This window comes from Hirundo rustica, chromosome 1 (assembly GCF_015227805.2).
Source record: "Hirundo rustica isolate bHirRus1 chromosome 1, bHirRus1.pri.v3, whole genome shotgun sequence".
NCBI classification, from domain to species: domain Eukaryota; kingdom Metazoa; phylum Chordata; class Aves; order Passeriformes; family Hirundinidae; genus Hirundo; species Hirundo rustica.
In genome coordinates this window covers 74833456-75121813 of record NC_053450.1, presented here as the reverse complement: position 1 = coordinate 75121813, position 288358 = coordinate 74833456, and positions in this window count along the sequence as shown.

The following is a 288358-nucleotide window of genomic DNA, read 5'->3' as shown; positions in this document are numbered from 1 at the left end:
TCCGCGGCATCTCCTCCTGCAGCAAATGCCGCTGCACAGCAGGTTGATCAGGAGAGACGGCCTCAGCCTGCACCCAGTGCTGCTCCCGTCCACCTGCCGTCACCTTCTGCTCTGCTTTCTGCACGTCAGCCAGGGCACCCTCGCTCCTCGGAAGGCTGTCAGGGAGGCGGAGAAAATGAGCGGGGACATCCGAGCTGGAGACAGGACTCGGAGTAACAGGATTTGGGGGGAAGAGGGAAGGGGAAGAGGATAGGGGGCTGAATGGGGCTGCTGGCAGAGCAAAGATCTAGAACTTGAGGAGGTGCCCGAGGCTCTCAGCCCTTATCTTCCGGAGAGCACTGGCAAGACCAAGGGGATCTCTTCAGGAGGAGCACAAGAGAGCTTTCTCTTCTCATGCCCTGCAGAGATGGGGCAATCTATTTATGCTTCCCAAAGCTGTCAGGCTAGAATTTAAGGCTTGAATTTTTTAGCAATTTCATCCATTGCTGAAGCAGTTTTAGCCATGGATGGAATGGTGTATGCTACCCTGCAGGAATTCAGAGCACAGAGGACTTTCCAGGTTTTTAACTACCAAGTTCACAAATATCCAGAACAATCACCTTGTTTTTTAACTCATTATGCTTTTCCTCTGCTGACTGAGCCCTGCTTAAATGTACCAAGGCCTTTACTCACACAAGCATGCTGGAACAGCCACCTGAGGGAGCAGCTTCATGTGAGGGCCTGCTTTGGATTTGACACCAAATGCCTGGTCCCTAGAAAAAGGTCTGTGGCTTCTTTGAAGCCACTGTAGCTCCCTGCACAAATGTTCTGGCAAACTGGTTTGCAAAAGAGTTTCCCTAGAGGTCAGCATACCAAAGAAGAGGAATCCAGAAACTGAATTCACCCTGCTTCTGCTGCAAGAAATCTGTCATCCTCCAAGTTCCATCACAGCTGCTGCTCTTGGGGCAGCCGTTACCTCGAAAAGTAAACGAAAATCATTCATGTTGTTGCCCCCTCAAACTTAGGGATGAAAGCTAATGTTTTCATCAACTTGATACTGCCTGGGAAGATGGTACTATAACTCTAGACCTAAAGTAGAGAATTCTGCCTGAGAAATTACTGGGGTTAATTTTTCAGATGCATCAAACAAATGTTTGAGCGGACAGCTTGTATGATGTACAATGGACTGTTTCACTACTTTATCTCTGTTTTTCTAATAAGTGCAGAAAACACTTAGGCTTAACATTGTTTGACATTTATGTCAAACAGTTTTTGGGTGTAGAGATTTTCCATTTTGGTATTGCAATTTTTTTTTTCCCCCCCCTTATATAACTCACAGTTATACAAATGAAATATCTGAAAATCCTTTATAGGAAATACTTTTAATTTGGACATGGGAATTAATAAATAAAGTTAGATGTTAGTTAGTGTTCTTTATTGAACCTTGAAGCACCAGGTTCCAGCTTCCAGGAGATCTCTGGACACTCACTGGAGCTCTAAGTTGCTCTGGACTTCTGTCTTTCACCAAGACCTTCCTTTCTCAAGGAGGTGCACGTATTTCATCCTTGTGCAAGTCATTCATACTGAGAATTTATAAGCCACATGTGCTTCAAATAAATAATTTCAAATTGGCATGTTGTTCTACCGTTATTGCTGTAGATAAAGTGGATGCATCAAACCCTATAGTAATTCTCGGTAAGGGGACTCTGCACAGTTTTTTCAGTGTATGATTTTCCTAGGGAATAGTAGGGAAAAGGGTAGGGAAACTGATGATACTAGTTATTACAAATTTTAGCTTTATTTTTGTAAAAGCTTTGGCATCAGCTCTTTATGTGTCTGCAAAACCACTGCCGGGATGGAAAAATGAGGCAGGGTAAAGTTCAATGAGCACTTGAAATGTAGTATTATGTCAAGGGCCAGAGTGCATAACCCTGCTCTCCCAGAGGTTTTGCTGCCTGGACTGGGAGAAGACTTGGTGCAGCTCAAATTGGACCTACCTTATTTACTATAGATTTGTCTTGATCTGTGCAGCACTGTCTGGTTAACCTCATCACTTCAGGTCCTACCTTGCTGACCCATATTTCTGGCTTGACCTCAGATCTGCCCTGGTATTACAGCCTCATCTGGCAGTCATTGATATGTTAGCTGGCCCTGGTTGCTCTTTTTTGTTCAGGTGTCATGGGACTGTGTCCTTGCCAGAGAGCACTTTGCCCTGCCCACCCTGCTGTGGCTCCTGGCTTCCAGCTTCACTGTCCTTTCCAAGCAGCCTGCCTTTACTGTTTCCTGGCATATGCCTTAAAACGGGAAGGGGGGGGGGTGGGGAGGGGGGACGACGACGACAAAATTAGCTGTTTCTTGTTCATCTTCATAGCAGAAATGGGTAATGAAATCCTTCAATGGAAAGGAGTATCAATAAAATAACCAAACCTCATGTATTGTAGAATTGGATGTCTAGAACTCTTTGGCTCTGCTATTGGTACTGAATGGATTAGTCAAGAAATACCATTCACAGACTTCAATTATGGTGCTATTAAGCATGCAGCTCTATAAATTTGAGGGTCTGGAGGAGTTCAGGATTACAGAAGGTATTCTCTAAATGAATTTCTCATATTGGGCATGATAAATGCATGTGTTTTGAAGAATATTTAAAAACAAACAGTATACAATTTAATCTTGGAAATTAATAGTATAGTAATATTCTGAACAATGTTCAGATATTAGAATTTCATCATAGTGCTTTGAAATCCCTCATAAATTTCAGAGTATTTAAAATAAGCAACCTAATAGTTCAAATATATACTGTGCTGTGTAGGGTATACTACTACTATATGAGCTTCTCTTCAGAAGAGCTTTTTTCTTTGGGCTCTGTGCTACACTCATACCACTTAGCTCCTAGGTCACTTTTCTCACAGTTGTGATTTGTTGCACTTTCGAGATTATGAGGAAAAAGAAAAATTCAAGTTTCAGACACAGTAGGCAGTGCAATTCCATCCTAGCAGTAAGTGTGGTTGTCTCATTGAAAAGGATTTTTTTTTTTAATCAGAAATACATTGCTGTGGTATATGTACAAAAAATGGATTAATGAGAAACTGCTTCTTATTCTGAAATATTCTTTATTAAATTTATTAAATTATTTTCATCATTAAATTGAAGAAAATTCAGTTTTTCTTTATTAATGTGTGCTTTTTTTTTAATTCCTTGCTTGGACAGTAGTCCTATTTTAATTACTCAGATCTGGATGTACTAAGTGACTTCCTAATGAATCTTGAAATAAAGCCTGTCTAGTGTTTGTATCACCACATTTTAACTTTTAGCTTTCATATTCATGTTGCACAGATGTTCTAGGTATATACAAATATCCAAAGGCTTTTGGAACACATGGAATATGTGTTAAAAAAAACAGTGCTGCAGAGGTGGTTGCACGTGAGACAAGTTGCTTATCAGATGTGTAAAACTAAAGGTCTGTTAAACAGATGGAATAAAAGAGGAGCTCTTGACATGTTTGTGGATCCCAGTATGTACCATTTACTGGAGCTTCTGGCATTGAGTTTGCATTATGCAGTTTTTCCAAGGATTATACTACTCTACAGTTTTCATTCTTATAATAAAATTAAAACTTCCAGTGTAATGAGATCATACATTATGAGTCTCTATATTAATAAAGGAAAATGTAATTAAAATCTGAGCTTTTAACACTAAAAAGCAAATAATGTTTGCCAATCTCACTTTGCCCTTGAAGTCTACACATAAAATTAGAAATTTATTGGTATTTACTTGTGCATTCAATCTTTCAAACAAATATCCAAAACAAAGAGCTGTTGAACCAACACTGGAAAAGTTGGCAGGAGAAAAAGAGGGAAGAAAGGTGTGGTTAAAATATTTTTTAGTTAGAGCTGTTATTTAAAATGGATACTGGCCTTTAACTTTTTAGTAGAGTTATTATTTGCATTGCAATCACTTGGAGAACTGAGTGAGTTATTTAAGTTTTTGCTGTCAGAGGGTATGAGCTATCCTATTTCAGTAAGAAAAACAACAGATGTTTGCTGATGTAAAAACATGATTTTTTTTCCAAAGGTGTTATCTTAGAACAAGAAAATCTACACACAGAAAAAGAAGAGTTAGGAAACTCTGTGAACTGTCTGCGAAAAGAGGTTAACATGATTGAACAGAAGGCAGAGTAATTTGTTAAGACACTGTTTTTACATGAGTTGCCTGCAAATAATGAAGTTTTCAGTTTCCCTGTTAAACTGCCACAAGAATGGCAGCCAATACATATAGCTCATTCTGCAAAGTATCTCCCCCACCACCTTCCATTTCTTGAGTAGAAAAGGTGTAATTTTTGAAGAAAAATGTAACCTGGCATCACTTGTTAACTGACCTATTTAACTTACTATGTTAAATATCACATGATGCTTTCCTCGCTTTAAGCTGAATTAGTTCTCTCTCTTGCTCTGAGTGAACTGCAGTTCCAGCAAAATAACAGTAGCTCAGTTTGGGAAGAGCACTGTAAGTGGTTCATCTTATCTTTCAGTGTCTTTTCTAATCTGATGAATATATGCTTTGAAAGGAAATGTTAACTAATGTTGAAGCTTATAAGCACTGTAGAAGATTTTGACTAGAGTGTGGGCACAAAGAATACCTAGAAATGTTTTGTGAAGTAAGATGTGCTCAATAAAAGTCTCTTCTGCAGGGCATCATTTTCACAAATCAATTCCTTTGTGTTAACTTTCAGGACTTAAAATGGGCTTATAAGAAACACGGGGAAAAATGTTAGTAGGGCTTGTTCTGGTAAGACAAGGGATAATGATTTTAAACTAGGAGAGAGTAGACTTAGATTAGATACAAGGAAGAATTTTTTTTTATAATAAAAGTGGTGAAACACTAAAGCAGGTTGCTTAGGTTGCCTCATCCCTGTAAACATTCAAGGCCAGGTTGGATGGGGTTCTGAGCAACCTCATCTAGTTTAAGATTGCAGAAAAGTTGAACTGAATGACCTTTAAAGGTCCCTTCCAACCCAAGCCGTTCAATGATTTTGTTACTTGTGTAAATCAGTATTGTTTCATTTAAAATACTTTGTGTAAAATGTGCAGATGAGACAAAATAATAATCATTGCAGGGAGAGCTGAAATGACTGGGCCTTCCAAGACAAAATGTTTACTTCATTTTACGCATGGAATAAGTTGCTTTGCATTTCTTCTTGACACTGCACTGTGGTGTAGTAAAGCTCAAAAATGCTTATTAGTATGATTTCCTTTCTGCATTTTGGTCTCCAACTTCTGCATAGTAATCCTTACTTCTCAAATAATACTGTTCTTTATTCTTTCAAAGTAACTTGTTTCAGGTGAATTATGCTTGACAATGAGTTTGTTACTTGGATAAAAGGAGAAACCAATTAAGAAATGCATGATTATGCAAAAGAAGAAATTTCACAGTGGGAGGGGATATGTCAGAACATAATGGGAGTGAGATCCTTATGAAGAGGTATGATTGGTGATCTTCGGATCACAAAAATTTTATCAATTGGCGTCAGTGTTAGACTGTGTCATGTCAGCACTATAAAAGTTCTGCTTGAGCTCAACATACTAAGTGAGAAATTTAATACTGAGCTGGCCTTTGGTTTTCGGCAGATTTCAGTGAATCTCTTACTGTTTTTCCTTTTAAAAATTAAAAAGGCAATAACAATGGTACTGGAGCTAGCTGTATTCACTGGAAGAGCAGTAGTTTCTGTCTTCCTTTTACATAACTGGTCAGATGGGAAACCAAGCTCTGTAAATATCCAACCTGTGTGTTTCGTGAATGAAGTTTTACACAGCCAGAGAGCTCAGAATACTACTTCATGAATAGGACACTCTTTTGTGCTGTGTTGAATGAGTCCTTGACTTCGTAAAAGACTAAAACCTGGAGCAAAAGAGAAGGGGGAGGACCATGTGTGAAAGCTGGGATGGATCAGAATCACTTCAATATTTTACTGAATAGTCTACTTTTTGAAATAGTTTTAAGGAAAATGCTCTGTTGGTTTATTACTTCTCAGAGATGTTGTGGTATCACAGAATTGTTGAGGGTGGCAGGGAGCTCTAGAGGTCATCTTGTCCAATACCCTGCTGAAGTAGGCTCTCTAGAGCTGTCTGCTTAGGATTGTGTCGAGGTAGATATTTAATTTCTCGAAGGGGTGGAAACTCTACAGCTTCTCTGGACTACTTCTGCCAGTGCTCAGTGACCCTCATAGTGAAAACAGGTGTTTCCTCATCTTCATGCAGTACCTCCTGTGTTTCAGTTTGTGCTCTTTGCTTCTTGTCCTATCTCTGGGTGCCACTGAAAAGAGCTTGGCTTTGTGGTCTTTACATCATCCCTTCATGTATTTATATATATATTAATAAAATCCCCCTTGAGCCTTCTCCAGGCTGAATGGTCCTACTCTCTCAGGCTTACCCTGTGGGAGACACACTCCAGTCTCTTTATCATACTAGTGACCTTTAATTGGAGTCTACCCAGTATTGTTGTAGATATTACAGCAGACTTCTTTTACAAGAGCTGGCATATGTCCAGTTCTTAACAATGCATATGTTATAGGAGCAGATATTTAAAGTACAATAAGACATTTGGTTTTCTTATTCCCAGTTTTCTACTGTTGTGCTTTTACCAGAAGCATTCATTCAAGTGATTTTTTTTTTTTTTTTTTTTTTTTTTTTTTAATATATAAAATGTATATAAAGAGGAGGTGTGCCTACCTCTTTGGTCTGGCTAATATGCTGTTAGTTGGCTGCATTGTAATGAAAACTGGTAATTTTTTAAATGTCTTCCTTTGATATAAAATGAAATTTGATTTTTTTTTCTTTTAATGCCACCCTACAAGACAGTTACTGAGACTTGTGATATGTTATGAAGATGTGGGAAGTTAGACACGTATAATGTCCTTGTGTTTTTCTCACACTAGTTAGGGAAATTTCAGGAATACACTGAGGTTCCAATTATTGTACCAAAGCTTTGAGAATTTTGTTACCATTCCAAATTGTTCTAACAGCTTGATTGCGTGGTAGTTTCACATTGCCTATGACTGTACTGAGAGCAGCAGTATTTGACAGTTTGTGTTCAGGAATTTTACTTGTCTGGAATTTGGATGTTGTCAGCAAATGAAGTCACATCAGGTTTTTTCCTCTTTCTTGTGTCAGTGCATTGGATATATGGAAATCAGGTATGTTCCAAGAATTATACTGTTGGTATTTGTAAAAGACTGACAGTTAAAAGCATCAAAACACTACAAACATCTTTATTTTTAGCAGCTCAGGGCTTTGTTGCAGCCACTTGTATCTTGTACCTGATGGGTTCACAAGCCAAGCTCTGGCAATGAGAAAGATGATAAAAAACATCTTCCTGCTTTTTCTCAAGAAGAACTTGTTCCCTGCGTTAAGTGGAGATAAGAGAGATCTGAGGAGGGATCAAGACAATTGAAATGAGAATAAAGAAGTTTCTGCTATTCATCTACACAAGGTTAAGGCTAAGGAGTGAAAGCTTTAGAAATAAAATTCAGCTCTGTTCCTGTACTTTTTGGATAAAATAATCTTGTCTGATTTGTTTTTCTTCTCACTTTTTTTTTTTTTTTTTTTTTTTTTTTTTTTTTTTTTTTTTTTTTTTTTTCCCTAGTGGGAATATATTATTTTCTTGATTGTTATTTAAACTCTGTAATTATTGTTGCAAATTATAAATGTAGAAGTAATAATTTTGGATAGATCAATTACAATTAATATGGGTCTAGTAAAAGACAGTAAATTATTAACTTTTTTTATTAACTAATAATAATCTTTAGCATCTCAAGCCAAATCAAGTTATGAAATATACTAAATCAGTATAGGGTAAAAGCATGATTTTAGTAATAAGAATTTCCTTCTTACAAAATGAAAATTTTAATTTACTTTTTAATGACAGAGAATTTATTTGAACTTTAGCAGCAGAAAAAAACAAACTTAAGAACTTTAAAGTCAAGTTTTTATCAAGTTGTGTTAATATTTTGAGTCTGAAATTTATCATAGAGTTAAAATATATCAAGTGGCAGTCTCTGACCTATATATGAAAAAGTTCAGCTAATCACACTTACATGTAGTTACAAAATGTCTCTTACACTTATAGAAAGTTAATTGCAGTTATCAGAAAGCTGCTTTAAGACTGAGGCTTTGATTAAGGTCTGTGTCTGAATGTTTAATTATACTACTCCTAATAAAGCTGCAAGGCAAAAGTATATTAAATAACTCCTGATGTTTCATTTAAGCAATTTTATGTTCCCCTGATAACTGGTAACCTTACAGGCCAAAAATAAAAATTATAAACGTATAAGTATTTTGGACATAATCAGCTTTTTAGTCCCGAGAGATTCAGCACCTAGAATGTGAGGGAGAAGATGATAATCCCAGAGCATTCTGAAGTGAGATATCCTCTGGTCTATCTGGAAATAATTAATTTTAATTATTATGCTGTGAAGAAAGGAAAAAAGTGAATGAACTTCCCATTTGAATGCAGGATTTAGTTCTGACTGACTGAAATGTCTGAGCCAACAAAAGAGGTTGAAGAGGGAGGAAAGTTGCAATGACTTTTGGTGTCACAGTGAAGAGCTTGAGTGGTGTCTTGAGAGGAGAAGCCCAGTCACTGCGATGAGCAACATGGTAAGAAAAGCACACACAAGCAGGCACTAGCTGGTTTCTTTCGCTAACAGAATTCTGTCTTCTCTCTTGTTTGGTGGTCATTTTCAGCTTATGCAATCTTGAGTGTCTTGGTTGTGTTTATGATGCAAAGAACGACACAGTGTTTGTTTTAGTGGCTTCTCTTACATTGCTGAAGTGAAGTTTAGTTACCTTAAATTTGTTGCACTACAAGCTTTGAGAAGCCTAATGTAGTGGTGCGAGAGTTGTTTTATTAAGTTATTAAGCTATTTTTGTAAGATTTTAAAGCTATTTTTGTAATGGTTCAGTCCACTGTATACCCCTGTGTTCTGTAATAGTTTTCCCCTGTCGGGGGCTTTCCCCAACATTCAGGTGGTTTCAGGGTCCTTGGCTCCCCTGCACAGCTCCGAGCCAAGCCGAAGGAAGAGACGGAGTTCTCAGGTTTAGATTTTTCAAGGTTGCATACTTCGTTTATTGTTTCTTATCTTACAATTTTCTCGGAGTCCGACAAGATGTTCGCAGCTGCATGGATTCCTCACGTCTCCCCCCGAGCTAGGTTGTCCTTATCTTTTATACTAATTACTACGTATTTCTTGTTTACTATTTCTTACCAATGTCTATCACTATTACTAAAAAGGTCATCTTTACTTTGACCCAATCCTCACTAACTACTTTGTGCCACGTCAATGCAGCAATGGAGTGAGGGAAGAAGAAGGAGAAGAAGGAGACAACGCCCCAGATTCTCCATCTTGTCCCCATTCACTTCAATGCTAGGATCCTAAAATTACTATTTTCTCACCCTGTGATAAGCTAAACTACTATTTTTTCACATTCTTGTGGCCTGTAAACCTTCTCTCAGTGTAGGAAGTTTTTCCCATGGACAGAAATCAAAGCCAGTGTCTCTCTGAGCTCTGGGCTGGGGTCCCAGACCCCCCTGCCCAGGTCCCTGACCCTCCAGGGCAACCAAAGGAATGCCCTGGACTCCAACATTCCCCCTTTTGAGTTAGTTATATAACCAGACGTTTTATGCCAGTCATTCCTTCCCTGCACCTGTCCCTGTCAATCCCCCTCTCTCCTCGTGGTCGCCCTGTCTGTCACTTCGAGACCCTTCCCTGGATTCTGGAAAGATCCAGGAGAGGCGTCGAGTGGTAGACTGGTGCCTGGGGAATCCCCTCCTACCCTCCTGTGATTTGTCAATGGTTCAGAAGTTGACACCCCTGTTACCACCCCTGTGTTCCCTGGTTGGCTGACCTGTTGTCAGCCCTCCCCTGTTTATAAGTGGCTGTCAGGCTTTGATCTCTGCTCTCTTTGGGCAGCAGTGGTCTGAGGCGGAGTTGCTTGCCGGACTCCCCTTAATAAACTACTTTCTACCCTGCCTAAAGAGAGTCAACTCTTTTTCTGTCGTCGCAGTCGCAACTCCATCAGGTCCACTCGCTGGTGTGGAGAACCAAGAACCCACCGGGAGGAGGTTACTTGCCCTGCCTGTAACCCTGAACAATCCTTGTTGTAGCAGTGCAGAACTGAGCTAGCCTGCGCGCCTGCCAGGCGTGAGAGGACACTGCTATAGCCTAACTCCCTCTGTGTAGGTGTTTTTAAGCATCACATGTGCATTTATAAAGATTTTAGTTAGGTAAACCATTTCAGGAAGACAGATAGGAAATTCTCTTAGGGAAACCTAAAAATTCCTTACCAGCAGCTCTCAAGAGACCAACTTAATGACAGTTGGTGGCAGTATGTGTTCTCACATTTTTTTATTCAGGAGTAATGACTGTGACCTCTTGGAGCCATTTTTCAGGGAAGTAAAATGTGATCTTATTCATCTTCGTTATCAGAGGCCAACACACTGACATTATGTTTTCCAATTTCTTTTGGAAAGAGGATGTTTACTCTTGTGTCCATTTTAAGTTGCAGAATTCCTTGACATGAGAAAATGCCATCTCACTTAACTGGATGCCTGTTGCCCAGGCAATATTAAGCCACTTCAGTGAAATTGCCACTGTCCCAAACAAATCCAAGGATAAAATGACATATTTATACTATTGTAATGGTACAATTATGCTGCAATTAATTTTAAGATAGTAATAAGGAATTGCTAGTAGTTTATGTTTTACATTAAAAACAAACAACAAATTAGTTATCAACTTGAAGTTACAGACACTGAGATATCCCAGTTAGATGTGTGAAACACGGAAAGCAAAAGATGGAAGTCACAACCAGTGGCAAATTTTATTCATCCTTGTTAAAAGTGTTTATTCTGTGAGGGAAAGACTTTGACTATCACTTCTTTTCTTTATGCTTCTTTTCCTTTTCTCCTCTTTAACCATCTTTCTACATTTTCCTCTCATTAGTATTACAGTGTTCTCTGAGTTGATATATGATTCAGCATTCTGATGAATCACAGACATGGCCATATAAAACATTTTACTGTGAGTGGAATGAAAAGAACAGCTGCTCTCATACCACCTCTCTTTTTCTGAAGCTGTTGGAGCTGAGGCTCACTAGGTGTCAGCAGAGTAGTCCAGAAAAAGAAGCCTTTATTTCCGCGAGAATTAATAAAGGAAGTTGCAGGTAGCAGTTAAAAGTTCATGCATGTAGCAGATAATCTTAAAGCATATTAGGTGGTTGTTTTAGTTCATGTTAACCTAACCTAGAAAATCAGTGTTATTGTGCTTCCCATGCCATCAGCTCTGTTTTTGTTTCTTTGTCTGTGGCGGTGCATGTTTTATTTTATTTGTTCTATGTAATTTATACTGAGTTTTGTATTGGTTTGTTCCAATGTACCCCCCAGTTTCTATAATGGTTTCATCCCCACATGTTTGTTATATAATCCCCGGTTATCTGTCAATCATTCCACTCCCCCACCTGTCCCTGTCAATCCGCTCTCTCTCCTCTTGGGTGCCCTGTCTGTCACTTCGGGGCCCTTCCCTGGCTTCTGGAAAGATCCAGGGAGGGCGTCGAGTGATAGGCTGGTACCCGGGAAATCCCCCTCCCCCCTCTTGTTGTTGGTTCAACATTCAGGAGCTAACACCTATTGTTACACTCCCATATCCCCTGATTGGTTGACCCGTTGTCGCCACCCCTGGTTCCTCCCCCGGTTAAAAGATCATGCACAGCTCTGTTTGGGGCTCTCGCTGGGCAGCAGTTGTCAGAGGTGGAGCTCCCTGCTGGTCTCCCCTCCAATAAACCATCTTTAACCCTGCACAAGAGAGTCGATCCTTTATCCATTGCCACGGTCGTGCCTCCAACGAGTCCTGTCATCGGCGTGGGGAACCAAGGCCCCACAGGGAGGAGGTTGCTTGCCCAGCCTGCAACCCCGACCTTACTCGCGTAAGCCGCAGTGCGAGGCTGAGCTAGCCTGCCGTCAGCGCCTGCCGAGCGCGAGGGACACTGCGACATTTGTCAAACTGCTTTTCAGGTATACAAGGTCTCATTGTGTGTCTAGGGAATAGTGACTACGTGCTGCATTTCAGGCAGTAAATGAGAAAGACTGTAAGCTAGAAAAATGATCGCTCAGTGAACTTTTGAAAATACCCAATCTGCTCAGACGTGAGGTCTGTAGACTCTCATGAATAACTTTCTCTTCTGTTTCCTTTGATCTGTTGTTCCTGTTCTCTTCTGTACCCTGTTCTGTTTATTCTGAAGACATGTAGAAATTCTGCTTTTTTAATTAGTATTTTTGTTCTTTATTCTACTAATTGATAAAAATTTATGTATTTTCTCTGGCTTTCAGCTAGGTCTGATACAGAAGATAGCATCTGCCTTCACACTCAAAGGAGTTAAGCTTGCCAGCCATTCAGATGTTGTCTTCCACTGGCACACTTCATTCTGGCTAATGCTGGGCTCAACAGTGGGTGTTTATTTTATTCTTTGACAAACACCAGCTGATAGATCAGCTTCCCTCAGAACTTTGTCTTCCTTTCCCATTGTCTTTTAAACATTTTGGCTTACTTTTACAGTGGTTTGCAAAGGCTTGCCTTGCCTCTCAAACAGCATGGGACCAAAAGACTCAGAAAAGCCTTTTTATACTCAAAAATTGGCTCTACCTGCAACTTCTGTAACGCTAGCCATAGCTTGCTCCTGGAGAACAAGGAGCTTCTAGTACATGACATGCAATAAAATGTAACTGATAAAATCCACACATAGGGTGCATAATTTTATACATTTCAATATATACACATTTATATGCATATGAAAAGTATGGCATTATAAGTTTTTAAAATATTTGGTGTATGATGCTCCTCTGAACAGCTTTTTTTCCTTTATTTTTCACACTGGATGCTTGGTATCCATGTAGAAGCTATTGTTAAGTGACTTAGAGAAGTGTCTGTGGAAAATAAAGCTTATTTCTGTATTTATTTCTGGAACTGTGTAGTGGTTTTAAAGTTCGGCACTTTCTGTTTCCTGAATTATGTGTAGTGGTTTGAGTGCCTACTAGAATTATTTACTCTTTTTCTGCTGTGAGATAGGATTAGGAGAGAAGCAAAGCAGCCTCAAAACTTAAAAGCATATAAAGACAGTTTCATTAACAAAACTACAAGAGAGAAAAAAATTAATAAGAATCAGAATAAAACCCTTCAAAGCACTTCCCCTCCCCCACAAGTTTCCTTTCCCTTCCCACGGACAATGTATAGAGACAAATCTTGGAACCCTTGGTCAGTTTACCACCTATAAAATAGTCTTTCATCAGTTCTTTTAGAGAGAGAAGTCTCTTTAATTCTACCATGGAAACTTCCAACAAGAAAGAACAATCCTCTTGTGGTATTTTAAGTCTCACAAAAGCAGCCGCCAGGGAATCTGCAGTTGTGAAGTCCCTCCCATATTATACAGCCTTCCCACAGCTGCATATGGGCCATGAATCTCATGGGGTGTCATTTTAAAGATGAACTGTTCCAAAAGCAAAGGTTTTTCTTCATCTCTAAGCACAGATATCTTTTCTCTTTCTAGGGGCAGATCTTCATCTTCGCCTTCATCTTCATCTCATATCTCTTTCTCTGTTCAAGCTTCTCATAAGATCACAGCAACTTCAATATTTACTTAGTCCACCACAAAAATGCCTTTGCTTATATCTGCAATCTGAACACACTTACAATCTCCCCAGTACATAATTCCATGACTTAAAGGGATATTCTAGCATATTACAGTCAATTACCATAGCTCACAAAAGATTTTCAGCCTAAAACCAAGGCATCTTCTCATTCTCTTCCATCTAGGATGCAACTCTTCTTTCACTGACTTTGATGTCTTTGTACTGTCGCTCTATGTGTTTTCACTCTCTTTCCTCTCACTCAGAGAGGATTTAATGTTTTGCAAGTTTCACCTGCCAAGGAAGGAGTTAACATTCTCTCAGGTCTGCAGAGGGCGTGATGGTTCTTCCCTGGGCAGTGGCCGAAGGTGGTGAAGTCAGGCCGCGCCAGGCTGCGCCGGGATCTCGGGGTTCTGGCTGCTGCGGGGCCACCTGCCCGGCTGCGGAGCTGCCTTTGTTCTCAGCTGCATGGTCTCTCGCCTGGCTGGGGAAAGGGGCTGCGATGGTGGGGGGGATGGAGGGCCTGCCCCTTGGCCACCCCAGCTAGGCCTCCAGGGCCATGGCTTTAGCGGCAGGATGTTAGCAGCTGCTCGGGCCGATCCTGCCCGGAGCAGGGCCCTCTCTCCTCCCCTCCCAGCAGTCACCTGGCCCGGTCCCAGCAGCAAGGAGGAAACTGGGTCTGCTTGTTACCTGTTCTCAGGCCACAAGGACAAGAGAGTTTTCCTGGGATTTCTCTGATTTTAAACCTGTGTGTTCACAGAGGTGTGTCACCTTTCTAGTGGCTTTAGCAGATGTCAGTATTCAAACCTAGTCACTGACTGGTTTTGCTATAACTTTCTTGGAAAAATCACTTCATTGCAAAACCAGCACAAACTGATTCAGCCTCTAAGCAGGAAAGCACAGGTATTGGCTTATTAAAGGGGCTGAAAAGTTTGTCCTCTGTGTCTGATGAAATTTGTTGAGTAAGAGACAAGTGATGCTGCAAGGCAAGAAATATTGACCTCTGAGGTTCAAGGAAGAGTATCGATAAAAATGAGTTGGGCAAATCTAAGACTAGGCAGTCTTAAATGTGTGAAACTGCTAGTTAAGATTTAGCTACTGCAACTGTTCATGAAGATGCATCATCTAAAGAAGTAAAGCACTGAACATAATTATTTTTACCTTTTTATATTTCCTGGAATTTATGGCTTTAAAGACAGTGCTCAATGAGACCACTGCAGCATTTAACTTCTGTTTTGGGGGAACAGCCCTATTAAATGCTATAGATCATAGAGACTGTTTTGTTAGGGGACTAAGGTACATAGGAAAGAGAACAAGTGTCTTTTGCCTTTGCCATATCTGGAACATATGTCCAGAAACAAAAGAAACCCAAGACCCCAAAATTACTTCAATGGTAATTCAGTAAAGAAGCAGTATGGGTTTTCTTAAGCTTATGGGTTTACATAAGTTTATAATGATTTAAACTTTTTTTTCCTTATTTTCTAACATGAGAAAGAAAGCTTATTATTTATTTAAACAAAAACAATATTCATGCTAAAAATATCCAACATAATATGAAAAATTACTGAGTGTGATTTTTCAGAATGTGAAAAATAGTGTGAGCATCACTGCCACTAGTACAAGAGAGGGAATCTTCTGTGTCTTAAACTGTGAATGAATAAGTGCATCTGAAAGAGCTGTCACAATTCTTATAAAATCATGGCTTTAGATGTGCATAACAATACAGGGATAATAGTAATAATAATAACAACAACAATAACAACATCAACAACAATAATGATAATCTTTCACCTGTATGTTTTTCAAGAACCATATTTAAATATCCTGCAAGATATAGACTGCATAATAGACTGCATCCTCACCTCCCTGTTCAGGAGCTTGTGCTAAGAAGTACATTTTCATATTATGTTAGCTTTTGATAAAGTTAGTTCTTTTCTCAGACTGGGCATCAGTGTATGGCCACTCCCTGCTTTAAATTTAATGAGTAAGATCAAGTAGCTACATGTAGCATGTTGCATTCTGAGTAGATCCTGCACAGTATGTAAACCAATACAATAAATACTATCAGGATCCCTCAAATTATTCTCCCTGAGATTTTGATTCAAAGTGCTAAGGATAAAGATAATTACCAGGCTTGTTTGTAAATGTCTCAAGTGCTTTATATAGCACAGTGTTTCTTCTGGCTTATAGTAGGGTTTGGCTGTATGAATTAGATTTCAAATCATGTTAACACTGGTTATTTTATAACAAAGGGGTTATTTTAAATCTGGCATTGATGCAAGCGGCCTGAATAATAGCAGTGACAGTGCAATTGCTTTATCTTTCCATAGTTAGCTTTGGAACACCAAACGTTCATATGGAACACTGTGTGAAATACTTTCTAATATTGTAAGAAATGTTCTAGGGCTTATTGTAGAAGTCTGAAATTGATTTTGCTGGCAAATGGAAAAAACCTCAACAGATTGCAGGTGTATCATAACTATTACGTGATGTTTATTTGGCTGTCGATGTACAGAAACACTGTGGTGTCAGAGTTAATGTTGTTAATTATTGAGAAGGTGCTGGAGTTCCCAAGCAAGAGAGCAGCTGTCACTGAGATCAGGCGTACCAAGAGAGGGAAATTTCTGGAGACTCTCAGGTTCAGTTCATTGCCACATGCATTCTGTGAAGCAGTGCATCTTTAGTTTTAGGAATATGATGAACAGAGGGACATCCCACAAAAAATGTGTTCTTTTTTTTTATTTTTTTGAGGTGTCAGGCTTTCCCTCATCTTTCAGGGATTTTGTGCTTCCATAGGTACCCCATTTTGGTTTCATGAGTGTAACTTTGTAGCAGGTAGGCTTTGAATGAAGAAGAAAAAACCTCGCAGCAGATAAACTCACTGCAATGAAGAGTCATAAAGTTTTGATTTGTTTTAAATAATCTTGATTTCTTTAATTGATTCAACTGTAATTGTGTATGAAAAGTATGTCTTAAATGCTGCATGTGCTGGCTTCCTGAGCTCTTCAAATTCATTTTGCTGCTATAGCTAGTCATAATGGAGAACTTCAATAGTAGAATATAATCTTGGGGTTTGTGTTCCAAGTATACGTCTGCTCATAAAAGCATTTATTGAGGTGATTTAAGAGCATGGTTCATGCCTCTGCTGCTGTTGAAGAAAAAAGGGTGAAAATGTTTTTAAAAACAAGCTAGATAATTAGGGCAGAAGTGTTTTAACGTTGCAGATTGCTTTCTTGGCATACTAAAAGTTATTGACATAATTTTTATAGACACTCCCCTGAGCCAAAAAATGAAAACAAAAGAAGTCAGAAAAATCATGTATACCGTTGAATACAGCAGAGTTTTCTGGAGGAAAAAAAAAAAAAAAAAGCAAAACTTGCTTGCACTGAAGACACTGGCCTGAAAGGTTTCATCTTGAAAGTATTGGTTTTTAAAACCTTTGGGTACATTGTTATTTTGCATATAGTTTGTTTAGTATCCTGAGTTGGAAGGGATCCACAAGGGTCATCGAAGTCCAACTCCTGGCCCTACACAGAACACCCCAAGAGCCACACCATGTCCTGAGAGTGTTGGCCAAACACTCTTGAGCTCTGTCAGGCTTGGTGCTGTGAACACTTCCCTGGAGAGCCTGTTCCAGTGCCCAAACACCTTCTGGGTGAAAAACCCTTTTCTAATATCCAGCCTACACTTCCCCTGACACAGTTTCAATCCATTCCCTCAGGTCCTGTCACTGGTCACCACTGAGAAGAAATCAGTGCCCTCCCCTTCTATTCCCCTCACTGAGGTGTCTCCTCAGTCTCCTCTTTTCCAGGATGATCAAGGGACCTCAGATGCCCCTCATGCAGCTTCTCCTTAATGCCCTTCACCATCTTTGTTGCTCTCCTTTGGATGCTCTCTAAGAGCTCAATGTCTTTCTTGCATTGTGGCACCCAAATCTGCCCCCAGCACTGGAGGTGAGGCTGCCCCAGTGCAGAGCAGAGCAGGACAATCCCTTCCCTTGCCTGGCTGGCGATGCTGTGCATGATGCCCCCCAGGACAGGGTTGTCCCTCCTGGCTGCCAGGGCACTGCTGGCTCATGTTCAACTTGCCATCGAGTAGGATCCCCAGGGCCCTTTCCACAGCACCGCTCTCCAGCATCTCATTCCCCAGTCTATACACACAATCAGGGTTGCCCTGTTTCAGGTGCAGAATCCGGCACTTTTCCTTGTTGAACTTTGTACCGCTGATGATTGCCCATGTCTGATTTGTTGAGTTCTCTCTGAGAGGCCTCTCTGCCTTTGAGGAAGTCAATAACTGCTCTGAGCAGTTAGTATCATTGGCAAACTTACTTGATGTTCCTTTGAGAATGAAATCCAAGTTTTAAACCAGTGTTAGAGTTCCATGTTTCTATCATTTTCTTTTCTTTGGTGACAAGAGCATGCAAGAGTGTGACAAGAAATATAGTAAAAGAAACAGAGAAATTCTGAATGGTTTTATGGCTACTATGAAAAAAAAAAAAAAAAAAAAAAAGACAACCTCTTTGATATAACCTCTCTAGGATGTACTTAAAGGCACATGCTGAAGTGTTTATAAAATGAAAGTACCTAATTTTGATATGCTTGAAAAAGGATAATTTTTACAGTGATACTGTATGGAAACATGCATCTTTCTGGGGATACATAAAAACAAGTCCAGCCTCTATCTTGGGTAGTCTCTAATCAAGTGATATGTACTTGAATAAATAAAAAAAAAATATGGTTTTCAAATCAGTCTACTACAGCTTAGCTTCAGCTTATCTTTGAGAGGCATATAATGCTACTGTACTGACTGATAGGAAATTTTATAAACACTGGCAATTTAACTATAGAAAACCTGCAAGACAGAATTATTATTTTAATATTTTTTGTGAAAATTAAAAATAGACCTAAGAAACGTAATTGAGTTAGTGCAGTACTTAAAATGATTTTATCAAGAGTGGACATGAGCTAAAAGCTTTATGGTTTAAGCCATAGTGTGCTGAATATTATATGCTGAAAACTACAATTAACAGCAGGAAATCTGTATTTTATTAAAAGAAGATGTACGGGTTCCTTAAGAAGCACTGCATAAGATGATAACATATTATAACAGAGCACAGAGATTGAATGCAGCAGACCACACAAGACAGGAGGAATGTTTGAGGAGAAAGTGGTTATTTGAGTGTAAGCAAGCTTCGCAGCAAGTATCAGCTTGATAGAAGATTTTGGAACTATCTTGACTGAGAAAGCAATATAGCAATTAAACACATTTCTTTCCAGCTGGTTCCACTTATAAGGGGAACATAAATCATAGTTAATAGTGAAATTCATTTGATACTTCATGAAGATTACTACTTTTGCAATTGTGGATATCTTGGCCAAGTTTTTACTGTTGAGATGTAACCGTGGTTTGCATATGTAGTGCAGGGTTGTCAGGACTATTATTAGCATTTGCAGATGATTTAGTCTTCAAGTTTCCTCTGACTTTTCCACTGTGCTGACTGGAGACTCTTTATCCACAATACAGAGAGTTTCTTGTGACTCCTTGGGGATTGGAGAATAATGCTGAGATTGGCATATGGAAGAGTTTGGGGACAACATAAGGAAACCCCAGGATATGGTTAAAAGCAGGTGAGAGTAGAGGAAGAAAAAAGAGATATGAGCTGATTAGGGAATGTAAAAGTTTAAGACTTGTGAACAGGTAAGATAACTAACAGATGAAGCAGGGGGAGAAATGAGGTAACAAAATCAGCAATAGAAACAAAAATAACCTTTTGCAACTGTAGGGTGCTTTTGCAAGGCATGGCTTTTCCTCAATGAATCCTGTATCTTGATAAGAATTTATTGGAAGAAGAATGGAAATGAAACTTAGCAGTTATAAGTGTATTATCCCATATGTTGTCATTACTGAGGAATTCCCTGAAGATAATTTCTGGGCAGTTAATTACCCTGAAGTGTTTGCTGCTGTTCTGTAGTCTCAACTGGGAGCCAGTAATGAGCTCTGTGCCTCTTTGTTTCTTTCAGACAACCTATCCCTGGCCAGTTTCCCGATCTATTATCGGTGTTAAGCTTTATAGTGTTACGCTTTCTAAAAAAATAAACTAATTTAAACATTTTTATACAAATGTATTTATTCTTTCAGTCAGAGCTGAACTGGGTTTTTTTGGTGTTTGGGTTGGTTTTGTTTGGTGGTTTTTGTGTGGTGGTTTTTTTTTTTTTTTTTTTTTTTTTTTGCCCCTAGAATCTCTTTTGCTGAAGTGATAAAACTGATGGCAGTGAAATGACCAAATGCTGGCATTCAAAATGTTTCTGTGGATTTCCTTTTGTTCATGTTGTTTCTATGGAGTAGCTGCTGTTGCTATGTATTTTTTCTCTTTGTGCTTGCCAGAACATGACTAGCTGGGTCAACATGCGCATGGTTTTAGTGGGGAGTAACATAATTGCTGCTTGATTAGAGGAGGTATTTTAGAAACAGATTTCTGAGACAGAAAAATCTCTAAATTATTTATATTTCCCTAGCAATGGCATAATCATGAGTAATTAGCTAAACAAGCCATGGTTAATTGTCATCAGGTAACAACCTTTATCTTGGCAAAAAAAGGCCAATGAAAAAATGGGTGTAAATCTAAACAATATTTGATATAGCGGTATCCTGAACTTTGCTGCTAAGTGTGCATTTATGCATACCAATCTAAAGTCTCTAGCGCAATGGAGCAGTGATCCTTTAATTATTTTAATCAATATTATGCAGTCAGACAGGTTAAGTAGCTACCTGCCATAGCTCACTAAACTCAATGAAAAGAACCCTCTTTCAGTCTGTGTTCTCACGGGTGCACTCAGATGGATGCACTTTCACCTAAAAGGCTTGCACATGCCTGACAGCAAGCTTTTGGGAAGTGTTTTGAGTAATGAAAATTTCAACAGTTAATGGGCTCTTTTTCAAAGATGTGAGAGAAATTGAAATGAAGAATGCACTACCAGGAAAAACTGTCATGTCACATCTTCTTGTCCCACTTTCTGTGTTATATTTGACTACTGAATTTTGGCCACATGGGTTGCATTTTATTTTTCTGAGAAATATTGAATGTCATTAATAAACTTAACAAAACAGCCCAAACAAAACAAAAAATTAACGAAACAGCCCAATTGGGGTGCTTGTTTTTTATTCATAGGCTGCAGAATTTCTAAGTAAGTCAGATCCCACAGCCTTGCAGTTTAGAATGCGCTTCAACATGAAACTGAATTTTGTCATCTCAGATACCATGTTGATGGAGAAAATGCTTTAAAATTCTTAATTGCAACTAATCAGAAAATTGAAATTTCTTAATGCAACCAAGACAGAATGTAGTATAGAAATGAAACAGCTCAGAGGTGAGAGGAGTTGATTTGCACCACCAAGTGCCATTGTGGCGGAATTCTGTCCCCTGCACAGGCACAGTTTCAGCCCAGTGAAACCTCATAGATGCCAACAATTTCCTGCCAGCATAAAAAATTCACACTTCCGGCATTCATTTTAATGAAGGCTTCTGCATATACAGATTTGCCTCTGAATTACTATAGAACCCCATCTCTGAAAAGAAGACATAAAATAAAAATGTAGTACCTCAGTGCAGGAAAAAGAGCTTTGAAAGCATGTCGAAGAAGAGTGTTCGTGGCCCAGATTGCTTTAGTTATACAGCAGGACCAAAACTCAGCTGCTTGCATAACGTCAAAGTTTTATAATAGAAATGACTGTGCATGATCAACTAGGAATAACAGGGTTGAGGAGTATCAGCAAAGGAGTTGAAACAAATGCTCACTGCCAGCCTTGCCAGCATGCCATCCTGTGCCAAATGTATAATGAACTTCTGGCAATACAGTGGTCACATAGTACCAAGATCATGGACATCTGAGGTTCCTTATTAAACTGTGAATACTCCATATCCACTATTTATTATATGCCATTTGCTTTAGGCTTAGAAGCTCATTAAAAAGCTACAATGTGACCTTTAGAATTTTGAGAGGTATAATTTGCTACATAGCTTCAATATTTTGATAGTTTTTCTCAAATTAGTTCTGTGCTTGGAAGAAACTATAATATGGACTAGCTTGTTATGATGCATGCTAAAAATATGTTGCCAAAAGCAGGTTCAAGAATGTGCTATGGTTTTACAGACCCAGTTAACACACAGTGTTCCTAGCTCCCATAAACCAAGAGATGGCAGATAAATGTTTAGAAAGTTAGAAAAATCTGTGAAGGTACAGCTTAAGTGAAATTCTTTTTGAAGTGAGACCCTCACCATATATTATAACAGGAATAATTGGACACAGTGGGAAAAGAAGTATATACACTAACCATGAAGGCATTAATCAGAAAAACTGAAACCACTGTCAAGGCTCAATCATTCTTTGATGAAGTGGGCTTCAGAAAATACTTGAAAAGAATAGAAATGCACAAGCCATGAAAGGAATCCTGAACTGACAATACAAAAGCTATGGTTAGGCCAGCAAAAGCCTCCTTCTGCTACCTGTAATGTTACCTTTTGGAAACAGCAGTGTCCTGGTAAAGTGAAAATGGAAGACTGATGTATCTTTATTCAGAGTGATGACAATTAAAATGGAAACTCACATGCTGTTCTTGATGACAAAAAGATTATTTGCTTTACAGAATGTCTCTGCTCATGGTTGACACAGCCAGCCTTCATAAGCCTGGTTCATGATACCATCTTTGTTGTAGTTTACTTCAGTAATACATTTTGCTGGTATTATCACTGTTACTGATTTCGTACTAAGCATGGTTTTTTTGCTCTATTTTCCTCCCAAAATGTCACTGGGCATCATAATGCTTGACTTTGCTTGCTACACGTTATTTCATACTTACTGTGTCTTTGCCTGATGATGGGATACTACTTTTGCATCTCCTCTGTGAAGTATGGATAATTCATGTCCACCTAATGCAAACAGATTTCTGAGATCACCTGAACACTGGTAGAAAGTCTTGTCCTCATTAAAATGTCTCTTTTGAATGGAAAATGGAAGAAGAAATTGGGGAAGGAATCTGGGATAGAGTGATCATTAGAAGCAACTTTTAAGGAAATGAAAATTAGCATAATTTTCACTTTCACAGACATTTAGTCTTTTTGGTGATAGATCTTTGCATTGTGAATATAATCAAACACCTTAGTGATGATGTTTTGTGGTATGATGATGAATGATAACTGCTGGACAAAGAAAGATTAAAATTTGGTAATGAGTTGGTTCATTTGGATCAATGGAATTTTGACCTTTGAGCTGAGAGCCAAAAAGTAAAGGACCTGCTGTGAGTTGAAGATTCAGTACAGTCATACCATCAGTTCAACAACTAACTCCATCTTTAACCTTAAGAAACACAACAAACTCCTAAACTGTTGGTAGGGACAATGTTTGTTAGCAAATGTTTCTCAAAATACATATCTCTTGAGTCTTCCCTTACCTAGGTTTTACAGAGCTAAAATTACAGTAGCTGAAGATAAGGCCAGTACAAATTTAAACCTAAAAATACTTAAATAATCATATTGTTTTGCTCTCTGTTCAGGGTCAGAACAAGACAAATAAATTGTCTTGTGAAGATCTTTGTAATGGAAACAAGTTGAAGGCATATTTTGACAAGACTGCTATGGCAGAAGTAGGATTATTACTAAGAAATGACAGCATGGAGGGAAGCTGTGCAATAAATTCAGTTTTTGGGAAAACGTGTGACTAGTACATCCTCTTATCTGAACTAAGATGCATGTTATTCCCAATGACTAGAAAGAGACCTGAGTGCTAAGGCTGTAAGCAAATGAAGATTTAATTTCAACTGATCCTGTAAGTTTATGGATGTTCTCTTTTTTAACCTGTCTTGCTGAAATGACAAGCAAGAGAGAAAAGGCAAAAGGAACATAACGTGAATCTGCTTCTGAAACTACACAGTCTCATGTAGCATAAAATTTTTGTTTATTTACGTTAGGAAGACTTACCAGACAGAAGCTGTGCCAGAGGAATCAGAAGCACATTGTCTGATGTTCCTGAAAACTTTTCTTTATGAAGCCCTCGTGCAATTTGAAGGCAAGAGGTATGCAGACAGTCTTAGAGATAAAGACAATAAAGACATTGTGAGTACATTTTATTCTTTATGCCTTAAAATGTCACAAAGAATGAAGTATGTGGGGAAAGGTAATTTTGTAATGCTGCACCTTAACATTATATAGTGAAACTATCAGTGTATAACATTTCTTCCTACCTCTCTTCAATTCTTTTGGGATATTTGAAAAGTACAGCTGGTGGATTTTTCCCCACGGACACGTCTGGTTTTTGGAAATGTAACAATGTGAAAAAAGCATGAATTCTTTCTTAAAGCACACCAGATGATTTTTAGTATAATTCTTTTCCCCATTCAGAGTACTTAAGGCATATTAACATTTCTTTTCCATTGCAGGCAATGTAGACTTGTTTAGCAAGGAGTAGGGATAATATGGAAATTTTTAACTTTCTGAAACTTCAGCAATAAACATGAAAGAAAATATCTGTCAGTTCCCTATCCACTTATCCTATCTGTAAGATTACTTTGCAGCTAAGAAATACATCCCTCCCCAGCATTCTTCCCATCCCTAGCCATCTGGAAGATGGAGAAAGCGTGATGGCTGCACTGGTAGCCAGAGGGGCTACAGGTTTATAGTGCTGATGTTCCATGCAAAGGCTTTCAGCATATCACTTTTGTGTATTTCCCTACAGAGAGGGAGTGATGTTCTTTTCTGTTTTATTTTGCTAACAATTTGTGGAGCCATTTGAAACCTCTGGAGACAAATATGTTCCTCTCTTAGAAGATATCCCACTGTCTTGAATATGGTAGCAGGAATTAAAACATTAGGAAACTTCTACTTGAATGTGCTTTATCTAACAAATCCAAGAGGAACAAAAGTTTTTACTGCAAGTATAGATTAAAAATTTCTGTAAACTTACTGGTCAACTAAAAAATAATAGAGCCTTTTTTAATATATATTAATAATGTAAATAATGCATACCAATATGGTTTTCTTAAGTACCTTAAAATATGACTTGTAGGATTGAGATTTCTTTTGCCAGGTTTCTTTTTGATTTGTTTTGTTCTAAAATATAAGAAATTTGGCCTTGGGAAGTCATGCAAAACAATCAGTATATCTGAGCTAAATTTTTATTGTTTTTCAGGTAGCCTCTGACTGTATAAAGCAAAATATAGATATGACTGTAAGTTTAAAATCAATCTTGCTTTGACAAAATCTGAACACAGGGATTTCCTTTATGGTGAACTGCAATATTTAATCTCTCTACACACTATAGTTTTTTCTAGAAGATACACTCCTTTATGGTAAGACTTTGAGAGTTTGTGACTTACTGAGGGAAACATTTCTTAGATTATGAGATTTCAATATTAATTTCTTGGTTGGGTTTTCCAGGATTTTGTGGCAAGTGCAAAAGTCTCAGTAATGTGTGTATAGTGATGAGTACCTTCACTTTCTAGCTGCAGGGCTGTCATAACTTGTATGCGGATATTTTGTGCTTAGTCTGGGAAAATGCAGTGTCCAAAATGGCAGTGTCTAGTCTGACCTGAACAGTGAACCAGCACTGAGCATTGTCGGGGGAAAGAGGGTTGAGGATCAGATCCCAGTGTCTGGTAAAGTTGTCATTCTGTGTGAGGGCTGCAGGCAGTGTTAACTTGTAGTATTTGTAAATTTGCAATCTTAAAAAGTTAACTGGTGTCCAAAATTGAATTGGGATATGCTAGTTAGTTATCAGACTAAAAAGCTTTGCTTATGGCCTGCAGCCGAGTGTAACACTGGAGTGAAGAAAATTTATTGTGTCACTAGTCATTCAATCTATTTAAATTTCTAGAGCTTCTATTCCTCCTTCAGTGGACTGTGTATTTAACAGTTTCAAGAAATTCCTTTGTTGATAACCAGACGTTAAACATCCTCCATCTTCTGAGGTGCTTTCTGGAAAAAAGAGTATTGGACATCTTTTGTGTTCAGCCCACCCAGCAGTGTGGGAATGCAATGCTATGTCACCCTATTTTCTCAGCTTCCTCAACAGTGTGCTGTTGACTTCCAAGCCTTAATCCTCTGCTGACTGATGCACAGAACCTGTGCCAAAATAATATAAAATGACATAATCAGGTTGTGGCCTAATTTGTGAGGACAAGAGCCTGGAATTAGCACTCCTTCAGCCTTAACTGTTACAGTTCCTCTCTCCTGTAAATTTCCGATAGTGTTATGTCACATGCATGCATAAATAGTTTGGAAAAGAGTCAGTATTTTAGGAAGTAGATGTTACTTCCCTAGGTCTGTGCCAGAATATATAAAAAAACATGTTGCATATTAAAAGCTTCTTTCTGCACCACAAATGTCTTCTTGGTCACTGTCTTTATCCTTCCAAAGCCTGTGTGAAGTAATAAGACATTAATATGTAATACAAAGCGACACGGAAGATGACACACCTATGTCTCTGCATTAAGAGCATGATTAGGATGGTGTATGATCCAAGATCTGAGTCGCCATGCAATATACTTAGGCTACTGAGCAAAGTCATGGTGGCTACGGTTTTACCAAGTAAAGTGTTATACTTCTGCTTACTTAAAAAAAAAAAAAAAAAGTTTGTACTTGTCTGTCTTTATATATATATATATAACAAATATATACAATTTTCTCCATTGGTAGAGCTCTTTCAAACCAGGATGAAAGGTAGAGAATATTAATATGCACTGACACAATAGTTACAGCATTGAAAGTAGAGGGGAAAGATTTGGATAAAACCCCTGAATGTTCTTTGCTGCATATCTTGAGATAGTTGTGCTACAGGAAAAGTCATTCCAAATTCTAATCAAGCAGAATGATCTAACCTAAAAAGTGCCCACTGTGAGTGGTCAAGGGGAAACATAGGCATTCTGACAGATTTCAAACCATACATATTTGAGGCTCTGTAAGGGAAAGTAGTGAGAAATGACAGGATTTATCCCAATTATTGGAATGTTAGTAACAGCCCTGTTTATCCAAATGGCGTAGCAGAAGTATTTTCTGTTACAAAAGAAAACTGTGGGAGACATAGGAGTTTTTAAATCGAGTTGGAGTACTATGCAAAAAAAGAACTTGCAGAGACTGTTAAGTAAAAGATTTCAGTGTTCAGGGCAGGGCCATTTCTCACCCAAATGATTCCTCTTGCAGTGAGAGACTGTAGAGAGCACAGAGGAAAGGAGCAAATAAAGCAAAGATTTTAAGAAAAAATATCTGAAGTTTAAGAACCTTTGACTTCTTTTTAACTAAATTCAAAGATGCAGAAGCAGTCATTCTGAAGGAATTATCCTCAAGAAGAATACACCAGAATGTCAAGCTCAAAGTTAGAAAAGTTTGTGTACTACTTCCTTAATATGACTTTTTTCATTTATTCAAAGTGTTTACTTATCTGGAGAAAAATGTCCTATCATTTAGTTAACACGATGCTTCATAAATCCGTTCAAGCAATGTTTTCTATGGAAAGGAATTAATTATTATCCTTTTCTTTAGAAAATATTTCCATTATCAAAAAAATGCTAAATATAACTGTGCTTGATAGAGATATATTTCAACAATAGTAGAGGAGATTAAAATGCAATGAATATGAAAGCAATTTGACAAAAAGTTCTCTAAACTGATAAATTTCAGGCTGATACTGATTCTTTTTCATTTCCACTTGTCCTTGAAAAACATGAAGTTGCTGTATTAATTCATCACCTAGTATTTTCAGATTGATTAGGTAATAACAACTTTGGATCCTACTGGTGCACTGTTTAGACTATCTGTAAATAAATAAGTAATTCATCTCACTTGAGGACTTCTCCTTCTGGTTTAGTAAATAAATACTGGCTGAAATAGTACAGTGTTTCAAAGCACAAGGTTTTAATCAGAGCTGTGATGCTGGTAATATCTAGAAAGGGTTTAATTTGAGTGTGTTGCTATGATTGCATGTTGCACAACAAAGGCAGTTCCTTATACAATCATAATAAGCAGGATGGTTTAGTTCACCCAGTCAAAGGTTTCACAGCTGCAAGACTGGGGAAAGAGAGAGTTTGAGCATTGGCTTGTTACTCCAATAAGGCTGGATTTAAAAGCTTCTGCAGTATAGGCACTAATTCCTGTCTCCATATCTTGCTATCAGCCACATGCATGTTACAATCACTTCACAAGGTTACACATCTTGACAGTAATCTTTTGGCCATATCTTGTGGACATTTATTGCAAAACAGAAACACAACACAAATTACACACTTTAAAAATTTATAGAGGTAGTAGCAATAACTGTAGAATGAGACATTTATGTCTGAAATAAAATAATGCTATAGTTTAGAAATATACAGGCCTGCTGTGATAGCAGAGACCTTAAGAAGGGAGGCAACCAAGTTCAGTGATAATAAGACATGGGGCATAGGCTGGAACTGCTCATGGCCACAACCAAGTCGCCAGTGGTCAGTTAAAACAATGCAGACCCACATGGAACAGAACATCTATGAGGGGTGACAGAGAGAACAAAGAAATAGAACCTAAAAATGTTGAATGTATTTATTATGACTGTAACATGGAATTGCAGATCAAGAAAGGAAAAGATGTAAAAAAATCTTAATAAACACATAGCAGTGACTCTAATTGGATTCTAGGTAAGGAAGAAATAATCATATTTGGTTAAGAGATCAAAATGATATTAGCACCTGTGAAGTGTACCAGAAGTTATTTTGCCATACAGTCCCCAACCCCCACCAGAGTGGGGTGTCCAAATCTAGAATCCAAAGAAGCAGTGGAAGGGTGAGCACAACACCAAGAAGAGTGGAAACTGTAAGATCTGTGTGTGTAACTGTATGCAATAAGTGATTTCTGAAATTATGAGAGCGTTCTATTGTGTTTCATTGCTTGGAACACTGATTACATACAAGTCTGATTTGGTATGGCAAACTGCTAGAAGGAAAAACCAGCGTGAAGGAAACAAGCAACTCTAATCCTCAAGAAGGCTTTGGCTTGTGCAGGATTCTACATATAGGGGAAAAAATTCCTTTTGCTCTGAATTTTGGAGCCATTATATTTTCTACTGTAAATTTTTCAATGCTGTAACTGACTGCTCTTCCGCCTTTGAATATGTCTGTGAAGATCACTGCTAAAATTCACTTTCATAGTTCTTGAGGGGTGGAATCCTTTTTCAGCACTCTTAAGTCCTCTTAAGGGAGAAAAAAATACCTTGAAGCACTTGTAAAAGGCAGCAGTTTCTATCTGCTCCTTACTTCCCAACACTGTGGAAACAGTTTGGTATCTGCACAGTAACAGTAGCCTTACTTTTTGTGAGGCTTCATAAATTTCCAGGGTTTACATTAGTGTTGTTATTAAACATAAGAAAGAATGGAATAATAATTTTTAAAATTCTATTTTTAAAAATGCTTTTATGTTTCAGATTACAGACACAATATTTTCTTCACTTAACTTGTTCAGCCGGTGAGTTCCAGGAAGAGTCAAACCTCAGCACCAAACAAAAGGCAAAGTGAAAAATCACAGTCAATGCAATGTTAGCACATACTGGTGACAAATTCTGTTGATGTCCCGTCTGGAACAGTAAATTAAGGTGTATTCAACTAACTGAGTTTCTACTGATTTTGGCTGGGATACAGTCAATTTTCTTCAGAGTGGCTAATTTAGGGCTGTGTTTTGGATTTGTGCTGAACACAGTGATTGTAATTAAGATGTTTTTATTATTGCTGAGCAGGGCTTGCACAGACCTGAGGCCTTTTCTGCTTTCCATACTGCCATGCTGGTGAGGGGGCTGGAGATGCATGGGAAGCTGGGAGGAGACACAGCCAGGACAGATGATTCCAACTGACCAAATAGGATATTCCAGACCATATGATATCATTTTGGTGTGATGGTATTTGCCTTCCCAAGTCACCATTAAATCTGATGGGCCTCTGCTCTCCTGGAGGTGGCTGAATACCAGTCTGGTCATGGGAAGTAGTGAATTAATTCCTTGTTTTGCTTTACTTGTGTGCATGGGTTTGCTTTTCCAAATAACCTGTCTTTATCTCAACTCCTGGCTTTTCTGTCTTTTACCCTTTCAATTCTTTCTGATCCTGCTGATGGGAGAGTGGGCCAGTGGCAGCTGCCTAGGGCTTGGCTGCTGGCTGGGCAGCATGACAATGTTTCACTGACGAAATAGAATCATCTGTACATTTGTACATACATGAAGTTGCCATAACACAGAGTGAGTCAAATTAGGTGAATTATATCCAAAAATCATATGGGATAATTAGAAAATTTTATGACTCGTAAAAGAGCAGCAAGGGGAAAGCAAGGATCATCTCCTTTAGAGTGCATTGGGAGCATTTTAATTAAAACAATAACTTTATAGTATAGATTGGAGATGGCACTTTAACGTATTAATACCTGAGTGTGAAGGCTGCACAATAATTTATAGGTGGCAGTTTCGATTTAGTATAACTCTTTGCACAAAGAGATAGTGAGGAGAGTAATCAATTATCTACTGCTGAGGGTTACCAAACAAGGCTGAAGTGACAGCAAAAGGCAATGAATGCACAGTGGAAAAGGCAAGTTTGCAAATTTAAAGGCTTAGATGCAAGAGCAACAAACTAAGTGAGTAATGGTGCATGCAGTAACAAAAATCAGATGCTGCTGACATAATGTCTCTTGCTGTTTGTGCCACTGAACACTGATAACTGCGGCTGAGTGCTTATTTGTAATGATGGCCTCAGTTGCCATGAGGAGGAAGGGAAGTGTAGGTAGTTACATTGCTCTTTATAATGTGTGTATTGCATACCTTTTATATCATGCATTAAGTTATCATGAGCCTCACTAATTATTAAATCAGGAGTGAGATAGGGATTTAAAAAAACTGGTGATTACTGCTTTGGTTGAATATAAAATGCAGTGGTTGATTAGATGCCATATATGAGAGAGGCTGCGCAAGTGGTTGTATTATAAAATTGGAAATAGTTACAACAAATTCTTTTTTTAATACAAGGTGGGTGAAAACACGCAATCTTTCTTGTAGACTAATCACAGAAAAACCTATATTGGAACCACAGCAAAAAATAAAGAAGAAAGTGAATATTGCTTATATTTCTCTGATGCAGAAGAAAGCAAGTGAAGGGTGGGAGAAAGACTGAAAAATCATGTGCACTTTAAATCAAGGCAGAGTGTGAGGAAATAGTCCTTGCAAGTTGACTTCTCTCTTCAGTAGCCTAATGCTCTTCCTCACATATTGATGCTTTGATTTCATCAGAGCTGGCCTCTATTTACTTGTATTTTGTAAGATTTTTGCTTTTCAGCATCAGTAGATTATGAAGAAACCAACATGGCTGGGGTAAAAACAGATGGTTTATACCTATTTCTAAGACAGACATAGTTGCATGATAGAGATTCTGAAGAAGAGAAGCAAGTGTATTTTGCAAGCTTACTGCATCAAGAGGGAGCATCTATATATGGAGGTTATACATATGCTTGAGTGCCACCAGTGGCTCCTTTTGTTACCACAGAAGAAGGGTGGGGGACTGAATTTCTGATTGTTTATGCTAGGCAGATTAAGAGACAAAGTATGGAGGCTCATGTGTTTCTGAGAGCTGCACCATTTCTTCAGATGGACAGAGATATAGTCAAATAAGTTTGGGAAGATGAATCAACAATGAAGAATGAGCATCTTCATTCAAGAGTAATAAAACATTCTAAAAAGGAAAAGCATGCTATGTGTTGAAAAAATTGCTTACACAGCTTTAACAGGCACAGTATTGTCTGCTGAGTCATGTGGAGCTCCATTTCAAGATTCATTAACCTCAGAGCTTACATATATCTAGTTCAACAAGCTAATCTAAGTGGGTGAAATCTCTCTATAAGCATTAAGCTCCTGATTTAACATTTCTGCTCGTAGCACAGGTGCATGTTCACACATCCAGAACACCCAGGCTGCTTTAAATAGCCTATCTTTCAATCAGAAGTTAGGAAAATCTGCCTCTGTAATTTGGTTGTATTGTAGAAGCTAAAGAAAAGTACTTCTGTCAGTATTAAGGGTGTCACACTTTTGAATGTGTTGGAGATTATCCTCTTGTATTGCTTCTACACACTGCTGCAGAAGAAAAGTAGCTTTAGCTGAGGCTTAAGCAAAATTCTTTCAATTCCCTCAGAGTATATGTCTAACTAGACCTTTTAAAAAATGACATACTGACTCCTTGCACTTACCATGTAACACTAAAAATGAGGCATATGTATTTCAAAATTAAACCCAAGCCTTAGAGTTAAAAATAAAAGTCATAAGTCCCTAATAGGGTGTGTAAAAACAGAAAAGAAATGGGCAGTAATAAATATTTTAAAATTATGTAGTTAGCAATAAACAGGTGAGGAAAAAAGGTCTGTGCTTTCAACTATTTCTTGCAGTTGCATTAGCTTTTAAGTCTTACTGTCTTTTGTGAAAATGTTGTTTTTATTCATATGCAGATATGGGTGTCTTAGGACGCATGTCCAACTCAAAGAGTACGTTGACTGGATATATTTTATATTAGAGAGCTAAGTCAAGTGAAGCAATTCCAATTTGCTGTTATCTGGATGACCATTGCTTACACCAAAGTAGGTAGTTTCTGAGGATGAAGAACTTGCTCGAATTTTTTTTACCACCACTGATAATTATACCAATAATGAGGCAAACATTTAAATAATGGATAATGACTGTTCCTAAATTTTGTGAGGGCAAAGTTTGAGAAGTTTGACTTACGGTGTGTTAACAGCAAGAAACTTGACTCTTGCCTGGCCTCAAACAGAAGCTGCCATTCACAGTGTCCAAGTAGTCTGTGCTGAGATGGCATAAACTGCTATGGTGATCCAGATATCCAAATTTTGCATGACAGAAGATCTTGAATCTGCTTGAAATCATGCTTATCAATGGGACATTTGAAGTATTTGCTATGGCTCTGCACTGCAAAAAGTAGTTTGCTACCTTACAATTTTTTTTTTCATTCAGTTTTGCCAAAGTTTCTCTTTCTGGGAGACAGTAGGAAAACTAGGAGAGCATGAATGAGTTGTCGTAACATCCCAGTGGGTTTAAAATCCTGGTTGCCAGACCCTGTCATGACCCAACCTGGCAAGTCCCAGAGAGCCACAAACCCTGCAGTGCCTTGGCACTGGGAAGCATAGGGTAAGCATGGGTGAACCCTTGACTACAAAGGCAATGGTGTGGAGTTCAAGCTGCTCACTAGGAATGCAGCTTTTGTATCAGGATATCATCTGTTCTGTAGATTTAAGTGGTTGTTCAGTGGCTTTAGCAATGCCAAGCCCTTTGATTTTGAATTTTGACTTCTTTTTCCCAACATTGATAATTCAGTGAGGTGGTTCCCAATCTTCTGTTGAGACTGACTTGCATTTAATCTGAGGATGAGAAACCTCAAAGCATGCTTTTGATTACATAACCATAACTGAGGACACCACCCTAATCATATGCAGATATTGGCTAATTACAGACTCAGGGTAATGAATCATAACTTGCACTGCGGTGTTGTGGGCTGGTTTTGTGTATGTGTGTTTTAGATTTCACATTTCTTTGTACCAGGAATTTACACCTTTTATTAGCATTATTGGATTTTGACACTATTTAAAAGAAAATGCCTGCGGGATGTGAGTAAAAAGGGTGAGGAAGACTGAATTCATATTATATTCCTCTGGGGCTTTGTATCAAGAGAGATTTTGCTGAATGTGAAGAAAAGTAATTTCATATAGTAATACTGGCACCAAGCCCAGTTTCTTTATGGAGGTAAGATAAATGAAAATCAAGGTAGATATATATTTATTTGATCATATAGCTTTTTTTCCCCCCTTCCCCCCCCCCTCTATATCAGCTTCTAAATAAAGTTATTAAAGGTAATTCCAGCCCCTTTACTAAACCAGATTTTATTTGAAGGAAAAGTGGTCTGTCCTTCTGGGAGCAATTTGCTACTCTAAAATGGCTTTCTCTGAAGTGTTTATTGAAATTGAGAAATTATTTGCCATATTCTCTCCATTTGGAATGGAAAGCTACTCTAATACAGCCAATGATTCAAGGAAATGAAGACTGCAGAGCAAAAGATTTTTTGCTGAACGCGTGGGAGAGACAGGCTCAGGAAGCAGACAGTAAAATCATTTCAGGAAATGGGAACATGAAATGCAAGTGTGTGAAGAAATGGTGATGACCACATTTTTCATTGGCAGAGTAATGATGACAGTTTGAAAGTTTTTTTAGGCGAGTGCCATGCTGTGCTTTAGGCACTTTTATGTTGCCATTTTTGTGGATCAACTTCTTGGAAAGAACACCAGGTTCCTCAACTTCTTGAGAACCATAATGGTAGGGCAGTGGGTCTTAAATTCTGCTGGGAGAGTTCAGGAGAATTTATAAAGTACGTATTACTAATGGAATATTTTGAGATCTCTGACATTTTCACATGTCTTCTTTGTCAAGGAAAACACTCAATCCTATGTGAGATTCCATTAACTTTCAGTTTTCCAGCTTTGAAGCTGGAATTATGTCAAGGTGAGCAAGGTCTCCTGGAACTGCTGATGTGCAGGATAGCAGTGGAGGTTGTACCCTAAGACCATGCTCTACTCAGTATATTTTCTATCCATAGTATTTGTCCTCTTGTAAATGATAATTTCCTGCTTATGGAGTACTTCACATAAGAAAGAACTGTGCAGTCAGGAACATTATAATCTTGGGGAATTCTTTGTATTATTTTTCTTCAAGACTTAACTGTGTGCAACAAAAGTTAGGTACAGATTTTGGAGGTCTCTATTAATAAACACCATTTTTCACTCCGACTCAACATCCCAGGAAAGCTGAAACATCATCTCCACCTCCAAAAGGAAATCAAATAACTCAAAAGATGTCTACTTTTTCCCTTTTTTTTCCCTTCCAAATATATTTAGCAGGAAGATAAAGAATCTAGTGAATATCCTGTTTCCAAAGTATATCTAAAATTCTTCTCTATGGCTCATCTGCAAGGCAAGCACTCACTCAAATTTTGTGTCTGTCATGCCCCATGTCCTCTGACTAACCCTACCTTTTATCCGAGGTATCGCACCAAGAGAGAGCTGGTCACTTGTTCTCCTCTTGCTTCTGCGCTTTAACCTCTGTTTGTCACAGTCTGGCTGTGGCCAAGCCCAGCTACTGCCGAGGGCAGCCTTCACAGCCCTGCTCTTCAGTTATCCTGGTTTTGTAATACCTGCCTTAATGTACAAGATAAAAATAATATGCCTGTACCAAAGAAAATTCTACCTGAAAGAAGCACCAGTTCCTCCAAATTATGTCTCTTAAACAGGCTGCTTTTCAGTTTGATCTTTTATCTTCCATGTCTGCAACATAAATTGTAGATTAGGGCAAATACTAATCCTAGGCATATTTGGACGTACTTAATTGGCTGAGATGTTCATTTAGCTTTACAATTATAAAGGTTAGTGACAATTTCCTGTTAATTTAAGCTGTTAGAACTGAAATTCCCCCAAACTCTGTAAACAAAGCTCTAATTGCATGTCTCAGATCTGCTCATTAGTCCTATTCCTTTCCCTTTCATGAGATTATGACCACCTCACTTGATTTACTTCCCTGTGACTCTGTATATGACTTCTTAATCTCTCCTAGGCCTCTGTTAACAGGCTTTAAAATGATATTTTTGAATATTTTTCAGGAAAACAAATAAGGTTGTTTTTAAATTTTAAGAGGACTAGTGATGTAATGGACGTTTGTAAAAAACGATCAACACTTTTAGAACAGTATCTTATCGTATTAGTGGAAAATGTTTTAAAATGAAAAACAAAAAATAAGGAGATAGGCAAGGGCTTGCTTTTAGAAGTATGTTAATGAACATAAAAGAAATTTTAGAAATAAGGCAGAAAAAAGTGACATCAGACATTGGCTTTTGTCCGTAAGGAAATAAAAGAAATTTTAAAGCACAAGAATGGCTTATCAATTGGTTGGGGTTTTTTGTTTGTTGGTTTGGTTTTTTGCATGTTTTTTTTGTTTGTTTGGGTTTTTTTTCCCTGAATTAAAACTTGAGTATTGCTACCTTAACTAATTTTTTGAGTGGGAAACATTACTGAAATGCAAAGGTCACATTAGCTTTATGTTTTGCCTAATGCAAAAGGAGCATGTAATACAACTTTTAAATATTGTACTGCTGTTGGCACTATGCTAGTGATATTCAAGAGATAATAGGTCTTTTTTGTTCATATTGATGTTCATGGAATTTTTATATCTGGTTAAGGTTACTGCTTTCCTGATTATTTTATTGATTTAAGCATTATCTGGACAATAAATTGTGTTAGGAATGACTTCAGGTGTAGGAAAACAAGCATTGTTAAACTTGAATGGGAAAGATGTTTCTATAGAAATGCAAAACCAACTTACTCTTTATTAGTTAAAAAAAAACCAACAAAAAACCCCAGCAGCTTTTGAGATGTCTAAGAATGACAAGGGAAAGAATAGTAAGGGAAAGAATGTGGAAAACTCTGTTGATATGGGAAAGAAACCAGAAGTCATAATAAAAGATGTCATTAAAGACCCCAGTGCTTTAGATTTAGAGTTTTTAATGACATTTGGACTGCATCAATTGTTGTTTTGCATGACTGCAGTATCAGTAACATGCAGTTGTATATTTTGCCTAAAATACAAATGGTTAATGAGGTGGTTGTTATTATGTAATAACCTGAGCAAAATCAGGAAAATTCAAGTAACCCCAATTGTGTTTACGTGTCTGTGTGTCAAGGCTCGGTGAAAGTTCGCTGAAGACAGCTGTGTCCTCATGCCCTCTCTTTCAGTCAGTATCTTGTTGTTCACTGTCATAGTGACAAATGAAAACATTTCATGGTACCAACTGTCAAAAGCCCTCTTGTGAGCCCTGCATTTTCTTTCTCTTTCTCAGTCAAGAGCTGCCATGAAATATGGCTTCATATCAGTAAGCTACAACTTCATGATCAAATAGGCTAGCTGTTAGTCACTGGCTGGTGGCCATTTAGGTGGTGAATAATAGGGTTTACTTACCCATTTTTCACTGAAAGAGGAAATAAGTCTCTCTTTATAGGGTACCTCATATTACAAACATGGAATATTTATCTGTGACATAAGAGCCTATTCAAACAGTGCAGTGTCAAACTTGCTATAAATGGATGTGCTGGCTGATACATAAAAAGGTACTTGGCCTGGATCCTGCTGGCTATGAAGGTTCCAGCAGCTTTGTCTTTCCTGGCATCCATGTTACTTAGAAAAGCAATGAATGCACATTTATTACTATATATGGTACTGCTCTTAATAATTACCAGCTGCCAGCTATAAGAGTGTTTTTCCTCTATTTCTTTGACCTGCTCCTCCATCTTTTCTTACCTGCCTGTACAGGACCTTCATTTAATGAAAAATAGGTTAATACATTTCTGGTCATAATAAAAAAGTGCTGTTGGGTTGGAAGTATAAATTTAAAGTGGGGCATAAAATTCTTCAGGGAATGAAAGATGTGTGTCCAGCATTAGTAAGAGCGTTACTACTTAAAATAAATCACTGATGAAACTTCCTGGGGAGTAAATTGGTAGGTTTTCCAGAACAGAAAGAAATTAGTATATAAAAAACATAAAGAAAGAAAAAAAATACACCTGTAAATTGTGCAACTCATTTTTTTGTAATATCACTTTGCTCTCCTAATGAACACACAGTGAAAATCCATGTATGTTGTATTTTATTAATGGTGACCAAAGTGAGTGAATTATTCTAATGAATGAAGAATAATTTGTTATCAGCTGGTGTTGTTAGGCCATTATTGATCATCCGCTCTCCAGGCTAAGAAGTTTTGAGGCAGAATTCACTCCATCAGCTTTGTCCCTCTGCTCTCCCTTGCCAGTTCCTGTTCCTAGCCATACAAAATTTGAACATCAAGTAGAGGGTGACAAAAATGGTTAAGGAACTGGAGCATCTCTTTTAAGAAGACAAGCTGGGAAGGTTTTGCCTGTTCAAACTCAGGATGAGTGAGTCACATAAGTATATGAAGGAAAGATGTCAGGAGGATGTAGGTGGGCTCTTCTCAGTGGTGCTGGACAATAAGAAAAGAGACAATGGGCAGAAAGTGATTCACAGGAAGTTCCATGTGAACATGAGGAAGATCTTCTTTACTGTGCAGATGACTGCGCACTGGAGCGGTGTTGGGAAAGATGAAAGTTTGACAAGAAAATTTCACAGATATGCATGCTTAGCAGAAAGCTCTCTGAATGTAGAACCTGAAAGCGGAGTAGAGATGGAAGCAAGTTTTGCTATAGAAGAATAAAAGATGTCTAAATTAAGGATTGCTGAGCCAGTTGTTACTAGACAACTAAGAAACCAAAGGTTAAATTGAGCTGGAAGGAGGTTTTACGGCTAGAGCAAAGGATATGTTGACCACAAACAAAAAAGATGTTTTTATCAAGTAAAGATAAATCTTAGAAAAAGCAAAAGATACCATAAGCAAACAAAAACCATGGTTTTTACCAAGTAAGAATTTTCCACTGCAAGAAAACAGAAAAACACCTTTAAGCTTAAACTGTAACATGCTAACTCAATATAGTAGTTATGATAGGCTGTAGGTCACCCACAGCCCAGGACTGCTGTAGCATCGTCTATGCAATAAACAGCATTTCGAAGAGCCGCCTGTTGTCCCAACATCCTTCGTCAACCCATCTACAGAGCAGATTGCCCAGAGAGGCTGTGGAGTCTCCCCCACAGGAGAGATTCAAGAACCATCTGGATGCAATCCTGTGCTATGTGCTCTAAGATGACCCTGCTTAAGCAGGGCGGTTGGACCAGGTGACCCGCTGTGGTCCCTTCCAGCCTGACCCATTCTGTGATTCTGTGACTATGTGACTATGTGACTATGACAGCAATGTCTTTTTAGTTTTAGAAATATAATTACAAAAGGGAGAGTAGATCTTTTGATAATAATGGAAAATAAATCTACAAGTAGTTCTCTGCTCTTCAAATTAATGTTTGGTTTTTTTTATTTTATTTGCTTGTAGATTTATTTGCATTATGTCAAACTTGTCACAAGCTGATTTCTGGAAAATGGACCGAACATAATATTGTATCTGACTTTGTTTCAATTTTGGGTCAAGTCTTGGGAGTTTCAAATCACTATTTACATGGCTTTAGTACTTCCTTTCAACAGTGGCATTAGGGCCTTATTTGTATTTGTGTCATCCCATAAAAGGTTCTCTGTTTTTTTCATATCCATATCTGCCTTGTCAATGGAAAGGGAATACTCTAGCCAAACTATCAAACCAAAATTTTATAGCCAGACTATTTTACTCAATTTTCAAAATTTCTCTTCTTGTATCCTGTGTATAAACTTAACATTATCTTCTTTCTTAATATCTTCTATTAACCCCAAATGAAGAGCTGCTCATGAATCTCATACAGTACAGCAAACTAGTTTTAGCTACTTTGGGGTAAATTCAAAATCTGCAGGTTTCAGACTCTAATCCCTGTGAAAAATAAACACAATATAAATTACCTTTGCCCCTGTTCATGCCATAATTTCAACATGTATAATTTCTACAAACTTTTGCCATTCAGAATATATGTCATATGGCACTGTGCTAAAGCAATCTCAAATTAACAGTACAGACCCCAAACCGATCAGCAAAGCCAGAATGGCAGCAGGCAAGACAGCATCAGCTGGAGCTCTGCTGTACATCCTCAGTCTCTATGATGGGGGTGGTTACTTCAAACCTGACTAAATCATCAGACTCTGGCTGTCAAGAGCCTCAGTGCCTTCATGGACACTCACCAGAAACCCTAGAGACAAAAAGTCTTGCATATTTATGTAAATTTGTAAAGACAGTGCTTAGTCATGCTTCCAGGTTGAGTCCAGATAAGTGAGAAGCCTGTGGTGGATAAATCATGGTGATACTGCAGCATATAAAACCATTCAGTGTTCATTCAGGCTAGGAATGGGATTTGTGGAATGAGAAATACAATGCTGACCTTGGTGTTAGAGTAAAGTTAGAAAAGCTTGAAACAAGCCCTGGAGCTGTGTGAACTGCTTCTAAACCCCGTGTTTTTTTGTCATGTGTTAAAAAGGTAGATTGACACACAGCACTTGTTTTCCTTCTCAGTAGTCCAAAGAGAGGGATCTTCGCTTCAGTGAAAAAAAAAAAAAAAGAAAAAAAAAAAAAGAAAAAAAGGCTTGATACCTTTCTCTCACATTCAAAGTGAGCAATGGGCACAAAGGAAGAGAAAAAAGGGGAAGGCATACAAATCAATCTTCACAATTGATCATCAAAATTATACACTCAGTAATAGTCTGGCATTTTTTTGCTTCAAACTGTAGTCCAGTTTGTGTGTCTCAAACACTGCATGTTTAAATTCATACACATGAATACATATATACAATTTGCAGAACTCATCGAAGTTGTATACAGTACTGTTGTCTGGACTGATGTGGCACAGAACTTTCACAAGGAGCTTTCACTAACCAGAAATCTTGGGAAGAAGGGAAGAGTCTCACATCTGGCTTATATGTGAAGTTTCTCAGACCTTTTGAGTATTGAGACTGGTGCCTGTTTTGGTCATGTTCTTAATTCCATCAAGATTTTGTGGATTAATTGCAGGCACCTCATTACAGGTGAACCTTCTTCAGAGAAGTTAGTATGAGGCATATTCTTAAGGAGTTACACCATTACACCATGGTTAAATTTGTTATGCTTTTAAACTGCCTTGCTGATGTGCCTTATGAAGCATCAGTCTTGTACTTTTTATTATTGCTTGTCTTTAGGCCTTATTATCACTGAAGATAGAATGTATCATATGAATATGAATAAGAAATGAGGTCACTCATTTGCATGTTTTGGGCGTATGTAGTATACTCAGTGATGCAGATTTAGAAATTTCTGTTCTTAATTGGTTTTTGCATAAGATATTGAGAATAGCATATTGTGCCATGAAGTGTATTAAACAAATTTTGGTCTTCAGGGTAAATACATATGCAGGAGTTTCTCATATTCCCTATGTGTAACATTAGGATATGCATTAATTATGAAGCCATTGTAAATTTTTTTAGCATATGTTATTTGCAGCAAGGCCTAGTGTTTATTCATAATAATTTGTTTTTATTAGCTTGGAAAAACAAATGAAAACCTCCTACCTCAGAAATCTTGACAATTTAAATTAATTCCTTTGATTTTTTGTCGAATTCCCAAGATTTAGTTTCAAGGATTGAAATCTCTGCAAGCAAATCATTTTAAAAATGCCTTTGCCTGACATTCAAATTTTTGTAGAGACAGAGATGAAAGGTATTATTTATCTCTGTGGGTAGTCAACTTTTATGCTATAAACAAGATGCAGAGATAGTATGCTAATCTTGTCAGCTAAACTTTAGAAATGCAGTTTTACCTGGTAAGGAAATTTCAAAGTTTAGCTTAAAAATATTGCAATAGAATATCTAATCTAATCTCCAGTGGGATACTTTTCATAGTGATTTTGTAATTATTGCAATATTTAATCAAGATGATTATGAATTACAAAAGAATCCTTCTAAGGTTGGTAAAAGTAGAAACAAATTCCAAATACTATTCTGCTGTTTCTGAAAAACAGAATGTACTGTTGCATAAAGAAAGAATGATAAGGCTGCATTTGGCAGAAAGGCTGTTATGTATATGCACTGAAGAGTACACTCCATTTTGAGATATCATGAGCATCTTCAGGTGCTACTGTTGTAAAACTCTGTATCATTATCAGCTTTTAAATTTTGATTCTCAGTCAGTCCTGTCACAGCTGAGAAAGATCTATACAGACTCCATCACTTAGGCAATGATTTATGCTAGCTTTATCTTCAGTTAGTCAACTTCAAGAACTTGAACTCCAACAACAAATTCTCATCTTCACCTTCCTTTGATGGAAAGGAGACTGTCAATAAATGGAACTAAAGTACCCACATTCACAAAGTAGATTCTACTCTATTAAATATATGTGAGGTTGAGGGCACATTTAGTTAGACTTAAACTAATAAAAGGAGTGGGGAGGTAAATAAAGTGCTGAAAACAGTTTTATTTGCCATGGTAACAGCAAAATACAGCTTCTGAGAATATAATGCTGGGAGAAGAACAAAACACAGAAAAAAGAAAAACTGAGCAGTCAGGGCAAAGGTAGTGGTATAGTAATAACTCCTTGACATTTTTATTAGTCTTGTCATCTTGAATCATGGAGTCATAATTTTATAATTCTAAAGTGTTAATTAAAAAAAAAAAAAAAGTCTTTTTGTTTGAACTTTGCAAAAATTTCTAGGAATGGCAGTATAACTAAAAAAATCACAGCATATTTTCATCTATCACTGCTTCACAGTGTATAGCGCCAGAACATATTTTTTGACAAATACCCAAGATCTTTGTTGAAGAATCACTCAAATTCTCAAGTCTGATGATATCACCATTCTTATATTGGGTAAAGAATCAGAAGAATCAAGAAGTGTTTTTTCTTCTCACTCTTTTTTTTTTGTTTTGTTTTGTTTTGTTTTGTTTTGTTTTTCCTCAAATACATCTCAAATGTCTTCAGAAATGTTTTTAAAAAATGTAAGTAGTATTAAAGTTTGTTGGCACAAGCAAAGTGCTGAGATTGAAGAGGAGGCTGCAACTCTGGAGGGCCTGGTAAGTTATGTCTCCCCTCTTATCTGTTTTCTTGTCCCACTAATTTACAGTTGGCTTAAGTCACAATGGAAGCATCATTTTCCCTCATCCCCGTCACCTTCAGATTCATGGATATTCCTTCTGTGTTCATCCTTGCCAACTCCCCTGAACATTTCACAGAGCTTTAGCACTTTCTGTTTTTATGGAAGCTTTGTATGTGTTATTTGGCTTCAGCAATGCATTGTTGAGAGGGCCAGGTAACCTAAAATTTATCTGATACAGACAGAAGTTTTGGCATGTGTGTTTTTAGGATGTGCAAGCAACTGAAGACTGATACCTGTCTTAATAATACCATATTTCAGTTGTAACCAAAACATTGAGTTTCTGCACTCTATTTCATCTGTAGTCTATGTAAAAATATAGTTAACTATGTGGCTCAAACTCATTAACTGGCAACTCTCAGTTATTCCCAAATGATTCCTTAAAAGCTTTATTTTACCTGAGAAGTAGACTTTTATTTTTGTAGATGTGGGAAGGAGACTTTCCACAGATAAATCAGTCTTTATTCCCAAAGAGGAGGTCAGTGATCATACATCAGGGAGCAAAGAGCAAACAAGTGGTCAGGGCATTTCTGTCATATTGAAGAGACTGGACATTGCATGCTGGACGTGGTTTTAGTTTCACTGTCTGCAGCACATTTTTTCTTCACCTGTGACACAGTAAATGACCAAGTACCTTCTTATAACTTATTAAATAAATGACCTACAATGAGATAAACCTAACAGCATGTTTGTTAGAAAAGGTCACCCAGTCTGTTATGAGGAGCTGACTGGAAATAATTACTTCCTTAGTTATAGCCACTCTGACCTTTCAGTTTTTCTCTCCATAACTATAGTTGCAAACAAATAAAATTTTAGACAAAGAACTTTCAAGTGTTAATCCCTCTTATGACGCCAATATTCTTAGGAAATTAGGCCAATTATGATGCCAATATTCTTAGGAAATACAACAATAATTTTCCACAGCTGATTTCATTCTAACAGTGCAGGATTTAGGGGGTGAAAGAGTAGCCTGAGGCTTCGTAGAGGGGAAGCTACTGTCCTTTTCTAAGAATTATTATGATGTCAAGACTTAAGACTGTTTTGTAATACTGTGTCCACCAATAACACATCACTTAGAATTTTTTTCTGGAAATGTCTGTGAGGTAGGGAACTACCGGGTGCCTTTGAAAGAGTTGCTTCCTGAACGCCTTCATTCTTTACCCAGTCATCTGAAAACCAGAGTTGGAGGTGTTTTCCACAGGGCTCCAGCAACCTAGAGACGCAGGTTGTGTTAAGACTGAAGGACATGTTCAAATTTCCATGCATAAATACTTTTAGTTCTGGTCCTACATCTGTGTCTCTGGTCAGTTTTATCAGAGTTTTGTTTATTGTTATGCTACTGCTGACTCAAAAAAAAAAAAAAAAAAAAAATTGCTTTCCTATTTCTATCTATAACACCTCATAAACCTTTTCCTTTTTATTACTGTAATTATATGTCTTTAAAATAATTCTATAATGATAGCTGACTTTGTGTCTGATGTGTGATGTATTTTAATAAAAGTTAAAAGATTGATAAAATGAATTTCAATGGCGAACAGCAGTTAGAAATTAAAAACTATGATAACTTGTGACAAATGCTTATAGTAATATCTTCTTATAATTGGTTCATTTATGGATGATGCCTCTGTTTTGAGTGCTGAAGTGCATTTATTACCTTTTTCTTGAGCATCCAGTATAATAAGTTAATGTCATTTCACAGAAAAAAGACATTACAGCCGCTGAAACTAGTTTGATTTTAAAACTTCAGGACCTTTTTTTTTTTTTTTTTTCATTTGTGGTCATTCTTTTTTCCAACCATTCTTTGAAGAAATCATTCTCTTTTCTTCTTTTTAGATTTTTTTCCCCCCCTCATATATTAACCTCACTTTGAAGCAGAAACTATACAAGAAACTTATTTTTCTGGCTCTGAAATGGCTTTCTCCAGCATGGAAGAAAGCTGAATTGCTGCTACCTCAATTGTATCCCTAACAGTATTTGATCTCAGATGATTCTTTAAGCATTTGTAAATGAAACTTCTAGGCATGATGTCCTCAACTACACTTCAGACTGTGGGGTGTGTAGGGGGAAATAGGTGACTGTTTTGCAAAAAAAGAAATGATGAAGAAGACTTTTTACAAGCATTCACAGGGAAAGGGACTTATTAGTGATCGTTTCTGGCAGGGCCTGCTGAGATAAAAAGTGTGGAAAACCTTTATTATCTGCTAATTGTCTCACTTGGTTTTACACTGTAGAAATGTAATTTTACTTTTACATCGCTTAAGATCAAATTCTAGGCATTCAGTTGCCAAGATGTCCAGGCACTGTGTACATTAATACATAGGTCTTTATCTTGCAATGACACAACAGGGTTTTACTAAAATTATCTTCAATATACAGAAATAGCAGAGAAAGGAAAAAAGAAACTAATTTGCCTGGTCTCAAAAAGAAGGCGAGACTCCCTCCATCAAGAGCTTTATGGTTCTCCACATTTACTTAATAACAGCATTTTATGTTTGTTTGAAGATAGGAGGAGGCTTTTCTGAATAATGAGTCTAACTTTGGGTTGCTATTAAATAGAGTTGTGTGAAAAAATAATGGATTACTATCTTGTAGGTTTTAATATTTCAAAATTCAATAAATGCACAGTCATCCAGTCAGTGTATGCAAAAAAAAAAAAAAAAAAAAAAAAAAAAAAATTCCTACAGGCTTAAAAACACTAATGGTATATATTCAGAAAAATTTAAAATGCATCTACTCTGTAAATTTGTCTGTATAATTCAGTGTTACAGAACCCATCATCTGCTCTACTTAAGATGCATGTGGTTGCAACTAATTTTTAGGCCTTTGGTGGAGAAAAAATTGTGGGTAAATACTTGCAGTAAAGAACAGTAGGATATTTTTGTATAACCCAGTGTTTTAATTTGCTTATTTAATTCTTTGTTTCTGTGTGATATCAGAGTTAATGAACAGTCAGTTTGCAATTAGAAAAGGGAAATTATCAATTTAATATACTTTTTTAAAATAAGAATTTATTTTTAAAACTTCCTTTACAGTGATGTGGGTACTTCAGTGATGTCCATTTGGCCTCCAAGGCCAGAAAGGTGAGCTTTGTTCCTGTAGTGCTGACTCAGGGTTTTATGACAAAAATTGAGTAGCTTATAGCTAGCAAGTTCCATACATTTAATCTGAAATCTCAATAGAGAGCTTTTAAGGATAAAAAACCCTTGTTTTTGCCACAGGTCACACTCTGCCTCTTCAGTGAGGCAGCAATGGGGGACGCAGTCAGTGCATAGAGGTTTCACTCTTCTGCTCCTTCTCTGACACCTTTTTCCTATGTGCTGGTGTGAATTCTCCATAGGCTGCAGAGCCCGTGGCTCTGTGCAGTGGGAGGGAGACAAAAGGGCACACACTCTGTGTGTGGGAGTGTGTCCGTGGTGGTCACCAGTGAGCATCAGGCTAGACTAGCTGGTATGTAGGCAACCTAGAGTTCATTTGGCAGTCCTAACAATCTACGGATGTTTTTATGTCTCCTTTTGAACTGTTTTGTGGATCCACCACATAACATGGGTAATAGGATCTCAGCCAGCGGTTTCAACATGGCACGTTCAAATTACAGTAAAGAAGGTATATTTCTAACAGCTTCTACCTGGTCTAAACACTTAATTTTTAGAGTGAAAAATTTTTAATCAAATTTTATCACACAAGTATATCCTCTAAAATACGCATGCTTTCCTGAGATGTTTATTTCCTTTTAAAAGGGAAGTTTAATACATGGATTTTTCTTTCACAGTACTTGTTAAACTTTTCCATGGGTATTTACTCGTCTCTGCCCTGATCAGGTTTCTGCTTCAAATGTTAAATGTTAAACTTCTTAAATTTTCATTTCATGAATTTAGAAATGCTCTAAACCAATTTTAAGTGTCTGTGCAATATCTGCCAAAAGTTCAAGCAACCTAATGACTGTCTGATGAGGAAAGTGGTTCTCCTCCTAAGTGAGAAAGATAAAGAAATTACTTCCGTCTTTTAAGGTTCAGATAAACAAAGTGTCATGATCTACCCTTAGCCAGCAACTAAGTACCATACAGACATTTGCTCACTCCCCTGCCCCCTGGACAGTGGTATGTGGAGTGGAATCAAATCAAAACCAGGTAACACCCAGGAGTTAAGAAAAAAAACAGTTTAATAATTGCAATAAAATAAATACTACTACTAAAACCAGCAACAGCAGCGATGTAATTACAATGGAAAGGGAGATAACAAGAAGAGGAAGTAATAAAACCCCCAAAAGACAAATGATGCACAAAACCATTGCTCACCCCCCACGGATTGATGCCCAGCCTGTCCCTAAGTAGTGATTGATCCCTCTTGGCCATCACCCCAGTTTATATACTGGGAATGATGTTCTGTGGTGTGGAATATTGCTTTAGACACTTTGGTCAGCTGTCCTGGCCGTGCTCCCTCCTGGCATCTTGTGCACCTTCTCACTGACAGAGCATGGAAAAGTGTAAATCCTTAACTTAGGGTGACCACTGCTCAGCAGCAACTGAAGCATCAGTGTGTTATCAACATCATTCTCATATCAAATGCAAAACACAGCACTGTACCAGCTACTAGGAAGAAAATGTACTCTCATCCTGAATTGACTCTCATCCTCTCACTCCCAGCTGAAACCAGGGCACAGGGAAAGAGGTTACTGGTTTAGAGAGAATTTTTGTGTATAGTTCTTGGTGAGATAAAATTGTTATGGACATAACTCATGTATGACTGAACTGTACAATTAATTGTACTTAACTGTGCAATTGTATGCAGAACTCTTAACAATTAATGTTGGGCAAAAGTGTCAGCATGCTTCCTTAATAAAACAGATATTTTTCATTGAATTGCTGCCTTTTGCACTCTTTTTTTCCTAAGGTTGCTAAATAAACTAGTGGTTAAAACAGAATTTTATTGTGGAGCAGAAATGTGGTGGCTGAGTGATACCTAGGAGTTATGGCATTATTCTTTAATTAGTAGTGGCCATGTAAAGAAGTCAGCAGAAGTGAACTCTGCTGGTGGTGTGCCTTAATTCTTGTTGTCTCTGAAAAAATTATATTGTAACGATCATTACTGGGTAGAAAAAAATTATCTGAGTGACTTTAATGGGTTGTCCAACAGCTACAAACTATTGATCATTCATGTGCTTGGAATGAGAATGACAACTGGATTTTACCCTTTATGTTTTGTAGCTGTTTCAGTCTTTCAAATGGGAAATTGTTTCATGGGGTTTTTTTGGTTTTTGGTGGGTTTGTTTGTTTGTCTGCTTGCTTGGGTTTTTTTTTCCCCAAGTACCTCAACATATGAGCTTTTGGGATAATTGTACTCTTAATATGTAATTGTGACCGTTGAAAAGAGAAGGGGAATTAAATGCAATTTCTAGAGAAGAAAAGCAAAGAATAAGAAATTATATATTTGTCAAGGAGACAATAGAAATGAAGAATTGTATTTTTTTTCTGGCAGGGAATTAGAGAGAATGATATAACTGAATGCACCTTTTGAACAAGTTTGTATAGATCTGAGTGAGATTAGAAATCTCTTTTAATTGGTGATCTGAGCATCTGGAATCCACTCCCGAAGCTTCAGTGCTCTGAAAAAAATCATTGAAGTCTAAATCTTTACTGTTAGTTATTCCTCCTTGACTTTGTGGAGGTACTGTGTTATAGTTACAGTGTATTGGGTAAGTTATACAGAGGATTTTCCTGCCCATTTTTAAGTTTGTTTGCAGTGTAATATTTGCAAATTTTGCTTTAAAGACTGAAATATTAATTGACTTTTCTATAGCACTAATTCTAATAGTATCCAATAATTCAGAAATATCAACAAACTTATATTTGAGGCACCTCACTTTGTGAGGTGACATCTAATTTTTACCCTTCCCAATTTACTAGGACATTAAATTAAAATTATTGCAGTTTCTTGGAATTCTCAGCAGAAGTGTCTGGAACCTAATTTGGGAAAGTATTTGGTGTTCTGTGACATTTCACGTTGAAAGTACATCCCAAATGCCCTTCTGGCAGACTACAGCCCTCTAACAAGCACTCAGATCCGCTGCCAGTTATCTGTGGAAAACCTAATTAAGGTCTTGATGGCAAAAGTCAGAACAGCCAAATCCTGACGGCACTGTTTACTGTAAAAAGTTTGTTTATTCCTCAAATGTACTTCTCTGTCAGGATGACTGCACAACCCCCCACAGCTGAGGAAGTAGGACTTTTTTAATGAAACAAGTTCTGTCACTATCACCCTCATGTCGCCGTCTTGTGACTTGAGGTGAATCCTTTGTCCAAATCAAGTCACTTCTCTAGGAAATCACAGAGGTTATCTTCTTTTCTGAAGCAGTAATATTCCTTATCCACGTTACATTTTTTTTCCCCACCTGTGATACAGTCTTACACGTGGCCAGAGGGTAATAAGCTCCGTGAAGATGTTATCAAATTTGAGGGCTCACCTGCAGCCTCCCAGAGTGGCTTAATAATATTGTGAGACAGCTATTTGGGTATGTTTTGTAAAGCAAGGGTTTTAATAAAAGAGAAAATAACAAACAATACAGAAACAAAAGTAAAAGCCGAGAACAGATGTCAGAGAAGCCCCTGACACCTTGCTAAGACACCCCAAAAAGCGCTGATCACCTCTGAGCTCATTCTTAAACATACGATGATCAAGGAGGGACAATTTGGCTTGCTGCCAATAGATGCAACTACAGGTTTTGAGAAACATTTCTAAAGCCCAACCAGTGCCTCTGTGCTGGCACTGGGCCTATGCGATGAAAGAAGAATGGAGAGTTCTGGTACTTTTCCATAATAGTCAGGGGTAAAACTGAACCCCCCTTTCCTTATTTGGAAACACCTGCTCGGGTGTGGGAGTGCATTACGACACACCTGTCTCTTGCTGTTTCTATGCAAAACCCCCTCTGATCTATTTTTAACTTCCTTTTGGATCCCAGCCAATTCTGTTCGCTTTTTCACCGTCTTCATTTTTCAAAATTATTGTCTGTATACCTTGTTGCAGGATCCATTCTTTATCATATCAAAAGTTAATCCACTTTTTGAAGTGTAATGGACACATTTGGAATAAGAGTTTATGCACAGAGAGCTATCAAAGACAAAATTAACTGTCTCTAAAGGACAATCCTTATTAAAGTCCTTAGCCAAATACCAATTTTCAGGTTTTTACATCTGTGTGTAAAACCTGACTTTAGTTATTTAATGCCAGCTTCACTTCTGGCATGCTTAAAAGTAGCATTATGGTGAACTGCAATGTGCTGTGGACTAAAACTTTTGTTAATAGCTGCTACCAGTCGGTACATAAGGAAGAGGAAACATGAAAATAAACTTCCAACAAACAATTCAATATGGAATTCTCCCCAGAGAGGTCAATTCAGCTGTTCTGATACACAAACTGGAAAATCCTATGGTAATATGAGGAGAGGAGGTAAGTGAATACTCTGAGCATGAGCTTGGGATTTGTAATTTTGCCTTGATCTTTTGATCAGCAAAGATAGGTGGCAAAGAGTAACACTATGTAGTGGAGAATAAATGAGAAAGGAGAAGTTTATAAGATTTGCCAGAAGTTTTCTGGCTTATCAGACAGCAGATTTCCTTTAGTCTCTTATAGACATAAAGCTTTTATACAGTAGCATTTTTTCACACCCACAGCTCTCCTCACTCCCCCAAACCCCAACCAAATGACCAGCTAAAACTTCTACTAACTACGGTAGACCCCAAAGGTTACTTCTCATGCAATTTACTCAGTAAACCTACTAAAGAGCAGATTAAAAATCTCTATGTGGTTTAAGAGAAATTGAGTAGATCCATTTGTATTTAGCTTGAAAAGAGCAAAATTACTCCGGAGATGTCATATTCTCCAGAGCTGCTCCTGTATGCCTCATGAAGTTTACAGAAAAACTGGCAAGGTGTCAGATAAGGACTGTTCTTGCTTCAGTGAGCTCTTATCTTGGGTGATTATAAAGTTCTTCTTGAGCAGAGATTATTTTTTTTTTTTTAAGCACTTCTCTGATTTCTGGCTTTTGGAGAGCTCTTTAATTTTTACCTTGGTTTGTTTCCCATTTAAGACTGTGGAGCATTAATTTGCATTGACATTGATACCTGGAGATTATTAATGCAAGGTGTATGACTTAACTGTCAAGACTCTAATGGAGCTGTGTAGTTCTAGGCTGTATTTCACAGAATCAGAGGATTGCTATGGTTGGAAGGGACTTCTGGGGATCATCTTGCCCAACCCCTTTGCCAAGGCAAGGCCACCTAGAGCGAGTAACACAGAAATGTTTCCAGGTGGGTTTTGAATGTCTCCAGAGAGGGAGCTCTACGACCTCCATGGGCAGCCTCTCAAGTGTAAAGAGGTTACCACCCTCAGTGTTAAGAAGTTCTTCTTCATGTTGAGATGGAACTCCTTGTGTTTTAATTTATGGCCATTGTTCCTTATCCTGCACCTGGGCATCACCAAAAAGAGTCTGAAAACATTCTTTTGGCACCAGCTTTTGGGATATTTATATGTATTAATGGGATCCTCTCTCAGTCTTTTCCGCAGACTAAACTGGCTCAGCTCCCTGAGTCTCAACTCACAAGAGAGATGCTCCTTGTCTTTCATGTGCTGAGGCCACATACCACTCCTGATGTGGCACCACCAGGGCTGAGAAGAGGGGCAGGATCACCTCCCTTGAGCTGCTGGCCACACTGTTCCCAATGCACCCCAGGATACCATTGGCCACAAGGGCATGGCCAGCTCACAGTCAGCTTGTCATCCACCAGGACCCCCAGGTCCTTCTCCACAGAGCTGCTCTCCAGTAGGTCAGCCCTCAGCCTGTCCTGGTACTTTGGGTTAGTTCTCCCCAGGTGCAGCACCCTGAACTCTCCTGTTGAACCTCCATTAGGTTTCTCTGTGTCCAGTTCTCCAGACTATTCTGTCGGTCTCCATCCTATTTCTGTCTGCCTGGTTTGTTCAAGGATAGTATCAAACAGCAGTCTCCCTGGCTACCAACACAGCTTACAGTTCTAGGATTTTCCCTTTCTTTCCCTTTCTTTCATGCTTTAGATTTGCAGGAATTTATAACCTAAGGGAACAATACTTCAAGGTTAATTCAGTCAGCCTTGACAATCCTCCTCCAGAAAAATTGTACATTACCCTACGTAGGAACAGCTGTGATATGGCAGAAACATCAAATGTCACAAGTATTTCAGATGCTATATGAAACATTTATATTTTTATTTTCTCTCCACCCCCTACATTCCTTGGGAGAACTGGTTCCTCTTTTTTTTTTTTCTTTTAATGTCACTGAAATTTAGCACGTATAGGTAAAGTATGATGGTATAAAAGTAAATTATTTGACATACCTGGAATCACACACATACAAGGAAAAATGAACTTCTGTCAAATGAAATGACACTGACAGGATCTTGTGCTTTTTTGTTTAGATTTTCCCCCAAAACTGGAAGAAAAGCATTTATGGCTCTTGGCCATTAAAAAATGAGGGCGAGCTTGTATTGGGCTTCCACAAAAGCTGGGAAGATAACATTTGTACTTAAAATGTGCTTGAACAGACTGTATTGACATCTAAGTTAATTGTTAACACAAACAGGAAAGAATATTATTGACTCACAATTCGTTTTCTAGGACAGATGGAGAACAAAAAAGATGTCTGGTACTGGAGCTAACTCTGCTCCTGATTCTGGGACTAACTAAGTTAACAGCATTGTAAAAAGTTTGAAGTGTAGTGCCCAAAAATACTTTCTCACGGCAATTTTAAGACAAGGGTGGAAAAAAAATTATCACAGGTGCCTGTTTATGCCTATGAATATAGAAAGCAGAGAGAGAAAAAGCCTCAGAATACAGCCTCTTAGGCTCAGAATGTAGTCTTCTTTCTAACAAATTCTTTCTCCAAGCTGTTCCATGAAAAAAATGCAGTGATTTAGGTACAGGAATTTGCAGCTCTTTGAATATGTCAAAAGCAATCATGTTACTCAAAAGAGAAGACACCCACTGAAATGCCAGCATCATGGAGAAGAAGCATTATATTAATCCTTAAAGTTCTGATTAACATCTCTGCAGCTCTCTGCTTGTACAAATGGTAACTAGTGCAGTGGAGAATAGAATGTCTTTAGTCCTTTAACTAAAATATAGCAACTTCTCTGTGTAACCAGTGCTCTTAAAAGAAGACTTGTCTTGCTTTACTTTGCTGCTATAAGTACTAACTAAACTATGGCAAGGTAGTAACAATAATTTTTCAGAACTCTTAAATTTGTCACGTGTTTTGGTCTGATTATATGCTAAAATCATGAAGCAGATCAAGTCTAGCATAAATGTGGAATATAATCACCCTGACATCTACTCTTCCTTTTTTTTGGATTGGGTACCTACAGTGATATTGTACAATGTAATATGTGAATCATCAGTGTGTATTATGACAAAAATTGATGCATATTTGTGTGATACTTCTCACCACAGTATTTTCAACCTTCTTTAGAACTTGTTCAGAATATTGGTTGAGGAAATATATCAGAGATTACTACAGTTGATGAAATTATTATTAGTCAATTATAGTTTCTTTGACCAATTAACATAGATATCAATGTGACTTTCCTTTTGTCTTTATTCTGTTCTGTATATGAAGTGAAAAAAGCCCTTATAATTTTATAAAATGAATATTTTATTTTGGTAAGGGATAGTTTTCATTAACCTTATTCTGCATGCAGGATAAATTTAAATGCTATTTGCCTAGGTCAGAAACCTTGTTGTGCATGAACATTATCTGCTCAGTGAAGGGGTTGAGCTGTCAGCCAGATGTGTATTTCAGATGGTTCCAGATTCAGCGCTATAATGGAGAACTAAATAAATCCCATAGGCTTAAATAACAAAAATGTATTAGTGAGATGCAGAGCTACTGATCTAAGTGAGTCTGCAATCAGACATCACAGAGTGCAGTAACTGGGGAATTATGGAAGAGAGTGTTGATTAGGGTGAAATGAAGTTAGACATGGAGATTAAAGCTGGCCAAAAAAATTTTAGAATCTCAGAGACTGTGTGAAAAGATGAAATGCAGTTTCTAAGACATGCATGTTCATGCCTCTGAGTTCCTGATTTTCTGTGACAAAGCCTCCCAGACCTGCATTTCCATCACCACTCATTTAAATTTCATAGCTCAGTCCCACCTACTGAGAGAGCCAGCCCTACAACTCCATCCAACCCACTGTTTCAAAAGTTCAGGCTGTCAACCCTATCATATCCCCATCGTTTTTCCTTCTGCTCCCTTGATACATCAGAAAGTATATAGCTGGATGCTTCAGGCTCTTGATGTCATACATGTTTTCCACCTTCCATTTTTCTATTTGTACAGCCTGTCAGCTTTCTTCACCATTTCAGTAAAGTGAAATCACTGTTGATAGCTTTGGGACCCTCTAAGTGCACACCCAAATTTTGTACTTTTTTTGGCTGATATCTACCTCTGGATGTTGAAACCAGCCTCAAACTGACCTGCTTGGCATTCTATAAGGCTGTTTTACTCAGGCTATTAGTAGTTTGAATTCCTAGTGCAATCTATTTTGGGAATGTGTGACAGGCTTGATGTAATTTAAAGCTTAGAAATAAGTCTCCTACTCATTGAGAGTTCTGTCTGAACTTGAATGCTCATGTGTGCACTTGCAAACTATTAAAATCTTGGGGGAGATTATCCTCTAGCATGACTCACTGCTGACTGGGGCTTTGAGCTGGTTCCCCTGTCCTCTTTCCTTCATGTATTTTTTACTTGTTGCAGTGGTTGCCCCTGTTGCAGACAAGCTGTGTGTTTTAGATATGATGTCCTCTTGATGTTTCATGCTGAGTCTAAGAAACAGCAGCTCCACTAATTGTAATTTCTCTTTTCCCCCTAATGGCTTCTCCTGATCATAAAAAAGGAATGTTTCTTGGAGGTAGGCCAGTAGTGAAGCTGACAGTCCCAGAAGCCTCTTAGCAATACTCCTCCAATGAATTTCCAGGCACAGTGACCGCAATGCAGTAGAGCAGATTCTTTAGACAAGGTCAGACTGGTATTCAGCAGAATGCAAATAGAAATTGTAACTCAGTACAGACATATCTCACTCTGTCACATGTGCTGCCTGCTGACAAATTAATAACTCTTTCAGGACTTGAATGCAGATATTTTTCAAGGCTGTTCACTACTTAGTTGGCAACTATAATGTTCTTGGATATACCTACCGTATACATTTCTTTTTCATTAGGAGGTGAATCACTGAGCAGGGAACAATTACCATCTAACTGCTCATATCCCACTGAGTATTACAGTGGGTTGGTGTTAGTTCACAGTGCTGTCTGCAAGCTGTCCATATATCAGTGGTTTTTATATCAGTGGTTTGAAAAGGAACTCACAAGCTGCTGCATGATATGGGCAAAAGATGTGTTTTCTTTCTACCTGTCTTACAAAGATGAGGTCACCATACCAGTGTCCGGGCCAGAAGAGTGATACCAAAGTGTTCCATTCTGCCATCAGTTACCCCTTCTGTCAGTTTTAGGAAGTCACACTGGTGTTCCTTTTGGCTCTCTCTGCTTCTATTCTATGAATCCCAGTACCACAATACCCCATACTGTGGGTCATTTATGTTTTTCAGGAGGTCGCTGCCATGTATCCTGTGCTCACATAGAAATATTCTCACAATTCTTACAATCCTTACCGTGAAAAAAAGCTTCTTCAAGCAGATCTGGATGATGGCTTCCAGGTGGAAAAGAGGAAGATTTCCCAGTATTGCTTGTCCCTCATTTTATCTGTGGCAAAGGTCTGCCTTCAGGGACTGACCCAGAGAAGAAAACGCTTGTTCAAGATCTGTCAAGTACAGGAATGTGCTCTGCAGCATTCACACATTAATCTCCAACTATGTGCTGCAGTAGACAGGGTTTTGCAGTAAAATCTTGTAGTAGGGGGCCAGACTCTTGTCCAGGACAAAGGCTGAAGAAGAAACCTTTCACCCAGGTAGTTGCAGACACAGTTATTGCTCTGGTGCTGCTGGTGGTGGGGTAGCTACTCAAGATGAAGGGGAAAGGCTAAGGAATAAGAAAGGGCATGTCTGAAAAATCTTGCCTTGGTGTTTGGCCCAGTGCTAGATTTCATTTTTCTTAATGTGAAGGGTCTTTCAAGGCTTGCAGAGCAAGATGTGGGTAGTTCATGGTGTTGTCTACTACATAACTTACTCAGCTGCAAAATGGGGGCCTGTGACTGAGCACGGTCTGACCTGTACAGGAGCCTATTGCAGTGCTCAGGGCCAGGGCCAGGCACACTTAGTGCTCCAGAGGAGAAGGGAGAATGGGAGAAAAAATATTGAGAAGACAAAGGATCTTGAACAAAATAAGAGAAAGCCACAAAAGAAAGAAGAAGCACCTGAAGAGGGAGAAGATCTGAAAAGCTAGAAATGAAAACTAGCCAGTACCATGGCAAAAAATGAAATGAAATAGCAGAAAGAGGAACATGAGGCTTGAGCTTGGAAACTGAATCTCGTGATTCTTGAGAGTTCTGTTAGTTTCCTTTACGCTAGATAAGGATGGGGAGGTTTCTGCTTGGTACAATGGGATAAGTGAATTCAGGTATGATTGGAAGGCAGTAGATTGTTCCAGTCTGCCCTCTGCTCCTATATGGGGAAATCTTGGAGTGAAATTTCTTATTTTCCATATGACAGCTTTACCTACAATGGATCCTTTTTAAAATTTAAATTTCAGCAGCATGACAAGGAATGATACAGCACATGCCATGTGAGGAAATTCTGAAATTAATCAGATCCAATAAAAAACTGGTTTAACATATCTGTTAAACATGTTCTCCGTCAGATAAGACACAGATGTATGCCTGTGTCATAAGTTTCACATTTTGTTGCAAATGTGCACAAAATTACATTCCTGCTTCCAAATTATCTGAACTGATATTCACACTGTTGCTGTGGTAATGTTTTAATTTAGTGTTCCATTATATTCCCAGAGAAAGTAGGAGCATATTTCAACAACAACAAAAAAAGTATAATAAATTGAAGATTATAGGATAGACATGATCTTATTAATCTTCAAGTCAAAAATCATGCAGCTGTGTATTGAGAATGTTGATTAATTCGTCTTTATGACTACAGAAGTAATTTTGAATGAGTGAGAAGTCCACATGTACATGAGATCTCTATACAAATGTTTCCTAGAAGAAATAAGAAAATCATTGAATATTTTGCTTTGGAAGGTACCCGCAAAGATCCTCTAGTCCAACCCCCCTGAAAGGAGCAGGGACATCTTCAACTGGATCAGGTTGTTCAGAGCCCAATCCAACCTGGCCTTAAATCTTTCCAGGGATGGAATATCCATCAGTTCCCTGAGCAACATTTTCCAGTACCACACCACCCTCGACACAAAAGATTTCTTCCTTCTATCTAGTCTGAAGTGACACCAATGCTCTTGCTAAAATTTGACATTTTAAAAACATGAAAAGTGATTGTAAAAATTATTAATGGTGTAAATATAACATATAATGTCAGTTCAATAGGCTAGAGTGAACATCAGTTTTTCAAGCTATGAAAGTAAAAAATAATTACACCAAAATGTCTAAAATGTGCTTTTAGTTTTTGAGAAGAATGCTTGTCTGCTAGTAACATTTGGACTACATTTCAGTTCTAGGTGAGTAATACAGAAAAATGGGAAGATCGATTCTAAGTGAAAGAATACAAAAATCAGAATGCTGCTCAGTTCTCATGTCAGCTTTAGTCATCTAATTGCTACTAGCTTAATGGCACTTGTGTATTTTTCTTGAATTAGAACATAAGAGTAAGCAAGGAAAAATATTTATCTGTAGGATATTCTTTTCAGTTTGAAAATGACAATAATATAATGAAAGCATACATAAATACCACAGCATTGTCTTTTCTTACAATGTATGCATTTAAGTGCATTTTGCAGGGAGTAAGTCTTATCTTGCTTTTCCTGTTTTAGACCAGGGAAGTTACTCAGGCCTATCAGTAATGTCATAGGTTTTGATAATGAACGTAACTGTTTTCTGCTAAATTTTAAAGAACTGTCAAATCTTCCATAATTTTTTACTTTAAGAAACTAGGTCTTTATCAGTTAACAGAGAATAGCAAAGACATTTATGTTTTTTGGCTAGATTTATACCACTCCTACAAGTTATACAGATTGAAAAGAAGTAATCTGATTTATTCTACTGAAGCAAATCAGTGTGAAATAATGTCTTTTTTAAAAAAAAAATTTTCCTCATTCTGTCAGGTGTAAATAAATAACAAAGTAACAAACTAACTAACTAAATAAATAAATAAATAAAAACATAAACCAAAACAAAAAACAAAGCCTTGATTGCTACTCACTTTTGCAGTCATTGTAGAAAGCTGCTATATTAAGAAACAGGGAACTTGACAGTGTTGATTAACTCTGTGAGTGCAACTATATACACTGTATAATATTTACATGACAAAATCACACTAGCAGTACACTTTCCATAAACTTAACTTTTCTTTCCTTCATAAGAAAGGAAATGGAATATATGATGCTTCAATAACTTTACTAGTGAGTAATTTTGTGCCAAAACTAATATACACAACCATTCTTCTAAAAGTAAATCAGATGTGCTGTAACAAGAGAAAAGTTCAGATAGGTCAATAATTATGGTCATATTGCCAGAGATTTTGTTAATTTTTCTGGCCTCAAAAAGACATTGAAATTATAGACTCAGTGGGAGGAAATGGGAGTGGATACTGCTTTTTGCTTGAACAGCAAAACAGATTCTGTGCAAACTTTAAATTAAAATGCATCCCACATGTTTTTGGAATGGGATGCTTAAATGTGAGTGAAGGGAGAGAAAGTAGTAGTGTATAGTCTGGTGTAGTAAAGAATAGGACACATTTTCATTTCTAAATTGTTTTTGCACTTCACAATGCTTAGCTAATATGATGACAATCAGAAAAGATGTGTTTTTTCTGGAATTTGTTCACAGTTGCTGTAAAGTAAATCATATATTGTCACATTTAAGGTTGCTCTCCATGGGCTAAATTAACCTCTTTCCTCACAATACAATAGTTCAGACAGTATTCCTAACAGAATATTCTACTTGCTGCATTTCTTCCTTTCCATCTCCTCAGATGAGATGCAGGGTTTTCAGCATGGGTAATTAGCCTAAATTGTCCTTACTATTTATAATTTGTACAGCAATTCACCTTAAAATAGTTTCCTTTTTTTAATAACAGAAAACAGGTATTTGAAGGGGACACTCTGCTATGAATAATGTATACTAGAACTAAATTTTGCTTTGTCATTATATTCATCTGACATTTGTTGATTATTTAATTTGTCTTTTTTTCATTTTATTCAACACTTCCAAAAGAATAAAAGCCTTGAACAGATTAGATTTGATTCTTGCTTCCTCCTCTTGAGTCCTAGCCATCATGTGTAAAATTGAACTTTTATTAGAGATTTTTAGAGTGTCTAATAGAAACCAAGGCTTTAAATACATTAAACATCCTTTGACTTAATGTTCCACTGTATCGTTCAGTTTTGGGGAGAAAAAAATAAAAACAACTTTGTACCTTGTTTGTCACCATGACAATAAAACCTTAATTTATTTGGGAGAGTATTGGGGTCAGGATCTACATGATATGTCAGAATCATATTGAAAACATATTTGAAATATAAAATTATTTTATTATGTGGTATATGTTTTGGCCTCTTTTCACTTATCAATTGATTTTGATGACCTTTTAAGTGATTGCATTAAAAATATAATTTTTTTCAAGCATTAATGTTTATTTTGGTTTTAAAATAATATTATATGAAGTAGTGTATTTGCAGAAGTCTTGTTTGTAAGGTGTAATTTAACCAAAACCCATTAAAAAAAAAAAAAAAATAAAAAAATAGAAAGACTTGTGAAAATTTACCACATAAATATCGTGACACTATTTTTGTTTTAGTTCATGTGTGTTTTTCACTGTTTAGTACTTGTATGTGACAATACCTGCTTGCTTTGTTTGCTTCTACCAATTATTTAAAATATTCAGCACTTTATCTTTCCTTGGAACTAGTGAAGACTAGATAAGGTTGTTCCTGGCCAAGAAAATTCTCCTCTCAGGGGGCATATGTCAATTGTCCTTGGATTAGATGACATGTTCCAGGCTCAGTTAAACTGTGAGAGAAATAAGACTGTAAATGAAGTACTGTTGCTTACTCCTGGTAAATATCTTACTAGCATTCCAATACTTAAAAAAAACAAAACAAAACAAAACAAAACAAAACAAAACAAAACAAAAAAAAAAAAACAAAAAAACACCAGTTTATTATGGCCTAGTTCTGACTTTGAATATTAATGTTATATTCTTATTGAACCTGTATCTTGTGAGAAAAGCAAAAGCACTTTTTTTCACCTAACAGAAAGGCAACTTTTTCAAAACTGAGTGTAAGTAATATGAGTTCTTTTTTCTTTATTCAGGTCATGAGATGTCACTCTCAAAACCTCTGCTACCTGTGAGAATTTGATGTTCAAGAACAATTAAAATTTATGAATATGTGGTATGGTTCACTATGTGGTCGTTCTTTGACTCCTGTGTGGTAAATGAAAAGGTTTTTCATGTTTTCCATAGACTGCAAATTCTCACTGTTGAATCTTACACTGTTGGACTTTTTCTCTGAATTTTTTGTCTTCTGGATCTGCTAGCACTTCATGTTCTCACTTAAAATCTTGTGGTGCTGTGCTGTCTTCACAGACAGAACCTTCAGGTTCCCAGCAAGTATATTTTGATGAGTAGTAATGACCTCTATTCTGGAGCTAGGACTCCCAAAGTTCTTCTTTTGTCACAGGCCAAGGTAATTGCCTCAAACAAATTTTCAGTTTTCCAGTTTTGTCTTTCCATCCATCAACTCATCTCTTTGATCCTGAAATCAATAAAGGACAATAGCACTTAATGGCTATTAGAGTTTAAAAAAATATTATTTTATTTTAATTTTTTTTTTCATGTAACATGCACATATCCACTGTCTCTGGAATGTTTAGCATTCTTGTGTTGGAGAGCCAGCTAAAATGAGAGTTTCAAGGAAAACATCACCACTCACTACTAGATTGTTTCTGTCTGTTTTTGCTCAGTTGAGGGTTTATTTTAAATTTAATACTATATGGCAAATTTCTACCTCGACTACTGCTAGCAGTCAATGTAGAACTTGATATCCTGATTTCTACCTTGAAGATAACCATACTTTTCCTCCATGTCTTCCTCATTTATCTCGGAAGGAGTCCCAAGATCTTTACATCTACACCTGACACTATTCTGGGAGAAAAAGCAAGTCTATTTAGCAGGTGGGATATGTTATTCGAGAGGAAGGGAAGCCTTCTGACCAATCTGATTTATATTTCTCTGAAGAGACTTTTCTCAAAAGTTTGCTTTTCTGGGTTTCCTTCACCTCATTCCAGACAACAAAAGTTGATTTATAGCACTTATAATTTTTATTTTCATTTAGAGCTGGAGTTGACGTGCTTTATAGACTCATAAAATAAGCAAGGCCAGGACAATTACTGGAAGTAATGGCAGTTATAAATTGACTTATTTGGGACTTGTGTAATAGTGGATTACTTTTATATCACTCTTTTACAGTTAGGACACCATGATGGACTTAACTATTTCTAAGCATATGAAGTGAGACAGAAGGTGAGTAAGTACAAGGCTTTATGATAGCCGTTAAAAGTTATGAGATTGTGCACATTATATTTGTGACTTCAGTAATTCGCTTTACATTAAACTTGATTGCTGCATTTCTTGTTGCACAATATAAAGTCCAGGAAGCGAATATAATGGTATTTTTTTTAAGTGGACAATGGCAAAAATGTACCTTGATGCTTTCTTTTAAAAGGTTGGATTAAATGAAAGTGGTGGAAGACGTTTTCCTCATCAGAATTTACCAAAACACTAAGTCTAAAATAACTGTAATTGATTTCAACCCCAAATTTGCATACTGAACTGCCAGAAAAAGGATTGCAACTTTTGAGCCTCCTTCAGTTCTAGCCAATATTTTTTGTAATGGCATACTTTAGTTTATAATTTTCCTCTACAAAGAGTTTTTACATTATTTTTTATGGTTTTGAAACTATCTGAGGATCAGAAAATGTAGAATCTCATCCCCTCAGCACTAGGGTACTTAAATATATATTCTTCTGAAATATGATTGTACAGTCCAGTTGGTTTTCCAGAAAACCTGAGGAAATTTTTTGCTTACGCTTCTTTGTGCAAAAGTGGATATGAACATATTAGTGCACATATTATATGTATTATTATATGTTAATAAATTATGAGTTATATGCTAATGAACATAACTCTTTGTTTTATATAAAGTAGTAATAATAAACTGTACTGCTTTTGTCAGACTCAAATAATAATACATTTGAACACCCAAATAAAATACACTGAAGACCACTTACTAATCACCCATTTGTAGGTTTGAGTTTCCTTGACAGCTTTTCTGTGTTTTGTTTTGATGCTAATAAGTATGATGCCGTCAAGTGAGAGGGCATCCAAGTAGGAGGTGATAAAAGGCTCAGCTTCACTCCAATGTGAATATAATTAAACATTGTTAGTACTTCAAAATAGTTCTGTATTCATGTTTATAATCTTCTTTAGGAAAAATATAGCATCTTCTTGAATGGTTTTTACTACTACATTGAAGCAATCCCTCTTCAAATATGTGAAAATATTTGACTACACATTTATATTGAATTTAAAATTAGACAACAGATAAAAGTTGATCTTTATCCTTTAAAGTGTTACAAATGTTTTTTTGTAATACCACAAATATTTAAAACATATTTAATTTTATATATTGGGGGAAACTATATAGCACTTAGATAAAATTTATTTTTATATTTTTGGTAATGTGAATTTTACTACCTGCTGAGGGAAGAGAGCAGAAATCAAAATAGCATAAATTTACCTTAGGTGTTTAAAGTTCTGCTGGCACAACTTGCTTCAGTTTCTTTCTTCTTCTTCTTTTTTTTTTTTGTTTTTTGTTGTTGTTGTTGTTGTTGTTGTTGTTGTTGTTGTTGTTGTTGTTGTTGTTGTTAAGCCTTGGCTAAAATGATAGGTTTCATTTTAAGAAAAAAATATTGAATATATGAAGGTTAGCGTAATTTTACCTTCCTAAAGCTAATGGAAATCAATGAAATTATGTAAACACCACTATACAGAATAGTAAATATCATCTAGTAGAAACATGGATTAATAGATTTAATGGAAATTAGTGAATGATATTCTCCTGATGAAGGAAGGGATGGAGACAGAGATGCTTTGAAATCAAGTTTTGTGGGGGTTGCAAGACCGTTGTTTTATTTACTCTGTTTTCCAGCTTGTGGCTTTTTAAAAGTAAAGTAAAATCACTAAAACTGTAAATGGGTGAATAGCAAAATAAGAGATAATATTTGTCTCTTCAGACTAAGACTTATCTAAACTTTATTTTAACAAGTAAATGTGTTGTGTTGTGTTGCAACCGTGTTCATTGTGGGGGCCCAGGGCTTATCCCCAAAGTAGCTATGCCTCAACCCTGGAGGGAACGAGGCAAATGGGGAAAGCTACCCTTTTAGGTCATGGTGAGGAAAACTTTCCTCCCATGGGACTTTGCAGCCACGTTAATATTTCTTAGGTTTTCTGTTGGTTTGTTAAGTTTATTTCACCCTGTTACCATATAGGCACCCGTGCCAGAATGATCTTCTTTCATTTGAACCCCACTGGGTTAAATTTGCCGCAGTGTTACACCCCTGTAACCCCATTCGTCCCCTTACTTTATATTTACCCCTTTGCACCACTTTTTTCCTATTATTGGACCCTGACCTCAAGACCCACCCTAGTTGTCCTGTTTGTAACCCTGTGCCCTCAGACCCCTTTTGGCACTCATCCCTGGAACACATTCGAGGCTGTACCCACGATGCAAGCGCCAACAATAAACAGCCCGCAGATTTCCAAAGGGGACCCCGTCTCTTTGCCCTTTATTGTCAGCTCTTTATTGGCAGAGCACTCTGGGCCCCGGGGTGCAGGTCGCTCTCAGGGACACGCAGTTGTGTGATGCAGGAGTTCATCATGTCCAGGGAGGGGGCAGCTGCTGGTGCCGGGCATGGGAACAAATGGGATGGGTCTCCGTTTTATTAAGCTCGAGAATCCGTTTATTATCCGCAGGGAGGAGGAGGGGGACGAAGGTGAAAGACCAGGCAAAGGCAGGGTCATGGGGTTTTTATAGGGTATTGCAGGGGTGGAGTTTAGGGTTTAGGTTAAGGGAGGAGTTAGTCGCAGCACAAGAAGGGTAAAATCAAATTCCTGCCTCTTTAGAACAGGAGCACTCCACAGAACTGTTCAGAAAGACGTGAAAAAAAAATTTCTAATAAATCTAATGGTCTAGTAATAGATTTAAAATTAAAAAAAAAGTTTGGCAAGTAAATGTTGCATGTTGTATAAATACAGGAACGTTTCATCATATTGAAATAGTTGTTACGATAGTCGGCTTTTCTGCGTCAAAATTGTTTGCTTCAATTAGAACAAAATGGACAGCAAGTGAATACAATCAATCTTCCTCCTTCATTGTGTGTGGAAAATAACAAACATGGGAAATAAAGAGTAACTCTTAATATCATCAATATCCTGGACTTCGTGCTTGCTATGTGTCTGATAGAAATATAAAAAAGGAAGCAATTATTAATTCCTGCATTTTCTGTGCATTTCTTTAATTTCTTTCAAAATAATGCTTTTTCTTTTGAAAGGTTTTATAAATACATATACAAGTTAAAATTACTTTGGGTAATATTTCCTTCAAAATATTGATGTGTCAGTTGAAATAATCAAATATTAAAAAATGTGTAGGAGTGTATTGTCCTATTAAGATGACTGCAGGCCTGATAAGAAATGTAGAATGAGAATAAATGGAATCATCTGCTCCAGCAGTGAAATGACCTTGCAATCAATAAGCTACTTATATGCCATTTTGCAACAAATCTTAAGGTGTAACAGATTTTTACTAATTATGAACTTGGGCTACCAAAATTTTGTTTTGTTTTAGTTTGGTTTGGTTTTTTTGTGCAATGTATGTAAATTTAGTAAAGTATTTGAAAATAAAATCTTCAGATTTTAATTTGTTTATTAGTCTTCTTCCCAGCTGCTGATGGGTTCTGTGTTGCTTGCTGCTCCCTCAAAAGGGTTATCAGCACAATAACTTGAGTTCCCTCAACTGATCATAAATACATTGTGAAGCTATTTAAATGAGATGCATCCATCCCATAATGCTTCATTTATTTTTCTTTTTTAATAAAGAACAGAGAAAAAACATGTAGCATATATGAAATTAATATGTTGAAGTAAAATATGGTAATCTATGTACAATTAAATTTTAGGGTTGTCTTTCAGCATTCAGACATAAGTGCTATAAAAGCAAAGGGGCTATGAGACTGAAAATAAAATTTGTTTATGATTTTGGGAATTATTTACTCTCTCGGACGAAAAAGGAGCTATATTAATAAACTAGGATTTCATAGAAAAGGAATTAGATTTTATGAAGTATTAGAATAATAAAAGGAATGGAACTGAACGGTATAAAAAGTAAAGTTATATGAGTAATGAGCTCTTATGGTGCACATTACCAAGTGTGGAAGATTGTCAATTTTTAATAAGATAAATGAATTGAACTATAGGTGTAATATTAAATCCTATGGTGGTGTTTGATTAGTTTGTGGCAGTGATTCTTTGATCTGCACACCTGGAATCACAGGGAACTGAGAAGTGCTTAGAGTGTTACTCAGCTGTTTTTTCAAAAATGAGGTATCATTTGATTATTTTGATGATGGTCTTTCTGCTATGTCCTAACACTTTAAATTGGTCACCTTAGAAGAACTGAGCTTTTTTTAATCCAGATAAAATGATTGTGTGTGGTTTTTAATTTTTTAAAAATTTATTTATTTTTTTATATTTAAATGGTTTTGGAGTCACAAAGTAATTGCTGAGGGGAACTGGGAGATTAATTGAGACTGGGATAGTGAAAAACACATATAAGAAAGTTTCTTGTTCCTTCATGCAGCCAACAAAACAAAAAATGGAATACTGAAAATTCCTGCCCAGTAGGATGTTGAAGACACGTCGGCTACCACAATAGTCATGGCAGAATTTATTTACTATGTTTAAAAAGCTGTAGCATTTGGAGACATGACTACCTAAATTTATAAATACATATGAAAATTTATGCCAAACCCTGAAGCAATAACATCTAATCTTGATTATCCTTTGTCTTCTTGAATAAAGAAGATATTGCATAATTTTTGGCTTTTTCTGATAGTTTAAAAATTCTGAATTTTTTCTTACATGCCCATCTTCCACATCCACTCACAGTGTGGTGAATCTCTTGTTATTCCATAATGAGAAAAATATATCTTTTATTTCAATAATTTTGTTTTCTTGTAGAAAAGGCGGGTATCAGTTTTGTATTAATGTAGTTCTCCCGGACTACAGTCCTTTGTTCTATTCTTTTTCACTTTGCTTCATTTTTCTGTTCTGAAAACTGTCATTCTTATTTCAAAGTTATCACCCCAAATTTTGCCTAATCCTACCACTTAACGGGATGTTAACTCCTCTTTGGGGTTCCAGAGAGTTATACCAATGGTGTAGAGAAGTGAGTGCATAACCAGAATAATAGCTGAGCTGTTGGTAAAGTAACTCGTAACTGCAGTTGTGAGGGAGATTGCCTTGTTCTGTGATACAATCCTGGCCATGTGCAGTCTCACTTATGGAGCACTGTGAAAAATGAAGGTGCTTTAGGTGAAATCAGGTGAAATGCTTCAGTGTGAAATCAGAGTAGAATTTCTGGAATGGTCTATGGAGCTGCATAAGCAAGCAAGTTTTGTCTTCATAGTCAGGAAGCTTTGTAAAGCTGTACTTGAACACCTGCTTTCTAATTGATGCTAATTAACATCACTGCTGAAGGAGAAATTGTAGCCTAACCAGGTAGACCATCTAGTTTAAGATGAAAATAGATTTTCATGGAGAAGAATATGGATGCAACCATATGACACAGCTTGATGAGGGACTGGTAGCTAAGGCATTTGAAAAAAATTTCCTTCCATACAGCTGCATGTGTGAAATTTGATTTTAAAGGAGAGTTTTAGGTTGAAAAGAATGATTTGAGCTTATTATTGATGCTAGCAGTAAATGGATCTGATTTTAATCTAAGTGATGGAGTTAGTATGAGTAAATGCCTGTGTTAGCAAATGCTCTTCTTTCTTGTAACTGAGCCATGAGTCATTAGAATTATGGTGTGCTATAAAACTTAATTAGCATTAAACTATTCTCTCAGGTGATATACATTTTAACAATCCTGTATTAATAGCCACATCCCACAAGATTACATCAGTTACAGATTTCATGGTTTCATTATCTCTTCTCAGTACTTAGAACCTGTCTGGATTTGTCCATTCTTTGGCAATGAGTGGCAAATTTGTTCAAGTTTTAGTAAGTTTCTGCATGATGTAGTTTTGCATCCTGTTAATATCTGTCTAAATTTTGGCCGTCTGGGTAAACAGATAGTCAGGAATAGTCAGCATGCACTTAGGAAGGCTAAATCATGCTTGATGTAATTACTTTCTACATTGAAATGAGGAAGAGAAAGCAGAAAGAGTGGTGGATACAATATACCTTAATTTTAGTTAGATTTCTTATGCCATCTGCCACAGTATTTTCACTTGGAAGCTCATGAAGTATGTACTGGAAATAAGGATAATTAAGTGGACTGAACATTGGCTGGGTCTTTATATATAAAATGCAACAATCATTGATTGAACATCTCTTTGGTTACTGGTAAGAAGCAGAATGTTGTTGGGGTCAGTACTGAAGCTCAGGTAATTGACTGTCTTTATCACTGGCCTGTGTTATGACACAGACTGCACTTCTATCACATCTGTTGATGACAGCAAATGGGGTGAAATGACTGACACACTAAAGTCTAAAACTTCAATCGAGAGATTACTTGGGGAGCTTGAGGCTTGGGAAAACAGAAACATTAATTTCAGCACAAAAGAAATGGAAGGCCTGTACCTGCAGTAGAATAATCCATGCATTAGTGGCTGGTAACTGACTGTTGGAGAAACAGGGCTGTTGGAAAGGATCCGGATATCCTTGTAGGTGTCCAGCTGAATATGAGTCAGCAAGGTATTGTCATCCTAAAGAAAGCAAACCATGCACTAGAGCTCCTTAGGGTGAGCGTGGCTAATGCCTTTGAAGGAAATTAGTCTCTGCTTGACACTGATGAAGACACATCTGCTGTGTCCAGATGGGGCTCCCTGCTTGAAGCACAGTGTTGAGTAGCTGGAGAAGGTCCATTGGAGGGCTGCTACAGAGATTTGGAGTACACATGTCCCCTGAGGAGAGGCTGAGGAAAGTGGGCTTGTTTATTCTACTGAAGAGGAGCCTACAAGCATGGCCGATAGCTACTTGAAAGTTGGGACAGGGGTGGTGGACAAACTCTCCTCTTCAGTGGCAAATGATAAGAGATAATACTGTCAGGTTGCATCTTGGGAGGTTCATGTTGGACATCAGGGGGAAAAAAATTGTAGACTAGTGCTGCAGTGGAACAGGTAGTGGTATCTTTATTCTAGAACTTTTCAAGATTTTGACAAATAAAGCACCAGTTGGCTTGCATTGTTGTTGATGGACTAACTGAGCAGGAGAGTGGACTAAAGGTGCCTCCGAAATAATACTTTTATGATTAGGGGAATTTTATTTCCATTACTACTAATTCACCCAATGACAAAAAATATTTTAAAATTTTATGATCAAAGATAATTCTGCCCACAGTATTTCTGGAGAGAGCTGCCTCTGTTAATGGGCTGTTGATTCATCAATGAAGAAGTCTGGAAACATGAGTCATAGTTAAGATTTGAAATATCCTACATCTGTTATTTGAAAATTTTTAAAGACTTTTTCAAAACCAGAATTGTTATAAGTAGAAAACAGTTCTGCAGCTGAAATCAGAGGAATCCCTCCCCATTTTACCTTTTCTTCCTCCTTCTACCTCTGTCAGTTTTAGGTCATATTAAATCTGAAACACTAGTGCCATAATTTTGGCAGAAGCTCCTCAATGTATCATGAAAAGAAAAAAGTAAAAAGTAAACATTTAAAAGGTTGTATATGTTTATTTTTAACTGAAAGTTTGATGCGGAGAACTGTGGTGGTGTGAGAGTTGTTTTATTAAGTTATTAAGTTATTTTTGTAAGATTTTGAGTTACTTTTGTAATGGTTTAGTCCACTGTATACCCCTGTGTTCTGTATTGGTTTTCCCCTTATGAGTTAGGTTGTTTAACCAGACGTTTTCTGTCATTCATTCCTTCCCTGCACCTGTCGCTGTCAATCCCCCCCTCTCTCCTCGTGGTCGCCCTGTCTGTCACTCAGGGACCCTTCCCTGGCTTCTGGAAAACTCCAGGAGGGGCGTCGAGTGATAGGCGGGGGCCCTGGAGACCCCCTCCCATCATTTTGTGGTTGGTCCCCAGTTCTATGGTTCACACCCCCGGTTAACCCCCCGATTCCTGTGACTGGCTGACCGGTTGTCGCCACCCCCGTTTCCACCCCACCTTAAAAACTGCCGCGCGCCTGCCCTCAGGGTCTCTCCTGGGCAGCAGGTTACAGAGTGCAGAGCCCCGCGCTCCCTCTGCCTCAATAAACCTACGTTACATCCTGCTCGGGAGAGTCCGCCTTTCATTCAGCTGCCGCGGTTGCTTGCTACATCTACGCGCCTGTCGCTGGTGGTGGGATCCAAGTCCCCACAGGAGGGAAGCGGCTCGCTCTGCCTGCCACCCCGACCTTACCACGCTGCCGCAGTGAGACCCACTGAGCTAGCCTGTGGCTGCTCTGGTCAGCGCAAACTGGACACTGCGACAGAGAACAAAATATTGAAAACTGAGATAAAATGCAAAATCATTCCACATGAAGAGAGGTGGTTTTACCCTACAGCTCCAATGAACAAAAAAGAACAAAAAGAGAGGAAAAAAAAAAGTCCTGCAGACTACTTTAGGAAAGTTTCAATGCATGAGTGAGAAAGGTGGAGAGGTGGGTGACAGTGTTAGATCCTAGGGCAATGTAAAAGTTCTCGCACTGAGCTCTACTGCTGCTGCTCAGGGTACAGCACATGCTTTGCCTGGCTCCCCAACAGTAGAGTTTTTACTGAGATAAGACTACAGCTGGACTACAACCGTTTCTTAGGACATTTCTTCAGAGCAGAATAAGGCCTCTGCTTGTCCAAATCTACTGCTGCTAAATTTCATTGCCACTATTTTCTCTGTGTCAAAAGTTTTCCAGTGAACCTCCTTCTGATCAGTCAGTAGAAGAATGAAATGACACCTTTTGAGCTTGATATTCACTTTCTTACTCTAGTATGAAGACCGAGCATGTGAAAATAAGTGCTATTTGTTCCTGGATAGCTTGGAAAGTCTATGTGCTGAAAAAACAACTGCTTTACTGTTTGTATCAATCACAGCACCTATGAATATGAGCTGCAGTATTGATCAGTTCAGACTACTTCCGTCAATACAATATAAAAATATGTGGTAAACACTCAATGCAATATTAATGACAATCAATCATAAACAGGTTTCAGAATGCATTTGAGAAGACTTTCTGAGCTGTAAACACTGCTTTTGTGTGCCCAGCCACTGGAGGATATTGAAGAGATCTTTGGAAGGCCTTAAGGTATCTTTGCATGTGGAGATTGTCAAGTAATATGAGATACACATATTACAACTATTGTATGCTTGCTGTCCAACAGTGATTGCTAATTAATTTCCACTACAAAACACAGTCATAAAAAGTGTTATAATTTTCCTATAAATATCTTATTTATTTAATTGTATTTTTTTATTTCCTTAAGCCCTCGTAGCTTCTCCAATTCAGGTAATGATACTTTTGACACAATTTTCAGCTTCAGAATGTTTATATTTGCATTCACAGAGACAGTCTATTCATATCTTAACCTCATTTCAGAATGGGTATGGGCAGAATGCAGAAAAAAAATGCATTAAATAGTGATGGCCAAATAGACCCATTTAGCATTCATTTCCAAAAAGGAAAAATCCAATTTTTTTCAGAACCATTATTTCTACTTTAAATTCATTCTCATCACTATACAGAGATAACTAGAATTTGCTACTTTGGTGGAAATAAGATATTCTTTTTGTTCTGCTCATGTTTTGTACATTACTGTTTAGAGGTTGAAGTGGTGAAAGGTAGGAAATAGGGATAATAAATTTCTTCAAAATCTCAGTAATCCAAATACTTTTTTTTCTTCAGAATAACTTGTCTTGATTTTTTTTTTGTCATTGTTGTTTCTTCATGATGTTAATTCCATTCAGTTATGCAGTGTCCAAGGTGGTTATTCATGTGAGAAAAAGAGGTGAAAATACAGATTTGTAGTAGGAATAGTTTTTTCATGAATACTGTGGTTTGTTTTGTTTATTTTTCTGACTGACTTAAATCTGCTGAAACCTTCAAAATATTATGGGTTGAGCTTCCTTCAACATAGGAGGAAATGAAATCTAGTGAGAGAATTTTTGAATTTGGTATATTATTCCTGTGTATTGGTCGATTTTAGCTATGAATTTTGCATATTTGTGTGCTATAAAGCAGAGAAAGCAAGTTGCTTTTCCTTCAAATACTTCAACTGCCATTGAGGCAGGCAGCTTGGTAGACCTTAATGGCTGGAAACAGTCATGTGAATTTGAAAAGTCGCTTAGAACATGTCCTGTTAAAGATGTTGAATGACAGCTGTTCCAGTGCTCTGTTACGTGGTCATGACTACTGCAAGTGATGATATGACTGGACACGATCAACCACACTGACTGGTTACACATCACTGGTAATGTGATGCAGAGTAAATGATAGTGCTGCTAGGACAAAAATTTTCTGTCATCCTGAATGTAAATGTAATCTAAGATTGAATTTCCAAAGAATTTGAGTTTTTAGAGACATTGTTCTACTTTTCACTTAAATTCTCAGATTTTTTAGCATTAATTCCAGGATATGGGAATTTTTATTTCAATGTCATTCTCTTTCTTTAGGTAATATACCTCACTTTGGAAGAGTATCCCAGTTTTTCTTGACTTTGGGTCTATTGGTCGTACAATAGAATTCTCTCAACATGTGTCATTAGATTTCTGCCTCATCTCATAAAGTGCTTATATCTGAACATTAAAAATGAGCATGATCTAGTTTCATGGCTAGAGAATCATATAGGGAAGTGTGAGATTTGGATATCCTGTTACTTATTGATTAGACACTCATTGAAAATTGAACTATACCAATAGGAAAGATGAGACGAACAGTTTCCTGAGAGGGAGAAAATGAAGATTCTAATTTTTGGCAGTGGAAGAAACCAGTGTGACTCACGTGTGTGTGTTTTATTGACCCTGTGCTATTAGGCTTTTATGTGAATCAGTCTTTCACTACCTTTTTAAAAAAATGTTGAAAACTCAAACCCCAAAAAACCAATCAGTAAACATTTTCTTTAGTTCCAACCTATTTTCTAGAGAACTGAAGTGAAATTAAAATAAATCCAGAACCATCAAGAAAGTTAAGGATGTACTTGCTATAGGGAGAGTTCTGCTTAATTCTCATTTGGGAGCTTTTAAAATCTAAATCTAACTTTCTGTAAAGCTGATATTTGTTAGTATGTGTAAAACTGTCAGAATCCGTTCTGCCTCTTTCCTGCAAATTCTTATTATATGCAAAAATTAACCATGCTCGTGCCAAGATAGACACCTAAATTGTAGAGATATACAAAATCTGTATCAAATAGACCTTTTCTGCATACCACGTATTCCCATCTGGGTAGTTGTAGCTTCTTTTGCCATGTCTGCAGACCAGATGAAAATAACAAACAAAGAGCCCTGTCCCGTGGAGGGTTGGCTAATGTTTGTTCTGCTTAATAACTTAGAGCTGTTTTCAGAAACCATTCTATCAAAGGGTTGTCAAACAACTCTTCTCAAAAGAGCAATTATCCAGATGTAGTGCTGCAGATTCTCTCTAGGCATCTTCAGGCTTGTTTCCAGTCTAATAATTTGACATCAGTATGTCCTACTCTGTCATTTAGTGAAATACTTCCAATAAACTAGATGCCAACCTGAGGAAACAAATAAACTGTAAGTTACTCACGATGTACTTAAAAGCTTTATGAAAAATGGAGAGCACAGAAGAAATCAGTCATTAGGAAATAATGTTGTAAAACATATTAAGTATTTCTAGGACCATAAAATAGTTCTTAATGCAATGAAAATACTGTCAGGAAAAATTAAATTTAAACAAAAATTACTGGCATTCATACAGATGCAAAACTAAGTCTTTAATATCTGGGATGGCAAAAAATTTGGTTCATATTTTAAGACAGAGAGGCCATGAATAAGACAAATGAACAAATGTTTGAACAGCTTGCTGTATGGAGTACTCATGTATTAATCTACTAATTTCTCCAATTCAGTTGAATATTCAGATTTTAGGTTTGCTTGCTGTATCAGTGACACTAAAACACCAAATTAATACAGAAAAACTCATTGAAATTCCTTTGCTAAAAAGAATTAATGGGTAAATCCTTGTAAAAGCAAGATGGGAAAGATAGTCTAGTTCATTTGTCATGAGTTAAAGTGGTTGAAGTGTCAGAGTTTATGGTCCTACTCACCTTTTTGCTAAATGAAAGCCCTTTCTTCCTGGAGAGGTTTGTTAACATGGTAAATTATTTAGCTCTGGGGTATACGTATATATATGTATACATATATGTATATGTGTAATATACCTATTTATAAAGTATTTATAAAATAAATAATATGGAAGACACAATTTTATTTCTGTACCAGACTTTTGTACTATTATCATTGAAATAATTCTGAGGGAAATAGAGACTAATAAGTAAAACATTTTGGTGAACTAGAATACAACACAGACATTAAAATCTTTAGCAGCAAAAAAATATTTTGACCAGCTGATATAGACATTTGGATAGCTATGCAAATAAATCCCCTAGTTTATTTAGTTTATTTGGAAAATGGTCTGTGTTTTATTTCTGGAACTTTTTTAGATTGCTTTTTATCTAGTCTAGAAGGTAGAAACTTGCTTGAAATATGCATATTTATATTAGAATCAGTAAATGGGCAGGTTTAGTGTTTCACAAAGGAAAAGAAGGAAAAGCCTCTTCTTGTGCCTTTTAATTTTGAGAAGAAAGATCACTTGGGAATCAATAGGGGACCAGATATGGTTTTCTTAAGTAAACACCAAAGAATTTTAGATACAACAATGTTCTTTGAATTGCTCCATTAACTTCTTGCTTTCGGTTTATCATTATCTTTGTGTTGGTTCTTTCATTACTGAAGCATGTTTTAGAACATAAGCTTGCAGGGATTCACAGTTTTTACTGTGAAGCTACTGTACAGATGGAGCTTTATTAAAATAAAAGAAAGGCATACTCTTGGCTTTTTAATATAGCTCTTTTTTTCAGGGTTGTTTGCAGCTGGAATGAAACTTGTAGTCCCTTTCCTATCTCTCATCAGATGACACAGCCCATTGTTTTATGAAAAAACACACTGTTACATTATCTTTGTATTTTGCTTTTTTTTTCTTAATAAGGATGCGCTGAAATCAGCATGCACAGTGATGAACCACAAAATAAATCTGTTGGTCACCTAATTCCCTTCCCTAGGGATGAGACGCTACTGAACTCCTATAATCAGTTAATTAGACAGTGATACACATTGTGTGTTGCCATTTGCAGTATTTGAAGCAAAAATAATGACAGAGAAAAATAATTCACCTCACTGACCCTTGTGTAATTGTACAATGCAGTTCTTTCTACCTTGATTAATAACCTTGACAGCGAAAATTTGGCCAGATAGTATTCTAGCCATAATGGAACAATTTTTAAATATACCATCTGCATTCTTAAAAAAAAGATGACATTTCCAGCTTTATAGGGTGGAAGTATGTAGGTTCTTTTGAAATATTCTATTAATTATTTCAACATCTAAAATGTATACTCAAAGATGGTTTGTCTCTATAAGACTTGGGAAATGCTGATCAACAGAGCAGGTGAGTTAGCATCACTCTTCTGTGGTGGAAGAATAAGAATATGTGCAAAACAATATAAATATTAAACTTCATACAAAGTATGAAATGCAAAGGTGAATGCAATGTCAGCGGCTTTATTTTTATGAATGATGTGGTGAGGTTTACTAGCTCAGAAATGCTTGCCCTGGTTATGGATCTTCACGGAACCATAAGCAATGTCATTTTGAACTAGAAGAGCCCAAGAATTTATAGAAGTTGGTAGACAGGTTACCAGACATGCCTCCATGCCTTTTTCTGTAGCTATAAAGCAAAACTCCCCCCAGCATGATGAATTTTCCAAAATGAAAAGCCTTGAGAAGCTTTCCATGGAGCTCAAAGATAAAAATTTTGAAAGATAGGCTCAGGAGAAAACTCTACAGACACAATGGGTGATTGTCTGAGTCTCCAGAATGATGTTGTAAACTTCCTTTTAGGTACTCATCAGCTTTGATAGAAATATCCAGAATTAATCTGGCCCTTTCCCAAGGACTAGGCATGCTGCTAAGTTGTAGATCTTATACCATTATATTGGAAAAATGAAGAAAGAGTTTCCTACTCAGTCACTCTAGCATCTTTGGAATCACTTTTTGTGTGAACTGGAAAGAAATGGTTCGGTTCTTGTACACGAACATAATACAGAAGAAAAGTTACAGCCACACAACTAGCAAGTCTATGTAAAGTATTTAAACCTCTGCCAGTGCTATGTAGCCTTCATTACTTGGGCTAATACCATCTGTCCTTTCTTCTCTCCCTGCTTCTTCAATCTGTTCTTTCAAAACACCTTGCAATTACCTGTGCTTAGCCATCTCAAGCAAGTTACCATCTCCGTTTGCAGAAGTTTAAACCCAATTCAGAGCACGGCAGCCAGAGCAAAGATAATAGGCAGCTTCCCTCCTGTTGCCAAGCTATAACCTTCTAAGATCAGATAAACAATGTAACAGTACACTAAAACAAAGCAAGTGTTTGTATAATTCATATTATCACATTAGCAAAATTAAAAATGTCTATCAAGGTAAGCATAGGTACCAGAAATGTGTGTATGATGTGTGGGAGAACAGAGATAATGCAGAAGGCACTCTTGCCCCGATATAACAGTTGTGTTAATTATCAAAGAGTAGGAACAGCCTTGCCCTCACAGCTATGGGTGTGATAAAAGAGTGAATTAGCTGGGAGAGGAGTCAGTTGGAGTCTGTCGGCCTTGTTATAAGGAGGAAGGGACAGGAGGTTGTGCGAGGGACAGAAAGGGTAAGACGCCATACAACGGACAGACAGGGCAAGGTGGTTGTGCCAGGGACAGGAAGCAGTGAGCTGGAAGAGAGAAGGAGAGAAAGAGAGAGCTGTGTGGAGCTGCCCATGAAATGCTACATAGAAAAGGTATTAAAGACTTTTAGATAACAAGGTACTAATGCTTGGAGCCTGCTGAAGTTTTTAAAGGAGCACTCTTGAGTGCTGTGGCCATCTTGACGATGACATGATGCGTGACCAACCAAATCCTAGGGGTGTATCTAAAAGTATCTAAATATCTAAAAGAACCTGATCAGAGAAAATTGGACTATGATGGTAAGCGAGGGTAGAGGGGAAGGCATCTAATAAAGCTGTACAAAAATGTCCAACCAAAAAAAAAAACCTATTAGAAGTCAGTTGGCAGCCTGAGCTGCACTCTTCCAACATGAATAAATAAGTGGACATTTCCCCCCATTTCTGCATGTGTGTTTTGAAAAACTGTATGCATCAATGTGAATGTTGTAGACTTGGCATTTTTGATGACTGAGGTGTCAGATACTGTCCTTTTGAGAATCCTTAATGATTTAATTAGATGCTTATAACACAAATATTCTTTGTGGACATCACTTTGGTGGACTTCACTTGCTTTCACCTTCAGTCATCCTGAATATGAAGAACTAGAGTGGTTTGCCAAAGTCGAGGACCTCGTGTCATCCCAGGTCTCACACCCTGAATGGCATATGGCAACACTTAAGCAAAATGCATATTGAAGGAATTAAAGATACAGTTCAAAATAAGAAATTCACCTATTCAGTCCCTGCAACAATAGTAGCTGTTAGGACAGCTTGCATAGGTTTCAACGTGTATGGTTGTGCTGGCTTGAAGGTTAAACCAGTAAGAGACTCTAAGTCAGAAAAAACAATTTAATAGGAGAGAGAAAAAAAAAAAAAAAAGGTAAAATAAAACAAAACAAAACACGTGCAATAGTACAAAAGCACTGACAGAGTCAGAATACAACCTGACACCGTGTTGGTAGCAGTCCAGATGAAGTGGTCTTGTTGAAGCAGTGTTCCTGTAGAAAGGTCTGGTAGCTCTTGTCCTCAGGGAATCCAGTGGGTAAGGCTGCCTGTGCTGTCCCAAATCCCAGATTATATCCAGGTGGGAATGCTTGGCTCCTCCCCCTGTGCAGAGCATCTCACAACGGGCTGATACCATTCTATGAGTCTTCCAACGGGTCCTGGATTGCCTATTAAACAGAGATAGCTCCTGGAGGGAGTCATCTATGAGTCATGCAGCAGGGCATTGATGGGCCATTAACAGAAGATAGTCTGGAGGGAGGGGGCAAGGGAAACAGTGCACAACTTAGTTTCAACATCTCATGTAGATGGTGACAGAATACATACTTTGGGCACATCTTACATTGTAACCTAGGACAATGGTGTATGTATGCAGATAGTTCTTGCCCAGAGTGACAACAGCAGTTGCCTGATACCTCCTGCCATGTCCATTGATTTTATTTTGGTTGTTTGATAAAGTGAAGTCGCGGGGAGCAGCCGGAGTCAATCACGCTCTTCACAGAAGTAATGGTGAATGCTCATTTATTAAGGGTACACAGGGTTCTTTTATACGTGTAATTCTTGTGCATAAGCTGTTCATGTGGCATTTTACTACTTGTTATTGGTTAGCCTCTAGAGTTCACACGCCCCAAGCGGCTATACTATTCGCTAGTGTTATCTGTATAAGCATTCCTTTGCAGTTACTTGTTTACAACTCTGTTGAGGAAAAAAAACCTCGTTCTCAGGCTCATTGTCCTTGACAGTGCTAAAATAACAGAACTTTCCCAGCACTGTAATACTTCTCTGTGTCTATTTCCAGAAATCCTTCTACAGTGTGATACCAAATATGTTGAACGTGCTAACTCTTAACTTTGGGTTGAAATTTTTGTCCACATGTTGGTAGATAGTGAGGACAGATGATTATAACAGTGATTAAAAAGCAACTATGAAAATCAAAACTGTAGTTAAACTCTGCTCTCTATATAACGAGAAGTCTTTCTCAGCTTGAAATAAAAAATGTTATTAGCAGTTCAATGAGATAGGCTGAAGAACTTCTAAAGCAGGCAGATTGTAGTCACCAAAAAATTAGAAACCACCCCTAAATTTAAATCCCAAAGCTGCAAAACATGCTTATTTGGCATGTTCCATACTCATAATGATGTGAATAGGTCTTTGCATTATATGGATCTTTGCACTTGGTATAACTAAAGGAAGTTGTGTTTAAGCAGGAAAGTGGAAAGAAGATTTTTGCAGGACCAAGTAAGACAAATCTGCTGGAGGACAAACAGTTGTAGGGGTGACTACAGTGAAGTGTTGAGTCTTTTGATATTGCCTGCATAAGGCTACTAATTATCAGAAAAGTAATAGAAAAGTCAGCACTCATCACTAACACTTCATCCATTGCTAACCTTAAAGTTCCAATTTTCAGGGGACACGTACCAATCTTGACTTTATTTGTTTCTAAAATTCAGGAACTGGTTTGAGTTATGGATTTACATGCAGATGGCTAACCCTGACCTGTGGCACCACTAACAAGGTAACAACATTAGGAGGAGTTTCAGGTTGCTGCAGAATAAAAAAGCAGATTCATGTTTGTACAGATGACCCACCTTGACCTGTGGCATCACTAACAAGATTGTGACACAAAAATGTCAGGATACTGTAGACAACAAAATGTGGGAGGGGGGTGGAAGGGGAGGGCAGTTATCTAAGAAGAATAAATATCCAGCACAGAAATTCATAAGGTATCCATATCATAAATACCAGATCATTCTAGAAAATCCACCAAACTAGTGCCACTGGAAAAAGGAGAAATGTGTGTGTTCTGTATTTAGGAAGGGATGGATATGATACAGTGAAATTATTTGAGAGCTGAGATGAAAAGTACTATAGAGTTAAACAAACCTTTTGATTAAGGTGGTTTAAGAGTTTCTTCTTGAAAGTTCTATATCTGATAAATATGTTCTGGAGCAGGACAATCCATTTGGGTTTTTTCCAACCACACTCGAGTATGACTTTCATCCAAGATTGGAGGGGCCTGGGATGCTGTTCCCGGTGCTGGCAAGGGAACACCTAGGGGGTACTTCTTGCCATCTTAATGCTTATTCATTTCATAATACCTTGTAGTTTTCCCAAACGTCAGCTTAGACTCCAGTGTTCCCCAGGCAAATGTGTACCCATCTGTCTAATGTGCCAAGAATCTTATATGTTCCCTTACTAGTACCCCTCTTGCTCTTTCCTGCTGGTACAAATAATATTTTATCTCAGCTTAATTGATATAATCAACTTATGCTCTGAACAGTTCTTTGTAATGTAGATATTGATATATATATATTTATAGAAATGGTGAAAATATTACATTACAATAATATAAAAATCAATGTTGTAATAACACAGTTTTACTTTATATAGTAGAAATATCTAATAATATATTGTCATGGTCTGGTCCGGTGGTGACGGTGCCACGACCTTCCTGGCTAGAAGCGTCTCTAAAAAGACACCTAGATCGACGGAGGCACAGGCACTCCCAGACGCAGAGTGATTGTGCACCCTCAGGTGCAAAGTGATCAGCTCTTTGCAGCACTCCCAAGTGCAGAGTGATTTGCTCTTTGTGTGGCTGCCTGAGCAGCAGAGCCGCGTTTGCCACCCAGGACTACGCAGGAGTAAAAGCAGCCAGACGGGCTCTTTTCCATCTCCAGGAGAGCTTCTTTAACCCATAAGGTCCAGAGAGGAACGAGCCAAGCGGTCCCAGGGAAGAGGGATTATATAGGGTAGCCAGGGGTGGGGTTTCACAACTCGGCCAGTGGGGAAAGGAATTGGGAAAGGGACCAATCAGGGAGAGGATCCAAAAGGAACCAGTCAGGAGGGGTAAAAGCCAGGAACAAGGGAAATAACTAATGCAGTATGAAACATTCACATAGAACTGCAAAAGCTCATGGGCTGGAGTATTTTTTCTCATCTTGATCCCCAAGGAGAGCTCTCAAAGGGTCTTCCCAAAGGAGAATCCCTATGAACTGAGGCAGCCTAGCGTCTGCACATGCATTGAAGCACTTTTGCTCACCCGGAGCTAGGGAAATCTCTCAAGGGGACTTCCCAAAGGGGAGGTGCTGGCAGCTGTGGCTGTCTGGGGACTGTGTGCTGTCCAAGGATGTGGATTGTCATCTGTGGAAAGTCCACAAATCACTACGCTATACAAATACAGCATAAAATATGTGTATTAATATATTCAGTGTTAAATGTTCATGATTGTGTTCGAGACTTTTGAAAGGGTTTGAGCATTGAAGTGCAATCTCTAAAAAAATTTCTGGTCTTACAAGAGTACCTCTTTTCACGTGTCTTGAGATGCATATTCTGATTTAGACATAATATTTGAACCACTCATACACTCAGCCCAAGCTGATTGCAGCCAGCAAATACGTGCTGTGCAGTTGCATGGTCACAATTACTGCCACCAATATAATACATATACAAAATTGTAGTTAATAATAATGATAACAACAGCAACAATAACCACCACCACAACAATAACATAATGAAAAAGTTTATATCAAAAACAGAGAGTAATAAAACTCAAAACCAGATGTGTGAAGCATGAAATCACTGCTCACAGTCTACTGACCAGTACCCATCCTGTCCCTGAGCAGTGACTGAGCCTTCCCAGTTTGTGTACTGGGCATGACGTTCTGTGGTGTGGAATATCCCTTCGGCCAGCTCAGGTCAGCTGTCCTGGCCATGCTTCCTCCCAGCTTCATGTATACCTCCTGGTTGGCAGAGCATGAGAAACAGAAAAATCCTTGACTTAGGGTGAGCACTGCCCAGCAACAAGTGAAACATGAGTTTGTTATCAACATTGTGATCATACCAAATCCAAAACGCAGCACTGTACCAGTTACTAGGAAGAAAATTAACTTTACCCCAGCTGAAATGAGGACAGTGAACTATCTTCTTCCTTTTAAATTGCTTAGTATGTTAAGACAACATAAGTCTTCCTATTCCTTAAGGGGATTCCTATTAAGAATCTTTTTTTTTTTTTTTTTCCTCTCAAATTTGCCTACACTTTTGGGCAGTATAGTTGAGAACTGGGATTTACAAAAAAGGGAAATAAAGAACAGAGGTGTTAAATTTTTGCTGTTGATTGAATCTGTGTTTTCACAGCTTATGAAGTGTTATGTAAATGATGTGCAGAGAAGAGGGCTCACTGTGAGAGGCTACAAACTTTTTGGGTCAGGTTTGCCTAGAAATTTTGGATTTAGCTGTTTTTCCTCACACATTGATATGACTTACACTGCTCTATGAAACAAATTCTGGAGATTCAAATCTTGAGAATGTACAGCAAAGTTTGATGCATAATGTGAAGCACTCAAATTTTCAAAGTATTTGTTTTGTTGTAAAAAGAATACTTGTTTTATTTGGTTCTATTAGCACTGATGTGTAGTCTGTATAATGGGAAGCTGTTTTTCATTGTAAGTCTTTATTTTTTTATTTATGGCCACAGAAAGAAAAACTATTTGATGTTCACCTTCAGGTAGATAAGCTTTGGGCTTTGTGTTCAAGGCTCCACTTATATTTTCTGCACAAAATGAAGCTCAGTATTCAGTTTCAATGTGTGCCATCAAGTAGGGTGGTAAGTGGTAATTTACTCAGTACTGATAGTTAAAGTTTGAATGCATTTCTTACTCGGAAAAGTCTGAAATTTTAAGTCAGTCTAATCATGAAAGTAGGTGAAAACTTGAGGGTATGCTATTACTTCAGTCAAATTCAACGTAATGTTAAATCAGGCTGTAAATCTATGAGGATTTTGGGGGGATGTGGTGGGTGGTGTTCATCTTTTGGTTTTGGTAAAGTGCATTGAAGGCTGTTTATGTTAGAAAACTTGCTGCTGAGGTTGCACAGGTGCTATCATGAATATTTTTTAGCCTCAGTTTTCAAAAACTCTTAGTAAAATGCTATAAATTGGACTAAAAGAAGTCAAATTAAAAAGCAAACCTTAATGGTTTATAGGTATACTAGTCTTTACCAGACAGTTTCTTTGGATAATTCCGGTTGGACATACAAAAACTTACTGCACATTTCTCAACATTAGAAATCTAAAGCAAAAAGAGGTTCAGACAGAAGCAGAACACATTTAGTAGGGAAAAGATTAATACTGAAGTAATATTTCCATTCATTTTGTCCCATGAAAGATATTAAATGATCTTGGAAGCAACCAACCAACCCACAACCCCTTCAAAAATAGTTTTGTTCATGAAAGTAATTAATTATAATAAACTTAATTATAATAATATATCCAGTAACTTCAGATCTAATGCAGGACTGTCTGAGTGAGTCAATTATGTTGAATACAAGTGTTGAAAATTCACTTACTCATCAGACATACTAGTCACAGCCTAGCTGAGGTAGTTAGTTTTCCTGTTGATGTTGGGCTGAACAAAATAACACTGCTGGTGCGACAGCACCCATACGAAGTCATTTGCATATAGTAAACACAGTATTTACAGAGAAGACATTAGGGAATTAAAGTATCCTGCTGTAGTAATCCTCTCCATCTAAGCCAGCTGAGTCATAGCTTTGTTCATGTTGAGAGTTAAATAAAATTTTACAGGAAATTACTTTTTTTTTTTTTTTTTTTTTACCTCTTTTTCTTGGAAATAACCAACAGAAGTGCCTGCTCTGTCCTGATCACCATCTAATGTGCAATATTTCCTCCTTTCTCTGGCTTGTACACTGCTTTAACAGAAGGGAATGCTTACAATCTCCTCAACGAAATAGGCCATTAACCCATGTTAGAACAAAACAGGAGAGCATCCTCATTGGTTTTCTTATAGGTGTTGCCTCCTGTCAAGGTAAGTAGTGAAAAGGCTGGATGCTTAATCAGGGTACGAATACGGGTGTCCTCAGATACTCTGGGTGGCCCATGACAATGAACATCAGAAGATTCATTTTCATCACTGCACAAAATTAGCTATGTAGTGTCTATTGTTCTCTAATTTCTCGCTCGTCATTCTAAAAATGTAATCCCAGGTGTCTCATTCCTATGCAAGCAGATGTGGGAGCTCATAAACAGAATTGCAACCTGAAGGAATGACTTCTCAGATCTTTTGGTTGCCAGGGAAACTACATTCCCAGTCTGTGTATGTTTACAATAGCTTCCTTTCCAAAGCTGTCTAAATTTCATGTTGTGGCACTTTGGACCAGAGTATGATAGAGAAATAGTAATATATGTCTCCTAAATATTATCATTGATTTTTTAAATAATATTTACAAAAATAGGTAGTGCATTCTGCCTCCAAGCACGTGTGATTTTAACAGATGTGTGACAAATCTAGAGAGTATCTAATATATATTTTGATCTTTCTGGCTACTTTTCTGTTTTCCACTTATAAATCAGTCTCCGTTAGAGTGCAGTTAAGCATGGCTTGCATGTCTAAAGAGGTGCTTCTCAGCAAAAAATTCTTTCAGCATAAACTGTATTTTTTTCCTCCAAAGACAGTATATTTTTCCTGATTACTTTGTGGCACAGAAGCAGGATGGGGGATATTGAATCATGCGACATTAATGGTGACACTTTAGATCTAGGGAACTGTCTTTTATATGTGAGAATTTGACAATTTATTTTTAATAATCAAAATCTTGGTGGCATTCCTAAATTCACCTGTTCTGACTAACATTTAGAGCTTTCTTTAATGTACTAGTCCTAAAGTCCTATTTTTCTCTTCAGGATCATAAAGTTAGATTTCAGACAGTGAGAAAGTCCGATTTCCAGACAAAAGTATCAGACACGTTTTTGTTTGTTTGTTTTAATTAGTCAGTGAATTTTCAAAATCTTATCTCTAACATGCATATGGATACTGACATTGTATTAAATTTGTGTTTGTTCTCCATGGAGGCAGCTTGCGTGACCCACTGCCTTTCTTCTGCACCACTTGTGAATCAGTGCAGTTCTCCAGATTCAATACAGCAAAAACACCTGTCCTATGCTGGCACATGGTGTGCATGCAGCCTATTTCTAACTAATTTTCTTCATAGCAGCAGCAATCTTACCCACATTATTTCCTCCTGGGTAATGAAATACAGAAACATTTGCTTTTTCATCTTCTGTGAAGGCCTATCATCACTGACGTTTATTAGTTTTTAGGTTTGATAATTAAAAAACCCAAAAACATAATAATTGAGCATTTTATCTATAAAGGCAGCTTGTAGGAAGCTATCTGGAAGATTTTGTTGTGCAAAGGCTCAAAATGATCAGTCAAATCCAGATGGCATAGAAGATACATCAGATTTCTTGTCTCTGAATTATTTCTCAACAGAATGTACTATCAATAATAAAATAAATGAAGTAAATAGCTTAAGCAAAAGAATATAATTTTTAAAAATCCCACAGGAACGTTAATTCTTTTTAAATGTGAATCAAAACTGATGTAGGGTTTAAAACCAACAGGCTCCAGTGGGAAGGAAAATAGTCATAATGTGAATTAGTGACAAGAACTAGGATTTGGAGTACTTCAGTTTGAATAATGTTCATGTAGCTCAGTAAGAGAAACTATTACTGAACTGAAGGTAATTGCTATGGGTATTGCAAAAATTTGACATGTATTCCATATTTGTAAAATTAATTTAAAAAATAACATCATATATATAGAAAGACTGAAAACTGAAGGGTTTTAACAGCTTGGGTGCCAACTGCAGTTCAAGTTATTTTAGCCTCTTGTATAAAATTCTGAGGGCATTGAAAAGGCCATAATTAATCAGTGACAGAATAGGTGAAATTGCCAATAGCTGGTTCTTCCGTTAGTAAGGTAAATTCAAAATGTTACTGTAAAGTATTATCTAACGAGAGATTCAAAGCAAAATACAGCATTTCGGAGTCTGGATGAGAAGGTAGTATGTGGAGATGTATGTGGTGTTTGTCATGTTTTATGTCTCCTGGTGTTTGATGGGGAAAAAAAATGCAAAATTTAATTATTCTTCAAGAGCTTGTTGAGTTGGGCAGTATTTGTATTGCATGAGCTGGTATAACTGTGATGCTGCTCTGTTAGCACAGAGGCAGATCTTGGACGAGTGAATCAGTAGACCTGCATCTGGAAATGAATTAATTATAAACTTACCAAGTGATCTGGATCTGCCATTTCTTCAATTGATTTTGGAACTCAGTAGCTAGTAAACTGATTTATTTGAAAAAAAAACCAAACAACTTAGATGGATAATTATTATGAGATTAATGGCTAGATAGCAATACAGCTGATTCTTTCCTATATATATATGGTTTTTTACCTGACAGAACATATAAATAAATAATTCAAAAAATTCTTTGGTACAGTGGTCTCAGAATTTGCAATATGTGCCCAACTGAGTGACCCTGGAGGACTATTAAACAAGTGCATTTTACTATAATGTTGTGCTAATATCTTTTATACATTTGAGAAACTGAAGCAGTTTGTGGAGGAGTTTTGTAGTGTGGGAAGTATTTAATACATATTTAAAACTTTACATTACATGATTTTTGACTTGAATGGGTGAAGAGGCTCACACAGGAGCTGAGAACAGCAGCTGGGATGCTGTGCAGGAGCTGCTGACAGAGTCAGATCAGTGCCATTAGACTGGCTCTGTGGTGGCTGTGAAGAATCCTGCACTGAGTCGCAGATGAAAGAAACATTATTGTATATTTTAGGTCATATTTTAAGGGAATTAACAAGGTTATTTGAGAGAAGAAAAACACAGGTCTGTTGATATCAGAACTACAAACCTGCTCTTGTGGCTTGTGCTGATGAAGGTACAGGGTATTTGTATTTCTGTAATCTAAGTTAATGGTGGGAAAGAAAATCTTCATGCACAAAATGGTTGATATTGAGCAATATTCCGTACTTTGTCTGTTGAGAAGTTGAGTGCATGTCACTCACTCCCTACTTTTGTGCCCTGTGTTGCAGCCTGTGTGTCCAGATAAGAGACTTAATTTTCTGAATTTCAACTTGACTAACTCCCTGAATATCTGGCCTGTTTGAAGTAAAAAACCTAAATTTCAATTTTAGATTACATTTATCCATCTTTCAAAGACTTGTTTTCAGAATTTCATTTTCACTTCTCAGTAGCGTATACCTACAACACCCCTCAAAATCAAAAGGTGTAGTGCACCAATAAATTTGCTGTCCTTTGTTGAAAGTAATCTTTTCAATTCAATTGTACTGCTTTTCCCTCATTCCCTTTCTCCCTTCCAAAGTGGTCATGATACAGTTATTTGAGATAAGTAAGCCTCCTTACCAAAGGGAACATTTTTTTCACATCCCATCCTGTAAAGAACATGATGCATTAACAGCTTAAAATTTGTCATGGCTTTCTTCAATTTGTAGGTACATATTTGCCATTCTGTTTTCAATCACCATGTAAGTTTTCTTGAACTGCTTCATGTATCCTTCACAAGAGATGAGTGATGAAATCTTGAAAGAAAGAGGGGGAAATGCCTTTGCAAATACTGATTTACTAAAAAAAAAAAAAAAAAAAAAAAAAAAAATTAAAGATTTTGAGTTCACAGCACTTGAGTGCACCTAGTTCCTAGCCAAAATACACACTTTTTGTTTGGAGAGGATTTGCCCAGACCAGTTGTTGGTTTGTCTCAGAACCTCTTCTGCTTAAATGAAATATATCCTTTATATGCACCCTGCTGCTGGCAACATACATATCAGTGACTCTACCATATTAAACAGTGAATCTCCTTGAGCTTCTTCTTTAGTGTCTTTGACTGAGGCTAGAGGGATATTTTTGTTGCTTTGATTTTTTCAAAGTAAATCATCATTATTTTACAGTGGACTACCTTCTTGCAGTAAGAAAATTACTGTACACTGGTCTATACCATTGAGGCCTCTTGAGACAGAACTTCCAATGGCTTCTGTTATTTGACAAACAAGTCTTATTTACTTCAGATTAGTCAACTATTTAGTCATCTTCTCAAGCCATGTTTTATTAGAAAAAATCTGATTTTTTTACCGGAGGTGTTGCCCCATTAATACAATGTTCCCTCACCTGGAATTCAATGGGATTTTGAGTCTTAATTATCCTAAAATGAGTTTCTGGGTATGAACTTTGGAAAGGAAAATATTTATTCCAGAGAAAATGGGAGTGCAGAGGACAATGAAGAAAGTTTGACACAAACTTTACTTAAATAGAATATTAAAACAAGGTGTGGTATCAACTTTGTGTTCTGTCCCTTAGCTATAGTGCAGCACTGCCCTTGTGGGTTTTTTGTACCATTCTGTAACTGCAAGGCCATTTGCCTTTCAGATTGATGACGGATGAGCTTCTGCATGCTTTCAGCGGGAGAAGTGTACTCCAATGCTAAATCACCACTTAAAGGCTAAAACCATTAACTATCACACCAATCTTTCCCTTCAGAACTGCAGCTGGCAAAAAGCGTAAAACTATTGAGAAACAGGTCGTGTTTCTGAGAACTCCAGCTTCTGGTCTGATGTTTTCTGCTGCTTCAATAGCAGATTTTGCCATTATTAGCAGAGTCAGTCCTAGATATCTTGGTTTAAATTTGATCATATGAATAAAAAAAGTTTTTCAATTAGGGCTTTGTATCAAAATATTGCTTTAAGTAAATAAGATGCAAAAAAATTACTCTATCTGTTCTCTGATTACAAAGGTTTTAAACTTCTTTAAAATTATGAGAAGTTATTAGTTATTCTTAGCACTACAGAATATTCTTCTGTGGAAAGGCTAGAGATATATCTGGGTATTATAAAACAAATTTCGGTGGGATGCTGAGCAATGTTTTACTGTTGAGTCAGACGGGAAAATGTTTGCATAGTGAAAATGCCCCTTGCAATGCAAGGACTCTTTTTATTAATATTTCATTCCTTATGGAAACTGCATTGCAAGTTCATGGACTGTAAAAAAGAAAATAGTGTGAGACATTGCCTTGTTGCAGTATCAATGAATTGTGATATAAGGGTAAATGTGCATTTTTTAAATTATTTTTTTCTATCTTGTATTGCTACATTTGAGTGAAAGGTAACTATGGAGATACTGAAATAGAAAGTCTTTGTAGTAGTGCAACTCAAAAATGCATGGAGAGCTCCAAAATTTTACTGGTTCAGAGAGATTCTAAAGCTAAACCTAACATTATTATGGGAGTATTTCTGCTTGAGGTTATTTCTTCTGTGAAGTTTTGTTTTGTTTTGTGTTGTTTTGTTGTTTTGGTTTTGGTTTGGGCTTGGGTTTTTTTTCCTCCATTCATTTCTATTTCTTCAGGCATATTGTCAAGAATAAAGAGAATATGTCCAACAGATAACAATTCTATTGGTCATCTTATGGACAAAGAATTCAGCTCTAGTGGACTTGGTAGAATGAAACTGGAACCAAGAGCTGACTCCCTGAAATTCTTGTAGATTAAGAAGGCCTAAGCATCCTGATAGTTTCAGTGCTTCACACTGCATTCAATACAGGGAAAAAAAACAATCTGCATTTAAATAATTATCATTGTTTCTATAAGATAGAATGATATTTTTTCTCAAATCTCAAAATTCGAAGAAAATTAAATTAACAGTTCTTGTGTTCAGAATACTGAATAAAATTTGTGTTCTTACCTTTTGTTTAGGTTAGCTTAAACACAGGAAGACATCCTGTGCAAATAGGCTCTTTCCCCCCATATGTTTGTTTATTCCCTTAACCTGCTGGATTAATTAGTGGATAGATATTAAGTATCCCAGAAGTGGGGGAACTGGAACTGCCATCATAAAATGATGTTGGTAGCGCATTTGTTTTCTGTTATATAACCTGTTCTCTCGTTTCCTTTCTAATATATCCTCCTATTCCCAGAGGATGGAAAAATTACACTTCTATCTCAGGGTGTTTTCCAATGTACATCAACATTGCCTGGGAACAGTGGGATTTTCACATAGACCTGGAGTGGGTGGTTTCAGGAGTCAGTGTGAATTCAGCTAAATATTAAAAATCATTGATACTTTTGGGGTCATAAAAGTCATGGAAGGTAAGGCACTAGGAAAAACTGTCTTTGTAGCTGCTGCCATAAGCACAATTACATTGAGGATTAATTATTCCTAAATTTGTCTGCTTAATTCCAATTTCTTCTCTGAATAATAAGAAGTACTGTACACAAAATGCAAATAGTCCTTGCATGTTATGTCCAAGCTGTTATATTTTCAAATACATAGAACTTCTGTAGATAGAAGAAACCATTTAAAAATGTGCTTTCCTTAGGTCATTCCTGTTCCGTCATCCTATTCTAAGGTCAGATTAGCAGTTTGTGAACTTGAATTAGCTGATTTGAGTTGAGATAACCTGATTTGAACTGACTGCATTTGTGCTCTCACCATGTATCAGATTTTAACTGATGAAAAAGGATTTTATAAGATGACTTTGTAATGCTGAAATTGCTGGAAGATAATTTTTAGTTATTAAATTTGAAAAACTAATGAGCAAACAAACCAACTATGTAAGTGTGAACTCCTCCCTTAGTATCCCCTCTTTTCTTTGGAAAATTATGTAAGATGGATTCATATATAAGCTTTGAAAATGTAATTTATGAAAGAAAAAACGGATTCTGGTCTCAGTGGAAATGCAAACTATGAGCGTAGATAGCATGTGCTGTTGCAGAGAGACTGGATTTTCAGCCTGAATGCTTGCAAGTTGCCTGTTTACAGTAGAATAACAAGCTGCCAGTTGTCCTTCTGTTATTTTTTTCCCCCTAAAGTCATCCATGCATTTCTTTCTTTGTCTTTGCTTCTGTGTTTTGTTTTGATTTTTCCTTTCTGCCATGTATTCTAATATTATTTCATCTTCACCCTTCTCTTTCTTTCAGTATTTTCTCCAGCAAACAATGACATTGTAAATCTTGGGTAGATATTTCTACCAGAAATACTTTCTGGTCTAGAAATTATTATCATGTCATGTGTGAAAAAAAGTTTCCTAAGTCAATCTTTATTCACTCCTGAGAGAAACTGTAGAAACAGAGCTTTCAGGATGACTGTCTGATGTGCCATGTTCTTTCTTCTCTAGGTATGCATCATAACATGGGTTCTCTGCAAATTAATTTCCCAGTGCAAACAGGGTTTTGTGTGTGGCAATGTAAATGACCATAATCTTCTATGTACAGTAACAAAAAAGATGACTCTTCTATAGGACTGAAGTATTTTTCCTAGGATGAGGAGAGTATTTGCTAACTGTAGCTGTGATCTGGCTTGATGGATCAGAATTTGAGTGCAAATAGTGTTTAATGAACTAAAAAAAAAAAAAGTTTCTTGTGGTTTAGCTCTTTTCCTTTACTACTGAAGATTTATAAATTAACACTATTAATAAAGTAAATGAAAATAAAGTATCGTATTTCTTCATCTGCTTTCTTTTATAGGATTTCTGATACTAGTTTTCTTTTCCAGAATATCAGTAAAAATTTTCTTCTGATTGACTGGGGTATAAAATAGAAAGGAGTATAAATCCACTATTTAATGGGTTTTTTAATGGAAACGTGTGGTAGTCCCTGCCAAATACACTTCTGGTATCTTCCTAACTACTGGACATCATTGCGTTTTCATTAGCACCTATGTAAAATTTTGGTTCTCTTAGCAAAAATCTTGGTATTGAGCAGAAAAATTTTCCTGGTATAAGTTTTCATGCTGTATTTAAAAAACTGCAAAGACTACACATTTTGACATTCTTTTATTATTGCTACAATATTTATGAAAATTAATTATAATTTTAACAAGTTATAATAATATTGTAATGAAATAATTTAATTTCCCATAAAATAGATCCCTCTCTAAGTAGTCATTAACTGTGCTCTCCTTCTCCATGTATTTCCTCTGATTAATATTTATGAATACTTTTATACAGAGTGGTGTTCAACTTCAAAATCCAGGAAGGGACAGTAAAAACAGAAGGAGAGAAGGGAATAACTACAATATAGGCTTTTTGGAGTTATTTTTATTGTGAAAAGAGTGAGGGGACGTATGATAAATTTAATGGCCTGGCACTGTAGGAAGAACCACTGAAAACCTTCCATAAGAAAAACACTTTCTGATTCTGAGGAAATGTTTTGATGGGAACATCTTGATCTTTTTCTCAGCTCTCAGGAGATACTGGCCAGCGTGCTTGTTTGTCAGTTTTCATGCCATGCTGCTCCCTTGTGCTGTCAGGGGAGCAGGAGGGTCCTGCCAATGCCCTCTGTTTCTGTTTGAACCTAACCACACAGTGATCCAGTTCCTGACTTCAAGGCAGCTTTCTCTTCAGCCTGCTCAGTTTCCCAAAGAAATGTCTCTTTAATGAGTTGGAGAGCCCTGAGCAGCTATGTCCATCATTGTCACCCCATAAATCACTTTTGCATCCCATTATATCTTGTCTTACAATGAAACTAGCAGTTAACGGAGTTTCATATCACTGATGTGTTTGTATAAGTATTTCTAGAGTTTTATGACATGAAAAATGTATGTACTGAGACTCATAAACTCAGAGGTGATTAATGTCTCCTTTTCTCACCAGATGGTCCAGAAGGAATACACTTGCCCCATAAGTGCCCTGACAAGCTCATAATAGAGGCCAGTTACCGAGGCAGTTAGCAGGTCAAAAATGTTTCTGCATGTCACCAGTATTTTGTTGGGTGACCTTACACTAGCAGGGGACTAAGGAGTCAATGTCCTGATGATATTGATCAAGGGTGTTCTAGTTAATAGGGAATGTGGAAGGATATATGCATGTTAAGGAGAATTCCAGCAAGGTTTGATGTTGCAATCAACAAGTTAGATGATGCAAACTGGGAAGCAGTTACAGAGGGATGTATGGTTTCTGATTAATAAGACTTCAGATCTAAGAAACACAGAATATCTCTTGTCAGCTCATAGCTAAATGAAGCACAGAAAAAATTTTAGAAATGAACCCCAAAGTGGCTAAAGATGTGTCCTTTCTTGACTATTTCATGTCCAGTTTTCAAATTCAGGTGGTTTAAAAAAATATTTTATGTTTTAGAGACTAAAACACCTTAGTGGTTTTATTTTGTATCTTCTCTGATACAACAGCAATTTCTAGAAATTTGTAAAATAACACAAAATTCTTCTTCTGGGAAAATGATGAGAAGAACAGTCCTGCCCTTGGTGCAGTGAAGCTCTCTTGTGCTTTCAATGTGCTTTCAAGGAGATCCTGACTGTGTCTTCTCCTGCACTTCCCAGGGTAGCTGAAGAGAGCAGGTAGCTAAAAAAGCCTCCTTCGTTGTTCTTCTCCAGACTGATCTAAACAAGCTCTGTAAGGGTTCTGTGCTCCACCTTCCCCATGGGTTCTGTGCTCCACCTGCCCACGTTAGCTGGGCACTCACTGCAGCTTGGCAATGCCCTTGCTGTCCTGGGGAGCCCCAGCAGGGACCTGGGCCAAAGACCCTGGCTGCCCCTGTGCTGTGGTGCTGGGGGTGAAGGTGTCCATCTCTGTTACCCTGGTTTTTCTGAGTTTTTTATAGCCTTTTGAATTTTCATAAAATGGAGTCAGATCTTTAGTTACTGCACAATATTAAGAGCAGTTTTCTACCTTTTTCCCACACATGTAACATAAACAAATCCTTTGTTTTTCATTCTCTGTCCTTTGTTTGCATATTTCTAACCTGAAAACAATTGTAACTGACAGCTGGTCTGGCCACTTGGCTGAAAGGTGAAAAACCCTAGAAGCCAATCTTCTGCTAGACCCACAAATGCATATAAAGTAAGAAATAAACAAGGAGGCTCTCTCCGCCCCGGACTCAGCTTTGAGCTGGCACGGAGGAACCTCTCTGCCCTGCGAAACCTCTCTCTCCGTGTGACTGCTTTGCGAATCACGGTAGTACATCTCCACAGGGCTGCTGTGTTGGTCCTGAGCCCTTCATCCTCCCTGATTCTCTACAGCCTGCTCACTTACTCCTGCAGCTCCATACTGAGGATTTTTGCCCTGTTGAGCAGGACCGGCTGGCCTGGGTCTCTCCCATTAACATCATTTGTTCTTAATTTGCTGGGACTCCCTGCCCCTTCCTCATCCAATTTTTTCCAGGTGAGGTGTGAGGTCTGGACAGAGGCAATTGTTTCTAATCAGGTTCTTTTAGATGTTCCACAAGGAGGTTTTAATATTTACTGTAAAATTTACTAATGTGATACATTTTGCACAACATGGAATTTTTATTTAGCAGAGGTGTACAGCAATGCACATCATAATATAGCAATTGTTATAAATAATTTAATGATGATAGGAATATGATTCCTATTATCAGTCTCTGTGTCCTGATGCTGGGTATCTCCAGTCACAGGCAAGGAGAACATGGTTGAAATCAAAACTTTTTTTTTTTCCAAAGACTGTTTTATTAGTTGTCCAGTTTTGTATTTTATGTGAGGCATATGCACACTTTCTCCTGCACACATTAGGCTGTTCTCTACTTGTTATGTCAAGGGAGTCAGTTTATAGAGCAGCCAAATATCCAAAACCAAAGGTGGCCCTCCAGTTCCCCCGTGTTTTGATATGAGTTCACCCTGCTTTAAAATTGGTGATCATTCTTGCCATTCTTCCCTTTGCCCATAAAAAAGGCTTGGAACCTATCACTCAGAAAAAGCAATAACTTCTAGTAAGCAGTGGAAATATTTTAGTATTTTGCATGTGTTTAACTTCTACCCAGTCCCATAAGCACAACACAAAAAAATGTTTCTGTCAATTTGCCATAGGTTTGGCAGATCTTTAATAAATGGTGGTGCAGAATACATTCTTCCTTTCTCTTTTTAAGAGTCTGTTCTCCTTTATGGACTTTTTTTTCCATTTTATTTGTGGATTATGTGTGCAGTATTCAATGTGTACTTTTTACTGTTGCACCAGTTACAGTCAGTGAAGTAGAGAGGACTTCATGAATTATAGATGACTGTTACATCCCAGAATCTTGGATGAATAACAGTATTATTGGATAAAATTCAAGTCAGAAATGTGTTCTAATAAATGAAGTTAAGTCTTGTATCTACCAAGAATGTGAAATACCATGCAAATACAACTAAAAAATGTTAAGAAATCAGTCTGCAAGAAAGTCTGTAAAAAGGAAGGTGCACTTACTAGAGGGAAGATACTTTGCTGCTGCTATTTTGCCCATTCCTTTTGACAGTGGTGGCAGTGCAGTTGAAATGACTGTAATTAGTTTAGTTACATGATGGTTATTCCTGTGTGTCTCAGCCTGAGATGAGGTTGTTCACTGCCCTAGAACTGTATACTACCCACAGCACCAGTGCAAGGCCTATTCTCACACATATTCTCACATGCTAATAGCTCTTTTGAGATATATATTACAGAGCTCACTGAGTTTAGGGTTGTTTGTGTTTGTTTTAGTCAAATCCTAGCCATGAAGAATTAGTAATTAGATGTAGGTTACTACTGTGATTTTTAGCTGCACACTTTGTGCAGTATTAAAAAAATGTGCAAGTTGTGATGGGCTGTTGATTGTGTGGCAGCAGGAGAAGGGGGGACTGTTTGAATTCATCTGTGGCCCAAATGATGAGACATAATAGGTGTGACTTATTATTAGTGATTTCTGAGTAAAATTGCAAACAATAATACACAAACATGAAAACTATGACACCGAGTTACTAAGTGATTTCTTTCCCACTTGTAAGCAAACCTATAATCAAAGCTGAAAATTTTATATGTTCCTTTTACTTATTAGTCTCTAAAAATTTAGTCATTATGTTGAAAGAAGTAAAGCAGAATTAAAAATATTAAAACCAAAGATATTTATAAGGAAATTACAAAAATCTCAAAACCATATATATTATACAACTACATGTAGGACAGTTACTAGGGAACAAGGTAGGCTGAAATGAATGAATGAAGGAATGAATGAATGTTTTTCTGGATTCTGTTACTGCTGGTCTGATCCCATATTTAATACTTTCATAAATTTTTTATGTTTTCTATGGGAGGACTTGCTTTAAGGCTGGTTCACTCACCAAAGTGGCAACATGGTGTGTAAAATGACCTCTTGCCCATGGCTGGTTGCAGGAACAACAGCACTTTGAAATTATGCCTCTGGGGAAGTTATAATGGTTTTTCAGAGGATTTGTAGAAGCAACTTGTACTCAGCTTCTTGGCCTGACCATCCTCAGGTGGCATCACCCACTTAATTTTAGTCTAGCCTGCTGGAAGCGCACAAATATGTCATTTACTCAGTTTTTGTTCTAGTACCTAGTTTATCTGGGAGCTCTTTGCAGAAGGCTAAACTGGGTGAATTTTTGCATGTTATACCCTGTGTTTGTATAGCTGAGAAATGACTCACACCTCTCAGCTGCACCAGCTGTTAGCTGGCTGTAAAAGCTTAAATGTATCTCGCTTCGTTTGAATCTTAACATGTGCGAATTCATGACTGCAGTTGCCAACAGACTGCTGTGCAATAACGGCAGCACAGACAGCTTGTTCCAAAATGCCCTCTTGACTGCAGCCTTCCTTCCAACATAGAGCTGCCTTCTATGCTCCTCCCATTCTTGGGTGTCTTTGAAGTTGGTCCAATACTGCGTCTGAACTGCCCTAAGCGAGCGTTTTTTAACTTCCCGCTGTATCACCAATTTTCTGGTGGAGATCTTGAACTCCTGGTGCATTTTCACTGTCATTATCATAAAATAATTTGCCGACCTCAGATGAAACCATGTATGTCTGCATGGTGCTTGAAGCATAACCCCGTGCTGAACAGTCTGGCTGCATGCACATTTTAATGTTATCAGTAATTTTTACATTGGTTTTGGGAGAGAGGCAAGTTACCCTGTTGGAAAATTGAATACCATGAGCCTCTGAGTACATGTGCATTTGTTGAAGTCTCTGCAGTCAACAGAGATTGATTAGTTTGGTTTACATTGTCCCACATCACATCTCAGAAGTTTTTTTCCTTTTCATATTTAAAACATTGCAGTAGTTAAAACATTGAAACAAGTATGATAAAAACTTTCAGTTGGCTGATTACTTAAATGCTGGATGGAATGTTTATTGTGAATGCTCCTTTTTTAAACTGTGGTACTGTTCTGTTTTTTATAGGGAGTAATAAAATTCTCTATAGTTTTCCAAGTGTGTCTTCAACAGTATCAGTAAAATCTATACTGGAAAGCAAGGTCTCTCTCTTTTTAAAAAAAATAAAATGCACACATATTATTTTTGGTAAGGAAAACTGCTAGATATGTACAAGAAAAAGGACTGTCTAAAAAACCCATTTGAAAGTAGTAAGTACGAAGATTAATTTTCAATTCTTCATTTCATGCAAATTCAAACAACTGTTTGAAAGTGTAGCTATATATGTCAGCTCAAGTATTATTCTCATGCAGAATGACTATATATACTGTTGTTATATGTTATATTTGTTAGAGGTAAAATAATTGTGAACAAAAGGTGGTAGCTGGTTTGTTTGGAAAAAGTGGTTTTGACCTACCTGTATTTACAACACAGATCTTGATACAAAATGACATTCTGACATTAGTGTCTTTCAGGGCTTTATTTTTTCTTTTTTTCTTCCCCCCCTTCCCCCTGCTTCCCCCACCAAATTGGGAAATATGTTATTAAAATTATTATTAAGCTATTATTGTATTTTAAAAATATTTTCTGAATGTCTGTACAATGCTCTATCAGTTGATTACACAGGATTTTACTTGAATGAATCATAAGCTTTATATGTAATTCTAACCATGGTTATTTATTTTTTTTTGTTGAGATAATAAATACTGAAACCCTAATTTATAGCACTTAATCTCATTTTTATAACACTAATTTTTAAAAATCCACCATGAAATAAGACTATGTAAAATAAGTAGTTAATTTGCTTTTGCAGATTCATTTTGAAAAATTATTTTCAAGCCAGAATCCCTGTCTGCACTAGATAGATATAGCAGTAATTTATTCCAGGATGTGTTAATGAAAATAAATTTAAAAGACCTTCCTACAATCTCTTTTTCAACCTTGGAATAAGTTAAATAATAGCTAATCATAAACCATAAACTTGTGTAGCTTTGCTGATTTATGTTCTGTCAATGAGTCAGACTCTTCAGCAATGGAATAATTATCCTGATCAATAAAGTAAATTAGGAATAAAAGACAGAGTGTAAGAGGAAGATGCTGGGTAGGACAGTGAATTGGGTGTTGGTATTTCACTTGTTTGATCTTGCTTTCATACAAAACCTCAAAATACTAAAAATAAAAATGCCAAGATTAGCTTCTGTTGAACAAATTTTATTTCTAATCTTAAATAAATAGTCATGGTAAGTCAAACCAGGAAGGTTGCACTCAGAAGATCTCCTGAAGTTTAATGGGACTTAATGTTCTGATTCTGAAATGCAGCAGCCAGCACTGAAAGCCTTTGTAAGCTCCCCCTATACTTGAAGATAAGGTGCTGTGTTGTATCAGGTATGTCAGAGGTGAGGAACCTATACTAGAGGAGCCATATGGATTGCTCTGGGGATTTTTGCTGCTCAATGTCTGATCATTGGAGTTAAGGAGCCTAGAAAAGAAAAAAAAAAAATCTATTGCGTAATTTGCACCTACTGTAACACCGGCACATGAAGAACAAAAAGCTGCATCTCAGTCTGCAGCAAGAGGGTCCACCAGTTGCAAGGTTGGCATAATTGTATTTAAAGCAGGTGAGGAAAAAGCTGTGCAGTTTAGTGGCAGTAGGATATTTAAAGTTATTTATTAAGCTATTTACTAAGCAAATTAAACACAAACACATGGGAAGAATCAAAGGCACAGCATCACCTTACTAGAGAGAAAAAAAAAAAAAAAAAAAAAAAAAAAAAAAAAAAAAAAAAAAATTGCTCAGTTGGCTTCTCCTACAGCCAGCCAAAGAGAGCAAAAGGTGTGAAATCCCCCAGGATGACTTAAGGATAGAAATGCTCTCCCTAGAGAACCATTTAAACTGACATCTTAGAGAAAAATAGGATTTTCTATGGGATGCAGGGGAAAGAACAATTTGCAATGGGTCAGTCATAAATTTGGGGATTTATGGAAGGGGAATTTGTTGTGTGTAGTGTATTTATGAGATGCTTAGAGGAAAGAGCAAAGGGTTGGAAAAGGAAGGATCCAGATGGGTTGGGATGAACTGGCATGGAAAAAGAGAGGGGCAAGGGCTAAATAGGTCTGGTCATGTTTGAACAGCTTGCTGCTTGGTAAACTTGTGTGACAGCTCTTGTGCTTGAGCTGCAGTTTGTCCTGTGTTCTCATTAAATCCTACTTCTGTGTTCTGTGACTTTCTCAAGGGAAGTAGTCAAGGGGGAAAAGCTGATTTCTGCTTTCTGGTGGCAATCATCCAGAAACAAAGAAATGAAACCAAGCTGGGTCAGGGAAAGTTTAGACTGGACATTAAGAAAAGGTTTTTCACTGAAGGGGTCACTGGAAGAGGCTTGCCAGGGAAGTGGTCATGGCACCAAAGTTGACAGAATTCAAGAAGTGTCTGGATGATGTTCTTGTTCATATGGTTTATCATATGGTTTATTGTTAAGTAGTCCTGCAAGGAGCAGGGAGCTGTACCAAATAATTTACATGTCCCTTCCAACTTGAGCTAGTCTATGAATTTATGACTCTAACTAATAACTAATACAAATTAATTTAAGAAAAGAACAAAGATTACCTTGCAAGGTGACCTTAATGTTAAACCATTATAATAAGGAAGGATGAAAGATTTCAAAACTGGCTCTGATGACTTATTGTGAAAATGTTTTCATCATGATCTGTCCTTCTAAATTTAGAAATCTTCAGGTTTAGGCTTCCACTCTGTCCTGTGGAGAAAGAAGAACTTTCAGAGTGATACATTCCATCTTAAAATTAATCTCCACCTCGAGGTGTGTTTCTCTCTAGCAGACAGTGGAGTCTGGTTGACTGATATTAGGAAATTAATCTCACTCAACTAAAAGCAGGTAAAATTAATCCCATCTAAATGACAACTTGAAGCTATTATAATTTAAGACAGGACAGGAAATGTTATCATTTCAATGGAAAACAGGCTGTCTGTCCACAGCATAGAGAAAAAAAAATCTTAATGGAACATTGATATTAGATGGATAATTTCAAAGGCAGATCACGTTTACTTTATCACAATTGTGCAGTCAAAACAAATCTTTTGATTTTCCCCACTTGCTGTTCCTTGGAGCACTTTCTGTGCCTTACTGTGGAGCAGCATTTCTTTCTCATTGGGCTGAACCAGAAGATGCAGTTCAATTTGTACTGCAGACCAGACTAGAGTTAGAGTAAATGCCCTCAATGAATACAAGTGTAGGTTTCCAGTCCTCAGCTTTAGCTGCTTTGTTTTATTAAGCACCATTTGGTTTACTTTATAAATGTAGTCCAATGAAGATGCATTAATGCTAAATAATGTCTCTTCAACTCAGCCTGAAGGCAGGGGGCTGTCACAAGTTGCAGAGGTACAAAAAAGTCCATGTGGCTGCCTTCGCTTTTTGTATAGCAGACTTATATTAATATCAAAAGGGACAAGACACAGTAACAGTACAAAAATCAAAAATCCATCAAAATGTTTACTTCAGCTGTCTCATACATTACTCTTGCCTAAGAGACAAGACATACAAATGCTTCCATCTGCTCTTATGTCTTTTTCCCACTAACATAAATTTTCTATATGGCAAGAAAGCTTTAAGTCATTATAAATGAGCTGTTTTGTTCAAGACAGATTTTAAAGACCTAAAATTGTCACTCTAGAACACTATACTTAGGCAGTTAATTTACTTCTCACGCAGTTAGAAGTGGTTCAATGTGACAAATCTATACTCCATACTTAATATTTAATGCCACTTTATAATATATTCCTCTATCAACATTTGGAAGTTTGGAAAAAGTGTTTGTGATTCAATTTTCTGAACACAATAGAAAGGATTAGATTAAATGAAACATACATACATTTTAAAGTGACTGTAAAAACCCCACCTATTTGGAAACAGATGGTGTTTGTCTACATATTTGCCCAAGTATTTGAGCATTGATTTTCCACATGTTAATATATGCCTCAGGATGACTCCTGGTACACACACTGAGCCCAGTATCTCTCTGACTTCTGCTCTTAACCACATTTCAGAAGTTTTTCAAGCTGCAAGTTGCTAATATCCTGTAAGGAATAAGCAAATTACATTGTTACACAGCTGTTTTGGGTAAATGAAGATTTTTTTCACTGCCAGAGGTATGCAAGATGAAGCTGTTTGGCTGCAATATGCATTTCCAAATTTTAGCAATGTTGTCATAGAAAAGCTGTTCTACAGAATATATTTAATCATGATTCTGAAGCGGCTCTCTCTCCCTCGGAGCCCGTGCTCCGTTTTAGCCTCGCCTAGCTTGAGAGAGAAACCACGCCAGAAGGAATTTTCCCTTCAGGGCCTTAAAGATCCCAGAGGCTGCTGGAACCTTTTCCTTTAGACAGAGCAGGCATCCATCGATGGCAAAAGGAAAGAGTCTGCCCTTGGTCCAGGGGGAAATCACAGCTTTATTCTGGGGTCCTGCTCCCGCAGAGTCCGGAGCTCAGTCCAGTCTCAGTCCCAGTCCCAGTCCCAGTCCCAGTCCCAGTCCCAAGAGCCAGAGACATTTCCACGTCGTCCCAGGGCTTTTACCCAGGGGGAAGGGGCTATAGGCAGGGACAAGCCACTGCCCAATCAGGGATAAGGTGGGAGTGGAACAGAGTTGGGTTACATTCCAGCGTGGGAGGATGGGCAGGGCGGAGGAGCAGGGACAAACCACGTGATACATTTTCCAAGGGAACAGGGTGGTACAGAAGAAACCATTACAAAACCCAATATAAAAATGAAATACAGTATAAACCAAATTAATGCACTACAACATGACTCTGTCTCTACTGCCTTTTTTTTTTTTTTTTTTTTTTTTTTTTTTTTTTTTTTTTTTTTTTTTTTTTTTTCCATGTGTCTTATATTCTGTTAGAGGTAACTATGCCCCCAGGGGTCGGGGCATGGGGAATTCCTCCTTTATCAACAAGCCTGGTTCAGTTCTGTCTCCCTAGGCTGTAGTGAGGCTGAGCACATATTCCCCTGCCTAAACTGTACCTATGAGCAGGCACACAGACTGAAATAGAGAACAGTGCTTTTATTTGCACCCTCATAAACATGGGACTCATGCATCCATGTTAGATGACTGCTAGGGGAGTCAATTCCATCTGAGCAAGACTGGAGTTTGCTGGCTGCAACATGCACACACATACACATCATGACTCTCAGGTAGCTGGTGTTGCACACAGCCAAACCATCATCAAAACATCCCTCAGAACTGTGATCCAGCTTTTGAAAGCACTTTGACGATACTCAAAACTCTCACTGTACTTCTCTGCTGTCCAACTGGGCGTTAGCTAGTGTTCACACAGACATACACAGGGGAGAGAATAGTGTCACTGTATGAGTGTCGGGGGCTTTCCCCGAGATTCAGGTGGTTTTAGAGTCTTTTGCCCTCTGCAAAGCTCTGTGCCAACCGGAAGAAAAAGACGGAGTCTTCAGGTTCTGATTTTTCAAGGTTGCGCGCTTAGTTTATTTTTTCTTATCTTACAATTTTCTTAGTGCCCCACAAAGATGTTTGCAGCTGCTTGGGCATCTGGTGGCTCCTCGACTCCTCCCGAACTGGGCTGTCTCTATCTTTTATATTAATTGCTACGTATTCTTTCTTTATCATTACTTGCCAATACCTATTACTTATACTAAACAGGTCATCTCTACTTTGACCCAATCTCTTTAAACTATTTTGTGTCAATGTCACTGCTGAAATGGAGTGAGGGAAGAAGAAAGAAGAAGCAGGAGACAACGCCCCAAATCCTCCATCTTGCCCCCATTCACTTCAATGCTAGAAACCTAAATTTACTGTTTTTTCACCCTGTGATAAGCTAAACTACTATCTTTCACACTCTTGTGGCCTGTAATCCCTTCCGCAGTGCAGGAAGCCTTTCCGATGGACTGAGATCAAAACCAGTGTCTCTCTGAGCTCTGGGCTTCGGTCCCAGACCCCCCCGTCCAGGTCTCTGACCCTCCAGGGCAGCCAAAGGAATGCCCTTGACTCCAACATATGAGGACCCTGTCAGCCTTTTTTTCTCTAGGCTGAGCAAGCCAAGAGACCTCAGACACTTCTCATAAGTCTTGTCCTTGAGATCTTTCTCCACCTTGTCCCTATTGCCCTGGACATACTCTAATACTTTGATGTCCTTGTTATATTGATGTAGTCAAAAATTGCAGATAACCTTTATGGTTTTGGGAGGGGGTTTAATGTATGGCTGCAATTCCTTGCATCATAAACAAATACTGCTGAATGGTGAAGATTCCTAGACTTCCTAGTCTTCCATCCCCACCCTAACCCCAGAACTAGTGCTGCTGTAGGGGTTGTTGCATGTTTCTTGCATGTTGTTGAAATCAGTCTCTTCAGAAAAATGCATTGTAGTACATTAACTTTCTTCCATAGCAGCTTTGTCTGGTTTGGAATATGCTTGCCTAGTGGGGGAATTTGAAGTGCATTTCCCACATATGCTCATATATTGTATCTTGTTCATATTAAATACTTCTCTAAGAACAATATGTAAACCCATTAAATACAACCTATGATAAAGGATGGATTATAGCAAAGGTAGAACCCTTTTTCTGTTATTTCAGTGATACACCACGTGTTCTCTTTTGTTATCTGCAGCTCTTAAATGTGAAACTGCTACTAATGTCCACAAAAAAAGGAAAGCTATGACTTCAGAAAATGCAGAGGAGTGCTATGGGAGTGACTATTAAATGACTTGAATGAAAGGAGAAAAATCACGTATTTGTCTGTGTAGTTAGGCAGGGAACTATTGTGGAACTGCAATGTTCCAGTTGTACGGGTGACTGTACAGGGGGAGGAAGGCTGTGCAAAGAAAATAGCTAGGAAACCTAAAACATCTGTAGGATCCATTAATTACAGATGACATAACTTGAATGGACATCCCAGAGGAATTGATACACTCAGCACATATGATAGAAGTTTTCAGGATATTTTAAAACTGAGTTTAGTTAGTGATTATAGCTTTAATAAGGTTTTACATTATCAATACTCATCACATTATATCTTTGATTATTTAATCTACCTCTTTCCTTTTTTTTTTTTTTTACAAATAAATTATGTATATTAACCATTCTGACCTTTTTCCCCCCTCCTTGTGTTGCAGTGTTTCTGAGAATGTCTCACTTCAGAAGCCTAATGGTGATGCTGGTTACATTCCTTCCAGCGACATAACACACAGAACATGCAGGATACAAGCTCTTTTCTGAGCTATATGCAATCTCAACAAAATGACTAGATTTTTCATTTGTGATCAAAATTACCTAATTAAACATGTTAGCAGTCACAGGGGGGTTGAATGGCTAGTAAAACAGTTTTATGCTGGTTTCCAGTAATTTAGCTGGAATAATTACTTGTCTGATCAGTAGAATGGACCCATGGAGGGAAAGTAAATGTCAAGTGTTGTTCTACTTTTTCCATATATTTCCACAGTGAAACTATGCTGCATTTTTAAAAGATCTTTGGCTCTATCACAATGAGCAGGCAGATGGCAGTTGGTCCATGTTAACTTGAGAGGGGAGCAGCAGAGGTCAGATTTCAATGACTAAAATCTTCCTTTCTGAGTAAAAATAAAAATAAAAATAAAAATAAAAAAAAAAAAAAAGAAGGAAGGAAGGAAGGAAGGAAGGAAGGAAGGAAGGAAGGAAGGAAGGAAGGAAGGAAGGAAGGAAGGAAGGAAGGAAGGAAGGAAGGAAGGAAGGAAGGAAGGAAGGAAGGAAGGAAGGAAGGAAGGAAGGAAGGAAGGAAGGAAGGAAGGAAGGAAGGAAGGATGGACAAGCTAGCTTTTATTTTTAAACAGGCTTTCACAGTGATGCTAATGCTTATTTTGCTGGCAGCAGCAAATAAAAAAATGAAAAATGGGAAGATGCTTGTACTATGGGAACCATGACATACAAATTAACTTTGGCATTGTTCCTGCTGTATGTTCTAAAGAATTGTATAGCAGAATATATGGAGAAGATAGATTTTTTTATTGCAGTTTCAAACAAAAGTTTAGGAAAAAGGTTTACATAGAAGTTCATTAAGGACCTGTTAATAAAACTCATTATTTTGTGTCAGGGAAAGAGAAACAGTTATGCACTTCTTTTTGTTCTCTCACTATTGATACTTTTCTCTTGAGAAGTAGGAAATATCTCTTTTTCTTTCCTGAATGACTTCTGGGTTTCTGCTATATATTGGTTGCCCATTGCTTTTTACAGTCATGATTGTCTTTCCTGGGGACCTTACAGTAGTTGAACCTGAAGTGGGGGAATCTATGGACTTGTAGGTTCAGTTACAATTACTGCTGAAATTTGTACAGGACAAGCCCTTTCTGATGCAGAGTGTATGACCTGTTGATATACTAATGGTGCTAAATCTCATTCACAGCTGTTGTACTCTGTGTCATTTATTAATGGGACAGGAGTTTGTTACACTAGTCAAAGTTAACACTGTGCTTATATATGTGTGCGTGAGTGCATGTGTGTGTGACAAACTCATTTCCAGTCTTAGTCTTTCCTTGCTTTGCTGATAGTTCTGCATTTACACTACACTTGGTAATTGATAAGATGATTTCAGGACTGAGATGCACAAATGTGCTTCTTTTTTAGTGAATGAGTGGGACACATAACAGTTTGAGTTCTATTTAATTTTTTTTCCAATGGTGTACTTAAGTTACACACTTGTCTTTTTATACAGTGCAATTACCGCAACAACCTGGAATTTTCAGTATGGCTGATATGAGGTAGCTATTAAAAGTATAACAGTGATGCAAAAACACTTTCCCCCCTTCTCTGTAATCTTTGTACCAGCTAATATTTTCTCAGCTTGACTTGCTGGTGTTCCCAGGGTGAACATCTTCCACAAATGGAACCAGGTATCCCACTGCCACTCAGTTTGATAGGAGAACAAAGTGATCTACTCATGACAGCATTCATCCCTGGAAAAATGAAGCAAGCAGACATGGCTCCTTCTCTGGTACAACCTTGAAATTTCATCTCTTGTCAAGAGCTTACTGCACTCTGTCAGCTTGAGATTTGGACCTTAACAAGGTACAGAAACAGATATACTCTCTACAGCTGCTGTCATTTCATTCCTGAAATTGCAGCAAAAGTCCTGAATTTCATGTCCTTACTGAGGGGATTGCATGTTAAGAAACCTCCTCAAGTTTCATAAAATGAGCACCTGGGTTTTGTCAGTTGCCCACAAGTGTAATTCATGTAGGCCTTTTCATCTTTCTTTCTAAATGTGGAAAGGTCACTGAAATTAACCATTTTGATGTGAAATGATGCTTTTTAATCTATCAATATCTAGAGGAGGCTGAATGCCACTTTTCGTATTTCACAACACAGCTGTCATATCTTATGCAGCATATCTACATATCTTATCTAACATTCCTTTCCTTACTTTTTACAAAAATGGTCAGAATATCTTGGAAGGCGCTTAATGGTTTTCATTCTGCCTTTTGTTTTTTTAATATGATATAATTTTGCATAGTATTAAATCTCTTTCATGCAGAAGTTTAGGAACTCATTGTCCTTGAAAACTTATGCCTTATGTAGGCCATGCATGTGTATTGCTTTGACTTTGGTGACTCTGGATGGGAAACAGTAAATAAAAATTTCAACTTGCTGTCACATGAATGATTCATCCACTTGAAATGTGGGAGCCTTCTTTCACAAGGCAGGAAGGAGTCAAGGCAAGGTGACAGGCAAAAAAAGAGACAATACTCTGATCCTCTTAATTCAGGGTGATAAGCCTGCACTTACTCTATGAAGTGTTGATGAGGCAGTGGATGGCAGTTAGTAGTACTAGATGATGATGTAGACAGTTTTTTGAAGAACTTTGCAAAAGAAGACCTGCACTATTTCCATGCACTAACTATGCACCTGTAAGTTACAGCAAGAGGCATTTGCTGACTCCAGAAAACTCAATATTTGTGTCTGTGGATGCTCCTTTTAGGATGCTAAAAGGTAACCTTTAAGATGTATTCTAATGGGATTTAGTTATCTCTTAAACTAACACTATAATTTTTACAATAGGGTGTTTTTTAGAAGATAGGTGAAGACTTTCTATCTTTTGAATTGGATGCAATCAATGACTTTCTGTATGTGACTTTAGGCAGGTGATTTTGCATGTGTAGGTAGAAGCCTGTTGCTTTTGTGAGTGAAAGCTTTAAGGTAAGCCTGCAAATGGTATGTGAAAAGACTGTCTAATATATAAATAGTAAAAGGATACTTGTCTCATTTCAGATTTTAATTTCCCAAGAATTTCATACAAACACTAGAAAATACACTGCATATGGATAATCGTATCACTGTGTATCCAGAAAAGCTGACTTGAAAAGACTGTTTTTTCTCAAAAATGTACCTGGTTTCTAACAGTTCTAGTAATCTGCAGCACTCAAAAGCTTTGTGCATGCATCTGACTGGAAACTACTTCATTTGGTATATTTGATGTCAAAAAAGGTTTTGTTAGGGAGAGGTTTCTGTTAACTTCTTCCATCTTTGAAGTAAATTCACACACAGCTTGTTAGATGAATCTCCTTATACAGTGTTTGCTCTTTTCTCACCTTCTACAAAAAAAGAGAAGAGAGAAGAGAAGAGAAGTAGAAGAAGAAGAGAAGCGAAGAGAAGAGAAAGAGAAGAGAAGAAGAAGAAAGAGGATAAAGAAAGAGCTAGGAGAAAAAGAAAAAGAAAGAAAAGAAAAGAAAGAAAGAAAAGAAAAGAAAAGAAAAGAAAAGAAATAAAGAAAAGAAAAGAAAAGAAAAGAAAAGAAGAAGAAAAGAAAAGAAAGAAAAGAAAAGAGAAAACTCATTTGTAATGCTGTTGCAGATCATCCTGGGGTTTCCTTTACATGTACATAAATGCATGAAACTTGCATATAGTGAATAGGCTGTCTTAAAGATGCATAGACATTCTCAATTTTTGTTCATCTACTGACAAGCAATGAGTTATTATTTTCCCAGAACCTGTTTTTAACTTTTTTTCCACTTGACTAACAGTCTTAGCAGTAATATAAAATATTGCAAGACTACTTCTAACTACCAAGCTTTTGAATGAACAGATTTTGACAAGAACTTTAATTGTCCAGGACTAAATTGTAGATTGGTAATCTTTGCTCAAATTTTATCCTAGTGGTTCCCGAGGAAGTTTGTAAATGAAAACCTTTGTCTCTCTGCTTAGACTGAATACAAAATGGGGCAAAATATCCTAATATTCCAAAGTGGTGGAATACCAGAGGTGGCACTGTAATAACAGGGGATTGCACAGATGCCCTTTTCACATATTTTGACATCAGTAGAGGCTTGGGGTTTTTTATTTGTTTCTTTCTTTCTTGGCTCTTGTGCCATACTATTGTAAAATTTATAGTGGCAGCTTAAGAGATAATTAAATGTTTAATCTTGGTCTTCTCGCTAAGGAGTTCTTTTCTTGCTGCTGCAAAAGCCACTGGCATGTAAATATACAGCTTATGATATGGAGACAGGCATGTTCTTTCCATTGGCAGAAGGGTGTATTTTCACAAGAAATTGTTTTTCAGTAATTGTGCTGTGGTTCTTCAATGACTCTGACATGAACCATAGTCAATAACATTATCATGTTTATATCTCGGTATATTGCAGAAACACTGACATTTAAAAGTAATTTCTTTTATGAAAATATAAGGGACTATGTATTGCCCAGTAGTTTCCCTGAAATGTGAGTAATATTAAGTACAATTTCATGCATGGGATTTAGTTCTTTGGTAACATGGGTTATCTTATTTAAGACAGACATAGTTGAAGTAATTTCTGTTCTTTTCTTTCTCACGTCCTCCTTTTTTTCTCTGCACTACACTGGAGACAATATCCTTTCAATATTTTTGGTTGTCCTGTCTTTAACCTTTGTCTACCAGTTCTCAGTTTCATTTCTCTGAAATAAACTGCTTTTAAGAAAAAAAACAAACCATAACAGAGCTCTCTGTCAAGAGAATGGTGCAACTGGTATGACGGAGCAGCCACCACCAGTATTGTGGAGAGATAGCCAATAGTTTAACACAGGTTTGCTGTAGCCACAGTCCAGGCAACTGTGCCCTTGGGCAGGATTATTCATTTATTTTAAAGCGGCTGGAAGGTAGCTTCCCAGAGATACTTCAGCAACATTACTCCTGCTGTGAGGCCCTTTGCTCCCCAGTGGCATCATTTGCTTCCTAAATGTCAGTGCAGTGTTTGACTGCTGCCTGTACTTTGATTCTGTACAGCATTACTCTATAAAAGCTAAAGGTTAGTGTTCTACTGGTGGAAAGTGTGGGAATGATTCACAAGAGCAAAGCTGAAATCATAAAAGAAAGGAACTCAATAGATCAGAGCATGCCCTAAGACATGCTGGTATAAAATTAATCAAAAAAGCCATTCCAGCCCCTGCTCCCTCTCCCCACCAACTTCAATGTTGGGAAATATAGAGGAAACAATAAAGAAACCATCTCTGTAGGAGACAGATGGCATCTTAATTGTTTTGAAGATACAATTAAACATTCTTATGGCAGGATATCACTTTCTGCAACTCCTTCAAGTCTTATAGTTAAATTACTGAATATTAGGTTTGTGTAGATAAAGATTTTTGGGGTGTGGGTGAGTGTTTGCTTATTAAAAGGAATGCTTTGGGTTATTGCACAGGAAATGCAAGTCCTTTGTATCTGGTCAACTAGCTGTTTATAGAACTGAACAGCAAACTTTATTGCAAAAATTTGCTGAGGCGCTGAAAACAGTTTTAGCAGTAATTTTAGTGCATGCATGTCTGATAACGGAACAAGCAACCATATGGAGTAATAGCTGTAGGGGTCTGTAAGAGAAATGGTGATACATATCTGAAGTTTTCTTTTAAGCTTTTCAGCTCATTTAAGCTGTAATTCCTTGAGGAGTTGGGAACTAGGGCAGGGATGTCTGGTATAGAACTGAGGTAAAGCTGCTGGAAGCCTCAGGGAAGAACAGTTGTTCCTTGTGAAAGGTAGTCAAGTATCAATATTGAATATTCAAATTTCAATATTGGATGAATAGAAAGAAGTTGGCTTCCTTGCCTCTGGTCATCTGTGTCAGCAGCAGTTAAGATATTATACTAACTTGTACTAATATATCCATAAATACTGGCTTAAAAGCTTTCCTTGACAGCCATTATTTTAACCTCCAAATTATTGAAAGAAGAATAAAAGGAATCCTCTAACTACTTGAGTTTAGAGCAATTTAATTGGCAGCTTCAAACACATGAGATATTTTCTGTGTATACACTTGTGATTAAATATGAAGAGATAAAATAGCGATATCCTTTGAATTGCCCCATTATCTTCCACTGATTTAATTTGTATGCAAATGTTTATAGCATGCAAAAGTATTATCTCACCTTTTATTGTGCAGATGTATAAATGGATGTTGGCTGTCATTGGGATCACTAATACAAGAAATTATGTATAAGCAACAATTTTTATTCCAAATTCTCTGTTCTGCTGAGGATTTAAGTGGCTTTTTTTTTTTCAGGTGGTGTGTACAGATTGTCTGTCAAACTGAATTTCCTTCCACCAAGTCCCCCCACATACTTTAATGAATACTTAATAAGGCAAATCATCCGGTGTCTGACAGGCTACATGTGCTATGGTAATCTGTGCAAGCCAGTTCCCTGTTTCTCTTCTTTTGCTCATTTACTGTTCTGTCTCAGTGGCTGAACAGAAACCTCCTCTATCACTGCAGCTTAAATGTAGCCAGGCACTTTGATGATCTGACTAATGCTCAGGTACAACAAAAATGACGATAAACCTCTTCTGCCAGGAGAATCTCCATCAGCAGCTATTGTGCAGAGATGTGGGCTAAGCAGCAGCTGGTTTCTGTTGCCCAGCACTCTCCACCAGCAGAATCATGTTTGTGACAGTTAATGTTTGCCCTGTGACTTCTAATGCCATGCTAAAATCAGAGGCGAGACCGTTTAGACTAACCAATATCTGATTATCACAGTCTTCCCATATTTTAAGATGGTTTCAGCCTTTCCCTTCTTTTTGAATTGTATTTCCTAGAAATATCTTTGCAGCAGAAACAGTACCAGTACCAGGCTGACAGCTAAAGATGAAATGTAGTGTTTGATTTCTCCCAACATCTGACATTCTGTGCAAATGCCAGTGTGTCTGTTTGAGCTCACTTCAGAATGTACATTCTCTTTCACCCTTCCCCCACAGAATACGCAGGATGATATTTAAGAAAGCAAGGTTCTGATATTAAATGAAGTACAGGTGATTAAGAGCAAACAGAATGTCAAGAAAAGGTTATGAGTTAAAATGTCCCTCATTGTAATTCCAAATCTTTTCAGTGAACTCCTCTACTATACTCTAATAAAACCAGCTTTCTTCATAAAACTTGGTTTCTGAAAATCTTTGTGCCAGTTCTTCCCTGTAAACAATAAAAGTATTTATTCTTGGTTTATCTGGAGCCTGCTATTCATTTTTTAGATAAATTAATAGCATTTTGCCCTAGGTCATAAACCTCAGCATAAGTCAGAGCAATGGGCATCATCTTCAATTTCTGACACCAAGCTGAAAATCTCTACTAGAGTCATAGAATATCTTGGATTGGAAAGAATTCACAAGGAATGTTGAATTCAACTTGTGGCCCTGTACAGGACGTCCCCAAGAGTCACACCGTGTGCCTGTGAGCATTGTCCAAATTCTTCTTCAAATTCTCTCAGGCTCAGTGCTGTGACCACTTCCCTGGCCAGCCTGTTCTAGTGCCAAAACACCCTCTGGGAGAAGACTGTTTACCTAGTACTCATCTTAAATTTTCCCTAAGATAGCTTCATGCTGTTCCTCAGGTCCTGTCACTGGTCACCACTGAGAAAAGATCAGTGCCTTCCCCTCCTCTTCCCCTCACGCGGAAGTTGTAACTTCAGTGAGGTCTCCCCTCAGCCTCCTCCAGGCTGAGGAGACCAAGTGACCTCAGGCACTCCTCAAGCAGCTTCCCCTCAAGGTCTTTCACAATCTTTGCTGCCCTCCTTCGATTGCTCTCTAAGAGCTTAATGTAATTTTTATACTGTGTCACCCAAACCTGCCCCAGCACTCGAGGTGAGGCCGTCCCAGCTCAGAGCAGAGCAGGACAATCCCCTCCCTTGCCCAGCTGGTGATGCTGTGCCTGATGCCCCCCAGGACAGGGTTGTCCCTCCTGGCTGCCAGAGCACTGCTGGCTCATGTTCAACTTGCCATGGACCAGGACCCCCAGGGCCCTTTCCACAGCACCGCTCTCCACCTTCTTGTTCTCCAGTCTGTCCATATATCCAGGGCTGCCCCATGCCAGGCACAGAAACTGGCACTTTGTTAAACTTCTTACGGTCGGTGATTGCTCACCTCTCTAATTTGCTGAGGTCTCTGCAAGGCTCCTCTGCCTGCAAGACAGTTAACAGCTCCACCCAAATTAGTATTGTTGGCAAACTTTGCATTGTGACCAATTATTGTCTTTACCTTCAGGCATTTTTCAATGACTCCCAGAATAATCTCCACAATCTTACCGGGCACAGAAGTGAGACTGACACAGGCTTGTATTTTTCAAGGTCATCTTTCTCGCTCTTCTTGAAAACTGGGGCAATATTTGCCAACTTCTAGTCAGCGGGGACCTGTCCATACTCCTAAGCCCATTGAACAATCATGTGAACACCTAGAACAATACTTCCAGTAGTTACAAAGACAATATTTAGAATGTAACCATTATTTTCTCAAGAGATTGATTCTCAGTTTTTCTTTTTCTTTTTGTTTGTTTTTTTTTGGTTGGTTGGTTGTTGTTGTTTTCTTTTTCTCTTAAGGTTAGTTTTTCATCATTGAAAACTCCCAGGATTCTCTTGCCGTACAATCAACTTGATACCTATGCAAGCACGGGGAAAATGGGGTGATATCCTGGATGGAGTGTGGGACTGTGGGAGGGCAGGACAACCACTTCACACAGCAGCTGCCTGATAGATCGGTGTAATCATCCTGTGAGACAACACCTCCAGGTATAGCCTTTCTCCTGACCTTTTTTGATGACAATAACTTTCAGCATAAATTTCCTTTGATTAATCCACAAATTATGTTTTTGTTTGTTTGTTTGTTTGTTTGTTTTTCTCAAGGTTTTGCTATTGCTGTACTCATAAATTGTTAATTTAATGTGGCTCAATCAATGTATTTTTCTGGGTTGATGCAGTAAGATGTTTCCTCAATAGTGAAATTTAAGAATTTATATCTCCTGAAGTTAATCAGACTACTAAGCAGAAGTGTAGCAGCATTTCTATTTCATTTTCTTCTCTACCTAAATCAACGTAACTTAAGTTTTGTTTTAAAAATGAAAAAAACCCAAAGAATAATCCTTTTACCAGTGGTATTGTATCTTGTCTGCCTCATTTTTAGGAATTCGAACTGATGAGGCTAATATCCTGGCAGAAAAAAACAACAAATACATGAAACTACAGAGTAGTAGTATGTAAAAATTGTGAAGTTTAGTAAACCATATTTGGAGACTAAAAATTAAAAAATAAACAATTTCTTACTTATTGCCAGATAAGAATAATAGATACAAAGGTAGCACTAGAGAGGGAACATAATTACCTGATGATCCCACATTGAAGCCAATCATAGAGGAAAATTTGAAAAGAGTATCTCAATAGATGACATGGAAATAACAGGATGCACAGGCTTAGAGATTGTATAATACTCCTCTGCCATGTTCATAGACCTAAATTTCCATGTATTATGCTGCTGACACTACAGTACGTGTACTGTTCTACTTGCTGCTCTACCAATGGTCCTTTTACAACATATTTGGAAGGGACTGCTTGGGTCACCATCCCTGGAGGTATTTAAAAGACATGTAGCTGAATTAGAGCCATAGTTGAGTGTTATACTTGGCAGTACTGAGTTTGTGGTTGGACTTAATGATCTCAGAGGCTCCTTCCAACTTATAATAATTCTACGATCTGTGTCAACTGTGTTGTCACTGCTTTCAGAGCAGTGATTCTCTTCCTCATTTGTATAACTTCTGCTGTGTGTTACACTCTGACTTAAAAGGCAGAGATCCCTATACATCTAGGAAGTAATCAGTGTTTAAGGGGTTTTGGTATGGAATTGGATGCTCAGACTTTCACAGAGTCCTGTTGTTAAACTTGATGATTCTGGGAACATCATAACAACAGAAACTGTAGGCAGTTGTCCAGACCTTGATGTCTGCACAGATTATTTATGTGAACACATGCTGGTTTTGGCCGTTGGCTTCTATATCAGCTCCGAAAAAAAAAACCCCACCAACTTTCCAGAACCTCGGTAGAGAGGCATAAACATATATTTTTTTTCTTTATTAGATACAAAAAGACTTGTTAAAGCTTGACATAAGATACTAGATTTTTGTTTTATTGAAAAATCTCAGCACTTATTCCAGCTTCCTTATTTTGCCATATATCTAGCTTACTTCCTGGCAAACAATAACTACCCAAGCAAAAAGGCTCTGTGCTACTTCAAAGAGAAAATAAGCCTTTAAAATCTCCCTCAAATATTAGCTTCTAATGAACTACAAATCATAGAGATTTTTGTCTCTTGCTCCTTGTTCTTAAAATAATTAAAATGTGTGTTTGTTTACTTAAATGTTTACTTTAAAATCTTCTCTCAGTAACCAAGGTAAAGGAAGCAAATATGCATTTTCTTTTACTTTGATCAAGGCTTAGACTTAATTGCTTGCTGGGTTGACTGATATGACATTGTAATTTAAAAGGAAGATTATAAATGTGGCTTTGTCTAGTGTCTTCTGGGAAACGTTCTGAAAAAAATAAGCCTCATAATTCGTGTCAAATGTTAACGATTTGTTTTTAATAGCAACTTTTGTGAACGCCTGTGATTAAAGTAGGGCTAGATAGAGGCAATGCCACTAATAGAGAGCAGCTTGGCTTGCTATAAATGTGGCTTTCTTCTTGTGGATTGGTTATAAACTTTGCCCTGTGGCTGGTTCTGCTCTAGTAAATGCAGATACTTCAGTTAGTAATGGAGTTTTCATCTTCTCTTTAGACACCAGCTGAAGCCCATATATTCTGAAGAGAGAAGGAACTTGTTTTGTTGCTGTAAATTGCATAAAACAGTTGGAGTTTTATGCAAAAGATAACAGTAAATTTTCCCAAGGGAAGAGAGGGAAGAAGAGGTGCAGGGAAGGAGAGGAGATGCTCCTTTATGGCCATCTGGCATTGCACGGTTTTCTCAATGATGCAATTATTCTGCCCTGTTTTTCCAAACTTGCAGGTGCACAGTGTCTCAGAATCCTGTGACACGCGTGCTGCAATATAACTTCGTGTCCCCACTGCTTTGTTCAGCACTTGTTGGCTCTCAAACTTTTTATGGCAGCATATGGCTGTCTGACGTTAGCATTTCACTGTGGACAACAAAATGAAGTTCCAACAGTCTATTGCTCCCCTAAGCCTCGTGCCAGCAAAGTGGTGGTGAACTTGTCTGGCTAGTAGTGTTCCTTCAGCAGAGCTTGACATGAATGTCTGGAATGTGAACAAGGACCACCTCTACCTTCCCGTCCCTAATAAAATTGCAAAATCTTAGATTTTTCTGCAACTCAACTTAGGTCTTCTTTTGATTTTAAAATATACTATTATGTTTAAATATGTAGTCTTTGATTGTTTTGCTGTCCTTTCATGATGTCTCCACGGTTTTGGTTTCTTTAGCTCAGTTGGTGAGGGATAGGATCAAAAATGGAAATTTTGAAGTTGTGGTCCAATGCCTTAATAATAATTAGTCCTATTACTTTTTTATTTGGTTTTACCCCTATATTATACAAATTTTTCCTGACTTTGTGTAAAAGGATAAACTGTTCTTACTTTTTTTTCTCTTCTGCTTCCTCAGCTTTCAATATTTATAGTCTAAATATTCTGACAAATTGGTAGTCTTTAAAGTTGTTGACAGATGTGGCAAATGCTAAATCTTTTAAAAGTTTAATAAAAAACCATGCAATCTGCATAGCTACAGGGGGAAAATACTGTATTGTTTAGGAGCATAATTTTTGAACTTCATCATCTATTCTTTTCAAAAGGAACAGAAAGTTCAGTGGAGGAATGGAGATATATCTAAGTGGAAATGTTCAGATAGGGTTTATAAAAATGTATATATTTATGGAAATAGACCGGAACATTCACACTAGTTATCTCATTATAGCAACTGGTGATTTGAGGAAAGGTTATTACATACAACCTGGGTTAGAAAACTGTCCTGAAATTTTCATTATTTCAGAGCTGCTGTCATACTTTAAAACAAATAGCACAGTGGTGATGTGGTTTTTGATAGTATTAGAGTCAAGGGTAATTCACAGTTGCTTTCACACTGAGTTACAATTTTCAGCCTTTTGTTTAAAACTTTAGAAGTTTTAAAATGAGTCTATTAGAAGTATTCTAATGAATGCAAGAGGAAGGATCAAGATTAGCCATTTAGATGAAATATTTAGATGACAAGCCCCCTCACTCCCTGCTTGGAATTTTCTTAGAACTCAATCTCCTAGTAAAATTGTCAGAAATTCAGAAGAGTGTTGTGTGGTATTTTAGTCAGATAGGACTCAAAAATTTCACCTGTCAGCTAAGTCCAGTATTTATTATGCAGTCATCATGTTTTATACATTTGTTTAAATAAATAAATTGATGGTCTTCTCAAAAGTGATGGTATATTTTTGTATTGCCTCTTCCCCTACAAGTTTGTTCTGGAACCTGAGTGTTCTGATGGTTAGCAGTATGACATGGTGTATGTTAAATTCATTCTTGGCTGGTTTTGCTTGTTTGTTTTTTGATGGGGTAGCTTCATTTCTAGATGCATTTAGAGACAATATTTTCATCCTTTTCAGTTCATCATTGGTAGTGCTTATAAAGCTTATATGGCATTGAGGTTTCTACTGTGGTGCAAATTTAAACTTAGGGAAAAAATATTGTCTATTCAAACTGTAAAGATTGAATTAAATCAAATCCTTGATGGTTGGTTTCTGTGGGAAATACTAAAGTTAAGAAGACTTTCAGAAAGCTGTGAAAGCAGGCCCCAGAAACAGAAAGAGCAGAAGAACTTGGAATTAACTGCAGCTGAAAAGTTTGAACATAGGAAAAGTTGCAGCAGTACAGCAAGAAAGGACATGAAACGATAGTTTGAGTTTTAGGTTTGGCTGGGATAGACCTTAAGATTGCAGAAAAATAAGCCAGACAGTAGAAGGTTTTAAGCTTAATAATGGAGTGTATTGTTAATAGAAAGCATACAGGCAGGAATTGTTTGAAGCAGGTTTATGTGTGCTTTTAGTGATTGGCTAGAATATTTGTCTGTAAGCTTTAGCAATATGCTATTGGCTAGAAAGTTTTTAAATTTCCCTGTAGCAAAGAAACCTTTGGCTGCTGCTGGCAGATGTGTTGCCCTCTCTCAATTGTCTCAACCTGTTATAAGGCTGATGTCGCAATAAAGGCTTGAAGAATGTCTCCCAGTGGTCCCATCACATTTGTGTAAAACGCCAACACAGTTTCAGCTATATAACTCTGAATTAATGAAAATCACTAAGTGCCATATGAATGCTGGAGGAAATCAAAGGCTTCAGTACAGTGATGTCAAAATTTTTAAGCATAAGAGCCTGAGTAGTTGCTATGAAAAAGTCAAAGAGCTGTAAGCCGTATGAGTGAACAGATTACCTGGACCACTCTGGACAATTTATACTGTGTAGGTGATAAAAAGACAGTGGAAACTACTGCTTGTGAGGAGCTTCTTAGGTTGACTGAATCCCTACTAAAGGGCCAACATTACTATTGATTCCAGTTGCAGAAGAAGAAGAATCAAAGTAGGTATTTTGTCATCTTGCTGTCTTGTGGCATGTGTGAGCTTAAGGGAGTGCTTTCTACTGTAATAAAAATTATTTGGTTTTAGGTTAATTACATGCTGATACTGACTATTAGTAGTGCTGATCTGAGGAACAATTGAGAAACCAAATTGCTGGTGTCTTGAAGTCTGAATAGAATGTTTGAATAAACTGAAACCTGCAGAGCTGTTATGTTTCTTGTTTCTGTTAGGTAGACAGTCACTGGAATGACTAGGAAATACTGTGTCCTGCCAAATCTGAGCCAGATACAGCACATGTTTCTCAGCAGATGGTCTAGAATTTTTTAAGAAAGACCAGAGTGATGGAAATGTTTTGTTGTCACTTCCTGCCCTATAGCAAAAGTAGTTTATAAAAGATAAAAATAATTTAAATTAATAATGTACTATAATTTTTAGACTATTGTCATAGTCGGCCTACCTTAAAAGAGACAAAATGGGAAAATAACAGCACTATGGAACTCTTGACTGTACCTGTCAGGACAGTGAACACCCTTCTTCCATATCCTTCTGTTCTGAATGTGAAAGCTACAGAAAAAAAAAAAAAAAAAAAAATTATGTGGCATCTGTCTGGCCTTGAGTTAGCTACAAGTCTGAGCAAAAGGTTTCCAAAGCTTTCATAGGCATGTGTTTCCTTCACTTGGGTGATGCTTTTGAATTCAGGCTCTCCCCACTGGGATCTGTCTGAGCAGTGCTGTACCTGTGGCTTTGCCTGGCCTTGTGTCTTGCTGCACCTTGGCTTCCTGGCTGGCCCTAGATTGGCCTCATTACCATGGGCTTCTCTGGATATCACTGGTCTTCAGCTGAACTTTGCCACCATCCTCAAGCTCACTCTGCTCAGCTTTTGTGGGTACCATGTATGCCATTTTTCTGTGCCTATGCCAGTGAGGGTACTGTCCTTTCAGGCGTACTGTCACACTGAGATGCCAGGCAGCCTCCCCTTACTGAGCAACCCACTCCTGCTACTCTCTTCTGATGGCTGCAAATATATATTTTTAGCATAAAGATTCCCAGTTTGTGATCTTGTTGGGGTGATTTGCAAAACAAAGGATTTTTTATAACATAGCTTTTCTTCAGTGTTTTACAGTTCCATGACAGAATTTTTATGATAAAATAAATTTCTTCCATCCCCTGATATTCAAGGTTAAAGTGTATGGTGTTTGATCCTCTTCCAGTTTTTGAATCAGGGTGTTTGATGGATACAGAACTGTTCTTTTTTTCCCTTAAATGTTCTGAAGAATATTTCTATCGTGCAAGAATGCACTGTAGAATATGAATGTGCTTCCAATTATCCTGATGGGCCACAGTGCTCCACAGAATCATTAAGGTAATCATGCATGCTGATGACTGTGCCCTTGAAACGGACATAGCAAAACATGCATCTGCTTAGGAATAAATTGGCATAACCCGGAGATAGCCAGCACTCAATTTACACACTGGCCTTTGTGAAATACATTATTTATAGATTCACAATGGTAGCTGGACCACAGAGGGTTAAAGGCACCTGCAGATTAGCCCATTTTTTCAACACCTTATTCAGTGCTACCCTCTCAAATATGACATTGGCAATTCCAGAACCAATGCCCCTTTAGTTAATGGTGAGACAAAATTTTGACTCCATGTTGCCTGAAAAGGAGTCCTCTGTTTGGGTGCCAATATTGCATTTGGCATTGATGGAAATAATGTGGCTTCTGGCTTTGTTTAGATGCACGCTGTCTTATGTGTAATGTGGCAAGGTATGATCTGTAGCAATAACATTTTGGAGTGCTGCAGCATCCTCAGGATTAAAATAATGACAGTCATGGGGTATTTTTGTTGTGCTAGGAGCATATTGGGAACGAAAGAAATTAGAGTGCTGAAGCAACTTTTCTCATGCTGAGGCTGAAGTATTGCACTGAGTAGTATGAGACTGAAATCAATAGCCAGGAAACTATAGACAGCAGAGGACCACACAGTCATTTTGGTTAGAGGGTTCAGCTGAGGAAGTAGAAGATGGGTAAGGTTATATTATGGGAATCAGAGTTTTCTTAGTATGGGATTAGAATCAGCAGTATAAAGCTCTCCTTTACCTGTTTGCAAATTGGACATGAGATTGGGTTAATCATAATTCTTATATGAAAGACAGACTGGTCTCAGTCAGGTTATTTCTGATTAATGAAATGCTACAGCAACAATCTCTATGCTAAGTGGTACAAAGACAGTAAAACACAAGACTGGTTACGGGCCTGCAGAGAGTCTTTGATGGCAGTGATAATAGTACAGCCCTGTTGCCCACTGCACTGTTCTGAGCCTGTTTTAATTAGATCTAATTCTTGGCTTGAGAAAGCATTCATCTTGATGACATCTTGGTATTGTTTGGGCATGTATAATAGTGACTTACCCTTGCTTAAGGCAAACCTTATTGCTTTGTACTATCTCCATGTCTTGTTTCACATCCTTGTACAAAACACTGTTCTAGTGCAGAAGATGCCTGTAGAAATGAATGCTATTACATTATAAGCACTGTGTCATATCAAACCACAGACTTTGAGTTCACAAAGACCTGGGAAAACTTCATGGCATCTGACAACAAACCTGGAAGTGGGTATTTAAAGATTATGTGTCACACTTGAAAAGTCACCCAGGTGAGAGATGTTACCAGAAGTTGCTTAGTGTTGTTAAGTACATTTTTCAGGTGATACTAGGAAGCTTACAGATATGCAGAATATAAGGGATATGATATCATTATATCAGATATCATTACTTGGAATGTAAAGATATCTGCTTTATGGGCATGTATGATTAATAGATAGTCAAGATAAAAAAAAAAAAAAAACCCAAAAAAAAACCACCAGAGACAGAAGGAATAATAAACCCTACCTAGATACACAAACACTAAGGCACAGGAGATAAGGGAGACCAAAGAGCATATCTCAGATGAGGAATTGAGGAAACACAACTGAGGGAGCAACTTGAAGTCTTGGAGATGAATATTTTGGAAATGATGCGTGAGGGAAGTTTATATCTGCGATATCTGAGAAGGCTTGTGGGATTATGTGAAATTTGTAGTAGGAGGTTATAGGAGCAATGTGGTTATAGGAGCAATGTGTAAAAAAAATATTCTATGATGTTTAGGGGTGGAACAGGGAAAGGGAGAGATTGAGGTGGGTTAGAGGAGGAACAAGCACAGGGAAATGGAAATAAGGAGGACAAAAGTGGACAGTTGCATTTTAACTTTCTTGTTGCCACGCATGTTTGTCTGAGCTCTGTTCATGATCATTGTAGTCTGTCTTATGTTCTTAAACTCCATTCCTAATTCTCTTCTGTGTGATCTTGCTGTCTGTGTAGTGGTGCCTCATTAGCACACCTTAAAGTGGACTAGCTGACAAGCGGGAGAACACCAGAACCCTGAAAGACCCAAGGTTAGACCAGGTCTGTGACCAAATTTAAATGAGGCCATGGGCTTGGGCTCATTATGGTCATTAACAGTGGTCTTAAACATTGGCTACCCCACATATGCAAGCATAGGAAAAAAAAAAAAATTAAAATAAAATAACCACTTATCAACACCGCCCCCCCCCCCCCCCCCCCCCCCCCCAATAATCATCAAGAGAGAAAAAAATAGGCTTGAATTTATCTGTCCAGTCTCAGTTTGCTTTCTCCTCCTTACTGTAGGCACATTCAAGGAATTCAAAAGTTTTGTAAACCAGTCAAGGCTTCCTGGGGATCAACTAGCATTTAATGAGCTCCGCAAACTTTTGCAGTTACTATTTTCATTCTAAAGAACAGGTAATTAGTCCATTTTCTTGTACTATCAGTGATACAAGACAGTGGAGATTCCAGATTTTCTCATTTATACTATCAAAACATGACTTGTGCCATTAGCTTCTGTCATTTTGTGTTTACTAGTAGATTCTCATGCCCTGAACCATCAGCATACTCATGCTAATTACTAAGCCTCTCCTCCTGGTCACTCTTATGTATTCAAGCTTTGTGGCTGAGGTTTTCATTCTGAGAACAATGTGCTTTCTTTCCATTATTGAAGATGGGGAAGAAAAGCATCTTCTAGATGAATTGGCTAGCAGAAGTAGGGATTAAAAAAAACCAAAACAACAAACCACTTGAACTGTCAAGGGCCTCTGTGCCTCCTGACCCCTAAGTAAAGCTCTTTTGGTGCCTTGCTGTGTTGAGAATCAAGGTCCTTTTCCCTTCTGCCAAATGAAGTGCTCTCTGTTGCTAAATGATCCATGTCAATAACATTTTGCTTGAGTACATATTTTCCCTCAGTTCAATTGCAGGATACTGTATATTTTATGGTTTGAAATTCAGCTTTTGACTGGGCAAATAAGTCTGACTAACTTGCAGTCAATACTGTCAATAAGTAACAGCTATCTACCTTGCCATATTTGACAGAGTTTTCTCTATTATTTCCCTTTCATGAAATATTCTTGTGGAATAAGACTAATGTTAAATGAAGAAGACATAAATATTTTTAAGTTGCCTGATATATGCAGAGCAAAGTTACAGTATGGCCTTCTTTTTTTTGTGCAAAAACTTGTTTTGAAAACAAATTTTACCTGTGTTACTGACAGCATTATTCAAATAATCTAACAGCATTATGGTCACAGTTTCTATACTAAAGAACCTCACCATGGTTATAATCTACATATTGACTGACATGTATGTATAGTGTAGCCACAGATGTAAATGATAATGTTGGGAAAATACCTGTCCCCTTTGAGATATTATTTCTTGCAAGTGAAAAGTAGAACCGTAGGGTGATCTGATTCAGTTACATCACCTATAACCAGATCATGTTTCAGATCAGATTAACAAATATAACGAGTGATGCAGCAGTTGGTGACATTTTGAAGCAAGTAGAAATTCTGCTTAATACGTGTTTTTTATATTAGTCTAGAGTTCAGAGATTTAGGTACGGTATTTTTTTCAGTGATCATTTCACTAAAAATTTCTGTAAAAAAAATTCTAAGGGTTTGTGGTTTTTTTCTTTCAATATTATGTAGAACATAGAAAAGTCTACCTCTACATCCCAAGTTATTCCTAGAATGAAAATTATTTAAGGATCAAAAATATTGATCCCTAAATAATTTTCATTCTAGGAATAATGGCACTGGGCATTTTAGGAATTTGTAAAGTTAGGGAACTTAGGCAATATAAATACCATAAGGTTGGTTTTTGCTTTGTTTTTGTTTGTTTTTGTTTTGTTTTTGTTTTGTTGTTGTTGTTTTCGTTTGATTGTTTGTGTTTTTTTAGATAATATGTATATAGCCTTAGAATAGGAGTAGAGAAAGCATAAATAAAATATTTAAAGCTAGACTGTTTTATTTGTGGGGGTTTTTTTGTTTGTTTTTTTTTAATTTATTTGTATATACCCAGGTATAGTTCTGATCATAGCTTGAAAAGCAAGCAATCTTGCAGAAATGTCAGGTGCTGCATAAATAATAGAATTATTTGCTTTCTTGAAAACTACAGTAAATGCTTTCTTGTCTCTCTGAATATGTTTTCTGTGCAAGACAACCTCATAGACTGTCAATACATGTCTACCATACTCAAGAATATCTGTTTGAAGAGCAGAGCAAATTGCATCTATATATCAGTAGCTTTGATTGTTTTTCTTGTATTTTATGATTTAATTAGTTGTCTCCTTAAAAATATTTACTTTTAGGGTTTTTTAAACCATCATTCCTCCCCATTGGTCTGACTCTGTCCTACTTGTTAGGACTAAGGTTCTTCTCTTTTTTTGCTTTGGCTAATCAGACACTGCACAGCTGTTTACCTGTGTTAGCAAGCAATAAAGTAATGTTATTAGCAATAAAGTAATGCTAGTACTTTATATGCCATCAATATTGAGCACATAGTAGCAACAGTGTTACTGCAATGGGATGCTACTGGGTAAAAGTATGGAAAAGTGAAAAAATATACTTCTGGTATTTGTCTCTTTCTTAAGACAAAAACAAGTGTAGTGGTAGGAGTTTCTCAAACAACAAAGTGGTAAAATCAAATTTTTGAAGCCCTTCAGACTGACAGGAAGAGTTTCATGCTTCAGCAAAATAAGTTGTATAGATGAGACTTGCATGACAACAGGAAATCCAGACTATGTGGCTGAGGTTTGAGAAAAGAGCATTTTGAAAAAGAAAGAGAACAGTTTCATTATACATATAAAAAATACAGTATCAGCATGATATGCGAATTCTTTGTTTTAAACTGCTCTTTGTTGGAGTAAATAAGGTTGTTCTGATTTTCCTGCAGGCTGTCCCTAGAGCAATCATCCTCACAGATGCACAACAAACATCTATAGGGAATACTTTTTTATTGCCGTCCAGGTTACTAGTATAAAGTAGCACTGTTCACTGCTCAAGAGGCAGATACATGTGTTGCTGTCCAAAGTTAAAAAATCTGGATATTAGCACACAGTGCTGAACAAAATCTATTTTCTTCATGTGAGCAAAGTATTAATGCATCCTTTGTAAATGTCTGCTCTTGTGAATGGACACACTATAAAGACAGTCATGGGATCACAGAATCAGTCACCCTCCCTGCTTGTGGTTGGGAGGGACCACAGTGGGTGATCTGGTCCAACCTCCCTGCTCAAGCAGGATCATCTTAGAGCGCAGAGCACTGAAATACATCCAGATGGTTCTTGAATATCTCCAGTGATGGAGACTCCACAGCCTCTCTCGGCAATCTGGTCCATTGCTCAGTCACCGTCACAGTAAAGAAGTTCTTCCGCATGTTCAGATGGAGTTTCCTGCGCAACACTTTCTGCTCATTGCCTCTTGTTCTAATGATCAGCAGCACTGAGAAGAGCCTGGATTCCTCCTCTTGACACCCTCCCTTTAAATATTTATGCAGGTGATGAGTCACCTTTCCTCAAGGCTGAACAGTATGGTATTTTCATGCGACAATTTTTAAAAAGGGGAGGAATGCCCAAGACACATCTGAATTTAGTCTCTCTCAAAAAAGGTACTTGTTCTTCATGCTATGATATGCATTATATGTGGAGTCAAAAGAGCTGCTTGTAGCTTTTTGCAGAATCTGACATTGCTGTGGAGATTAAGGATTAGAAGAATCTATGTGTAGTTTATAATTTCATTAAAAAAAAAATTGTATAAAACATACAATCATAAGCCTTGAGAAGGACTGTAAACACAAAAAATTTCAGACCTGAGAAAAGTTGGAGAGTCTCTAGTTTCCTGTGGCAATGAAAACCATTGCGGAAAAAGAAGGAGCGTGAAGCATCAGAATTTGAGAAATAGATTATTGTAGGTGAGGAACTGTCTTCACCTGTTTTTGGACTACAGCTCTGTGTATCTGGTTGTCAAGATGATTAAGACCAGTGGCCTACCACAGTAAAGCATGGACATTTTAAGTGGGTGTGTCCTGAGAGTGCAGGCAGAACTGTGACCTAGAGTAAGCTTCAGGATATGTTTCAGAGAAAGTGGGTGGACTGTAGAGAGTCATGTTACCTTTTTTTTTTTTTTTTTTTTTCCCTGTTAATCTGGCCTTAATAACAACTATTTTAAGGAGCTGTTTGCCAAAACCTGCCTTGTTATCCTCATTTGTAGTCCTGGAAGAAGGAAAAAAATGAAGAACTGAAGCAGTGATTTTCAGAATAGGAGTTATCATTCACAAAACATGGTCTGCCCAGCCTCTTCTCTCCTTGCCACTGTGTATTATTTCACAGTAATTTGAGACTACCATAGTAATAACTTGAAGGTTGGCAGTGTTCATTAACTGCAAATCTTATTATGATAATATTATAAGGCATGGACATTACATGGACAATTTTATGAATACATAATCAGTGGATGCTGGGCTTGGGGAGTGAATGAGTGAATCTGTGAGACTTAGATGCTCTGTAAAGTTAGAAAAATGACAGAGGGATAGTTAAAATAAACATATTTCCTTGCTTGGAATAAAATAATTTAGTATTTGTTTCATTAAAGTGTAATTTCATGGCAGTAACTGCTTGAGTACCATGTGGATCATTTTGAGTCAAGATGATGAGTTTGAACAGTGAAAGGAATGCATGGATAACAAAGTAAATGTTCTCAGAATTCCCTCAGTTACTGGAATATATTTATGTAAAGTACTTCACTTGTATGAGCCTGGGCAGGGTTGGAAATATGTTTCAATAGCTAAGTTTCAGAAGATGACTAGGTATCCAAAGTGCATAGAACATGCAAAGTTTGTGTCCAATATAATTTGAAAGGTTGGCTACAACATTACCATACTAGAACTTGAGTAGAACTATTTTTATTAAAGACTATTTGAAATGAATAATGATAAATAATAGCAGTTCCTCTGCTTTGTAAGAGGCTACTTTGTAGTTTTTCACGTAATGAACAGAACCAAGTGGTAAAAAATGACAGCTGACAGCAGTAACTACAGTTCTTTATATGTTTGCTTCATTTTGCTTTCAGCTCACATCGTGAAAGAGGAAAAAAATGCAGACTTTTCCCTCCAAGATGAGAATTCAAGCAGAAAATTCATGACTTGCTAAAAAGGCTTTGGTTAGATCACCCTTTTTGTGGATTAATGTCAACATTTGATCTATCAAATTTATTTGCACAAAGGATGATGAAAGTAAACTCTGAACTTGCAAAACCATGTTATTAGGAAGTGATTATATTAATTAGACTGTTGGATGTCATGTTTTTCTGCTTCACTTATAATGGATAAATTAGATCATCTTTGAAGATAACAGAGGACTCTATAATGTTCAAGAAAATTCCCGCTTTCTTTCTTTGCTAAACCTGAAATGTACATATCATGAAAAACACAAGGTTTTAGAGAGAGAAGCGACCTGCATGTTATTCAAAGGGCCATGTGCTGTCCAGAGGAACAGGATTTATTCCTAATTTTTCTGTAGATAACAGCCGTGTTTGGGTCAGATTTATGATATGAGTAAGATGCAGCTATACTGGCTGAACTGGATGCCTAAAATTGTAATCAAATATACAGCCAGTGAGAATAAGACATACAAAAAACAGAGAAAGAACAAAATATCAAGGCCTAGCTCTTCATCCTGGCAACCACCTAAGGGAGAGAGTTGTTCTGAAAACACGAGCCTAAAATATCTATGCTTTGTTCCGTGTTTGTCAATTGTTTATGAATTTTGCTTGTCTGTACTTTGGAGGCAGAAAATAAAAAAACCCAAAGAATAATTCCTTAACACATGTATGCATTACAGGTATGATAAGAGAAACAAACAAACAAACAAACAAACAAAACCCAAAAAAACCCACCACCCCACTCAAACCCCACAAACCCCAAAATAAAACTGCTCCCCTTGCATTTAGTGCAATATTCAATACATACAAAGAAAGAGGATAATACTGCAGAAGAGCAGAACACCACCTAATTATTTTCTCAGTGTGGGGGTTATTCTGAGTAAAAGCAATACATGAAAATCTTACTACTTGTGTAGTTGTGAGGGGTTTTTAAAAGCTCTAATAAAAAGCCATTTAGGTAGGAGGCTTACTTTACCTCTGTAATTATAAATCTCATGAAAGAGTTTAATATTCCTATTCCAAATTCTGAAATTATAACCCTCGCAATCTTGCTGATTGGTAGCAATCAACTCATGTCTTAAGAGGTGTTTAGTCATGAATGTCTTAGGAATGTTCAAGCTTATTGACAATAACCTGCAGCTGGTAATAAAGCCTTAATAAGATTATATAAATTTAAGAAGTTGATGCACTTGATTGGATTTCTTTTTCACATACAGCATATTTGCTGAAACTGTGGGCCAAGGGTAAGCATGCATAAACATTTATTAGATCAAGACACCTGAAACACGGCTATAGCCCTGAGCATACATCAGACAAATTAAATAACACATGCCACATAAACCAAGTCGACCTAAACACCTTTTCAGCCTCTGTCTCTAGCTAGGTCTGGATAACCTGGGAAAGCAAGGTGTAAGGGAAAGGTGCTGATGCATACTGAGGGGGATAGGGCTGCATTATGCGTATACTTCAAGCAAAGGTAAATGCTACACCTATTGAGAGAGTGAGAGAGAGAGATGTGTCCCAATCTGCAGTTAGGATAAGTGCTAGCTAACTCCCACTGCTTCAAGAAGAGGTATTCATCCATGCTCTTGTTGATTGATGTTGATATCAATCTCTTTTTCCATTCTGTTTATTTTCTGTCCTCTTCTGGTCAGGCTCTGACACTTGTGTCAATTGATGCTCACCTCCTGTTGAGTTGATGAAGAGAAGCTTGGTACTGCTCTTTCAGCAAATGCTATGAGCCTTTTGGAAAAATGTCTGTGAAAAGATAAACTTTGAGTAACAGAGAATTCAGAAAGTTTGAGATTTTTTTTTTTTTTTAATATAGTTCTTCATTTGCCTTCCACGATTTATTTAAATTTCATCTTTTTCTCAGTTTGACATAGTCCATGGTATTCTTTCCGTTATTCCCCATGCACTTCAATGAAATGTAATTTTTTTTAGTGAAGTTTTACCTTTGGCCTAAATTCTGTTTGTGTTTTTATCACATATATTAATTCAATTTCCATGTTTTCATTCACAAGCTCAGTTCTATGAAGCAGTTTACAACATGTGCATATACCTCCATTTACCTATTGCAGAAGTATCTATTCATCTAGATTTACTTTTTTTCTTTATACATTGAATAGGAATGGGTTTCTGAATTCTTGCTCTCTCATGTTCACCATTTCAACTTTTGCGGCAGTACATGCACTTCTTTTCTTTTTTGTAGCTATTCAAACTTCTGTTTCAGACATAGCTGTTATCAGTGGGGTTATTTTTGGTATTAAAACACACTATTTTCACTGGAAATTAGGAATGAAAAATTTTGCTTCGCACACATACCTACTTCTCCACATACAGTCCACTTCATTTTATTGTTTTATTTTAAAATGTGTTCAGTATTTTTCACTAGAAAAGTAGATCATAGGACTCAAAGTAAGAAAAAAGTTGAATGAGATCTCAGCAGGTCATCTTTACCAATCCCAGCTCAAACCAGGGCTAGCTTCACAGTAAGATCAATCATGCAAGGTGTCATCCAGTTGAGCTTTGAAAATCCTCCTGCGTTGAGGTTTCAGAGTCTCTTTCAGCAACCTGTATCACTGTGAAGAATTATATTCTACTGGAATTCTACTCATGTCCTTTTAATTTTTTTTTGTTAAAACTAGTTGCTATTCATAGTGCAGATTAGTGAATCATCATTATTTATGATCATTATCTTCTGCACTTCCAGGAACTTCCTTCCATCTCAGAATCAGTAGAGATGTAGGAAGTTTTTTGAGCAAATGCATCACTTGCTGCAACACATTGACCTACCAGAAGGTTCAAGGGTTTGCTATATCAGTAACTGGAATTTATATTAATGTAATTGAGTTTTTCTTCAGAAAGTTCTTCGCAGTTTTATGTAAGTGAATTTAACATCTGTCAGATTTTTAATATGGCATACACAAAGCTTGTGTGTTTTTTGGTTGGTTTTCTTGAGTGTTAATGTGCAGATATTAACGTCAGTGAGAAGATGATGATGTGATACAAATGAATGAATTCTGAATGATAGAGGGCTGTCATTTGCACATGAATCAAGACTGATCAAAGAGACTCTAAGTTTTCCCTAGTCTTAAGGGAATCAAAAAATGGAAAAGTACTGCATATCACCACCCACTCTCATGCTAAACAGTCTCCCAACAGAGTTGTAATAGGGGAAAACATCAATGTAGAACAGTATGAAGGAGTTATGAGGCAGAGTCCTCACTAGGAAAGGTTTAAGAAAGGCTTCCCCTTAGATTTTTTTATTATTCCTCTTTTTATTTCTTATTACTAGCAAACCTGCTACTCAAAGTTGAATTCTGTCAACTTTGCCTTTAAGTTTCTATTGGCAGAGATAGATACTAATTTCAATTGCAGTTATTCATAAGAACATTATTTTTTGAATGTTTGATGTTTGATTTTTTACATACATATCTGTTTTTATTTTTTTTTACATGTAAATAGATTATTAGATAATCTAATATATCATTTAGTAGATAACTCAGATAAACACAATTTACATGAACTTGTGATTACTGCTGCAGCTGCTGTGACTAAAATGACAACTTTCTAAAACAGGACAAAGTAATTGGTACAATTTTTGCCCTCTTTATGGTGAACAGATGAGTCTACCCTTGAAGAGGTCATCACTCTTGTTGGGAAGTTATTGCACTTTTTGTTCTTTGCAGAAAAAGACTGTGTCTGAGGAAATGCCAACTCAAGCTGCTTTGCAAAGCCAACATCAATGGGGCTCTGAGTCACAGAATTTTCTTCGCTGTTTTTATAAACTCACTAATGATGATGGCACAACAAGTTTCCAGCTAATAGAGGTTTAATTGCTAGCTCTATTTTGGGCTCATTTCTCCATTTGGAAATAGCTATCTCTGCCCACTTACTGCTGAATTCTCTCTGTGATAATTCATCTCCAGAAATCCAGACTAATTTGGGGATCAGAACTGAGCTTTGTGGCTGCAGCGCTGAAGCACACTAGCTCCAGAAATGAAACTGAATACATAATTTCTTTCAGATATCTGCAATCCTGAAAATACTATTAAGAGTGGATTCAGAACACTAAAAGTAATTTTACAGGTAATATATCAGTTCTATTAGTTCATGAGATTTATTCTTATATAAAAGTTACTGTAGTAAGTGCCGTTTATTTGTACTGAAATTATATTTTATTACATGAGATTTTTTTCTTAGAAGAGGAAAAATGAAGTTTGATATAAATGTATATATGTGCTTATGAAATACAGTTATTTAGTGGTGATTAATTAGATTGTTTTATCAGATTTTTGAAAGAAATAAAAGTATTTGTATATAAAATTACAGTATGAAGAGTTTTCACTCAAATTATTTGTGTATGAATTTAAAGTAGATTAGTTAAATAACTAATTTATGGATGGATGCTTTTAAGAAGAATTAAAGAGGTTCAAATTTCATTCACACTTAGTGACATTGTATATAAAGAAACCTAAGCATCATTTTAACTCTTAGCAGTAGTTCAAACAAGATTTTAATGCAATTTAAAGATTCAGTGGTACTATTTTTTCATATAACTGAAGTGTTTGAGTGTTTGGTTTCCTGTACTTGGCTAAATTTACTGGAGCAATGGGATTAAATCTTTGAAAAATTATAAAAAATTCCAGCCTCAGAGTGGAAGAATTTTACATCTCAATTTGCTTGTACTGTGAGTATAAACTGTCAGGTACAGTATAAGGCTTTACAGATGTGCCTGTATAGTACCATACTAGTAAATCTTGAAGAAAAGGAGTTAAGCTTTTTGATGTGTGATCATGAATTGCCTGTAAATATGGTGATATTTGTGTTAGCCTGAGCCAAGAGTCACAGTTCTTCACCTTGAATTCAGTCATAGAATATTTATGCACATTGCATCTTTCTATGCCTTAAGAAATGGACACCAAAATTGCTGTGAAAGCACTAGAATGAAACTGAATTCATTATTTCATAGGACTGCTTCAAAGAAGAGAGTAAGAGCTCCCTGTGGCATGGATCTGATAAGCCAGTAGAAGTTTCTGGAACTTTATGTATGACAACTGGCTCAATAACTGTACTCTCATCATCAGTTGTCAAAGGGGTGACAGCTCCCAGCAGACATCTTGGCTGTAATGAGCTCTTGGCTAAAATTTGCTTTTTGAATTGGGAGTATAACTGTGCAGCTTGCTGCACTGATGCTTGGACATCTTTTCATTTCTTCTCTGCATGTACTTTTTCCTCCACAACCATTTTCTCACAAGTCAGCAAAGTCTTCTGTCTCAGTTCTTATTTTCTCTGTTTTATTTTAGATCCACACCTCTTTCAGCAGTTGTGCTGCCAGTCAGAGCAAGTTGTGCTGCTTTTGGTCATTCCTTTACCGTAACAAAGAGAAGCACGGATGGGTGACATCCAAGTTGGTGCCAAGCAAGGGACTCTGGCACAGTACATCACTGGCAGGAGGCTACTAGTACTAAATACTGCTAGGTACATTTTTATGCTGCTGTGATTATTTTGCATCTGGTTTGAGGTTTCATAATTTTGACTTCTCCACACTGCAAGAAACTAAAGATTTATGGTTCATCTTATCCACTGCTAAGCTTACTCTGGCTTTTTCTAAATAACACTGCCTTATAATAATTTATTTTGCCCAGGAAAAGAGAAGGATTCTGTATTATATTACACTGGCCAAAGTACAGTTCTGCAGGGACTGTTTGTTCACACTTTGTTACCTACCTAAGCTCTGCCTTCAGTGGGGTCAAACATTCTGGGAAGAATACAAAATTGATATTGCAAAATTGTTAGCTTTTCGGTTGTATTCCAAAGCTTTTAAATAATGGGTAAACCACTTTTCTTTTCATAAATTTAGATTACTGATATATGAAAGTGACAATAGCTGGAGTTAAGTACTAAAATTCTGTTAAACTCTTCATAATATATGGGAAAGATATACACCTTCATGCATCTCATCTTTTGAAAGGAAAAAAAAAATTACTTTCCGAAGTCTCTCCTTTCATTCAGACAGAAGATAAATGTGTCTCTTCATTTTCCAAGACTTAACCATTCATTATATTTTTTGGACTTACACGACAATATTAAACACAGCAATTAAACTTACGTGGGTTATTGCCCTTTCCTAAATAAAACAGGTTAATTAATTCCCTGAGGAGATTAATGAGGCTGTGCTTTTGGTATAATCATGTTAATTTTCTGATTGTGAAGGTACAAACAAGTGAACAAATAAAATAATAGATTCTCTTAAAAAGCTGATTGATTCTGTAAAGTGCTATATTTGTTAATTATGTGGTCAATTTCATGATGGCATTCTCTGTTCAGAAGGTAACAAAATTATTTTACCTGGGTGAATTCATATCAGTACTGACTCCTGTTCAAAAGAATCTGTTGACACTGCTTAATGACAAAGGAATACTCTTTTCATGGAAAGTTTGAATCAATCAATTTTGTTTCTGTGGACTATTAAATTATCTTTTTCTGATGAACTAATAGAAGCCATAGCAGAAATTCATTAGTTCACACTGACAGACCTAAGAAAATACAGCCTGACTGGTTTTACCTACCAGTGCTGTCTTACAAAGTTAACTGAGATTTAGTGGTATTGTATCAAAATTCTATAACTTTTAAGTCTTTATGCATCTCTGACAATCAACCAAGCTAAATTTTTCTTCAGAAGAACTAAATCCCATCCAACATCAGTCTTAGGCTTGGGATACATTTTGAAAGTATTTTTTTCAGACTGGTTAGATCTTTAGGTACTTTGAGTACTTCGATGAAGAACTTAATTTAAAGCAGCCTCCAGTATTATAAGTGCTACCTGACTTGAGAAGCACACTAGTACATTTTCAATTCTTCTAATTTTGAGTAAGATCATAATTTCCATTTATTCACATAGCATAGAATAAAGAAATAAAACATCTACCTTAAAATCAATGCGGTAACACAACTCATTTCCTAAAGAGTCAGCTTGTACTAAATAACACATTATAAACATTAAAATAAAATATATTCTGACCAAAATTCATGTTCTGTCCTGTGGAGAACAGATGTTTACAAATTAATTTTGCTTCTAAGATATTCCTCAAAAGCAGGAGGATATTTTAGCATTTAAATTAAGGTACAATTGATATTTATATATTTGATTTTGTTTTATTGCCCCTGCAGCCTCAGTTTCTTGCTTCTGGTGGCAATTTTTGAACTACGAGCATCAGTTTAACATTATTGAATTTGCTGCTACGATTTAAATAAAAACAAATAGAAATGTAATGGTTTGAGACTTTCGTCTTTAGAAAGAAAGTGGTATTTTAATCTGGACAACTGTAATTCTGCTTAAAGCTAATATAAATTTGAATTAGGAAAAAATCTTAAAACCCCAACTAAAATGAAATATCGAGTCTTAAACCACAAGTTTTATAATACAGTTTTTTTTCCCCATTGTTTAAAGAACAAAACATTTTTTGGTTTTCAGGTCCTCTTACCCTGACATATCTCCTTGCAAAGTGCATCACTTATTATTATATGTTTTTTCCAATAGCTGGTATTTATATGCATTCTGCTGATACCATAAACACTCTCACATTTTCATTCTAGATGTGCTTTGGTTGCAGAATTGAACACAGTTCACAGGCTTACCGTGTTGTTTGTATTTTTGTGGAATGCAATTACCCAAGACAAGGCTTTGCTTCTTTTCGTTTTGTTTAGTGAAACACCAGTTTCACTAAAGTCTAGTAGAATTAACTAAAAATCTAGTAGGGTTTTCTTGTTTGAAAAGAAAGTTGTTGCACTATCTGAATTATAAATAGAAATTCAGTGGAATTTCAGATTAAATAGTGTGAAAATCTGATAAAATAGTACCCTACTATTTCAGGGAGGTAGAAAATTAAATGGGTCCTAAGTGAATCTCAAGAGGCTGAACTACGCAAGAAGTATTTGTCCATACTTACAAAAGCCCCAATAATATACCCAGGAGAAAGGTGAAGAATAACAAGGCACTTCCTTCTAAGACAATGTCTTGCACTTCTACAAGGAAGGACTCTGAAAGAGGTGACGTCTCAAAATCTCAACCAGCTTGGGCTCATCAGGGTGAAGACCAAGCTGCTCTATGAAGCTGAAGCCCTTCAAATCCCATTGTTTTCTTTTTCTGTGTCTTTTTGTGATCCACAGCTGTCTCTTTCAGTTCAGTATGAAATTTACGTTTATTAAGCTTTGCTTTATGTCTCCAAAGTATACTTAATTTTCTTAATATGTGTATGATAGGATAGTCTACAAGTGTGCTCATATACTTCACTTTCGATTCTCACCCATATAAACTTAGACATGTAATATTATGTATTCTTCAAATTTAACCTACTTTAACCTATTGTTCTATTAATCTTTGAAATTTTGTACTGTTCTTTGAAGTGAAAGACAAGAATCTGAACTTCTGGTATCCTAATATGTATGTGTTGCAAAGTCCTTTTAGTTTCTTATTCTACTATAGTATTGTCCACTGCATCAGTATTTCCCACAGCAATCCATTTTCATTTCTGTATTTATTCTTTTATAATCTCTCAATTTGTGACTGGCATTTCTTTTTATGAATAGGCATCCTCTGTTTGAATATTTCATATTTTATCTATAGTTCATGAATTAAATTGATTCCTGAGTAAATGCCTGAATTTCAAATATAATGCAAGTTTATTATGCTTTGTTTCAACATTGTTATAGCTTAATACCCTTATAGCCAGTTAAATCTTCTGTTAATTTGAAATGACAGGCAATTCTCATATTGATCAACTTAATAGCTATGGTATAAGACTACTGAAAGTTCTTGATTATGGAAAATATTCAGATTATGATTAGATGTTTTTCTTAATGGTGCATATGTTTACCTGGTTATTCTCACAGTAAATTTTAGTCTCTTGGAAATCCTGAAGGATATATCTTTATATCTGACAACAGCAAATTTTGTTGGATTACATTTGGAGATGTAAGACCATGATTTCACAATACTATTTCATGTCATTTCTGCATTACTTGCCTGTTAGATTTCTAATCAGTAATAGGTTTCATGTAAAAGGATAGTCAAAAAGAGACCAGGAGGGATCTCAGTTTTAACCTGCATACTTTTAAACATGCCATTTTATAACAAGTTTTCATTCTAATGTTAACCTCTTGGAGTGTGGCTTTTATAGCTGTATCTCATGATAGAGAAGAAAATGTTAGCATAACCTATTTTAATGGCAGATAAATAAATTCTGTAATAAAAAGAGAAGTCAAATTGGATATGTCAACACTCTAGGCTAAGTTTGATCTCCCCAGCAAAGCTTCTTCATTTCCTTAGCAAAGAGAAATGCCACATGTTTACACCAGAAAGAAAACAATAACAGCAACGATTTCCACTCTCAAGAAGCAATGTAAAATTTTGTAAAAATTTAATTAGGCTCTTGGCAATTCTTGTTAAAATGCAACAGAAGAGTTTTGGGATTTTCGAGATACCACAATGGGTTTGAACTTTCCAGCTAATTTTTATATGAAATATAATATTCCTTCTCTTACATTAATCACTTTATTCAACTTACCATTGTTGTGCTGTGAAGCAAACAATTTTTTCTTGTTTGTATGGATCTTAAATTATTTGCTTTTGTCACTAGAGCAATAAACACTACCTGTTCCCGGAAAATCAGGAAATCAGCAAATCCTAGAAAATCATGAAACCTTGAAGTAAAACCCAGACTTACATTAAGGGTCAGTAATGGGACATTTTAAGGGTCAGTAATGTCTGAGTGTGTAATTACCCAGAATGGTGACAAGAGTTACTCCAGGAACCAGGCAAAATAGCAATACTAGATTTGTATCCTTGTTTTATGAGCAAAGGAATTTATCCTTTCTGAAATTTCTTTTGAAAATTGATTATGTAAGTGTAAAGCTCACAGTCTTGATGTTGAAATTTATCAACTAGAATTGTGTGATTGTGTCAATAAAAAGCTTCCTAAGTACAATTTGAACTTATGGGCTTTCATTAGTCAAGTGGAAGAATGTTGAGACCTGATATTCTATAAATCAATGGCAAATCTTTTGTAAAATGTCACAGATTTAGTTACAAATTGCACATTTTTAGTACCTCCATCAGATTTCCTGATATTCACAAATGTATGGACTGTCATTGTTCCTGTTCCTTTTTAATCATTTGGGAAAAATAATGATGTTGGTTAATAAAGTAGAAAGATACTTTGTTCTCAGGGGGAAATATTTTTTGGCTCACCAAAGATAATTGCAAGTCATGCTATCAGGATTTATTGACTTGAACTCTACAAAAAATGCAGGTTTGAATTTTCTCTGCTGGGAATTGCTTTAAAGAGATATTATTGTTATTAAAAGTTGACATATTTAGTCTGAGAACTGTACCCAAACAGGAAATTGTAGAATTACATTGTTCAGACTTTCTGAGGACTGTTCAATTGTGATGACACTGATTATTAAATCTGCGTGTTCCTTTTTCTGTGGTAAACTGCACACACTAAACTATACTGCGGGAAATTTGTAATGTTTTTCAATATATCCAAATTACTGTTAAAATTATATATAATTTGCCCTATGTATTGTGGAGTTATCTTCCAAGATTTTTTTGTTTCTACTGCAGAATGAAAGTGTCTTACTTTTATTCCTGAAATCCCAAGTTTTAAATATTTTATTTTTTAGTATAAAATTGCAGGCCTAAATCAATTACATTTTTTTAGAAAAGGAGACTAGATACAGTAACTAATGGCTGTATTTTGTTCTCTATGTTGAATCCAGTTGGAAGTAATATATTTTTATGAAAAAAGACAAAAATACAAAAAATAAAACCATCAGAATCCATCGGCATGCTCTATTGTGCTACAACAATACTACGTCTAATTGCTTTGCAGACAAATGCAAAATAAGTATATTTGAAAAATGTTTCAAAAATGGTTAACTTACAGAATTGCAAATATATGTACTCCAGTTATTATTAATGAAAAATATGTCTCATTGCAAAGACAATACTTTATCTAACCTCAGGAGTCCTTAATGAAAAAAAGAAGAGGATTAAATAAATAAATTACTTTTTTCATTAGTTAAGAGGGATACAGTTATAACTACTACAGTGCTTCAAGAATATCAGTACTTACAGACATTCCTCAGTTGGTTGTGATCACGTAGAAAGAGACCAAAAATGAAATGTTTCCCAAAACAGAAAAAAAATGTTGTTGCTAAAAAAAAATATGAAAACCCCTGCAACACCCCACAAGATTAAAAATAATAGAAGAGATCTTAATAAAAGAACTTATACTGTGAAATTAGTCTTAGTTTTTCATATAGATCATCTGATCATAATAGCAAAGGAAAGTAGTGTTTTGTGAGATTATTTGATGAGTAATTAATGGAATGTGTTTTGTCAGAGAAATGTTATCTTCTCCTGCATCTTAGAAAATTAAATTTTGGATGAAAATGGTCCATCTGGGGCCTCCAATACCACAGAAGAACAAATGAAATAGAAGAATATAATGCCTCAATGTCTAGATGGAGATCAGTCACAAGTGCCATCCCTCAGAGGTCTGAACTGGGACCAGAACTGTTTAATATCTTCATCAGTGACATAGGCAATGGGAGCAAGTGCACCCTCAGCAAGTTTGGAGGTGACATCAAGCTGAGTGGCACAGCTGACACACCTGAGAGACTGGATGCCATCCAAAGCGACCTTGGCAAGTTCTAGAAACAGGCCTATGTGGGATTCATGGGGTTCACGAGCCTAACTCTCACAGCCTTCCTTTACTAACAGGAGAGGGGCTCCAGACCTCTGATCATCTTCATGGTCCTCTTCTGGACTCACTCAAACTGATCCATGTCGGGGATCCATTATGTTGGGGCACACAGAGCTGATGCAGCACTCCAAGTGGGATCCCACCAGAGCAGAGCAGAGCAGAGCAGAGCAGAGCAGAGCAGAGCAGAGCAGAGGGACAGAATCCCCTCCCTCTCCTGCTGCCCACACTGCTTGGGATGCAGCCCAGGACAGGATGGGCTTTCTGGGCTGTGAGTGCACATGGCTGGGTCATGTCCAGCCTCTCATACTCCAGCACCCCCAAGTCCTTCTGGGCAGGGCTGCTCTTGATTTGTTACTCCCCCAGCCCCTCTCGATACTGGCGGTTTTTCCAACCCAAGTGTCGCACTTTGCACTTGGTCTGGTTAAACCTCCTAAGATTCCTGTGGACCCACTCATCAAGCACGTTGATATATGGCTAGTCATAAGTAGGAAAACAATACATACCCTGTTAAAGGAAATGATGTATCTCTGGGAAATACTTAAAATTAAAAATACCACACAGGTCCTTTTTAATGTAAGTGTTTGCATATGTTGGGGCTTTACCTGGGGCACAGAAGAATCATTAATATATTAAATGAAAACTAAACCTCAGTACATTCAGCTTAAAAAATCAAAGTCACCGTAATGCTCATGCTTCCCTTTGCTCATCTGTTACCTCTGTCATGGTTTCAGGACAGAACTCGAAGAGAACCTACAAGACCATGCTCTGGCCATATGTTTGCTTTCAGTGACATATATTCCATCATAAAACTGGTTATTGAACACTATCTTTAATGACTGACCCATGTACATCCCCCTGGATTTACCCTTGCTGGTACCCTTCAAGCAAGCAGGCATGCTAAAACTCCTAAATTCCTGAAGCATATGTTTCAAAAAGCACATAATCCAGAAACAGTAGTAATTTTTATCTTTGTTTAGAAGGCATCAGTTATAATATTTATTTGTTGTACTTCACTTAAGGCTCATTATTAACATCAAATGCCTGTAAAAGCAAGATGAAAGGAACAGGCAAGTATTTATCTTTTTTCTATGACAACCTGGTATTTAACTTTATGTACCAAATCTTTATTGGATAGAAATCAGCAGTTCTATTACAGTTTGTTGAACTACGTGCCTTTCAACAATTAAAGCTTTGTGACCATAACCCATAACTCTGAATTAAATGTTTTTCGACTTTTTCTAATTTCAGTTTCTTTTCTATTAATATTTTCTTCCAGGTGGAAAGTGTGCCACTCCACAATCAGTTTTCTTTTAAATCTTCAGCTTCATTTTATTTTTTATATCTTGTTAGAAACTTATTTATTACACTGTATAAATGAAATAGCATCTTCAGGATTTCTCTTCCTCTAACTTTTAAATATAGCAATAAAATGAAGTTTCTTATAGTGTGGCTAGATATTTGTATGTTTACTACTAAAAATTCCATTACACTCCCAATATGTGATGTACACATATTCTTCTCTTAGTAGTAATCTACTTTTCTGTTACTACAGTCCTTGTTGCAGTCACTCATCTGCTGTACTTTTTTTTTCTTTTGAGCATTGCCAGTACCAAACCCAGGAAAATGTGTAAGCTAAAATCACGAATCAATACATTAATTTGCCATAGCTGTCTTTATTTATATTTTCATCAATTTGGTGAACAATCAGCTACTTAACAGTAAAAGTCTGAGCACTTCTACATGCATGTGGCAATTGTCAGATTTAAAATTTTAATGCAGCACCTTAAAAGCAATTCTCTGCCATGCTCAGATTTTAAAGGTTTTTCTTAGAAGTGGATAAGGGCTCAATATATGTAATATGTGTTTAGTAATCACCATAACAGCAAGATGCTGGTGATAAAAACATAAAAATATGTTTTTATCTGCTGTAGATTGTTTATTCCAAATTCTTTAGTTACACCTACATTAAGGAGGGTATTGTAAAGACTGGATGTTTTCCTCTGTTTTTTTTTTTTTTTTTTTTTTTTTTTTTTTTTTTTTTTTTTTTTTTTTTCTGTCTGTATTCTCATGCACAACTGATAAGTCGGCTGTGGCATTTATTAAAAGAAATTCTTATTCTTATCTCTTAAGAAGAATTATTTCCATTTCTGGAGCTCTGTGTGTCTACCTACAGGCTTGGTGATTTTTCTTTTCCTCACGTAGACCCTTTAAAATGGAGATTGAGTTATAAAATTAAAATAGATTTTGTGGCTATGTACAGAAGTGGAAAAAAACCCACAAAACAAAACTCAACACCTACAGGATGTCTAATTTACTTACCCTTTTGCTGGTGTCAATTTTCATTTCTGTGTCTGATGCAGAAAACACATGGTTTAGTTACACATGGTGTGTAACTAAACATTTTTTCTTAATCTAGAGATGGCACTTGCAACTTTTTGATTCATCATGTAAGAACAACTGCAGGAAAAAAAGTCCTTTGACTCAACTGAATTCAGAAGACAACTCTGTACTAAGTTCATCTGAAGTGAAAAATACAGTTAATATCACTTCAGTTTTAATGCTGAGTGCATATCTGTCTGCCTGTTTTGTTCACTTCTGTGCAACTCTAAAAGATTAGTGGATATAGGGAAGGAGAGGGACAGAGGACCCACATAAATTCATTGGTGACATAGTAACAAATGCCCTAGTGACTGATGTTAATTCTAGAAGGTAAAAGGAAATTTATACAGTAGCATGCCAGTGTAGTGGCTGGTAATCTTGGTATCCCTGGGCGTTTTGTACATTTGGAATGGGAATAGCATTTTACAGCTGTCATATTGTGCTTCTACTCGAAGGAAGCAGTAAGGATTTGTCAAGTGTGTCTTAAAGTATTGTCCTATTCAGAATTGAATTCTCAGTCCTAAACACTTTGACTTCATGTACCTACTGTGACAAGTAAAAATGTTTGCCCACAAATAACTATCACACGATATCTGAAAAAATATTGGAAAATACTATGACAAACTTGTCTAACTTCTTGTGTCTAAAGATAGCATTGTGATAGGAAAACCTAACCTTAAGAGAATAAAAAAGTCATTGTAACTGTATATATACTTTTACCTGTGATTTTCAAGATTTGAACTCTGTGTTTGTATATGAGAAGTAATTGGCTGATCTACACTTTAATTGCTATCCTTTGCAACAGTGAAGTAGATCTGGGCATGCTGCCAAATAAACTCAATTGATTCAGCAATTTTAAACGCAGAGAAAAGGCACTGCAACAATGTTCCTCTATTCGGATGCTTCTCGTGAATGCAGTGAGGGAATGATACTAACTTTTCACACCAGGCTCCATGTCCTTTTCATCAGCCATTTTCATACCTTTGAAAAAAAAACCCAAAACAATCAAATACCAGTTATGCAGCAGAAGCATTTGATTTACATTCACAAGCTTCAACTAGTCCTGATTTATTGCTGGTAGATGTTTTTAACAAGCAGGCCAAAATTGCAAACATTCCTCATTCTTATGGTATTAATTTTAAATTTTGTTTTTACTACACTATTGCCGCAATATATAAATTTTATATATTATCTCCCACAGAATACAAGACTATGATCCCAAATGGAATTGAAATATAAATATTGGAAACAGAAAGTCTGGTCAAGAGTGTGTTTGTTTCAAAACATCCTACACAGGGATAAAAGGAATTTATTTCCCCAGACATATGCAAAATGTCTGTATTGCAATCATTGATGTTTGAACATTTATATTTTGTACTTCCTTATATAAGGTAAATGTGAGTAAATGAGTTGTAAAATGGGAGTAAATGAGCATATGGAAACCCACTTTTCTTTAGCAATACAACCCTAAAGTAAAAGTCAGGCTCTTTAAAACTCTTCTTATTCAAATTATCTTAATGACTCAAAAAATAAAATCAAAAATTAGACATTGTTTCATGTAGCATTTTAATATTAAGTTTAATTAAAGGAAAGTGTTACATTTTCACTACTGCAACAAAGATGGATTAGCATTTTCAGAGTAACTTAAAATTAATCACAGAAATTCTCTTATCAATCTTTTTCATAAAGAATGAGATTGTGCTTTCTGAAGCAGGGAGGTCCTTTATAATGCATTATTTTCAACAACCCTTTGAAATTACAGTGCTCAGTCATTTTATTTTGGCAATTTTGCAGCAAAATTTTAAAAAGGAAAAAAAAAGTTGACCTTTAATTGACATTAAAACTTCCAATTATTGATAGAGGGTCTTAAATTGTTTGCTAACAATGCTTCTTCCTCAGCACATATAGCTGAAACTAGAAAATTGCCTTTTTTTGCCAATTAGAAGTGTTAATACAACAGAATGAGACAAACAGAGTGAAGATACCATAAATGTGATTATAAGCGGTAGATAACAGTGCCTGCAAACAAGGCTGTGAAATGCTTTCAAGTGTAGCCAAAATGGTTTGCCACTTCAAAACCAAATACACAAAAATTGTTCTCCTATTGTGAAAGTGCTGCCTTTTTTTAATGTACTGTTGCAGTCCAAGGAGAAACCTGACACCCTGCCAGGAGCTGGCCTTTGCATCTTTTGCTAACCTTGTTAAAGTGCCATCATCATTAATCAAATTTGCAATGATAAACAGATCACCATTCTGAATGTCTTCCTGGACCTTAACAGTTTAAATATTGGACTGCTGTCTCCTTACTGACCCCATAAAAGATTTCGTAGTTCACCATGCTAAAAACTCCAAACAGTCCAGTGTTCTCTACTGTTCTATGAGGTGACAGCAGGAAAACATTTCCTCAGAGGAAAACCAGCAAGTCCTGAACCTCGATGTTCCCAAATAACCAGAAGCCAGATACTTCAGGTGAGTTAGTGTTTCTCAATCTGTGACTGTCACTTAAGCGGCAGAAGACACTTCCTAAAATGATTGGTACGTTCTGGCACAAAGGAAAAAAATATACACAAAATATCTATTGCTGTGCTCACAGCTAGGGACTTCAAAAATGGAAAGCAAATTAAGGGGAAGGGAAATCAAATTTTATTTGATTACAAGTAAAAGTGTTTTTAGCAATGCCACAGAGGACGGCCCCTTGCCCCTGCCTCTATCCTTGAGAGGCATTGTGAGAGTTAGAACTAAAAAAAAAAGTTAATAAAATAAAATAGATGGAAAGCAGCACTCCATGAGGCAATCCTCCCTGATATTCTAGCAACTGGCTGAGCCTAATTCAAAGATTGCACCAAGTCTAAACCTTAGAGCTGGATGTGGTCAGGGCAGATCCCAGGAAGGGAGGGAGGGGATTGAGAGGTTCTGCAGTGTCCAGCATGATGGAGGGGTTAGGCTACTTAGAGAATCATCATCACAGGTATTGACAAAAGAAGCAGATTTTAGTATGAATTTGCAAAAGTACGACTGTGACAGAGCTTGATGCTGAGGCTCACTCTATTAATTACTACTTGGATGAATCATACTTAGGAAAATCAGATTAGAATCAATTTAGAATGATTTACACAGACACCAGAGATGCAGAAGGGTAAGGGTGCAGAGGATACAGATACAAAAAGTTGAGGGTGCCAAAGGTTTTAGTAGCACTTAATCATTGAACAGTTTACTATTTATAATGTGATTCAATAATATTTGCTAAAACAGTGACTTAATTTCAGATTCCCAATTACAAAACTCATACCATTATAAATTCTCTCTCTCTCTCACACACACACAGAGGAACAGAGATGTTTAAAAAACATGTAGGTGTGGTGCTCAGGTTACACAGATTGACCATTGATGTCTCCCACAGTTTGGCAACGCCAAACACTCAAAAATTAACATATGATAAAAAAAATAGAAAATACATTCTAAATATTAAAATAATGATAAAGACTTAAATAAGTAAAATAACAAAGTAGTTTCAGCATTTTCTAATACAATGACTATAACTTGATCCACTTCACTATTCTTCTTGTGGAAGGAATTCTATTTCCTTTTGGCTATTAACTAGTATTTTTAAAAGTCTACATGACATGAAATATCATGAAATGAAAATTCCCTCTAAATAATAGTCACACCCAACCAGAAGAACATTTGATGAAAGTCTAGTCAGCTCAGTGCCTTGAATCTATACGTAAATGTGATCAGTCTTTGCAGTGAGCTAAATTAAGGCAAAGTCAATTAAAATCTTTTCCAAAATCATAGCAGGGAGAAAAAATAAATAAAAGAGAAGCATTATGCCTCAGGTTTTCTTCCAGTAATGGTTGCATTATCGTTTCAAAATATCTCCTAAGGAATCTATAGAGATTTGGTAGAACAGTGAAACATGCTGAACATCCTTCACTTATATCAGATAATTTATATTTATATAGATAAAGTACTTCAAGGACAAAGGAATTTTGCATTCCTTTTTCTGATTTTTTAATAGAATCCTCAAACTCTGTTTCTGTTCACTCTTGTTTTCCAAAGTTGGGGGGGTTTTGTTTGTTTGTTTGTTTTGGTGTTTTTTGGGTTTTTTTTGGGTTTTTTGTTTGTTTGGTTTTTTTTTGTTTTGTTTTGTTTTGTTTTGTTTTGTTTTTCTTAAATTTTAATGTGCTTTTGACTATGTCCTTGTTGAAAAATAAGAAAGGGAATAAAAAAAGTATTTCCTCCTACTAGTACATCTGAACCATACTGGACTTCTTCAAACTTAAGTTGCTATATCCGAAAGCATGACCTCCAAAAATCCTGTTAGCTTTTTTAGCATGCTTTGAACTCTACTTACCTCTGAATTTACTTTGCTCATGGAGCCTCCAACATAACAGTCCTCTTCAAGAGGCAATCTCCAAACTGGCTTCCATATAAAAGTGATTTGAAACAGATATTTTTGCCAATGCTGTCTACAGAATTTAGCTATTTCTACTTCTTTACTCCACACCTTCTTGCAATATGCTGATGAACATGATCAGCATGCTTGCATCCTCAGCAGCAGAACTCATGAAGATGTTCCCAAGAACTTATCCTTATTAAGTCTAAGAATCAGTCGTTTAATAATTAAAGTCTGCAGAATATGGAAATATAGCATAGTTTACATAATAAAGTAAATCACAGGTTTAAGAGCCCATAAAGTTTGTTCTAATTTCTTGGGAGTAATAAAAGGGAAAAGTGCAGTAATAAACTAAGCATATGATGATTAAGCAACTTTGGACTGAACAAGTTCTCTTTCTAATAACTTACATTATTCACATTTTGCATTGTAGCATATTTATTTAAATTTTTATGACACTGCATAATCATGCAGAAGAAATTGAATTACTGCATACACTTACATGAAATCTAAGCTCAAGTACAAATATAATTACATAACTGACTATTGTAATTATATGGTCATTATTGCACAAGGAAAATATTATACAACTTCAATCACTTTAATTCTATTTCTCTTTATTCAAGAACATTTAAATAAACAGATTATGTGAGATACCCATACAGACATCCCTTATACCATAGAAATACTGCTCTCACAATTTTTTAGAACAGAAGAACAGAACAGAAGATTAATCAAATTTTGTCATGATTCTGATTAAAAATATTCATTTTACTTGCTGACAGGTATTTCAGGTAATAGACAGATATTTCAGGTAGAAGTACAAAAATAAGAAAGTATTTCTATAATAAATATTTATTTTTCACCACTTCATCTTTTTCCTATTCCATCTCATATTTCTACACATTGATACTTCCATTTTATAGCCAGGAAAAGAGCTGAAGAAGCTAGTTGCTATTTTACTTCTGAAATAGCTAAATTTAGGGTTTAAAGAATGGAATTAGGACAATAAAATTGCTGCCTCTCTTTTTTCAGGAAATAACAGATTATACATGAAACTTAAGTTCTTCCTTTTACTTTGGAAGTATAGGCTTCTTTTTATTAATTAACCAAAACATACATTCAGGGCTAATGTGGAGATGGAGTTCTGAAGGCAAAATTTCTCCTCTCTGTATCCCTACTGGGAAAATTTGAGATCTGTAAAATGATCATTGTCATTGAGCTCTTAAAGGTGTGTTCTAAGGCTCAGATATATGCATGAGCTTGATCATCAATTGCTTGTCACAAATCACAGAAAGCAACTAATTAAAACATAAACATACCACAAACATGTCACGACAGATTCATACAGCAAATCCGTATCTCTGTAAAGATTCTTTAGGAAGGTATTTTCCCTCTGAGTTCCTGTTAGTTGTATTAAATGCGCTTTTTTCCCAGCTGCATAAGAATCTTCCCATCAATTCTATACTATGTAAGTGGAAAAATGGTTTAGCAGAGGTGCCTCTAAAGCACATTATATTTACTCAAGAGCTTTGAATCTTGAAAATAACTTGAGTCCTAAGAGACATCTTCTCTTGTCTGTATGAGCTCTTTTGTGGCTCCATGGAAGCAGAAAACTGGTTCATAAAAAGATGAAGTGATGCGACAAAAGCTCTAAAGGAAGCCTCATGGGGCATATAACTCAGATTCCTGCAAGTGCCGTTTAGTGCAAGCACAGGGTAATAAGTTCAGCATATATTCACAGCAAGTGGAAAAATAACGCCTATAAAAATTTCCCCAAATTAAGGATCATTTACCTTCTCCATAATTTTGAGTATGTACCTTGTGAAGGACATTGATAGAAAACTTCTTTCCACATCTTTGAAGATAATTTTCTTTTCACAGCTTTTGTATCACATGATTTGTTTCACCTACACTGTATTGTTTTTATGTGAGTATCTCATTGTCAGACAAGAAAATCTTAAAAACTGTTAAGTAAAAGAAAAATAGTATTTCATAATGCTAACTGGACATTTGAATAACTTTAGCTGTTAAGAACATGAAAAGCTGCTATCTCCTGTGATTTCAAGAACTCGTGGAATCCTTTCATAACAGTGGATTTACTCTTTCTAATGGTATTTACATAATCATTTGGTATAACTATCTTCATTCTTTTCATGAGGTTCTATAAATGAAATAGAGTGTCTTTTACATTTGAAGTCAAAGAACAGACAAAAAATAATTTTCACTCCTTTTAAGCTCTGAAAGTAAATATAAAAAGCCATTAGACAAAGTATTAACCAATTGCCACTATTCATAATTGAAAAATGAAGATTAAGAGGAGAGAAACAAGATTGCCTTTTCAACTACTGTGTTCTGGATTGCTTTCTATATTGTGATATTGATTCTCAATCACAAATATTATCAGTGAAGATTATTTAAATGCTTCTTGCTAGTAAACTAATTGGCAAAAAATTTAACTTTTTTTAGACAGTAACAATTGAAAAACTAAGCATTGGTTTACATACCAAATGAAATGTTCTATGGCAAGCAAGATGGCACAATGGAGAATACTTTTTGCCATTGCAACTTCTACTGATTTTCAAAAAACCATTAAGACTGAAAAGTAATGTCCACTTTGAAAATAACCCTTGATAATAGTTGAGCCATAGTATAATTTGTTTTGGAAGGGACCTTAAAAAGCATCTAGTTGCAGTCCACGCCATGTGCAGGATTATCTTCTGCTAGATCAGGTTACTCAGAGGCTCATCCAACATTGCCTTGAATTCTTCCAGAGATGGGGCATCCACAACCTCTCTGGGCAAGCTGTTCCAGTGCCTGACCATCCTCATAGTGAAGAATTTACTCCAAACATTTAATCTAATCCTACCTTCTTTATGATGCATGACCTTAATTTTTTTTTCTGAGAAATTTAAGTATGGATATGTAAATCCTTGTTAAATGTTAAAATTATATGTAAGAAATGCAGGACCAAATGAGCAAATAGGGAGCGAGGTTGCTCAGAATAGCTCAGAAGGATGAGGGAATTAAAGATTGTTAGACTCTTCACAGTGTGAAAGATGCTATTAAAAAGTACCAAGCAGTATAGTGATTTTTATTCTTATTCTCAGCTATAATAGTGGATTACAGCTAGGCCAAAATATTTCACACTCAAATTAAGTCATATCCATCAAATAAAAGAAATTGACCTTATAAATTTATGATAGTTAGATGATACTTATGGCAGAAGGTTTGTGGCACTTAGCGCACAAATTAATGTTCTGATCTTATAGAAGTCAAACTACTATATGATCACAATAGTCCCTAAATCTAAAATGAAAACTAGTCTATTCTCAAGAATTGAAAACAGCTAAAATTTGTTATCTGATACTAATTCAGGGAGTTATGAGAAGTCAATTTTCTCTGTTGCTTTCTAATTATACCTAGAGGTGCAAGAAAAACATTAGGCTTTGAGTTAAGGTGTGTGCACAAAGGTGGGGGGAGGACAGTTTCTGTCAGTTAAGATACAACTTCCAACTCTCTGTGTTAGAACAACAATAGTTTCTTTAGTATGAAGAGCAGCCTACTTGTAATTGTCAAAAAGATAACTGCTCTTGTCCAAAAATGGTAATTGAAGTATAATTATCTAATCCAAGATATAATTTTAAGTCCAAGTGACCTGTAGAGTGGATTCAAAGTCCCATGTATGTGTCCTAATTATCCATTAGTATCAACTGCACGTCACATTTCAACATGACTATAATGATATAAATTAAATATCTAAAAGTTGTTAATAAATTAATTGCCTTCTTTCATACCCTTTAAATAAATATCAACTATTTGCAAGCAGCATGGAACAATGAATCGGTTGGAACTGGAAGACACTGTATTGGTTTCACAACTTTGGTTTTGCAAATTTTCATTGAATTAGGACTAACATCTATTTGAATTCTTGTTTTTAGGAAATTCTCTGCTGTTCTTCTCTGATATCACAATTCCCCAATGTGTATAGCTTATTTCACTGTCTAAGGCAAAGCAGCCAAGGAGTTCCTGGAGTGGGGAAATTCGGATGAAGGCAAAAGGGTGGCTGCTGGAACCTTAGCAGTACAGAAGGCATGGATATGGGCATCACCATGATTTGCAGCAGGCTCTCACACACTGCCCATTCACAGGGTAGAAAAGAAGAGTTAATCATTCCTAGGAAGAGTCTTTATCATATATCCAACATTTTCATCCATCACAGATATAAGCACAGCAGAGGCCTCAGGTTTCCTTACATGTGGATTGATTGCCCAGGGGACATCTGAGCACCTGTTTTCTGGTGCACTGAGCAATGACATATGAAATTGAGAATGTTAGGGCAGCTCCAGTGCAGAAGCCCACAGCTCAAGTACTGGTCTGCTGCAGATCTCTGTCAAGCATCTCTGTCAACCTGACCTGCCCCATAAATCTTTGAATATGGTATGATGAGAGCAAAGGGCTTCTGCAGTCCTAGGTTAGAAACAGTCTCCACAAAATTCCAGACAAACCAAAGTCTTCTTCAGATCTCATCAGCCTGAGATTAATCCCTTTCCTCCCTCCCCGACAGGTCTCACAAGTTCCATGGACGAGGCCCTCTCAGGGCACAGCACTAGGCTGGGCACAGCTTTTTCTTCTCATTTGGGTTATGTTTGCTTTAAGAAGGGAGGGATTATGAGCAGTGCTTTGGGCCAGTGGTCACCCCCTGGCAGCCAGAAGAACAGCTTCATAAAGCCTTGGTGTCTTGGTTTAGGGCAAATTTGGGAGCAAATCCCTGAATGAGGCCCCTCTGGGGAGCAAACCCAAATGTCCCCTCCCCCTAAATGGTCCGGTAAAGAACTTCGTCAGAGAAAAGTGGAAAGAACTATTTTCCTTAACAAAGTGCCCACAAGTAGAAAGCATGAATAATATGAAACAATAAAACCTCTCATTCTGGAGTGAGATGGCAAATTGAGAAGGTTCTTGCCATGGGTGTAACTCAGCTCTCTCTCAGTCTTTTATCAGTCCCAGTCCCTCCAGTGCTGCTGGAAAATGCCGAGGTCCAGGCCCTGGTGGGCCGCAGGTGCAGCCCCCAGTGCTCCCCTGGGTTTTCTGTCCAGAGCAGGTTTAAACAGTTCCAAGAAAAAAAAAAAAAAAAAAAAAAAAAAAAACCAGTCCAGGGAACTTCTCTGCCCTAGCTAGCTGGAAGTAAGTAAAAGCAAAAAGATCTCTGTCCTGCAGTCTCTCCATGCCTCAGCCAAACACCCTGTCTGGAGAAGAATGTGGAGGAGTCAGGCAGTTTTCTCAAAACAAACTCTGCGCTTCTCCTTGCTCTTAGAACCAGTCTTAAAGGCACAGAACTCAATATACAGCGCAAACAGAACAGATTGGGGTTACAAGCATCATAAAGTCACCCTAGGACACTTGGTGTTGATGGGGAGAAGTTTCTAGTATCACCTGTCCACTCCCATTTCCACTTCAAATGATGAGTTAAGACTATGCCCACTAGCAAAATATTCTTTCTGGGCATGCAGAGGATTTGATTTTAACTTATGTCTTGATTCCTATGAATTGAACATTCAAAATCTATTTCACACTTTCTCATTTACTGAAATAGCAAACCATTTATGCCAGTAACTTGGACAGAAAATGCTCATGACCATCTCTTTTACAACTTGTCAAAAATGAGAGAAGAGGACTTGGTATATTCAGGTATCTCTGTAGATGTAAATATATATTTATTTTTCTTGGAAACTAGTATTTGAGTGTTTTAAAGAAAATAGTATCACAATCATTTTGATGATTTTTCTTTTATGAATGCATCATCACCCAAAATGACAGAATAATGTCATGCTTGAACAGTCATTCTACATTTTTCCCAGAAGGCCATTAGAATGAATTTGTTTTCCACAGCTCCTTACCGAAAGTTGCCCTAAAATTTTGCTTTAAAACAGAAAACAAATAAATATTGTTAAAAATCCATTGCCAAACACTGTCAGTTTTATAACTAGGATATGATTATGTAGCTGAGCCACTTACTCCTAACATTTTTATGTTAACATTTAACTATATATATATAGTTTTTTCTGATATGATTTTTTTTGTGAAATCAGATACTCTATACAGTACCTATTGACAATGAACATAATGTCAGAATCAGTCACCTCTCCTACACACATGCGTGAAGGCTTCTTATATGTGATAGACATGAGAATTGCTTTCTCAGAAGAGACAGGCCAGAACGCTGGAGCAGCTGCGGAGTCACACCTGTAGGAAAAGGGTGAGACCTGCTGCCCTTCTCTATCCTACTCCACAGCTTCCAAGCCAAGCTCACTGACTAAAATGACAGTATCCTCTATATGCTCATAAACTGTCCGGGAATCACATAGAGACAAAGATAGTCTGAATTATTTAGCCTCATTAACAACCAGTCCCCACTGGTTTGAGATGCGCTGTACATTGACTTAGGCTTTGCCTTTTTGTGTTGTATCGGCCCATCCATGAGCTGCTTTCTAGGTACAGCTCCATAACCCTTCACACAAGATTCCTCTTCACCAAAAAGAATTTTCCCCCTGCTTTTCCATGCAATTGCTCTTGTGTTGTAACTCCTTGCAGCACCTGCAGACTCCAACCGCCCTGCTGTAATAGATCTCCTAGTCAGAGACTGTAGCATGCAGAACTTGTAGTTGATTTGATCATGCTCCAGTCAACAGTAACAGCATCACCCTCCTATCTCCCTCCTCTCTCTCCCCTTAACTTCTCACCAAATTGTCATTTTATTTCTTCAATAATAATTCCCCTGTTAATAAATCTTCATGCATGTGAACTTGTCTCAAGCCGCTTTGCTTAACCACGAGTCAGCATCATGCGTTTAAACAACTAAATTAGACTGAAATTTTCTGACTTGCCGTGTCTTAATGAAATCAAGAAATCGGAGTACAGACATGGTGAATTTTTTCAGATGTTTTGTGGCATTCCAAAAGATAACAGTCAACTATTTATCACATCAACATTTGAATTAAAGTTAAAATATTTATAGTAATTTTTAAATTTTTGAAGGGATAGATTATGTCATATGATACAAGTAGACATCAAATAATGTTACTGGGCATTTCAAGAATAACTTTATGCATATTATACTTCAAATGATATTTTATATATGTGTATTAATGATATACATATATATACTTTTACCTGTTATACATACAGAAAGTTATAAAAGTATTAAGAAGCTTATATAATTAAATACTTTGCTATTTCAGAACCGGAATAAATTTAAAATACTACTTTAAATATAGAACAAAACAAGTTCTCAGTTAATGGTATAACTAAGTGATAGATCTTATATGTTAATTTGTTCTATTAGTGTGCAGAGAAGGCAAATAAACTTTCTTGACCGTATCTTTTAAAGACAGTTTTGAGCTTGAGATGTGTCAGTATACATTTTGTGATACTTGGAAAAAGGAATTAATGCCACCTTCATGTCACCAGCTCTTAAGTTTGTAAATGTTGCTTAACTTGACAAAAAGAATTTCAAGTATATTGTGTGACACGTTTTACCATTTATTTAAAATATGGGAATGAAAACAAAATTCAGTCTGTGTCTCCACTTCTTTGAAAAAGAATCTGACATGCTGTGTTATTCCTGCCAGATAAAGAGCTGTGTGTTTGACATGTACATACATCATATGGTAGATGGTATAAAGAATAAACATTTAGCTGGAAAATTTTCACCTATCAATCAACATTTCAACCATCAGTCACCTTAGATTTCATGAAAGCCAATACTCACCACGCTCAGTTGATCTGAACACATTTTATAGACTAATGATCATATTTAGGAAAGAGAAATTCTAGTCCTTCATGTATTCATTAAGAGCTAATAGTTTTCTACCATCAAATCAAATATTTACCTGTAAAGGTAAATGAAAAAACCTCTGTGTTTTTCTAAAAATGATTTTGAATTTTGTTATAATTTTACTTATAGTAGTAATATAGCATGGAAAACAATGTTTATATTAGTAATAATTAAATATAAGAACTATGACAATTTTATAATAATTTATAATAATTTTACAATTCCTTTAAAACAGCCTATCAAAGGCATTTCTAGAAAAGAGAAAGCAATACTCCTGGTGTATTACAATAGAAGGTACATTTTTAATATCTACATCACACTAGGATTATTTCTACAATGTAACTAAATAATAAAGAATGATAATGCTTAGTAATTTATATTTTGATACCTATTATAGATGTCTCTATTAAAATAAGTCATCTGTTCCAATATTTTTTCTTCAGAAGTTGCTTTAAGTCTCTTTGTCATTTCCTTAATCAATTCTCATTTATATTCCCAGCACCATTATTTTATTCACAGCATTATAAATCCTAAAAATAAGTTTCTTTGTTTTCTTTTTTAAAGAAAGCTGGTAATCAGTTTTGGTTGTTTTTTGTTTTCCTCCAAAACTCATTTTCTAGTAGGATTCCACATTTTATTTCATACATCATTTACAGCATACTTCATTTCAACCCCAAAGGCAGTATGTAGGTTATAAAGAAAAAAACCCACAATTGAAAAGCAGGGTCCTTTTATAACTGTAGACATAGTTTTGTTGAGAATCACACGGGTTACATAATTAAAATGGTTACTTTTTGCTTTAAAATCGTCTCTAGGATTGTAGTAGGGTGCCTCACAATGGAATTGTTATTCTGTGAACAGCTCACTGACATACATCAGAAAAGCAAAGTAATGAATAAGTTGCAATCCTAATTTAATATTGCATGTTGATACATTGAAGCCACACAAAGCTCACAAGAATACAGACACAATACCTGCAGAAAGGTCAATTAGGAATCAAAACAGTGTTTTGGAAACAAGAAAGGATGTTTACTGTAGCGTGAGAAGGACTTGACTCCTTTAAAGGTAAAACACTCTTGCATCATCTCTGCGACTGACTTTGTTTCTAAAAGTGTGTAATACTTGATGTCAAAAGCTCAAAAGTCAGGAAATTAATTATGTTAGACCAATGGTATGTCAAAAGACTTCCTGAAGGAACTTCTTTTTTTATATTTAAGTACATCTGTGTGTATACGTCTGAAGATCAAATTGATACTGCATTCCAAATATCAGGTATTCCATGATTCCTCAACTCTTGTAGCTGGTTCTGTCCCGCTCCGGGCGGATGCTGGCCTCCGGCTGGCTCAGATCTGCACAGCTACAAGATGTTCCCAGTTCAGACAGGCACGCAGGTTACCTTTACCTGCTGGCTCGGCTTCTCAGCAGCAGCTGGACTAAACAGTGTTGTGACAGCGGCGGCAGTAGAAAAGGATGGCTCTCAGTGTAGCAGGTTAAAAGATGTTTATTCAGGCCGAGCTGCGGGATGTCCACAGCTGGTCCAAACCGCAGGCCAGAGAGGCCAGAGCAGAGAGAGCAGAGCAGAGAGAGTTTGAATCTCCCTCCTCCACCTTATATCTGGGGGAGGGGTTCAAGGGAGGTTACAACAAGACAACAAATCAGGGGATTCAGGGGGCAACAAGGTGTGCCCACCCCCAAGCCTCTGACCAACCACCTCCAGAGGAAAAGAATTCCCCCCAGGGGACCTATCACCTGAAGCCCTCTCCCTGAGATTTTGCAACCTTGGGAGGGGTCCCGAAGTGATAGGCAGGCTGCCCCAGAGCAGGGGGGGCAGAGGGGATGTTCCAAGTCAGGTGAGGGGTGGGAGGACTGACACAAAACACCTTCTTATACAGAAAACACAAAAGGGTTACGGAACTGGGGGTACAGTGAATTGAACCATAACATAAAACTTCTTATAAAAGCCTAATAAAACAATTCTCGCACGGCCACACTCAACAGAACTTTGATTCTTACCAGTTTACATGAACTAATGGTTAAGCACAATTTTGCCTAATACAGCTCACCATTTCATCAGTTTGGGTTTTTCTCATTATAAGTGGACACTATTTCTTTGCAAATTCAGCCTGGTTACAAGTACAACATAGAGAGAACTGGCTATCATTTTGGCTGTTGTCTGCTATAGGGTTCCCTTTTTTACATAGTTACAGTCAGATATAAACAATATTTAGTCATTCCAATAATTTGATCACAGCACAAAATATCATAAATGATTAAAATAAATTATTAAAAATTCCTTAATTCTTAATGATGGGTACTGACATATACACTGATATTTTCAGTTTCCTCTAACTGAATGCATATAGCTAAGTAGCCAAGAACCTGCAAAAAAATATTTCAGGATTTTTTAAACTGAAAAGGATTGGGTGAATTAATGCTCTGAAGACATAGAATAAAATGTCATTCTGTACCTTTAGATATGGTTAGTCTTTGATTGCTTTTGATACTGATAAAATATAGATGAGTTATTTTTACTAGGAATTCAGCTTTATAGGTCTAGAATAAATCAACTGTGCTCTTGTTGACTTATTAAAGAAATATGTGTATTGATCTAGTATTGATACCCAACTGTGATGGACAAAAACTCTCTAACAGTTTAAAGTTAGAAAGTGTATGTTTATTACGGCCGGGCAGCACGCGGGATATCTCCCTAATTCGAACTGCGAAATTCACAGGTAATTACAAAGCCTTTTATTTACAAAAGTGTTGAATACCCAAAATACAAATGCATATTCATACCCCTGTCACCTCCCATTTCTTGCTTGGTATGCTAATTGGCAAAAAAGGCTATTAAGCATGCGTACTTTGTTTCCTAAAATGAGTCGGGGGTCTATTCTGGGGAGGGGTCACCCAGAATGAGGAAGTAGTAAGATGAGTCTTCCTCGTCCTGACCTTTCTACCTTTTCAATGCATTCGTGACAAATGATTCCTTGGTAGAACTTACAGTTTCCTGTGTTCAATGGGTCCTTTAAGAAGGAAATCTGCAGCCATCTTATGTCCTATTTACCACATTTTGGTTTTCGTTACAAGCACAGCTACATAAACATAAAGCTGACAAGCAATGAGTTACTAAATCCGGGATATCTTATCTAAGATCTGGCTTCTGTTAACTGTGAACAAAGCTTGCCTATCTACTTTAGCCATTTCAGCAACTTATTATCTTAACTTTCCTAAAAATCCCTAATTTTTCAAATTTAATGTCTCATTGTTAATATTTGCTGGTAATGTACAGTTCAACAGTTCCTGTGCATCATATCCTCAGTCAAGAGACAAAATTGCTGGACAGCAATGGCATTGAACAGAGATGCATTATGCTGTTGCATATGTTTTGTCTCTACTGGGGTAGTAAACCACACTCTTCCAAACAGATAATAGTTGAATTTAAATTAGTGAAGCAGCTGGTAAAATTTTGGGGTTTGATGCTAATCTTATTGTAAAGTCAAAATCATCACTTCATTGATTAATTAGGCAATTAAAAAAAAGCTGAATAAATACATTTCTTTTTTTGTCACCTTATAAATAAATACGAAAGTCTTTGAAAAGCAGATCCCAGCAAAGGTGCTAACATCATGCTGGATTATCTAATAATGTTCATATACAATTTTGGGTAGTGAAACACTTTTCCAGAAGTAATCAGAAATGGCAATCATCCAGCCTTGAGAGAAACGTCTTGTGAAGAGGATGTATGCTAAAAATATCAACTGCCATTATTATTTGTGGCAACCTTCATCATATATGAGTGGAAAAAAAGGTGTAAAGTACAAACCATTACTAAGATCCTAGTAGAATAATAGAGAATTAAACAGTAAATTACACAAATTTAGAGAAAAAAATTGTCTTTGTAACCCCAGCTAACAAGTTTATGGTAAAGGTATTATTGAACTGTACATTATAACAGTAGCTTCATGAAGTGGAAAAGTCTGCAGATAATCATACTAATGTGCAACCTCCTGTACAATTTTAACTTTTTCCTGTGTGATGCTCATTTGCTAATGTTTTCATGGCCTACTACCATTTCTATTTTAAACAGCTCTGATGCAATCACCTCTTTGCTCTCTGCTCCACATTATGTTCTTCTGATACCTTTTTATATGTCTTGACTAAAAATAAACTTGCTTTCTCTGCTATGAATGAAGCTAATTTCCATTCAAACACTTTTATTTTTCCTTCTCTGATCTATTTCAAATCCATTGTGCTGATTGAGCTTTTCACTTTCCTTTCTTTCTTAAAACTCTTCTGTGTTTTAGGGTTGCTCTTATACTGACCTTTGGAATAAAGCACTCTTTATTCTCCATTTGCCTTCATCCAAATCCCTCATTAGTACACAATTCCCACCTAAAACAAACTGAATGATAGAGTGCAAACTTACTGATCACTGCAGTTCCCTCCCACTATGAAGGAGTGACTACTGTTTTTTAGTCCATTCAGTATTCCTTATACGGTTTGGTTTTCAAAATATGAAAAATGCCATCCTGAGCAAAATGAAGTAATCTCTGGTAGCATGGAAAAGTATAATATAAATAAAGGTTAACATAAATTAAATGGTAAAATTCACTCAAAGTAGCAATTACTGCATGTCATGATTTAGGGATGCTACTCCCCAATTTAGTTCCTCCCCTCAGACTTTCCAAACCACACTGCTGTTCACTTGCTCCCTTTTCTGCCTCCTCTGCCCCCTTTCTGCCACCAGGAGGGTGACCAAAGAGCATTGTTGACACAAAAGACAAAGATCAGAGATTGAGATAAGAACAAGCTACTGGAAGCATCAATGAGATAAGAATGTTAACAGTAAGGACAACAATATTAATAACAAGGATATACAAAAAAAGAGCATGTTTTACATGCAAAAATCCTCACCACAGAGCCCAACACAATGAACCACAGTCAACAGGTTTCTCACCCCACCATGCTTTTATTCCACCACAAAGGGACACCCCTACTGCCCAGAAAAGAGAGACAGAGTCCCTTTTCTCTGCCTCTGGCAGTGACATAATGCAGTATCGAATAACATGATGTCTTCCCACGCTCCCTCCTGCTGATGTGGACCAGAATCAAGACACCACTGCAGTTACTACAGGTTTTGAATATCTAGCTTGCAGCAGTGTCATACCCGCAAAAAATATAAAATAATTTCATACTGAGTTAACAGTTTGCCTACCACATTTAAAGAATGATTTCTAAGTGGTTTTCCAAGGCATTTATTTAAAGAACTGTTTTGTTGAAAATAAGATTGCTGTGTCTCTCATTCTCTGAGAGTATACTCTTTATGCAACAAAACTCTTATAAGGGAATTTGTGTTTTTAATCCTCAAAAAATAAAATAATAAAAAAACCAACCCAAATTTTCATCAGTTCAAGTATTCATGATGTTGTAAATTATTTAAGGATTCAAATGTTTGCTATGTGATTCTCATTCAAATAATTTAAGAAACTGTTGAAAATCCCCAGCATGTCATTCAAATGAGGATGTTAGTGTAGATAATGTCTCAAAATAAGGATTCTCTTTCAAACAATTTCCCTTCTGAATATACACCAACAGACCAAAATGAACTCATCTGCTCAGAAACAATTACTTTTTGTTCATCAGGGGCTGAGACACTGATACAGAAAAACTTTGCGTAAAGGTAAACAACATTCAGTGTTTTTCTGAATTGGTGCATACACAGAAATATTCCAGATAGAAACCTTTATTCTTCTATTTCTTTCCCCAGACAATTTATGGAAGCTTAATCTTTAGTAAAGTCAATATTAGGTCAATACACAGGAGTCAATGAGTCATTTTAATGCTGTGTTTGTAATTGCCCCTTGGAGGCATTACTTCATTCTGAATTGTAGATTTTGAATCTTTTTTTTTTGTATATTCAGTCACTGTGAACAACTCTGCATTCATTATGATCAAAAACATATTTTCTTCGTCTACTTCTCCCTATTTCAATACGACCAGAATATTTTATATGTTGCTGCTGTTTTTTTCCCTTGTAGCTCCTCTACCATTATGAGTCTACCTAGACAACCTACAAATCATTGTTAACTTTATCTGATATAAAACAGTAACAGTCAGACAACACATATGGAGTTTTTTTCAGAATCTTCACAATTTCTTGGTCAAAAAACACAGCAGGAAGTTGCAAACAGCATGAAATACAATTGCTTGAAGAGTAACAGATGATGCCTCATCACAGTACAGGAAGCTGTGTGGTAAATCATCTGGAAATATGTCATGCAACCCAGCAGGAAAATCACTGAACTAAAACTTTTTAGTCTGCCAAAAGCTGTCGCATAGGCAAACGGACACAAATACACCAGAGGGATTCAGTTACAATGTTCAGAGGAACTCACTTCCATCAAATGCAAAGCAGTATGTTAGAGGTGAAAGTCAATTGCTTGTTTGTATTATTACACAAGGGGACTACAGAGAAGACATTTATATACAAACTGTTTTCTTCCTGCATGGCAGGGATGGAGAGGTGGTGGGGTATGCCTGTGTGTTAGGGTGTGATTTAATTGTCTAGAGCTTAATGATGGTGATGACAGAGTTGAGTATTTATGGGTGAGAACCAGGGGGAAGACCAACAAAGTGGGAGTCTGCTATAGATCACCCAACCAAAATAAAGAGGTAGATGTTTTATAAGCATCTGGGAGAAGTCTTGTGGGAGATTAAACTTACAGGATGTTTGCTGTAAATACAACACAACAGAGGTGACACTGCCTAGGAGGCTTCTCCAGTGTGTGGGAAAAAACTTCCTGATACAGCTGCTGAATGAGCCAGCTAGGGGAGGTGTTCCTCTGCACCTGTTTTTGTGAATGGAGGACTTGTGGATGATGTGGAGGTCAGAGAAAATCTTGGGCACAGTGATTGCTAAATGATAGAGCTTTTGATTCTCAGAGGAGAAAGGAGATGGGTCAGTAGAACTGTTACCCTGGACTTCTTTGTTCCTATTGTTCTCTACTGTTCTCTATTGTTATCTATTGTTCTCTATTGGATGAGAGAGGGAACATTGTAACTGCAGATGAGGAGAAGGCAGAAGTGCTCAATGCATTCTTTTCCTCAGTTTTCAGTGGGAAGATAACTTGCCTTCACGACAATTGTTCTCTTGGGTTGGTTGATGGTGGTAGTGAACAGAATGGTCCCCCCATTATCCAAGAGGAGGCAGTCAGAGAACTGCTGTGATGCTTGGATATCCATAAATCTATGGGCTCAGATGGGATCCATCCCAGGGTGATGAGGGAGCTGGCAGATGAGCCTGCTAAGCCACTCTCCATCATTTACCATCAGTCTTGGCTCACTGGTGAGGTTCCAGATGACGGAAACTGGCCAATGTGACATCCTTTCACAAAAAGGGTGGGAGGGAGGATCCTAGTAATTATAGACCAGTCATCCTGACCTCAGTACCTGGCAAAATAATGGAACAGTTTATACTGAGTGTGATCACACAGAATTTGCAGGATGGCCAGGGTCTCAGGCCCAGCCAGCACGGGTTTAGGAGAGGTAAGTCATGTTTTACCAACCTGATCTCCTTTTATGACCAGGTGACTCGCCTGGTGGATGCAGGAAGGGCTGTGGATGTTGTCTATTTGGACTTCAGCAAGGCTTTTGACACTGTCTCCCACAGCACACTCCTGGATAAGCTGGCAGCCCGTGGCTTGGACAGGAGCACTCTTTGCTGGATTAGGAACTGGCTGGATGGCCGGGCCCAGAGAGTGGTGGTGAACGGTGCTGCATCCAGCTGGGGCCAGTCACCAGTGGTGTCCCTCAGGGGTCTGCCCTGGGGCCAGTTCTGTTCAATATTTTTATTGATGACATGGATGAGGGTATTGAATCTTTCATTAGTAAATTTGTGGATGACACTAAGCTGGGAGCGTGTGTCAATCTGCTGGGAGATAGGATGGCTCTGCAGAGAGATCTGGATCAGTTGGATGGATGGGAAGAAGCTTAATAAGCATCTTAATGGGCATTAAGATGAAGCTTAATAAGTCCAAGTGCTGAGTCCTGCACTTTGGTCACAATAACCCCCTACAGCGTTATAGGCTGGGGAAGGTGTGGCTGGACAGTTCCCAGGAGGAAAGGGACCTGGGGATACTGGTGACAGCAGATGAACATGACCCAGCAGTGTGTCCAGGTGGCCAAGAAGGTCAAGGGAATCCTGGCCTGTATCAGGAATGGTGTGGCCAGCAGGAGCAGGGAGGTCATTCTTCCCCTGTACTCGGCACTGCTGGGGCCACATCTTGAGTGCTGTGTCCTGTCCTGGGCCCCTCAGTTTAGGAAGGATGTTGAGATGCTTGAGCACGTCCAGAGGAGGGCAACAAGGCTGGTGAAGGACTTGGAACACAAACCCTGTGAGGAATGGCTGAGGGAGGCTGGGGTTGTTTAGCCTGGAGAAAAGGAGACTCAGAGGTTTTTTCTTATCACCTCTACAAAAGAGACCTTATCACTCTCTACAATTTCTTGAAGGGTGGTTGTAGACAGCTGGGGGTTGGTCTCTTTCTCCAGGCAGCAACTGACAGAATGAGAGGACACAGCCTCAGGCTGCGTCAAGGGAAATATAGGTTGGACATTAGGAAAAAGTTTTTCACGGAAAGAGTGATAAGGTATTGGAACAGTCTGCCTGGGAAGGTGGTGGAGTCACCATCTGTCATGAGTTAATACAGTTTAGTTTTTTAGTCATAGAGGAATGTGGAATGGTTTTCTGGGTCAGGACCTGGGAATTGCTTTAGAAAGGACAGGGACCTATCAGAGGGTTAGTTGGAACATTGGCATCTGTTCTGACCACTGAAAAATGTCAGTTATGACTTTGGGAAGTACCATATAAAACCCCTTGTTTTCCTGCAGGCTGGCTTTTTTCTCTTTGGCCAGAGAAAAGATAACATTGTACGGCAGCCAGGGGTCGGCCGGGCCCCTCTGCCCTGGCCAGGCGGCCGGGGCCGGGCTGAGCCGGGCCCAGAGGAGCGGCCCTGGCCGGGCTGTGCCTCCGGGCCCATCTGCTGCCAGCAAGGGGAACAGGGCAGGCTCTGCCGGCCGGGCCCTGATACCAGCTACGGGCCTGGCTGGGCCAGAGCCCACCCCAATTTGAACTGAGGGGTGGGCAGAAAAGACATTTATAATCCTGCCTGTTTTCTTTTGATTCCAGACTGCCCAGGTGCTCTGATCTCTGATCTTTAGGTGTGAGTTCTTTCCCACCCACCCCCACCACCAACCCCCGCACCAGCATGGCCTTGAAAATCTAACATCACGGGCTGCTTCCAGAGAAAAAGACTCTGGGCAGATTTAACCTTTTCCTGGCAACATGAAGCTTCCAAAGCCTTACCTTCCCTAAGAGAGAGAAGAAAAGGGACAGAATGAACATGAAGAAGAAACAGCATGAAGTCAGTGGAGCGAGCATGAAAAGACTGTTGGGGCAGGGGATTGAGGAGTTTGCTGTTCCATTCTTATTGAGCCATGGAAATGAACTTTATATTTAGATTATCCCTTTAAATTATGGGAAAGATATGCATTTGGGGAGATGATTGTTTAGATTTCTGTGTGGATTTGAGCAAAGGTGTTTGTGATGGACTAAGTGATATTAATTCTATAAGATGCTTGAACAGAGATAGAGATAAGAAATTGTCTGCGCCAGTGAAGAAGTGAGAAGATATCCCTGTGCCTTGAGATGAAGAATCCTTTGCCTTTAGATTTATTCATCTTTAAAAACTGACACCCCAATATGCAAAAGTCTATTAGCTTGGGAACTTGCTAATGGGAGGGGTCACAAAGGCAGGTTTCTCTGGGCGGCTGTTTTTGTGACAGTTAAAAAACCCACAAGAAAACTGTTCAAAGTTGTCAGTGGGATCCATGACTCTAAAAGAGGCTCTTCTCCCAAAGAATTGAAGAAAGACTATTTTCAAGTTATGAAACTGACTGAAAATCACAAGTTTTGTCTCTTTATGTTGTTTTGTAGAAAAGTTAACAGTTTGTATGGGGAGGGAAGAGTGTTTTTAGAGTTTAATTCTGTTTTGTTTTAGTTTTTTTCCTAACTTTTTTTTCATTTTCCTAGTGTGTGTTAATAAAACTATTTGTTCATTTTCAAGCTTGAGCCTGCTTTTTTTTTTCTCCTAGTCCCTCTCCCACAGAAAAAGAATGAGCACTAAGGCCACTACACTAAATTTGGCAACTAGAATTTGGCAAACATGAAACCACTACATTTAATTGGTGTTTCTGCCCAGTTCAAAATTAAAACCATTACACCATCCCTGGACATGCTTAAAAAAAGATTGGATGTGGCACTTGATGCCATTATCTAGTAGAGGTGTTAGGGCATGGGTTGGACTCAATGATCTTGAAGGTCTTTTTCAACCTAGACATTCTGTGATTCTGTGATTCTGGAGGGCAGACTTTGGCCTGTTTAGGAGACTGGTTGGCAGAGTCCCTTGGAAGGCAGTCCTGAATGGCAGAGGAGTCCAGGAAGCCTGGACATTCCTCAGGAAAGAAATCTTGAAAACGTGGGAGCCAGGTGTCTGCATGTGCTGAAACATGTGTCAGAGTGGAGGAAGATCAGCCAGGCTGTACAAAGGGCTGTGGCTGGAGATCAGGAAAAAAGATGGAGAGTTTATGGCCATTAGAAGAAGAGACTGGCAACTTAGGAGTGCTAAATGTGTGTAGTGAGGTTATGCAGGGAGAAATCAGGGCCAAACATGACGACTATCTGCAAGAAAGGCCAGGATGATCTGGGGAACTGCAGGCCTGTAAGCCTGACCTTGGTGCAGGGAAATGTCACGGAGCAGTTCAGCTTGAGTGCCATCACATGGCATGTACAGGACAACCAGAGGATCAGGCCCAGCCACCATGGGTTTAGGAAAGGCAGGTCCTGCTTGACCAATGTGATCTCCTTCTATGGCAAGGTAGCCCACCTAGTGGATGAGGGAAAGGCTGTGAATGTATTCTCCCTGAATTTTATTAAAGCCTTTGACACCATTTACTACAGCATTCTCTTGGAGAAACCATCTGCTCATGGCTTGGATAGGTACAACTTGTCAGGTAAAAAACTGTCAGGATGGCTGGGCCCAGAGAGTGGTGATGAAGGGAGCTAAACCTTTTTGGCAGCTGATTACAGGGTGAAGATCTAAGTTTTGGGGCCAGTCCTGTTTAATACCTTTATAAATAATCTGGAAAAGGGCATCCAGTTCACCCTTATCCAGATGACAAGAGGGGCAGGAGCGTTGATCTGCTGGAAGGTATAAAACCTCTGCAGAGGGATCTAGACAGGCTGAAGGGTTTAGGCCAGTTGTATGAAATTCTGTAAGGCTGAGTCCTGCACTTGGATCACAACCACCCCAGGAAATGCTATAGGCTGGGGAAAGAGTATCTGGAAAGCTGCCTAGTAGAAAAGGACCTGAAGGACCTGCTGGTCAACAGCAGCTGAGCATGATCCAACATGTGCCCAGGTGGCTGCAGCTGTCATATGCTCCTTCTTTAACTTTGTTAATTATGATCTACGGAAGCTAGTCATTAGAATCATAAACAGCTTCACTCTGACTAAATCTTCTGAGATGAAAGAAGTGAACTGTCTTGAAGAGACAGGAAAGAAAAAGGTCTCACAGATGATGTTAAAATCATGGTTTCTAAGGGATCAGCCAAAAAAATGTGGCTTAAAATAATTTTATTGGAAGGTGGTATCTTATCATGGTGGTGGCCATCAAGATCCTTTAAGATTTTCTTCTTCCATAGAGTTACTTTGCACTCCCATTGTCAAGCAGTTGCAATCGGGACTATATAAAGGCTGCTTCAATTTGTTTCCTGTTGCTATAGAAGTGCATAGAACTTCACAATGACCTTTATAGGATGGCCTTTATAGACGCCATGCACTCACAGAATTATGATGGATCCAAGTGTATTTCCTGACAGGGACGACTTTGAATTGAAGCATGATGCATAGGAATGAAAATGTTGCACAAAAGTGCAATTTTCCCTAGATTTACAATTAAAACCTGGTAAGAATCAATTTGTCCTCCAAAGACCATGTAATTTATATTAAGATCTTCATTTTTGTAAGAACTTTCTGCAAATCCTAGATAACGAACAGTTATGAAAATAAAAAATATATTATCTCATCTGTTTAATTTTAAAAATAACAACCTACCATGATGTCTTTTTAAAGCCAGTAGTAGCTCCTAGACTTCTGGTGCCAGTGGCTGCTATAGCTGAAGCTGAGTGAAGCTGACCCTTTAATCCTTAGTAAGAAGTAAAAAGTAGCAGCATCAAGATCTGATGTTATATATCCTCTTTCAGATAAGAGTTGGAGTTTGCCAAATTCATAAGACAGTAATTTTTTTCAGGAAGTTTCTGAAGAAGAGATGAATCACTGATATCTTCGTGATGAACTAAAAGTTTCCTACATCACAGCATGTCATTGGAGGACCAAAAAGGACCACCATAGACAGGTGTTTCTTTTCAAGTCTTACTTTTAGTAATTTTTGCCCTATTTTGTATCAATTTCAATACTAGCATTAGATATTACTGAGAATTATTTAGGCCATTTATAAAAGCATTTTTTAATATTTTTTCTATTTAGATATCTGACCTAAATGAACTGCACAGATTCATTTTATCTTGAATTTCAAAATAACTCTTTTAATAAAATTTGCTTCTCAGGGAAGAATGAAGTATTAATTTATTAACAAGAAGAAAAGGGGAGGAGATAGGAGGGGAGGAGAGGGGAGGAAAGGAGAGGACAAGATAGGAGAGAAAGGGTATGGATAAGAATTTTTGGTTCTTGCCAAGCATAGTTTATACTGATTTGGAAGAAGAATTAGCAGTCAGTAGCTGTTCCCTTTCCAAAGTCAACTTAGTCTTGCACACCGAATAGTAAAATAGTGAATATAAATGCCAAATATCATATGTAATTCATATATCTACATAATTATATACATATGCATAACTAGAATTGTTTGCATAGACACTATAATGTAAGAAATACAAAACCACTATTAGATTTCAGGTAAAAATTTGCCAGTAAGGTTAAAAAATGCAACTTCATGGACAACCTGAGTTTGATTTTCAGAAGGCCCATTGCTATTTATACCAACCCCCATAATTTTTGTGAAGGTTTGGGTCCTACATATTCAGAAGCTCCCACTCCTATGAACATTCAAATATGGTCAAAACAGAGTTTATCCATACATGGAAATGGACAAATCTCGCTGCTGAAATGTTGCAGACTGTTGTTCAGTGAGGACAACCTCTCCTCATTTGTGGTATTTCTCACTCAAAATGAATCTACATTACATAGTCAGTGAGGAAAATCAAACTTTTCCATCTTGAGAGACTGCACAAGATCTTCTGACCATTTGCTGTTGCCATGTCAACTACTCTGCTCTTAGATATTGCTATGTCCTTATATTCCTGTGCTGGAAATTTAGTTGGAGACAGACAAAGATAATCTTTTCATGGCCTGTATTATCAGCAAAGAGAGGGAAAGAGCTTGAGTTTTTGTGCAAATGCGTATGATAGCAATAATTAAAGGGGGAGACAGGAATATATTGCATTTATATAAGGCATTTTTACTTTGTATTCAGTTATTTTTTTCTTGTCCACTGCTTTTCTGTCTTTTGGAGCCAAGTACTTGTTTCTTTCCTAGAAGACAAGAGCCTGGGAAATAAGTATTTTTGCACTGGTTTAGTTGTGCTATAGATAGTTTTCTTCATACTAGCAGCATGTATTGGGAAATATTTTGGATCTGTGATGAATACAGCATCAAAATAACTGGGATGATTTAGTCACTGCTGAGAAGCGTTTATACAGAGAAAAGGCTATTTCTGCTCCTCACTCTACCAACGAGGGGTCTGGGGCTGCACAAGGATCTGGGAGGGGACACAGCAGGGACAGCTGGCACCAACAGACCAAATTCCCCAACATATCATATCATGCTTGGCAATAAAACATGGGAGGGGAATTTTGCTGAGACAATCATTGCTTTGGAACTGGTTGGATCTCAGAAAGCTCATTATAAGGAACAGTGAGATGAGAGCAAGTTTTTGACTGGTTTGCCCAAAATTGGACTTGATACTTATTTTTCAGTTATGTATCCATTTTCAACTTTCTTTTTGAATGGGATGAGAGCAACAGAGGGTCGCTGAGATAATGACCACACCATTTTGCGCCAATCCAACGGGACTGTGGAGAAGAAAAAAACACCTGAACTTTAAAATGACCTGGCAAGAAGTATGTGCAGAGGCTGGCATGAAATGTCAGGATGTTCTTACCTCTCCAAGTGGTGCAGGCAAGCAGCACTGAGAATAGAGAATATGGGCTGTCATCTCACCAGATTTCAATAGGCCAACCCATGTGCCTGATGTACACAGCACCCTCTCGTCACAAAAACCTAACACTAGCAGGTAGCACGCTTCTCAAGGAGAAGTGCTTGGGACTAATGACTCAAAATGATTCTGAAAGTCAGAGGCATGAACGAATAATGGCACAGCATCATCCACACACCCCATTTTTTCTCCTGGTGCCGTGTACCTGCGAGGGAGAAAGGTCTGCTATGGCAGATTCGGAAGGCAGTCAAGGCTGCCAGTACAGAACAGCAGAGTGTGACATCAGCGGTGGCCACGCACTCCATGGATGGCAACCTAAGTGAGCAATGCACTGTGACCTCACATCCCTCACTGCTTATGTCTGGGCATGGGCAGAGCCTGGCTCAGACTCGCTCGCGCCTGGACTCCTGGCAAGCGTGTCTGGGAGGACTGGAAGCTCGCGAGGTCATTGGGAGCTGCTGCCAGCAACTCTCAGGTCTCGCTCACGAGACTGTGCCTGTTTCCCTAGCCCTACGTGGTTCGGGAAGCCAAGTGGTGTGGGTGGCGCTTGCAGCAGCACAGGTGAGCGGTGCAGGAAACATGCCTACAGGGCGGCCCTGGGGTGGGCGATGGCGTTTGGGGTGATGTGAGTGTGTCCTTCTGGAGGGGTCTGGGCATTTCTTCTAGCTGCCCATCTCCCTGGGACAGCAAGTGACTGTTTTGCAGTGTGTCACACCAGCCAGAGGGAGCAGCTGCTGTCCCTTGCTCTGCTGCAAAGCGCCAACATGGCCACGGAGACAGAGCAGAACTGCCCCATCTGCCGTGACGTTCCAGGTGAAATCGCTTCTGTAACACCCTGCGTCCACCTGTTCTGCCTGGGCTGCATTGTGCGGTGGGCCGAGAGGAATCCCTCATGCCCCCTGTGCAGGCAGGCTATCGACAGCATCATTTTTTCTGTTCGGTCAGAGGAAGACTTTCTGGACATAGTTCTCCCAAGCCCCTCGGACTCATCGGCTGCTGACCACCAGCATGAGCAGGGGGCTGCGGAGCTGATGCCCAGGACTTACGTAGCTGGCTTCCCACCGGAGCTCTGGGCAGGCTTTTTCCAGGAGTGCCCAGAAATCCTGGAGCCCCTGCTGCCCTGGCTGAACCAGGAGCTGTCGGAGCTGCTCAGGACCGGCTGGTGGGAGGTGGCTCTGGCACAGAGTGCCATTGTCGCCAATTTGTGCCGCTCTGGGCTGAGCGAGGAGGCCTTGGTCCGGGAGCTGCAGCCCACGCTGCAGGAGCAAACAGCGGCGTTTGTGCATCGCCTCATCGACGTTGCCGCTGACAGGTGCAGTGATGAGATCCAGCGGCACATGAACCTCCTGAACTCCCATGCTGAGGAGCAGGAGGAGGAGGAGCAGGAGGAGGAGGTGGAGCAGGAGGAGGAGGTGGAGCAGGAGGAGGAGGCGGAGCAGGAGCGTCCCACAGCCATACGTGGCCCCTCTGCCTCCCGCCGGGGGACTCCCATCCCCTTCGTGGCCTCCTCCTGCAGCCCTGGGGGCTCCCGTGTGGAAGCTGAGGCTGGAACGCTGGAAGGCACCCTCGGCGGGGGTCCCGGGCGCTCTCCATCCGCGCCGGTCCCTGCAGAGCGGGAGCAGCGCCGGGAGGAGCCCGGCCGGGCAGCAGCAGTAGCAGGCCCCTCTGCCCGGGGCTGCGGCCGCAGCCCTCCCGCTCCCGGCCGGGCCAGGGACTGCTCCCCCGAGGGGCCGCGGCGCCCCGCAAAGAGGAGGGCCTCTGGCCCGCAGGACTCTCCCCAGCCCCCAAAGAGGTCCGGCCGGCCGGCGGCGGCGCAAGCCAAGAGCCCTTGATTGTAGAAGGAAATAAATGGTTGTTTCTTTGACACGGTCTCTGAGGGTTGCTTTGTCCCCCTTCTCCTGGTCTTTTCCCTCTCTCCTCCCATCCCACTGTGGGTGGCAACTGCCTGCTTCTGGGCTTTTGGGCACGGCCGTGGGCCTGTGGAGCCGCCGGGCCATATCCGCGGCATCTCCTCCTGCAGCAAATGCCGCTGCACAGCAGGTTGATCAGGAGAGACGGCCTCAGCCTGCACCCAGTGCTGCTTCCGTCCACCTGCCGTCACCTTCTGCTCTGCTTTCTGCACCTCGGCCAGGGCACCCTCGCTCCTCGGAAGGCTGTCAGGGAGGCGGAGAAAATGAGCGGGGACATCCGAGCTGGAGACAGGACTCGGAGTAACAGGATTTGGGGGGAAGAGGGAAGGGGAAGAGGATAGGGGGCTGAATGGGGCTGCTGGCAGAGCAAAGATCTAGAACTTGAGGAGGTGCCCGAGGCTCTCAGCCCTTATCTTCCGGAGAGCACTGGCAAGACCAAGGGGATCTCTTCAGGAGGAGCACAAGAGAGCTTTCTCTTCTCCTGCCCTGCAGAGATGGGGCAATCTATTTATGCTTCCCAAAGCTGTCAGGCTAGAATTTAAGTGGCCGAATTGTTTAGCAATTTCATCCATTGCTGAAGCAGTTTTAGCCATGGATGGAATGGTGTATGCTACCCTGCAGGAATTCAGAGCACAGAGGACTTTCCAGGTTTTTAACTACCAAGTTCACAAATATCCAGAACAATCACCTTGTTTTTTAACTCAGTATGCTTTTCCTCTGCTGACTGAGCCCTGCTTAAATGTACCAAGACCTTTACTCACACAAGCATGCTGGAACAGCCACCTGAGGGAGCAGCTTCATGTGCGGGCCTGCTTTGGATTTGACACCAAATGCCTGGTCCCTAGAAAAAGGTCTGTGGCTTCTTTGAAGCCGCTGTAGCTCCCTACACAAATGCTCTGGCAAACCGGTTTGCAAAAGAGTTTCCCTAGAGGTCAGCATACCAAAGAAGAGGAAACCAGAAACTGAATTCACCGTTTCCCCTCCCCTCCCCTCTGAACACACGACAGAAAAAATAATAACATCCTTCTAGAGTATGTAATCTGGTTTCTGTACACCTAAGGTCAAGTCTGATAACAACTGCTAGCAAGTGTCTGTTCTTACTTGTCTTTATTCAATAAAAGTTGCAAGGAGGCATTAAAGAAAAGGTTTCACAAATATTTTAAAAGACTCTTCTATATTGCTATTTTTGTGCATTATTTTTATGCATATTATGTATATTCATGCATTTTTGTTTTCAAAGCAGCAGCCTAAATTGCAAAGCTTAAGCTTTTTTTGGCTCTTGCAATTAGTTCATGACTTTGGCTGATTAGGTTCTGAAGACACAAATCTGCTGTACAATGCTTTATTACCTTCCCAGGGAAAAAGTTTAAAATAAAGGGCAAAAATTTGAAGAAAATTTGAGCACATATTTTCTCAGTCTTTTACTGGTAAAAACTCTCTGGATGAGAACAGTACAAAAAAGAACCAGGCTCCTGTGGTACTGATAACTTCTTAGTCTTGCATCAAAGATGAAGCACAGAGATTTAGTTGTGCAGGCTTGGATCTGATGGTATTATATTTAAAATACTGCCTAACTCTACCACATTTCTTCTTATCCATATATGTCACAACATTTTCTAAAGATTCTCAGTGTCATTATTCCCACTTCAAAGGTAGCAGGACAAGTAGGAAGAGAGAAATGAAAAGACCGGCTAAGATTATGTGTCAGGCAAGTTGTAAAACTAGAAACAAAGTTATCAAGTCCACAACCAGGATTAGTAAATACCATGAATTTTCTATGTCTTACAATTACTAAGAATTTCTTCATTCACTGAAAACATTTTCAACAAAAGAATAAAGGTGAGACAAAGGAAAAATAAGTAGCACACTTTCATATCATCATTTTTTTTAATGAGTAGGAAGAGTATGGAAATAAAATTCTAAAGAAAGCAGGAGAAAACCAATTTAAGGAAAAAAATCACACTTCAGTGACAAACTATGAGGTTCCTTTAATTAATCGAACTTTCAAATCACCTTCTCTCCAGGATATCTAAATCCAATCTACAGCAATCAATTCCAGGGTGAACACCTCATATTTCAGACCATTAAAATGCAGCACGATACCATGTTTCTTATCTTTTGAAAAAATAGAGCTGTTATATTCATCAATATGCATCTTCAAGGGCAAAGAATCTTCATGAGCAACAAGTCTTTCATAGCATTTTTGAGATGAAGATGAAAAAAAATGTTTTATAGTCATTGTGGGATATGGTATTAAAACATCAATGTCTATATAAGGTGTTCCATCAGTTCTCCAGATGGATGTTTTCCTCCTTAAAAAAAGCACTTTAAGACATGTAAATTTTAAAGCTTGCAATTAAAAAAGTCAACATTTCATGTCATTACAATACCTAAAGTTTTGAATAATAACTGTGCTAGCATGTTGTTCCATCTCTCAATTGGTTAGACTGAGTCGAGGAGTCACTAACAAAGATGCATTTGAGGAATATTGATCAATGTCCTTTCTCTTAATCTTTCACTAGATAATAAAAATAATTTGTTGTTACTAAGAAATATTTCCATGCAGTATGAGTTGATTTGTTACAAGCTCTTTGTGAAACACTAGTTAAGCATCTCTCTTTTTGCTAACTGTATACACATAAAGTGATGTGGTAAGGCATTTATTCTCTGGTCCTGGCTTCCTTCCTCTGCTGATAAACTAGAGCAATGTCTTCACAGATGCCTCAAGGCTATGCTCAAGTGTGGTGTACTGCAGACAGCAAAAATAATTCAGAAATACTTCAGAGGTACTGCCTTTGTGAATACAGTCAGAAGTGACAGAGTTGAGTAACTGAACAGTGCCTTTCCCCCTTCCCCTGATTACATATGGATATCAGCGAAGTCATTCTGAAGACTGACTGTAGGGAATGCCTCAGGGGTTCAGTTCTACAGCAAACTGAAGGATTGCTTTCCTCACAGGGCAAACAACAGTCTAAACACAAATTGTGGTGTCCACTTCCTTTGGTCACAGACATTCCTTGAAAGGGCAGCCATTGTCTTTCTCTTCTCATTTAATTCTCAATTATTTGACATTCTGCTTTTCTGCATTTTACACCCTCTGTATGATTTTCTTTTCCTTTCTCAAAAGTTTATTTTTTCTCTCACTAGGTCGAATCACAAGAAGAGTCTTTGTGTATTCAAAGCAGTTGACAGTTTTGGAAAAAAGCCATCTAACTGCTTAAATAATATGTTTCCTTCTCAGAATGTCTCAATTTCTGCTCTAAAAGTATTAACAATGAGCATGACAGGTATAGTCCATCTTCAATGTAGATTTAGAAAAGACAGAAATCCCTCCAGTGAATTTTTTTTCCTTCAGGGGACATCAACTGAGCTGTTTTCTGCAACTGTGGCAGGTCAAAACAATGCAGTTTCTAGAAAGTGAGATATTAATGTAGTTTGTAAGACAGAAAAAGCATGATACAAACTGGAAATTCCTTTTTACTGAAGTGAATGCATACTGCAGTGCTTGGAAACCCCTGTTTTTTCAGGCTTAGTACTTAATATTAAAAGGCAACTGCTACTTCAGGGAATCTGAACCAGCAGGAGCAGGACACCCTCTCTGTCAAGAAAAGAAGAAAATATAAAGGGGCTTTCATTGAAGGTAAGACAACCTGAATTTTAACTTTTACACTTTCAGCTGCCTTATTGCTATGATACTGAGAATGAAGATAGTTGGCAAGAGTGGGCTGTGACGATATTAGGAGAACATTTGAAAAAGTTTGGTAATTTTTTTGTCCACAAACACTCACATTTTGGTCCCACTACAGTTCAGGTCCTCTCGTAATCTTGTTTTTTATTTATAATCAGTCCCTATCTGCCATAGTTTCATTTTCTCTAGGAACTAAGCTTTTCACTACTTCCCAAGTGGAATCATTAATTTTTTTTTTTTTTCATTTTTAAAGAGTTATCACCCTGCACTATAGAACACAACAAGGGGTAACTCCAAGTGAAAAGTCAGCCAGCAAAACTTCCATAAAGATGAGTCACTCAGTGGTGATGGTTGAGAATGATTTCTGAGCATTGGATACAGGAAACAATGGTAACAAAAGGGCATGAGACAAGAGATATGATAAAAATAAACTACAATAGCAAAAAACATTCCATACTTCTCCTCAGACTTATTCCTTCTTGTTCCTTTTGTTCCTATTCTTCTTAAGAGCAGTGTCCCACACTGTACTAAAGTTTTTCTGCTAAGCTTCAGTTTACTCTTTTCATATATTATGCTCACATTCGCAGAACTGACTGCTATTCCAGCAGGACAGTTTTCTATGCCTGGAGATGCCCAGATAACCTGTTGACAATTTTAATATCCATCCCTGCCAGCACGCCCTGCCTCTACCACCTCTTGTGAGCCATCATAGCCTTTGCCCTTAAAGGATGAAGTGTAACATGTCTTAGTTGAGGTGTCTATGAGAGGGCCTTGACTTTTGCTACAGGATCTCAGAAGAAAGCTGGTTAAAAATGAATGGAAGATTAAGACATTTTGCCACAATGGTTTTAGAAGCTGGTGTCCAAATCTCTGCTCCAGATACTGGAGATTTGATGGAGTAGAAAATAGATAACTGTTCCGATCAGGAAATGAATCCAAAGGAATTTTAGTCATTGCATTTTAAGAGAAGCCAGCTATTTCTTTGCTTGTTTTTCCTCCTCTTCACTGGTGTTTCAAGGATCATCCATAACTGATTCTTATGGGTTGTTTTCGTCCTTCCAATATCTTCTAAAGGGAATACATGATGGAATGCCGACAATCAAGAAAACTGAGAGTGCCAGGAATTACTCCATGGGCAGAGTAATGTGGGGTGGCAAAGTCATACCAAGTATTGATCAATGCTGTTTCCACTCTGAAGACTCTATTCCCTCATACAAATTTTTATAGTTTTCCATCTGAGTATTTTTTTATTAAAAAGTTTCTTTGTAATTCCCAAGTTACTGTTGGATGATGATTTCATTGACCAGGCAGCCTTGTGCACTGATGCATACAAACAGACATGCAAAATTTACACTCACATTCCTGACTTCTGATTTGATAAACATTTCTCGTCATAGAGAAATATTTTCCTTGTCTTTTTCTTGACTTTCTTTGAAGAATTACCACAAATTTTTGTTGAAAATTCAGTGGTTATTTATAAATACAGGGAAGTGTAAATTCAAGTTATATTTAGTAAAGCAAATTGCACTAAGCCTAATGCATCAAAATACCAAAATATTTTCAAAGGACTTCACACTTCAGGTAGGCATTGCTTTTGGAACACATAATGCCTTATTTTCAAAAATTATGAGCAACCTTACTGTCTCGATATGGACACCAAAATTTAAAGAAGAATTCTAAAAGTTGAACTCTACATGGTTTCTTCTGAGTCACATCAGGGACCAAATCTGCAAACAAAAAAAGTGGTTTGAACTTGTACTTTCTATTTCTCCCCTAGAGCACATAGGTTTTCCTTGTTCTTCTTTCTACTCTCATCCTTGTCACTTAAAACTTTGTGTTTCAGTTTCCTCTTCTACAATAGAGAAAATATTTCTGGGATGATTTTCTTTTATCTGGGTATGTTTCAAATCCATATCCTGATAGTGGAGAACATGCACTGTTGTGCTGACAGAAAAATAGGTTAAGATTTCTAATTATCGAGTTTAAGATAGACTTTACATCCATAGTGCTGCAGAAAAAGCTGTGCTTAAGAAATGTAAATAAAAGTAGATTTGTGTTCCATCAAGAAGAGTTACGCATTTCTTCTCCAAATTTGGAAAAGAAATTCATTGCAAACCTGATATACTTGCAGGAAAACATTAATTTTAGACATTTTCTTTTGAAAAGAGTATTTAATCTTTTAAAGCCAAAGCTATTCTAGAAAGATGCTTTCTATGCTATATATCAACACTTAATAAAATCAGTTGTTTCCGACATAAACCTTTGTCATAGCTCTAATGATAATGCTACACATACCTACATCTATAAAAAACTACCGAAGCAGTAATTTTGTGGTACTGGTTCCTTAAAAAGGATTTGTTACTACAAAATTCTTAGGATGCAAATCTGAATTTTCTTTAAGTGCAGATACACTGCCATTTGAAACAACTGTGAGGGTAAAATTTATGTATTAATGTCTCCTAATGAATACAAATTAATATTTATTTTCTTCCCTGTCTCTCAAAAATGGAATCAAACCCAGAGTTCCTCAAACAGAAATCAATTCTTTTTATAATGTCAGTGTTTTCTCTTAAGAATTTTCTTAGGGGAAATTTTTTTAAAAAGTGTTTTTTTTTTCCTTTATCTTTAGGACATTTAAACATTTTCTCTTGTTTTGAGAAGATCAAGTAATGCTCTGCCTTTTAAATATATTTTTTGTGCACAGCCTGGGATACTTACTGACTTTTATTCATGATTCAAGAAATAGTCCTCTTTTTTCATTAAAAACAATTAATTACAAACAAATCTGAGAGCACAAAATCATCTCAACTTCAAAAAATTATATAATTTATATTTAGAAACCATTCAGTTCAACAGTTATAAGATAGGCATCTCTTTACTTGTAGTTTAAATCAGCAGGTGTTGTCAATGCATAAAACCTAGCATGAGACGCCTAACTGTTTGAAAAGGCTTTATCTTTATTAAATACAGACTGGAAACACTAGTATGAAGCTAAACGGCATTTTTTATGATCCGTAACAGCACAACTAAAACAGGGCAATAATCATAGGGAATGTGAAGTAAAGAATCACAGAATCACAGAATCAACTAGATTGGAAAAGGCCTTTAATATGGTTGGGTCCAACCTATGATCGAACACCACCCTTGTCAATCAGACCATGGCACTCCGTGTCACGTCCAGTCTTTCCTTACACACTCCAAGTGACAGTGACTCCACCACCTCCCTGGGCAGCTCATCACCAAGCCAAATCATCCCTTCTGTGAAGAAATTAATCCTAATGTCCAGTCTAAAGGGACCCAGTTGAAGATACATCCCTTGCCAAGGTGACCATCTCTTGTGCAGGTGCGTTCCACCTGGGGAGGATTGCAGTGTACAGGGTGGGGGAAGCTCTGAGACCTGCCAGGGGCTGGCAGCTTGAAGCTGGAAGATGGAGCATGGACTAGGTTAGGAATAATGGTGGCCAACCCCCACACCCAAGAGGAACAGCCCTGGGGCAGTGAGGATGACCAGAAGCAGCATGACCAGGGTAGGCAAACAGGGTGTTGGTCTTTGTTTTAAGAACAAATTCTTTCCAAAATGCCAAGCTTAAAATTGCCACTGCACAAGCTCATAGTGAGCCATCTTTTGTATTTGGAATGGTAGCTTAAAAAATATTGAAAGCTGCTATCACGACTTTAGGAAATAATGATTTTATTTTTTGGCCTCAGCTTTTTTGATTCTCATTATTTACTTTTAAAAACAACTTATTATTTGCTAGTGTATGAAACTTTGTCTGTCTCTGTAACAGGAAAAAGTTTGTATTAAATAATTCTATTTTTTTTTACAATAAATTGCAGAATACCATGATGCCAGTTTTTAACTAGATAAAATATATTAAGTAACCACAAGAACATTTGACAGTCAATTAGAACAAATGCTCAAATTTTGATAAATCATTTGCCAGCTTGTAAAATCCTCCTGTTTTTCCCTATGTAGACTTCAGCAGTTATTATTTTAACATCATGTCTCACAAAGAAATTAAGTTCAACTAAAAATACACAACAGGGTGAAAACCAGCTATATATCTGATAGGTTGTTAAAAACAAATTGTCACTGCTCTCATTTATGTAAGATAATCAATAAGGAAAACAAATTGAAAATTACTTGGAGACTTATGGGACTGATTTAAAGAATCATTTGTCTTATTCTGTAGACAAATAAACTTGGGGCAGTAGTTTTAGAGTGGCTTCTAAAAAAGTGAATAAAAAATAAGTGGCAAAGCTATGTCTATAACCCAGCAAATCTGCTATCATTGTTCCATCCATTCTTTCCTGCTCTTCAGTAATTCATGCCTTTTTACTTTATATATTCAGGAGTGTGCTGACAAAGGGTAGAAAAAGGCAGGAATCACACCATTAGTAAGCTAGACATGTTGCTGTTTCTCTTTCAGAACAGACACACCTGAAGAGGACACTGTTCCTTTCAGTGCCCATCAAATCAATTTAGGCAAAGGTGTTCAAATCTGTATAAGTCCTAAACATACCAGTTTAATTTCCTGCTCCTTGTTATCATGATTGATCACATATGATTTACAGTATTATGTAAGTTTCAATCCATATCAAGTATCAGGTCAAAGTTTTCGAGACTATCAGGACCAGCTGAAAAAAAGTGCCTCCTACTGCAAACTAGATTTTAAATTTCCTCCTATTACTACGTCAAGGCTTTCTGCAAACAATCTTCCACAAGAATTCCTGATTTATGTTAAAAAGAAACCCCCAAAGCAATGATGATTTTCAGGTTTAAATATCATGCCAGAAGTCTCTGTCCATTTCACCTTTATCTTTCCTTTACTTGTGTTATGAGAAGCACTTTAATTTGCATTGCAGCTAAAAAAAGAGGTAGAATAACTATCAGAGATGTCTCAAATTATTTGACTAAAACTGACAGTTCCTCTGAAGGAAAGATAAATTTACTGAGATGGTTAGGTCTGATAAATGAATTTTACAGGCAAATCATTATCTCCTCTCTTTCCTGAAGGGAAAATGCTTCCATCTGTGTTTCTTTGTGATTTGTTATTGATATATGTGGATCTAAAGATAGAGGAGGTCAATGTACAGCCCATTTAAAGCTACTAAGTTGTTTTTTCAGGGAGCTTTTATTTACAAATGCAATTACTGCCAATGGCAAAAGCAAATGACAGTCCTTTCAAGTTCAATATTCACCAACCAAGAAAGTGCAGGGAAAAGCACTAATTTATTTTTTCCCCCCATTCCTATAAAAAGAAGAAAATAAAGACCATTTATTGGCCAAGCAAATACTGTACATGGAATGGGTATAAATTAAATATCTGTGGGAAAATATATTAAAAAATTAAGCGAGGGGAAGGAAAGAATGTGGGAAGGAAAGAGGGAGGGATAGTGGAGGGAGGAACTGAAGAAGGAAGGAGAGGAAAAAGGAGAAAGAAAGGGAGGGGAAATGGCTAAAATCATGAAAAGCAATGATAAAATGCAGAATAAGATATAGAGACTAGTAGTTAAAATATATCCCGTGTATCTGTGAGGTGCAGTCAGAGCCTTTAAAGTCAGTGCAGAGAGAAGAAAACATTGTTGACCTATATCTTGATCTTTCTTATTAGCTGTCCAGAACACAAATAAGATTGTATGCAATTATTTTATTTTCAGTAATTAATTTTAGTTCTATAGTGGATGCCTTCTGAGAAAAGCTATTGATCTTTCTTCATATTAGACACATAAATATTAATGGAAATTGAAGAACTCGACATTTTCAGATATTGCAACAGCTCCATCTAACTTAAACAATGTCTATCACCTCAGGAGAAATTCTCTATCAGCCAACATGACTATCACCATTGTATGAAAGTTCAATCAAGACTTTATCCTATCCAGATCTAGCTAACAGCACATTTTAATTGTCCAGCCTATTTTTGTGTAGCAAACATGCCCATGCAATAGCTCTGAAATTAGTTTCAAGATCTTTCTAATTACAAAGAAAAAGAAAAAGAAAAAAAAAAAATCACAGAACACCACACCCACCCACCCCCCCCCTCCCCCCAACATCACCACCACCTGCACCCCTTATTCCACTTAGATTTGAGAGGCAGCTTTTTTATTTTGTTTTGTTTTAATGGGAATTGAGGTTGAGGACAATGGAGATGATAAAGTTGAAGGTAATAGAAGGTGAAGGACTTGGTACTGAACAACTCCAGAAGGAGTTCCAGCAACAGAACATCGCCAGTTGCCAGAGGCATGAGGAGAGTGCACCTAAAAGTGATTATTGCTGGTGTTTCCACTGGGTCAAACATGCTTCAGATGTATAGTTCAGACCTTTACTCTTTCCACTCCACCAAATTCTCAGCATGGTTCTCAGTTTGGGTGATACAGTTCATATACAGCAAAGGCTTAGATGTCACAGGGAAATGAAAAAGCCTAGCAACGGGGTCAAATGCAGCACAGTATTTAACAGAAGAGAGACATAGGACTTGTGAAAAAGTAAAACATCAGAAAATAGATGGTTAAAAAACCCATATGAAATTTTTTTCTATGTAGATCACAAATGATCTGTATACCTTAGTACAAAAATAAATATATGCAGGAAAATATTATACCAAACTGTGCATAAATTTTAAATGGAAAAACATGTTAACAAGAAGAAAAATTTGGTGACACGAATTGAAAATGAGCAAAACAGTGTGGTATATAAAGAAGAGATCTATTATGCACATTTCTCTCTTACCCATGAAAAGCAAATGTAAAAATACAAAGAATCATGATTCCTTGGAAAATGCCACATATTCACAACTACAAGAAGTAGTAAATTGCAAGAAAAGGTATCCTAGATTTTATTTGTTTCAACATATGTGTTCTTCAGGGGTTTTTTTCTGCTTTCAGGGTCTGGTACTTCAAACTTTATTTGTAATGCCCTAGAACTTCAGTATTTACTCTCTTTTCAAAGTCCTCACTTCCAGCACTTATTTTGTCTTTAAAGATCTAAAAATCCCCTATTTTATAACTGAGAACTAAAATGTATCCACTTTATCTCTGTCTAGCCTAGTATTAACATATTCAAGGTGGGTTAGCTTGAAGAAAAGTTACAAATATTTAAATTTTGGATTTTTTTTATAGTACTTTACTATCTTAAGCTAGAAATGTTGTCGGTTCACTATGCTTTGGACACAGAAGATATACATGAACAGACATATTTAGCTGATCATCTGTTGGCTAAAGAGGAGGTGACACCTCTCAAGCTCTTTTCTTGCCAGAAAAGACACCAGTTTCAAAAGAGAGAGAGAATCTATACCTTGGAACCATGGGGGTTGAATATTTAGCTGCTGATGGAGGGTCAAACTGAGACATCTCTATTTAAGAGATGTGAAAGGCAGCTTTATACTATAAACACATGTAAAGGAAACCTGTGGGTGGTGGCATGGCAGAAATCAGAATTACTGATTATCTCCTTTTTAGGTTAAATGTGTTGTGAAAGCACTTCACTGTATAGTTGTTTCGGATTTTTTTTCCCTAGAAGAAACCAATCAAAGCCTTAATTTATTGTAGTGGGGTTTTATATATATATAACGGAATTTCTGATACGGTGCAGACTTCAGTGAACAAGAAGCCTCCTTTTAGCATTTTATATATGATTAATCTAGTATTCAATGGCAAAACTAGCAGAGACAATTTCAGGCACTGTAAGCACCACAATTTATTTTTGCTGCTCTTGTGACAATTACAGTTTTCCACTGTCACCAGACAGGAGCTCATGTGCCAGCTCCAGGCAGTCACATTCCACCAGCGTAGCCGGTTCTGCTACATCAAGACAACAGGCTGGGAGCTGCAGATACCACAGCTCAAGTCTCAGTTATGTCTTGGCAACTCTGACAGAGAGCCAAGTCAACCAAGACAACACTAGTGTCTTAACCCACTTAACCCACATAGACTTCCCATAATACACCAGTGAATTGTTTGCAAGGGTGACAAAATTCATTCCTTTATAAAAGTAGCTGGTAATTATGGGACTGCTACATCAGTTTATTAAGTTCTACCAGACTAATACTAGTAATTCAGATTAATAAAAAGAAAGACATCCAAGGAAATATGTTTCAGTGAGTATGCTTTAAAATCAAATGGGAAATTCATGGGGGAAGGACCATTGGTTGAGAATGGCCTTAGGACTGAGCTTCTCATTTTCAGACTATGACATTCCTTGAGCAGTATGTCTAGGCAAGGAAGCAGTATAGATGCTTAGAAACAGAGAGTTACAGCAGAATTAGAGACAGAATTATTAATTTATCTTGAGTGCAGTTATATTACTAAAAAGCACGTTACTCAAACACAGTTTAATGAGTAATGTCAAATAGTGCATTTTAGTAGTGATGAATATGAAATCCTTTTAGCAATCCATCTGCCTTTTGCATTGCACCCCAGTGCTTCACTGTTGTATTAGTGTTTGAATATAATGGCATAATACATTCTTTCATTCTATTTTGTAGCTCCTGTGGAGCACTAGCACAGTTTCATGTCAAAAGGAGTTTAGTTCTTTTTCATGTTTCTTAGCAGGGCATATACATATCCAAGCCCAGGAAAAGCAGACCTCTATGAAGATGTGCAAACCATGCATGGCAAGCAAGCCTGAGCCTTTGAGAAATCTGAGATTAATAGCAGAGTATAATTTACAAGATGCAATCAATCTAGAATGAAACATTGCTTACAAATAGCTAGTTAGATTCTACACACATTAGACCTTTCTGCAGTAGTTCTAGCTGTGTCTTGACCCTTGAGAGAAGAAACATTTTCCCGCAGATAAAACAGCCAGGTGTACTGGGTTCTACAGGCTGTGTCCATGGCTTACATGGACTGCCATTTCTGTCTCCTAAAACAAAAATCAAATGTGTAAAGAAGCACAGAAGGGAAGAAAGACTGGGTTGGAAGACTAATTTGTCTGTGTATCCACCATCTTTGGAAAAGTATGTCTTTATTCTCTGAATTCCTGTATTCTTTGCAGTTACATTATCAGAAAGAGTCTAGCTGAGGATCTTGAATTTCTGTTTTCATTGACCATGGTTATAGCCGTACAGTTTTTAAGTGGAACTGAACCTACTGAAATTTTGGTGGGAAAACAGGCAAACAGTCCAAAAGCATTTTCAGGATCCAGATACAGGGTGTGGCAAATCGAAAAACTTCAGTAGGATGCTCCCTGACTTTCCATTGGAATTTTGTGTGGTTTTTACAGTTTCACAGATAATCTGGATAGAGGTAAGTACTGTCCTGGAGATCACCAAAGGCAGAGAATTGAGCCTCCACTCTTCCTTTAGTGGGAAACACGTGGCCAAAGAGCTATCTTAAAATGCCTGCACTTGTGGACATAAACCAAAACTGTCTTTTTGACTTTGAGTGAGAAGTGCTGCATCAAACCTAAAAGAATGAGACACAGAGAAATAAACAGAAAGGTTAATTAATCTCTTATTCAAGCAACAAGCAAGGATGAAAGTCTGATATTGCTTTAGGAATAAATGGGAAGTGACTGTTGAAGCTCAGTATGTTGAGTGAAATCTCCAAGGACCTAAGCTCACCCCTAATTGTTCAAGGGATGGTACTGAGTAGAAGAAATGCCCTCTTGAAAGACCAGAACGAATCAAGGACAAGAGTTATCTAGTGAAAGTTTGTTGAATACCAAAAACTGCCATCACATGAAAACTGCCCAGTTAAAACAATACATATCTGTTTCATAGCATCTATTCCTGTAGCTGTCATCGTCAGAAGCAGCAGCACTAGAGGGAGTGGCCAGGCACAAATATTCGGTATGATTGGGCATGTTGATCCGCACCCATACATATTGATCTGTGCCATGTATTATAAAACAACTTGGCTTCAGATAGGTTCCACTGGTAGGCAGAGAGTACTGGATGGGGCCAACTAATCTGTATCTATTAAGCTATGAAAGCATTCAGCTTTTTCATATAGGAGGCAGACTACAAATCCTGACAGGGTTTTGGAATATCCTATTTAAGCAATTGCATTTAACTTATTTTCAAGTCCAGAAAGAAGATGCATCATCCATGGAAAACCTGTCCGTAAAGTCCTTTAGGATGACCCAAAAAACTCAAGCTAAAAGAACTGTGCTGATTGCTGATCACATGGCCAAAGACCCTTTAACTCGGCTGTAGGATCCCGATCCCTGTTCCTAACAGAAACAAAGAGAGGAAGAGGGAGACCAGGCTGATGCACCACAGGACCTTTAACAAAAGGCAGATGCTCTCTTGGCCTCTGGATGGTGATGCTGATGTATGTTTACAAATCATTATAAGAAACTAGAAAACAAGATGCCCTCTGGCACTGGATGGGGTTGTCTCAGATTTAGCTACATGGTCCAGCAAAGAGATAATGATATGATAATGTCAAATCCCGGCCTAAGATAGTAGATTTATTTACTCCAGCTTCTATATGGCTGTGAGCCCTGCTGATGATGCCTAATAATGATACTGGCATATGCTTTGCTGATTAAAGCAACTCAGGCAGAAGGAAAAGAAGTCTTTAAAATCCGACAGCATACTGACCCTTTTCTTCAATTCAAGTGCTTTGTCTTTTCCCTGTCTTACTCATAAGAACTCCTCTAGCATATTACATGACTGGGACTGAGCTTTATAATGACATAATTCCTTTTATTTTATTCACTTTTTTGAAAACTTTTAAAAATTTGTGTATATGCATATTGTCGTGGTGCCTTGTCGCTTCGCACAGTCCACAGGCTAGCTCAGAGGCACTGCGGCTGGCGTTCTGTGGGTCGGGGCAGCAAGGCACGCAAGCTACCTCCTCCCCGTGGGTGCTTGGTTCCCCACCAGGCGACAGGACTGAAGATATATTCACGACTATGGCGGCAGGAAGAAGTCGACTCTCGAGAGCAGTGCAAACAGATGGTTTATTTAGGGAGCATAGAACGGAGCTCTACCTCGGGAGGCAACTGCTCTCAGAGAGCCCCGAGCAGAGCTGTGCGAGAACTTTTAACTGGGGGAGGGTTCAGGGGAGGCGACAACGGGTCAGCCAATGGGAAAATGAGGGGGTGTAACCGGGGGTGTTAACCGTAAGATGGGGGTCCAATCCCAAGAGGGAGGGAGGAGATTGCTCAGGCACCCACCAATCACTCGACGCCCTTCCTGGATCTTTCCAGAACCCAGGGAAGGGCCCCGAAGTGACGGACAGGGCGCCCAAGGGGAGAGAGAGGGGATTGACAACTGGGGTAGAGGGGGTAGGGATGATTGGCATTTAACGAAGGGTTATATAACAATAACAGGGCTGAAACCATCGGGGGAGAGCCGGGGGGGTACAAGGAACAAACTAAATTACAGGAAACTTTAAAACATACACGAAACTCATCAACAAATCTTAAAAACACGCCGCTACATCTCCCCCTTTTTTGTTTTTATGATGAAGTGAACTGAAAGGGAGGAGGGAGATACTCGGAGTTAGGATAGCTGGAGGCGAACCATTCGTGTTGGGTAGGATACCCCAGTCCATGGTCTTCTAAATCGGGGTTCCTACCCTCATCGTCCTCCATTCTGTCCATTTCTATTTCCTCTTCCTCCTGTTCCTGTTCTTCTTGTTCTACGGCAACTCTGTTAATCTAGGGGGAGTGCGAAGTGGAAATTAAGTTCAAAATCATTCTTTTAAGGAGTCCGAAGCAAATCAGAGTCAGTAATAAGATAAATAAACACAACATTAAAGTCTTTAATGTAGATGAAACCCAGCCTGTGAGTCCCCAGTTTCCAAAAAGTTCGTCCAGCCAGCCACCTGTCTCCCGTTTGATGCTGGTGATCATTTCTTTCATCCGCTGGATGGTGGCATGGATGTTTTCCGCCTTGGATGACAGGTTAAAACAGCAGAGACCCTCAAACTCCTCGCATCGGTGGCCATGTAACAGAAGGAGGTAATCAATGGCCGCCCGATTTTGAAGAGTAGCTTGCCTCGATGTTTCCGCTTCACCCAGGAGGTTTGTCAAGGCATCAGTTGTCAAATTAGCCTGCTTAGCTACCCAGCACTCTAGGTGGGCCAATTCACCTAGAGCCTTAGCAATTGCCACCCACGGTAAAAAGATGGTGACTGCAACTCCTTTTGCTTTCGACCAATGCACAATTTCATGATCACAGTCAGGGTCAATCGAACTGAGATCCCTCTTTTGGATTGCCGAATTCCGGGATAATTTACGCTGCCAATTTGCTACAGACGTTTTATTGGGCGTAAACAGGCTCAACTGTCCTAATGTGCAAGGTCCTCCTGTGTGGAGAGGGGGGATGCCTGCCCATGCTCTGTCGCCGCAAATCATAAATACCTTTTTAGGGAGTCTAAGGGGTTTGTGTCTGGTAGTAGTCGGGATATGTACTTCCACAGTGTCCTGACACCAGTTATCCGGAACTAAACGATGGGGACGGATCTGATGATATAATTTGTCCTGTCCCTTGGGAGGGGCATATATAAACTTGACACAGAAGGAAGCATTAACTGAACCAAGGAGTTCCAACTCAGTGGGGTAGGAAGCTAGTTGGGGAAGGGAATGTTCAAAACGATGCCAAACAGAAAAAGGGTTTTTAATGGGACCTCTTAAAGTATAAGGGTGGGGCCGGACCTGGTTGGCGGTTTGCAAATATCTGAGGAGTTCTGCGGGGAACTCCTCGGGCTTGAAGGGGATCCCCACGAGGCAGGTTGAAAGAGGGTCATCTGCCGACGCAGCCGCAAGGCAGATGTGGTCTTGGCCCATGGACCTGGCCAGCGTCGCCCATACGTTGGCCTTCGGCTGCGGGATGATCCATCCAGCGGCGTGGGGACAGAGGCTGCTGACGATTAGGTAGACCCCGAGGAAAAGATGGAAATTCCTCAGGGGAGGAAACTGTGCTCCGGAGGGGCTCATCTTTAACTGAAAAAGACTGAAAAAACCATATATTAATTCCAGTAGGGAACATCGGGGGGAAAGGGGAGCTCTTCCCAATGATTACCATCCCTCCTTCTGCGCCTCCATGCTGCTTCTGTCACCTGGATGGATTTTTTTCCATGGGATCCAGAGACTTTCGGGACGTAGGGTCTCACCCACTTCGATGGTACCCACTTAGGCCCAGTGGGGGTGGAAACGCAAGCGTATCCACGACCCCACGTGACCAACTCGTGAGGCCCTTCCGTCCGTCCTGTCTCCGGATCCCTGACCATAACCGGCGGCTTTTCCCTTTGATGGAACTGAGGGTTTGCACCAAAGTGCCGCACGACTGGGGGGTTCAATCCCTCGAAAGAGCAGTTTAAAAAGTTGATGGTAAACAGTGCCCTGGCCAACCGAATTGAGGGTGGTTCTGTCTTTAACACCTGTTGTTGTTGGTGCAGGACCCGTTTGATGTCTCTGTGGGTCCTTTCGACCACGGCCTGACCTGTGGGGGAATGGGGGATGCCGGTTTTATGCTCCACCCCCCATTGCTGCAGGAAGCTGCAGAACTCCCTTGAGCGGTACGCCGGACCGTTGTCAGTCTTAAGCTCCCTCGGGATCCCCATAAAGGAGAAGGCCTGGATGAGGTGTTTAATGGCATCCAAGGACTTCTCCCCTGTGTGGGCGGAGGCAAAGACTGTCCCAGAAAAGGTGTCCACCGATACATGTACGAATTTAGAGCAGCCGAATTCCGGGAAGTGGGTGACATCTGTTTGCCACACCTCGCAACTTTTAAGCCCTCTGGGGTTTACTCCTGCACTCAGGGTGGGCAGTGCATATTTGGAGCAGGACGGACATGCGGCCACGATCGCCTTGGCCTGTTCCCGGGTGAGGTGGAACCGGCGAACGAGGCCAGGCGCGTTCTGGTGGAAGAGTTGGTGGCTGAGTTTCGCCTGCTCGAAAACATTTGGCAGGGGGGCCATTGCGACTGGGGCAGCGAGAGCATCAGCTCTCCTGTTACCATCCGCAATGAACCCAGGCAACTCGGTGTGCGATCTCGTGTGCATAACATAAAAGGAATGCTCTCGGTGGGAGACAAGCTTTATTAGTTTCGAGAGCAGTTCAAAAAGAGCAATGTTGGACACTTCCGGCAAGATTGCTTGCTCTGCCCTAGAAACCACCCCCGCCACATAGGCGGAGTCAGTGACCAGATTGAAGGGTTCAGGGAACTTCTCGAATGCTCTAACAACAGCGGCCAACTCAGCAACTTGAGGTGATCCTTCCACCTCAGCAATATCTGCCTCCCACTGCTGAGTCTGAGGATCTTTCCAAGTCATGACTGACTTGTGGGATCTTCCGGACGCGTCAGTGAAAACAGTTAGAGCCTCGAGAGGTTTCCTACTCTGAACACTTTTTACAGAAAGAACGAATTGAACATCCTGATTGAAAATTTTGTGGGCAGGCCGATGTATCGAAATTTGTCCTGTAAAGGAATCTAGGGCAAATTGCAGGGCTTCGTTTTCCTGAAGCAGGTGTTCTAACATTGCTTTCGTAATTTGGCCCGATTTTAATCCAATTGGTATGTGTATGCACTGAAAATCGCACCCGGCCAGATCTCTGATCCGCGATCTCGCCTTGCGGATCAACTCGGCTACCAACTCTTGTGGCCGGGTCATCCTCTTGGATCGCTGGTGGCTAAGGAAGACCCACTCTATGATTAAGAGAGGATCATTCCCGCCTCGATCCTTCTTGGTGGTATTGCTCCATTGGAATATTACCCCATGGAGGTGTGGCAATCTTCCCATTACAATAAATTTAAAAGGCAAGCCCGGGTCGCATCTGTGGGCTTGCCTGGTGGACATACAATCTTGTACCTTTTCCAGGGCACTCTTCGCCTCTGGGGTAAGGGTCCTGGGAGAACAGAGCTCCTCTCCCCCTTTCAATAAATTGAAAAGGGGGGCTAGGTCCTCGGTGGTTAGGCCTAGCCAGGGCCTTACCCAATTCAATGCCCCACACAGCTGATGGAGGTCCGCAAGGGTGCTTACCTTTGTTTTGATCTCCAATTTCTGAGGAACAATGGTCCTCTTACTGATCTCAAGTCCGAGGTATCGCCAAGGTGGCATCCGCTGAACTTTTTCTTCTTGCAGCTCGAACCCTGCAGCAATCAATGCATTGATTGTCAGGTCGAGCGCGTGGGACAGAACGTCATCGTTCGGGGCACACACAAGGACATCATCCATATAATGATGAATGATGGCCTTGTCCGCGGCTGCGCGGACAGGGGACAGCAAGGAAGCTACAAACCACTGGCAAATGACAGGAGAGTTTTTCATCCCTTGTGGGAGAACTCGCCAGTGGTATCGCTTCCTTGGGGCTGCTCGGTTGATAGTTGGCACCGAGAATGCAAAACGCGGGGCATCGTCAGGGTGGAGGGGAATTTGAAAAAAGCAATCTTTAATATCTATAATTGCCAATTGCCAATTTTGGGGTAGCATGGTCGGGGAAGGCATCCCTGGTTGTAAAGATCCCATGTCCTCTATAACATTGTTGATTTGTCGGAGGTCGTGGAGGAGCCGCCACTTGTCCTTCCCCGGCTTTTTGATCACAAAGACCGGGGAGTTCCAAGGGCTGTTTGTTTTGACTATATGGCCTTTAGCCAACTGCTCTTCCACGAGCTCTTCGAGCGCCTTCAATTTTTCTTTGGATAGCGGCCACTGCTCTACCCAAACTGGGGAATCCGTTAGCCAATTTAGTTTTTGGGTACGGCGCTCCTCAGTGACCGCTACGGAAAAATCCTGTGAGGGTTCAGGAATGTCGATTGTGACCCCCCATTGGGACATAAGATCTCTTCCAAGCAGGGGTTCCTTGTAATTCAAAACGAAAGGGCGAATATTGGCCAATTGCCCTCCCGGTCCCTTAATTTGAACCACGCTTTTCGATGGTTTTGCCAATTGTAGGCCCCCTACGCCTTGTACGTGTCCTGCTACGTTTTGCAGAGCCCAATGCGACGGCCAGTCTTTGGCGGGCACGACCGTCACATCTGCCCCCGTGTCTAACAGGCCCGTGATTTTAAGGGCCTCCCCACCCACACTAAATTCACAAGCTACCCGGGGTCTTTCTTCTGTGATGGCCTGCACTGGGCAGACCATCAAGGTCTCAGATGTTACTCTTGATCCCCGGGTAGGAATCATCTGGGCGATGACTTGGCCTTTCGCTAAGTAAGTAGGTGGGTGGGCACAGCGCAGCCAGAGAACGATTCTCCCAGGGTTGTTAACCAGCGTACCTGGGAGAATTTCGATCTCTAGCGGTGTGTGTTTACAGTCCCCGATTACGATGAACTCACCTTCTTCGACCGGCCAGGGGCCCTGCTCCTCGGTATTTACCGATGCAAAAACCCAGTCGGTGGTCCTCAGGTGCAAGCCCTCGGTGAGCTGTAACCGATATGGAGAGTGTCTTGAATCTGTAGATAAAATCGGTTTGGAAAGGTCATGGTCTGTGAAAATTGTCACATCCGGTGAATTTTTATTGTCGTTCTTGATGTCATTGGGCAGCATATCATTGGCGCTCTGATGGTCTTTTGCTCCCCCTCTCATTTGGTCCACCCTATTTTTGTCTTGGCGCCGGGTGGACCTGCGCTCCCCACTCAGTTTTTTTGGTTGTCCATATAAGTCACTTGCCCCTCTCCCCCACCTCCCCCTTTTTTGTTTTTAAAATTGTCAAAATCTTTCTTTAGCTGGCACTGTGTCGCCCAATGCCCTACATCCCCACAAAGATAACAACGTTGTCTGTTAGGAACATAAGATCTTCTTTGTGGGGTTGGTCCAGCAGGAGGCTGTGCGGTGGCTGCAGCAACTTTGGGAGCCTTCTTCTGTTGTGATGTTTCTCCAGACTGTAGCAGGGGGACTTTAATCTGGCAGACGCGTAGCATTTCTGGTATTGTGGGAGGGGGGTCCAAGGGGAGGCTAAGAATCGCAGTCCTGCACAACGCGTTAGCGTTGTTAAAAGCCATCTCCCTTAGAATCCCCTTTCTCGCGGTCACGTCTGGAATTTGAAGCTCAACCGCTCTAGCGAGTCTTTCTACAAAAGCGGTGAACGACTCCTCCTGCTCCTGAAAGATCTTAGAATAAGGTGTTATAGGGCCATCGGGGGCCATCCCGAAAAAAGCTGTTATTGCGTGGTCCCGCACAATATCGAGGGCTTTAGGTGGCATGATGTTCGCCTGATCAACAGGCGCCGTCCAGCGTCCCTCACCCATCAGATGATCCAGGGTGAGGGCATTCCCTTCCTCGTCGACTACGGTATCTGGGTCGACGAGGAGACTCGGCAAGGCATCTGAAAGCAGCCGCCTCCATGCTGATTCACAGAGTTGGAACTCTGTGGAATTCATCAAGCATGAAAACAGCTGCCTCAGATCTGCAGGTGTTACAGCAGCCACACTCAGATCAGAGCGGAGGAGTCCCCTAAAATAGGGACTCTCCCGCCCGTAATCCTTGTGGGCCTTGCACAAGTCTTTGATGGCTGATTGGGGGAATGGGTGGTACACTGGACGCACCTGATGCCCTCCACGAGAATGTTTATAGACCACCGGGGCTAGTGTAGGGATGGGGGGAGGCTGGTGAAAGTGGGAAGGCTCAGACTCTGGCCCCGCCCCCTCCGGTCCCAGACCGTGGGAACCAGGGGGGGGAGCGTGGGAACAGGAAGTGGAGGAGTCTCGCCTTCCGGGAGGGGGAGTGGTTTGAACAGCCGATGATGTCGTTAAGGTGTTTCTGGGGGCGGAGTCACAGGGAGGAGCTAGGGGAGGGGCAGGAGGAGGGGTCATCGGGGAAGGCGGAGAAAGGGGAGGGGCGCAGGGGACGAACGGGGGAGGAGTTTTGCGAGGAGGGGGAGGGGTTGAGGATAGGAAAGGGTTGGTCTGAGCAGGGGCGGGAAGAAAGGGATTGTGGGGAAAAGGAGAGGGGGATGGGGAGAACCGAGCCATGCGGTCTCCGCCATTTTGTGAGGATAGGGTAAGGGAGCCATCTTGGGGTTGAAATTCTCCATCAATACTAAATCGAACTCTGGGTTTGTGAACCGGGAAAGACGAGGGTAGGGAAGGCTCTCGGACCATCTGGCCAGGATGGTTCGAGAGACCCCGGGCAGTCCGGCCAAGACTGCTCGGGCGGGGGGATCCAGGCATTTTGAAGGAGCCTGAGCGGGCAGGCTGAGTGCCTGCCGCCCCTTTCAAAATGCCTTTTTGTGGACAAAGGGGCTTTGGGGAAGGCTTAGGGGAAGGAGAACAGGGGGACGGTTGCCTTTTGTCTGGCTCCTTTTGTACTTCACCCTATTTTCTTATCGCAGAACTGAGCTGCGCGGCCAAATTAAAATAAATTTGCACTTCTTTATCCCCTGCCCCTGCCAATTGAAATAATTTTCTTTCCACAGTGCTCCAAAAACGGGCGGAGTGGAGTTGGTCGGGGGATACCTTTGGGAAGTACAAAAAGAGCCATCTAACAAACCGTTTTAAATCACTTTTCGGAATACTTAACTTGGACTCCAAAACAACAACCTTTAAACTATGATACACACTTCTTTGGGTAACTGAAAGCTTCACACCCATGCTTTCCAAAAGAAAGGGTTACCCTCAGCTAACACCTGAGCAAACTGAAACTGAACAGAAGACAGACTGTAAAGCTCACTTAGAACCAAGAGAGGATCCCACCTCCTCGGGGAGCCGCAACCAACAAAAAGAGCAACCGAACCACAAAATAAAATTACAAACGGAAAATAACAAAAGGGGATCCGAGGGTGAGTCTAAGACGGGAGAAAAGGGCAAACCCAATTCCCCCGGGCTGCGCAGCCAGAATCGCCTTAGGCGATTCCCTTCCAATCCAGTTTTCCCCCACCCCTGGGAGAAAACCTTCCCTAGTAAGTATCCCAGCTGAGATACTTACCCCCACCTCGGATCCAGCGAAGCCCAGGGTCGCTGACCGGCCACCTGGAGAGGGTTCCTCGGGTGATAAGGAGCTGTCCTCTCCGCCCTCGGGAGCGAGCTGTGAAGCCGCTCAAACCGAGGGAAGCGTGACGTCCACAGACTGATTTCAGGCTCTTCAAGCCCTAGTCCTGACCGCAGGGTCCACTCCGTCGCCGGGGGGCCCCACGTTGGGCGCCAGAAACGCTGTCGTGGTGCCTTGTCGCTTCGCACAGTCCACAGGCTAGCTCAGAGGCACTGCGGCTGGCGTTCTGTGGGTCGGGGCAGCAAGGCACGCAAGCTACCTCCTCCCTGTGGGTGCTTGGTTCCCCCTCGGGCGACAGGACTGAAGATATATTCACGACTATGGCGGCAGGAAGAAGTCGACTCTTGAGAGCAGTGCAAACAGATGGTTTATTTAGGGAGCATAGAACGGAGCTCTACCTCGGGAGGCGACTGCTCTCAGAGAGCCCCGAGCAGAGCTGTGCGAGAACTTTTAACTGGGGGAGGGTTCAGGGGAGGCGACAACGGGTCAGCCAATGGGAAAATGAGGGGGTGTAACCGGGGGTGTTAACCGTAAGATGGGGGTCCAATCCCAAGAGGGAGGGAGGAGATTGCTCAGGCACCCACCAATCACTCGACGCCCTTCCTGGATCTTTCCAGAACCCAGGGAAGGGCCCCGAAGTGACGGACAGGGCGCCCAAGGGGAGAGAGAGGGGATTGACAACTGGGGTAGAGGGGGTAGGGATGATTGGCATTTAACGAAGGGTTATATAACAATAACAGGGCTGAAACCATCGGGGGAGAGCCGGGGGGGGTGTACAAGGAACAAACTAAATTACAGGAAACTTTAAAACATACACGAAACTCATCAACAAATCTTAAAAACACGCCGCTACAGCATATCCCTTATTACACAGAGGAATCTGAAAAATACTAACACAGATTTCTAACAAAACATCTGTAAAATGTGCTGTCTTAACACTTTTTTTTCTGGATATAGCAAGCATATTGTTAGTAATTTTTAGATTCTAATATCCATTAATTGCAATAATTGTAAATTCAAAGTAAAACACTTTGCTTTACTAGTAACTTATATTATATATGAATAATTAAAACCCCACTACTACTTATCAGAATTGTAGACTGAATTAGGAGGAGTTAATCTGAACTTATGCTTAGATATATATTTTATAAAAAGCAACATAATTTTTTCCTTAAAAGAGACTTTTGCAACAAACGGAATTTCCTGTATAATCAATTGGTGAAACAATCCTTACATTTCTGTAAAAAACATTCAAAAGGTTGCCTTACTCTCAATGTCTTTGGGCTGGATGCAAGGTAAAGAAACCATATAAACATACTGTATGAATGTCAATTTTTAAAAGTAAAATAAATGGAAATGAAAATCACTTGAACAGTGACTACATATGAAAAATACAATAAGTTAAATTGACAAACCAGTTAAAAATATAAAATGCTAATTGAAACATTGGCTGCTATAAAACATTTGCTCTAATTCACTTTGAATATGCAGCAGTGAGGAAGGGCATTGCTTTTCTCAGAAATCCAAAAATTTCACAAATGTTTTGTAGCTAAATAAAGTAGATTGAAAAATGCAAATAGTTATTTTTAGAATAAAGCTGATTTTAATTTTGTGTTAGATACTTCATGATGAATTGTATATTTTTTTAGGGTTAATTCAGTTAATATTCAATTCCGGCATTGTGTTCAGGACTAGTATTCTTTCTCATCAGCTGAGAAAATAAATACACTATAATTTTTTTAAAAATTGTCATTATTAACATCACTAGGTAGCTAAACACAATACAGTTGCTTGCTTCTTCCCCCCCTCCCCTGCCCCTCAGCAGGATGGGCAGAGAATTGGAGAGGTAAAAGTAAGAAAACTTGTGGGTTGAGTCAAGGACAATTTAATATGGAAAGCAAAAGCTGTGCACAAGTGCAAAGCAGAACAAGGAATTCATTCACACCTTCCCATGGGCAGGCAGGTGTTCAGCCATCCCCAGGAAACCAAAGCTTCATTACACATAATGATGACTTGGATGACAAACACCATCACCCTGAACATCCCCCTTTCCTTTATCTTCCCTCAGGTTTATATGCTGAGCATGATGCCATATGGTATGGAATATTCCTTTGTTCAGGAGAGGTCATCTGTTCTGGCTGTATCCCCTCCTAGCTCTTTGTGCACCCTTAGCCTCCTCACTGGTGGGGTGATGTGAGAAGATAAAAAGGCTTGGTGTTGTGTAAGCTCTGCTCAGCAGTGACTTAAACAGCCCTGAGTTATCAACACTGTTTTCAGCACAAATCTAAAACCTTTCCCATACTAGTTTCTGAGATGCAAATTGACTCCATCTGAGCCTAAAACAGTGCAATAATATTCTTCTATCTCAGTTAACATCCCGCCATGTCTCATGTACCACCCAGGTTTAACATGGGAGAAAAGAAGTGCAGCCTGATTAATATTCAAATTGGTGGATACTTTTTGGAAAGAGACAAAACTGATCTGTCCTCAAAGCATTCTGTGCATATAGAGCATAATTACTCCTTCTCTTATGGTATACTGAAATATATGATGAGTACACTTACAAGGACATGCTTCTGGGCAAGGGATTGAGTGCACTCTCAGTCAGTTTGCAAATGGCACCAAGTAGAGCACTGCTGTTGATCTGCTGGAGGGTAGGCAGGCTCTGCAGAATGGATGGATGGGCTGAATCTAGCTATGCAAAGTTCAACAAGACTATAGCCAGGTCCTTCACTTCGGTCACACCAACCCCATGCAATGCTACAGGCTGAAGGAAGAGTAGCTGGAAAGCTGCCCAGTGGAAAAGGACCTGGGAGTGCGGGTCAACAGCGGATGAGCCTAAGCCAGCAAGTACCCAGGCGTCCAAGAAGGCCAATGGCATCCTTAGCCTGTGTCAGTGTGGCTAGCAGGACCAGGGCACCGGTGAGGCTGCACCTCAGTTCTTGTAGTGAGGTGGGGGCAGTGCCTTCTACCATGCCTGCAGCAAGAGGACCTGAGGAAACGGCCCTAAGGTGAGGCAGGGGAGATCCATAATAGATATTAGAAAAATGATTTTACTGATAAGGGGTTCAGGCATTGAAATAGGTTGTCCAGAGCTGTGGCAAGGTCACCATCCCTGAAAGCATTTTAAAGGCATCTGTATCTGGTGCTGGGTGATATGGTGTTCTGGTTTCAGGCAGATTTGGGAGAAACCCTCCCACAGGCCCCCCCCTCCCCTCCCCCAACCAGCTTGGGAAAAGACTTCCTCAGAGAGAAGTGGGAAAAAACTGTTTATTAAACAGGCAAAGCACTCCCAGCACAATACCCAATGACAAGAGCTTCGTGCTGGTTACGGAGGGCTAACAAACTTAAAAGGAGAAGGTCTCCTCTTGAAGATAGTCACTGTGTTCCCTTGCTCCGTCTCCGCTGGCAGAAAAGGAGATGTGCAGGGCTGGGTCCCCTGTGGAGGCCCCCGGTGCTTCCCCCAGGTCCTTAGTCCAGAGAGATTGGAACAGTTCCGAGGAGAGGGCAAAAAAGTAAAAAAAAGGGGAAACAAAAAGGGGAAAAGAAAAAGCTTCAGCTATTCTACAGCATCTAACTACGCTAACACTAAACTAACTAACTCCAGGGCAAAAAAACACAACAGAGCTTCTTTCGTCTTGCAGTGTTCCAACTCCTCTGCTTCAAGGTCACTCCGAGGAGCAGAGTTTTCCTGGGGAAAAACAAAGCGCGCTTCCCCTCCCCTTTGCACCCAGTAGACGATTGGGGGATACACAGTCACCCTAGGACATATGGTTTAGTGGTTTAGGGGTTGCAGTGGGAGTGCTGTGTGGATGGTTGGACTGAATGATCTTGAAGGTGTCTTCCAACCTTGAGAAGCCTGTGATTCAGTTTTGGGTCCCTCACTACAAGAAAGACAGTAAGGTGCTGAAGCAAAAGTTGGTGAAGGGTCGGGAGCACAAGTCTGATGAGGAGCACCTGAAGGAACTGGGGTTGAGCAGCCTGGAAAAAAAGGAGGCTTGAGGGGGACCTTTTTGCTCTCTACACCTACCTGAAAGTATGTTGTAGCCAGATGGTGAGGGTTTGTCTCTTCTGCTAGGTCTCAAGGGAAAGAACAACCTTAAGTTGCTGCAGGTCTGACTGGGGAAGATTTAGTTTGGATATTAGGAATAATTTCTTCACGGAAAGGGTTGTCAAACATTGGAAAGGCTTTTGGGGAAGTGGTGGAATCACCATTCCTGGAGATATTTAAAAGATGTGTACATGCAACACTTGTGGACATGTTTAGTGGTGGACTTGGCAGTGCTGGGTTAAAGGCTGACTTTACAATCTTAAAGGTTTTTCCAACATAAATGATTCTATGAAAAATCCAGAAGAACCAGAAGAAAGAGGTGTGGTCTTGTGAATACATTATTGCATCACTGAGTCTCATCACAATGGAACTAAAACCCAGTGAAGTTGTTTGATATGATGGTTTTCTGTTCAGTTGAGCAAGGTCAGTACAGTTGGTTGGCTAGAGATATCTTTCTCAGTACTGAAAGTGGAAAATGCAAAAGATTTCTGCCAATGAACTTCTGTCTTGTGTTATTGGTATCAGGCTTACACAAATAGAGACAGACAAGTAAAGAGGGAGGAAAGACAGCAATGAAGAGTCTATCAGAAGTTATTGCTGTTATTGCTTGGTCCATGTCATCAGCCATCTGACCTGCCTCCTTTATAGGCTTCTTTGGGATACAGGGTACTGTATAAATATGCTGTCACAGAGTGACAAGTGCTAGTCTCTGTGTTAAAGAGCTGGGGCAAATCAATGAACTTTGTCACTTACCACGTCCAGAGCACAGTGACTGACACAAATTACTTGACATGAAACAGCTGCTTTCCTGGAAAATGCAGGCCACTCCCCGGAATACCCACAAGTTAGTGGAAATTGCTGGCAATCATCAATTTGTCTTCTATTGAGTGAAAAAAAACCAGTAACACCTTCCATCTGTGGCAGAGAGATGCAACATCACTTTAAGGAGGACTTGTGAAAGGCAACCAGATTCCCAAATGTGTGTGTGTTAAAAGGACTTCCCTGCATCTTCAGGTGGAGGTATCTACCTCTACCATTGAACTCCTGACTGCTAGAAATAATCAGGAGTTAAAACACTTGCATATTTGAAATGAACCCTTCTACTTGATTAGTAGGATATGAACCTTTTATCTGTGTTAATAAGACACTGTTTTCTTGTTGGGACACAATGACCAGAGCCCAACACTCTCTAACACAAAGCAACAGATTCTATTTGCACTCTCAGGGCCTTGACACAAATCAACCATAGAGAAATAGGGCCTCAAATTGCAGGAATATTCCATAATCAATTCTGTAGCCTTGATCACTCTATTTGGGTAAAAATGAATCTTCCTTAATAACTCATCAGATTCTTTCCTTTCTGCTAAAACACAGTGAGTTTTCATTTTACAGCTTGAAGTAGACATTTATGTGTCCTCCTATCATCTTCTCACCTTCTGAGACAGTGATTTAAATGCCAGCCTTACTACTACCATGAAATACGTGCTCAACTCTCAACAGTTGTGCTGAAGATGGCATAAGTAGTGACCAGGAAACAAAAATCAGGAAAAATTAAAATATGACAAAGTCTGATAGTGAAAGCACTGCTTTAGCAGCCAAGGAAACCTGTGTTCATCTGTACCACCAAATATATTTTGCACAAATATTCTAACTACCAAGCTACTCAGTGAAAGCAGATAATGCAAACACAGCATTTATGGTTCTAGAAAGGTGTCAGACCTCTCAGGTGCGAAGAATTTCTAGTCATAGTTGGGAATTTGTTTTTAAATGTTGAGATACTTTTAACTCAGGCCAGGAATCAGCTGAACAGAGTTTCTGTCAATCCAGCTTTTAGGCTCAGACACCTAGACAGATAAATGTATACCTAGACCATCTGAAGGGCCCAAAGAACAGGAAGGAAAGGTACATAAAAGATCTAGAGGTTTTTATGAAACAAAATGTGAGATACTATATTAGTTTCAAGACCTGCAGAAGTCAAGCACCATTGAAAGTGACAAAAAGAGATAAAGGACCAAATAACAGTAATAAAATGCTTTAATTCATGCCTTGTTGGAAAAGTACGGATTTTCAGAACCAAAATTTCTGCTTCAAACAGTTCCTTGACTTGCCATTTCTTGTTTCCTCATTCCTTATCTACACCATATAATAGGACATGAAGTGAGGATGACAGGGCATTCCTACTCTTTACTGTTAAGGATCACAGTAAGCTCTAGCTCTTCCTATGCATAGAAGACACCTTTTGTAACCTTTCCTCTTGAAAGCTCATTCAACTCATGTCACTGAATAGATTTCTCTTTAGAGAGAATAGAAAAAGATTTATGATATTGTGCCAAAATGTTGAAGAGGAAGAGATTCAAGAGCCACTGTTCTTGCAGGTAGTAGCTCTCAGACCATGTCTGATATTAAAAAAAGTTACTGTATACAATTGGATAATAATTTGAAGCAGAATTGTCACATTATGTTGTTAATGGCTCTAGTAATGATTAAAGATGAGTGACAGGTCTTTTGTCATCATGTAAAAATTCATTAAATTTCTTTTTTCTTCATATCCCTGAACAAGAAATAAGGAGAAATTACCTGGGAATCAAAATACAAATTGAACAGCATTTCCCTATAATTTCTTAACATGAGAAAAATTATGGATAGTTCTTAACAATAAACAGAGATCTGCAAAATAAAATTTCATTTTGAGCAATATTATCTATATTAACTTGTCCTAGAATTACAACTGTAGAAGTAATCATAAAATTAAGTAAGGTGCTTGTGTACAACTGTAATGAATTCATAAAGTAATTGAAGAACTTCACACCGAGAAAAAGAATTTTATCCATTCTCCTGTTTATTTCACACAATGTTCTGAATGAAGCACATTAATAGCAAGTAGAATGGATCGGAAGGCATGTATTAGATCATGTTGTGGCAGGTACTTTTGAAGTTTCTTCAACTAAAACAGGGGTTTAGGCTACAAAACCCACTCCCTATTCAGTGTATGTATTCTTTGGCATTAATTTGTGTCTCAGTCGCTGTGAGATGCAGATCGAGGGCAAATTTTATTTACACTCACTAGGCAATCACTAGGATTAGCAAAATGGGAGATAGGCTTCAGTAATGGACTGCAGCTGTTGCACACTGTTGTCATAGGATGGATGAGGCTGGGAATAATTTGTGTTTCTTGACAAAATGATAGCCCAGCTGCTACAAAACTTGATGCAATCCTTTTCCCCAGGTCTATTGCTCTGGACTGTCATCCCGGAAGGTTACTCCATGGCCCTATATCCCAGATAACCTCGTATCTACTCTCAGGGAAATTCACATTTACTAGTGTTTTTAAATTTTGATTGCAAAAAATTTACATGAAGTATTTATGTGCCACCTCTGTTTTAATTTCTGTGACAAGTTGAAGTGTTCCTTCTAGTTTACTGCAAATGTTGAAAAAAAAATCTGCTTCTGGTTTGTTTCAAAGCAAAGTAAAATCAAAGATAGAGTTCCCAACTTTCATGTGAATTACTAACTTTGGGGTTTGTCTGTGTTGGTTGCTAGACACCTCAACTGCAGTGCCGAGAGAAGTGGGAAGCATCTGAGTACAGAAATGAATTTCAGGCAGCAATAAAAATTAAACTGAGCTTCAAAATTAAAATGAGCTTGACATATTTGGATGTTTGGTTCTGTGTAAATCCTATGAATCCTGAGCATGAATGAAACATAAAAAGTTTAGTGAAGGCCATAATTTCATATCAAGGTTTCATTGTCATTTCACATGCTTTTTGCAGAGTCCTTCAGAGCACCTTTAAAACTGGGAAAGCAGTTCACATAACATGGTTTTCATACCTTTACCACAACCCAGTTTATTAGCAATGTATGTTTTGACAGTCATACAGGCAGTCTTTTAAACAGAAAAATTAATTGTAATTTATTTTTAAACTAGTTTAAAAAGTGCTGTCTTGAGAGTATTGTAGCAAGACTCTTCATAGGTTTTTTGTTAGCTGAAGAAAAATACTTTATTTTTTTTTATAAATTGCTAGGGTAATTCTTGAGGTACTGCAGCAGATATCATTAAAGCTCCACAGGTTTTGTCTGAGTTCTGCTGTAAATCTGACATAGTTCAGTTTGGGATTATTTTTTTTTTTTTAATATTGCAGTTAGAGTTAGTGGTATATATTAAATTACAGCATGTTTCTATATGACTCAGAGGACATAACTTTCTTTTAGAATTTCTACCGAGTATGAAACAATAATAACAGAAATAAGATTCTGCAGTAAACTTCATCATTTTACCTGTTAGGTTTTCTGTAATCTAACTCAGACAGTTAAAGACAATATAGGTAGAAGTGCATCTGCTTTATAGTTATCCACAAGTATACTTGGTTCTGATCCATCATTTAGTTTGTTTATGCATTAGCTAAAGAAGTATTTTCACACTTTGAAACTTTCAATTTACCATGTCCTATCTATTCAGAGGATCTGAGGGGCATAATAATAAATGCTTAGGTCTTCTGTAAAATTGATACCTGTAATAGTTTTAATTTAATAAAACCGGGCAGAAACACCAATTAATGTAGGGGTTTTAGTATTTATTCTCTTTTTGTGGGAGGGAGAGATTAAGAGAAAAAAACTAAAGCAGGCTTAACTTTAAAAATGAACAAAAATAGTTTTATTAACATACACTAAAAGAATGAAAGAAAAAAAAAAGAAAGCTGAGAAAAAGAAAACAAACTAAAACAGAATGACACTTTGAAACACGCTTCTCTCCTTTTACAAACTATTAACTTTCTCATTGAACATAGAAAGACACAACTTGGGATTTTCAGTCAGTTTCACTATTTAGACATAATCACTCATTACTTTAGGAGAAGAGTCTCTCTAAGATCTTTTTATGAAGATGTTTGCTACAAGACAAAATAGTCCAGTGCTCGCAATGTCACACATCTGCTGCCGCCAGGAGTTTTCTCAGACTGTGATGTTCTATTAGCAAAGCTTCTCAGTGCATCTGGGGTACTATTTACAAATACTTCTTCTAGTCTAAAATCATCTTTGTCTCAAAGCCTGAGACCTCCCTTTAACCCAGGAGTGGGGGCTTTAAAGTTCCCAAATAAATCTCAATTACATCAGTCCTTAATTTTGATTAGAATAGCATTCTACCCAACAAGACCAAGATGCTGCAGAGAACAGTTCATATCTCCATAATTTACTTTAGAAAAGTCCAGTTAAAAATGTCCACTTCTTCAATCCTATTCCAATATTATTAGTTCTTTCACTTCTAATCTAACTGACTTCATTCAGTGTCTGTTCTATACATACCTTCTGTTTTTTTCTTTCTCTTAAAAGAAGAATTGTACTTTAAAAGTTCTATGTTGCTAGGAAAGGGTTAAATCTGCCCAGGCTTGCAAGGGCCACGTGCAAGCGTGCAAGTGCTGAGGCTGCAGGAGTTGAAGAAAATGCAAAGCTGTGCTGATGGAGGAAGCTGGTAGATGTCCTTTTTCCACCCCTCGGTCTCATCCAGGGTGGCTTGGCTCGGAGTTGTTATGGAGCTTCAGGTTTTCTTTCTCTGCTGCCAGCAGTGATTAAGCTGGGCCCTGGTCTGGCCCCTCTGCCGCGGTCCCAAGCACGTGGCCAGCACTGCCGAGCTGCAGCCGCCTCTCTTCCCTGCCGCGGCAGGGCAAAGGGGCTCAGCCGGCCCAGGCCCTCCCTGTGCGGGCAGCGGCCCTCAGAGGCCCGGCTGAGCCCGGCCCGGCCGCACAGAGGGGCAGCAGGGCCTGACCCAGGCCTGGCCTGGCCACCTCTAATGTTACCTCATGGCTGATTCTGAAGCGAGAGAGCACAATCAGCAGCAGATTAGTTTTAAATGTCCCTTCCAAAGTCGTATCTACACTTCCCATTGGTCAACTTAACTGCCAATATCCCGGCCAGCTTTTTGATAGGTCCCTGTCCTCCCCTGCCCCCAAACCACTCTACGGTTAGGGCAGGGAAAAAACATTTCACATTTCTAAAACAAAATTGTGCCAACCTATGGTAATACCTCAAAAAAATCCTGTAATATTACTGCCGGTTTCAAGCAATAAGACACTGAAATCTATGGAGGACTTGGATATGATGAAAATGTGAGATTGATCTTATGCTTTGATCTCATGTGTAAAGTGTTGCAGTGCAACATGAGACACTAGACAGTTTCCTAAACTAACTTGCACAGACTGCTGCTGTATAATCTTTCACCAGTTTTCTTGACAGAAGGAAAGTCACTACCCTAGAGAAGAAAGTGAATGATCTTTCTTCATTATAGTGTGTTGTTGTGCAGCAACAAAGTGGAGGTAGGCACCGCTCAGGTCATTCCAGAAAAAAAAAAAACTGAGAGGAAGGGAAAGGAGGCTGCCATGATAGATGGCAAAGACTTGGAAAGTGGATGTGTACAAAAGCTTTTTCACAGGTTTTTAATTTTGGGGGGAGGCGTTGGGCAGGGGAAAACCCCAACAAATAACCACGTGGTTGTTCTTATTCAGAAATCTGCACTTACGAAAAAAACAAGAGAATCAAGTGAAATGCTTTCTTTGAAACATAATAGTACAGGTTCAGGCTGACTAAACCCTAGGTGGATCAGCCCGTTTTAGGATCAAACTAGGTCTTGTCTGAGTTCCTTTGATCACTCAAAACCTTATATTTTACTCTGTTTTTTTTTAAAAAAATATTATTGTGTTTCAATGGCACAATGATTAATTATAAAATACTGAGGGATTTACATAAAATGCAAGACAATATGTTATTATATGTCTAGATGCATGTCAAAAACTTTCCTGATGATTAGGATAAAAAGAGTGTCAACAGCATCAGAGACATTGAAAATGCTGTGTCTTCTTTTTCTCCCCCATAGTTTAGTTAATGAATAAGATGAAAAAGCCAAATATATCAACAATTTTTTGACAAATTAACTAGATTGATAATGTTTTTCAGCACATAATGTTAAGAAATTATTCTCTTTGCTTGCCATAAGTAATGAATCATTATATATTTATTTGGTAGACATTATTATGGTGCTAATCAAGCTGTTTTGTTAGTCACATAAATATAATGACTTTAGAGGAAAATTATTTTCTAGACAAAATTCTTTCATCAGTGAATTACTCTAATTCAACTGTATTGTTATATGGATCTTCACTGAGTCTTAATCACAAAAATTTGAGTTAAATTTAGATCAGCATTCCTAGCTGTGGAGCAAAACATCATCCTTCAGAACATTCTCAGCCTTAAGGAAGTATAAAAAAGAAAGCAAAAATCACTACCACTCCCATGTTTTTCTTCTATGAAGACAGCCTGTAGCTAACGACAGACTATGAGGGTTTTTTTTCCAGAAGAATAACACCTTTATAAATACAATTAATATTGGTTGGTGACAATCTAAAGAAGAGTTTCTTCTTTTTATTGATATTGTTTTGCCAAGTTTTACAACAGGTTTCATGCCTGAGAAACCTCCAGTTCCAAAAAGTGCAATCACTGAGGGAAGCAGAAGCCACAGGCTACCGTTAAATGCTCAACTACCAGTGTATCAATAGATAGGAGAAGAAGAAAATTTTATGTCTCCGCAATAAAAATTTTGCAAAGGTTTGTTCTCCGTTTTTCAAAAACACGGTGCTGTCTAAACATTAAAAAAAAAAAAAAAAAAAAATTCTAAATTGCATGTATCTGGACTCTTTCAATCTGTGCAAGAATAAAACACCTGGTAGTCTGGAGCTAGAGGTAGTTTGGCTTCTTAGTATTAAAAATCCTCGGTGAGACCTTGACGAGGTTCTGTTCAAAAACCCCTGATGTGAACATCAATCTGAAATTATAAAGACCAATAACAAAGTAATATCAGAGGCAGGAAAAATATTGGGGAAACTGTGATTTATCCTCCAAACAAAGTAGAGGTACCAGAAGCATTTTGACTTTCCGAAGTTTTTGATTTTGCAGTCTCAAATAATGAGTAGTAACTTACAAACGAAAATATAACATGAAAGTAGGTATGAGAAGAAATGCTTTTTCATAATTATTATTCTTACTATGTATGCAGTCCATACCTATGAAGATTAAGGTTGCCATTGCTAAGGTGTGAGTAAAAATCTTTAATTAAGCAGCTCTCCAGGAACAGTAAGTATAGGAAAAACCTATGTTTCTTATCAGAGACATAGCACAGACTCTGTTTGGAAAAAAAAAAAAAAAAAAAAAAAAAAAAAAAAGCAACAAAATTATCCAAGTGATCACCTTATTAGGACAGCCTCAAATTCCTTATCATTCAATTACAGACTCCATTTCAAGAAAAGGCAGTGTGCCTATTAGACCACACATCATCTGTCTCTGCTGAGAGAGGGCTGGTGCTCGAGCGCCAGGCTGTTGCTGTCTGCATCGTGTGCTTGCTGCACTCCTCGCCTGTGAGTGTCTGAAATGACTTGTAAGAATGCTGCTGTACTCTGCATCCTTGGAACTGACTCCAACAGGCAAAATGGTCCACATTGCACCAGGTGTGGCAGTCCCCACCTCCCACACTCCTCCAGCACTATTCTCACCAGGCTTCACACCTCAAAGCACCCCTCAACACACTTGCTTAAGTGAGGATGTGCAGACCGCCCTGTGAAAACAAGACTTGAGCATGCTATGAATCAACTGCCATCAAAGAAAAAGAAAATTCATATAAAAGTGCTATGGTTTTAGGGTCACATAAGGATGAGAGTGAAGTTGCAATGCATTTATTAACAGTGAGGGCGTGCCTTGTTCTCTATGCTCAGTTTGGTTGGTTTGTCACTAATGAAGTAGGCAGTGTCTGTCATTGGAAGAATCAATAACATGAGACCAATATAATAAAGGTCTTCTCAGTCACTCCAAATGCTTGTTTCTATATTTTTTTGAAATAAAATATGTCATAAATGGAAGTTTAGGAAAGAATGAAAATTTGAGAAGTATCTGTGACCTTTTTGCCTCATGTGCTTTTCAATGTTTTTTGGCTCTGGAGTCAGAAATTAAACAGGTATCCTTGGAGTCCTTTTCCATGAGTTTTCCCTGTGTCTCCCTCAGTCCATGTTCTTTTTAGTATTTCCAACATTCTTTAGAGCAGTTCCACTAGCCTACAGCTACTAAGGGAAGAACTAATTCCCTAAAACTGTTTTGAAGCTGACGCCTACTAAATTTATCTATTTCACCTTTTACTTTGGACATCTTTATACTCCCAACGGATTACCAGTCCTTACCCAACCTCTCCCAGACACTCTTTTAAAAAAAGAGGTCTATTGCAATCTCTTTTTTTTCATCATTTTTTCCCAAGTTTTATGGTCTTCTCTTAGTTCATTATTTTATACAAGAAGCAGTTTGATAAATTCGTTAATCCTTGTTCTTCTTTCCTGAATCTTTCCCAATTTTTATCAATTCTTTTTAAAGGGAGGAGAAAGGGAAGATTCCAGAAAATTATACAATGAGATATGATGTTCCCTTTTTTATTCTTCACTTTTTTTAAAAACAATTCTTACCTTTGATTTGCCTGTCTTACTAATATTGAGCTGGCATTTTCATAGAGCCTTTTGTGATGACCCAAGATTTTGTTCCTGAGTGATAATGACCAATTCAGGGCCCATTGTGCTGTGTGTTTAGGCCTGCTCATTCCCCTATACCTGACTTGACATTCATCTGTACTGAATTTCATCTGCCATTTTACTGGCTACTCATTCATCTTCTTCAGGTCCTCCTGCAATTCTTCATGGTCTGCCTTCACTTTTACTGTTTTAAATAACTTATTATCAGCAGTAAACTTTGGCACTTCACTACTGGCTTTCAGTTCCAGATAATCTATTAATATATTGAACTGCTCAAGTCCCAGCACAGATCTGTGTGGAATTCACTGTTGATAACTGAAAAAAAGTATTAATTCCTGCCCTCTGTTTCATCATCTAACCAAATGATGAAATAAAGTGAAGAACTTTTTCTCTTACGCTGTAACTGATTAAGTTCTTTAAAGCTCTGGATGACAAATTGAACCAGAAACTTAGTGGGACTCCAGCTGGGATATATCAGGCAGACTACCCTTACCCACATGTTAAACTTTCAAATATCGATAGTATGTTTATGACACAGGATTTCCCTTCAAGCATCTGCATTGTCTCTTCCCCAGTATAGGGTCAGATTTATGTTTGTGATTATTAATTTGTGCATTATAGGCTAAAATAATTTGCCTTGTTGAGATACCAGGTTTATGTGCCCTGTTATGTTTATGAATTTCTTGGAATCTCACTTGGGATCAATTTAAAAGGTGCCTTCATATCTCCCAACTACTTCAAGTACCAGGAGAATTTTAAGTCAATCTTGGGTGCATATAATTTGATCCAGCCAAATAGTCAGTGTTCTTTCGATCATTGTTGCTAATCTTATTCCACTGAATGATACTTAGCAGATTTTTCTCTTCCCACCAAGTTTCTGGTATGTTTGCTATTTCATTATTCATGTTCCTTCATTTGACGACTTATACTTTGTATTATTACTGTACAGGTTTGGTTCTTTTCCCAACATCCAGTTTAAATCGTACTCTGTGTTTGACTAATTCCTTTCTGTGCTGTAGCCTTTACAGAGACTAAAAATATTTCCATAACATCAACTGTAATAGATATGTCATCTCCAGCTTTGTGTTGTTCTGGACTTGTCAGTTTACTCTTACTCTTTCATTTAAAAGTTCACTCTTAATTTCCTTGCTATTAAACGATAGTAGATTGACCCACTTGTCATTCAGAGGCAATACATCTCTTCTGCATGACCATCATAATGCTAGAAGCTTCTGATGTCTCTTAATCCTTACTACTGCCTTCTCAGCCCAGCATTAAAAGTTTCTTTCTTCATCTCCAGCACCACTGAAATTGCAGAGAGCATTACAAAGAACACTACTTTAGGGATTTTGGTACTCTTAAAACATCTTAAACCCCTAAAATCTACTCCATCTCTCTCTTTCACTCTGCTATTTTTATTCCCATGCACACTACAGACCCCCTCTGTTGTTTCCTAGCAGTTGGTAGAGACATTTCATAAGGTCTGACAACATTTGTGCACTTGGCAAGCAAGTCACCATGAAATTCTCAGTCACAAGCCCAGCTTGCTATTTTCTGGTAGCAACTGCCCACCACTGCAATCTGCCTCTTGCTTCCAGCAGAGCCTCTGCTTAAAGAGCCATTTCCTTGGCACAGGATGGCAGATGAGCAACTTTCAGCAGGGCAGACTGGGATCCTTTACCCTTCACCCACCTGATGCCTCGCACCCTGCCACCAGCCCCCAGCTGGGGCCTCTTTGCTCTCCGTCCCTCTATGCTAATCCAAAGTGCAAACATGATCCTCTCTGTGCATCTGTGCTGTTTCTCAACAGTACTGGTTTTGCTGCCTTGAAGAAGAGAGGATTGAGTACCTGTAAAAGCTCTTGAATCTCTCCATACTCCGAGACAATTCAGATCACTCGCTCTAGCCTCAAAAAAGTTTTGGGGTTTTTTAATGTTAGAGTTGCAACCTACCTACATCTGCTACTTGCCCTGAGAATGTATACAGTCATATGATAACTTGACACAGGAAAATGATCCCTCCCCTCCAGCTTCATGCTGGAGAACACCACCTCTATTTAGATCTGAAAGGGTGAAATTAATTAATAAGAAATTAATTCCTAATGCAATTATTCACATCTGATTTAACAATTAGCTTAAAAAAACCCCCTAACTTTTAATTTTCCCATATGTTTATACGTGTTTTTGACAGTTTCATCCTAACTATTTTTCAATACGAAATCTTCACATAATAAACTAATCCAAAAACAAGTTATTGACCTCTACACTAGTACAGATATTGTAGATTTTACCCAAGTATTTTCCCAAATCTTGTAATATGTATCATTTCTGTAATAAGCAATACGTGTTCAAACTTTTATTAATACAGCTTTTTTTTTTTTTTTTTTTTTTTTTTTTTTTTGGTCCAAATTCAAATACTCCAATACAATGGAAAAGAGAGAATTTAAATTTTAGGTTGAATGTAGATAGAATAGTTAGTTTACCATGTTTCATGAAACTCACAGTATCTAAACTGTATGATCCCTGCCTCAAATACCCATTCTTCTGTTCAGTGTTAAAAATACTGAGGTTTAAAACAAAAGTTTATTCATCTTATAAAAAAAATGAATCTGCATTTACACAGAACCAGGCAACACACTTTTCAGAGCTGATAAGGAAACAAAAGAGACCCTGTTATTTTCACACAATGCCAAATGCTGTTTGCAATATGTTCATATTTTACTTCCTTACTGTTTTGTTTTCAGTAATGTTTGTTATTTATTTTTATCTCAAATCATGTACTGTGGAATTTATTACTTCTGCCACTGAATAAAGAAAATATTTGAAACAGCATTCCTCTCCTGGCACCCTAAATATATCCCTTGCTTCCTGTAAATATACATTTTCTTCATTTTTGTAATATTTCTGCAAGCACAGTGACAACAAGTCTTTTCCAAATGGCTTTCTTTGAGATGGATTACTTTTCTTTCCTGTAGTTCTGTACGATTTGATTGTGAAGAACTGTGGGAAACTCATATAAAGCTTTCTATATGAATTAGGATTGTTGGTGTAAATATTTTAGTTTCTTACTGATATTTTTCCATTTTTCTTGTAAATCATAAATTTTTCAATGAATATTAATTAAAGAAAAGTTTCACATTATTTACTGTAAACAGTTACATCAAACAGAGAGAAAGAGTTAAATTGCATATCATCAGGATTTAAATGCTGATTAGAATGCTGAAAATTTCCATGGAGAAGACTTTTTTTTCCACACAGATGATGTGCACAGAAAACTATGTCTCCAAAGTACAAGTATTTATCTTTTCTCCCCTTCATAAGATGATTTTCCCTAAAAGATTATTATATCACCTATATTGCCTTTTTAGCTGAGCATTTGGCATGAAGACCTGCATTGTAAAATAGTATTCTTTCCATTTTACAGATTGGGAATGAGGCATTAAGAAGAAAAGCAATTTTTAGATCAATGAAAAGAAATGATTTGACGGTAAATTTAAGTATAGTGATATAATAATGTTTCTCTCCTATGGGAAGTATATCTACTTTCCATGGGTAGGTATAGTAAAAAATAAAGATAATATCCAGTTTTTGTCAAACTAAAGCAGCACAACTTTACATGTGAAGTACTGAAATCTTGTTTCTTCATTTTGTTGCAAACTTGTGTGGAAATGAGGGGTGATATTTAGATTTTCCATAATTGATATGAATATATATTTTTTAACAATTTTGTTAATCCCTTTCCAGTAGTTCAAGGACAAGTACTTATTATATGAGAGCGTAACAAAAGCTGAAATAGTTGCTATGTACTTCCCATTATTATTCTTGCTTGGTAAAAGAACTTCAGCATTACAGTGAAAACAAGTGAGAAGAAGAGAAACAGAAACAATAATTATCAGCCAGTAAAGGAAAAAAATGCTATAGACAGGAACAATGATAAGCTTTTAAGCTTGGGCAGTTTCAGTTCTTGCCTAATAATACACAGTTTGTTTGTCTGGATGCATCCTGAATATTGAGGTAGCATGCCTTTGTCACTAGTCAGCTGTAAACAAAGTCCACCTTTGCCATTGATAACACACTGCCTTTGTTGCTGTTAAGGATCTCAGGTGGGCTTGCTCATCCAGAAGTATTTACTCAGAACAAAAGGAACAGATGGTTCTGATGTCTTGCTGTGATCACCTCTTCTTTTTTGCATTTCTTTGTCTGTTTTCGTTGTTCCTTTTTTTCTGAAATAGCCTTTAAGCAGTACATTCATGAGCGTTTCAGCTGCAAAATGATAGTTTTTCTTCTGTATGATCTTCTACTCCAAGACAGGAGATCTAGTCAGTCTCAAGTACTAGGAATTATCTGAGATTTGTATTTTGTGTCTTTTAAAATTGTGATCTCCTTGTGATCTCCCCCTTTTCTGCTGGCGTCTTGGAATAGCTGATGGCAGATGCCATTTCAAGATGAGAACCCAGCATGTCTACAGGGAAATGAAATGAGAAAGGCTGCCTAATGGAGCAGCATCTATGATAGCGTGATTGCTCTTGAAAAGCAAAGAAAGATGGTGACTGATTATAAAAATACAGATGAATATGGTATAAAACCAGTCCTCTCAGCAGGGACAAAGAAAAAAAAGAGGCCTGTGGCAACCTGGGAAAATCACCAATTTCCTCATGCACCACAAGGAACCCTTGCTGAGGAGACATAATCCTAGGCAGTTTTGCATTGCAAGAGTTTATATGCACCTGTTATTCCAGTGTGCCACTTTCCCCCAATAAAACTTACATTAAGCTGAAACAGTGGATTGTCTATAATATATTCTGCAACTGATCAAAAGTCATATCAACATCTTGACATTGTTTCTTTACCTGCTTTTTGGGGAAGGATGAGAAATAAATTTAGTCTGCTACTGGCTTTCCCCATCTCTCTCATCCTCAAGAGAGCCCTTGGATTTGCTGAGTTAAAAGATGTTCATGTTGTATCTGACCCACCCCATGCATGACTGCATTATTTGTGACATATAAAGATTTTTGACAAATACATGACCATTTCTGGAGTTGGCTAATTATGAAGCTTTACAGAAACTTTGTATACACATCCACATTGGAATATAAATTAATAGAAATTTCAGTTTCATTACATCATCTGTCAAATCAGACATTCTTTGAGGAGAAATGAAGAAATAGCAGTAAAGAATGAGGAAATGTTGAGAGAATTTCTATGACAGTTTAAAATAAAGGCATATCCAATGCTGAATTCTTAAAAAAAAATTAGTCTTCCTTTTTCTTCTGCATATCTGACCCCTCTTTCTGAAGATTTTTCTTTGAGAAACATTTTCATCCTCTCACTCAGTAACCTCCCCATCTGCTACATTCTCAGGTTTCATGTATTTAAATGTATGTGCTTCCAATAAATTCAGATGGATTTTCTTTGAGAACATTTGAGGTAAGAGATTTTAACCCTTTTCCCCCCCATTTTTTCCTTTTTTGTTTGTTTGTTTGAAAAACGTTGTGTGATGTTCAGGTATGAACAAAGTTTCACTTTTTTCCCTCGTATAACTGAAACAATTCACAGTTTAATGCAATATGTGGGGCTGGAATATTTTGTGAATTAATATGCATGCAATGCAAGAGAGTTTATGGTATTTCAAAACCTATGGTTGGACCCTTTTTGTCAGGAAAACTTCAAAGGATTTGGACCCTATATATATGTTCTTCAAAATTTTATGAGTTCAACAAAGATCACTGTAAGAGGCTGTAAATGGGGACACAGGGTTGGGCCAGTTCACATGAAAGTTCTTTATTTTTATTAATAACTGAGGATAAAAATATTTCAGGTTATGTGTCAATACCTCATTCTGTTTGCTTTAGTATTAGGTGTTGCCTATAATCATCTTCTACAAAACAATACCAAATACTGACATGTCTACTTCCAGCATTTTGTGATTCTTAGCATGCAGTGATACTAAACTTAGTGATTTTAAAATTTGACTTTCAGTCTTGACAATTTGAATGCTATAAAACATACAAAACACTCAGTATGTCTCAAAATATATTAATTCTCAACGTACAAACTGCCTGTCTCAAAAGCCCTGACCAGCCTTGCATGGGAGCCTTCATTCATACCTTTTGCCTGTGGGCTCAGGAGCTCCATTTAAACTTGGGTATGGGCTCCCACTTTTGGCCTGACTTTTGCTGTGATTATGTCATCTCCAGTCCTGTTTCTGGCCCTGCTTCCCTGCTGAATCCTGCAGAATCCTGGTAAACTTGCTGCTCTCTGATGTGTCTATTATAAGCCAGTTGGTGTTTGAATGTAGCACTTTTGGATTTGAGCAAGAGATAGGCAATCAGGTAGTTCTCTGGTGAGGTCATGTAACAATTTTACATGAACATCTCTTGCACAGGGCTGTGGATCAGTTATGGTCAAAGGGAACTATTTTCAGAAGAAAAAAACCTGCCTTCTTAATAATTATTAATAATGCGTTTTTCTTTTCCAATCAAACAGGGAAAGTGTGTTTGTCACTTTGTCAATTGAATATCAGCATTTGACTTCCATTAGGTCTTTGCAATATCTGAAATGACCTTAGGTAACCGTTCTGATTTCTGTCTCAAGCATTTGTTTACAGGTGAATGCATTTCAGTCATATCAGCAACAAAAATTTTCGCATCCTTGATGACAAAATTCAATGGAATGATTGACAGCAAAGGAGGCCATCAGTCAATAAAGGTGGAAGGCAGCATAAATGATGCATTACACTACTTTCCAACCTGTGAGCAAAGTCACACAGGGCACTAGGAAATGGAAACAGTGCTGAATGAAAAATAAGATATTGTTTATATGTGCAGAACAATTTCAGCTCATGAATTTGTAAAGTGTCAAGTTGTTATATAAATAAGAGAGGAGACTAGTTCTGGTATTCTCTCATTAACTCTTCAGGAACCATCAACCATAGTCACTACGTTTTTAAGCTATATCCAAATTAGCTCCCAGTAACAACTGAAACTCTTTGATTGGGTGGAGTCTCATAGTAGGATCTAAAAAACCCACAAACACCAAAACCAGACAAATAATATCTTTTCTCACAAACAGATGCACGGACAGAAACTATCCTTACAAACAGACCTATAGAGTAGAGACAAGAAGTGCATTATCTGTGAAAATGCACACCTATGCAGAGCTCACAAGATGGACTCACAATTTTGAGCAGGCATTAATGAGATTTTGAACACAAAAACTTCTCTAACTCCTGTATTATTCTTAATATCCCTCAATTTGATGTATACACCAAGTTGTGTAGTGCAGTCAACGTGCTGGAGGGAAGGCAATGCCATCCACAGGGGGATCTTGACAGGCTTGAGAGGTGGGCCTTGGTGATCCTCATGAGGTCCAACAAGGGCAAGGGCATGGTTCTACACCTGGGCCAGGTCAAGCCAGAGTACAGACTGGGCAAGAATGGATTGAGAGCAGCCCTCAGGAGAAGGACTTTGGGATTCTGGTGGACAAAAAGCTGGACATCACTTGGCAATGTGCCCTTGCAGCCATCTGTGTCCTGCACTGCATCAAAATCAGCCTGGCCATCAGGGGGAGGGAGAGGGTTCTTTCTTTCCCCTCTGTTCTTTTGAGACCTCACCTGGAGTGCTGTATCCACCTCTGGGGTCCCCAGCACAAGAAATAAGTGGATGTGTTGGAGTGAGTCCAGAGGAGGGCCACAAAAATGGTCAGGGAGCTGAAGTACCTTTCCTGTGAGAAAAGGCTGTTTATTCTGGAGAAAAGAAGATTTTGGGGAGCAAATTGCAGCTTTCCAGTACCTAAAGGGGGCCTACAATAGAGCTGAAGAGGGATTTTTCACAAAGGCGTGTAGTGATAGGATTTAACCTGAATGAAGGTAGGTTTAGATTAGCTATTAGAAAGAAATTCTTCACTGTGGTGCTGGTGAGTTACTGGAAGAGTTTGTCTAGAGAAGTTGTTGACACACCACCCCTGGAAGTGCTCAAGGCCAGGCTGGATGGTGCTTGAGCAATCTGGTCTAGTGGAAGGTGTTCCTAGGGGCAGCTGGAACCAGGTGAGCGATAAAATACTTCCCAGCCCATACCATTCTATGAGTCTATGGAACAAGATTCTTATTTTCATTTATCAGATACATACTTAGGAAGAGATATTAAGGAGAAGGAGAATGAGATATTGAATTTTTTAAAACACCGTCTAGGCCAGAAACAGAAACATAGTCACCATATTTCTACATTATTTCCTGTGTAATAACAATGGCCTTTGCTAACTGTAGACTTGAGTAAATCAGATTTATTATACTATACTGGGAGAATGACTGATCTCAGACACATAATTAAAATGCTTTCCTAATGTGTCTGCATTTAGAAAATGTTCCCTTTGAGAGCATGTGGAATTCCTTGCCAGATGAGATCGGGCTTAAAACTTTGATTAGATGAATTTAAGTACAATACCATTTTATTTTGGTAAACATGAAAACAAATTAAAATCTTGCTTCCTGAGGAATACAATTTAAAAATTGGGCTTATGTTCTCAACAGTTTCATGGATTTTTTTTTTTTTTTAAATATAAGAATAGAGAAGAGTTGTCTGTTTACAAATTACTCTATGCCTGCATTTTTTCAGAATGTCAAGATCAGCCTGTTTGGAGGCAGTTGGTGATGTGGGACAATTTTTTTTTTTTTTCCCCCAGAAAATAAAACATTTCCTAAAAAACTCTCAGATGGATCTTGAAATATGTTCCTGAGCTGTAAGATAAAGTATAAACCTGAAGAGCAATTCTAAGTATTATTCCATATTACCAAAAGCTTAACACAATTGAGTAGTTATAAAAGAGCCAGAAGAGAATTCAGTTTTAAATTAAGTATTTTCCTTGTTAGAGGAACACTTTTTAAGCTATTACTTACTATTTCAGGTATCCCAAATACAACTGAATATACAGAAGAGATAAATTCTAAAACTAATTTTTACTTAAGAGATGTATTATTTCCTATATATATTTAGTTTTTTAAAGTGCAATTTCAGTGACAATTAAATCCTGAGAGTACTTTAAATCATCAAAGAGATTTTTAGCATGTGTCTTTTATTTTATCGTTTACAGATAAATGCAAGTGTAAGTTGCATGAAGGTTTGGATTGTTTTTGTGATCCACCTGAAAACTGTCCCTGGTTTCTTTCTTTTCTGGTAGAGTTACTCCTTAGACCAACAAGCCTGTAAGATTCACTGTTGCAGTAACAGCACCAGAGCTGCTGCAAGAGAGGGGCTGCACCTCATGAAAGCATCAAGGTTTTAGAATGGTTTCAGCTAGTCATGAAATTGGGATAATCATTGCTGTAATGAAAAGACAAGTAATTGAAAGTGACCAAAAGTTGTTACCAAAACCACTGGTAGAGGGGACTGGAGAGTTATTGCTAGAAAGGAATGGGAATCAGCCGGCAGAGATGAAGAAGAAACAGCAGTTCTTCAACAACTGCTAAAAGGTCCACCAAAGATCAGCCCTCTTGACACCCAAGCCAGCCCAGGCCTCCCTGAGAACAAGTCATCTAGCAATTTAATACAATTTTTTCTTTTTTTTTTTTTTTAAGCCCTGGTGCAAAAAATTGAGATGTTCTTATTTAAATACCCATAAGGAGAAAGACTGCAACATCAGAGAATAAAATAGATATATCATTTCAGAAGAGAAGCAACTGGAAAAAATTGTTACATTATATTTGTAATATTTCTGAAGAGAATGGAGAAAAAACTTATGCAAAACTAGGGCTTTGTGATATTGTTTAGACTGTATACTTTTCCTTTTTGTTTTTGCTTTCTGAAGTTAAATGTTTTCATTTGTCTTAAGTACACTTTTTAAAAAAAAAAAAACAAACCAACAAATTAAGTCATATAAAACATAATAAATCTGCATTGCAGTTAAAGTAAAATTGCAGAGATTTTATAAAATCTTTATTATTTCACTGATCTCTGTAATGTTCAAGCATATTTAAACACTGCATTCAAGAGTATATTGCATAATATGAGATGGAATCTGAACTGCTAAGAAAGTTGGAACTTGTTTTACTATTTCATGTTACTGCTTTTTTTTTTTTTTTTTTCCCCCTTGGTTTTGGTTTTGGTTTAATATAAGTTTGTATCCATGAAGGTAAGAAATGGACTGCTAACTGGTAATTTCTGATAATTGTGAGTCCTTCTGAAAATGTTTCCTTATACAGAAAAATTAAAATACTTTTGCAGATGGGGGTTTTAGTGGTAATGAGTTAACAGACAATTAGCAGGCATGTCTGCTCAGAAAATGAGCAATTACTAAAGCTCATAATGAATCAATAATACCCCGTGTGCTGATAACCTGTCACTGCCTCACCAGGAACTCCACAAAGATTTACACACGTTTATACACACACACAGAGTATATGCATATATACATATATACTTTATGTATATATACATCTCTGTGTGTATATTTATTTTAATTTTTATGTAATTCTGTAAACCAAGAGAAAAGTTAGAAGTTATTTCCAGATTCTTCCCTCCTACCACAAATTAAGAATTTGGGAAATAAAATTACCTGCTTATAAATATTTTAACTTCCTAAGGCCTTATCAATGGCTTTTTGGCAACCAATTTGTGAATCATTGCTGAGAGAAATTTAGGACACAGTGTACCAAAAGTCACTTGTGCAATTTAATTTAATTCTTACTATCTGACAAAGAAGAAGATTAACTATCAAAAAGGAGTTTACAGCAGTTGAAAGCAAAACCTTGTCATTGGAGTTTGATGCATCTGATTTAATTTCCTTTCTCTGGTCTTTTAAGAGTGCAGAATTATAGTGAGATAAGTTTGAAAACCTGGAAAAAACAAGAGAGTGCCTAATCACGATATTACAGGAAGACTTTATTTTTCTTCTTTTGACTTAAAATCCAAATACTCATGAAAGCTGCAGCAGCTCAAAAAAAAAAAAAAAAAAAGAAAGAAAATCAGGCACTTCCCTTGAGACTATCCCCAGGAGTCTAAACATCTAAACGGTATATACTGAAGTCTGCTCAGACAGGGAAATAAAAGATAGAGTTTGAGTTTCCTGTAGATTTTCAGTAGCAGCCTTAACTACCAGAGTACCTGTTAAAATAGCAGTGAAATCAACTATCTATTCTTACTTCCAGAGTTCTGTGAAATTTGTTTCCTCTTTTACTTAAAAGTACCTCAAACTGGCAGTAAAATTTTACCTCAGGATGAATATAAACTCTAGTCCATGTGAAAATACTTTTGATGTTCCTTATTTGCAAAGGATTATGCCCATTTTGTGTCAGACACCAAAAGGAGTAGACAGGACATCAGGGGAAAGCTAGCTAGGTAACCCTACGTAACAGAGCAAAAAAAGCACAAATGGCAATGAATATGCCTGTAATTATGTTAATGAGGAAATATATTAATATCTCATCACTGGACAGGTGAGTACAATTCAAGGGTGCTGAGTTTTTATGATATGAGCTGAAGCCTCCACTCAAGTTCCTAGTGTGTATGAAATAGAAGCCACCAATGAAAGATTGCTGAGTCAGAATCTATCTTAGGAACCAATCTGCAGACAAAACCATTTATTACCATCACTGAGTATGAAGACATACACAGGTTCAACTGGTTTCTTGACATTAACCTTCACCCGTTGAACATCAAATATCTCTAAAGACTGATCGGACACATTTCACAGGATGCCTGTTGTCAATTTTTCAATATCACAAATAGGAATTCAGTTTCCCTTCTTCAGTAAGAATGCACTCAGAGCATACATATGACAACCCTATAAACAGGTTTGGGGACCTACAAGATGCCACTGCCATATTTGTTTCCACTCAAGCAATTTTCTTGAGTCGTTTAGCCCTCTGCTGTCCATTAATATGAATTCTACTGGGTCATATTCCATGTCAGATAATCTAAGTGTTAATGATTTAAGAAGATACTCCAGTTCATTCACTCCCAGCTTGGGAAACATTACAATTTATTGCCTCAATTTATTTTTCAAGTCACAAACAAAAAAAAGGCCAAGAGAAGTATGGCCTATTTCGTGAATATATACAAGAATGTATGGGACATAATATATTAATACTTCTTATGAAAATTATTTATGTCTTATTCCATCTTAATAAGTCCTGCAGTCACTCCTGGATAAAGATGCATGTTCATTAAGAAAGTTCAATTGCTTTCTTCATAATTTGTCCAACAACAGCAAAACCAAAAGTTCTTTAGAGATCACTTTGAGGTCCTTTACTCAGATGTTACAGGTTCATGTGTTACACTGGGAACAGATTTACCACAGAATTGTTACTGATGTGTGAGTTTCTGTAAAGTCTTCTCTTGGTGGAAGAATCTTCATCTGGACCAGATGAACAGCCTATTAATTCTTGATTTACAATGACTTGATGGAGGGTTCATAATCCTCATTTTAGATTTATTTGATTATCCTGTTTATATACCTCCTTGTTTAAATTTTTTTTTTTAACAGGTCTTCAAATCCTATTTTACTTTTCCATTCATCAACATTATCACTATGTTTACATCACATTTACATCACATGTCAAGATTTTGTGTTTTTTCCCCTAGGAGGCAAAATTCTCAAATGCAGTTTTACCATAAATTGTTTTAACAATAGGAGATCCTTTACTAAATTAAGATTTTTTTTTTTCAATCTCCACTGAAAAGTATAATTTTATGATTAAATTAGTTTAAATTTCTGAGATAATGGTTGAGGTGATGTCAAGATTTAAAACCTCAGATAAGCACTCCCTCCATGTTATGAGTCTTTTCTGCATGTAATTTATATATTTATTTTGCAAGACTAAGATAGCTCCTTATGCTAAACCCACTTCCTGTGAATATAACCAAAATGTACATGAGAACAATTTTAAACATTGTATCTGTGAAACCGAATTTTTTTGTCATCCTAATACCTTGTTCATCACAAGAGCTTTTCATTTAAAGGACTGTTATTCCTTTCCCCATAGCTCTGACTGAAAAGGTTTTTTTAATCTTCCAAATTATAATAACACGGAAGGGATTCCTAGAGAGGCCTGCCTCTCCCTAGCATATACCTGTCTTTTCAAACCAAGACACAAACATATATCAATCTTCTGCTTTTAAATTGTCCATCAACTGTTAGGAATTTATGTTTTGTTAATTTTTATTTATAAAAACTTTGTATATTTATTGCTTACATTATTGCTTGAAAGTTAAAGTATTAGAGATACATTTGGAGTCTATGGTTTTGTCACTACAAAACCAGTTCCTCCCTATTAACTTAAAGACACAGTACTGTTTAATTAAAAAAAAAAAGGAATAGTAAGATTGAAAGCAGAAAATCAGACAAGTGTGTTGGTAACTTCAGAAGAATGATTAAACCAAAATTCAGACCTTATCCTGCCCTCTCAGAGAAAGTAGAATAAATATTTCATGGAAAGCTTTGCATCACTCAAAATAAAAATTGCCAGCCTAGAACAAAGGAAATGGTTTCCAGGCTTCCATGGTGATGAAGTAAAACATGACCTTATCTTAGGTATATAGGAGTCAACCTAATTAATTTTTAAAGAGTAGGTAAGTGCATTCAACATTGTCACTGCATACTTTAATGCTAAAATACACCACTGTTCCCTGCAAGAAGTTATTGGTTATGCACATTTGCCCAATAGTTAACATTTTTTCCCATTGAATACATAAAAATGTGCTGATACTTGTCCGTTGCAAGTTGTCCCTATGGTAAGAGGGAAAACCAGACCGCTTTAGTTAACTACAGAGTAAAACACAGCCCTTTGGTGGCCTCAGTAGCCGCTCTTTCTTAGTTTGATGACCAGGTTTTTTCTGTCAGTGCTCTTCTGCATGTGTAATCAACCCAGATATGCACAAAGTGAGCATTCTTCTCAAAAATTATGCCAGAAAAGCCAAAGCTGCTGCTTGATGAACTGCTGCTGGTGGAGTGCTGCAAGGCTCTGATTTTGCAGACCATCATCTAAAATTTAGTAGCAACAGAAAGGATTTCAGGCTGAGCTTGAACAGCTAGGAAGACTTACAGACAGCTGCAGAGTGACATGAAGTCTCATTATTACTGGTGATACCTGAAAAAGGCAGAGGAAAATGTCTTTTGCCAAGAACCCTGAAGGTGATGTTCTCAAGGATGTTAGAGTTCTTTGGAAGAGTCAAACGCGGTAAAAGGCTTCCTCTGTTGCTCAAGCATGAATCTCCAGAAGCTAAGTTTTCACTTTTGCTTTCATTTGAGAGCATTTGAGGTAGATGCAGCTGTTAGACTTTGCAGGCATGTGACTCTCTCCAAGCAACTAAGAACCATGGGAACATGAATTGGAAAATGAAAAATGACCTTGGTGGTGACATAAGATTGAAGTGAGTGTTCAGAGAAGGCTCTGAAATCCAAACAGGCACAAACCAAAAATCTCTATGCAGTGAGAATAATCAGCAGTGTGCTCCGACTCAGCAGGCTGCTTGGGCAGTACTGGAATGGAAACGGCTACGCTGCTTCTTTAAAGTAAAAGCACCGAGCAGCAGTAGGCAGGGATTATAGCATAAAGGGAAAACTTACTGCCTTGTACAGTAGGACCCAAGCATGTAGGCTATTCACTTTCAAAATTTTTTTATTATTATATCTAATGAAAGACTGGATCTTGCAAGCTCCTGGAACCAGAGAGGACAGCAGAGGGGACAGGTGCCATGCCAAAATATAAGCTGCCAAAGACTTTTGCTACACATCTACAAGGTTAAAAATAGAGACAAGACACTTTGGTAAATGCTGGCAAAACCCTATCAGTTGCATTCAGTTTCTACTGAGATAAATTTGTTTCCATGATAATCTAAGGTCTTCATTACCTCTGAAAATAAGTATCCATCTTCTGACTAGCTCCCCAAACACAGTTGGTCAGATTTTTGGAAACCTTCCCAGTGACATACATAGAAAATGCACAATACTTGTGAAAGAACTAATCCATATAACAGTAAATAATAATCATGTAGGAAGTCTGGTTCCTTGCCTGTGGGTATTCAACATCTGAATTGATGTAAACAGACAAGGTAAAAAGAAATGGTGCTCCAGAGAAGCACACTGGAGCAATTACATCCAAGGTGAATACACTACAAAGAATTCACCTAGAAACATGACATAAAGCATAAACATCATACTGATGAAATTCCAGAAATACCAACAAAACATGCCTACAGCAGTGTGTCCACCTCATTTGTATATCCAAATAAAATCATATAGTGATTCACATAGTGATTAGAGGATTTGAACCTATGCTTTTAAGTCTTTTTTAGCATTTCAGGAAGGAGAATTTTCAATTATGAATACATCTGTATCTTACTGCATTAGACAATGAATATATAATCTCAAAACACTTTTTACAGACAAAAGTGAAGAGCTAGATTTGCAATGTGTATGCAAGGATGAAATTCAACCTTGGGCAATAAGCCATACCAAAAAGTTAAAAATCGTTTAAGTCTTGTTTAAGACTTTGAAATTTTATGCAGTTTATAGGAGTTTGTTTGTTTGTTTGTTTGTTTGTTTGTTTTTTACTGGACAATTTCCTGGACAAGCTAAAATTGACCCTAACACATGTCTAGGGGCATAATTTCTTTGATTTTGCCCATGTTTTTCCTGTACAATTTTCCTCCTTTTTTTTCTTACAAAATGAAGCTGTATTAAAGAAGTTATTGTTGGGCTGGCTTCAGAGCAGCATTCAGAACAGGGTATAATGCCCATTCCTACATATTGAAGTGGTAGCATATCAATTCCCTGACAGCACAATGAATAGAATTTAACCATCCCTTTTTTGAGTGCTACAAAGGGCTCTTCTTTAGAATTCTAAAGTGTCCTGACATACCATGGTCAGGACACCATATAAAAGAGTTGAATACAATCCCAAATATAAAATTACAAACAGTAAACAAAGCCCCTTCAGTTGAATAACTTGACTTGGGTAGGAGAAATACACTTTTATGTAATATATTAGATAGGGAAAAAATAACAAAATCAAATGTTCCTAGATGGTAGAAGAAGAAAACCTATTTTAAAAGGAATTAAGAATAGGGTATGAATTTAAACAAAAATATTTTTTTAAGCGTCAGGACTGACTGCACAATATAGTCTTTTGAAGGGAAAGAAAAAGAAAAGAAAATAAGAAAACCAAACCCAGGAAGTACTTACACTTGGTGTCTTATAAAAAATGGAACCCATGGAAGAACTGGGTAATTCCAGAAGTGTAAAGAAATAGAAATAGAAAAGGTCCAAAAAAGGGCATCTAGACCTATCTAATCATTGGAGGTGTTGCTTTACAAATGTGACTTTTTTGTTGCAAATGACAAGACAGGCCCTTAGCTATTTTTGGCATCAGACGCTTCCTACAAACCAGTGTTTGGCATTCCCAGCATTGACACGAAATAGCAAGTCACTTAATTAAAAAAAAAAAAAAAAAGCTAGAAGATGTAGAAATACATATCATACTATGCAATATTCACTGACCCTCAGCATGGGGGATCACAGTCATGGAAAATAGAAAATAAGTCTACAGCAGTGCACATTTGTCTATAAAATTTAAAGTGGTTGCCTTATCACCCTCAATGTTCAGGCTTGCTTAAGTGGGGCAATAGAACATCATGAAAATGGCAAAAGCCATAGGCTCTAATTTTGCCCAAAAAGCTGAGAAAGGCATAGTTTCTTCTCATGTACACTCTTAAAAACAACTTGAGAATAGAGTACCCTATGGGTGCTTCAAGAATGACTTAAGCATTAAACTAAACTGTTCCACTGCAGAAAAAATGCTCTTCCATCTGCAGATCAGTTGTGTCATGCCAGGGAACAACTAACCTACAAATTTTCTATTAAAGGACAAAATTCTTCATAAAGCCGAGAGCCTAAAAAGTTATGTACTTTAGAAGAACTTGCAAGGCGGGACTTCAAAAGTGTCCCAGTAAGTCAAAAAGTGAAAAATAATTTGTGTTGTTTTTTAAATAACTGTGAATTACTTTCTCTGAAGCATGCTGCCATTTCAGTGGTGCCAAATACAAGTTTCATTTAGGCAAGTCACTTACTGTATTGCTTTTAAAGGATTTCATCATTTGTGTTAAATCTTAGTGAGGAAACAGGCAAATTCATTGGCCATTGTTTTGGGTATATAATTTGGTAATGTTTCACTGACATCACACAGATTCATCAGTTCACCCAAAGCAGCTAAATCTATCAACATCATCTGTTTTTGTTGTAAGCCAGAGTTTGGGATTTTTCTCTTTTTTTTTAAAGTTATTTCCTATGTCTTTTAAAAAAATCTCTAGAAGTGCAGCACTGATTATGCTTTTGATAAGTTTCATTTTCTTTTCCTGGGTCTGGTTAGAGCTAGAGACTTCCTTCCTACTTTTCACATCTGGTCCTATTAGGTTGTTGCAGTTTAACCCAGACAACAAATAAATATCATGCAGCTGGTCTTTTACGTCTTTCCTCTGACCTCAGTGGAGGTGAGAATCAAAGTAAAAAGAAAGTAAACCCTGCAATAAGAACAGATTAATAATGGAAAAAAAAAAAAAAACAAACAACCAAACTACACCATCACCACCATTGTTAATATAATGACAATAATAATAGTGAATGCTAAAGATATTATTTACAATAATAATAATTTTAATTAAAATGAGAGACAGAAAGAGCACTTGAGACAAAGAAGCAATGCACAATACCATTGCTCACCATATGCTGACTGATGCCCATCCCGTCTCCAGGCAGCAGCCAACAGCTCAAGCCAACAGCTCAGTCTATATGGGGTGGCATGATGCGCTGTGGTAAGGAATATCCCTTTGGCCAGTTTGGGTCATCTCTCCTGGCCATGCTCCCTCCCAGCTTATTGTACACCTGCTCACTGGCAGAGCATATCAAACTGAAAAGTCCTTGACTCAGGGTAAATGCTGTTCAGCAACAACCCAAACATCAATGTGTTATCAACATTGTTCTCATAATAAATCCAAAATACAGCACTGTATTAGGTACTAAGAAGAAATTTTACATTTTCTGAGATGAAATCAATACAGAGAACTTTAATGAGATATAATTGTTTTGCCTGTCCTGACCTTTGACACAAGGGTTTTTAAAAACCAGCACAAAACCCCTTAACCCCACACATATATTCAAACAGTCAGAGAACCCCTACCAATGACAACAGCTTCAAGCAACGAGTCAGACTTAGGGGGGGATGTGATGATATCTTACTGAGTTCAAGCATTTCTTTGAAGTCTAAATTCACCTGGAAATTCCATATTCTATTTGCTTTTCTTATTAGTTCATAGGAAAAAAGCCTCAGGTTTAAAACTGTATCTTCCTGCAATTACTACTACTTTTCTTTGTTTGATCTAAAAAAATTCTATACCTTTGTTGTGAACTGGAATTCCTGACAGCCAGAATTAGAATTTTAGTTTTTATAAAGAGGACATAATGATTCACTATCAACCATTCTCTTAAAAACATAACTACATAATTTCTTTTAATACATATCCTGTACATATGGTTTTAAATGACATCTTTTATATTTTAACTGAAAAACATTTTATCACAGTAAACCAGCAATAACTATAAGGAAGAGAAACTTAACTCCTGAAGATGCAGTAAACCAATTTATCTACCAGGGCAAGTGGAAGGTTCCTACCAGGGCAGCTCAATAATAATCAAGGAATTTACTTCTCTCACATAATGCAGATACAATGAAAAAAAGAACTAGAAGACGTGAATGTGTCACAAGCAATAGTTCTTATCAGTATGGAGTAAACTAATCTGAAACCCCCTATTTTTCTTTTGTTGCTAATAAAGTAAAAGGCTGTGTTTTGAAGAAATACGGCAATTATTTTATACTTGTATTTCCCTTCTGCTACATAACTGCAATTGGTTAACACAAAGAAGCTAAAAAGAAGTTTGAAAATTCATTCTTACAAATATGCTTATACTTACTACTTAACTGTACTTCTCAGAATCACACACTCGAAGGTTCGGAAGGGACCTTGGAGGTCATTGTGTCCAACCCCCCTGCCAAGACAGGGTCACTTAGAGTGTGTTACATAGGACCATGTTAAGTTTTAAATGTCTCCAGATAGGGAGAATCTATGACCTGACTGGCCAGCCTGTTCCAGTGCTCTGCCACCTTCAATGTAAAGAAGGTTTTCCTCATGTTGATTTCTTGTGCTTTAGTTTATGGCCATTCCTCATTCTGTCACTGGGCACCACTGAAAACAGCCTGGCACCACCCTCCTGACAGCTGCCTTTGAGATATTTATATGTATTGAAGTGATCCCCTCTCACTCTTCTCTTCTCTGGACTAAACTGGCCAAGCTCCCAGAGTCTCTCCTCATGTGGGAGAGACTCCAAACCCCAAACCATCTTTGTGGCCTCCACTGAATGCTCTCTACTAGCTCCTTGTGTTTCTTGAAATGTAGAGACCACAACTGAACACACGATTCCAGGTAGGACACTTAAAGGATCAGGATCCTCCCTTGACCTGATGGCCACACTCTTCCTGATGTACACCAGGATACTGTTGGCCCTCCTGGCCACAAGGGCCCTGCTGGCTCATGTTCATCCACCAATACTCCCAGGTTCCTCTCCACAGAGTTGCTTTGCTCTCCAGTAGGTCAGCTCCAACCTGTATTTGTTCTTGGGATTATTCCTCCCCAGGTGCAGGACCTTACTAGGTTCTGCCCAACTCTCCAGACTATCAAGGTCCTAAAGAATGTCAGCACAGGCTTCAGGTGTATCAGCCATCCTCCTCAGTTTCGTTATCATCAGCAAACTTGCTCAGGGTGCATTCTATTCCTTTCTCCAGGTTGTTGGTAAAAAAGTTGAACAAGAATGCACCCCTTAAGTGTTCACCCCTGGGGAATGGCACTGACTTCAGGCTTCCTACTGGATTCTTCTCCACTGATCATCATCCTATGAGTTCTGCCATTAAGCCAGTTCTTTATTCACCTCACTGTTCATTCATCTAACACATATCTCCTCTGTTTACCTCTGAGGATGTTATGAGGGACAATGTCAAAAGACTTGCTGAAGTCAAGGTAGACTTCTGTAATTTCTGTACTTCTTGTAGCAGACTGTCCATCCCATCCAAGAGGTTTATCAGATTATCCAACACAATTGCACACAAACTAGTGTATTCTCATATGCCCACATAACACTTTGGCAGAACGATACACAAGACATCAGTCTCAATTCTAAAAATGTTTAGCAAGTTTTAAGAACTGAAAGGTTAGGCTATAAGTGACCTGTTATTCTTCAGTAATGTCAGAAAAAGAGAGAACTCTTTACAATATCAATTTATCTGTGAAACAGCAGGCAAATTTAAACATCTTTTATATTTGTTGATTGACATTTGTCCCATTTTAGACCTTCTTTCTGCAGTATGTGGTCCTGAACATTTTCTCACAGCTAGGGAGAAAAGAAATGCCAGTGACTGTCTTTTGATGCATTTTTCCCCCAAAAAACAAACCTGCAATTCATCATGAACAGATTATTCCCATTAAATATTGCTATGCATCTTGTACAAAAGTTGAATTTTTGCAAAGAATATTTCTTGATTGATGAAAGCTTGTTAAAATCTCTTTTTTTTCTCTCTTTTTCTTCCTCTGATTCTTTCTGTACTATGACAGAAATAGAAGCAAACAGAAACAGGAAGGTATGCAGATATACAAGATATATGTTATTTTCAATCTGATTTCCAGTGAGAATATATTATGTGCATATTGAAGTCTTCCTCTGTGGAATAATTCAAAGAGTCTCTGTTTACATCTGTACTGTCCTTTTGCTAAAACATTTGGGAAAAGCACTTGTATATATGAATATAAGAACGATCAAATACTATGTCATACTTCAATGATATTAAAGGATCTTCAAAAAGCCAGTGTAGTCCAAAATAACATCCAAAATAATTAAGTTCTCCTGGGGAAAACTTATTTTCTTAACAAGGCCAGCAAACTAAGCTGATTTGTAATAAAATCTTAATCAAGCACTGATTGCTTTCTTCTACCACACTGGGAGAGTTATTTTCCGGACAGTACTGCCTCCTGCAACACTGAGGAAGATATTTTACACAAATTATAAAATCCGAAGTTAAGAGTCAGGACTCCCTTTCCAATGTCGTCAGATAATCAGCAACAGAGATGGAGAAATGCTGAAAAGAAAAGGTGGGGGGAGGAAGGTTCTCATTTGTATTTGCATTTTATCTAGTAAAAATGACAAAAAATTTCTAACGTGCTTTTCCAACACTAGATAAAAATTTATACCTGAAACCATAGTTCCAAATACTCAAAGGTCTGTCTTCTACCTGCCACATAAAGCTTTTTAAGAAAGAAAAGTCCTACCAACTCCTCTTGTCCTGTCATAACAGTTATGCATCCAGTCCCAAACTTCCTCTCTTTCTTTACTGAGAAAGTGAGGTATAGAAGGGCTGACATTTCAGATGACACCTTCAGGCTCCTCCACTCTTCTACATGTGCTTTAGAAGAACAAACTTCATCTGTATCTGTTACTATTACTGCCTAAATCATCCAAGAAAGAAGGCAAATTCTATGCTCTTTTCTTTATGTTAAAAAACAGTCAGTATCAGTAGGCCATGACTGAAGAATTTATTTTCATTCATGGTTCAAGCCTTATTGAATAAGCCAGAGATTTTTTTCCCAAGAATGGATCAGCCTACAAGCTAATCAGTTCAGTTCATGTGACATCATTGAAAAATAACACTGGGCAATAATCCTGCAACATACATCCTGCCTATATATTCTCTAGCAAATAGGATTTACAATCCAAATAAATGTTTTCTGGCAACTGTTGCAGTTATTTTTGAACATCAGGCTCATGATGGTTGAAATATATACAATGTGTTACTTGCTCTGAAGAAGGCATTTCTTCAGAATAGATGCTACAGCTGGATTTTAGCCAAACAACCTAACAAAATACTATAGGCTTTTCCACACCCATGACATTAACTTCCACAGTATATACAGTAAATTCATTATGCTGTGCCAGACAATGCGTGTGCAGTGCTATATTTATATTTCAGTTGTTACCATAAATATGGAAGAGTTACACATTGCTTTTATATATGAATTATGTATTTGTAATAAATAAAAACATTTCCTCAGTGTTTTCTGTGAATGTTCCATATCTATTAGTGCCTAACCAAAATGTTTCTTTATGCTGTTTCTATATTTTATCTTATCAAAGATATGTTCCATTGTATAACTTGGATGCTTTTTTACTCCAAAACACATGTTGGCCTGATTTATGCCCCTGAGGAAAGCCCCAATACTGACTTTTGCATCACTTTTAGGCTTTTTTTTTCTCTTGTGGGTTTCTTGACATGTATTTAATTTGTGTGTATTTTCCTGAACATTGGTTGCTGTAGCACTTTTTATATTTCTCTGGGTTTAACAGGCAATAACAGGCAGTACAATCAACTGTGTTGATGGTACTGTCAAGCCAAAAAAAACCACAAAACTTTTTGTCATAGCATTTCAATATCCAAATGAAACCATAGCTTAAATGTGCTCTCTGCCTTCAGAAAGCATGCCAAGAAATAGCCATTGACTTAATCATTAGAGCACTAAGACATAGACATAAAATTGTCTCTTGAGCTACAGAATATCAGGAAAGATAAAAGAGAATGACCACCAGCAATCTATAAGGCCCAAAGAAATATCAGTGCATGACACAATGAGCAAATCTACCTCTTCCACGGATTATACACAATGGTGACTTGAGTTCCTACTAGCAGTTGGGAAACTGAAATTTATGTTACTCACTCTTCTGTCTCAGTTAACAACAAAATATTTAAAGCATAAAAAGGAATCAGTGTTTTTTTAAATCCCCATTTCTGATTAACAGATTGTATAGTCTAACAAATTACATTTAACTGCTTATTTATTAATTTTTCTTCCCTGTTCCCCAGAACACAATCAGAGCACCTGACATGCATAAGAAAATATATCTACTGATATGAAACCGTAGACAAAATCATTTTCATATGGGGAGAGAAAGTATAAACGAATGGAGCAAGAACCCATTGTTCATACAAACTCCTTTAGAACAGGTCTCTTGAAGTTCAGTTCAACACATAAAGCATTACACCTCTTCCCACAGACATATTTGTTTTAATTTGGAGGTCAAAAGCTTTTTGGTGTTGCTATAATTTTTTTTTTTTTTTTTTTAATCCCCCAAAAGCCTCTCTGTTGTTACTGCAACAGTCCCTAATAACACTCCACCTGTAAAAGATGCGAAAAGTTTGGAAATTGTTTATGATACAGATGTTTGTCTGAGAAAATGATTTTACACTTTGTGTGATCCATCATAAACAAGCATAAGTACTATCAAAGTTGTTGCAAGATACAAATACAGGATAATCTTTCTGCATAACAGACATCAAAGATGGTAGATCAGTTACATTCTCCATAGCTGTGAAATTAAACAGTCTGAAATAGTATGACTAAAATTTTCTTTAAAATAGAATTTTGGTGTCTCAAGAGATTGCTTCTATGCCTGTGATCTTATTTTCTTTGCTTTTTAAATCCAGATTTACTCTAACTTTGACCAGTAGCTCCACATAGACAATTTCTTTGTCTAGGTTTTTTGTTCCTTCCATTAATACTTACTGGGAAGCAGTCCATAAGATTTATGTAGGATTTTCTGCACATTAGATTCTGAGCTGCCATTAGTATGACCTCATTATGGTGGCCTATTGAAATATTCTACAATAAATAGTATGCATTAAAAAGAAGTTTGATTTTTATTTTGTTTCTTTCTCTACCCCTGCAGCCGTATCTTTCTATTATCCAATAGCAACCTAGATATTATCATAGCAGAATACAGATATAAGTGGGTCTAACAGCTGAGACAAAATTATGCAAATTTACATGTTATGTAAAACTAAATTACAGTTTGAACACAACCAGATTTAACCACTGAGATCTACTCAATTATTCAGAATTAGAGAGAAGTAAGAGAAATCATACAGATCAATCTTGTACTGTATTCTTCAAATTCGGTCTTAGGTGATTTAGATATTTTTTTTTAATCAATTTCTTTCCAACAGCTGAAAAAACCCCGCAGTTATATTTCAGAGGAAGGATTACAACACATAGAAGTTCCTTATGATAGCTACGGAAGATCAACAACATAGAATAAATAGTATAAGGAATACCAGAAATTATCCCACATATTACATTTAAGAAGTTATGAATATACCAAAGAATTTTCTCTTTTACAGATGCTAACTAGTTGTGTTATATAATGTTTTGATAGTGTGATATATTAAAATAAGAACTGGTATTTAATTTGATTGAAGAAGCATGCTATCACTCTTGTGTTCCTTGAATGGATTAATTAAGTTTAGGAGGACTGAAAATATCAAATAAACTTTAATCTGAGACTAATTGATTTTATTGGCAGTTAAATATGGCAGAAGTTGAGGCTGACAAACAAAGTCCAACAACAGAACAGTGGAAAATTTCTGTAAAATAATGCTAGAATTGAAGGGGAAACTCTTGTATTCATTATTTTCCTAAACTAATATTTTATTTCAGTTAATACAAAAACTTTTAAGCAGCCTGACAATAGATTCCAAGAATCATCATTTTGTCATAGAAGAGAAACCCAGCAGAAAACTTTTTTTCCAGTTTAGAAACACTGGTGAGAGAAAAAAATGTAATCTAAACAATTATTTGTCTTGTCTTGATTAATCCTTATTTTCTTGTCAAAGGAGGGGAAACATTTTTTCCTGTGACCTGAAAACCAGAAAGTTTGAAACTACTTTGAAATGCATGAATTCCTGTATTTGAGAGCTTCCAGGAAATGCCCATCTGGGATGGGAACCTTAGCTCCTGTTTGAAAGTGCAATTTCTGGAAATAGGCGTAGTTGAGTAGTATGGGGTAAAAAGTGCAGAGAATGGATGTGAAAAACGTAGGAATTCAGGATAAAAGCTGTAAAATGACCATGCCATCCAGTGTCACTTTCTTATGGAAGTGCACAATGTCTCACAAAACTGAAAAAAAAACCCAGCAAACCAAACAACAAAAACACATTCCTCTTATCGGGCAGAAATTCTTATTCCCCTATATTTTATTTTGCCTTTAATCTGAATTTGTAAACAATCAGGGCCTTGATCTGGTGACTTAATTTTCTTAAGATAACTTGTTTGTATCAAAGTCTTGAATTTGTTGAAGCAATTAAACGTATTCAAGTGTGTTGTTCAATCAGCTCTTAAGTCAGTGAAAGTTGTATTTACAAGAAAAGTCTTTGAAAAATAAAAAATATTTTTTACTACTTGTATTTGTTGCCTAATAGTCAGAAACATGAAGAAACTTAAATTTAATTAAGTTTTTTTAAAATGGGACAGATTTAGAGATGATTTTTTACCACATAGTCCATTCCCCTGTAATTACAATCTTATGCATTTTGCAGTTCATCCATATGAAATGCAGAACAGGTATGTAAAAAAGTACACAGTATTCAGCTCCTCCTTTTTTATCTGTGTCAGATTTTCATTCCAAATTAGACCAAAGCATTTTATACATAAAAGAACCAAATCATGTTTTCTTTACTGAGGCGAATAATCCAATTTACTTCAACAGGGCTACTTAAACATAATGTAATGTACCATTTCTCATTCTATATTTAACTGCTGAGTTTCCTGTTTGGAACCTATCCATTCTTTCATTTTTCATTTTTTCTTTCCACACCCACATTTCTCTTTAGTTATTTTATTAGCTACGTGCTTTACTATTAGTATTTCTATATTCAAGAAGATAGTACCACAAATAATACGTGAAAACTGCTTAAATTATAGGTTTAAAAAGCAATATCCGTGTGTCAATTACAAGAATAAATCTTGGATGTTAAGCATCTGAAAAATGTTATTAAAAACACAAATTAAAATGTACAAAGGCAAGAGAAGGATTGAAACAAATCTGCTAAATATTATTAGGTTCTAGTATTTTTGAAGGAATATTTCAAAGGAAAGAAGTATGGAAGATATGATACACTTGAGAGACCAGTATGCTTTTTTTTTTTTTTTTTTTTTTTTGGTAGTAGTTTGATTCTGTGTTTCTGGAGGAATGTGAAAACTCTGAAAGTCCACTTTATTAAAAGCTTACATAGCTTAAATAACTTTATAAACAGTGAAATATGCAATCTTATTTTCTGGTGGGGTTATAACTCTCAGGCTTTAGTTAGTAAGTGATTTGCAGATGCAGAAGATTTACATTACTGCAAAATATGACTGTTAATTGTGAGACAAAAGAAAACCAACATCCCAATACAAAACCATTGCACAGACTTAAACCTCTCCCCATCCCATCTTGGTACCACTTCAACTGACCTTGAAGCAAGATTCAAATTTGCCTGTGACAGCAAGCGTTCATATTATTTGTACACAAATTCTATGTTTCGTTTCTGTGTTGAAATAATTGAATCATGCTATTCCAAGGCCAAAATGTTTAACAGAACTTCTGCATTAAATTTTGTCACAAGACTGTACATTTTCCCTGAATAATGTCTCAGTAAAAAATCCACTTTTGTTGTCTAGATTATTATTTAAATTATGTCAATTGAAAATATGAACTGGAACCCAAAGTGTGGATATCTTTGACTACCAAGTTTTCCTTTAGGAATACTTGAACTGTATAACAAACAGGGCTTCCATTATCAATATTCAGCTTGCACCTGTCCATCCTGTCCATCCTGTCCATTGCATTTTATCAACAATTTTGTTAAGAAAAAAAACCCCACTAAATTCTGTTTCAGAAGCAACACAGTCTAAGAGTCCCCTGAATTAATTAGATTTTGTTTTTTACCACTAGTTTCAATAAAAGCACACACAGATACCATTACTAGTCTGACTAGGAGTCATTACTCCTGATTTATTCAGCGTAAGAAAACATTCCATATTTATTTGAGCAAATAGAAAAAATCTACAAAGAGGAGCAGCCTATGAAGACAGACCTTTAATCAGGAAAGTGAAAACACATTTTAAGTCTTGAACAAAGTATTTGATGTGTATATTGTTATGAGAATTTCTTCCTTTTTTTTTTTTTTTTTTTTTTTTTTTTTTTTTTTTTTTTTTTTTTTTTTTTTTTTTTTCTCCCCCAACTTTAAAATTGTCTTAGTCTTTCTTGGAAACTCATGTAAAGGCAGAGATCCAACTTCACTAACCTCAAAGTTCTGGCAGAACCAATATTTTTCAGAGCTTAAAAGGGGAAAGACATGCTGAATTCTCAGGTGAGGCATGTGGGCACATTACACAGTCAGACATATGGTCTTTCTACATTCTTCTGAGCTGGTGGGAGGCAGGCTGGTGCCAGCTCAGAAACCATGGAAGAGAAGGTCCACATACATCCTCACAGAAGTTGTCTTTCCCAGATTTCAACACTGTAACACAGCTCTCCATTTTCATGACTGATGATAGTACTGTTTGGGCTTTTCACAGGACTCCAGAAGCTCAAACCATGACTCTTGCTGGTCTGCCTTTCATTTACTTGACACCCACTGCCATCATGATGCAGATTGCTTCATGTTAAGTTAAATTGCTACATCTGGGACCTCTCTTAAATTTCGCTAGGGACATGCCAGGTGGCTCTTCCTGTGGAGTGCTGGATGATAGCCACCAACCCATGGAGAATGCTGCAGGGCAGCTCAGCAGTTGGCAGTGACCTGAGGCTGGGTGCTGGCCCAACAGGGACTCTCTTGAGCCTATCCAGGCAGGGTGCGGTATCCAGGACTGCCCCACTGCCCCAGCCAGGAACAAGGCAGTGGGGAGGGATGGGGGCAGCCTCTGGACAGGCAGAGACTGGGCTCAGATCTGGGCCTGTGGCAGGGCAGGGCTGTGGGTAGCTGGAGACTGGCCCTACTGCTGTGGGATCACTGGGGCAGGGGCTTCTGGCCCCAGGGCTCTGACATGAGGTCCTGGGCTGTGGGCAGGGTGAGGAAGCCCAGGGGCTGTCTGTCCAGAGCTGGCAGTACCCTTGGGGCCCTGAAAATTGCTCAGACACATAAATATATTGCTGAATCAGGGCATTAGCAAGAACATGTTGCTGGAAATAGTAAAAGAGACCATGCAGTGCCTTTTATTTGCTGAACCATTTAGTGAATGATTTAATTCCTGATTGAATTTTTGGTTCCTTCTACATTAGCTAATTCTGTTTATAGAATAATTAAGCAATTACTTAATTGAAACAGAAACAAAATTTACTGTATTTCTAAATGTGCAAATTATAATTAGTCTGCGTATTAAATTGCATTTGCACAAATTATACCTCTTTATATATAAAAGGAAACATGGTTAAATGATTTAATGTTTTAAAACAGCTGTGAGTATGTATGTGAGAGGCTGTGTGTGCTAGGTACATGATTATCATTCAGGCGATAAAGAACAGGATCATAAAAGTAGTCTTTCAAGAGGACTAAAAATAAGTAGATAGTTCATATATTTGCAACGTTGAAAATGTCTGAACAATTTTTCCATATCCCATGCTCTGAAGGCAGGAAGCCTTTACTGTGTTTAAACCATTTTAATAAAATAAAACTGAAAGTTGAGGGGTTTTGTATAAGACTTGAGTGCAGTATATACCCTAGAATATACTATTCCTGTATCATGTAGGACAAATTCAAATTATACAGCTGCAAAAGAATAGCAGCTAGCAATGATCCTTTGCAGGTCAGATTTTATAATTCAGTATCAGTAATTTTAATTGTAAACATGAATTCGAGTGGACTAAGGATCACACTCAATGATCTCTGGAAATCCTCATGGTACCATGAAATATTAGATTTTCCATACAGTTTTGACCGAAAGAACTTAACAGTGTGCAAAAACTTAAAGATATCCTTTGATTACACATATAAAGAGACCTGCAAGCATTGTATTACTAAATACATTTTGCCATTAAGTATGCTCACAGTATTCTTGCTCCCAAAAAGAATATCTGAATAAGTCATATAGAATTTAAAGTCTTACCCTTTTGGAATTTCTACAACCTGTTGATAAAATATTAGACAAACTCAACAGTCACACAAAGTTAAGATGTAGAAATGAGACTCAGGAAATAAGAATTAAAAATCCTCCATAAAGTTAGAGATTTCATGTAGCATATTCCTCAGATTAGCATAGCAATATTTAGTTAAAACCATAAAGTTTTAGAAACATTTCTCATCTGTTTCAGAGGATTCAGTATGTATAAAGTTCTTATAGTAACTTACTCTCACAATTCCAAAGCTGCTCTTTATTTTAATTTCCCCCAAATCACTTCACAGCTACTGGACACTGTTCCATCTTTCCTGTTTGAAGTATTACCTCTGATTGTTGGGGGCTTCTTCCTAATGCTTATCTAAGGCCGTAATTATAGGATCAGGTCAATGTGTTACTGGAGAACATGAAGGAATAAGTAGTTCTCAGCTTGCAGATCTCTGCATAGCTCATTACATTAAAATACGCTCTTTGCACATTTAAGCCTTGTATGGAGGTACCAAACTAATTCATGTTAGAATACAGTTAACTTTCCCCTGTCCTTTAGCCCTGTGCCAAAATAAATACTTGTAGCATGTCTGAAGGGGGAAGCCACCCAACAGAAGATTGCACATAATTTTTAAAAATTACATTATTGACAGATGTACACAAAACTTGTAAACTAATATTAAATTTTGATATCTGTGTGATAATTAGATAGTTTTGGGAACTGCCCATGAGACTAATCTTAATTTAATAATAACATACAGTTTTCTGTTATGAAATGTCATTACAAAGTCTACACCTTTACTTGTAAGTCAGATAGTATATTAGACAGGTCTTAGGACAAAGTGGTGCATCTTCTACAGTTGAGTAACGTAAAAGCAAAGCAAAACAAATTCTTTTATAAAACAGTAGTTGACCAAACCACTAGTTGTTTCATGACTTGCTTCTAAGTTAAAGGTCTACATGGAAATTGTCAAACTGGGCATTAAATGAAACAAATTAGAATTACTAGGATTTTGCAACCTCCCTGTACAAGAGTGAGAAAGTGTCAAAGGTGTGGGGTAATGCCAAAATGTTTAATTTTGTGTCCTTGTTATTTTAACAAAATGTCACAAGAATCATATCGCCTGACTTTTTTGATGAATGTCAAAACTCCTGACATTTTTTATGAATGTCTAAGTAATTCTTTTTGTTAGCACTTTGATACAACACCAACACTTGTGAAGGATTTTCACTTATTCAAAAACTACCCTGACTTTTACATCTAAAATGTCTTAAGATGAAACGCGTTACACTTTTTTTGTTACCAGCTTGAATTCCAAGTCACACAATGACCTTAAAAATACAATCAGTCATTGCTCTTCTCAGTAATTGCTAAAAAAAAAAAAAAAAAAAAAAAGGTTTTCTTTAAAAAAGTTTAAAAAATAGTCCACTCACTTAGGTAAAATAATAATTAAAATTAATAATTGAACATTATGTATTGCAGTAATTTATATATTATTTATTATATTGCCATAGAAAGTTTCCAAAGTAATAGATTAATTAGGTTTTGTCCTGCAGAGCTTTAGTTCAGTTTAGCTCAGTTCAAGCTAATGTCACTTAAGATTTTAATCTTTTTACATATTGAAGACAGAATTCTTTCTTTTTTCATCTAAATTTAGTTCTAGGGGTTGTGACATTACAGCAAATCTAGTTTAATCATACTGGTAGTTTTACATGTAAATTAATGCATGTACTCATACAGAATTATAGTGCTAGAGAATCATTAACAAAACCAATGATGGGCATTCCCCCCAGAATATGGGATCCCTAATGAGTTATAATTTGGATTTTAAATGAGAATAAATTACCCTGCCAACAGTTCTTTGAACACAGGTTGTTTTTCAAATATATTTTCACTAGGCAGAATATAACTGGAAGCGAATTAATCATTTTTTCATACAGAAAAAACCCCCAAATGCATTGAAATAAAACTTGCATGACTGATGCTTTAAAATTTAATTCATTAGATGGGGGGGTTTTTTGACAGAAATATTTAAAATGACAATTGATTTTAAATATTTTTGTACATTTACTTGAAAAAGAAAGTAAGTTTTACTTGCCCATCAACAAATCAGATATCGATTTACTCGGGAACTTTAGCATACATCATGAAGATAGTTATATTCAAAAGTGTACATCATGGACACGTGAAAGTGTCAAAAACCAGCCACTTGATACCAATGAGAGTACCAATGTACTATAAAGTAAAAGTGGTAAAAAGCAGCATGAAACCTGACCTTTCAATTTGGTATTATAGGAGATTCAAGGAATGTGGCTATACTTTTTAATGATTTGTTCATTTTTTTTTCTTACTGTATTCCATCATCATAGTAAGTGTAATGATAAAAAATCTGGTTGAATTTTTGAACTTGATGGAATAAAGTACATGGAGTAGTTCAAGTTACTAAAACAGAATAAAAGTGAACAATCACTGTTCATGCAATAGTCAAGAGAACCTCCAGTAGAGCCCAGATTCTCATTAAGAACATAGTTAATAATTTCCCATGGTGACAAAAAACCCCTATATAAGACTCTTTTTTTATCAAGTATTGGAAGAAATGCAGTATTGCAGCAAGCAAAGAAAGAGGTATTGAAGAAAAATCACCACAAAGAATAAGATTCAGTTATAATGAACCATGTTGTCCAAAAACCTTCTATTTGTCTTCATGATGTGAAGGTAATAATTGATGCAAAATCTTCAAAACATTTCTGTTCTCATGGGATGACTGTTTGGAACTTGGTATAACTTACAGACACTAGGACAAAGTGTTTCTAGTCTTGTCCATCTATGGCTTTCATTGTCCATTTAGAAGAAATGTAGGCCGATGCTATTTATTCACAGTTCTGCAGCAGACATGTAGCTCTTCATGTTTCTGTGCATTTCTTGCACAAAAATTAATTGGGAAACTTCATAGGCTCATGGTAGATATGCCTTTTAAACCCTTCCCTTCCCTTCCCTTCCCTTCCCTTCCCTTCCCTTCCTTCCCTTCCCTTCCCTTCCCTTCCCTTCCCTTCCCTTCCCTTCCCTTCCCTTCCCTTCCTTCCCTTCCCTTCCCTTCCCTTCCCTTCCCTTCCCTTCCCTTCCCTTCCCTTCCCTTCCCTTCCCTTCCCTTCCCTTCCCTTCCCTTCCCTTCCCTTCCCTTCCCTTCCCTTCCCTTCCCTTCCCTTCCCTTCCCTTCCCTTCCCTTCCCTTCCCTTTTCCATTTTTTTTGGTGGACTTAGTCAAACTCTATAGCTGAAACAGAGTATGTGTATAATAATGCTGTAAATTTGAAGCAGGAATGTGCTTTTCAAATAAAACTCCTAAATGATTCTGCTTCTCGTACCTTGATTTATATCATGGAGTAGTTGCAGATTACACAGACTGGAATAATTCCAGATGAAAATAATTTAAAAAATGTGCTCTAGGAGCCCACCTAATGTTCTTCAATCACATATGAATATTCAGTCCTTGGTGTAAAGTCCACAACTTTTTCCCATCCTTACCAAACATGCACAGTGCAAACACTTAGTCTATAAATTGTTTTACTGCACAGATCTGCTTTTGCTATGCTGTTCTATTTGTTAATGTACCATAGTCAGATTTACCCATATTCCTTGCTGAGAAGTGATTCTGGAGCTAATAAATCCGTCTTGATTTTACCTTTTATTTCAGGAGCAAAAATAAGATACATTGTGAATTTTAGAACTTAGCAGCAACCACTGGAAGAAAGAGGTACCTTATCGTATCAGCAGATAACTATGCTTTAGTAACCTGGTCAAGTCAGTGAAAACACTACATTGACACAAGTATTTATACAAATATACTAAACAAGAAAGTAGGTAAAATGAAGAACATACACTGAAAAAAACCTAACACCAATGCATGTGATGACATGGGGAATTTCTAGCTTAAGGCTTCCCTTACAGAGTTTTCTTCTTCATTTAGTTCTTCATAATTAAGTTTGGCTATTGACTTTGAAACCGTCACTTTGAAAAAGTCAAAAAAACCCCTCCTCTTCTTTTGTCAAATATTTTAGATCTGACTTGAGAGTTGAGATATGTCATAACAGGAGATATTTTAGTGAATGGACATTAGCATCCCAAATTTGTGGAAAGAACATATGAAAACTTTTAAACAAAAACAGATAATAGCTTTTCAATACTATTACTTGAAATTACCTCATATCTACAAGGCTTGCCATGCCTGTGACTAGACTGCTACATCTTGATTGTGTGAAGTATACGATTCTTACTAGCACTCATTCTGCTTGAGTTTGTATTTGTAATTTACAATACAGTGAGATCCAGTCTTGAAATCTGAAGATGACAGAATGATTGAGATTATTGTTTCCAACAATAAAGGTGACAGACTTCTGTAGTTCTTACTGTCTTGAATACAATATGAAATAAATCTGTACTTTTTTTCCTTTGAAATTAATTAATTACCTAATATATTTTTAAGCTTTTTTTTTTTTCTTTTTTTTTTTTTTTTTTTTTTTTTTTTAAGCTTGCACAGGCACTTAGAAGTACCAATCTGATTTGTTTCAGACCTGCATTAAATTTAAATCCTGATGTCTACACGCATAACTTACATTTTTCAATCAATTTACTCTGAGCATCTGAAGGACAGGTTTCCTTGAGAAAAGCAACTTATACATAAGCTAATAAAAGAACCTCTGGGTATTCAGATGCTCACTTGAAATGGCAAGAAAGTGATTGGAGACTTCCATCTATGTTTACACAAGTTTCTAATGTTAATAAGTGTGGCAGTCTACTCCTCATCATCAAGCATTCCAGTTAGCATCAGATCCCAAGAGAAGACACAGTGTAATTCTAATATGTTCTTTACATATACATATAAAGGTGTTTACATAACACCTTTACAGAGGTGTTATCCACAACATAAGTCAAAAAATATTCAGCAGCGTGGCCTAGAAGAAATGACGTGTAATCACAATTATGCGTCTGCGTTGTCCTAGGGGCAACACGAACACGAAGCCTGGCTGAGATGAAATGCAACACTATCACTGGCTGGTAACAGTGTTGTCTGTGCCCTGCAGGGGTTGTCTCCCTATGACAGATTGTCATCGTGCCGGGGGCTGCACTGATGATCTGAAAAAATGCAGCAGTGGGAAGCAGTAATGCCCCCCAAAACACTGAGTGTTGCAATGAGATCAAATAGCTGTCCTTATACACAGAAAAAGTTCAGAAGGTGATGTGTCATTGAATCTGTAGGATAAAATATAACAGGGTAAAAAAGAAGAGACTTTTATTGGAAAATACATATGAATATGTATCTGAATAAAAATATATTTATGAGATGTGGTATAAATTTTTATGCCATTACAAGAGATATCTTCATCTTAGGTCAATTTTTGTATACTTCTGAAAGAAAATTCACCAGGCATAATTCTTTCAGAAGCGGACTAAGAAGAAAATTGAATAAGGAAAGTATAATGAGGGAAATACGAAAGATATTGTCTTGAAGTGAACATAGAACAAAGAACACAGATATGAACATTCAAAAATATACCTTGTGGGACAGCCTGTAAGATAATTTAAATATGTTGATTCTGAAATAGACATATATTTATGCAGATACTGGGTACATAAATCCAAGGTAACCAAAGATTACAGGGTAACCAAACAATCTCTTAATGAAATTGTTGCTGAATTCCAAATGTTCTTAATTCCTAACCCCCGGGAACTCCTTATACAACCATGCCAATGATTAATTTACTATTCACCAATTTTTCTGTGCACAGTTTTGCAATTCTTCCAGCTCTTATTACTGGTTCTAAGAATATATTCTCTCTTTCATTTCTGAAGACTGTCTTTTTGGAATAAGACCAGATGAGTCATATATGAGTTTTTTAAATCAAGATTTCATCTTCCCTTTAAAATATTACTAACTTCCTTAAAATATTTAAGCCTCTTTATGGGGACAATGTTTGACCTATAAAGCACTGTTCTTGAGTTTCTTTATTCTGGGAATTTGGCTGAAGAAAATAACCTTCCAGATTCTTTTTTCACTTTGGGTCTTTTGTAATTGTGTCTGTCAGAGACTTGATTTGTGGCCATACAACATATCGTGCTACTTAAATCTGTTATTTCATGTTCACAGTGCACTTGATTTCTTTGATTTCCAAGAAAGAGACAGTTGAAATCTCAGGAAGTTTCATTTTTCCTTGAAGTAAACTCTTATACAGAAGTCTTGAAAACTTATGAACAGATGTATTTTCTTAAAAAGAAATTAAAAGTTTCATGGTACTTTCACTGTAAAACTTCTGCTCTAATGTAAGAGTCTGTAAGTGTGCTAACCACATCAGAAGTTTTAGCCAAAGTAAAATTACTTCCATTTTTGTTTATTACAATTTTTACATTTATATTTATTGTCAGTGAAAACTACCTATGGATATGTATTAATCTGTTACTTGTTTACAATTTTTTGCTGATAATCATTTTCTTCGACCAATCATCTTCTTTGTAATGTATTTGTCTCTTCCTTATATTTACAGAATTTTCTCTAATTTATGAAGTCCTTATTTAACATTCTGTTTTCACATATTTTTGCTCTCTTTCTCATGCCCCTCCCTCTTTACTCTAATTATTGTTTCTAATATCAAGAAATGCCTTACCAGGTCCCTATATCTCAGTGAAAAATATGACCCAACAATATTAAAACTTCTCCCATCATTATGTTTGCTGCCCAAATAATGAAAATATAGCCATGCAGCTTTACAAAACTTCCATTCTTCAGAAGAAAAGCAAGAAATGAGTAATTATTTTGAGGGAACTATTCTTTGTTTCTGACTAAAAAAGACATTAGAAGTTTTGAGAAAAGTTCTTGCTCTGTAATCATTTGGACTGCTGATCATGCCTTATTTACCTGTTGGTCAGAAATGTCCATAATTAAAAAGGTGTAAAGATCCTGTTCAGATTAATGATTTGATGATTATTCCCGACTTATTCCAATGAGATAAACATATGCACACTAACCTAAATACCAAGGGAAAAACAGTATCACTGCTCTGTATATCACCAAAGAAAATTTCTCAGTTGTCGTTATATTCTTCAAAGATGCATAGGCTTGAACAATCACAAAACAGCCATTCTTGCTGCAGGGATGAAGAATAATTTTCTCACAATTATGCAAAAATAGATTATAGGAAAAAGGAAACATTGCTGTTGTCTCAAGAACTACATCCTTGAAAGAAGTTGAAAATACTAAATCATAATATCTCCAGAAAGGGCAAGTGCACTAAGTGAAAGTCCAATGTATAGGAAAGAACCTGCACAGTGCTATCAAGCACCTTTCTTTCCTTTCTTTCTTCATAAATGACTACATCTTCAAAAGGCGAAATTTTAAAATGGCCTTGTATATTTGATATTATCTTCTTGAGTGGCAGAATGACTAAAGGTTTATCCAAAAAATGCAAAGCTTACATCATCTCTTTAATTCCCCTTCAATTTCTCTCCTCTAGGTTTAGCAACTCAACACTCACTATTGTTCCTGCTATCTGATTACATCATACTATGTACTGCTTCCAGTATTTAAACTAAGGACAAAAAAAAGTCATATAACAAAAACTTAATTCTGAGCCCAGAAATTCCTCCTTCATCAGCCAGTCCAGGTCTATTAGTGTTTTCATGTATGATACTTTTCTATAAGTACAAAAAGCTTGCTAAAAACTGAGCTGAATTTTTAAGAACTCAGTATGTAGATACTGTGGTGCACAGAAATCAAAAGTATTTGTTATTGATAATTTCTCTTACTTCCAATTAGTAGAGTGTTTTCAAGTAAAAGCAAGCCACATTTTCACTGCTTGCCAAAGTGAGTTGTTGGACTTTGCTAGAAGTTAAGTGACATAAAACCTTACTAGCTTTTATCTGTCTGTTGTTTTTTTAGTGCTCCCTTTGATTGCTGCAATACCATACTTAATTAAAATTTTCACATTACCAAAAGTGATGAAACAAGCAAAGTATCAGCCATTTTTTAATGAAACAATAACTTCTAAAAATTGAGGCTTGCAGTAAACACAGTCTTTCATTTTATTTTACATGTTAAAAATGCAGCTTGAGGAGATCATATGGCAACAACAAAAAAAATCACAAATAAAATAAAATAAAATTACATAGAAAAGCCTGAGTTGCCAGACTATGTTCTTCTCTTAGAGGTCTAACTGCTCAAAATAGTTAAGCAAAGCGTTTATTTGTTTCTTTACTGTCCTTTAGCTAAGGCAAATGAACTTGAGTGAACATATTGCCATATCTACTTCTTCCTTCCATTTATCTGGGCTCTTTATTTTCTCTGTCCTTTTTGCCTCCACTCTGTCCTTTTTGTCTCCACAAAATAGCAATTTCTCTCTTCATGTTTCACTATTTTTTATCTGCTGAGAGAGGCTTTACTTTGATCTGTTAATTTGCTAATTCCAGAAAGTGCAATATATTAAATTTAAAAGCCCAACAAACAAAATAATTTTACAGCTATCTGTAGTAGAAGTTTTTTTTGTTCTGATTTGATGGATATTTTCCCCATTAATGAAAGTTTACTTGATTACTTGGGTATTTTCATAAGCTTTACAAATATTATTGAGGTTGCTCTAGAGAAGAATATACAGTGATGGCAAATTATGTGCTGCCAGACACAGATTCTGAATATTTTACTCCAGAGATTTTATTTAGGTTCTTTCTTATAGTAGAGCTGCCTGATCACTAGGAGATAAATGAAGCCTATATAAAACATGGACAGATTAATTTGTATCCTGAACTAGGTGTTTGACAAGGAATTAATCTGAATGAGGTGTGTTAAAAGCAAGCAAGCAAGCAACCAAAAACCAACAAAACCCCCAAATGTTTTTGAAGATGTGATCTCAGTACTCTTTCCAATGCAGACATTTGTCAAGATTCCAAGTAAGTTGCAAAAGGATTTAGTATTGCACGAACTACAATGTAATGGCAATATAACTGATTAGGTTTCTAAATTTTTATTCTTTTATAGTTAAACCTTATATCACGAAATGTTCTATACTTATTAGAATGACTTTATAGCTGAAAATAAATTCTGGTAATTCTGGTGTGAGGAGGTTTTTAAAAGGTCTTTTTGCTTAGCTGCTTTATTTCTGAAAAAAAAGATGCAGGAAGTGCATCATCACCCTAAGTGTTACAGGAAAGTCATTAACAAAAAAGACAAAAAAGCCAGGCAGAAGTAAATTGGGGAAAATTTTGCACTTGGGGAAAGGATGATTGGACATTAATATTTTTGACAATGAAGGAGAAAAAAGAGCTAAATGTGATTACATAAGAGATAAAATTCTCCAAATCAACATTAGATCCTCTGTAGTCAGAATCTGGAAAGCAGCTAATAATTTGGGAGTTTTTTGGCTGTTCAAGTTAAAACAATGATGAAGCATGAATACAAGTCAAAGACAGAGGGAACAGAAAGACATATTACTTGAAGCAGAGATTTGAAACCTATCCCTCATTGTGTAGAAAGTTCTTCAGTCAGCTGGCCTTATGATACTCATTTCTTCATTATGCTAATACAAAATCATTTGGGGTTTGGACTAACATAAAGTTTTTAGCTGAACATAGAGATATCTCAATTTATTTTATATTGTTAAGATATTGAAGTTATAAAATTTTTAAAACTGCATATTTGATCAGAAACCAGATACTGGGATAGAATATTTCAGTTTCAGCTTCTTATGAATTACCTTTTCCCCCCACAGCTTTTTGTAGTTTTGGAGGAAGGGAAAGCATCATAATGTTTAACAAAGAACATTTTTTGTTTGTGTTCAAATATAGAATAACATGTTAAAAATACAGAATCTGTACTTTTAGGCAAAAATGTTCCTTCTAACAAGCCACACTCTTCTCTTGAGATACGATGCGCAATTGCAGAAAACAGTAGAACAGCTAGCTATCTAAAAAGCTGAGGATACTGCATTAGAGAAATATTCTCAATTTGTTTTGGTACTCTTTTCCATTTTTGAAAACAATCATTAATTGGCTCATAGAATTTCTCTTTAAGACACAAACTTCCACATAAAGACAGCCTTAGAAATTTATAGGTCACCTACAGAGATGCCCTGCGAATGTCAACAGTACATTAGTGTTTTCTCTTATTGCTTTCAGAGGAAATTGAATGTCAACTTTTCACTACTGTAAAATAGTCCATAAGCTCCCAGTTCTCAAATTTCTCATCTTATCCACTAGCTCTCATTTTCATGTCATGTTTGCAGTTATGAACCTATGTGCAGCATACAGTTAAGTCTCTCACATATTTCCAAAGGTTTCAGTTTTGTTGTCAATGCTTATTCTCCTCAGTCCTTCACAACGCTGCCTCTTCAATGTCATGCACCTTGTAGTTCATTTCTGTTTGTGGGCTATCCAGTCATGGATCTATTAGCTGCTGAAATGAATCATAGCACACGCTATTACCTATTCATTCTTGGCTTCCTCACTCTCAGCATTCTTAGTCAAAGGAGAATCTAGATTTTTTTTTTTAATTTATTTAAAATTCATTCAATCATATAATTATATCTTTTTCAACAGTAGATCTGAAAAAATCTCCTTTGTCTTATAAAATTATTTTAAAGACTAATACTTTGTTTTATTCTGTGTTCTTATCGCTATCTCTGTCCCTTCTTCCTTTCATCATTTGGTAACTTAAAAGCAGTGTACAGCTTTTATGTGTCTCGAGTCAGGTCCAAATTAAGAGGAAACAGATGAAACAGGTCCATTTTCAGAAAGTAAAGATCAAATGCACTTTGAAAGTAAGTCGTTGTAAAGAAAATCAACTAAGAGCCTAAATAATAACAAAATCTGAGTCACTAGTTATCTTCAAAAATCTTACCTATTTATGTTATTTATTATACAGCATACATTGATTTAAGTACTGCAATTGTATACATACAGTATTTTAATTTATATATGTTGATATGTAAGATGTATTTTCAAAACTGCTCTTGGTACTTCTAATAAAAAGATATTTTGGAGAACAATAAAATGAATATTTTTTAAATTGGAATTATCAAATGCAATTCCAAATAAAAGTTAAATTTCCTAAAATCATTGTTGGAAATTCAACATACAACTCCCTTTTGAAGTTCTTACTTTTTTGTCATCTTACATAATGATAGCTGTCTATACCAATATTTTTAAAGTAATTCAATAAAAAACAATTTTATGTACAATTTTGTTCCCAAATAAGTAATTTAAGAAAAAAATTGAAAGCTTTTATGTAATAAGTTTCACAACACATTTCACACATTTATAACAGCCCAGAATATGTTATTTTTTCATCACGTTTTAAAATCAAATATGGCTTTTCATTATTAATCTGATTGCATTTTCTTTTTTCTTCCATGCTATGTAATTAGAGGTCCGCATAGCCAACAATTTTAAAATAGGCTCTCAGGAGAGGGTATCATATGCAAAAACTCTTTCAGAGCAGGAAATACACCTTTGAAACTATTTTCAAGGCCAGCTGTTCTATGTATGAATATGCTTGGCTGACGAAGAAGGAATACTTTGTGGATGTTTTGACCCCTTTACTGATTTCAAGCTGTAATAGTCAAGACTTTTCCTTATTGATTTTGAAGACTGTTTCATTGCATATTCTCCCTTTAGTAATTATACTTTTGGTATGAATTTTGAGCAATTTCTGTTTATAGTTTTCACAATATTCTTCTTGTGGTTTGAGAATGACATGATGAGTGGTGGTTGATTGGGTAGTTCATCCTGATCAGTTCTATGAATTCCTTTACAAATCTTTACATTCATTAATGTACAATTCCTCCTTGGGGTTCAGACAATAGAGTTAATATCATAAATAGAGTATATACCCCTTTGTAGAGCCAGATTGCTGAAATTAATGCTGTATTTATCATGATTGTACCCCTCTCCTGAGGCCTGGTTGTTTGTAACGTGTCACCACACTAATAACAAGACTCGACTGTGTTTGGTGGGTGGCTGTACATTTTCTGCACAGACGGGTCTACCTCAGTGTTTTCACCTGTGTTTTTTCCACTCTTTTTTCTACTCCCACAACACAAGGGCTACTGATCCCTTACTCCTTAAGACAACACTTCTGCATTCAGATGGGAATTCCAGTGTCCTAGCTGATTTGACACTGGTTCTGGTTGCCAGTCTCTGTAGTCATTAAAAGGCTCTGCAGCAAACACCTGATTGTCCTGTCCTGCTCTCCCTACAGCTACACAGCTAGGGCTGTTCCTCGTGTGGACCTATCTAGCCAAACTGTCCTCTCACCCTTCCCTAACAGTAATCACATTTTTTCCTTCTGCAAGGTGAGCAGCTCCTCCTTATCCTTGGAAGAGAAAGGATATCCTTGCCATCCCTATGCTCCAGGCCCAGAAAAGGACATTTACTACAGTGACCTAAGATATCAGGATGGCAGCACTTTTCAGTCAGCAGTGCAGCAGTGCTGTTTGATTTTTCCAGCTAGCTAGCTCCACTACTGATCTCTCTGTACTTTTCTGCACTTACACCAGTATGAAGGAAAAGCAGAATAAAAGTCTTACAATTTACTAAATGAAAAAGTAAATATGAGCTTTGCATTAGGCTTCACCTCTTCCTGACAGCTGCAGAAGCATTTCTTCATGAAAATGACACTCATGGAATTCTTTTTTATTTCATCAAAATACATTTCTTTGGAAATGCACATTAGTGAAGTAGTGGTCCCTCACTGTAGGGAATCTACTGGTTAATTAAAACATTACCTTTTAAATCTCTGGATGACACTAGTATCGTAGCCCTGCTCAGCATAAACATACACAGTTTAAGAATTATTATAATCATTAGTGTAAATGTTGAAAAAGTGTTCTTTCACAGACAGTCCTTAATAACTCTTATCTGAGACATACCATACATACATTGTGGACTTTTTTGAATCATAAATCATGCCAGCTTTGTCAAAGGAAACTTGCATGAGGCTATCTTAAGGCAGATGCCTCTGGAGTGCTGCTTTGCCTTTTCTCAGCTAGTAGTTGCATTGGAAGAAGGTGCCTCTGAGTAGAAACATAATACATAATCAGCCCAAATAATTACAACAAAAATGCTAACTTGCTGTTTTCACAACATGGATAATAGGCTTGCTTAAGGGCATGGAATGCAAAATCACTTTTGCATGTCTTCTTGTATTTCAGGTTCATTAAAATGTGCTACACTCTGAGTATGGAAATAAATGCCTCTGCTGATAATGGAAGTGACAACTGGCACACTGGGAATTCAGCTGTTTCAAACAGTGGCAGAACTATCAGGCAGGGAGTAATATGGATAATTTTCATAGTGTCTATCTCTGTTGAAATATTTCAGTTTTAAATTCAGGAGGCGTAACATGACAGCCCAATATTGAAATTTAGAGATTCAGAGAAATGAAACAGGAAAGATATATGCATAAATTTATGTTGAACTTTATCTTATGAAATTGAGGGGTTTCCATTTCAAAGCACTGTAAGAATATTATCTAACGGAATGAATTCTGTCAAAGTTGTATTTCACATACTATTCACATTTCACTTCTATACTCCTAATAGTTTCCAAAGAAGTTGTTCACAGAGCCTATGCTGGTTTTGACTCGGATAGAAGTATTTTTATTCTTGGTAGCTGGTATGAGGCTACATTTTGAATTTGTGATGAAACCACAACCAGTGTTGGTAAGGCAAGGATGTTTTTGTTGTTGCAGAGCAGCGCTTACACAGCATCGAGGAATTTTCTGTTATTCACCCAACCCCACATATAAATATTGATGCATATGCATATATATCACCATACATATGAGGTTGCTTGCAACATCTACGAGGAAAGATATTTACAGAAGTTTTTCAGTTTCCTGCTACTATTAAGTTTTTCAAAATGCCCCCATACTATTGATGACAAAGACTTAATTAGCATATAATGATGTTCAGATTATTCCATGCAAAGATTGTAAAATAGTACAGTTCCAGTTTAGTTTCTTCTCAATGTATATACTCCTTCTTCTCTACCCAAAAGAAACACTCATGGTCCCAGACCTGTTTTCTCATCTCCCAGCTGAAGGTAATTCTTTTGCTCTATTAAAGCAGCTCTCCAGCTCATTCCTCTGCTCCTTTAGTTTTCTTGGAAAATTAAGGCAAACCCTCTGATGTTCTCTTCTTTCTTTCTTTATTGTCATAGATTAACACATTTGGTGTTTAGTTAAAGAGGAATATAGAATATAGCCCTGTCAGGATCTTAGAATTGTTTTAGAAAGGACAGAGACCTAACAGAAGCTAATTTTAGATATTGGCATCTACTTTGACCACTGAGAATGTTGAATGCGACTTTGGGAAGTACCCATGTAAATCCTGATTTAGTTTAAGCCAGGCAGTTTCCGTTCGGCCTTTTCCCTTTGGCCAGAGAAAAGGTAACACCTTATGGCAGCCGGGGATCAGCCGGGGGTCGGCCGGGCCCCTCCTCCCTGGCCAGGCGGCCGGGGCCGGGCTGAGCTGGGCCCAGAGGAGCGGCCCTGGCCGGGCTGTGCCTCCGGCCCATCTGCTGCCAGCAAGGGGAGCAGGGCAGGCTCTGCCGGCCGGGCCCTGATACCAGCTACGGGCCTGGCTGGGCCAGAGCCCACCCCAGTTTGAACTGAGGGGTGGGCAGAAAAGACATTTATGATCCTGCCTGTTTTTTTGATTCTGGGCTGCCCAGGTACTCTGATCTTTAGGCATGAGTTCTTCCCCTTCACCAGCACGGCCTTGAACATCTAACACCATGAGCTGCAGTGAGAGAGACAAAGACTGTGCAGATTTAACCCTTTCCTGGCAAAATGAAGCTTCCAAGGCCTAACTCTTCCCTGAGAGAGAAAAGAAAGAAACAGAGTAGACGTAGAAAAGGCACAACTTGAAGTCAGTAGAGCAAGAGTGAAAGAACTGATAAAGATTATTGGAAGGAGGGATTGAGGATGTGAACATTTTTAGCCAGATTTCTCTAGTGTAAACTATGGAAAAATAGACTATTTCCTGTAATAGCTTAATGTTGTTTGGGAGAATACTGGTTCTAGTCAAAAGCTGAGGATTGATATAATTGAGATTTAAGTGAGAATCTAGAACAGAGTAAGACCCTCGGCTCCTGGGGTAAAAGGAGGTTTCTATTTCTTTTGAGATAGAGATGATTTTAGAAATAGAAGAAGAGAATCCTTGTTCTGTCTTAGAAGAATCATTCTTTAAACAGTATCCCAGATACACTGAGAGGCCCGTAAGTAACCAGGGGAAAGGCTGCTAATGGGTGGAACAGCACGATCTGCAAAAACTCCAGGCAGCTGCAAATTTGTAACATTGGGAGCCACCAGACTGTTTTTGTCTCATGGCAAAAGTCTCCATAGGACTCTAGAGGGGCTCCTCTGCCAAAGTGATGAAAGATTATGTTTAAATGGTGAAACTAACTAAAAATCACAGGTTGTGTCTCTCTAAGTTGTTTGTAAGAAAGTTAAGCTTGCAGGGGGAGGCAGGAGCGTTTTGAAGTTTCTTTTTTTTTTTTTTCTTTTCCATTCTTTTAGCATGTGTTAATAAAACTAATAGTTTATTTTTAAGCTTAAGCTTGCTTTGCTTCTGATCCTCTCCCACCAAAAAAAAAAAAAAAAAAAAGTAAACACTAAGACCATTACACTAAATTTGGCAAACAGAATTTAGCAAACATAAAACCACTACATTCATTTATGTCTTTTCCCTTCTTTCTTAGTATATTAAATAGAGTACATTGCTAGATAAAATATACAGAGGTCTATGCAAACAGGAAATGACTAAGAGGGCTGTGCTCTCATGGGCCTCCACTGAATCAGGTAAGCCAGAAGAGTGTAACTTAATAATCTAGAGAGAAAGCTGATGTCCCGTTTGTTCAAAGATCCTTCTCTTCTTTAGGACTGGTTTCCCCAATACCAGTGCTTATCATGTGTCTTCATATATTGCAGCTAATCTTGTTTAAAATACACGAGTGTCCAAAAAATCATCTGTCTGCGAGCTCTTTTTGACCTGACATACATAGGTTTTTCTATCAGAGTACAAACTTTTTAACTTACCCAAAATGTCATAATCTTATTTACTTTGATAGCTTAATGACCAGTTGAGGATCTGACCCAAATATTTCTTTACTTGTTACATGTTGAATTGAATAATTTAGTGATAGAACAGGGGGAAGAAACTTAAAAAGGAAAGTGTCTTTAAAAGACATCTTTCTTAAGAATAAATTCTTTAGCATGCAGGTATTGAGGAATTGGAACAGGCTGCCCAGAGAAGATGTGGACACCCCATTCCTTAAAGTGTTCAAGGTTGGATGGAACTTGGAGCAATCTGGTCTAGTGGAGGGAAGGAATCTGGCCCATGACAGAGGGGTTGGCAACAAATTAAGTTCCCTTCCAGCCTAAACCATTCTGTCATTCTACAATTCTTTGAAAGTAGACACTCTCAAAAAGTCCTGTAAATTACTGAAAATTCCCCGAGTGAGATTTGCCACTTGAAAAATTCCCCCTGCTCAGGATATCAGAAGGCATTTCACAGTGTATGATGTACAGAGGCCATCTTGTTCCTGCTAGGTACTTTAATATAAAATTTCCTCTAGGCTAAGAAGGGACTTGTACAGATTATGATACAAAAGACTGGAGACGAACAAAACAGTAGTTCACCATGGCCTCATTGTAGTACTAACCTTTTTTTTGAAAATTATTTAGTTACAAGTATGGTTAATTTAATGTTGTAGATAAAGTACATTGCAGTGAAGAGTTAGACAGATTTGTCTCTGTGCTGTGTTTGTGACTATAACAGAAGATCAAACCTGGCAAATTCAGCTGTCTGAGATTCCTCAGGGTGCATTTCGCCCAGGCCTGTCAAGACCAATAGAAAGTACTTACATGAACTGAAGAAAGTTTGATCACTGAGATTTCCCTACTGTAATTGGAGCCTTGGAAATATGGAGTCCTCTGTGTATTTCAAGAGTATTTGGACTGATAATTGCAGTGTAGCTCCAATTGAATTGTAGCTGCACTGTAGTACAGCTATAATGGAAATGCAAACAAGCTTGAGGTAGGCAAGGACATAAATCCTTTTACAAGTGTAATGCTGAATTCTAGGAAAGCAGCTACATTTTGTAGTAGCTGAAATGTCAAAACAAGGCTGATTAGAATTTTAAATAAAATTGTGACAAAAATTTGCCATGGTCCTGAGGATCAAATATCCCTTCCAGAAAACCCACAAGACCAAGAGATAAGTTACAAGAGGAGGAGATAAAGCCATAGGAAAATCCACTTTTCTCACCCCTGCGTGCATATATTTCAGGATGGGCTGGGGGAGACTCTCATGGCAGAAACCTCGATCTAGCTCCTGATACACTGAATAATTTTCCGTCTTCCATTGTCTATGGCTTGGCAAGTCCTGTGTCATTTGCCATATCTTAATTACTGATCTCTTCACTCTGCCTTCTCCCTTCAGTACTTTTTGCTAGTCACTGGATTAAGGCCCTATCTATAAATAGGTATTCTTACTTACTATTTGTAAACAGATGTGGATCGTTTTTTGTTACCCTTGTAATGGGAATTTTCATAAGCACATTTGTTTGATGCAAATGCAGTCTATATAATAGGATAAGTATGATATTCTTCAGACTGATCTCCTTAACAGTCGCATTTAGATGCAGAAATTTGAAAATACAATTTTTAATGTTATGTAGAAAGATCACACTTCCTTTTTCTAACACAAAAATTTATATTATTTATTTATACAAATCCTCTGTTATTTGCATTTCCTACTTCTTAATTACCTGATATTTTATTCTGTTAGGGTCTGTGTTGTGAAAAGGAGAAATTTTCTCAAACACTTTGTGTTTAATCAATCTGTCAGCACACCAGGAAAGACAAGACCCTTGTGCCCAATCAGTCTGTCAGTATCCCATTATGGGAACCCCTCAGTGAACAGTCCCACTGGATTGGAAGTTAGTTCAAATATCTATTTCAGAGTCACACACCAAATAGAAAAAAACCCTCCTGGGTCTCCACACCTTTACCCACTGCCAGTAGCTGACAGCACCTTTGACAGACTCACATTAACAGTTTACAGAATAAGACTCTTTATTAGTGAAATTGTGAGAATATAATGTTCAAGAATTGCCAATGATAGTATCTGACTGCAGACACATATTCAAAGTTATAGCAGTTCAAACAGTATATTAACAAACTCTACTCCCCAATTAAAGCTGGCTCAAGAGAATCATTCAGCATGCAAAGAACACCGTTCTCTACCCATAAGGTGTCCTTATGGAGGAGAAGAGAGGTTCAGCCCCGTCAGCTGATCCCAGAAATTATGCTGGATTCTTCCCCCACTTCTCCCCATTCTTATCTTACTTTTACACGATTTCTTTGCATTTAGGTCGAGATTAGCTGACTTCAGTCATACAACTCACTAGTGAATGGTGGTCATATCTTGGGGATGGATATCTCAAGACAGAATCTGAGATAACCTTAGGATAGGGACATCTTTTATCTCCCTTGGTTTTCAGCTGCAGTGTGGTTTATCAGCTGGAAAGTACCACTGAGTTATCTCCTCTGCAATGGTTTTGGCAGAGCTGGGCAATGTTGGCTCCACTCTGCTCCATGATCAGTTTAGCCCCTCCTTGGATTGTATTGTGTGAGGGAGGTCAGACATGTTGACCACATTCCATACACGGCATAGCACCTACACATTTCTCTAGAACTCCCATATCATTACCTCTCTACCCTCAGTCATGTTCCCACACTTGTTAGGCTTTCCCTTTAAACGAGTAATAGGTTTTAGAAACAGATTACTCACTGTGCTCTACAAAATCTCTACACACTCACTGAATTTTGGGACAGAGAGAAGATGCCAATAAAGAAGGATGCAGGGCAGCCCAGATTCTTTTTACATGACTGGTTAATCATGATCCATTTAACATTATTGCATCTATGGTTGTATGTAGAATATGAAATTGAAATGTACAAATAAAACAGTATTAAAGTGTGTCTACAGTAACAGGGTGGATATATTTGCTCTTATACAACAAAGAAGACTGTGGAAGAAACCTTTTCCTTGCTATTCCCTTTTTTTTTTTTTTTTTTTTTCCCCCCAGTAGAATTACATAATTACATACTGGGCTTCTGATTATGTACAGTCAAACTATACTTAATTATCTTTATCTTGAAAACTAAGTGACATATTTTGTGTTTCTATTGAGGACTTTAAGAAAATTCAGAAGTCAGAAATATTAAAATGTTAATGAAATACTTTATTAGTTGTAAAAAAAGAAAAACTATAAGCTATATAGAGAAAAAGAGAAAAGCTACTATGTGTCTACTTTGAATCGTTTTGAGTGACATGCTATTTATTTATTAAAAGTAAGACTTCAAAAGAAAAATGGCTGTAGCACTCAGAAATACACTTGGTCTCTGAGACTTCCTAATCACAGGAAAACTTAGTCCAATTACTGTGTCTGCTCACCAAAACCTAAAATGAATTTTACATAGAAAATTACTATTTTTATCCTCTGCCTACTGAAACAGTGAACAGTAAGGTACTGCAATATTTATACATTGCAATTCAAAATTTCTCTACCCCATGTTAATACAAAGTATAGAGAGATTTAACAAACCTCATTTTTCACAAAGTTTCTCTTGAAAAGTACCATATCAACCCAAAATTTCATTTGGAGATTTTGAGTTAAGCAACAGGTAAAAATATATTAATATGAAAAATCTGAACAGTGTTCATCAAACATAGAAGATGAAATATAAATTGTTTAAATGTTCAGTCAATGTCCATTAATGCAAAATATATTATTCTGTGTCCAAATCTTGCCTTTACTTCCAAATCAATTTTTCAATTGGAATACATTTGCTGAATTCCTATTTAAGTGAGTATTGCTCTGGTATTTGAAGACTTGTTTTTTTCTCCTTTGACTTAATATGAATACAACAGACAACAAGTGGGTAAAAAGGTGCACAAATACTTCTCACCTTGGAAAGTCAACTGAAATAATTCTACAAACATTTATGCTGGATTATAGCACTGATGCACTTTCTGAAACACCATAAATTTTGAAAGCATGCTTACACCATGGTTTTTAAAAATCAAGTGTGCATTCTTCCTTTCCTTAGGCTCAGTGTGCCAGGAGTTGTTTGATAGAGAAGTGTTAGTTGACCTGACATAGTTACACATATACCTTAGTCTATCCAACACCTTTGGGGAAAATAAATACCTAATTCTTGGTCTTCAGGGAGGGGAGAACACTATGTGGCAAGGTGATACTGTCAAGTAACCTAGAGATTATACAGAACAGTTTCAGTAATTAAAGTGCAAAGGAAAATTTAATGTACTGTAGAACATTTTAGACCTGAAAAGAAAAAAGGACAGAAGAAGCTGAGAGAACCTTAAGGGGTCATTTAATCTATCCTGTCCCAAGAGAGAATTAGGCATTGCTATATCACTTCTGTTAGATACTCACCATCTGTTCTAAAGGGCTTTAATGACAGAGAAATGCACAGCCTCCCCAGGCAATCTATTACATTTCTTACTATCCTTCTTGATAGAAAAATTTCTCTAGTGTCTAACCTGACATCCTGGCTGCAATTTATGACCAGTTTTTCTTGTTCTATTTTCTTGGGTTATGTAACCAAAAAACATGTATTCTATTTCATCTGTTGACAGCTGTTGGGGAGATGTTTTTTCCTTATCTCTTGTGACTCCAGGGAGGAGGGAGGTGGATACTTTCTGATAATGGCCCAGCCATTAAAACCAGGTGGGGCAGTGTTTCATATCTCTTTCACCACCCCTCCATCCTCCAAGGGGACATCTTCTGATGATGGGCCATCAGGGCCCACCAATGACATGATACATTCCATCATCCCATTGTGAGATGCTCCACACAGTGGGGGAGGAGCCAGCTGTTCCTAGACAGATAAAAACTGAGACTGAAGGACACAAGGTACCTGGTTTTTCGGCTGGATGCCCAGAGGAAGACTGGACCCATCTCTTCACCACTGGACTTTCTATGGGATCATCTCTACTCCACAGAACTACATCTGTAACTCCAGAAGGATTTATTTGGACTGATTCCAACACCCTGACCAACAGGGTGCCAGGTCGTATTCCTGACTCTGTCAGGGTTTTTCCAGGATTTTTGTTTGCTTGTTTGCTTGGGTTTTTTTTGTACTACTACATATGTATTTTCCTTTTTTTTAATATTCCTAGTAAGGACCTGTTACTCTTATTCCCATATCTTTGTCTGAAAGCTCCTAATTGCAAAATTATAATAATTTGGAGGGAAGAGGGTTTACATTCTCCATTCCAAGGGAAGCTCTAGCTTTCCCTGGCACACAACTGTCTTTCAAAATCAAGACACAAACATTTTACAAAATTGCCACGTGGGCAACTACTTCTGTTTATCTTCCATTTCAGTTGTTATCTGAATTAATATTTTGAGGTGTTGGAGCTTCAGGAAAAATAAAACTATCACCTCATCTCATCCTTTGTCTGTGTTTTAAAAATAACATTAGACAAAAAAATTAAGAATATTAGCTACCAAAGAATCAAATCTGTGACAGAATGAAAGATCCCATTGTTTTTTAAGGGAAAGGGAAACGAAACCTTGATGCTGTTAAAATCAATAAGTTAATTTGATTATTTTATCCTCAAAAGATTTATTAAAAGATTAGTTTTATCATATTTTAGGAAATACTTCATGTTAAATAATTACACAGACCTACTTGGAAATCATGAAATGTCTCTTTCTCAATTTTTGGTTGTTTATTTAATGCATTGATAGTTCTGGGTGAATATGGAAGCTTTATGAAACTCATACAATAGCAATTAAATATATCAAAGAAAACATAATCTAATTTCTTACTCTTCAGCATTCTTTCTGAAAATTTGGGGTAAAAATGCGCATTAAATTTTTGCCATTCTATTATACATTTAAAAGGTATTCAAGGGATACTGTGAATTGTGCCTTGTATAGAAAATCTCATAAAGCAGTCTGTAATGGCAATTTATAAATAGATTTCAATTGCGAAGTAATAAATCTGGGAATTACAACTTCACCAGAAGCTACAAATGAGAAGTTATCTGAAAGACGTTGAAAACACCTAATTTTTCTTTAATTTAAGCACCTTCATCTTCACAAAAGAATAATAAAAAATTTTAAAAAAAGCCCACTAAACTAATTGGATTAAAGAATGTAAATTACTTGAGGCATGAGGTGTAACAATAATCAGTCTACAGGGTGTTTCAATATTCTTCTGTGACATTATAACAAGCAAGACAAGAGTAAATTAAGACTTGCTAGGAGATACAGTGATTGAAAATACTGGCCCATGGCAGGGTTTTCCTAGAAGTTAGTTTTGTTTTCATGAATGCAGAGCTGTCTAAATTAGGTCTCGTGCCTCAGAGAAGTTCAAGTCTTTTGTGCTTTTGCTTGTCTTTCTTCCTTTAAGTAAGGAACATCCTATATTTTTCTTTGTCCCATTCTATCCTTTCACTTAACTTTTAAGGTCTTCTTGCATGTACAGTGCAGTTATAAATTTGTCAACATTCTTTGCAAGCAAGCCATCAGGAGCTCCTGATTAAACCCATCATTAACAAAACAATTTGAAAAGAGTGAGATCTTACAGTGTTCAGTATTTCTATTCATGTTTTACAGAAAGCAAGGTAGTGGAGCTTTTTACATTTCAATCTAAACCACATTAGCTGAAATGTGTCTTCCATATCCATTTTTAGGGAAATCCATGTTGTCTTTGAGAAATCCTGAACAGTGAGCTCTTTCTGATCTTTCCAGAGTGCTAGCTTTTAGTGATATGGGTTTGCTGTTGCTATCAATTCAGTTATATGTGCTTCCATAAAAGAAGAAATCCAGATATGACAGAGTCTGGATCAAGAGGGACAATAAACTGAGGTGAGCATAGGCTGTGACTGGACTGCAAACTTGCATTCTGATAAGATATCCCATGCAGGGACTCAAGACCAAATGCTGAACTGAAAAGGGTCTTCTCAGCCCCTGGATATGAGACCCCAGCGATGTGGTTTCCAGACGGTGAAGACCCCAGGGGAGGAAGGTCAGGGCCATTATTTAGGCCTGTTCAAAGCACTCAAGCACTCAAGTTCTAATGGAGATTCACATTAGTACATAGTGGAGAATATCCCACAAGTATTTCATCATCTATCCAATTTTAAATCAAATCTATTGGTCTCCCTACTTTCTTGCAAAATTGATATTTTGCAAAGTATTAGTGGTGCTTGTTAAATTTTAGGGCCACTGAATATCCTGTTGCAGTGTTCTAAGAAAGAGAACAAAACCTTTCAGAATATTCTGTCTGTGTGACACATTGCATGTGACCCTTCATTCACTGCAGACACTGTAGTGTTTGGTTTGTTCACCTGTCACCTTGAGTTTCACCTAGTTAATTTCTACTAGGATTCCAAACTTTAATTGTTATAGTTTCCCGGAAACCAAGGCTACAAGTTATGCTAGAGACAGAGAAAGATGTTCGAAAGCTGGTATTTTAAATGCTCAAAACACAGGGTGTGTTCTCATTTTCCTTAGATATCACAGTAGTTCACAGAAGACCAAAATACATTCAAGCATGCATAAAAATAATATAGTAAGCAGAGAACAGTCTAATTTGACTAGTTAGAAAAATCTAACAAAATGTGATAAGTACCTCCTCAGAATTCACCCATAGACAGGAACAACCTTGAAGTGATCCAGATCAAGCCCATTAGAAGATATTTTGGCCCATCTTCCACACTCTACTAGTGAAATAATGAGAAAAACACAGAGGGCCTTGGTTCAAATCCTTTCTCTCCCAAAGGTAATTTGAGAACCTGGGTCCCACTTTCCAGGAGATTCAGCAAAACATTTAGTTTTAGGATATTTTTAGTAAAGGCTTCCTATCTCTCACATTGAAATTTTTTTGCTTTTATTGGAACAATTTAAATTATTTTATTTAGGTAAATAAAGACTCTTTTTTTTAGGTTAAGGCAGATTTACAAGGAGAGAGTCAAGCTCTATCTAGTGAACATATAAATCTCCTAACAGAAGCACACCAGTGTTAAAAAATTGTTTTAATATTGAACTATCTTCCTAGATGTAGGCAAAGGCAAAGCTAACAGGCCTAAAAGTATGATGTCTGTCACAGATGTACAAAAGAAGAAATAAGAACTTCAGTATTGTTGTGGTTCAGTACTGGCCAAATGGCAGGCACACATGAAAATTGTTTTCTCACCCTCTCTTGCTCTCAACTGGGCAGAGGGAAAAAAATTAAGGGCTCATGACCTGAGATAAGAACTAGGAGAAAGAAAAACATTCTAAGGGCAAAACAGGTTCAAATTTAAAGGTATAAGGTAAATGTATTATTAACAGGGTCAGAGGAGGATAATGAGATATAAATTACCTTTTATTATTAATTTAAATCACCTTTAAATTACTTTTTTTTTTTTTTTTTTTTTTTTACCCCCCAGGGCCCAGCACCTTCCTCCTTCCCTCTGACAGCACAGGGAGACAGGGCGTGGGGGTTTTGGTCAGTTTGTCACCCAAGATCTTTTCCTATGTGCTCAGAGAAAGAAGCCTTTCCTCTGCTTTACTGTGAGTCCCTCCCAGGGGCAATCAGTCTTCCCAAAAGGGGGTCACTAGTATATGGGATGCAATCCTTGAAGCATAGGATGCTCTACTTTAAGAGAAAGGGCAAGGACGCAGGAGTCCTGTCTCTCTATTCGGGTTTCCCACTAGATTACAGCCTTCCCTGGCATCCACCCACTCCAGAATGAGCACTTTTTCCACATGGCTGGGTGTGGATCTCTGCATCTCCCGTGGACTTCATGTATTACAGGAGAACAGTTTGTTTCACCATAGTCCTCACTATGGCTTACTGAGGAATCTTGGTTCCAACACTTGAAACACCTCCTCCCCTTATTTTTTTCCACTGATCATGGTGCTGCCATGTTGTTTTCCCTAACATGTCCTCACTTCCTCCTCTTCTCTGACTAGAAGAAAAACTACTGCTCATTGTTGATAAGTTCCACTAATTCAAAGATTCCTTCAGGATCCTGTAGTGCCAAGAGGTTGATCACGTCCAGATTCTGTACTGGGGAATTGCTTCCCATGTTTCCGTTGCCAGCCAGGTGGCCCCTGTGGTATTTATTGCCTCTCTTCATGTGGGGTGCCAAGAAGGAGAAGCCACCACTGCCTCCCCTTCCCTTCTGCCCATGGAATGGCTGGCTAAGGGCAGCCAAGCAGGCTAGGCTTGCCATGGGCCATGCTGAGATGGCAGTGGCCAAGGCGGTGCATCACTGCTCACTGGGCTGGGAGGATCCCTGGCAGCAGCCCCTCGCCACTCCTGGAAAAAAACCCAAACAACTGCCTGTGTGCTGTTTTGATTTTCTTCTTAAATGTGTTGTCACAGAGGAGTTACCAACCTCTCTAATTGGCCAGCAGCATGTCTGTTTTCAGAGCCATCGGAGATTGTCTCTGTCCAACATGGTGGAAGCTTCTAGCAGCTTCTCATAGAAACTACCTCTGTGGCATTCCCTTGCTACCAAAAACCCGTCTGTGCCAAATCAACACAAGTATATGCTCCTAAGTAGCAAGACAAACAGGTAATGAGCAAGATGTTTGTACTTCAAAGGATGAAGGACAACATCTAGTTACTCTGGTATCAAAAAGTCCCAAAACATCTTTCAAAGGACAGAAAACATGAGCTAGTAAGAACAGAATATTTACCACAACCACTAACAGGAGCTGAGTTCTGTGCTTAGAACATGATTATACGTAATTGCTTATACTTTCTTGACAGAAAATTAAATGCAGTAGGGAATGGCACAGCAGAGTGCACAAGAAAATAGTGGAGAGGATAAAGGGCAGAATTATAGCTTGAATTCCTGGATTGACGTTTCTAGACTGTTGACTTCACTGTGTAATTGTCTGATGACTGTTAAATAAGTCATGTTTCCTGCTGCTTTATGACACAAAGACAAATGCCAAAGCTTGAAGATCAAATTCAGCATCAAGCCAGCTTTTACTTCTTTAGTTCTTCAAAAATTCAAGAATAGGAGCAAACAGTGGAAACTTCTGAATCCTGATTGCCAATAGTGAACCAGGAGTCTATGGAGATACAACAGCACATGGATCATCAAAACCAGACACTAGCAGGAACAGAGATTAAGAGCAATCAAAATACATACAAAAGACTATCTTAAGGCTGTAGTGGTCTAAATTCCAACTTCACACTCTTGGAAATGATCATGCTTTTGATGGGTGTCTTTTCTATATGTTTATTTAGAGAACATATTTTTCTCCTACTCTCTTTTCAGATTTGTTTTACAGCTTATGTGTCATTGGTATGTGCTTTCTTTTCAACCTTGACAATTCTGAGTTTTCTTTAAAAGCAAAAAAAATGTATCAGAGAGACAATTTCCTTATGGTTTTGAGAATGCCATTTACAGAAATAAGATCAGATTTAGATCTTTCTTTTCAAATAATCAAGGAAATATTTTTCTCTCTTTTTTTCATAATTATGTTCAAAGTTTATGATGAGGAAAATGCCTCTGACATCCTCACCATTTTTTTAGATATTTTGGCATGAATGATAGATGATTGCTTGCATTCTTGTTCACATTGTACTACACTGCATATGACTGTGTTGGAAATATGTTCTCTTACTACCTCTTAATTATAGGAAATTCTGCAAGAATATCTTAATTTAGTCATAAATTATTGTCTCCCCAATCATCATCAATCAATTCACATGAGCAATCGGTTGATATAATTAGTTAGATGACTGACAATAATTTCTACTCTTTTCCATGTTCCTGTCAAGAAAAAAAAAAGGGGGCCTCTCTCTGTCTCTTAATCTTTTTAATTTCTCTACCTCACATTTACAAAGTATTCCTATTAATTTTGGAAGACAGGGAATAAGTTTTTGCTGTCACCCTGCAGGACACAACCAAGGAAAGTCCAAATTCTTGTTCTGAAAAGCTCTAAGAGAGCACCTCTAGAAACTTCACTGCCTTTTCTTCAGGATGGCACTCAAAGCCAGATCTGAATAGGTAAGAGCTCCTGTCATGGGCACTCACCTTTCTCATGTGTTTAATAATAGAATATAATGAGATGTGGCTGAGAGAACAATAGACACAACCCCTGGGTATGATAAACCAGGTCCAACAGGACATGAAAACAAAGAACAGACTTGGTGAGCTTAGATGCTGGCCACAGATCAACCAGTGGCTAGAGAATGATACCGTATTAGCATTTTGGAAACATATACTGGGATATCATCATGGACTGATTTGATTTGCAGCTTGTGTTGACATCTGCCTAAAAGCCCTCAGTAGTAAAAATTGGTGGAATATCATTGCTTGGCCATCCAGCACCATGTAGAAGAAAGTTGCCTGAGGTGCAGCAACTTCACACTGGTGCCAAGACACTGTCTAGAGCCTGACACTGAGACTGGCTGCAGCAAGTGTTGCAGTTTCCCTAGATTCAACAATGCCAAGTCATTGAAGAGATGTATAGAGCAGTTCTCAGTTACTGCAGGTACATTTGTGCAGGGGGAATGCAAAGATTTTTCTTGATACAGGTGGTCACTTGGACCACTTAATAAATTAAGCTTAACAGTGTTTTGTTTGCCTGATGTTCATGTTTCTATTTAGTTAGTTTTACTATATTTGCTTGAGGGAAAAAAAATAAAATAAATAAACCCCTTACATGTTCCCTTTAAAAAAGCCTTCTGTGATAGAGGTGGTATCTTCTAACATCCAAGTTGGGGACAAAATTACTATTATTCTTCATGGTTTGCTAGTTTGCTGTTTAAAGGCTTCTTTTTGAAGTTAGGATACCTTTTCTATATACTGATATTTTATCTCATCATCCTTTCCCCTCTCTTCAGCAAGTCATAAATATTTATGATTTGTGACTCCTGGCAAAGATATAGACAAAGTCCCTAGCATCTAAAAATGGATTTCAATCCATTGAAATGAATTTCAATGGAAGCTACGTGCTCAGGATTCTTCCTATTTAGTCTGTTGGGAATTGGGTTGTTATTAAGACTTGAAAACATATATCAACAAATAGCTAAATCATTTCTCTGTATTCTACTTTTAATTAATTCATGTATCAACAAAAGTTGGGGGAAAGAAGAAATTCCTTTCTAGACATTCTGCTGGTAATTTTTCCAACTTTAAGAAATATTTCCAATTAAGTTCTCTTTCTTTTAGAATCCCCCTTTGCTGTAATAAAATAAACTGTAAAATTCTCTTGGGAAAATCAGAGCTGCATCATACATCCTGAATGATTTAGGAGGAATAGAATTCCTTTTTACTCTAGACATGCTCTAAGTCAGCAAGCTGCAAAAGATATTTTTACATCATAAAATTTGTTCCTGAAAGGCCCTGTCTCAAAATTTGTGGAGAACAGTTTTTCAAGTGGTAGACAGTTTCATCTTTTCTGAGACTTCTAAATGTGTCTCCCTGGATTTGTGAATTCATTTACCTTAAAGGAACCTATGTGAGGAAAAGAAAGAAGTATTTGAGATTAAATTAGTTAAATTACTAAGGGTAAGGACAGTTCATTGCTTTTCTAAACTCGAAAGCAATAGCTTTATATAATATTGATCATCTCCCAGACAGTAAGAAAAATGTGCCAGTAGGTCAGCAACTGAATAGTGAAAGTTGGTAGGTACAATTTTACAGTGCTTCCTTGGAAGAATAGCCCAGTTTTGCAATAGTTTTTTAACTTACAGATCTAGTTATGTCACATTTTATATTTTTTTTCCAAAAGCTTCACAGAAAGAAACCTGCTCAATCATTTCTGAAACCGTCTTTGTCAGGCACAGGATCTGTGATTCTTGGCATTGTCCTGTGCCAGTCCAGGAGCTGGAGTCAATGATCCTTTTAAGTCCCATACAACACAGGATATTTTATGAATCTGTGTTTGTCAATGCCACTAGTGAGTTCATAAATCTGTTCAACAATCTTTATTTTTGTTTCAAATTTTTGGCTTAAAGCCTTTTTTGTTATTCTTCCCAGATATTCCATACATCTCATGACATTTACCACCCCTCTGCCATTTACTATTTTACCTGTAGCTGGTTCTTTAATGGGGAAGAGAAAAAATTAATAAACCAAATGTTTTTATGGGTAATATTAAATATACAACATATCCCATGAAGTAAAAATGAAGACACAAGTTATAGATACTGAAATCAAGATTTTTTTTTTCCAAAGAAATAAAATTATTTAGTGCAATTTCATATTTGCAATATGAGCTTATATTCCTAAGTTTAGCATTGGACTCCAGAGGGCACAGGTATCAAAATTACTTTTAGAGCAGAGTATCAAACCTCTTCCTCAAAGATGCTTTTTATACAATATGAACCTCACATTATTTTTTTCCTGTCACTTCTTAAGTATTGAATTGTGTTGGCTCTAAACTAAGTTTTACAGTGGTACAAAAATAATTTTAGCCCTTAGTCTTATTGGTATTATTGTGCCTATTATTTTGATTTACATTTTCTTGTAGCTTAATAAACCAAAAATAAAACTAGCAGCAACACTAATAGTCTATCTTTTTTCCCTTCTTACTGACAGTAGTATACTGTAGCTTTATGGGTAAAACCCGAAGCTTTTAGTATAATTTTCTTACCTTACACAAGATTCCCAGATTTTCTTTTCAAGATTTCTTTTTGCATATCTGGAGGTCTAAGATATAGTGTAGACCATCTCCTTAAACATCACACACCCTAATAACTGGTAGCTGGACTGGGGAAAGCACCTAAATACAAGGTTATTGGAAAGACAGGTCTTTACAAATTATATAGTTCAGGATCTACTGTTCTGGAAAAGATGGGGTTTAGGAAACATGTACAGATTTTCATAATTTGGACCAACCCAGGAACCCATTACTTTCACCACACACTAAGTTCTCATTCAATTAGAATATTACTGAAAAAAGTTACAACTTCAAGGCTGTTTTGAATCAGTTACTTACATTCCTTCCTGAATGTGCAGTTGTTTCCAGGTACCCTGTCACCACTGAGCCAGGCTTACCATAGTAGTGAACACCTTACAAGTTAATACGAACACTGACTCGTACCCTGGAGTAACAGTAACCTATGACATGATACTTTCTGCTGAAAACCAAATTAACATTTCTAACTGGGCTGCCACACACTGGATTAAGAGATCTTATTAAATGTGGCCAGTATTGGAATATATGTCTTTCAGAAGATGTACAGATGTTTGTGATGTGCATCTTCTGTACTCACTGTACATCTTCTGTACTCATCCCACTGTTCAGTGAGCTAATCAAATGCAAATAGCAAGACATAGCCTGAAGCTTCTATACCACTGAAAACATTAGATTTGATCATGTTGTGTTAATGGTGTTTGTTGATGATAAGATAGAGGAATCAAACCATGAAACCATGAAAGATCCCTGGATTTAGCGATTGCCAGCAAAGGTCAAAAGTTCCCCCATGTCTCCATCCATAACTAGTCAAATAAACAGTGTTGTTTCTTTCACTTTTGCAGAAGCATTAAATATTGATCCCAGCTAGAAGCAGGGCATCAGAAAAGATGTGAGGAGTAGCATTAGACCATTTAGTCTATATAGCTCACTGTAGTAGTAAGTTTTGCTTCTTAGGTTTCAAGACTTTGAAGATGTTTCCCTACCATCCGGGAGGCCAGCATGGATCATGTGGGCTCACCTCGTGATTTACTTCCTGCCTGCCATGGGTTGGCACAGTTTAGTTTTTAGTTAGGGAGGAATGTGGAGTGTTACCTTGTCCGGACCTTGGAATTGTTTTAGAAAGGACAGGAACCTATCAGAAGCTAAGTTAGGATATTGGCATCTGCTTTGACCACTGAGAATGTTGAATATGACTTTGGGAAGTACCCATATGAATTCTGATTTTGTTCAATTCAGCCCTTTTCTTCCACGTCAGCTGAACAGGTAACATTGAGTTGGGCCTGCTGCTGTGTTGGAGCCCAGGGCATTCCTTTGGCTGCCCTGGAGGGTCAGAGACCTGGACAGGGGGGTCTGGGACCCCGGCCCAGAGCCCAGAGGGACATTGGCTTTGATCTCAGTCCATGGGGAAGGCTTCCTGCACTGCGGAAAGGATTGCAAGCCACAAGAGTGTGAAAGATAGTAGTTTAGCTTATTACAGGTTGAGAAAATAGTAGATTTGGGTTTTTAGTATTGAAGTGAATAGGGGCAAGATGGAGGATTTGGGGCGTTGTCTCCTGCTTCTTCTTTCTTCTCCCCTCACTCCATTTTCAGCAGTGATGTTGGCACAAAGTAGTTTAAGGAGATTGGGTCAAAGTAGAGATGACCTGTTTAGTATAAGTGATAGGTATTGGCAAATAATGATAAATAAAGAATACGTAGCAATTAGTATAAAAGACTGAGACAGCCCCATGTGGGAGGAGTCGAGGAGTCACCAGATGCCCGAGCAGCTACACAGATCTTTGTTAGGCACTGAGAAATTTGTAAGATAAGAAACAATAAACGAAGCGTGCAACCTTGAAAAACCAGAACCTGAAGACTCTGTCTTTTTCTTGCGTTTGGCACAGAGCTTTGCAGAAGGCAAAAAGACTCTAAAACCACCTGAATCTCGGAGAAAAAAACCGAGACTGCTGCTCCTTCCCCCCCTCCCCGTTTGGGGGTGGAACTGGTTCTGAGGCCTGGCCGGCTCCATCGGCTCCCAGCAGGGGAGGAGAGGTTGCAGCTTAACATCAACTACTTTGAAAACCTCCCTGGAGCCACCGGAGCAGGGGGGATCTCTGCCAGGCCCCTGATAGCAGCCATGGGCCTGGTTGGGCCGAAGCCACCCCGCTGTCACCAAGGGGTGGGCAGAGAAATTCCCCCCACCTCCCCCCACCGTTCCCCACATCCCCCCCATGATTTCCAGATGGAGAGGAAAAGACTGGAGGGAGGAAACCTCTGAGGTGCAGTGGGGGAGAAACTGCTTCCCAGGGCAGAAAGCACATGGCCACTGCAGGCCTGGGCAGATCTAACCCTTTCCTGGCAACACGAAGCTTCCAAAGCCTAACCCTGCCCTGAGAGAGAGAAGAAAGAGACAGAATGGACGTAGAAGAGACACAGCACGAAGTCAATGGAGCAAGAGTGAAAGAACTGATAAAGATTATTGGAAGGAGGGAATGAGGATGTGAACATTTTAAATTGGATTTCTCTGGTGTAAACTGTGGAGAAATAGAGTGTTTCTTGTATCATTTTAATGTTGTTTGGGGGAATGCTAATTCTAGTCAAAGTTAGGGATTGATATGATTGAGATTTAAATGGGAATCTTAAAGCCCCTTGCTCCTGGAGTAAAAGGAGGTCTCAGCCTTTGAGATGAAGATGAGAGAGAAAGTGATTTGAAGCCCTTGGCTCCTGGGGGAAAAGGAGGTCTCTATTTCTTTTGAGATAGAGACAATTCTAGAGATAGAAGAAGAGAATCCTTATTTTGTACTAGAGGAAGCATTCTTAAAACAGCATCCCAAATACACTGAGAGGCCCATGAGTAGCCAAAGGAAAGGCTCCTAATGAGTGGAACAGCACAATCTACAAAAACTCCAGGCAGTTGCAAATTTGTAACATTGGGAGCCACCACACTATTTTTGTCTTGTGGTGAATGTCTCCGTAAGACTCTAGAGAGACTCCTCTCCCAAAGTGATGAAAGATTATGTTTAGATGGTGAAACTAACTGAAAATCACAGGTTGAGTCTCTCTGTGTTGTTTGTAAGAAAGTTAACAGTTTGCAGGGGGAAGGGATGAGTTTCTTTTTTTGTTGTTTTGGTTTGGTTTGGTTTTAGTTTTGGTTTTGGATTTTGGTTTGTTTTTTTTTTTTTTTCTCAACTTTTCTATTATTTTAGTGTGTGTTAATAAAACTATTTGTTTATTTTTAAGCTTAAGCCTGCTTTGATTCTCCTAATCTTCTCCTACAAAATGAAAGTAAACACTGAAACTACTACACTAAATTTGGCAAAGAGAATTTGGTGAGCGTGAAGTTAATTGGTTTTTCTGCCCAGTTATAACTAAAACCATTACGCTGCCATTTCAGGAATTCAAGATGCTAGCAGCTTCTTTGCCCTTCACACATTAGGTTTGGGGTTTTTTGGTGTTTCGGTTTTTTTGTTGGGGTTTTTTGTTGTTGTTGTTGTGGTTTTGTTTTTTTTTTTTTTTTCTATTATTCCTCCTTCATCACCTGAAAACTCCTAGTTTTAAAATGTGTTTGCTACTAAACTTGATTTATTGTTCTGTTGTACTTAGGTCTGCTGAGATTATTTTATAAGTAGGATTCAAGTGTCAATCTTTACATGAAAAAAGTTTTATTATAGGGCAATGACAAAAGCTTTTCCAACAAGAGGAGAAATGGCAAATGGTAATAAAAGATGAGATTGTTTTAACTGCACCAAAACTGAATGGAAAATGAAGAATGCAAAAAAACATTTTGCACTGTCACACAGGGGATATTGGTTATGAACATGAAAAGACAAAGCAGGTCCTGAACTGGGAAGCAATGGATGCTTGCTGGATGCAACCTGATGCGATGGATGAACTGGATGCAACAGATGGATTCCAAAGGGATGAAGTTTTTACTGGAGGATTTAACAAAAAACTCAGGAGAATGAAATGGATATAAACAGGTAACTGTTGTTTTTAGGCCTCCTGTTTTATGGCAAAATAAAAAGACGTAATGGCTGCAGTTAAAACATTTGGGTGTTAAATCTCAAACAGAGTATAAGAGTGCTTTGTGGGGAAGGCAGTCAGCAAGGGATATCAGAATTATAGAAGATAGGGCCTGAGAGATGCAACATTTAACAAATTAATTCAGTAAAATTGCTGTCCACTGTACAGTAAGGATTTCTTGTACTTCTGAGTATGGTATCAGTCATCTAAAGAAGAAAGAAGTTTGGAATGGCACTTCATTTCTAAAAAGTCCCAAAGAACATAGAAAACTCCATAGAGGTAGGACAGGGATGGAATCATGAGACCATATTATCTGTCCTACTGTGTACAAAGAAGAGAGGAGAACATCTATCAAAAGAAAAGGATGCATTATTAGCGTACTTTACTGGATGGTTGAAATAGACAGTTTCCCAGGAGTCTTGGGACTCAGTAGGATCTGTTACATATTCTCCTCCAGGGATGCCTTAAGTACAAATAAGTAGTTTAAAGATTAACAGATTTAACTTCTATTTGGAACCTTGATTTTCTGTTTCAGCAATCTTACTCAGATACTTTCTGGGTACTTTTTATGAAGGGGGGTTGATTAGCCTATGCTCACTGACTATGTGGTTCATGCCTTTCAGAATTATATGTGCTATTCTTTTGACAAATATAAGAATCTATGACATACAGTCTAAAGTAAGAAACCCTAAAGACTTTCCTATTTCTTGTACTGTAGAAGACAAAAGTGTTAATGAAAAATTAAAGTGCTGTTGTAGTAAATTTAGTAATAAAATTAATACATGAAGAAAAAATCTTTGCCTTCCAAATTTGTATTAAACATTAAACATTACATTAAAAGAAATATAAACTTAAGGAAAAATGAAGATCAGAAGATGTGGCCTAAAGATTTTTCTAACCTTTATAAGCAGATCTGCCCTGAGTTCAATTGCAGGTTTGTTGAGACAGATATGAAGCCAGCCTTTCCACCTCTCTGATGCCATTATGACATCACCATGCCTCTATTCATGGAAGCGCTCTAAATATTTGCAGTTTTAGATCATATTGAGACTGTTTTCCAATTAACTTTATTCCTTTCTCCTTCACAAGCCTGATTTCTCTAAAAATACATTAAATTCTACAAAGAGGTTTTCTTAATCTATATAAAACATTTCAACTTCTGTCGTTTAAATAAAGAATGGAAACTACATGGTTTTCAGCCAAACTTTAACTCTTTCTAACAATCATTTATAATAAACATATCTTTTAGCATTCTTACGTTAATTTGATAAGTTTCATATTCTCCAAATTATAGTCTCCTACAAGCAACCATGAACACAAATCTTGTTTAATTTTCAAAACACAGCATTATCTTTTGAAGTATCAGGAAAGATCCCAATTCCTTGGGGAACTATTCTCTGAAAGGAAGATAGCAGAAGTAATGATGTAAATAATGTAAAAAAAATGGGAAAAAGCAAAAATAGGATGTGTAAGAGGGATGTAAGCTGTTCCATAAATTATCACATGGGGAAAAAAAAAAACACACACAAAAACCAAAAAAACCCCAAACAAACAAACAAACAAAAACAAAAAAAACCCCACATAATTAAATACTGCATTTTTTAAACCTAGCAAAAGATCTTTAAAAATTGTGTAAGACTCTAAAATGGGAAATGAGGCTGATAAAGAACTGTTTCATGAGAAAAGATTCAAGCAGAATCTTGGAAATGCACAAGGTTAAGACATTTTAAAAAAAATGTGCTGTAAAAGCACAAGTTAAATTCTGAAGGTGTAAAAATCCCTACTGTGACTGTAGACTAATGGTCTTTGGACTTATTTTGCTGAGAAAATAAATGTTGTATGCCATATTCATTACTGAGTCTCACTTAATTAACTATGAACATAATCATTAAGTAGCTTCCAGACTGTATGTCCATTATATAGTACATACAGAAATGTTTTGACTTAGTATAAGCAGCTTTCCATTTAACTCTTCTCCACTTCAAAATAGGTGCTAGGATAATGCACTATTGTATGAAAAAAAGTTAGCAAGAGCCAGTGACTCAAAGTTTCTTTGTGTAACATCCAAGTATATATATAGTGCATTTTAAACACAATCCATTATTCTAATAACTTAAAGAGAACTTTGAACTTTTTTGTTTGATTGTTTCAAAATAAAGTTTAATACTATTGAACATCTGATTTCAAACAAATCTCTTTTTTATTTTTGTTTCATGAAAATTCCAACCTAACCTCAAATGGAAAAAAATCTGTCCATTTAAGCAGGAAGAAGAATCAGAACATGTTTGCCTTAATAAGTGGCAATTCAAATTAGCATAGTCTAAGAAAACACTAATTTTCATGCATACACCTAGATGCAATTTAAGAAGAATTACAAGGAAATAATTTCATACCACCTATATGGTATCATCACACATAAAACAAGACTATCTTAGGGTCAAAGTACAAAATGCTGGGTAATAAATGGCTGTACTATAATGATAAAAGGTGAAAGATGATCATGACTAACATCATAGCACTTAATTTCTCACCTCCTCCTTCAAATTAGGGTAAAAATCCTTTTTTTACTTGTGAAAGTATGGCAGACTTCCTTGAATATTTAATTTGTTGTGTTTTCACACAGTAGAATATTCTAAGGCAAAAAGTCGTTTTGATTTAAAAGGAAAAGAGGAAAGTGGCCTAGATTTCCATCTTTTTATCCTATTTCTACTGTCAGCCATGACTGTGAGAAGAAATGTGTTTGTTTCCAAAACACATCCAATATTCATTGGAAATAAAGTTGTCTTTCAGTGGTTTGTACCTGGAGTCCTACTCCACAGCTGGAGAATACAAAGAGTTGTAAGCATCTGTTCTCCAGTGGTACAGTTAGGAAAGTGAACATATGTAGTTTGCTATTAAATAGATTTCACAAGTCTTCCTCTTAGTGACACCAACTCTTATTTCTACCAATTTCCTTTCGAAGAAGCAAATACTTACATGTTGTATAAACAGGTCATAAACTACAAAAATGTGAAGCCATTCAGAATAGAAAAAAATTGATGAAAAGAAAACACAAGAACGCCTCAAAGATTCTTCTGCCTATTTTTTTTCTTCCATTGAAAAATGTGTCAACTGAACAGGGATGTTGCTTTGAAAAAATGCGTAGTCTATATCTATTCCTTTCATTTTTCTTTTCTACTACTTTTGGAAAAAAAATTATCACCTCTTTTTGATCATCCCATTTGACTCTTTAAGCACTCATAAATGCCATTTAATGGCAAGTCAAAGATTACCCCTCTGTATGTGGAATTGATTTTCCTCATTCATCTTGTGATTGTGTTTGCTTTGAACTTTTTTCCCCTTCGCTTATAAGAGGAAATCTGGAGAATTGTTATTTTCCCTTGTTATTACTAAGAAAAGGTTAGGGAAGTATTCTTCAATGTGTTTGTGCAGATGAGTCTTGGTTGAAGTTCATCTCCAATGTAACCGATTAGAAGTAAATGAGATTTTTTTTTTCTTTCTGCACCAAAGACCTGACATTTTATCTATGTGCACAGTGGGTTTAATGCATATTCTTCTGTTTTATAACCACTGAGTTCTACTCAGATCCTCCACATTTTCCCAGTGATATAAACTGCACTTTTGTTTGTCTTTCAGTCTCAGTTATAGTGAAGTTAAACTTTACTATCAGTCACACTCTTACAGAAACAGTACAATGGAGACAAAACTCTCCCAGCACAGCAGAAACTCCCATAGAAGAAAGCCCCTCTCAACTCTTACATGAGCACCTGTAATATCATTGGTCTGCTAAAAAGCTTGGGGATCTAACTGGTAAGCTATCATCCACGTATTTCTGTGTCCTATGCAGAGCTTTCAGCCCTTGACAAGTAACTGAGAACTTTTTATTGTGTCAGCATTATAGTGCTATAATGAATTATTATTATTATCATTATTATTATTATTATTAATAATATCAACAATATAAAGTTCTATTATAATCTATTATATAAAATTTGCTTTATGGTAAGTAGTTGTGTCTTATTGGAAAAAATTATAATGGAAGTGCACCTTATTTTTTGCTCAACATCCAATTAACTTGCAGTTAATCTGGTATACTGATACTAGAGAGAACTACTTGTTTTTACAGTTTTTGTAGCTTTGAGCAACCTTTGCATTTGGAGTGAAAAGTGAGGTGTCTCTCATTACTGTTTTGACTAGCCTGATGTTCTGGAAAATCTTCTCATGAGTAATTTGCCACACAAATGGCAAATAAAATTGATCTGCAATTGTCACCCTAAAGAAAAATCTTGATCTGAAGCTGGCCTCTCACATTAATGTCCTGCTACTAAAAACCCGAAAAAAGGGAATGAAGTTGCCATAGTAATAAACAAACCTGAGCTTTTGCATAGAATGATAGTGTATGTCAGCTGGATATTTGATTTTAGGCATAACAGATAAGTGTGGTCCAAGAGGGGTGGATCTAGAAGAGAAATTCTGAAGACTCATTTAAATCAGTGAGGAATGGATTATTAGAATAATTGTGGACAACATTTGATTTATTTTTTTTTTTCTATATTAATTCATTGAAATTTTCATTAGTTTTCAAAATTTTCAAATATTCATTAGTAAATATTTGAGAGGATTCCTCTAGAAGCACATAATTGCTCTTTTTCTTAGATTTGGCTGAGAAAGCTTAAGAGAAGAAAGTTCAGAGACATGTCAGCAGAGGTCAGATAGAAAAATAGGGTCAGAAAGTCAAAGAAAAAACAACTGGGAACCAGTGCAGAGTAGTCACCCCTGCACTTTGGGTAGTTTTTATGGAGTTTGCTGCAACTCAGTAAGCCACTGAGACCTCTGACAGTCTGAATGCAAGGACACACTCGGAGAAATGTTTATAAATTTTATCTTACTGGTATTCATCTGGCATAGTTTACTCAAGATTTCTCTGTTTACAATTTAAAAATATCCTAGTTTGGATTCCAAGTCATGCTGTTTTACTTGGAAAATTTTCTGACTTGTTTAGAGATGCTTAGTTGTGAGGAAAGTAGTCACATAAACCTCAAATCTGAGCTAATAGTAATAGTATTAGGTGATGAAAAAAACACCAGCAGAGGTGAAAATCTGCTGCCTAGGTGGTGATAAATGCTTAAACATATTAGTAAACATTTTCCCAAATGTAAACTGTAGATGATCTATTTTTCTAGTTTCTATAACTTTCTTTTTAGTTCTTTGGGATCACCCTAGGAAACCAAAATACCTAAGGAATTCATGAATAAGTAAGCTACAGATAAAATATTTAGAAGCCACTGGTGACAGTCAAAGAATATAGCTGAAAAGACACCAAAATTTAAGTACCAAAATTTATCTTTATGTCTGCTTCAAGCTGTGTTCACTGCAAATAAACCCAATGTCACTATAGCACCAGAAGAAGATTTAAAACAAATTTTTAAATTGGTGTAACTAACAAATTGAATATAATGAGAATTCCGGTAACTGTTTAGTAAAACTATTCAGAATGTATGGTGTGGAGCCCTCCTGTTCTAAGGAGGCTGGAATTTGATCCTCCCTTGACCCAAACCTTAAACTCCACCCCTGCTATGCCCTATAAACCCCTGCCTTTGCCTATGACCCTGCCTTTGCCTTCTTTTTTCTGCATCCCCCTCCTCCCCTCTGGGGGTAACAAAATGGATTCTTGAGCTTAAATAAAGACAGTCTCTTCTGGTCCTCTGCTGGTGCCAGCAGCTGCAACCTCCCTAGACACCTTGAACTCAGTAGCTACACAATGCTACAGTACGGCTGACCTTTGAGGGTTATGTTTCTTCACTGAGTATGACCTGTGGTGTTTTACAAAGAGGTTTGGTCAGTCTAATATATAAGTGGCTAAAGCTCATATTCTTTCTCCAAGCTATATATATATATATGTATATATATTTATTTAGTCCATGTAACATTTATTTAAATATTAGATATTTAAACATAGTGTCAGGTTTATAAAAGAAATTAAAAATTAGCTTTCACTAATTTCACATAATAAATGCTTGGTAAAAAAATGGAAAATCTTTTCTGAGTCTTTAAAAAAAACCCAAGAAACTTCTATATGTCACTTAATTTTTCATGTCTTATCTCAATAGAGTATCAGTTTTAGTGTGTGCTAAGTCAGAATAATTGAGCCCCTTTTCCTTAGATGTTACGCTGAGAGCTCAGTGTGAAAAAATTCCAATTTTTTAACTTTTTTCCCATTTCTTGAACTGTGGTTTGGATTCAATCAAAATGCATGTAAGGAAATTTAAATGAAGTTATTTTCATTATTTTTGCTACATGGTTCAAAACCAGAAAAAGCCTATTCTTGTGTAGGATCTGTGCTCATTGAAAAAAAAGAAGTGGTTTTATGTGGAGGTTCATTAGTGACCAAAAATCAGTTAGATTTGATACTTGCACGCCTAATTTTACTGCTTTCATGGAACCAGACTGTGTTTGCTTTGAGGTGAGAGGGATTTTGAGAAGTTTAACGTGATGCAGAATTGTTGCATGAAAGCAAAGAAAACCAAATTCTCCTGTACATGAATACTTATTTTATGGGCAACATGAATTCATGCACATAGTAAATACTTAACTGTGAAATATATTTCTTAAATATCTCATAGTTAATTTAATTGTGTTCTATAAAGGGATTTCTCTCCAGTTTAAAAAAAAGAAAAAAAAAAAAAAAGGGAAAAAAAGTGTGTGCAGGGGTAGTTTTAAAAAACTTACTTTCTTTAAGACATTTAAAAGAAACATGACAGATCTCAAAGGGAACATTTAGCTTAAGTGTTAAAAGAGAATTCTTCTTTTTGGTCACATTAATGCTAAAAAACCTGAGTGGTTTCCATAGGACTCTTCTTGCACGGTTCTCTATCAGGTTAAAAAGAAGTGTAGTAATTTCTAATAATTGATGAGATATGCAGCAGCTCCCTGGTGCAAACAAACAGACAAAATGCTGAGGAGCTAACATTCTTTCTCACTTTTACCTGGAAAGTTGTTTCCACCACAGACAAATAACACAATTTTCAACCTCTTTTAGGATCTGGGAAAAAGTTAGTTCTAAGTCACCACAGAATCAGCAAGGCTATCTCCATATTACTTTTGTATTGTTTGAATTTTAGGAGTCTGAAGTTTCTCTTGGTCCATAAGTGTTTTAAATTTGCATATAAATAAGTGATTTTATTTAAAAAAATACTATGAGTCAAGCTGTAAGCTACAAAAGTAAAAACAATTCAAAAGATTTTTTAATAGTGTATTTTAAACTAGTAAATTTACATTTGGAAATATACAGTTCAAAATAAAGTAGTAAATGTCTTGTAAGTTATCACCAGCATTTCAAAGTAGATAGCCATTTTTTAAAATTTTAACATCTATTCCCAGAGGCAGTTTTCTCAAGAGAAAAATAGATGAAAGACTGATTTTTGCACACCAGAATTTTAGTAACATTCAGAAGTTCAAAAGTGGATTTTTAGCCATGTGAATTCAAAGTCTATCAACTTATATAGGTAACTTCTTGTTCATTATTATTTACTTAATTGTCTAAATTGGAAGTTCTTGCTTGCCACTGTGTAGACAACAATAAAACAGTAATGACATAGCTTCCATTTCTCAAAGGTCCTGCACTGATCAATAGTTCAGCATTTTTCAGGTTCATAATTCTAAGGATGAATGAGTGGTTCCAAATAGCTGGAGTGTAAATAAGGTTTATGTCGCAGTGTCCCTCACACCTAGCAGGCGTTGACCACAGGCTAGCTCAGTTCTGCACTGCGACAGCGTGGATCGGTCGGGGTTACAGGCAGGGTGAGTAACCTCCTCCCAGTGGGTTCTTGGTTCCCCACAAAGGCGAGTGGACCTGATGGCGTTACGACTGCGGTGATGGAAAAAGGGTCGACTCTCTTTGAGCAGGGTCAAAGGTAGTTTATTAAGGGGAGTCCAGCAAGGAGCTCCGCCTCAGACCACTGCTGCCCAGAGAGGGCAGAGATCAAAGCCTTGCGGCCACTTATAAACAGCGGAGGATCCAGGGGTGGTGACAACCGGTCAGCCAACCAGGGAACACAGGGGTGTAACATGGGCTGTCAACTTCTGAACCATTAACAAATCACAAGAGGGGAAGAGGGGATTCCCTGGGCACCAGCCTATCACTCGATGCCTCCCCTGGATCTTTCCAGAAGCCAGGGAAGGGTCTCGAAGTGACACACAGGGCGACCAAGAGGAGAGAGGGGGGACTGACAGGGACAGGTGCAGGGGAGGAATGACTGACAAATAACGTCTGGTTATATAACTAATTCATAGGTGGGAAACTATAACAGAACACAGGGGAGTACAGTGGACTGAACCATTACAAAAATAACTTATAAATCTTACAAAAATAACTTAATAACTTAATAAAACAACTCTTGCACCACTACAGGTTTAGTTTACCTGAAATCTGAGGATGTCTTTCATAAGGGTTTTAATTCAAGAACTCCTCAGACCAATTCAAATAATGTATTTTCTCCATGTCCCACACTTTATTGCTGTTTTTAGTGTTGATGTTGCTGCAGTGACATCCAACACACAAGTTCCCTATCAGTGTTTTCTTGAATTACCTGCATTTTATCTGGCCAAAATCAGTTTTCTAGGCATGGGTTCCAACTTGTTCAGTGTCTTGCCAGCGCTTGTCAGTAGTGGGCAATATCCAGCACTACAGTGGTTACTACAAAGGTGGAACTACACAAGTAACAATGCAACACACTCCAAGAAATGAAGTGTGGTCAGAAACTGGTTTTGAGACAGTTGGGTTTGGCACTATTTCAGTTACAAGAATTCAAGCAGTAGCTGAATAGAGGCAGTAAACTCATATCTCAAAATGTGACATGAGGCAATATTGAAAGTTCTCAAATAAAGATGAAGATAACCTATCAGTTCACAGGTTCTTTGTTAAGCTAGAGGGATTCTATGAAGCATTTAAGTATCAGAGCTCTTGTTCTGTATTACATAAAATGATTCAGCATTCAAGATAGTGATTGAGATTAGAGAGTTTTCCAGTAGTGAAGATTAAAGGCTGTTTTCTGTAGATTTAAATAGTTTAGTAGTACCCCATTTAAGATCTGTCACAGTTTTTAACTGAGTTTTTTAAGAAACTACAATTTCATTTTTACTGCTGTCTGAAAAGCGTGTGGGAGAAAATTGAAACCAAATATGGATATTCACATAATAGCTACAAGTTATACAATGAAATAACAAGAGCCCATTTAATCTTAGTCTTCAATTTTTGGGATGGGGTATATATTCACATTTCACTTTGAAAATTTCTGTTGCCTTTCTGTTACTCTTATTTTTGAGATGTTTAACAAAATAATATTGAACCTTTCTATCCTCTCATTCAATTTCTTGATTTAATTAGCTCATCAACATTATTTTTATTAATCCAAAGTAGATGGCACTGTTTTACTGCTGGTTGTTTCCTCTTATTATCTTACTCTTGATTGTTTCTTCATATACTGTGTTTCTCTGAGAGAAATGTTATATATAATTTTTAAACTGCCAATGTAAATTTTAGACAACTCTTTGATACATGTGTCAGAAATCGGTATTTTAGATTTTATTTTAAATAAATCAGGCTCTGAAAACAGTTTCCTACCTTTGTTGTAATGCATTAATTGGGTTTATATTTCATCGGATTTGTAACGTTCTTTTCTATCTGTCCTTGCCCAGCAGTGCCCATCCCCCTCAAACCTAATCCTGTTTCCTCCCACTTATCACTGATTGGGTGGTGCCTCTGGGCCCTGCCTCTGGGCCCTGCCCCCTGGGGGAAAAAGCCACGGTGGGGGAGGGGCCAGCACTCTCTGGCATCGGTGAGTTGCCAGGAAAGGTCTCTACCAAGCTGAGCAGGACTTAAAAATAAAAGCTGTAATATCCAACCCAGAGCCAGAGAGTCAGACTCTTCTTTTGCCATCGGCGGCCGTCTAATCTCGTGGGGGAAACTACAAACCTTCATGAACTTTGGACTGGAATAATTCAGTAGTTGTAACTATGAACAATTTCCCATTGCTTCAAGTACTTTACTGTATCAACAACAAATTAAAATTACCATTTGTTAGCTCAAAAATAATTCCTAAAATTCTCAATTAGTCTTAAAAATGTGTGTGCTTTAGAAAAAGTACACTATTAGTATTAGTACACTTTGTTTAATGGAATTTTATGAAAGGTTGAATGTACCGTGCTAGGGCTTGTTAATCTTTATATTATTATTATTTCTGAAAAAAGAAAATGGAAATTCAAGTTGTGTAATTATACTCTCACCACTACTGGAAAACAGGAAGAATGAATCCATTATGGTTACTTATAATTTCTAGAATGGGAGCACATTAATTCAGTTGAAAAAATAATATTTGAAAGAACACTGAAAAGGGTAGTCTAAAACTGATGTTGGTAGATTGATAGTTAAGATCACTGTTTACTTCAGCCTAGAGATAACGTATAAATAATACATAAATAATACAGCTAAATGAATACTGCTGAAATATTAGGGTTAAAACCTTCTTGTTGAAGGCACAGGGTTAGAACCAGATGATCTTCAAGATCCCCTTCCAACCCAAACCATTCTATAATTCTATAATTCATTCTATGTTTCTATGACCGGATATTAAATAAGTGGGGTGCAGATAAGCCTCTCTATTCTCATTTTATTAGTTTACATTAAAAATCTAGCTTCTCTGAAGCTTGAAAATGGATGTCCTTGCAAGAGAGCAGAAGCCTCAGTATGCAGCTGCCTATCTAGCCAGCAGTGTGGCCAGACCCCTGCCTTTGCACCTTATCAGATAAACATGGGAAGGAGATGTGAAGCAAAACCTTCTCCTCTCTGGAATCTGCATGATTTTTATTGACTTCGTTGTGTGCAGAGTTTGCTGGACATTTAAATCTAATAAGTCTATAATCTTACAAATTTTAGAATGACTGCATTTGCAAAATCTCGTTATACAGAATGAGCATCATGCTCCGATGAAAAAGAAAGTGACAGATCAAGACAGTTAGGGCTGAATCAAGAAGAAGGGCTATATGGGATTATGAAATCCTTGGGAAAGGATGTATGCTTCAAGGAAGTAGAGGGACGTTTTCTGAGTGTGACTTTATTATTTGAATATATTATTTAAAAAAAATATTCCTTTTAGTAAACTATTTTAAAACATTCACTGGCTGCTCCATAAATGTAGACAGGTATTACTGAAGCTGATTTTAATTTGAAGGAAAAAATATCAATGAATTGTCATTTCTAGTTTATTGTTCTCATTTTTGAGAAGAATTCTCTACCCCTACCCTGCTAGGGTAAAAACTCTTTCTTTGGTTCAGTAGCTGCCTTATAAGATAAATTTCATCTGTTTAATAAGCTCAGTAAGGTCGGCTTTGTCTAATGACATTGATCTAAAGCTCCTCATGGAAATACAAGCTTGTTATTTTCCTTCTGAAATAATGTAATTCGGCTGAATCTCACTCAGATTTAGGCCTAAAGAAAGAAGCAATTTATATGATGTCTGATGTTGAAAATCTATTATAGATATTAGCAAGGTAAAAACCTAAATCTCTTCTGCATGTTTTATTTATTGATAGACCAATATTTAGCATGTTTTTAATTTTAAATTTGAATTTCAACTGCCATATTTCTTATCAGCAGATTGCTGCCATTAATGGAAATGATAAAGGACTCATGATAAAGGTGATTAAATTAAATGGTATTTATAACTTTAGTCAATATTCCAGAACACACAAACCAAGTGATCTTCTGTAGCCCCATTGTGATTTACATCAGAATTCTAGGTTCCAGGATGTGAGAGAAAATGGTATTAGCTTGATTTTACTGATATTAACCCTAATGGTTGTTTATGATTCACAAGGGGTTTATTACCCAGAAACTGAAGGTTTAGTAGTTTTTTGGGAGGTTCCATTTTCTTAGCAGTCCATGCCAATTTCTCTTTAATTACTGGAGAGGTTAAAACAACAAAATCTGACAGACTGTTAGCTGAACTGAACCCAGACAGATGGCACCATTCTATTCAAGCCAGTTTTATGAAAGTTCTGCTGCACCATATGCTAGAATCAGTTCAATAGCTAATTAGTGCTTTTTACAAGACAATCATTCTCACAAGGAAATTTCTTATGGACGGGTCACAAATAGAGAGTGAGGAACCTCGAGCTGCATATTGTCTCACCGGCTTGTCTGCTTCAGTCATAAATAAAGGTTAGCATGGTAAAGCATCTTGAATAACCTTTCAGCTCGATCCCAGTAGTACTGACATTCCTAGGCTGTATTTGGAAAATAAATATCGAATGCTGTAGTGACTTAGAGCTTTTCCCTCCTTTTTTTTTAACAGCTGTGTGGTAAAAAATGGAATAAAGTTGATTATTCAACTGAATTCCCATCTATTAAAATAATCTAATTAAAAGAAAAGGATTTGCAACAGAGTTATAAAAGTTTGGAACTACCAGATCAAGAATAAAAGTGATTATTATAATCATGAAGCACAGCTTACTTAAACATTTAACTTTAGTTTACCAGGAAAAAAAAAATGAAAAAAATATCCAACAACAAACCAGAAACAGAATGCCAATATTTTCCTAGGGCAAAGCAAGAGGAAGGTGAAGAAGGATGTGATTATATGGTAATATTATGCTATCTGCTTCCCCCTTTCTGTTATTTAATATGATTGTCTGAAGTCAGATTTTTTAAAGACTTATCTATTCAATTAGAATGTTGAGGTTCAGGCTTTACAATTTCACTCTCTGAGGCAAGCCTTCTGCATAACTAAACTGATATGAAAAACACTTCAGTAGTCTTGATGTTCAGAGAAACTGTTAGAATGAGAACTCTGTAATTACACAGTCTGAGGAAAAAAAAAATTATGTGCAACAGATGTAGAAGAGACCTATTAGAATGATCCGAAGAAAGAGTTAGTTATTACAGAAACAAGTATCTATCTGTGGTATTTCACAGGCATTTATAAGCAAGCTTTCTTTGCAGATTTTGTGTGATTGAAAACTATGCTATGATGCTATGTAAATAAAACTGTTTATACCCCAGATTGTTAATGACAAGAAGAGGCAGAGAAAACACTCATGACCAAACTTAAAAAAAAAAAAAAAAAAAAAAAAAAAAAAAGCATCCTAAGGAATCTTGGCCCTTTTTTCAATAATATTCTCATAGTAAAAAAAAAGCTTCAGGATTAATTTACTTTTTATTAGATACAATAAAGAGGGAAGTTTCAAAATGGTTGTCTGATGGAACATCAGAGCCAAAAGCCCTAAAACATTTTAAGAGAAATCTCATTATCTGTTCAAAAGAACTCCACAGAACGGCATGTAATTAGGTTTAATTTATTGTGTGGAATTTCCCCCACCACCCCCCCAGAATGTGGTTTCCCCAAACATCCTAGTATGGCTTCCTGGAACAAGTCATAGGGTTTTTTCTAGTTTATTATCCTAGACATATTGACGTGATTTTTAAGTACAGTCCATTATGAATGAGCTGGAAAATTTCTTTAGATGCTCAAATGTGACCAGATCAAGTAGAGCTCAAATAATAGGGTCTACCACTGCTTAAGCTGCCTCTGTTCAACCAATAAAAGCACTTAATTTCCCTGAGCAGATAAAAAACCTCCTACTCTCTAAAACAACTCTTTCTGGAAACATTTGAATGCACTGCAGTAAGTCTCATGGTTTAGAAATCCAAATGAACATTTACAAGCATGCATCTTGAAGCATACACACCATGGGATCTCTGTGTGTACATTATGGTTAAGTCCTTGGAATATTAGTCACACTTGGGATACAGGTGTTTTTCCAACAAGATACCTTCTACTGGGAAAATACAGTCAAGAGCTACCTGCCATTGGAACAAACAGCATAGCTGACTGCCATCTTTCTGAACCATTTCCTTATCTTGTGTTGGATGAATTGCTTGGTTGACAGGAATTTTGTTTTGAGCTGTTGCCGTTCTCAAACGCACCCCTTATTTAAATAACTTGATGTGTATCAGTAAAATGTGGAAGACAAGAGGAGATTTTGCTGCTATAGGAATGATTCAGCGGTTCATCTTATACTTATGAACACCCTGAGACCAAATGTCTCAGGTTAATCTATGCATATGCCACCAGAAGAATACACAACTAGATTTTTAATATACTCAAATTAGCATTGTTGACCTTGGCTAAGGTTTGAATTCCCGTCCAGACACTCTCTCATTCCCCCTCCTCAACAGGACAGAAGGAGAAAGTAGGATGAAAAACATCCTGGTTGAGATAAAGACTGGGAAATCACTTACCGATTACTGTCTTTGGCAAAACAGGCTTACTAGATTTGGGGAAAAATAATTTAACTTTTTGCAAATAAAAATAGATTTGGGAACTAAATTCTTGCTGTTGCAGTGCTGGTTTGAAACCGATACTTCTGTGAAACAAGAGAGAAGTAGGAGCACAGAAGCTATGGAGGATGACTATATGACTTTTATGAGTGATTATAGAGAACAAGTATTCTCTTAAGTGCTTCTCCTCACTTCACAGTCATCACTAGAATTTTTAGCTGGTCTCTCCATTAAAGAAGAAAAATCTAGCCCTAGTGACTATAAGGTGGGTTGGGTTTTTTGGTGTGTGTTTTTCTTTGTTTGTCTGGGTTTTTTTTGTTTGTTTGTTTTGCTTTGTTTTGTTTTGTTTTGTTTTGTTTTGAGGAAGAGAGACTTAAGAAAGAGATGGAAGGAATAACCCCCCAGAAAGTATATTGCATGAGATTAGATATCTGTTGCTGTGGAGGGAACAGGTTGTAATAGTTTTAATATTGAAACTGAGCAGAAACACTCATTCATGTAGTGGTTTTACACTTACTAAAATCTGGTCTTAGTACTCACTCTTTCTGTGGGAGAAGGACTAGCAGAAAAACAAAGCAGGCTCAACCTTAAAAAATAACAAATAGTTTTGTTAACACACCTAAAATAATAGAAAAAGAAAGTTGGAAAAAAACTAAAACAGAATGAAACTTCAAAAACACTCTTCCCTCCCCTTACAAACTGTTCACTTTCTTACAAAACAACATAAAGAGACAAAACTTGTAATTTTCAGTCAGTTTCACTATCTGACAATAGTCTTTCATTAATTCTTTAGGGGAAGAGTCACTCTTAGAGTCATGGATCCCACTGACAACTTTGAACAGTTTTCTTGTGGGTTTTTTTAACTGTCACAAAAACATCTGCCCAGGGAAACCTGCCTTTGTGACCCTCCCAGGAGCAGTTTCCCAAGCTGCTTATGGGTCATGGGTCTTAGACTTTTGCATACTGGGGCGTCACCTTTTAAAGATGAATAACTCCAAAGCAAAGGATTTTTTCATTTTAAGGTACATAGATATCTTCTCACTTCTTCACTGGCACAGAGGGCTTCTCATCTTTATCTCTGTTCAAGCATCTCATAGTGTGGTAACTCACCACAAGACTAGATGGCCGCCGATGGCAAAAGAAAGAACCTGCTTTTTGTCCGCGTGGAAAATATTGCTTTATTCTCGAGTCCTGCCCTGCTTGGCTGGAGACCTTCCCCGATCGCTTTCCGGGCCAGAGAGAGCGCGGCCCCACCCATCCAGGGGCTTTTTCCCCAGGGGGCAGGGCCAGAGGCAGGGACAAGACATCATCCAATCAGGGAGAAGTGGCAGTGGAAGAGTTAGGTTACAGATGAGTAAGGAAAAACCACAAAACAGATTACAAATCCGATAAAACACAATATAAACCAAATGAATGCATTACACCATTAAAGGATTAATATTACTTAGTCCATCACAAACACCTTTGCTCAAATTCACATACAAATCTAAACAATCATCTCCCCAAATGTATATCTTTCCCATGATTTAAAGGAATGATCTAAATATAAACTTCATTTCTATGGCTCAAGTAAGAATGGAACAACCAACTCTTCAGCCTTTTGTCTTAATAGTCTTTTCACTCTTGCTCTACTGACTTCATGCTGTTTTTTTCTTTATGTTCACTCTGTTCTTTCTTACTTTCTCAGAGAAGTGCCAAGCTCTAAAAGCTTTATTTTGCCAGGAAAGGGTTAAATCTGCTTAGAGTCTTTGTCTCTCCCTCTGTAGCTCATGGCATTAGACTTTCAAGGCCATGCTGGTGAGGGAGGAAGAACTCACAGAAACATCAGAGATCAGAGCACCGGGGCAGTCCGGAATCACAAAAAACCCAGGCAGGACCATAAATGCCTTCTCAGCCCACCCCTCGGTGTAAATCGGGGCGGCCTCAGCCTAAATAGTGTCCATAGCTCTTATCAGGGACCTGGCAGAGATCTCTCCCTGCTCCAGGGAAGTTTAGAGAAAGTAGTTGTTGTAAAGCAGCAACCCTTCCCCGCACACCGATAGAATCCGGCCAGGCCTCAGGCCGGCTCCCAATCAAAAAGGGGGGAGCAGCAGACCCAACTCGATGTTACCTGTCTCTCTCTAGCTAAAAGAAAGAAAGAAAGAAAAAGACCCACCTACAAGAAATCAAAAAGTTTTATATGGTACTTCTCAAAGTTGTAGCTAACAATTTTCAGTGGTCAAAACAGATGCCAATATTCCAACTAACTTTCTGATAGGTCCCTGTCCTTTCTAAAGCAATTCCCAGGTCCTGACATAGAGAATTATTCTACATTCTTCTATAACTAAAAAACCAAACTGTACTAACCCATGACACAGGTATTGCAGTGAAAAGTAAGCCCTTCAACAAATGTGCTCTAATGCCTGTTTGATAGCACAGCCTGGCAATAGGGCTGAAGTACTTCTGCATGGCAATAGTTGTCAGCAAATAGCAGCAAATCACCACAAAGAAGAGAGCTGCAGTTCTCAGTAAAGAATGTTTATGACAACTAAGTATGTTTTTGCATGTATATTTGCTTTTCTACATGAAAAAAAGGACACAAACTACTTTCAAAACTGCTGCCATGCATATCTTGGCAGGAGATTGCTGTGGGCGTGCAACTTTTGCTAGTTGTCCCAGGGCATTGTCATGCACAGCAACATATAGGACACCTGCCAGCACTTTGGAAGTCATGCTATCTTCTCAGTCCTCCAGGGATATGGCACTCAAAAGAATGAGTTGCCATCCCACCTGCTCTGCAAGCTGTCATCTTGTGATGCCTGTGAAAAAGATGTGTGTGGGAGAAGTGCACCGCATGACGTGTTCCCCAGACACTGCACTGTATAGACCGCCTTGACTCCTTTTTTTTTTTTGCAGCCAATCTAAAGGGGGCAGTCTGAGATGCTACCATCAGGCTTGGGATCATGATGTGAAGAAATCATAACATTACAAAATAGGCCCAGGAGTACTACCCAGCAGCCAAGGAACTTAAACTTCAGTACCAGGGAACAGAATCTGTCCTAACTTGCAAGCAGGAGAACTTGTACAGCAGTAGCAGAACAGTCAATTTCTCCAGGTCGTGCATCATATATACAAGAGCCTACACTAACACTACAGCCTGCCTAAGAATTCCTGAATAACACTGCACAAACTTGGGTGTTTAAGGCATGCAAGGCAAGCAATGTCAGCTTATTAAATTTTTGAGTTGCTTTAGGATCTCTGTTACAATGCAAGCAGGAGTTGAACTAAAAATGCAAATAAATATCCATATTTATGCTTCTTCCCAATAATTATATTTAAAATAACAAATGAATTGATATTTTAAATAATTTATGACCCAACTGTCATCTCTGGTCCAAAAATCTAGCTATCTTATTCCTGAACATTTATGCTTTTATTTTGCCTTGTCTTTTGAGAACTACAGTAAGCACTGCAGATCTAAGAGATTGTAATTATTTAAATAAAAATGGATATAAAATTAACCATCTAGACTTACATTTCCAAAAAATCTTATCATTTAGGAAGTGAACCAAAGCAAGCACAATGAGCAGTTTCTAATAATCACTGATTTTTACAAGGTTGTTTTGATAGTTCCCACTCTAACATATTCTGATAATTCTGAAGCAATTAAAGCTGGTTGTACATACCCCTTTCTAAAGTTTCTCAATTCATCAACTGAATTATGACTCTCTACTCACAGAAAAAGAAAACATTACTTCATATGTTCTCTGCTTATGGTTCAAACTGTTTGCAATTGTTATGCAGTTAATGTTGTGCAGTATAAAGAAATGCCACTCCATTGATAAATATATATATTTGTTTCACATTTTGATATAATAGCATAACATGTTTTTACCTCTAGGAAATTTGTATGCGTGTCCCTGGAATTCACATTTAAATAGCTTCTTATGCTTTACAAGTCAGACTTGATGAAATTAACTTTTTTTTCATAACATCTGCCATCTCAAGATGAAAACTGTAATGGTGTTTTATTGCTAAGATATGTGGTTTTATAAAATTAAAACACACTGTTCTGACCTTGAAAATGGAATTCACTGGAGTTTCATGTGTCCTTAATATTCCTGTGACTGATTATCCTCAAAATGCTTTTACTGAATGCTTTTACCCTGTCCTTATATCTGCTCCACTAGTGGAGTGATCTGAGAACATCTTTTCCATTACAGCTTTTTTCTCTCCTTTCTTTTAATGTCTCACAAGAGCAGCCATTCAAAGTAGGTTTATGCCTCCCTGCTCTCAAAACCATAGAAATCCTCTTCATAACAGAAAGAACTACAACATCTCTGGATGGTCTGAATGAGAAATCAGATCTTCCCGTGGTTTGATTCTAAGCAAATTCAGGACTTGCATGTTTTTTTATTACGGAGCCACACAAAGATAACAGGTAGGGAAATCAAAAGTTACATAGTTACGCTGTCTAAAAACTAATCCAAGCAAGTCTTCTTCCCATTTTGCATCAATTCTCATTTAGAGTAGAAAAATTATCTGATTAAAGTGGTAGAAGAGTGGATTAATCTCATGTGTCGTGTCCTACATGCCTTCCTCTCCATAAGGCTGAAATGATATTTTAATTATGTATGCATTAGTTTGTGTGTGCATGGGGTGGTATTTTTATGTGCAGTCTTGCACAATTTTGAGATTGTCTGAAAACCCTCTTGGGCACATTGACTGAACCTAAAGCTAAAATATGTTTTACAATGGAATAGTTGGTCTAGTGCATTGTATTATTTCATACTCTACACTCTGACTGCTGTATATAAATGCAAATCTTTTTAAGGGTGATGATGTCTCCAGGCGATGGATGTCAAGATTCTTAATGGCTGCAGAAAGCCCTATGAAAACTAATTGCGTAGGAGTTAGCATAATAGAGCTATAACTGCAAACATCAGCAAGGCAAAAATATATGAAAATTTTGAGTTGCAATTTGATTGGGGATTTGTGGAAAACAACAGAAATAAAGCCTGCTAGGTAACTAGGTGAATACCCTCTTTTCCTTAAGCATTACCCAAAAAGAAAAGTGTTATTCACTACACTTAAATGTATTCAGTAATGCTAAAACAGAAACACGTGATGTTTGAATGATATAATGTACTCTGATACATTTAAATCAAACTTTCAGATTTGCTCTGTAATCCAGTTTAATGAAGGGATGCCTTTTTCATCATTTTCCAAACTGACATCAATGATCCACGAAACCATACCAATTAAGATCCTGAAACACTTATGTTCATAAATTATCTTAATTCAGAGATAATGAAAAGATCCTGAATTATGATAGATTTTAGAAGTGGAGATGGATGTGAAAGGAAAAAAAAAATTAAATAAAAATCAGAAAATAAGTGCAAAAAAGGACTTGAAAACAACATCTTTCTATTTTCCAAATATAATGCCTGTAAGTAATGAGTCATACAATCATAGAATATCCTGAGCAGCAAAGGACCCACAAGGATCATCAAAGTCCAACTCACCCTGCACAGGACAACCTCAAGAGTCACACCAAGTGACTAAAAGTCTTGTCCAAACGCTTCTTGAGCTCTGTTGGCCTTGGTGCTCTGACCATTGCCCTGGGAAGCTGGTTCCAATGTCCAGACATCCTCTAGCAGAAGAACCTTTTCTTAATATCTAACCTAAATCTCCCCTGACGTTTCTTTATGCCATTCCTTTGGGTTCTGTCACTGGCTACCATAGAGAAGAGAACAGCATCTGTGTCTCTGCCTCCCCTCACGAGGAAATTGTGACTGCAATGAGATCTCCCCTCAATCTCCTCCAGGACGAACAGATCAAGTGACCTCAGCTGCTCCCCATACAGCTTCCCCTCAAGGTCCTTCACCATTCTCATGGCTCTCCTTTGGATGCTCTCTAAGAGCTTAGTGTCATTTTTTTTATCCTAACACCCAAAACTGTACACAGGACTCAAGGTGAGGCCACACTAGCACAAAATAGAGCAGGAAAATCCCCTCCATTTACCAGCTGGTGATGTTGCTCTTCATATACCCCAGGACACTGCTGAGCCTCAAAAAAGTTAGAGTAGTCTTCTATCGGGTATTTGGTGGTCACTATAGTAAAAAGAAACATTACATATTAATTTCAGAACCTGTCCCCAGAGGAATATGAGGTACAAACTGTGAGCTGTAGACACAAATCTCAAGACAGTCATTGTCAGCAAAACCCACTTTGTATAGAAAAAAAAATCCAGGATAGGAAAGAAAGGCCAATTTGTTTTGTTTACCATGTTAGCACTTATCTCTGTATGTATCTGTCATCTGGCTATTCTGACCTATAAAAAGCTGAGAAAACAGTGCCTGGATCTTACTAAAGTATGTTTTTCAAATCAGAATATTTGCTATAGAGAACAGGTAGGAATTTCTGGATGAATTTATATGTTGCAGAAATTACCATCAGGTTTACTGCTTTCTGTGTTTAGTAGACAGACAGCAGTGCATTGTTTGTAGGGATAATTTGGAACTTATTGTTGTTGTGCATTATTTGGGTTTATATTGTATTTAATTTTATATTGGGTTTTGTAATGGTTTCTTCTGTACCCCCTGTTCCCATGGAAAATGTATCATCCTGAAGTTTGTCCCTGTTCCTTTTCCCCGCCCATCCTCCCACACTGGAATGTAATCCAACTCTGTTCTACTCCCACCTTATCCCTGACTGGGCAGTGGCTTGTCCCTGCCTCTAGCCCCTTCCCCCTGGATAAAAGCACTGGGATGAGGTGGAAAATCTTTCTTGGGACAGGGACTGGACGGGGGCTCCTGACCCTGCAGGGGCGGGACCACCAGAGAAAGACAGAATAAAGCCGTGATTCCCCCTGGACCAAGGGCACACTCTTTGTCATCGACGGACACCTGCTCTCTCTAAAGGAAAAGGTTCACAGCCACTCTGGGATCTTTAAGGCCCTGAGGAAAAAATCCTTCTAGCTGTGGTTTCTCTCTCAAGCTAGCTAAAGCAAAAATGGAGCCGGGGCTCCAAGAGAGAGAGAGACACGGCAACTTATAAGCTTTTACATTATCTTAGTCTGCAGTCCTTTCCTTATTAAAATCCTGCTTTGTGCTTTTTACTGAAGGGTCTGGCCTATAATGGAATTAATTTTTCTCCTACCTACTGTGCTATCACTTTGAATCCAAGACGGCTGCTCCTCAAAATTCTCATCCCACAGTCTTTCTATAAATGTTATGCTGACTTACAGAGAGAAAGAAGTTTTGGAGTATTTTCTGTCTTACATGCCAGATATTGTGCAATAGAGGATAAGTTCTTTGAGT